The 267,583-nt window shown below is 42.1% G+C and overlaps 9 protein-coding genes and 1 long non-coding RNA gene across 28 annotated transcripts; 7 read left to right on the top strand and 3 right to left on the bottom strand.

Moving 5' to 3' along the window:
- Positions 1-20,518: 20,518 nt before the first annotated feature.
- On the bottom strand, positions 20,519-88,320 carry SLMAP (sarcolemma associated protein). 17 transcript variants are annotated; one of them, XM_080350666.1, is made up of 25 exons: positions 88,144-88,320; positions 86,628-88,013; positions 58,092-58,239; positions 52,990-53,062; positions 52,024-52,060; positions 51,508-51,570; positions 50,320-50,415; positions 49,965-50,036; positions 48,998-49,138; positions 48,000-48,137; positions 47,429-47,597; positions 47,293-47,343; positions 46,721-46,771; positions 44,727-44,789; positions 40,554-40,610; positions 37,345-37,425; positions 37,029-37,088; positions 34,169-34,291; positions 33,013-33,087; positions 30,387-30,707; positions 29,023-29,140; positions 28,383-28,554; positions 26,855-26,989; positions 23,484-23,573; positions 20,519-22,468 (listed from the first exon to the last, which is right to left on the bottom strand). In XM_080350666.1, exons 2-24 carry the CDS (start codon positions 86,823-86,825, stop codon positions 23,490-23,492), a joined length of 2,526 nt encoding a protein of 841 aa, XP_080206792.1. In that variant the 5' UTR covers positions 86,826-88,013; positions 88,144-88,320; the 3' UTR covers positions 20,519-22,468; positions 23,484-23,489. The 17 variants fall into 17 exon arrangements, with proteins under 17 accessions (XP_080206792.1, XP_080206794.1, XP_080206785.1 ...); XM_080350668.1 differs by lacking the exon at positions 44,727-44,789; XM_080350659.1 differs by lacking the exon at positions 34,169-34,291.
- Positions 88,321-88,496: 176 nt separating this feature from the next.
- Positions 88,497-93,632, top strand: LOC308043862. 2 transcript variants are annotated; one of them, XR_013922543.1, is made up of 3 exons: positions 88,497-88,575; positions 90,624-90,746; positions 92,979-93,632. It is a non-coding gene; the product is annotated as an uncharacterized lncRNA (long non-coding RNA). The 2 variants fall into 2 exon arrangements; XR_013922544.1 differs by lacking the exon at positions 88,497-88,575 and adding an exon at positions 88,835-89,260.
- A 566-nt stretch (positions 93,633-94,198) lies between these two features.
- DENND6A (DENN domain containing 6A) lies at positions 94,199-111,846 on the top strand. Of its 2 annotated transcripts, XM_080350181.1 has the most exons (21): positions 94,199-94,450; positions 96,255-96,293; positions 96,387-96,429; positions 98,085-98,123; positions 98,583-98,695; positions 99,681-99,761; positions 100,134-100,239; positions 100,571-100,650; positions 102,144-102,206; positions 102,854-102,909; positions 103,243-103,365; positions 103,537-103,632; positions 105,069-105,163; positions 105,774-105,839; positions 105,934-105,998; positions 106,631-106,720; positions 107,551-107,604; positions 107,686-107,795; positions 108,373-108,475; positions 109,926-110,000; positions 110,491-111,846. In XM_080350181.1, exons 1-21 carry the CDS (start codon positions 94,268-94,270, stop codon positions 110,620-110,622), a joined length of 1,812 nt encoding a protein of 603 aa, XP_080206307.1. In that variant the 5' UTR covers positions 94,199-94,267; the 3' UTR covers positions 110,623-111,846. The 2 variants fall into 2 exon arrangements, with proteins under 2 accessions (XP_080206307.1, XP_080206308.1); XM_080350182.1 differs by lacking the exon at positions 98,085-98,123.
- A 2,209-nt stretch (positions 111,847-114,055) lies between these two features.
- Positions 114,056-123,238, top strand: ARF4 (ARF GTPase 4). The gene is made up of 6 exons (XM_080350722.1): positions 114,056-114,395; positions 119,237-119,317; positions 119,770-119,879; positions 120,954-121,025; positions 121,400-121,525; positions 122,288-123,238. The coding sequence occupies exons 1-6, from the start codon at positions 114,329-114,331 to the stop codon at positions 122,372-122,374; spliced, it is 543 nt and encodes a 180-aa protein (XP_080206848.1). The 5' UTR covers positions 114,056-114,328; the 3' UTR covers positions 122,375-123,238.
- An 851-nt stretch (positions 123,239-124,089) lies between these two features.
- Positions 124,090-128,538, bottom strand: PDE12 (phosphodiesterase 12). Its single transcript, XM_080350734.1, has 3 exons — positions 127,266-128,538; positions 126,156-126,234; positions 124,090-125,425 (listed from the first exon to the last, which is right to left on the bottom strand). The coding sequence occupies exons 1-3, from the start codon at positions 128,517-128,519 to the stop codon at positions 124,983-124,985; spliced, it is 1,776 nt and encodes a 591-aa protein (XP_080206860.1). The 5' UTR covers positions 128,520-128,538; the 3' UTR covers positions 124,090-124,982.
- Positions 128,539-129,055: 517 nt separating this feature from the next.
- DNAH12 (dynein axonemal heavy chain 12) lies at positions 129,056-186,035 on the top strand. The gene is made up of 74 exons (XM_080350783.1): positions 129,056-129,414; positions 131,460-131,623; positions 132,610-132,700; positions 132,983-133,009; positions 133,878-134,067; positions 134,370-134,445; positions 135,330-135,488; positions 136,161-136,356; positions 137,542-137,730; positions 138,776-138,926; positions 139,041-139,132; positions 139,388-139,566; positions 140,819-140,954; positions 141,823-141,948; positions 142,394-142,528; positions 143,533-143,726; positions 144,378-144,615; positions 145,174-145,359; positions 146,305-146,505; positions 147,306-147,500; positions 147,711-147,832; positions 147,960-148,242; positions 148,856-148,975; positions 149,484-149,640; positions 149,857-150,029; positions 150,338-150,490; positions 150,904-151,143; positions 151,522-151,767; positions 152,059-152,178; positions 152,884-152,993; positions 154,580-154,763; positions 155,756-155,896; positions 156,416-156,499; positions 156,583-156,771; positions 157,072-157,191; positions 157,448-157,636; positions 158,307-158,458; positions 158,772-158,910; positions 158,998-159,164; positions 161,103-161,358; positions 162,112-162,411; positions 162,658-162,836; positions 164,334-164,526; positions 164,617-164,778; positions 165,640-165,834; positions 166,192-166,325; positions 166,651-166,813; positions 167,259-167,339; positions 167,827-168,003; positions 168,261-168,392; positions 169,723-169,812; positions 170,824-170,964; positions 171,110-171,351; positions 171,684-171,831; positions 172,154-172,299; positions 172,454-172,668; positions 173,557-173,749; positions 174,286-174,478; positions 175,425-175,597; positions 176,110-176,250; positions 177,034-177,192; positions 178,196-178,340; positions 179,076-179,226; positions 179,547-179,800; positions 180,246-180,386; positions 180,845-180,982; positions 181,740-181,973; positions 182,367-182,552; positions 183,013-183,116; positions 183,399-183,603; positions 183,797-183,934; positions 184,054-184,145; positions 184,475-184,542; positions 185,654-186,035. Exons 2-74 carry the CDS (start codon positions 131,460-131,462, stop codon positions 185,842-185,844), a joined length of 11,874 nt encoding a protein of 3,957 aa, XP_080206909.1. The 5' UTR covers positions 129,056-129,414; the 3' UTR covers positions 185,845-186,035.
- Positions 186,036-188,893: 2,858 nt separating this feature from the next.
- Positions 188,894-195,454, top strand: ASB14 (ankyrin repeat and SOCS box containing 14; the record flags this gene model as incomplete). The annotated part of the gene is made up of 9 exons (XM_080350814.1): positions 188,894-189,021; positions 189,512-189,567; positions 190,104-190,235; positions 190,332-190,490; positions 191,312-191,557; positions 191,931-192,102; positions 192,728-193,271; positions 194,066-194,219; positions 194,908-195,454. 9 exons carry the CDS (start codon positions 188,894-188,896, stop codon positions 195,099-195,101), a joined length of 1,785 nt encoding a protein of 594 aa, XP_080206940.1. The 3' UTR covers positions 195,102-195,454.
- A 3,942-nt stretch (positions 195,455-199,396) lies between these two features.
- APPL1 (adaptor protein, phosphotyrosine interacting with PH domain and leucine zipper 1) lies at positions 199,397-218,956 on the bottom strand. Its single transcript, XM_080350448.1, has 22 exons — positions 218,843-218,956; positions 215,027-215,125; positions 214,357-214,416; positions 213,404-213,475; positions 212,592-212,679; positions 211,025-211,066; positions 210,163-210,221; positions 209,568-209,714; positions 208,686-208,768; positions 208,423-208,581; positions 207,006-207,194; positions 206,502-206,544; positions 205,858-205,914; positions 205,345-205,436; positions 204,593-204,775; positions 202,327-202,376; positions 201,805-201,979; positions 201,665-201,701; positions 201,157-201,303; positions 200,861-200,911; positions 200,426-200,515; positions 199,397-199,924 (listed from the first exon to the last, which is right to left on the bottom strand). Exons 1-22 carry the CDS (start codon positions 218,894-218,896, stop codon positions 199,775-199,777), a joined length of 2,127 nt encoding a protein of 708 aa, XP_080206574.1. The 5' UTR covers positions 218,897-218,956; the 3' UTR covers positions 199,397-199,774.
- Positions 218,957-224,067: 5,111 nt separating this feature from the next.
- Positions 224,068-226,079, top strand: HESX1 (HESX homeobox 1; the record flags this gene model as incomplete). The annotated part of the gene is made up of 4 exons (XM_080350515.1): positions 224,068-224,278; positions 224,397-224,602; positions 224,913-225,014; positions 225,981-226,079. The coding sequence occupies exons 1-4, from the start codon at positions 224,086-224,088 to the stop codon at positions 226,077-226,079; spliced, it is 600 nt and encodes a 199-aa protein (XP_080206641.1). The 5' UTR covers positions 224,068-224,085.
- A 29,640-nt stretch (positions 226,080-255,719) lies between these two features.
- Positions 255,720-263,259, top strand: IL17RD (interleukin 17 receptor D). Its single transcript, XM_080350697.1, has 9 exons — positions 255,720-255,840; positions 256,480-256,524; positions 256,605-256,756; positions 257,057-257,122; positions 257,665-257,719; positions 258,045-258,155; positions 259,720-259,904; positions 260,694-261,630; positions 263,124-263,259. Exons 1-9 carry the CDS (start codon positions 255,723-255,725, stop codon positions 263,237-263,239), a joined length of 1,785 nt encoding a protein of 594 aa, XP_080206823.1. The 5' UTR covers positions 255,720-255,722; the 3' UTR covers positions 263,240-263,259.
- Positions 263,260-267,583: the final 4,324 nt, after the last annotated feature.

Here is a 267,583-nt window from a genome sequence, read left to right on the forward strand (position 1 = left end):
AAACGCCTTGAATACTTCTAGACCACTGTTTTCAGATGTTGCCTTCTCACAGAAATGACCACCCAAAAGCATTTGTCTTTTTGTTAAAAATGCACCTTTCCATTAAAAAAAGATAGAGTGGTTTTTAATTCGCATCACAGCCCTATGTTTTTCGGGGTTTTTTTTATATGGGAACAAGCATTTTTCTCAAGTTAAACCCTTCTGAGAAGGGGTGGAGATATGAGCTATTTCTAAGATGCAGTTTTCTTTGATTTCCAAAGAACTTGATTCAAGTGCTAGAAAGCTGTGGAAATTAATCCCAGCGCGAGCAGTAATGGAGAGCCAGGTTCTTCCTAAGCCTCTGAGACCCTTTCAAGTTCCTCTGAAAACCTCGTCATTAATCAAAATAATTGCATGAGAACCAATCAGGAAACCCCGAAACATTCAAAATGAAAACTTGTCATTACAAATTCACCGCTGTGCTTAAAAACCAGATTATCTCCCTCAAAAGCTGTGGGAAAGTTTGCTTTGTAGCGGTAGGGGCAGAAATAAATATTTGCCCAATCTGTTTTGTTTACCCTAAAAACACATCGACACGCGGAGCATTTCCATTAAACGCTGTTTTCTTCTCCCCCGTGTGCACATGGTTGGAGCTGCCCCTGCGAGCGGCTCTTCCAGCCCTGGCCCGACGCCAGCGGGTTACTCAGACGGTTACAGAATCACAGATTCCCAGAGTGTCAGGGGCTGGAAGGGACCTGGGAAGCTCATCCAGTGCAATCCCCCCATGGAGCAGGAACACCCAGATGAGGTTACACAGGAAGGTGTCCAGGCGGGTTGGAATGTCTGCACAAAAGGAAACTCCACAACCCCCTGGGCAGCCTGGACCAGGCTCTGACACCCTCACCGGGAACAAGTTTCTTCTCATATTTAAGTTGAACCCCTTCGGTTCCAGTTTGCACCCATTGCCCCTTGTCCTATCACTGGTTGTCACCCAGAAGAGCCTGGCTCCATCCTCCTGACACTCACCCTTTCCATATTGATCCCCATGAATGAGTCCCCCCTCAGTGTCCTCTTGTCCAGCTCCAGAGCCCCAGCTCCCTCAGCCTTTCCTCACACGGGAGATGCTCCACTCCCTTCAGCATCTTGGTGGCTGCGCTGGACTCTCTGCAGCAGTTCCCTGTCCTGCTGGAACTGAGGGGCCACAACTGGACACAAGATTCCAGGTGTGGTCTCCCCAGGGCAGAGCAGAGGGGCAGGAGAACCTCTCTGACCTACTGACCACCCCCTTCTAACCCACCCCAGCTACCATTGGCTTCCTGGCCACAAGGGCCCAGTGCTGGCTCATGGTCACCCTGCTGTCCCCAGGACCCCCAGGTCCCTTTCCCCTACGCTGCTCTCTAATAGGTCATTCCCCAACTTATACTGGAACCTGAGGTTGACACCGCAGGTTGGACAGCTTTGGATTTTGAATTTTAAGCCTCATTTCTTTGGTCTCACCTCTGAGTCCATTTAAACACAGCCAACTCCTCGCTATAATTTAAAGTGATTTGAAGCAGAGGGATCCCCTTCCCTGCTAACAGAGTCCATGGGGCTTCTCTTGAGCGGGCCATTCCCTCCCCAGGGGTTCAGCATTTTCACCCATTGCCAGTCAAATAACTGCGTGAGTGAGGACCCAGCTCACTTGGGGCCACCAGGCTGAAATGAGGGGTTCAAAACACCCCGGTCCATAACACTATGGTGGGGACAAGCCTCTCCCGTGCATACCCCAGGAACAAAGTCATGGGCACCGACCGCTGCTCCTGCAGGGACATGGTCGGAGCTCTGGATGCCAAAGGTCTCCAGTCTGGGTTCTCTTCTGGAACAGCTGTTCGCAAAGTTAATGGTGCACTTTGTTTTGAAAATAAGGTTAATACTTACAAATATGTCATTTAAAAATGTGTTTGTTTTAAAAAAAATCGGGAAAAATAAAAGGACAAACATTCCGGCCCAGTGTTGCCGTCCTCCCGGTGCACTGCCCTGTGGCAGCAACATTCAGATGGGTGAAGAGTAGAGAAAACAAGGGCTGGAAAAAGAGCGAATGGTCACCACATTGAAGAACACCTGTTGGAAGTGACCGCGGCAGAAAACAGTTCAGAACGTTCTGGAAAAGACGTGGGTGACGCCTGTAACTCACCATTGCTCCTGAGGGGGCTGGGGGCCTTCACCAGAGCAGCCGCTCATCCCGCTGGCACCACATGAAAGTCCAACAATCCTCTGGGAGGTACAGAGATCCTTTCACAACCTCTTCTTGCCTGAAATACCTCACACAGTTAAACAAAAGTACAGCTTATTTTGTCTGGATTTAGCAAGACTTGGCTCTTCATCACCTCCGAAGATTGGGGTCTTGGTGCTTCTCCCACTCGAGTCATTGGGAACGTTGCCACAGGCTCCAGACGGCAACCAGACCTGAGCCTACACGCTTATCTGTCGAGCTGACACCTGATTTCCAATTGCCCATTGCAGCAAGGGATTTGCCAGGGCTGAGCGTTGCTACAGGGCCAGCGGGACACGCAGCAGCTCCGGGGCTGCACGGGAAGGTGGTGATGCCAAGCACGGCTGCGGTGGGTCCCTTCAAACCAACCCCCTCCCCGTGCGCTGGGACCAGGCTGGAGGGGACACCTGGGACCTCCTGGCCCTACACCTGGGGTTGGGGTTTGTCTTCCCTGCCCTTGGGCAGCACCCGAGGGCATTTTCCTCCAGCTCTCCCAGGGACCAGCCAGGCCTGACGGCACACGGGTTTGCGCCCGTTTGGGATCAAGCTGGAACACAAGAGGTTCCACTTAAATTTGAGAAGAAACTTGTTTGGGGTGAGGGTGGCAGAGCCTGGCCCAGGCTGCCCAGGGGGTTGTGGAGTCTCCTTCTGTGCAGACATTCCAACCCACCTGGACACCTTCCTGTGTAACCTCATCTGGGTGTTCCTGCTCCATGGGGGGATTGCACTGGATGAGCTTCCCAGGTCCCTTCCAGCTCCACACATATTGTGTGATATTGTGATACTGTAAGCAGCATGACTTTCATGTGAGGATGACAAGTGTCTGACACAACACTGTTCTGGAGTAAGAAGCAGTGGCAGGTACAGGCTGGTTCCCTGTGGGGTTGAACTTTAATTTTCAACCTGTTTCTGCAGGATGCAGCAGCGAGTTTTTGCGAACCCACGGAAGCAGACGCATCCTGCGCGCATCCCCTCTGCAGAACCACTGCTGCTGGCTCCGCACCAGGAGCACGACACCGCCCGCCCCGTCCCGCGCTGCCGCACCGGCACCGCGAGCCACTGCTGCCGCTGCTGACCCCCAGAGCCAAGTGACAGCTCTGAGCAGCTGTTTGCACCTGCACCCACACGGATACAGAGTGGGTGGAGGAGACACACTGCGACCAGCACCAGGGACCCTCTTCCCTCCCTTGGAACAAGTGGAGAAACCCAAAGGGAGTGAAGGACACATTGAGAGAGGAACGGAAACCAAGGGGCAGCTGCACTGGGAGGGAGAGAGGCTGAGGAGCAGGATTATAAATGAATAACACGTGCAGTGTAATTAATCTAGATGAGTTTTTCATTTTGTAGCATGAGCAGCCTGCAGTCGGTGATGTGGTCCTGTGCGGGCTGGGCCGGGTCGCCGGGCGCTGGGAGAGCTCCAAGCGCAGCGTCAGCGCGGGAAGCGGCTCCGGTGACTCACCCGCTCGCTTGGAGACTCATGAACTAACACCCGGCGCTCTGGCCCCTTCCACGGCCCCCCCGTCCCGTTAATCTTCTGGTTAAAAAGCGCAGCAGTCGCTCAAGGGGGAAATTCCCACGGAGCAGGATTGGTGCCGGCCGCCCCCGCGGAGCCCAACGTCTGACTCCACCGACCCCGCACCGCGCTCGGGACCCGCTGGGGTTTGGGGCCGCTGGGATTTAGGGTGACAGGGGCTCAGGCTGCAACTCGTGTCCTGGGGATGAAATGCAGAAGCGACATCTCACAACGACATCTTTGCTGCCATAAAAGATTCATCCTGGTGGTTTTTTGGCAGATCCCACCTCCTGCGGTAGCAAGTTGCCTATGTGAAGTGCTCGTAGCCACCCTCAGCGCCCCCCCAGCCTCCCCCAATCCGAACTCTGGAGATTTGGGGTTTTGCTTTCCCTACATCACAACCCACCGCATGCTGTCCCGGTACCAACACATCCTGCATCCCTAAAGAACCCACGTGTCTGCTGTGCCCGGAGCTTTCCCAGCCTCAAAATCTGCAGCACTGATAGAAACTGTTTGTTAAACTCCACAAACAGCAGGAAAACCCAAGATCTCGGAGACAGGCTCCATGGGAGAGCAATGGAGAGAGAAGGGGATCTGTGCTTCCCTTTTCGCCCCGGACAGACTGTATTTAACATCACAACTCCCAAATCATCCCAGGGACAGCACAGACCTGACCCGTGGGCTTTGCCCCAGGGGCTTTGCAGGAATGGGACAACCAACACACCCAGGGACTGGGGTCCAGTTACCACACAGCTACTTTACTCCATCCTTCGACTTTATTTTATATTCGTATTTCTTCAATATAGTAGAATACAACTTATTTTACATAATGTATACAAACTATATCACAGTGCTTTACAGAGCAAAGCATGAATTACATGGCAAAAACCAGGAGAAGAACAATGAGGTCCCTCTGCACTGCCAAGCCCCCCATGTTCTCCCTGTTTGGGGACACCCTCAATTTACTGGGAAACTCCCACCTGGCTAATTACTGTGCTTGGCCCATGATCAATGTGCCAGCCCCTCTGCAGGGCTGGAGCCGCCCTGCTGCCCACCGCTGCCTGCCGTAGTAATTACTAATGAGTAATAAATAATTATCGCAAACTTGGGGAAAAAAACCCCACCTCATTCTTTTCTCTGGCGATGAGCTATATTTTGCAGAGCACACGAGCGGCCACAGATAACCCAATGGGTTTGTCAACGCTGTTCGCTGCATTTCTGAGAGTGGTAAATCCATCACAGCCCCCGGTACCGGAGCCGGGGCGGGATGCTGACCTGGCTCCTCTGATCGTCTCTCTCTGTAGCTGCTTTACGAGCACGGCTAGGAAAGGCACTCACAACCATTCGTGATGCTATGGGACACTGTACGTGATGTTGGATTGACGGCTGCCAAGTCTCTGAGACCCAGCGACGAGAGCACCGACAAGGGGAAAAGGGGAGGCTTCTGGAGGCTGGGAGAGAACTGGGGGTCACACACACAACGGGGCGTTCGCAAGGACAGAGAGACGGACCTTACTGCACCAGGAAAAGCTCCCAGGTGGATCCCCAAAGTGATCCCTGTAGGAATCCTGAGCAACACGCACGCACCTCTGCAAATACACGTAGCAACAAAAGGAAGATGCCGGCTCCGGCTTCCCCCGACGCCTGCGCTGCTGCAGAACGTCCCATTGTGAACAGGGCGCTGCTTTAACAAATATTTTTATTGAGTAATAAGAATAATAAGCCACCCGTTTTCCATTCTCTAAGCTAATGGAATAAACGTATAAATTCACAGCATCTGTACGACAATGTCATGTCCAGCAACTTCCCCAAATATGGAAAGATCAGGATCCCTTCCTGAAAGAGCAAAACGGAAGCCGCCCGCGGCAGGGCTGGTGACAATGGCACAGAAGGAGCAAAGGAAGGCGTGTGGGAATCAGTTTCTCCACAACACTTAAATTAGAAACGTAGGTCAAATATACATTTGATGGGTAGGGAAAAAAAACACCCACGTTAGTGGACAAGAAATCAGAGAGTTTTCCTAACTTCAGAGTTCACTTCCTCCCCTAATCCCTTTCATTCCATTTCCACATCAATGAATCAGACTTTGACCTAAAACCTTTGCAGCAGGAGAATTAGCCAAATGCTTGAATTAAGTATTGCTTATAAAAATCTATTTCCTTTTCTTAACAGCAGACTTTCCAACTGGGAAAAGAGCTTGAGGCCCACATGCTTTCTCAGTGTGTAGAAATAGAAGTTTCTCTCTCTCTTGCATCCCATCCCTCATCGTCTGGAAGACATACAGCCTTACACATTGAATTCTTTTCCAGGAGAAGCTCAGCGGGATATTTGCTTAACCAGGAGGAATTCTCTACATCTAAATGATCCTTGAATGATCTCTTAATTTTTGACCACGCTTCCTGCGGCCCCTGAAACCCCTTCAAGCACGACGGGTCTTTGCTGACCCCCAGGACTCCTCCTGCATCTCCTGGGCCCAGTGGCCAGTGATGAACCCACGTGGCTGGGCCACAAGGTGCCGTGCCAAGTCATTCCAGCAGAAAATAACTATCGCAGACCCTGCCCACATAGCTGCACCTACCAAGAAACGCCCGAAACAACCCAACCAAAAATAACCCATGTCCCTCTCGATTTTATTCCATACTTATATAGTTATTATCTCCGGAGCAGACCAGCCGTAGCTTGTTGAGTACGCACAAATTAAGACCGCACAGTGGCCTCATGAACGAGATGAACGCGTTGCCGGATGGCGTGTGGTGGGCAAGCTGTGGCTTACAACGTTTTCAAGAACAGACTAAGACCTGGGGGATAGGAGCGGGTTCTGTCCGACTCATTTTGCTTTTAGTCAATGGAGGCACATGAGGTTTTATCTCTACTTAGAGTTTGGACATGATGCACAACTGATAAAGATGGTGACTGTAATCTCAAATACCAAAATAGCAAAATGTTTCTTAAATAAGTAGTGGCTAGTCCATACAAAGCTTCTCTTCCGGAGAAGGTTGTGACTATGATTAAAAAACATTTTAGGCCTTAACAGGACTTTGGTGACTGCGTTATGGCCCCGTTTTCTTAGTCCATCAGTCTTGGCTCAACGTATGAGCAGCAACTGCTCCTCAGACCATGGGAAGGAGGTTGTGTCTTCCTACAAGCAAGCAGAAGAGCGTCGTGTTTAACTCACGATGGAAGATTTGTCTGTGGAAAATATCATAATCTAAGTTTCCATATTGGTGGCATAACTGGAATATCTAAGTAATCGCGTGTTTTCTTGGACTAGTTTTAAGATTACTGCATAAAAGGAAACGCTTCGAAGTTCTGGCAAAAACGAGAACTGGAGCTGGTGGCTTTATATCCTGCTGGGCCTTTCAGGGGCAATAGGTTTATATTTAGAGCAGCAATTAGGTCAAGCTTTTCTGTTGTTCTCCAGAAGTGTTTCTACTTTTCTTGAAAACTCTTCCTTAACAAGAGCGAGAAAGGAGGCAGCGCTCCCCGCTTCGTCCTCAACCTGCAGAGGGTGGCTCAACACCATGCTCTGCACATTCACAAGGATGGGCTCGGGGAGCAAGTCTAGACCAGGGCCCACTCCTACAGAGAGGGACATGCCAGCACAGACCCTCCTCAACCACCCCGGTGCAGATCATGGAATCATTTTGGTTGGAAGACACCCTCAAGATCTTCGAGTCCAACCACTAACCCAACCCTGGCACTCTATCAGACAGTTTTCGCTGCACACAGGAGCGGTTCCTACCTGCCACGTCCTGCTGCCTCCATAAAGAGTTAAGAGACGTATAGAAAACACATACACAAGTTTTTTTGGTGGGTAAACAACGAGTAGTGGACAATATAAAAACAAAAAAGGCAAAAAATTAAGAGTCTAGTATGGCACCAATTAGCTTTGAATAGTCTTTCTGCTCTACCCCTCCTGCTTCTATTGGGTCAGTACTTCTTAATACAACCTTTGTCACATCTTATTAATGAAAACATTACTCAACTCTCTTGAAGCAAAATAGATTGCACCACAAAGTATAATTGCCTAGGATTTCATGCTTATGGCACGCTAAGTCACTCCAATTCCTGGTCTAGAAGTGCAAATGGAGATGTGTTGGGTTTTGAAGGACACAGAAGATCCTACTAAATATCCACTAAATAGCTCTTCTTCAGAAAGCGCTATATGTAGATATAAGGATGACTGAAGTTGTCCGGAAAACATAGGCCGTATCCTAAGGCAGTGATGCTTCAAACATGTGCTGAAGCCCATAAAAATAAGTTAAAGGCTGTGTTGACAGACAGGATGAAGGGAAAATCTGTTTCTGGGATTAGTCGATACAAAAGGTCTTCCAGATTCTGGAGTAATCGCAGGATGAGATTTCCAGATGGCTCACCAGGATCTTAGCAAGACCAGGGAAGAAACACACGTCCCTGAAGTCACCAGGCACAGCACATCTAGATAAGTGGTATCTCAAGGACACTCCTGAGAATCGTCACTTGAAGGTGGCACCCGAAATCTTCTCCAAATGAGGGCCAGCCTCTCCAAAACTGGTCAAGATCTTTTCACTTTCCTGGGAGAAGGGGTGAAAACTGCCTCTTAGCCCCCACATCAGCCAGGACACCAGACCCAGGCCAGCGGAGGGGCACGCCGAGCCCTTCGGGGATGATTTGTTTGGAGCACAGACAATTCTGGACACAGCAAGGAGGTGGCATGTGCTTGTGTGGTGCCCCAAAGCACTTTCTGTCCCACACCAGCTGGGCTCATCTGCTTCTAGAAAAGCTGCTGGTTTGGGATGAGGGTGAAGACACTTGGATAAGCTCAAAATAAGGCATGAAGTGACACTGGGGAGTTACATCTTCCGCAGGGAGCTGGAAGGACAGAACATCTTTGGACAGGGTCTTCCTCAGGTTTCAGTGTGTGACTCAGGCATCAGAGCAAGCGGAACATGGCAAGAGCCATAAAAAGCAAGTTGGTGGCCTCCTGCAAACCATCTCAGCAGCACCCGAGCCCTTCCCAGGGCCAGGAACTTGGCTCGTGGGTCCATCCATGGACATGCAACATTTTGACTTCATTTACTGTGGACAAAATTGAGTGAGGACAGCAGGTAGGCAGGCTCAGGACACAGCTGGAGGGCATCAGGACCATGGTACCCCCCATTGATGCTCCAGCTTATCGAGACGTGGCTCCTGGTCCTCATCAACAGCATCGAGCAGAGTCCTGCGTGGAGGAGGGAAGAGAGACAGGTGGCAGGATAAGCTGAGCTTTGTCCTGAGCTTCAGGAAAGGAGAAAGGTGAAGGCAGGGGCTGCAGGATGAATGGGCCTCGCTCCAGGCTCTGTCCTCTGGCTGCTCACACGGCAGGAGCTCAGGTTGGAAAACAAACCCACTGAGAACAATCGCTAACGCTTCCTCAACACTCCTCCCTTTTTTTCAAACAAACCCACCAACCAGCCCTAACAACTTCCATCTTGTGTCCTTGGCACAGCTCAAGTTGCTCAGTGGCAGCACACGGAGCCCCCGTCCCTGCACACAGGCGGGTGCTGGGGAGGTTATAGAACACAGAACAGCGGGGTTGAAAGGGACCTTCACAGGTCATCTAGTCTGCTTTCCTCATGGCGATTCACTACAGGACCGATTCTTTTCAGTAAATAAGGCAGAGAAAATCCAGGTGAGGAGATGAAAACAGGGTTTTCTCTCCCCAACAGACAGATCAGTGAGCTGCTGCTCACAGCGGTGGAGCCTGCCCGTCCACAGCGTCCCCTTCGGAGACGTTCTCATCCACACTCAGGTACAGAGCGGCTGCGGGAGCCCGGCCAGCGCTCCTGGCTGCTCGCAGGACATGTCTAAACGCCGAATGGCAAGCTGTAGAGCAGATGTTGGGCCTTGGCAGCAGCTGCGCTGGATCGTTTTGCTCTTTGGGCTCTGGCCGCAAAGGACGCGCGTTTCCTCCGCGCTGCGCTATGCAGAAGAGACTGAGCCGGGACGTCGTGATGTTTTCTAACAGACACCAGCAAACTCCTCCAGTAGGAAAGCGAGCGCCTCCCTGGCAGCTCATCAGTGCCCTGAACAGCATCTCTCGGAATGACTAACACACCGAATCCCAGAAACGAGACAGCGGTTACTGTTATTTTATGGTTCAGGCATCATTTACAAAAGGCTTTTGGAGGAGTGCAAAAGCAGATTGCTGGAGGAAGCTGGAAGAGGACAAAAGAGCTGCCTGTGCGTCGCCTAACACTCCCCAGCAGGCTGCAAGCACCAGTTTTCACATAGTTTAAACGAAAAAAAAAAAAGAGAATATTTTTTACTAATTAATTACAGTTTGAAACGTAGTAAAATCAGATTTATAGAGCTCATTTGGCTCAGGATACAGCGTCTTTCTTAAATATGCACACTTGAAGATGAATCACATATGTCTAATAAGGACACTGCTCCTAAAGTTTGCTCTCCCATAACCTTTTATTGCTGGACGGGAACCTTCAGCGGTGATGTCATTATTTATATTACTAGAAGTAATGGCGCTCAGATCAAATCTAGGAAACCAGTCTCTTTCCTCTTTAAGTTTAGCAACCACGTCAACTTTCTTACCACATCGGAGAGTGTACGAACCGGCCAGGGTATAAATAGAAACACAAAAAGACGAAAAGGTGCAAAAGTGACCCAAAACACGTACTTGACACATATTCCTTTTGTTCTTAGAAAACTAGCTAAGCTTAAAGCGATGTCCTTTCCATTGCTCTCGCTCTTTCTGTATTAGGGAGATTAAACTTCTGCGCAGGAGAGCTGCAACTGAAAAATATCGCCATCATACTACGCACAAACAGCGGTTTCTGTGAACACCGAGCATGCACGTGGCCGCCCCTCTCCCCCCAGCTTACATTTCACGAGAGTTTTTTTGGACAGTCAAGAGAAAACTCTCCTTCCATGTGTTCGGGATGTTAAGATTTGAACCTCCTCGCAGCAGGAAAACAAAGTCATCTTCTGTGCAAGAACCCAGCGCCGAGCGCGGGCGCAGCACCGGGACAGAACGCGGGTCCCGCGGCCGGTCTTGCTCCTGTCACGTCTGCAGACGCTCTGTTAGGGACTCCAGGGACATGGGGCAATTACTAGGGTTTGACTCTGCTTTCCAGGAGCAGTTCTGTTTAGGAGAGAATAGAAAGGGGTTATTTTTCACCTTATAGTTTTGGACTCAGAGGGTGTGAACCGCAGCTTTCCTCCCACAGAGACACGTCGTGGTGACTACTGAGTACTGCGGTGCCTCGTTCTGCGCGGTGAACACAACCCCGAACGCTAACGAGGGTGAGAAATAGGGCCCAATTAGCAGCGCAGCAAGGGCTGCGGAGCCGAAAGGGCCGTGGCACTGAGGCCACACACCGAGGGCCCTGGAGCTGCTCTGCTTTTGTTTTGGGGGGCTTTGTTGGTTTGTGGGTTTTGCCGCTTTGAGTCTGCTACACTTGACATCTGCTTCTGGTAAAACTAACAAACTCCCCCGTTTTATTTAACATTAAACGTAGATTAAAACAGTACTGTGAGCTGCATTGTCTCAATCTGCGGGATCGCAGGAAGTATCTAGGAAGCTTTTTCCACTCGCATGTGTATAGAGAACAAAACATTTAAGTGACGATAATTTTTTCCATATATATTACGTACAGTATTATATACGAGAAATAGACAAAACAAAATTAGAACAAAGATTCTTTGAAGTTTCAAAAGAATCTTTGTCTGTCTTAGCCACAGGGACGGCCTAAGCAAAGCTCCATGGATGAAGCAATGAATGAGGTGACATCAAAAGCATCTCACCCATCATACATCACCTAGCCAAAGCGATACCGAGACCACGCAGGATGTGCTGACACCAACAGGTCTTATCTTCTCCTGACATGGGGACATTTCCAGCCCTGGTTGCGCCTCAAACAGAATCCCAGAATGTCAGGGGCTGAAGGGCCCTGGGAAGCTCATCCAGTGCAATCCCCCCATGGAGCAGGAACACCCAGATGAGGTTACACAGGAAGGTGTCCAGGCGGGTTGGAATGTCTGCACAGAAGGAGACTCCACAACCCCCTGGGCAGCCTGGGCCAGGCTCTGCCACCCTCACCCCAACAAGTTTCTTCTCATATTTAAGTGGAACCTTTTGTGTTCCAGTTTGATCCCATTACCCCTTGTCCTGTCACTGGTTGTCACCAGAAGAGCCTGGCTCCATCCTCCTGACACTGCCCCTTTCCATATTGATCCCCAGCAATGAGTCCCCCCTCAGTGTCCTCTTGTCCAGCTCCAGAGCCCCAGCTCCCTCAGCCTTTCCTCACACAGGAGATGCTCCACTCCCTGCAGCATCTTGGTGGCTGCGCTGGACTCTCTGCAGCAGTTCCCTGTCCTGCTGGAACTGAGGGGCCACAGCTGGACACAAGATTCCAGGTGTGGTCTCCCCAGGGCAGAGCAGAGGGGCAGGAGAACCTCTCTGACCTACTGACCACCCCCTTCTAACCCACCCCAGGTCCCATTGGCTTCCTGGCCACAAGGGCCCAGTGCTGGCTCATGGTCACCCTGCTGTCCCCAGGACCCCCAGGTCCCTTTCCCCAACAGGTCATTCCCCAGCTTACACCGCAGACCAGGTGCTGGCAGGTGACCAGCAGAGCTGCTGTGACGGGGGCTGTGCCCCCCGTGCCCGCAGGGCAGCGCACACATCCCTGCTCTGCAGGGGGATCCAGATCTCACCCCACAACAGCGGCTGCGGAGACAAAAGCCTTTGCTTCCTGGAGACCTCAGCGACTACAAGAGTGTCTCTAAAACCCACTGGGGGTAACCGGCAGCTACTTTATTTGTTGTTCACCCGCTTAACGCTGCAAGCAAAGCCCCACATCACCATCATCTCCATGCTGTTGTGAAGCACAGGAAAATCTGTGCGCTGGGGAGCGGGCAGCCGGGTCTGGAAGGTGCTGCCTCGCATGGCCGGAGGAGGCCCTGGGTCAGAGCGGAGCCGCAGGTCCATGCCAGCGAGGGGAAAAGGATGGAACAGGGCTCCCCAAGGCCCGGGGGTAAGGCAGATGCTGGCTCCGAGGCTCTTGCATTGACCAGCACCTTCCACCTCGCCGCAGGTCCAGCTCCCGCGGCACAGGCTGGGGAGGCAGCAGACAGGGACCGGGACACGGGGATGCTCTCTCGAAGCCTGGAGAACACTTTTCTCCGCTGCGGTACAACCCAGGAACGCTCCCATCCCGCCCAGACCTGCTCGCTTTGCCCTTCCCTCCTCACGCCGCCTCGCCTCTCCTGTGCCTTGTGTGGGAACTTTCCCCAAAACGTGCTGTTTTCTCCTCATTTCCTTCCTCTCGAGGCACTGGAGCGTCCTCCTGCCAGCTCCTGCCACCCAGCAGTGACACGGGCCAGCCCGCCCTTCCCCGGGCGGCAGCTCGTTGTCCATGGAACCAAAGCACACGTGCAGCGCAGGAGCGCGGGGCTGCTGGGCCCACACAGCTACGGGTACAAGGGTCTCTACCTACTGAATATGACACCTTATTTCAGCAAAAACCAGCCTGACGTACGTGAGGAAAAACAGAAACAGCAACTACCAGCACCGACTCCCTCCAGAAGGCGGAAGGGGAAGTATTTTCCATCATGAAATGTGTGATGAAATGTACTTGAATTTGTGCTTTGACACGTCAAGCTGTTGGTAGAAGGTCCCTTCTTAAAGGAACTTCAGTTTTGTGTGCAGTAAGCAATGCAACACAAGCAAAAGAAAAAATATCCTTTCCAGCTTCAATGCCATTTTAAAAGTTATCGGGAGGCAGCCAATGTATCTGGGGAAGGTTTCAAACTCCCTTTTGCAAGCAGAGATGCTTCAGCAGAGACACCTCACATCCAAACTCCAGCTTCACCCTTCCAAATTTTAAAAGCTTGAAATAGTTTTACCTGAATCTATCCCATTGAAACTGCATTGAGAGGCACAAAGCTTCATCCCACTAAGGCTGGAGAGATAAGTCGAGTTTTACGCATTGCTCTGCTACACCAACTTGCTCCTGCTGCAGCCGCTTGATTCAAGAATAAACGGACAGGTAAAGCACTCGCACACAAGCGCAGGAGAGCCGCAGATCTCGGAAACACGGCCTTTCCCTTTCTCGCATTCCAAGGGTTCCCTTTTTACCTCTTCTCAGTTTGACCAGGACGGGTGAACCTTGGTGTTCCTGACCAGCGGTAACAGGACGTGACTCTGCCCTGAGTCACCATCCTCCTCCTCCTCAGCTGCAGGCGGCTGCTCGCACCTGCATCACTGGACACCTGCGGTAATTAATCCTCATCAGGACAAAGACACTGCTTTCCAAGCTTGCTCTTCGGAGGCTGCAGGAAGCAACCTCCATATTAAAGTTCTAGCTTTATAATTTCACAGTGTCTTCACAACCAAAATAAACTGTAGACCTCCAATACGTGCTCAAAATCTACAGAATAACACAGCAGTTTTCTGATGAAGTATCTGAGCCAGAAGGATCTAGATAAAGCCCTACTTACAGTCCAAGAAATTAAAAAGACAATGCAGAATGTGACTAAACTCCCAATTATTGTTCTTTATTTTAGAACAGAAAACTTACCATGTTTTAAAAATCTCCAGTGACACATACTTCACGATAACTGGAAACCATCGACATTAAATGAACCAAATGAACACCGTTACATGAGTCCTTGTGGATCTGAGCAGAACCGAGGTGTCTCAGCTGAGAAAGAGCTCTGCCAGAACAGGGGTCTCGTTTTCCGTCTCGACACACGTTACATCAAAGGCTTCACGATGCATTTCTTGCCCCAGGGCAGCCAGCGACAGAGATGCCCAGCAGGACCACATTCCAAGCAGATGCAACATCCTACACATCTGCCAAAGCAATTCAGTTCTCACCAAAGAAACAGCCCAGAAGGATTTACTGCTTCTGCTGGAACTATTCCAGTGTTTGTTTCTTAATTACTGAGGAATCACAGAACTGTTTGGGTTGAAGGACCTTCCCAGCTCCCCAGTGCCCCCCCTGCCATGAGCAGGGACATCTTCACCAGCTCAGGGTGCTCAGAGCCCCGTCCAGCCTGGCCTGGGATGTCTCCAGGGATGGTTCAGCCACCACCTCTCTGGCCAACCTGGGCCAGGCTCTCACCTCTCTCTCTAGATTTGGAATGAGAAACACCATGTAAAGTCAGTAGAGACTTATTTTGCTATTTTTCTACTAAGCCTCCTCCTCCGCAGGCGCAGGGATGTGCTGGGGAACCCTTGCTTGCTGCACCAGCAGTTTTTCACGCCAAGTAATAAGAAGACTGTTAATAATTTATTATTGGTTGGAACTTAATAAACGAGATACTACCCTACAGGTGCACCATGGCAGCAACTTTAAATTTGCTGTTTAAACAGAGGGATGAGAGCCCTTTAAATTTGGAAGCACTGGGGACTAAAGAAGAATATTGAGAGAAGCCCGCAGAGGAAGGATGAACTATTGCTGTGGTGTGGAGCTCAGAGGCACCAGCACCCACCAGCCCAGCCTGGGAGCGCAGCTTAAGAATCACCATGAAGCTGCTGCAGGGCACATTTACACTTACAGGCCATTACAAAAATCACGAAGTGGAAAAAAATGAGCAAAAAATGTCTATTACAATGCCCAGCTACAGGTGGATTAGAGTCGAGTTCTGTGACTGCTCCCCAAACAATAGAAAAAAGCCACCTTTAATATCAACCCTAACGAGCCTGTAATACTCATGCTCAGTCTTTAGAAATGAGCGAAGCTCCTCAGCAGTTTTCAGGCACAGCATGACTCAGAAATGAACTGACTCAGTGTGTGTCCCGTGGTCTCAGGACCGCGCTCCGTGCTGGTATCCGGGAGACAGGAATTCCAGACGAGGTCACCGGTACCCGCCAGGTGTGCCAGCACCATCCCGTGAGGAGCAGCAGGGAGACTTATTGAACATATAGGTTTTTTAGGCTTTTTTTCCCCCCCTTTTTCTCCCAGCTCCTCAAACAGCTGATGGATCTGGTGGAACGTTTGCATGTTAACTCCGACTTAACTTTTTAAAAAGAAATGTGAGGCAGGCAGGCTACCGAGGCTCTTACGCCAGGACTTAGCTCGCCTGGAGAGGAACCACGCTTAGTTAAACTGCACCCTGGGCTGGATCCAAAGCGCACGGCAACCAGGGAGGAGCTGTTCAAACCTGCTAAAAACCACGTCAGTGACCCAGCAAACGTCCTGCTGAGTCAGCACTACCGTGGAGCTCCAGAACCGCATCCCATTGACAGCGCAGGCTGGAGACTGTAGGACTGTTGGTTTTTGTAAAGGCTGATCAGTGACTGACACCCGAGGGCGTCCGGTCCCTAGAGGATCCGCAGCTGGTGCACCAGCGCGGGTTCCGTGCACCCGCTGCACCGGCCCTTGTCCCCCCAGGTTCGCCTCACATCCTATGGGGGAGGAAACATCACATCGCCGTGAACCCCCATTCGTACAAAGTAAACAAGTAAATACATTCCAATTTTAAAATAAGTTATAATTCATTAACTAGTAACTTGTCTCCTATGCAATAAACCAGAGTGCAGCAGGTTATCCAGATATTGCGGAGTGCTGAGGTTTGGAGTGAGGCTGAAGGAAAGACTATGTACAATACAAACCGGCTTTCTGTTGTGTTGCAAATTTATTCTCGTATTTTTTACCATTTATTCATCTCAAAAGACATATTGCATATTTGGAACAGTTTTAAATAAGAGCCACTGTATTATTCAAGACAAGTAGTTTTGTCACATCCAAACTGATGACATACCCAATAAAAGTCTTTTCCAGAGCAAGAACTCCTTACAAGAAATATAAATAGAATATAAACTTCATAACTGATCTGGCACGAAAAGATTAAAATAGTAAATGCATTCCACTCTGAAGGCAGCACTTCACCGCTCCTACTGCATGGGCGGTGTTCCTTCAGAAATAAAGTGTGCTAACAGGTACGGGCTAGCTTTTGGATACATTTTATTCCAATAGAACAGAATGAATTGATCACTTCATCGGTAACCTATGATCAGGTAAAAAAAAAATGTACTTTTAGTTTAACCCAAGCTTTGGATTTGTTCACCATCAGATCCAATGAGATTACGTGTTTGGAAGCACATCTGCATTTTCAGTGTATCGCCAAACGCAATAGAAGAACTACATCTCCGTTCTAACACCTGCATCGCCATAGCTGAGAATCCCAATTACACCTCCACTCTCACGGTCGCTAATTACCAGTAACGGGCATCGATCTGAGCACATGCAAGCGCAGCCTCAGCACAGCCACGTCCACACATGCACACCCCGCGGTGCCTCACAACCGATGAACGCGTTGCCAGCCCGGGAACAACCCCCAGCACAGCGGAGGAGACCGAACAACTCTAACACAGGCACGGGAACAACTCAGGATTAGAAAAGCCTCATGGAGGGAAGCGGCAGCAACAGGGAACAATGTGATGAGGCTGAGAGAGTAAATGTGCGACCTCAGGCAAGGGGCTGGTTCTGCTTCACCTGCAGATCCAAGCAAATCTGAGTAATCCATGGGAAATCATCAGTACACGACTCCAGAATGCAGAATAATGCATTACAACAAAATGCCACTTTCGTAAGTTTTAAACAATGTGATGAAGTATAGGTGCTATTCAACCAAGACTTCTGTAGATCATCGGGCATTCCAATAAAAGTGACCACTGCACTATCACTGTAATCCATAATCCAGAGTAAAGAACGGTTGGCAGATGGCAAAAGCTCAGTGAAGGAATCATTCTATGGATGTTTTCCCTGCTGTCCTGCAGGGATCTGGTTCTGGTGACACCCCAAAAGAGTTCTGGTAAATGGCCAAGTAAGAATAGCAGAGCAGGATATAAAGCTTATCGTCTGTTTATAGGATGTTAGTAAGGTCTTAATGGTAAGGACACGTTCTGTTCTGGCATCTACTCTTCAAAAAACATTCTGAAAATTAGAAATAGTTGAAGAAGGGATGAAGAAAAAGGAATAATTCCATCCATTAATATAAAGCAAGATCAGAAGATATTTGGATCACGGTGTCAAGCCTGGATCAGGACATTTGCAGTAGCAGAACATCCTCCAAGAGAGATACATTGAATTCCAATGGTTGGGAGCCAAAGGGAGACAAACTCAAAACAGGCTTGGGTTTGGGGTTTTGTTGAGAGCACAGTCGTTGCTCAAGTAACTTACCTAGAGAGGGGACTCATTCTTTTCCTGAAGTTCTTAAAGAATTCTTTCTGTCTAGAATACATGCTTAACTTCTTGCCAGTATGCTTCTGATGTTGAAATCCATGAAGTTTCACGACGGTGATGCCCAGAACAGCAATCAGATACGAGTTCCCCTCACCAGCTCATGGAAATTTGAGCCTCCAATGGCCCTTGCCCCTGAAACTTTTGTTCCAGTTGCTAATTTACCTTCTACCTCTGGGAGCCTTTAGCCAAATCCTGGTAGTACCCGTGGTTTTTAAAGCAGAACGTGGCTCTGTGGGCAAAGCTTTGCTCACTAATTTGGGACAAACTATTATAAAACTCCAGGAAGACTTGGGAGACCCAAAGTGCAGCCCAGTTCCCCAGCAGGGGAGAAAGGGCGGAGTTGTGTGTCCCCGGGCACGCAGAGGGACCGGGATGAGGAGATCAGTGCTGGAAGCGATCGCCCTGCAGATCCAGAGCTCTCCTATCTGCCTGAGACACAGCGGCACACAATATGGCTTTTAATTCTTTCGGACGACCAACCGCTATGGTAATGGAGACTCGAAATCTTGAGACAGTTGCTCATGAAATGCTGATGGTGGATGAAAAACCAGAGGGAATAAAGGTCCCTGGTGGTGTGAAAGCCTCAGATGCTGCTGGCGGGACGAATCTCAGCAGGGGATTTGTCCCGGAGGAGATTCCAGCTAAAGGAATGATTCTTGCAAGTGGTAAAACCCTACAGATTAAGGCACGAGACATTCAAAATCTTATGTAAAGCACACAGAACATGTCAATGGGTAAGGTACTTCAGAAGACTCGAAGAGAAAAGGAAAAATGGCTTAGGAATACGTGCACAGATTATTTATTTATATTACCTTTGCTTCAGCCATCAGGCATTTGATAGGAAGTTTCACTAACACTGTTTCACCTGAAAACTTTGCAATATGTTGTGCAGACTCACAATTCCCCATTTAGCACCAAAAATCCCCAGAGATTCTGCAAGAAGGATCAGGCTAAGACTCTGGAAGAATGCATTTAATTCAGCTACAAGCAACAGGAAAACTACCCTGTATTTCTTCTGTATTGTATATTTGTATCTTTAACTAAAAGGCCCGCTGTTGTCATCCCCGATAGGTAGAATTCTTTCAAGATTTAAAAAAGGTGCCTCAGTCGTGACACCGAGACAAAACTGAAGAAGCGTTCAGATATTATATTGTATTAAATCTTCCCAACTGAAATAGGAACTGATAAAACAACTCTCATTTCTCTAGTACGAGGAACCTTTTTAAAATCTCAAACTTCAGTGCAAGCTCAGAGCACTTTACAATTAGACTTAGAGCATCTTACAGGCTTGGGAAAAGCTGCTCTTGTTACAGTAGCTCCAAGGCTCAGCCAATCAAGCCTTACAAGAACCTAAATACGAACGTAAAACCCACGTTTACTATAAAGAAACACCACAAAAATCCGAGCGGTTTGTGCATAGAGTGCCTGTAAAATAACTCCGCTTGCTGCTTTCATTTCCAAGTACTGAAGAAGAGCAACTTCCCCGTTACCTGACCCAGACCTCCTCACAACCAGAGAGAACCGCGCACTTCAGCTCATTCTTGATCATTTTGAACATGCAAATGTCAAGAACTGCCGGGAAAGGCACCGTATTAGGGAACCACAAGTACACGTGGAAGCGCAAACCCCCATGCAACGTGTACTATGCACCTGTGTATACAGTATAAATACACACACATGCACGGAAATACATCGGAAATCTTTCTCCTTTAATACAGCCTTGTTGGGTCTCTAATTCCAGCTCTCTGAGGCTCTAAAGATTTCGGAAAACACAACATTTGTCTTTAATACAAGAACAAACCCGCTGCTTGGTACACGGGACCTAAGGGCAGCGCGGACACCCTGAGGTCGGTCCCAGGGAACTCTAGTGGCACCTTCGCTGGGACCAGGAGGGACCTCGGTCCCCAGGCTCCACTCCACCTCCTCACACCCCCTCTACGTGCTGCCGGCAGGGAGGACAAACAGCAGCTCAAAGAGGAACAGACGGAGCACGAGATGCTGGAGAAGAGGCGGCAGCATTGGGATCACATCCCTGGGAAGGGCTTTGTCATCGTCCCCGGGAAGGGCATTGCCAGCATCCCCGGGAAGGGCATTGCCAGCGTCCCCTGGGAAGGGCATTGCCATCGCTCCCTGGGAAGGGCATTGCCACTGCTCCCTGGGAAGGGCATTGCCAGCGTCCCCTGGGAAGGGCATTGCCATCGCTCCCTGGGAAGGGCATTGCCACCGCTCCCTGCAGCCACCGCTCCTCCAATCTCAGCCCGTCTCTCCCGTTCCCACCTCCACGGCAATGATGCTCCCCGGCCTTTCCTCGCTCTCTCCTCCCCCCTTTCTTTCTGAAAAACCCCAGGAGAGAGATCCGCTAGACAAAAAAACCATGAAACCAGTGCAAAATGTGGAATACAAGGTAAAAAAATATATATATAATCATTCTTTTGCTATTACTGGACATGCTGCAGACGTTGTGCCTAGTAACTGTGGCGGGATCTAGTGCAAAGGGAACTTAGCGTCAATCTTTTGTTTTCAAATGACATTCAACTCAAACATGCATAGGGAGAGTAAAGTTATTTTATTAAATCATGCACATCACGTGTGTTAGTGCAAATAGTTTAATCTGTACTCCAGAAATTCTATTGTATCTTTATATCTTTACAAAATAGATTTAAAACAATTATTTACTTTAAAAAATGTAATTCTGAAGTTAAGCATTTCAGAACAATATTTGCAATAACCTATATACAAGAGGTACTAAGTACCACTGGCATACGAGTGTTCTGTGGTTGGGTGGCTTCCTGCAACTGAAAAGGATGAAATGAATGAACTAAATGACAAGATTTATTTCTACAAGTCACCTGTGGACTATTTTTTCCATAACTAATAATCCTCCCATTAGCAAAACCTGCGTAACTCAAGATAGAACCTTTAATTAAAGGACAATGACCCTTAAAACCTCACAAAGTAAATTATATGCTAAATTTCTATTTAAATATTTAAACTATCCGTTGATTGCCATAACGTTCTTTAAAGCCAATTGAGTTGCTGAGATTACCTCCCTAGTTTGAAGTTTGCTTTACGAGAGCCATTTTACTTTATCATTCTTTAGCATATTATTTAAGTCTTTAACAAACTTTTTGGACAGAACTGTTGAGTTGAACAAGACCACTACAGTCTACATTTAATTGAGCACTAACTACAGTGATTCCCACCAAAAGTTGGCAAATAGCAATAGTTATAGTACTTAGATAAGGAAAAGAAACTTTGTAATGGGGACCACTGCATCATACTTACAGCCGTGTGATGAGGATGCACAAAATTCTCCTACCAAATTAAAACCATCTTCACCTGACGATACTTCCTCAGGTAAATGATTCCAATTTTGTAGTATTTTATGTATCTTAGATGTTTTTTCAGCTAATCACAGCCGCACTGTAGCAGTTATCTTAATAAAGTTACGTCAACCAAAGCTTATCCAAAGAGCTTCTCCAGCTCAAGTCGGAAAGTATCAAATGACTGAAAAAATAAATCGATACATGTGATATGTGAGAAAGCATTCAGACTTTCAAAGAATGCACCTCTTTAAATAGATGAAATTTAATAAATTACATTCAAACTAAAGTTAACAGAAGCTGAACCACTGCACTATGTCCATCGAATGACCAAGAACTTGCTCCCAGGAACAGCTGGGTCCACTCAGCACACACACGCGTCCACTCGCACACGCGCACTCCAAACGCTCCAGGCTGCTCTTCGCCATCAGTGTCTCTTTAAGGCTGGACATGAATTGCGTTTATTCCCCAAAATCATTAACGAAGCGATCATCATCAAAGAAAATATACGCTTCCTTGCAAAGGCGTGGTAAAGAGAAGTTTGTTAAGCCTTGTTCCCAACAGCTCAGTGACTGACAGCAGTAAAATGGTATACGAGGGGTTTTCTTTACAAAAAATAATCTCGTACTGAAAGGCACTGAGCACACCGCATCTGTTTGCCGAGCATCTGCAAGGTGACTTGGCTTGGGCGTCCACATCATTCATGTCATCTTCCTTTGACATCTGGCAATCAGATTCTAAAGCAAGTGTCCACAACCCTAGCCATTATATTATAAATAATTTGGTACCAAGAAGCCTACTTTAGGCCACCATTATAGTATTCAGAATCCCAACACACTAATTTAAAACTTGCATGAATTTGTAAGCAAAAATATTGCTCACAGTATGATGAATCACAATTTTATTCCCTCTTTATAGACAGATACATTTTATACAGTTTAAAGCAAATGACCCTACTGCTGTTCTCACGCAGAGCTGTGCTGTATTAAGAGGTAAAAAGGAAGAGAATTAATCTGTTTTCCCTCAGTATATGAATGATGCCAGCTTCTAAAGGGAGGACGGTGTATGGATTCAACAACAGTTCTCATGGAGAAGCTCTGGTTAGGCCTGGGTACAGCACCACGGCTGTCACAGCAACCAGAGCTGCCATCACAGGCATCCAAGGCCATTGTCTCTGTGTGGAGAGAAAAAGAAAATCAATATCATATTTGTTCTAATTCATTCTAATCAGTTTACCCCGTGGTTCCTGAAAGGCCTGAGCCAGCGGCACCCCTGAGCCCGGCTGCAGTTAGGCCTGGCTTAGAGCATCCCAGCGAACCGCGGCTCTAGCACAGGGAACTCCGCGACTCTCCGTGACTGAGGAGCAGCAGAACGTGGGCAGTTCTGCATCTCCAGCTTCAGCGCACCTCCAAGAACTCCGCTCTGAAACACGGGAGGGCCGCGGGTGCTTAACGCGCCGGTCCCGCCAGCTCTGCCCCACACACAGCGCACAGCACCGGCAGCGGGAACCCGGCTTGGAACCTTTAAATCCAGCTCACAGCAGGTGCTAACAACATCATTTCTAACGGACTGTCACAACATCCCACGACAACAACAGCATTTTGAGAGGAGGACACACTGAGAGACGTTAGAGAAAATGCAAGCTGAGAGTTCAGGATACAAACCAACCACCTATTTCTCATCTTGTCTTTATATTTTTTTTTTTAGTTTTTCCCCCATCTTCATAGCAATAGTGCGAAAAATTAAAGTGTCTGGAGCCAGAGAGGAATTTCTTAGTTCATAAGTAGGAACCAAAGCTTGTTGATTTTGATTATTATTTAGAGGCAAACTCTTCATTTTGCACGGTTAATGAAGCAATGCGGTTTTCTCGCAGGCCCTAGCACGGCAGCAAGTGCAAAAGGCAGCCAAGCCCATTCGCTAAAGACAAACTGAGACCAAGTTATTGTAGAAGAGGCACATTCAGAACCAGTTAGAACGAAATTCGTTGTTAGAATTAAAGAAATCACACAGATGTTAATGATTAGTTGATCGCTCAGCCCGCCAGTGTCGAGAGGATGGCATATTAAATGAAGGGTTTGCTTCAGGTGAAAGAAATACCTGTGAGCATTTCACCATGCACGACTTTATACAGAAATGGCACACACAGGTGAGAGGGACAAACATACATCGACTGAACGTAGTGCTTGTACCTGTCGCTACCACAATGGGCCGTAACACCAATACAGGAAAGCCAGGATTAGGCCGATGAATACGGCTGGGACGGGTTGTAATATGGAAGGCTAAAGAAGGGAAGGGATATTAAAAATCACTTTGTGCTATAAATGAATCAGGTCAAGATGATTTAGAAGGGGGGGGGGAAATAAGTCAGTGAGTTTTGTTTTAATTGAAATGTATTAAAGACATCTAACACAATACAGCATTATCTAAGCTGGTATACACAGTTAGTACACCGTTCTACTTCAATGAACAGGGTGTTTAACAATAAAGGGGAGTAAGCAGAAAATGTTCTAAGAAACCTCTTGTCACAACTTGGAATTTAGCACTTTAAACCAATACAAATCTTCAAACCGATTTGCCTGTATCTTATTTATAGTTGATTTTAGTTTTTCTAAGTGATAGGAAATCCCATCTGGATTTCTTAAGGCAGAAAGGCTCCCATCAGATATTGAATTTTCCAGCTCATCCGTTCCTCGCTGGTCAGCCTTTCCCATTTTCCATCACCAGCCTCCAGGATAAACCACCTTTTTCACTCCATTGCTGAATCAATTACAACTATGTCATGGGTGCTCCAGCCACCTCCGGGAGACCATAACGTGACTGCACAACCCGCACCACGTTCCCAGAGAGCAGGGAAGCACATTTCCATAGAGATGCCACAGACCTCAGCACCTCTGGCAGGTTGGCAGCCTGGGGAGCAAACGTGACCCTGAGAAATGGGTGGAACGCTGCAGCTGCCCAAGCAGCTCGCTGGTGAGAGCGCAGCGTTCCTGCAGCTTACGGCCTCCTTAGAACCACCTACAGATTGTTCAGCTAACTATAAACTACTTCACACCCTCGACAGGCAGCCTCTAGCCTTATAATGATAAATTAGAGGCAAAAATGGACCTAAATTCTTTTTAAGCTGTCCTGGGAGACATCGGCTTTCTCTGCATCCTCGCTGGTAAATTCGTGCACACACAAAGACACACAGAGGTTAAGTTCAAACCATGCTAAATATTTTAAGACCTTATTTTTGTGCTGAAGCCGCCTTGATTTTGTTCAGTCAAATGAATAAATTATACATTAATGCTTGAAGACTTTCTAAAACATTGTGTTTCATAAATAACATCTCATCCTGTTATGAATTTGTAGGAGTCAATCATAGAACCTTCAATATGGCTCAGAACACAGGAATCTTACAAGGTGTTCTGGTCTCTGCCACTCAATTCAAATTTGTTTTAATCAAGGCAAATATTTAATAGAAAAAATTGTGTGTGACTACAAAGGTCATTTTCATGCAGGATGATTTTTGTCATTGGTGCCACAAATCAGAGTGCCACCTTCCCCCAGAAAGCACATTGGTAGAAATAATCCAGCAGCGTTCAAAAAAGCGCCAGAGGTTTAAGTCAACCAGAGCAGCTCATGTTCCCAAACCATTCACGTTGATAAATCTGTCACATAAAGCGCATCAGGAAATAATCAGTGACTGTAAGCATGCAAGCACAAGGAGTAAACCACACTGCCAAGCGTTTCAGAACACAACACTGCAACGTTTTTAAAGTAAAACTTCAGTAAAAAACGTGATGTTTAAATGACATCCCAGTGGAGTGCGGAAGCTTTGTCTTTTGTAGCATTTGTTAGTTCACCAAACAATCCTATGGATTTTTTTTTACACTTTTATTATTATTATCATTATTATTATTATTTAAAGTTATACACATTCATGGCTGTGGCATCTTGGCAAATGAAACAGATGATAAATACCCACCGCATTAAATGAAATTGTCTTTAAGCGATTAAATTTCCCCCCTCACAAACTTATCAATATATAACATATCTCCTTAGTGTCGAGGAGCATTTAACAAAGTGCTTCACCAAAAATGAGCATCTTGTATTAGAATATGAAGATATGCAAACCCAGATACAGATGGGCCACAAAAGGGAACAAATCCCACAGCGGGAAGTCACTTTTGGTGGGACAGTGTCCTTGGAAATGCAGTAGCAGATAATGATTCCAGCATCGGGAGACAATGGTACTTGACAAATCTGACCTTGGAACTCAGCCCAGTATCCATGATGCTTCAAATAACCCAAAGGATAGATATGTTTTGCACTACTGACTGTGAGTAGCTTGTCCTGCAAGGCCCTACACGGTTGGATGCTCCTCACCATCCCCTGAGCTCCAGGTTCCAAGTGTCACAACTCAGACCTGGCCACTGCTGGGCTTCCTAATTTCATTTGCATACCCACCTCAAATTCTTCCTAAAGTCTCCCTTACCTTGCGAGCTTTGCCACCTCCATCATGTGCTCCAATTCCCTTCACAGTATTTCGCCCCTCTATTACCACTCTTTTTCCACTGATCTTTGTAATCCCAAGGTTAATATTTTTAACAGAGCAGAAAAATCTCACATTCACAATTAGTTACTCACTGGGATCTATTCTATTAGAATGGGGTTTTTCTGGCTGTTTTTGACCTCTGCCTACTTTAGTAACTCAATATCATCTGAGCATTGCAGAAGAATTCTAAGCATGAAGAAGGTTCCAAGAGAATTGTAACATCATATTCCTGAAAATATGGCTGAAAAAAGCGAAAAGGGCTTTGAATTCTTTGTGTCTGACAACTCTACTACGTTAGAAGTTTTACATTCAGCAATCGGCTGTGGCAAGAGTATTCACACAAACGTTGGCCCCCCCAGGGTGGTAAAGGATCCAACACAAGGCTGTGACCACCCCTGCGCCCTTAACGGCCGGGGGTTTCGCAAGTCTCAGTATAAAAAGAAGTTGCCCCTTGCTTTAAAAATCAATTCTAATGATGTCACCTCTCAAATTAATTGCAAAAGAAAAGAATATTTTCAATACTAGAAAGGACAGCCCAACTGCGCTGTTTAAAGCGTGAGCCAGTCAGGGATAACCACTGCTAAGTAGTGGGAGCAGGAGGAAGGTGGGAACATTTGTTGCGATAACCACTAATAAAATAAAAGCATCTTGAAAAAGAATGCCTAACTCATTTGGATATGGGTTTCTCAGCTTTTACTCACGTATCACTCTCTGAAATGAAGACATTTTTCTAAGTTCTGGTTCACTGCTATTTAAGCCAGATGTTTCCAAGAGAGCAGATACCTACGGCCATACACAACTGTAAACTTAACTTGCATGCATAACTGCAAGTGGAATGACCTGCAAATCTGCACAGGTAGTACCAGAATGGAATTTTGCACATAATCTGATTCCGAGCTGGTTTTTATTTATTTATTTACTTTTAAAGTCCATCCTTTTCTATTTGACACTTTCGTGTTCCCTCAATCTACAGCACTGCCCGTGTCACAACCGGACTTCCCCGCATATTTTGTACAGACTTACGTTGTTTCCTTTTTCTTGTAGCAGCTTCAGGTTTTCTTTGCATTGCTTGAGCTCTTCCGAGAGCGACTGGTTCTGCTGCTCCGCCAGCTCGTACTTGGCCTTCAGCTCCGAGAGCACCGTCTGCGTCCGCTCGTACTGCAAAGAGAGAACGCTCTGCGAGCCTGGGCACCACTCCTGCCATCCGCTTCCAGTAACTTACCCTGGATCTGTACACCCCCTTCTCATGAAAGCAGGGTAGAAAAATCTCAGTTGAGATTTGCTTGTGTTCTAAATGAAGATTTTGTCGCTGATTTTGAAGGACTAACATTACGAAAACCAAGGAAATGTGAAGTCAATGCAAGGCCATGATTCATCTCTCCTACCAAACAACCACTCATTATGATATTGGAAAGGACTGTCAAAACTATGGAGACAAAACAAGAAACAAGGGAACAAGGAGTCTCCTACATTTAAACAGTGCTCTAACACCCAGGCTGTAGATTAAATCCCTACACTAATAAAACAGGTGCAAAAATCAATATTCTGCATGAAGTAAATCAAACCCTCTTCCCACACAGCAAACTCAAACTCAAAGAAAGGCATCAATTAAACATTATGCCTTATTACTATCATGCCATAATCCTCATTATGCTCAGGTACAAACGCTGCTGGGCGAACGTGTCTCAGTTCCTACAGCACCGGCAGCTGCACCTTTTTCAAGCTCCTGTTCACTTTTCTCTGTAGATGAGAAGCTTTCCAGCAGTGCTCGTGACAGGGATCAGCAGGACAGAACCAATGACTTTCAGTCCTGGCATTTACCATAATTTAAAAGATTAAGCATCTTTTACAAATACATCCGATTACAAAACCACGGACTAACAGGGCTGGGGTTTTCCAATTCTGCAAATGGTAAGGAATGTGACATGGGCGATAAATGACAAAGCAAAGGACTGCAAGAGAAACTAAAAGCGGTGACGGGGGAAAACTTCACTCAAAATGCTGCTAAGAGAAAGCAAGGACCTGCTGGAGGCCACGGCCTCTCCCACCGCCACCTCCACAGGCCACGCACATCAAATGTGCTCAAAACGCTGGTTTTCCCGATGCGCTCGCTAATCAGCAGCAGCCCAGCGACCCAGTAAGATGAAGAGAGACCTCTGTGACGAATGTGTGGACCCACTGCCACGTAAAAGAGCTTAAAGCTGACTGGGAAGACCATACTGACGAAAGAGTTAATCTTGACTCAGAACGGCTCATGAAACTGTCCCACAGTGTTCAGGGCAACTCTGAATACGGGTTTGCCTGTCTGAACAGCTTACAATTCAATTCGCTAAGGTAATGCACAGAAGTAAACTTTAGGAAGTTCCCAAAATGCACACAAGTCATTTTATCTGAAATCTTCTGAGATCTGACCTCAGTTTATATGTAACTAACTACCATAAAAGTATGAAAAGTTTTTGTTTCTAGAAATCTTACATTTTTCCTTTTAGCTCAGAAGTCACAGTCACTGGGCGTTACATTTTCTCAAAAGAGAAATGATACTTCGCGTTACCTCTATCTGAACGTCTTTTGCTTGGCTCTCGGCCTCGCTGAGCTGGCTTTTCAGGCTGGCTGCATCCCGCTGATGCTTTTCTCTCAAAGATCCCATCTGATGTTCCAGTTCCTTTCGAGACATCTCAAGAACACTTATGTCGCTGGTCAGCGCTAAACTCTGCTTCTGAGAGCTGGAAAACAAAACCCAATTGATTCCACGTGCTTTCAATTTAAAGAAATGAGATTTTTTTTAAAGCACTTGGCATCCTCCAAAATTTCACATATTATTTTTGTTTAACATGGAATCATTTTCCAACCTTGAACACTGAGTAAATTGTAAGTTAGGAAATCTATGCAGTTTATTATCTTTTAAGTAGAAGGATAACTGTTAAATCTAAATAGTTCCCCAATGCATTCTGCCAAGTCCTTGTAACAAAGCAGAAAACCAAGTCACATTACCTTGTGACAACATAACATGACTGGTAAGTAATACAGAAGCATTTACAAAATAGAGGAAAAATAGCTCAGTATAACAATTTGGCACAGAAGTGTGTTCTGCTCAGTATTATGATATAAACACCATAACACATCGAAACACCATAAGACATTTAGTACCACTTTTAGGATGAAAAAACCCAACACAATCCTCTTCAGCTGACCTGGAAAGCTCCTTCTCTTGTCGCTGCACTTCAGATGTAAGCGAAGTATTTTCCTTCCTTAGCGTCGCACACTCGGCGTCCAGAGCGCTCCACTCCGCCTTCAGCTTCTCAAGTTCACCTGCGAGGAATCAAATTTAATTGAATCGAGTAAAACTATTTCATGGCTGTTTCAAGTACCACCAGCTAATAAATGGAGGAAAAGCTGATATCGGTCACAAATCTCAAATATATTTGATTCTAATCATGTCATAGGAATTCTCTCATAAGCACCTATAAAACATGACAATGTCTTGAGGTTTGTGAGCCACTGAACAACTTAATGTTTTGGGGTTTTTTTGCAACGCAACGTTTTTCTAAGGCACAAAATAGTAGAAAAGAGTCTGTTTATGGGTCTACTCTGGTATTTTAGAAACAGGAACAGAAAACTGTGTTTGAAGAAAATTATTTCCCAGATTTGAAACCAGCAAACAGCTCAAAACACTTGACAGCACAGCTCTGCTACAAGAACAATGTTTAAAGTAGTATCTAAAGGGTGAAAATGAGACCTTTGAAATAAACAGGGCCCTGGTAAAATAGAAATCAACGTTACCCAGTAATGCAACAACAGAGACTGAACTGGAAAAAGGCTTCTCTGACAACTTTGCAAAGAGTAACCAATTCGGGATTTAAAGCACATTTGAAATACTCCAGTTTCTCTGTAGCACGTACAAAGTTTCACCGTGAGCTTCTGAAGCGCTCGAACCGTCCCCACGGGACGCGGCTGCACCGCAGGTGAAGTGAAAAGGAAATGAATGAGCCCAGACAAACTCTATGCTGGCTCAGCATAACATATTATGTATATAGTATATATCTCTACATCCTGCATCCCGAATTAAGTCTTAATTTTAAATTTCTTTTAACATTTTTGTGTTAAAAATGAGATGCATCAAGTGTTTTATTAAACCATAAAATACAGTTTTTTGTCTCAAGTGAAGCTATCCATTTATGGGCTTAAATTACACAGAAGTTACACAAATCCTTTTGGAAATGTGGGCCGGTATCAATCCTTTAAATAGTAAACTTTTTCTATCTTTTCTAAGTGGAATTATACTTAGTCTATTTTTAATATCTAAGGGTACCTCAGCTCAGAGGTAAAATTGACTATTACAATTTAATGTGAGTTTAATTACTATTGAATTTTAATTTACAATTAAAAACAGCTTTTGTAACACTATTAGCCTTGATACACACATATAAACACATGTGTGTGTATATACACACATAGTAAATGACTACGAAGAAACACACAAATAACAGTGATGGGGATAAGTGAGAGCCAAGAGATGGAGCAGGATGCTCCGCCGGGACATCCCCTCACCACGCACCTCTCAAGCGAGTGGCCTCCAGCTTGTGCTGCTCCTCGCACTGCTGACACCGGGCCTCGAAGCTGGCCTGCAGGCTCACGATCTCTTTTTCGTAATCCGAGGCATCTTTCCGCCACCGCTCGAGTTCCGCTCGCACCGTCCGCAGCTCGTCCTGCAACGCGGAGATGTCCGTGTCCCGTTCCGACGCCGCCTTCGCCGCCACTTGCTGCAGGGACAGAATCTCGTTCTGAGCACTGACAAGTTCATTCCGAGTGCTCGAAACTTCGTTCTCCTTCTCCTCACGAAGATTCTCAATATCTTCTTGTAACCTTCGCAACTGAGCTGGAAAGCATACAGTAGCGTTAGTATTTTTAAAAATCTAAACCACATAACTCCCTTTCTCAACTTGTTAATGTTTAATGGGACTAAAGAAGCCAAATACAAAAGCATTTTTCAAAGTGCAAGGTTAATTTTTAATTGACAGGTATAGCTGCATCAAATTAACTGAACTGTATATCATCCTTTAGTGTTTGTGGTTTACTGTAAATGTGCAGCAGTCACATACACGCCAGGTTATTTTACATTTCTGCATAAGGCAAACCTCATAAATTATTCTCATTCAGAACTGTTTCATTACTAAACATCTCTTCTCTGAGCACAACTATTTTTCTTCAGCGTGCATGCAGACAGAATCCAGTGCAAACGGCTGAAAAAAGGGCCGTACGGAGGAAAGGGAAGCACCAAAGAGAACAAAACTACTGCTAAACCCTGACTGATGGAAGCAAAGTCTTTAATTTTAAAGAATATATATCAGAGTTCACATGTACTTCATCGATCTTTAACAGGGGGAAAAGCAATTACTACATTAACGAACGGCTCCCAGAAGAAGTTGAAAACCTAACATGAGATACTGTAGAGGGTCAGAATCACACACCTAAACGTACATGTTTCAGAAGGGAAGGGCAAGAAAAGGCGATGGTGGAGATAAAAAAGGCTGAGTAACCTTCCTATTTGTGTTCTCTCAATCCGTTACACAAGATGAGACAGAGGAAGCAAGCGAGTCCTGGCACAAACTGCTGGAAAGGCTCCTCGAGAGCCTTGCGCTTTCATGGCCACTACGCTCGATGCTTTTCAGGAGCTGCACATACAGTAACATCGGCCGAACTCATATGCAGGTACCATCTAGAAACTTCGCTGTTTGTTCATGGACAGAGAAGAAAAATGCAACTTATTTCCCTAACCAGGCTGCAGCAAGACATTGAGCTCGTCAGACAAACTACAGAACCTGTGAGTTACCCTGTTCCGCAGGAAAAAGACAGTGTGGGGAACCCCCATAATTATATATTGTCATGCATAAGAGCTATTATAGACAACAGGAGATTTCACAGCACTTCTGTGTAAGATGAAACAGTTTCTGTGTTCCGTAACAGAGACGTTTGCAGCATGATGAATTTGTAAATAAACATGAGGCATTACCACCTCATTTGTTTGGAAATAGTCTCTCCAGGCTTGCGCTGACAGAACAGCAAAGCAAGCAGATGAGAACAATCTGACCGAAATAAAACAGCACACGTTCACAACGGCCTCTCCATGTGTCCTCGTGTTAGAAGCCTTGAACACACCAAAACAAATCGGTCCAGAAACCAAATGTTTCTAAAGCACCGAGAACTAGGCCTTGCTCTCACAGGAGGTGCCCACTAATGAGCAAATGAGTGATTTTTGCAAACTGTATCTTCCAGATATTATCATCTTTATCAGGCCAAGCTAAATCTCTGCTTTTCAGTAACGGCAGCATTTCAAAGAGGAAATCTCATTCTTCCTTCTGTTTGCATTGTTGATGAACAACTGTCCCTGCAACCGTTCAGGTGTGAAAACAAGCACGGTACGACTGAAAATCCAAACACACCGAAACGTTCCAAAAATTCGGTGGTGGTGTAGAAATAACTTACACGGAGAAATTACTCCCAAGAACATCGCAATGGTTTCTGAAGCATTCCAGTGCTGCAGAATTCAGAGCAATTAGAACTAAATGTGAGACGTAATGGAAGTTTCAGGTAAGCCATTACCTCATCTCAACCGAATGCTTCAGGTTTTTTTTGTTAAATAAGTAATGACAAGTCCCTTGATCTCCTCTCTTTACCAATCTGTTCACCTGAAGAGCTTCACACGCAGAGACAGGACCGCAGCAGTTTCTGTGGCACCTTCTCTGTGACAAACGTACGAAGCCCCGTTGTGCTGGCCAGATTCAAACACCCATTCCACTAAAACACTTTCAGGAATGTTACTGAATGAAGCTGCTGGGATTTTTTATTCCCGCTACAGTTTGCTGAGGCGGCCAAGAGAGAACCCGGACACCTCGATAACTGTTCCCAACCTGTGGGATGCGTCACCCCCTAAACATTTGGGAGCAGCGACACCACAAACAGCAGAACGATTTGAACCATCGATTCCCTCTTCTGCATTTTCCACGTTGTGATTAGAACCGTAGAACATTACACAATAAAATTCAATGATATGGTAAAAGAAATCAGATTGAAAACACTCATTCAATTAACATTTTCCTTTATTAGTGCTTATGATGCCACCAAACCAGCCAGAGCTCTATATCTTCCCTATCAGAGTGGGGTGAAGAAATATAATTTCCTACCTTGCAGAACATTTATTTGCTTGTTAGATTCTTCGACTTGCACTCGATAGGCTTTTCTCTCTTCTTCCAAGAGCGCTGTACATGGAAGTGAAAATGTGCCCACAATTGTTTGTTAGTAAGAAGTATTTCAGCTGTATCATTAATTTTAGTCACAACTTCCCCTTAACTGAAAAGATTAAGCAATCATATTATTTCAGTAAGTCATCGAAGCTAGTAACTGTGTAAGTAGTTTAATTAAAAGTTAATACTAAGACATCATTCCATTATTGTGGTAGTATTACAATTAATTGGAAATTAATCCAATCTGTTGCCTGATCCGAAAACTCCAGGTGTGCTAAATGCAAACTGCTGTGGGAGGAGAAAAAACCCTGTAAATCTACCCCATAAAGAACACTGAACAATATGCAGTTAAAATGAACGATATGACTGCCTGTCAAAACAACCCTCAGTGCTGCTGAGGATAATGATACAGCTGCACATCTGATAGGATGATCTAAACAAAGAACTGCTGAAGCCACTTAATTATTTGCATCATCTGACTGAAATACAGATTAATCTGTAGATGAATATATTGTATAAGGGTGAAATATATGGAGTTCAAGTATGTATTCAAAACTATGAAAATATATTGAACCGAAAAGTCAGAGCTCAACTGGACTGTATATAGAATTTACCAAAAAAAAAAAAGCAAAAGTTTCTGAGATTCCGTGCAGATGTGAGTGCTATGAAATGCATCTCAGAATCCCAGAATGTGAGGGGTTGGAAGGGACCTGGGAAGCTCACCCAGTGCAATCCCCCCATGGAGCAGGAACACCCAGATGAGGTTACACAGGAAGGTGTCCAGGCGGGTTGGAATGTCTGCACAGAAGGAGACTCCACAACCCCCTGGGCAGCCTGGGCCAGGCTCTGCCACCCTCACCCCAACAAGTTTCTTCTTATATTTAAGTGGAACCTCCAGTGTTGCAGTTTGCACCCATTACCCCTTGTCCTGTCACTGGTTGTCACCCAGAAGAGCCTGGCTCCATCCTCCTGACACTCACCCTTTAGATATCTGTAAACATTAATGAGGTCAGCAACACTGGGCCCCCTTTCAAGACTACCTGCTAAGCAGAGTTTAAATGAAGGCCCTAGGGAAGCAGGCTGCTATGGGTCTCACCTTGCAGCTCAGAGCACTTCAGTTTACTGGTCCTCGCCAGCTCTTGGGCGGCAACCAGCTCCTTGTGCAGCTGCTGCATCTCTTGCTTTGCCTCAGCCTCTGATTGTGCCCCCTGCAAGTCATCTGGTGAAAGAACATTTGCTTTAAAATATACGTCTGTACAACAGTTGAGTTTGCGCTGCCATGGGATGGCTCGCGACTTCTTATTCAAGTCATCTGAAGTTGGTTAAATTCAAAATTGGATTAGGTGAATATTAGCAAAAACATTAATATACTTTTAAAAGGACGAAAACATATGCAAACTTGAAAGCATTCCCTATATATAACATGCATATAACCAAAAAATAACAGACAAGAATTGGAGAGTTTTAAAAGCATGGTATAGATCTGTTCCTGGATGGACAGAACTGAAGGAAGCAGCACAAACCCTGTGCTGTGGTCACAACTCTTCTGGTTGGGAGGAGGCGACTCGAACCCCCTCCCCATGCACCCACCAGCACCGAGCACGTCCTGAACACCAGCACCTACCTGGGCATGGTACTGAAACCCTAAAGGAAAACACTCACTCTTCGCCACAGGTTGTCTATGAACTAAAATGTGTATTTAATATATCTTGGGTTTATAAGAGGACTTGCAATTGCAGACAAATTAGGTGCTTTGAGAGCTGAAGTTTGGGGGGAATTTAAAAGAGGAAAAATAAGTATTTGTAACAGCTTAGAATAAAAACCCCAAAATATAAGTTACCTTGATATCTTACTCTGGGCCTTCCAGTAATGAGAAAAAGAGAAATACGAGCTATAGTTTAGTTTGCCATTATACTTTTGACATTCATATTTAACTGTATATGTCACCAATAAACTATTTTTTTTTCTTTCTCATTAAAATAATTGTTTATCAAGCCCTGCTGAAGCATTCATGCTGTATCCCCTGAGAAAAGAGGCTCCTTGTCTCTTCCTGTGCTCCCAGTAATGAACTGGTGGGATCGCGCGGAGCTGAGGGCACACACGGGCTCTTAGAATTCTCCAGAACAAAATTATGAGAGCAGAAAGAACAAAGGCGACTACATATTTCATCCAAATACTTTCTTTTACAGATTATTGGAGTTTCAAATCCAAGTTGCACTTTACTGAAAGGGTTTTGTTCTCAGCTTCTCATGGATAAAGACTTGGGGCAATTAAGACTTTCAACCCTCCTTAATGAGGCTGGAATGGGTGGGAGAGTTGACAAACGCTGCTCAAATCACGTCCGAGAGAACAGCAGCGTCCCAAATACAACCAGAACCCCAAATGAACTCTGGTGGGCAGCGTTTTCAAAGGACACACCATAAAAGATAACACTGCTCTGAAGGGACAACATCAGCAGTTCAGCAACAGCACAATCTCTGTCAAGGGAAACACTCTTTCCCACTCAATTGCAATAGGGGAATCTCCATGCGCTTCAAATGCTTCTGAATCAAAAGCTGAGAAATACAAGCACGAGAAAATCACAGCTTTTCAGTCTCGCCCAAACTGAACATTTCTTTCATGTCTTTCAGTTCAAAGCAAACATCATTTTTGTGCTCACTGTAGTTTCGAAAAAATCCCTTAGTAAATAGGATTGCTCTAATTATAAATAATAACACTACTGAATATCATCAAGCTTGGCATTAGTTCTGTCGAGAAACAAACTTACATCACTAAAACCTGGTTTGAGAACCAATGTAAAAAGAGCAATCAAAACAAGTATTTGAGCAATTTCCAGCACTCTTGAGCATGGGACTAACTGTTCTTGCACAAGTCTAAGGAATTCTGTCATTAATTACAACAAGGTGCCAAAAAAAAAGTCAAATATAACTATTTGAAAACCCTCAGGTATTCAAATAATTCCCAAAAGACATGAAAATGTCTTCTCCTTCAGTCTGGCCCAAGCAAAGGCACCTAACCCATGGGGCAGCTTTGGGGAAAAATAACCATTTCCACAACATTAAAGAATATGATGGGGACATTTATTGCTTCTGTTTAACATTTACCTGTTTTTAACTCTGCAATGAGTCACAGGGAACGGTTATTTATGGCTAATAAAGTCATTTATCTTGTGGGGAGGAGAGAAGAAAATAAAACCAAGGCAGTTGTACTAATGTGCGACAGTTTTTCCCCCATCGCCAGACTCCAATTTGTACAAACTTGAAACAAATTCCAAATGCACTCAGAGTTTATTGATGAAAATATACTTGGAGGGAACTCCATCAATTAAATGTCTCATCGTTTTCTTGTTCCGTTAATTTGTTTCCCAAATTTCAAGAGTTAAACAAGGAATGCGGCCTTTTCCAGCAGCCGTTTCCACATTCCAAACGGCTGCCAGATCAGAGATGTTCTCACTCTTCCTTAATTACACGACTGCTTAACAAATCCACTTCAAAGTCTTTCTGTGGCAAATAAGATCCTTTTTAGGGCAAACTCAGGCATCTGAAGAGCTCTCTGACAAACCTAAGACTAAACTGCGGGTTCACAGGCTCTTCATTAAAACTACAAGGGCAAATGATTCATTGCAGAGATATTTCATGATTTCATGAGAGCAAAATAGGAATGCCCATAAATAGCCTCAGGAGTTATTTTAGTTAATTACACAAATCAATAGGAAAGTAGTCTATGTAAATAGGTATTTTTCTCCTTATTCACTTAAAAGTTCAGGAATAGTTACAGAATTATTATTGATATTTAAATGCAACTCTTCCATACTACCATGGTTAAAACATTTTAATTTCAGCACTCTACTTCAATGCACGTTTGATAAAAAAAACAGGCAGACAAAAAGATATATATAGATATATATATAGATATACAGATTATGCACCTAAAGTTACAAAAATAAATTCATTTACCTTTCAGCAGAGCTACTTTAGCAATAGGTTCATTTAGATCTTGGTCGTCCATTTGGGCATCTAGTAAAAAACAAACAAGCCCCCACGTTTCAGCGATGAGGCAGTTTTCATGTACACGTTCTTTCAGCAAAGAGCAGCTCTTGGTTCTTCTTGCTTTACAACAGTTAATTACGAAGCCACACAATAGACAATACTGCTCTAAGCTTGTATCTGGCTCTGCATAACACACACCTTCTCCACGCTTCGAAAATGCTCGTGATTAAATTATTTAATTGAAACTAATTAGATGTTACAGAAAACTCAGTTAAACGCCTACCTGTAGTGTCGTCGCTGCTTTTTTCCTTGCTTGGACTGAGAGTGTCTGACAAATCAGATTCTTTGACTCTCGCTTGATTCTCTGCAATAGGCAAGGAAAATCAACCGCCGTCAGTAAATGCTTTATTCAGTCTCTTAATCATAATTTCTTTTATATCTCTATTTATTTAACTACTGGAAAAAAACCACAGTTGAAGAAACTTAAAAAGCTGGTGGTTGCTTTCTGCTTTGCACGTCTGGGCTAAAAGGGATTCGGCATCACTGAGGTCAATAGTGTAGCCCGGATCTAACAGGGGCTGCAATGCCTGCGTGAGCGCTGCATCCCTGCCAGCCAGAGCTCTGGGCAGGAGCTCATTCACCAGCCAACAAATAAGAAAAGAAACCCAGAACAATGCACATACTGTAACAAGGCAGAAAGAAACTGCTGTTAAGAGGGAAAACTGTGTTTCTGTATTTTGGACAAATAAAATAATAGCGACGAGTTGTGTATATACCACACTGTTAAAAAAAAGTGTGGTACAAACCAGTGAAGAATTACAGCAATGTAAGTTAACACACTCATTTCTAGAAAGAATTTTCAAGTTCAAACTGTATTAAGAGAAGAACTGTATTAAGAAGCCTATGTCCTTTCCAAATAAAAACCCCATGAAATATCTGTTCCTACACAACCCCGTAGGTTATTACATCAGCTGAGTGACGCCACATGCAGCTGTGGGTCTGTTTGTTTGACCAGTTTGAGATTTTTAACGGGGAGCAGCATTTTCGGGGGGTGAGGGCACTGAACTGCACCAGCGCATCCTTTTCCCTCCCAGCAGCGGCCCTGGCTCAGCCTGAACACTTTGTGGGGCTCTGATTACTGGGGTTTTTTAATAACCATTCCAGTTGATGTCTGATGGGTCCATTAAAGCAAGGCAAAGCCCATCGTTTGGCAGCGAGGAGCCACATCCCCAATGCACAGTGAGGTCCCACATGGAGTATGTGCTGGTTGCCCATGCAGAGCCCTGGGCTGACAGCACCACGGACCCACAGAGAGAGAAAAAGGCATCGTCACAACATCCCCAGCACGCAGACTTGACTTCCACCCCATATGCAGAAACACACGGGGAACGCAAGAAATTTCTTCACATAGAGACATTGTAGACTCAACAACAAGGTACCAGGACAAGGGAAGATGCACGGCAATAAGTGTGTTATACAAACAGGGTTAGTATACAAAAACACGTAAAAACATAAGCTTGCGTGCGTTGTTTTTTCAAGTAAAAAGAGAACAAACAGAACTAAGCATCCCCAAACTGAAAGAAGTGGAAAGGGCAGAGAGGCTGTGTGCTTACACTGGCACATCAGCACGGTGACAAAACACAGACGGGTTAATAAAAGAAACAAGAAATGTTTTCTTCCTGTAACATGAAAATCTTTGTTTCTCTGTGCCAGAACAGCATCCACGGCTACGTGCACAGAGGAAGGCAAGTACCAACAGCGCAGCTGAGCAGGAGCCAGGCCGCCCCATGTAACGTGACTGCGAGCCCTGGACAGGGAGCGGGGGATCTTGGCTAAGATATTTCCCTATATTCTGGAATAAGGTTTCTACCTAATATCTAAAGATGTTACAATGCAAAACATTATACATGTAGCGTATAGATTCAAGCTCACAAGACTGCCATCAAAACTCTAATAATTACTAAACCAAGGAATACATTCTTTTTGAAGTATTAAGAAAAGCACATCCTAAAAGCCTCACCCATGTCGATTACGTGAGTGGCCAATCCAGACGCGCTAAGCTGAGCAAAACCTGCATCCAACCAACTTTACCATATGTGGTCATTCATGGAAACGCAGCTTTCTCGCTCGGTGAGAAACGGGAGGAACGGTGCAAGTTCCAACCGCTGCATTAATTAATTCTCTCTCTCCACCTCCCTCCCATTCTCCTCCCACCCACCCGCGGGTCCCCGGCCCCTTCCTGCCCCGAAACAACGAGATGAGGCGCCAGCCAGGGATGATGCCCCAGCCAGGATGATGCCCCAGCCGCTACAACTGGAACAGCACAAGTCAAAAAGAGGAATGGTTTAGAAACCTGCTTCCTATTCTGGAACTAGAGCCACAAGCACAGAACTCCTTCCTTACTATGTTATTTCACAGCAGTTGTCCCTATTTCCCATAATGAAATGGAGCTGAATAAATATAGCCGAAATGATGAAGTATATTAAAATGTGTTGACATCATACTTACTTGATGAGTTATAATATATTAACAAACACTAAAAATAGCTGGCTGCTTGGCAGGATGACTGGCATATGAGGGTTACGTCACAGTTATTGTATGCATTCTTCTGCCAAATATGGCAAGTTTTCTATAGCTTACTCACATACAGAAACAAATTAAAGGTGCAATTTCACAGATTAAGGTAAGAGAAGATAACGTGAAAAGTCTCTAAAAGACCAGCTTCTAACAAGCTAACATTTATCCAGCACAATCACACTTTGCAGAAGGAAAAGAAATGAGTTATTATGTCTAGACATTAATAAAAAGCTACAGAAGTGGAGTCAGCCTCACAGTCCAAACGATCCTACGTTATTAGACACATGGGAAATACCGATCTACACTTTGTAGCGTTCCTGCTCTGCTCTGTGAGATAAGGACGACTGCTCCTTGACAAGAGAAATCTCTTCTAATTAGCGTCTTGAACCTTACTTGTTTTATATAGAAGAGAAAAAGATGCACATTCATATATGACTTGGAAAAGGTACATTTAGGAGGTTGACAGTAAAGTTATGAGAGTTTAAGTTAGAACAAAGTCAAATTATAATACACTTCTATTTAAAACTTAAAATGAGACCAAACATTATTTCTACTTAGTTCTGTAATAAAAACAAAAACTTGCTTGAAATTCATACAGGCACTAAAGATTTAAATTGATTTACAGAATAATACTCTATTTTAACTTTTTTTTAAATGCACATTCAGGTAAGAACTCAGTGATTACTGAGAACAGCATTTCATGCGCTCATCTTCAGAAATGGTTTCATTTAAATCTCCGTACCTTACGGAAGCACTTGGAGCAGAGCTCAGTACACAGTATAGCTTCTCGTCATTAATTCTCTTTCCTTAAGTCAGTATTCAACAAAACTCAGACTGCTAGTTTACAACAGAACATGCACTGAAGTGACATAAGAAACATGCTCAAAAAACAGTTAAATAATGCAGAAATCTAACCTTTCGAAAGCTTTGTTTCTTCCGCTTTGGTTAGATGTCCTTCATCTATGATCTTGTCTGCCAAACAAAATAAGTGTTACTTTCCCAGCTCAAATGAAGCAAGCTTTGCCCTGCACACCACGGCGCCCACATTCCATGACCAAATTAAAGGCTGATAATGTTACTTCCTACTCAGGCTTGAACAAAAACTTTATTCTGGCCTGGAATAATGAAACAGAGCACAAGAGCCCAGTGGAACTTTGTGATAAAGGGCGCAATTATTTCTTGTGCAATTTATTAGCTTGCGTTATTCACGCTTCGCTTCAGTGATGAGAAGGTACAAAACGGATTTTTATGAACTTTTTAAAAAAATTAACTGGGAGCAGTAAATATTTAATACTTTTCTCAAGTATTAATACTTTTTCTCAAGTCTTAATACTTTTATCAGAAAGGGAATTTTAAGAGCTGATTGCCACCAATAGATATTCAGATGCAGCAGGAATCTAGAAATATGGCACAGAGGCATATGGGAGGCACACGGAAACACCCTTTCTTAGCTTAAAACATTGAGAGCTGCACAAACTTCCCCAAAGTTGCGCATGCACGACATTCACAAAAATTGAGTTAACATATAGTATTGACAGGCAAGTCTATTCATGTATATCAGGTGCATAGAAACCCCAAACACGGAATTGGAGCCTCCATTGCCAACTGCATCCTAACCCAGCGAGGACATGGAGCAACGCTCACCCCAAGGGAAGAACAGGCTCGTACTAATGAAAGGCACTAAAAGAACTACTGAACTGGTAATTAATTCCCCCTTGTGAGCAGATTTCAGTATTTCAAATTCCTTAACAACTGTGCAAAATGATCGAGGGTCACATATCTTGCAGATCTCATAATCAGTTTCTATGCAGCAGATGTTGCGGATCAGATGATGTCAAAAGCTGTTAACGCCCCGCTGAAACAGCCCCCGAAACAGCGCGTACAGGAGCGTTCAGATTCAGGAAGCTGGATGACAGTAAAACCTTTTTGAGTTTTTAATTAAAAAAGAACAGTAAGCGTTATTCAGCATTTCCAGCTCCAAGGAGCTCTGAACACTAGGAGGTCTCTACTCTCCTCCGCTGACACGCTGCTGTAAGCACAGTCTAAGGGCAGAGGTAGGACAATATCTGCACAGGGATTTATATTTTAACTGTAGGTAGCAGATGAGCTTTCAGACCAAAAAACCTTGAGGTCGGAAGGGTTTGCATGGCCAAACGCTCGTCCTGTCCAGTCTAAGAGAGATATTCCCTCCATCTACTTTTATCTACTAATATCGTCCTGCATTCGCGTAATGTTTTATGCTCCAGAAGGGCAGGCTGGATCTGCAGGGTTGGCTCCAGGTCTCAAGCAACTGCAGGAGATCACTCAGCAGCCCAGCTCAGACCGTCTCGAGTTCCCCGGCGCTGGAGCAGGGCCCTGGGGACGGCACCGCGTCAAGTTACGGCGGCCACAGGGGCCGAGGCACCGAGCGATATCCTGAGCTCTCCGCCATGAAATAAACACATTGCTAAAAATCTCAACAGAAGTGTTCGGATGGGATTGTTCCAGGACGCAGCTGAGCAATCCTGCCCAGGGGCCTGAAAAAATCAGCTGAATGCAAAACCCATACAGGCAAAGTCGCTATGGGCTGCTGGATCTAAAGGGGCAACACCTCACCTGTGCCCGACTGTTGGCTTAAAATAGGCTTCTATAATCAGCTTACAGAAGAAAACTCGGCATCATTAATTGATGGAGTTTTCGTAATTAGGTAGCTGTTAAAACCAGAGTAATTGCAGTACAAACCAAAGAAACCCGTCTCGACCCAGGTGTTTTCCCCCACTGAAACCTTTGCAGCAGCTCTTTGCGCTTCTAAGAATCCTCAATTCCTACGACTACAAAAACCTGCAGACTTTTTTCTTCCCCATGGTGCTTTACTGTTTTCTTATGTTCATCATGAAATTCAACTTTTCTATAGAAGTTTTCTCCTTGCTGCTCTTTCTGCAGCACAGGAGTTGAGCAGAACACGCGGGACGTGGAGCTGGCACAGCCACTGGTTGTCACTCCTGACTTACATTCTGTTTCAAGAATGCTGACATGAGTGCATTTCAAAGCCAACAAAAATCAGTTTATTTCAGCATCCCTGTGTATATTTAAACAACAAACAGACGATTGAGTGTTGATGTCATTGAACTAAATAGAATCTTGCTCTGCACTGTCACCGAAAACGGCAGAATGCAGCCAACAATCAGCACGTACAAGCAGACACACCTGGACCTTGTACTTCCCTTTGCCAGATCTCCGCATCTTTTCATATTACTATTTCTGAAAATTTATTCATCAACTTGATTTTTTTTTAATATATTTTAAAATCAATCCACATTTTCCCTGGATCAAGATGTGTGGTTTTGGCCACCGAAACAGAAATTCGGGTCAGGATTCTGGCTTTCATTTCTGGCATGAACCATTTTTATATTTCAGGCTACCTGGGTGCTATCTAACAAAAAGCAAAGTGTTACTGATACATGTAATAAATAATAGTAATTGTTAGTGAAATAACCTGCTTTGGAGTTAAGCTTTCAGTGCATCTTTATTATAGCCCGTGTTTCTTTTTGCTCGTTCCTTTACGTTTCTACGCATTTCCTATCTTTTCCATTTCAGAACTCCCTTTTAGATGTAGGTTGCCTATCACTGTGTGTAATCCAATAGTTATTATCTGTTAACACTCCAGTGATTACTTAAGGAACAAGTCCCCAGCACACCTATGGGTTGGTATCACATTAGTTGTTGAAGGAGGCCAGTTTGGAGAGGGAAAGCAGCCCTCAGCACACACATTTCAAACCATGTGAAAGAAGTGATCCTAACAGCATTAACTTTACTTGCCGCCTCCATGGAAAAGTTGGGAACAGCTATTCAATCCATCCAAAGTCTACTCAATTTTAGATAGACTTCGTAAAAAGGCAAAAAATGGACTTGCATTTAAAATAATAAATGCAACCCAAAAATCACTAAATCAGGAAAAAATAAGGACACAAATAAAGAAGACCTAGATTGGAGTGAAAGACAGGAAGCTCGCAAGGCACCGAATCTCTCTCATCTATCCATCAGCAGCATTTTTGGTACTAACCCATATCCTGTACTACTCAAAAAGCAGCACCATGACTTTGCCGTCCATGTCACTGGTTTCCACCAGTGGTTACTGAAAAAACGTTCTGAAATGAGCAATGACCGAAGTGTCGGGCATGGAATGGGCTGCCCAGGGCCGTGCAGCCACCGCCCCGGGGGCCGAACGGACCGGGCTCTGCTCAACCTCACAAACGCCATTTCTGGAAACTCTGAAGTCAGAAAATCACCCTCTATGCTGCAAAGGAGTTTCCTTTCAATTGTAATAGCACTCTGCTCTCTTCATCCCAATGGTACTTTTCTCCTGGTGGACAAAAAGTATTAACGTCTTAAGTTTTTCCTTAATAATAGATGTGCAGCCTGGGCTGTTGCATTACTCATTTTTAAAAGCCATTTGCTCTGAAAAAACATGTTTCTCATTCCAGAATAACACTAAAGACTGGTATTGCACATTTCTTTTATTTATCTTAAAACAATCTCTTTGATTTCCAGCTAAACCAAAGGGTCTTGTTTTCCTGTTTGTTCTTTGTAACAATTAATTTGAAGAATGTGTCAGACGTTTAATTATCAGATAAATTATAGGCATGTGAAATGAAGAAAAGGCATCATTACCTTCTCTCTGTCCTATGGCTGCCTGTGATGTTTCCTTCAACTAACAGTGTTCACTTCTTAACTTTTTACTTTGTAATGGGTAAAAATTACACTCAGTTGTAACCATCCTGTGGCACCATCACCACCCTTTTGCTGGCTGGAGGACAATAATGGATTAATTACTAAGAAGAATGGATTAATTACTAAGAAGAATGGATTAATTACTAAGAAGAGACAGTGTGAACATCGCTCTGCAAGAGCAAAGATATGGTCTCCCTGCTACCACAGGTATCTGCTAAATACCACAATCTTGCGCTTTGAAAATTTCTGCTACTACAGAAATATTAAATAGCAGTGACAAACTTGTTCTTATCCACTTTTTCTGGTGGGTCATGTGTTTTTGTGTTGGGTTTCTTTTTATTTTTTGAAAGCAAATGTGATGAATGCTCTTGTACTCACTCTGACACTCTATGAACTGATGAATAAAAGTGCGGTCCCCTCCACTCTTTGAAAGCAAGTGCTCTAGTAAAGAAAGAAACACCGCAGTTGGCATCTTCTTCGCATTTGCAAACGGATGCAACAAAAACGTGAAAGGTTGAATGTACATCATCACCCCTAAATTCTTCGCTTTTCCAAAATAACGCAGAAAAGAAAAAACCCAACACAGTAAGTGCCTCCCGCTGCTTTCAAGAGAACAAAATCCACAAGCTGGCAGAGAGAATTCCTGCCCATCTGGTGTTATGTGGGGGTGACATAAAGGACAGACAGATACAGAAAGGCACGGACTGAACCCAGGGCAGAGAGCCCTGAAACACCAGAGCAACGTGGAAATGCGGCAATGGGGTTGGCGCGGGTACAGCAGAGACGCAGGAGAACGTGGGACAGACACAACAGTGGCATCCACACTAAAATACCGAACAATCAAACAGCACGGTAGGTGCATGACAGAAAGAGGTGACAGACAGTATGAACACACGGAAAAAGACAACTTGAACAAGCAGCTGTACATTGTCTATACTCGTAACACAACGGGCAGACAGCCGCCCGAAACCCCCCAAGTTTAACACAACTTCTGTTACTCATAGGATGGAAGAATCTCTGTTTTCATCCATCCATCCATCCAGGTAACACTTTGACTCGTATGCAGTCCAAAATAAGTCAAAAAAGGAACTGCTTCTTCAACTTCGACAAAATAGTGAATGCCAGCGATAGTGATGCTTGTTATCATCCATACTAACTAATTCAAATTTAAAACATTTCGAACGATTTTTAGATGTGGACTGATATGAGGCAGCGGTATTTAAAAAACTAACACGACATTCCTGACAATTTTAAAACAAACAAAAAAAGCGTTTGTTTAAAAAAAATATCATATTTAGTGTGATGTTATCAATTATTTCTCAAAACCAACATGTATTTGCACGCGAAGCCTGAAAGCTTTTACTAAGTACTCCAGTTTAGCTCTAGGCTGCCCTTGCTCACAGTATTGCATGTTCTCTGCTCAACTCCAACAACCCAGCTTTCAAAGTCTCTTTAGAGTCTACATGACTAGAACGAAGAATCACAATCAGTATTTCATAGATCTTTCCTCCTGCTCCAAATAAGAAATAGATGTGAGGTTATACCATGATGAACTATTAGTCTCCCTAGTTAAGAAGCTCTAATACCAGGACCATTCCTCAGTGCTTTCGCTGCCTAACAGCACCCAGTGAACGCTGCAGAACACCACGGCAAGGAAAGAGTGAACATTAACAGAAGAGGATAAATATATCTTGGGCAGTGGATCATAACTGGAATAAGTTTTGCTCCATGTGATACTGGGCATAGTCTTACCAGCCACTTTTACTGAGGAAACTTCAGGTGGATGCTAAGACACGTTACTTAAAGGACTCAGAGCTTTAACTAGTTGGGCTTTAAAAACAAATAATGAAAACAAGTTCTATCTGTATTCATTTCTGTTTTACATAAAGACACTCCTGAGATTTAAAAAAATTGTTTTCGGTATTAATATATTCCATATACACTTTTCATACATTATACTTAGGAAAAGAAGTTTTGCTGACTTTTCTCACCATACTCAATTTACTAGAAAAATTGTATATGTTAGTGTTGCAAAGAATAATAAAACTAAGGCCAAAAAGTCAATGAATTTGTGGTTTTGTTGTGTCCCAAGCCTGAGCTCACTCAGTACACTCTACTGAACCCAGTGAGAGCCCAAAACCGAGCAAAAAAACCCAAAACAACAAGCGACTTCCAAGTTGGCTCATTACACTTTACAGAAATGACTAAAAACACCTGGACTGAAAGTCTAAGAACAAAAATGCTGGTCAGAGAAGTGGAAAAATTCCATTTCATTTTTAAGAGAATATTATTCAACGTAACACTTTAGAGAATTTTGAATTGGTCAAGTTCAACATCGCCCACAGGCAGCAGGCGGCCTCCGGATACACTACCTTTCTCTGTGCTCCCATTAATTTTAGGTATGAAGTCGTCAACTTGTACGCCTAGGATTAAGAAAGGGTATTATTTCTGGAAGCAAGCACAACGTTTTGGGGTTTGTTTCTTTATAAATACAGCACTGCGAAATGCATCTGGCTTTCCATACTACCTCCTCCTTTTAAAGTACCTTGTCTAACCAAAACAGGCAACATTTAATGTGTTTTCCTGCTTGTTTCCTCTTTGTTCAAGTGTGTAAGAGGCTACTATAATCCCAAGAATTACTGCCTATTACATATATATGTATAAAAGGCTTTTAAAAATATAAGTATATCTAAAACCCTTGAAGGTGTTGGCACTCAAGCAGTCGGGCTCCAGCTGGAGCTCGCAGCAGCACTGCCCTCTCCTGGCATTCTGGGTTGGCCACAGCTCTTCCAAAGTTAACAAGGGACAACCAAGATGAATATACTAATGGGATAACTGTAAAACATTCATTTTCCAGACCCCTAGACTATAAGAGGATTACACTAAAAGTAAATGAAAAGAAAATCCGGAAACCAGCTTGAAACAAGAAACCGATCACACCTACCTAAGCTGTTGTGTTCTTTAAGAGTTTTCTCCTGAAGGTGTTCTAACCGTACTGTAAACAGAAGGCCAAGAAAAAGATATTTCACAGATTAAAAGAAAGACAAACAATGCAGGTTTCTTCCCCCGTGGTGACCAACCTTGCAGCGCCGTCAGCCGCTCGTTGGTGAAGTCGTTGTCGGCCTGCAGAGCTTCGATTTTCGCTTGGAGCTCTTGCTCCCTCTCCTCCATTTCATCGATCTTGTGCTGCAGTTCTTTCTTCTCAGCCAGTCCTTTCTGTTGGATTTCTTCTTGTCTTCCCTCTGCTACCTGCTCAATCCCCCCAACAACCAAAATTAACACCTAGAAGAACACATTTCCTTGATTTTTCTGTAATTGTATGTACATAAGTAACTTTCTGTGCTAGTCAGATAAAGAAAATCCAACATTTTTCTGCTGCTGTTTTTCTATAAATTTCACTTCAAGCACAATAACAGAAAGTATTTCATAATATCTCAACTCACGTTTTGTCTGGGAAACTTAAGTTTTAAAGGAACAGTGTCAGGGCCCAAAAATTAATGAACACCCAAAGTCTCCTGAAGTCTTTCTTTCATTTACCTGTTGCTTAAAGTTTCTTAACCTTTATTTGATTGCTACATTCAAAATTCAATTGCATTTCTTTGTTCCATGCATTATAGTATCATGTTGAGTCAGATGAAGCTCTGTCATTACCTTTAGCTTGTCAGAAAGGTCTTTAATTTCATTTACAGCTCCGTTGTACTTATTAGCTAATTCTCTTAATTCTTCCTGAGTCCGCTCATTCATCTCTTTCAGGTGAGTACATTCATCTTCTGTATTACTTAAACTCCGCTGTAAGACACCATTATTATGCAATTAATAAAAATAAGACTAATGAACTACCAAGCACAGAAGCTGAGCTATATTTTCCAAAGAGTGCATCTAATCTAATCACATTTAACTGCTTTGTGAACGGATCAAGTCTTGGCAAAAACAGTATCTGTACAAATCTCTGTAATGTTCTACTTACACATGTGTGTAAAAGAAAAAACCAAACCACAATACGTTATACAAATAATTGTGATTTATAGGAATAACGAACTGAAGTGTGTGATCTGTCTGTCCTATTCTCTTCTGTCAAGAACTATTACAATACAAAAATTGTATTTAACTGAAACCTCACAGGTTATTTATGACAGTATTATATGCACCACATTCTCTAAAAAGCATGAAGAGGGCAGGCACTTGGGGCATTTAATTTGAAGTCATATGGTATTTCTTGACCTAATGGAATGTAGCAAATAATGATAATGGAAAGAGAAAATAAAGCAGAAGTTAGTAGAGAGATATAGAAGCAGAGAACTTATTTGAAAAAAGTATCCAACACTTTGTAACCTGAAAAGCTCTTTAAGTGTAATTTGTATGAGTGGTTTAGCATATATTTCCATAAATTTTACAGTTTATACAAGTCTAACAGCATTTTTGGCTAATGTGTGTATGTCATTTTCCCCTCACTTATTTCCCACACATAGATAGTTCTGTAAGACAGCTTCCTGGATTTTAAGAAAAAGGAGTTGCTTCAAGAATAGTTTCTCATTAACTATTTAAGTGTTGTCCAACGGGAGAAATAAACCCCACAGGACGCAGAACAGGGATCTGAGCAGGTGGAACCGCTGCAGCACTGCCAGGGGTGCGATGCAGAACCACGGTACCTCCACTTCGGATAGTTTCCTGACCACTTCGATCTTCTCCTGAAGGACCCGCCTCAGGGACTCTTTGGCTGTCGTCTCATAGTTGTGTTTGTCTTCTTGTAATGCAATAAGCTCTTTTCGTATACTGTCTTCTGTTTGATTCTGTGCAAGATAATTCAAGGTTAGAGCATAAATCAGTGTTTTGCAGATTAAATATATCAGATTCTGATAAGACCTGTTCTACTGCAAGATGTTTAGCAATTTCTGGTAGACGGGAAAATGTGATGGCTAAATCAGTGATCAAAGATTCTTGACATGACTGAACGTAAACCAGTTGTTTTTGAAGGGTGTGCATGGCAGCACAGGTTCACCTTTGATTACAGGTAATATATGGGGTTTTGGATGCTGCTAAGACAATGCCAACCCTCAAAGACCCACGATTTGACAAACCAGAAGCCTACGAGGTCCCATCTGCAAGATGGACCTGCAAAAAAAGTGCGTAAAACGAAGCAGTTCGAAGGAATTAAAAATAAAAGAACAAATTTAAGGCAGGCATAGGTGGCCTGAACAACAATCAAGGCAGAGCACACTTGTTACTCTGTCTCTCAATATCCAACGGCTCATCAACACCTTTTCTGAAGTCCCTGTTCAGAAAGAACCATCCATAGGGTACAGGGCAGAATTGTTCCTCCTCACTGATGACAAACTGCCTTCCTGCATTTCAGTACATACATGTTTCAATGTGTATACAAAAGAAATCAGTTTAAGCTCAAAAACTGTGAAAAATAGCTGGTTATCTAGATTGTAAATGATTCCATGAAATACAGAAAAGATGTACAGTTTTCACGCAATTCAGATTATCCAAACAGCACAGGCTGGTTTCAGAAAGTTTACATTCCAGCTGCTTTCCTATAAGGAGCTCATTTCAGCACAGTTCCAAAGAGCTCTGCCAGCGTTCCCAGAATTACACGTTACGTGAGCTGCTTACCTTCGAACACGCCTGCAACTGATTGCCCATAACCTCCAAGCGTGACAGCAGCCTGTCTTCGTCTATTAAAGCCTGGCAGAAAAAAGCGACACCTTAGTATTGACAAGTTCTTCACGTAGTTCCAGCAGAGTTCTGCTTTAAAGATGTGAATTTTGATGGAGTATATACTACTATTGATTATTTCAAACTGGTACGTAACCACTACTAAACATCTTTTGCACAGCATAAGAGAACTGCCATAAGCTTTTAATTCTTTCGGCTGCTTTTTTCCCCCTCATTGTTTGTAAATTAATAGCTAAAATTCATACGCTGCTGCATAATTCAGTGCAGAAGAGAAAAGGATGCCTGCAGATACCTGCCAACTAGTATCTGAAGCCTCTTGTGTGACAGCAAGCAGTCGCTGAAGGGTTGCCAGCTTCTGTTCCAACATTTGTTCCCGATGTAAGGCTTCCTACCAAGAGAGCAGAGCAGCCGGCGGTTCAGCAGAACAGAAGCAACATAAAAGACACCAAAATATAAAGGAAAAAAGGAAATCTGAGTAGGAAGCACTGCCACGTCATTCAAAACTATAACAGGCACATCCCGTTTTATCCATCCATCCACTTGTTTGGATATGTTAATTAATAAATATTATCTTATAACCTTAGGTTCCAAAAAACCTTCATTTTCCATGCATATGTTAAGTACACATAGTAACAACTTTTTCTTTCCAAGACTTAAAAATGCTTTGATTTTCGTCAATAATTTGAGTAACAAAATAGTAAACACCAAAAGGCAGCTTGGCAGCTCCTGTGCAATGAGCTGCTCATCCTCAAACCGTGTCCCAGAAGAAGAACGCCAAGCAAAAACTACTGGGTTTGTTTGATTTCTGGTTTAGGACAGTAAGATAGAAGAGCATCTTCATTAACAATTCCAGGATACAGAGGGCGAACAGATTGGTGACAAAGTATTTGGCCTCCCAAGCAAAGAGCATCTGCCTGAGCTGCTTCCTGCTATGGCAGCAAATACGTATCACGTTAATGTCCATCTCAAACGCCTCATCGTCAATGTGAATAAATAAAAACTGCCACTATCAAAGAAAAACAGGCAGAAGTCAGTAGAATTACACATAAATTAAAGCTACCTAGAAATTACCAGTAGGAATGTTTTCACATCTTGCCCAGAAAGTGGATTTTATAATCCTTTCTAAAGAGCTGATCTATACATGTTAGCTCACACTTTAATGTGTTGCCATTTGGCAGCTAAAGCCTATTCGAAGGATGGTTTGGGGTGAAGGGACCTTAAAGCTCCCCAGTGCCCCCCCTGCCATGAGCAGGGACATCTGCACCAGCTCAGGGTGCTCAGACCCCGTCCAGCCTGGCCTGGGATGTCTCCAGGGATGGTTCATCCACCACCTCTCTGGCCAATAACATTTTACATTATTTCATTACAGAAAAAGGTATGGACATGCTTATCACGTTCCAGGTTACAAAATGGAAGCCAAACAAAGATATACAAAGCATAAGATCTACGTTCTGAACAATGACGTCAAGAGAAAAGTTACCTGTAGATACTGTGAAAGCTGAAACAATTCCTGAGAATACATACTGGGAGTGTTAGCAGCAACCTGGAAATAAAGGAATTTATCAATCAGAATGGCTTTGGATTCTTCATTACGCTCAAGTAACAAAATTCATCATTTAAATCATGAAGGCAAATTTAAGATTATCTAACAACTGGCATTTTCAATCACTTATTGTTCTGTTACTTTTTTGTTCCGTTGCTTTTTTTGATTTAATTCTAGAATTGCCAGCTCCGGATCGAGTTCCCACTGTGTCCGTGTCTCTGCAAGTTCCTGAACCATCAATGCATCAGAGATTTTAAGGCTTTTGTTTCAGTTGAGATTAAACTGACAGAAAAGAAACAAGGTGCACAAAATGTGATGCTGCACCAGCCTCTCTCCCTTCAGTGTCCCCCAGAATATTAAACCAGGAACTTATCTAAATGGAACGAGACTTCACCAAGTCAGAAACGGGCACAGGGCTGAATAGGGCAGGAAATATCACATTACTGCAATTACCTTGTCAACAGGGCTTGGTAATGGAGCATGGATAACACTAGAAAACAAAACAAAATTAAGCAGTGAACACAAATAGCAGCTCTAAAATCTAGAAGACCCCTAGTGCTGTGCGTTTAACCAAGATGCTTTGTATTTAACTTTATTCTTCAGATAAAAATGAAGAGCTAATATACAAACATGCAAAACCAGTTAACGTGATGCTGAGCAACATTTTCAAAGTTACAGAACTATTTCCAAATTACGAATCCAAGGTCTATTCTAAAACCTCTCTCTACCAACTTTTATTTTAGTAGTTACACAATACCTGACTTCTAAAAACTGATTTATGAAGCTTTAAACCAGTTTACAAGCACAAACAATATATATGAAAAGGTGGTGGATATACTACTCCTGTTCACGAATTCAACAAACTGAGTAAAATAATACTTAGTGACTTAGAGAATTCTGTGCACTCCCATTAGAGTGGATATTGTACTTGCACATTCTCATCACAACTAAAAACATAACACCATACGTTCTACTATTTCTTATTAGCACATGCAATTACATAGAGAATTTCCCATAATACACCGTAAAGCCTCATGCAAATACTTCTGCATATTGATGATCAAAGAATATTTAAATAAGCAGTCAAAAGTATACACTTGCTGGGGATGGTAGATCATTAAAGTTATGTCGTGTAGTTGGCACTCAGCTACTGCAAATAAAGTCAGAAAATCCCAACTTGATAAGGACTCTCTTATTCTTGTTTAGAACTTGTTTATTCTTTCATAGTTGTCTTTATTTCTAAAAACAACAAGCAAACGAGATTTCTTTTCCATAATGCCTGCAAAAGAACCGTGCCCTCCGTTCTTTTCTTTGTGTGATCACAGGAAAAGAAATTGCTCTTATGCTGATTTAAACATAAATCCATCAAACCCTCGTTATACAGCAGTTTAGCTTTGGTAGACACATATCTATTCTTACTCTGATCGCAATCGAGCTTCCATCCCATCTGGAAGAAATAGTTTGATTGTGGAGACTATACATCCATGGGTAACTGAAAAGAAACAAACAGTAAGTCATCACGAGTTGTTACTATTTAATTAAAGTTCAATGCTTAATGTTATAGTAACCAAAGTGTTTTAAGAAACCCTGAGGCACAAACGGCTCCAAGTGCCCGGCTCTGCCCTCCCCAGCGCCGGAGATGGATCTTTATCGTTAGAAACGTGAGGAGGTTCTGCTGGGTACGGGTCCTGACGTAGCTTCAGGTCCAGCGCTTCTGCAAGATGCAAGTTTACCAAGTTTCTGTACGTTTTGATCATAAAACAAGGAAAAAGGAACGTGCCTACATGAGGTGATGCAGGAGCATACACCAAATAACAAGCCACCTGTTTGACAAGCACACCCAGGGATTTAAATGTAACACACCAATGTGTGTCGCTGGACACTCCAACATCTGGAACTGGCCAAGTGACTGTTATTGACAAACACAGGGATCACCAGGGGAACGCAGAGGAACCGCGAGCAGCATCATTCAAACCCCACGGCCCTGTTTCCACCCATAGCACAGGGCTGTGCGCAGCCCTAGGCAAGCGCCTGCCCATTTCGGGAGGAGGAAATCTGCTTCCCCAGGACTAAATCCAAGATCCTTTGACCTCAGTAAGGATCCTAAAGAATAAGAGAAGCAAATTCAGTATTTAATTGTTACATCGAGTTCAATCTCTCTTCACAATGTCTGCCAAAACATTACTGACACCATTTTCAATGACACTGCAAGCAGTCAAATTACATCTGGGTTTTTTTGCCCTTGTATGATTTGGGAAGCCAAAATTCTTTCCAGTTACATGGAAAGATAAGGCAGATGCTGTTCCCAGAAATACTGCCACAAGCCAGATACAAATCAATATATAGTCATCTACCACTGTACCTAAAGCACCCACCAACATACACATAGCTGCTCTACTTTCATGGTTATTAATATCAGCAAAACAGTTAATCTGGCTTTGGAAAAAAAGGACAATGTGTGTTTTAGGCCACCGGCAGCGCTCCAGGGAAACCAGACGGGTCTTCTAGGCGGCTGTCTCAATGGAATCTAAAAATACAGGAGAAATGATCCAGCTGAACAGAGCTGTTCTAACCTTTATTCAGTGCTAAAAGCTCATGCTTTGGAGAAGTATTATCTTGGCTACAGCACCTTGTTTTTTTGGGCTGACCTGGTAAAGTATTACATTTACATGCCAGGGAAAAACAGCCAGGACCTCATCGTCAAAACCAGGGGTATTGGGGTCTTTTTTGGCTTCAGACTTAGGTCCCCAGAATTCACAAATCTCTTATTGTAAAAACACTTAAAAATGCATTAGCAATATTAGCTGTAGCATGTAACACTCCCACAGCTTTCATAATGAAGACTCTTTCCTTTAAGGCATAAACAGGGAATTAGTGATTTCAAGAAGAAAAGTATCAGGGTAGCTGAAATTAAAGACCAACCACTTTACCTTTGGGTTACAGATCTGACATTATATAATTCTGAAGTTTTTCCATCAACACTCAGACTGCAAAAAAATAATAATCTAAAAGCTGCAGGAGCTTTATTTGTGTAAAAACTACGAGAGGATTTAGCAGAGGGACCCAAACAGTGACTGTGATGTATATTATAACCCTAGCAAAATGCTGGGTTATAATTGAAAACACAATTTACAAAAAGGAAAACCCTGCACGCTGTCCTTTAGCTAACAGTTCATTATAACTGGAAGATAAGTCTAAGGGAAAGGTAAAGCAACATACAAAATGTTATTATAGGGATGACCAGACAGGATAGTACAAAGTGTTTATATTCAAAGCTATATTATTCCTTTCGGGGAATTTAAAAAAAAAGGCGGTAAAGCAGGCTCTGTTTGCCGAATGGGAGCGAGCCAACCCTCCTCCCGGCCCCGCCGCCCCTCCGGCCCCGGCCCGCCCGTCACTCACCCGTGCCCGCGGGGTCGGAGCGGCCGGCCCGGCCCGAGCGCCGCCCGGAGCGCCGGAGCGCGGCTGCGGGGACACGGCGCGGCCGCCAGGGGGCGCCCCGGGCGGGCAGCGGGTGTGTGTTGGGGGGGCGGCCTAACGCCGGCCCCGCTCCTCACCCCGCAACACAAACGCGGCCAAAACACCCGTTTCTGCGCCGTCTGCCCGGTGAAACTGCAGCACGAACCTGCTGCGCCGCCCTGCTCCGCGGGACGGCCACACGCTTCGACACACAGCCCCAAAAACCCACCCAGAGGCACCCTGAACCCTCATGGGGGGCTCACGCTGCAAAGGAGCATAAACACGGGAATAAAGACATTATTTTGCCTAATTTTTTTACTTGCTTCACCAACAATTTGCAAGCGATGCTTTCTTTTTTACTTTCACTTGTTAACGTGATGACAGCAGCCATGGCAACACTCAAAATCACATTAAGAAACTCCCTGTCGAGATGTCCGTGTGTCTGTCCAGCAGCTCGCACTGGGTCTCCCCACCTGCACAGTGTCTTCAAACACCATGCGAGAGGAAAAACATCTTAAAGAGTCCAAACTTGACTAGAAAAAAGTGCATGAATTGTATTTGACCCAAATTATCTGGTATTATTTGACCCAAATTATCTGGTATTATTTGCCCCGCTGCTTGTTCCCCGGGGGGGCGCTCAGCACCAGTTCACTGCTGGAACGCTGCAGCCCGGACTGCGGGCGCTGAAAGGACACAAACCACACTGTGACAGTGAGAAGAGTGCGGTGAGATGATTAATAGATGAGTACTGTACTAAGAAGAGGGAAACGAGCAGGGCTCTGCGCTCGTTAGTAACATAACAAGTGGACAAATAAGGAAGCGGGAGTGTTGGAAACGTTAATCCAGGCCTGGGAATGACTTGAGCTCGGCAGCAGAACGCAGAGGGATCGGGGCTCATGTAAGATATCCTCATTAAAAAAATCACATACCAAGTGCACTGCTATTTCAATGAACTAAACCAAGAACGTATTTGCAAGAAAATTACTTACTAAAACACAGCCTGAATAATAAAATAAATGTATTCTAGCAATATGTACACAATTCAGAATTTACATAGGCAGCTAAACTCTGCCTGTTCTGTCATTACCTCCTAATTACACACAGCAAAATGGTGAAACGTCTTGTGCGGGTAAGGCATTATGTAAATATCTGAACACAAAATGGTTTTAAAGGGAATCCCTAATTTACTAACTACTTTCACGTGTTTCACTGCTACAGCAGGTTAACAGTAACATCTAAGATTACTGGAAGAGGCATTTATGTGCATTCCAGCTGCGCTCAGGGTGAACACCTGAGCTGGGTGCTGCTGTTTCATGCCCCAGGACGATGATACCGTGTCCATCTGTGTGTGCTCTGCCTCATCAGCGAGCTCGACATGTTTGTGGGTAACATGAGCACGGTTCCCATGTTCAAAGCCAAAGAGGAAAAGGCTGCAGCCTCAGCCCCCACTAACCCAATCACTAACCGAACGCCAGGCCGCCAGGATCGTGTTTTGTAAAACTAACATAAACCCGCTGGGAAGAACCGACCACCGGCAAGAATCTGCTTATGATGAACTTCCCACAAACTGTCACACGAACTAAATGCAAATAGTTGCTGATAAAAATAAGCGAACGCCAATTCTTCTTCCAACTAAATCTTCAGTTAAAAATTAGTTTAGGTCTAAATACAATGGCAAAATTTCGCTTATATTAGTGAGGACAGCACCTCATCAAACAAATAGTTTCAGCTTCATTAGATGCAATGTATTCCTTTGACTTACTTCATGTATACTGCTAGCATTCACAAATATTTGCAAACACTTCGCATGAAATAACATTTTGTGGAACTCCAGACAATTCCAACTGGACATCTGGGAGTTAAATCCTTGCAACATCATTTTTGAGAGGAGTGAAATAATGTGATGTGACCTTCACCACCATGAATCACAAATACCGGAGCTCCAGCAGCTCTCCAAGACAATACCGAACCGCCTCCATTGCTCAATGATGTTTTCCTTACAGACATACTCATTAACCTTCCTCCAATACTCCAGACTGTGAGAACTACAACCTATCAGGCTAAGGACAGAAAGAATTCAAGTAACAGATGAACAGGCTTCATATTTTTCTTTTGTTCACTTAATGCTGTTTAAAAATTCTACTGTTGTACTGTGGGTTGGTTTGTTGGGTTTTGGGAGATTCAGTTTGGGGAGGGGTTTGTGTGTTTGGTTTTTATAAGAACTTTACCACCAGTATTTCAATTTAATATTGTTCTTTCATTTCGTTCCTAATATACCCCTCTTTAAGAACAAGCTCTGTGAAGCTCTTGTTCAGAAAAGCTGTAAAGTGGAAGAGCAGCGATGGCAGTTCCGCCGTTTTATTGCCAATATATGCGTTACTGGATGCGGATCCTTCAGCACACAACCAGAACTTCGATGCTTATGGAAAACAACAGACCCACGAGTTAACTTTAAAAAGTCTTGGCAGTACTGACTACAATCTAATCATTAACTTACAGGCCAGTCTTCAGAAAGAGAAAGAAACTACTCCTGCAACACTGCCCATACACGCAAAAGAGAAGAGACAGAGGCTACATTTTATTAACACAGATATATAGCTGTTATAATACAAGGTCTCAAGCGTGCATACTAGAAAGAGGATATCGATAAAACCAAATAGAAATGCCATAAACTCATTTTCCAGCTAGCAATGTTTTTCTATCCTAGGTATCTAGGTATCTTGACAAGAATGGCATTAGCTTGTTTCGAACTTACGCCGAGTACTTTATCAAGAAATGCAGTTTCATACTTCTGCCACGTTATTTGCTGAAGCTTTAGGGTTCATCGGCTTGAAAGAAAGGTAGTTACATAAATTAAAGTGAACAAACTCCGCCCCCAGCACTATGCACACGGGCCCATGCGGCGCTGTGACAACTGCTCTAAGTCAGCCCCGCTGAGCTCCCGTTTCTGGACCTGCATTTCCCCTAAAGATTGCATTGTAATAAGCTGTTCTGAATAAATACACTTGGAAAAACAACACCAACAAACCCCAAACAAACCAGAGAATGATCCATACCCTTACCTTTCCGCGTGTTCTCCGTCACATCTACACCAAACTGGATGATGTCGCCTGACATGATTTCACATGGTGGGCTTTCCTCTGATCCTCTACTCAGTCTCTGACTATTAATAAAGGTACCATTACTACTTTTAGTGTCTTGAAGATAGAACTGTAAAAACAAACAAAAAATATATAGTAAAATATCTGGAAAGAAAGCAAAATAAATATGATGGAACTTCAGCTTTCAGTACAATTTTATCTGCTGTAAAATATAGTTTGACATCCCAACGTACAAGAGGACAAATGTACGAACTCAAAACACCCTCCTTAGGATGCAACACCTTCACATCATCGACAAATATTTGTATTTGATTTTTAGTTGAATTCTAGTACATACACTGTGCAAATAATTGCTACAAACTGTGCTTAACCCACTGCTGGCATGGAAAGGATCGGACATTGTTCCCAACACCTTCTGCCACTGATACATAAGAATTTGTGTTGGTCAACACACCAAGATTCTACCTGCTCACACGTTTACGGTACCAGTGCTCTGTGACAGAAATACACCATAGGGAACGACAGCACGGAGGGCACAAGGAAAAGCCTTGGCAGAGCATAGAATAAAGGAGTTGTAATGTAAGATCATTTTGAAACTAAAGAAAACAAAACTAGGACGTTTTTACCTCTCAGGGATACTAATTCACACCATTAAGTTAATCTCAAGATTGCTGCATCGACAAGTATCTTCGTAAATATCCATTTGTAGAGTTAATTAAAATTTAATAGCAACTTATTGAATGTGAAACTGCTTATGACACAAGACTTGTAGTCAAAACTGCCCCGAGAAGAGGTGAGAAGTGAGTCACCCGGCAAAGCGCTGACGAGCAGACGGCACCGAAAGGGGACGGACCGTCCCTGCATGGCCAGGTGGAACCGCTGCAGTGAGTCACCAACCGGCCTCCCGGGGTGAGCAGTCACTGCAGGGACCCGGCGGGACGGGGGGCCCTGCCCTCCTGCACACACCCGCGACCTCAGCGGGCCCCAACGCAATTGTGGCCTTCAGAGAAATTCACAGAATCGACTGGGCTGGAAAAGACCTCAGAGATCATCGAGTCCAACCCTTGGTCCAACTCCAGTCCGTTTATTAGATCATGGCACTAAGTGCCATGTCCAATCTGAGTTTAAAAACCTCCAGGGACGGCAAGTCCAGCACCTCCCTGGGCAGCCATTCCAATGCCTGACCACTCTCTCTGTAAAGAATTTCTTTCTAATATCCAGCCTAAATTTCCCCTGGCAGAGTTTAAGCCCATGGCCCCTTGTCCTATTGCTGATGCCTGGGAGAAGAGACCAATCCCCACCTGGCTAGAACTGCCCTTCAGGTAGTTCTAGAGAGTGCTGAGCTCACCTCTAAGCCTCCTCTTCTCTAGACTAAACAACCCCAGCTCCCTCAGCCTCTCCCCATAGGTCTTATGTTCAAGTCCCTTCACTAGTCGTATTCATGTATTCCCATGTTTCTCCTTTAAAAACAACTGGTTTGGGGTTTGTTTGTTTGGTTTTTTTCAAGATTCCATGGTTTTATTTGCCTCTGTTGTACCCCTCAAAAACGTGTCCTTTGGTACTAACAGTACCAAGGGACAGGTGAGGTTAAAATGGAGTAAGGGGCCAGCACTAGGGCTCTTCAGATCTCATACTGGAAAACGACACCCAGCACGTGGTAAGTCTCTCCTGAACCCACAGCCTACGTGTCACTGTGTCCCCAGGAGGGGACCCCACACAGCAGCCAAGGCAGTGTCGGTTCAGCAGGTCTATGGAATGAATGACTGCATGAAAAGCAGCACAGGAAAGATTTTATTTTCCCCCATACATGTGTCTTTGATCTTAAATTAAAGAAAATAATAATCAAAGAGTCATAAAGATGAAGGTAAACACAAATTACGGACGGAACAAGAAATTATGGCTGCGTTCACTGCATTAGCATCCAGACCTACCCTGCTCTAAATAACATATTATGAAATACTATATTTAAATATATAATGATATATAATATAGCTTTTATAACAGTTATAAGTTTAAAAGCCAATCAAACTAATTAGCTTGTTAATTTCCTCATCTGACAATACTGAGCCCTCTCACAGCCCCGCGCAGAGATCATTACTCTTTTACTTCCTGTTGGTTTTCAATTAGCGTCCTGCTCCATTTGAAAATCTTTCTGTTATGAAAAAGTGAGTCACAAGCAAAGAGAAACAAACATGCTGGCGCTTATTTGCTTTTCCCCACCCTCTTCTTTGCTATGCATAACAGCTGCCTTTTATCTCTCCCATTTTTGGATTAATCAGTGTCCCTTGCAAACACACGTGTGCAGAGTGTGCAGATGGGGTACAGATGAGCCAGCCCAGAGACGGGAGTGCCAGAGGAAAGGAAGCGCAGCGGAGCCGCAGCGACACGGAGCTTGCGAAACACCAGCGGACTCACAATCCACGCTGAAAAAAGATCTGCAGACAAACGCAATTCAATTTAACATTATTAAACTGATGTTCATCGGCTGCGTGCTACTGAATTTCATTATGTAAATTTTAGAAAAGTGATGCTCTTGGACTCTTTACAAACAGGATTAACATTTTCTTCTTCCTGCATCTAGTAAAGAAATTAATAATAGCAGTATCATGTGAATGAGGTGATGTTTAAGTAGAAAAGCACTGACTTCAATACTTGGCAAAAAGGATTCAGGAATCTTGTCTTTAATGCAGCAACTGGTCAACAACCCAGCGCGCTGGTCCCTTTCACGGCGCAAATCCAAATGTTATTTCCATGCAAGTTGTCACTGGTTCAAATGATCGTAAAGGTCAATCCCTCCATCACTTTTGTGTCATTACTAAAAGTTACCTTCAGAAAACAAAATCAAGTGCAAGCCCCGAAACAAACACATATACAATAACTAGTGTTTATGGTGATACGCTGGTATTTCGTATCTGTGGCGTCCTCGGTGGGTTCTCCAGTTCTCAAAGCAGCAGCTACATAACATGGAGCCTTCTGTGGAACGAGCAGCATTTGTTCTCCCCCTGTCCAGCACAAAGACTCCTATGACCTGACCGCCCGCAGCACAAAACGCTCACCAGAGAAGCCCAAGTGTGTTCTAAAGCAGAGCCGTCCCAGCACTGCACAAGGCAGGGAATCAGGAGCGGCACCAGCTCCCATCGCTTTGGCTGCCACCAGGCACAGCCGTCCTTGGCCATTCTAAGACACATCACTGCTACTCACCTAACCCAGCGTGAACCTGCAGGTCAGGACAGTTACAATGAGAATTACAATGAGGAGAATTACGGGAGAACTGAGACAGTTACAAGATTCACTCCATGAAGAGCAGCAAATTCTACATCTAAAAATGTGGACACAGACCACAGCATCTAATTAAACACATTCAGGCTTACTCCATGGCTGAATTAATAATTAAGTAAATAATAAGCACTAAAACGTAGGCCATTGCCTTTTACAGAAAGTCAATCATTAATATATTTTATTAATTCAATATATTTTCACTGCCTATACAACTAATGCTGAAAGCGAATGCCCATTTCAAGGCCTCCTCACTTACCATTCTTTTCCTCCCCTCATTTCTTACATGAGAGAAACACGCACAGCCCCCAGGTGCTTCAGAGCCCTGCCATACAGGCCTTGAGGCATTCATTAACACCAGAAACAGTAGAATAATTTGCCAAATGCTGAACTGTAGCCCCTAAGGGATGACGGCATCATTTCTGCCGTGTGCTCCACCCAGCCAGGGGGGTGGCAGCTGAGCCACCAGCCGCCGCAGTGACCGTGACAGTCTCAGGCCTCACATTGCGTGACCAAATGCTGAACGATTGATGCTGGCGTTGTAAATGCACCCGAGTACTAAAGTTCATACTAAAATTCAGCAAGTAAACAGGGATCTAGAAATGGGAGTACTCGGCCTTGAGTGATATTTTGGTTCAGAATTGGACTGAGCAGCAGCACAACTCGTTCAGTTGGTTCACACTGAGTGTTCTACCAGGTGAAGGACATTGACTTTGCACAATGTGAACTGTGCACAAAGATTCTAAAACAATACATAATGGGGTCAGACCCGTACGACCAGCATTTATCACACCGCAGCCAGAAAGCTTTTTCTCCCATACGATTAAAGGATCATTTTCTTTTCCTTGAAGTGCTAACTGGGTATTTACCATTTTGGGAGCAGCACTTGTGCCAGCGGAGTTCACTGTGCAAACCAACTGAATTCCAGGTCGGTCCTTTGGCTGTAGGACAGTGAAGTTCATCTGCTAAATTATCTCCAGAGCCAGTTGACTGCGTTCCTCATTCTGCTCTGCTTAGGCACATCCTAAATTCCTTTCCTCTCCCTTGCCTGACTCCACCCACCTATCAAGGCCGTACAAGTATTTGTCTCCATAAGCAAATATAATTCACAGGGTGGGGTACATCAAGCAAAACTGTTTTTCTATTTAGTTTTATATTCTGAAACACACATGGATCTAATAGCTCTTGGCTTACTCAACTCCAGCTACTTCAATTTGGAAACAAAACCAATGCATGAACTTTACAGTTCCCAGCAAATCTCCTATTTAAAACAGTTCTGGCTGAGGCAGGCACATACTATGGGACTAAGAGTGACCAGCTGTGAAGAAAGGGATTTTCAAGGAGTGGTAGCTGACTACTCAGGGACCGTAAGTATTGAAGGTGCTCAGAGCAAAGCACCACTTGCTAGCAGTTTTCAGTAACTTCTTTGGAAAATAATCAACTCACTCTTTCTGTTCAGTAAAGGAGAAAAAGTTAACAGTCTTTGATATAGCGCTGGACAAAAATTATTCACCCTAAATTTCCAAAAGGAAGTGTAACCCCAGTGTAAATGCAGCTATTCTGATGTCGAAGGTTCAAACGCTGAGCTGGCCCAGGAACTCAGCGCTGTCCTTCCCCAGGAACCCAGCGCCGTCCTTCCTGAGCTGCCTGCGCCCCAGGGGCAGGAATCGGCTCCTCGCTGACCACGGCTGTTTACCCCTCGGAGCTTTGTTGACTGCACTGCCAGGACAACCCGGCGGCTGCTCATACCTGTTGTCAAGCAAAATAAACTGTGGCAGTAAAAGCAGTTTTGTGCCAGCATAAGCGAGCCTGGGTATAAACAGAGTTCAGCCTTTTCTGGATGTATCTGAAGTGCTGTAAAGTATTAATCCCTCTGCTGCTTGCCCTGACCTGACAGTTCGAGTGCTTTGAAGTTCACTACAGGCTTCGTTCAGCTTCACTTTCATCTGCGCTAGATCAGCGGGACTCGCCTCACGAGGACATGGGGCTGTGGCAGGGACAGCAGGACCCACCTTGGGTGGGGGAACTGCCCAACAGCCAGAGGCACCAGCCGCTCTAACTGTGCACAAACACCCGTCTGCTACAACCGGAGCTGCTGGAGCGCGTTCCTGGGCAGCGCAATGTCACCTTCCTCCACAAAACCCAGCAAACATTTCTAGGTGTGTTGTCCCTGCAAACACTGCAGCACAGACTTTTCTTTCGCCATGCGACATTGCGATGCTTATTTTAACTGGTGAGGTCTCTGGATACACCTATCAGAATTTTAAATTATGGCCTATCAAAAGCATTCACAAAAAAAGACAAACATGACAGGATGCTTGCAGAGTTAACACCACCTCCTACCTGTTGTGCCCATTAGGCAAGAGCATTTACTTCCCAATCCACTACTGAAACCCCACAGTCACTAGTATTTGTAACTGAACTTACTGGTCTGAAGGCAAAAAGCTCAGGACTCAAGGTTACTATTAGTCAATAGCTCTATACTGTTCTTCAGAGGCTGCAGTTATCCACACAATCTACTTTACATCAGGAAAATTCAGATGTCAGACTTTTTGATTTGTACTAGGAAGTGGCCATTATTAACAGAAAAGCTACTAGAAAGATTAAGCAATACTTTTAAATTATTCGGTTTTAGAACTAGCTATGTGGAGCAGTATTGTTACATTTTCTGCAGTAGTTCATGTTAAAGAGGTTGGCAGACGATAGTTAAAAGTTTAAGTTTAGGATCTCAAACTCTATCACAATCTAAGTTCTCTAGTTTAAAACGAAAGCAAAGAACCATGCCAACAATTTAAAGCTTGTGCATACATAGAACAGAACAAGGATGAGGATTTCCAGCGCTCGCCTCCCAAAGTTCGCTGTGATCACACGGCAGTGCCCGCAGCTTTGGCTGCAGTGCCGCGTCTGTCCCAGTCACCGTCACCGGCCGAGACCGAGGTCTCCAGCTCCATGTGGTCACGGATGAACAAAACGAGTGGCTGAACCCACCACTGATCTGGTACCTGCTCCTCACCCCGCTCAGCAGCAGCACCACTCCCCGTGGACTCACAGTTCCAAGCGCTTTCAAGTTGCTTAATTTGGTGACCTGGACAAACTGGAGAGCTGGGCGGGGAATAACCTAATGAAATTTAACAAGGGAAAGTGTAGAGTCCTGCATCTGGGCAGGAACAACCCCAGGTTCCAGTGTAGGTTGGGAAATTACATATTAGAGAGCAGTGTAGGGGAAAGGGACCTGGGGGTCCTGGTGGACAACAGGATGACCATGAGCCAGCACTGGGCCCTTGTGGCCAGGAAGCCAATGGCACCTGGGGTGGGTTAGAAGGGGGTGGTCAGTAGGTCAGAGAGGTTCTCCTGCCCCTCTGCTCTGCCCTGGGGAGACCACACCTGGAATCTTGTGTCCAGTTGTGGCCCCTCAGTTCCAGCAGGACAGGGAACTGCTGGAGAGAGTCCAGCGCAGGGCAACAAAGATGATTAAGGGAGTGGAGCATCTCCTGTGTGAGGAAAGGCTGAGGGAGCTGGGGCTCTTTAGTTTGGAGAAGAGGAGATTGAGGGGGTGACCTTATTAATGTTTATAAATATATAAAGGGTGAGTGCCACAAGGACGGAGCCAGGCTCTTCTCGGTGGCAAACAATGATAGGACAAGGGGTAATGGGATCAAGCTGGAACACAAGAGGTTTCACTTAAATTTGAGAAAAAACTTCTTCTCAGTGAGGGTGGCAGACACTGGAACAGGCTGCCCAGGGGGGTTGTGGAGTCTCCTCTCTGGAGACATTCCAACCCGCCTGGACATGTTCCTGTGTGACCTCACCTGGGCGTTCCTGCTCCAGCAGGGGGATTGGACTGGATGATCTTTTGATGTCCATTCCAATCCCAAACATACTGTGATACTGTACGTAACAGTGACCTGGGCTAAAACCAGGCGCACTTCAGCAGCCGGTTCCTAAGGCCCACACTCACACCTCCCACGGCAGCCGCTGATCTCTGTTGGTTGCTGTATGACAGAATATTAAGACTTTAAAGTGCATTTCACAACCCGAATTTGGAGTTGTCTGTAATAGGAGATACCTGCCTAAGGCTGGAGCACAGTACGAAAGCCACGATGACCCGCATCAGCTTTGCTTTCATAAAATGTAAATAGAACTGCATTACAATTCCTGGAACCCCCAACAGTCAGTAAAGAACAGTACAAACATCACTAATCCACTTCTGTATTTCTTTTATTCACTTTAGCTCTAAAAGGAACTTTCCATGCTCCAAACATCTATAGCAAAAAAAAAAACTTCTGGAAAAAATACAATACTAATGTAATAGATTGTACTGAAAACAGTGCATGTACTCTGATGGTGTTCTCATCCAAAACCTTGCACAAAAGATGCCCAAGTCCTGTCTTTCCATTATTTTAAATTCTACTTTAAAATGAACCAACCAATGTGAAACCAACGGACATGAACAGAAACATGGCGGGAAGGGACGGTTCCCTCGCTCACCCTCCCTGGCAGCGTTGGGGCCCTTCAGGTCACATCACCATCTATTTTCTAGGAACAGCAATTTGTAACCTGGCTGGAGGGTTGTGAAGTTAACCCAACAATCCCACTCTGGAATTGCAAAATGCAGCAAAACGCCCAGTCCCAGCAGAACAAGTCCTGACCACGCTCTATCACACAGTAACTTCTCATTCCTCACGGTTCTGTAACACGTATATTCACGCAGAACACATATATATCCGCACTGAAGGCCATGGCCTGGAGCAATCCCATATCCACTCCTCTTGCTGAACACAGGGGGTTTGTGGTAAGCAGGTGTGCAATAAAGTGGTTCAAAAGGTAAAAGTTACTCACGGGCACTGATCCATCCACAGATTATTCAAATAAAGCAGAAACGCATTCACTGTCAAAAGGAGCAGGACGACAAGATACTCCCTAAAAACCTCAAGATAAAGTGTTTCACCACAAAACACGACAACGGTGTGCAAGAATAGATCTTGCTTCACATCAGTCTCATAGTTTTGATGCAAAAGGCTATTTTTAAAAAGGAGAGATCCAGAGAAGAGTGCTAATTTCCAGGTAATTTCATTTATAAAGAGCGGACTGACTTGCTATGGTGAGACGTGTCACCGCGGTTACCGGTGGCTCCTCTTTGGAGAAGCTCTGGTGTCGAACTGTCGTCCTCATGGTTCACAGCCATTCCTGCAAACGCTGCACCGTTCCAAGGCAATCACAAACATTCTATATTTATTTGCTTCACAAGTCTGTCCCTTCACATATGCTGTGCTTTAAAACTTCCTTTTCTAAGTAAATCATAAGTAGATTAAGGACATGAACGGCCTCAGCAAAGGAGATGTCACTCATTTCTGAATACAGGCAAAGCAGAAAAGTTGTCCACAAAATAACCCCCCAACTCAGTACTAATTATGTACCATTTTCTTAATGAAAGTTTAACAAAAAGAATTTTCAGCCTGCAAGAAAATTTTCAAGTACAATTTTAATTCTTTCTGAAATTCTCATACTGAAGACAAGAGATTTTTAAGGAATGTTGCTGCTTTAAGTGCTAAGCTAAAATATATTGACAATAAAGTGCAATCAAGGGAAGGATTCCTGAGAAATTACTACTCACACATGGTACCAAGATGTTCAAATTGACTCACTGGAATACAAAAGAAATGTGAAGAAGAGATTTTGTATTACTGCTGTCATAGATGACAATATCTTACACAACATACAGTGACTTTGAGACACTTTCCTGCTCCATGTTAAAAACGTGACCAGTATCGTGGCCTCATAAAACCATTAAAACTAGATAAACCCCAGGTCTGTGGAAGGGTATCGTACTTGTTGCAAAGCTGTTGTGCTCCATGTCATTACACAAGACATTTCCACAGCTCCTATCGCTGTGATACCAGCGATTACTTTGTATAATTTCCATCAACTTCTACCACCGCAAACATTTACCCCGGGGAAAGCACACGGACAAGGTGACTTTCTGAGGTTTCGCCTGACGTTACGGCGTTCTCTACATTAACCAATTACGGAAATACAGTGCAACTTAATACGGCTTTAAAATAAAGAAACAAAACGCCTTAATAGGCCGTTACCCAGGAATCCGGGCTTCTTCAGGATTAATCGCTTGGGATAATAACTTCTAAGTGTAAAGTATCGCTGCAACACTCACCAATCCCGGTGCCCCTACACGAATCCTTTCCTCCAAAACTGGACTGAAAGCCAAGTACTAGAGTTCACTGTAATAAATTTAATGAGTTTGGCAACAAGACATACTCAAACTTTGCCATTGCACAAGGAAACCTTATCTTGCAGCGTACAAAGTCCTAAAGGCTCTATTTGTAGGACATGTGTATCCAGATAAAACAATTGTGAGCTCTGCAAAGAGCAGGTTCCCATCTATAACTCTAATTTCTTTGCAAATGTATGCAATTTATCACTGCAATTTATTCTTTACCTTCAAGCACCTGTACCAATATTCCGCACCCGGGAAAAGCGCTGAGACTATCCAGAGAACTAACATTTTTATTCTTAAATTTACAATCAAGATGTGGCTAAAGTTGATAGTTACATCCCCTGGCCAACATTATAAAGTACAAGGAGAGAATAAACTGGGTCTCATCACCAAGTACTGCAATGCAAAGTACAACATTAGGCGGGAGATTTGCTACGTCTGAGCGGAGCTTTGCCCCAGCTGAGACCAGAGGTGAGACAGAACTTCCTCCTGCTTTCACATTTCAAGAGCCTTATTAAACCTTATTAAAATCTCGCAGAACTAAAAACTAAACCCAAAGATCTACAGCACCTACTAAAATAAACATGGAATTGTTTTAGTGGGAAATAGGCGGAATTGATGGAAAAAGCAGAAGGGAAATATTTTAAAGAATATTTACAAACATTTCAAAAATATTTTTAAATCACTTTTTTTTTCTTTTTAAAAAAGGAAATATTAAAATACTATCCAGATCTAGCATAGTAAATACTTACAACAAGAAATCTAACACAAACATTACCTATTGTTTCTGCTTCCTCAAAAATCTTGAATCAATGAGATAAGCGATTAGCAAAAAAATGAACCGAAATGGAAATTTTCCTTAAGAAATCTGCATTCTTAAACTTGTATCAGCAACCAATCCCATTCTTCCACTGCCAGCAAACTGGGGATGAACCCCCAGAGCATCCCGGGTGACCGGCTGGCGCGGCAGAGCCGACCTGCAGAGCTATGGGGTTGTTGGGCAAGCCCGACCCCAGCCGTCCCCGTTTGGCACCGCGAGAGCTGCAGAACCACCCTGCGACGTGGCTGTTTCTCCAAGGAGTGAATCATTGGAGCAAAGCTCCTCTGCTCCTCACTCCTGTTCACTTTTTGAGTGCACAAAGAAGCGGTGAAACTATTTAATCCCCTGCTCGTTCCTGCTCCTTGCACGCAAGGTGCCGTGTTTACCCGCGGTCATTAATTCCACTCTGCTGCTGGTTTATGATGGGGAAAACTCCCAGTCATTGCACATTCAGATAAAGAAAAAAAGCCCAGAGATTGCACAGACACCTTTAGATGCAATGGTGGTTTGGTGCTGTCACAAGAAAACGGTATAAATATTCTAAAAATATCCTGAGAAGCTCATGTGTTTCTCTCCCCCACTTTAGCAAGGGCCATATTCCATCTGAAATGACTTGTCTCATGCAACTACGATATTATCTTTTCTAAAACACCTGCAGCCAGCCTAGTTAATTCATTTCTCCTTTGCATAACACAAAGATTTCTTGCTTTCTGACATATCTGCTCCTGAACTATTTATCAACAGACGGCAGGTGTCCCAAGGAAAAGAACACTCACCGCATTTCTAAACTGCAGTTTAAACTTCCACACTGAGGATAAACTTCAAGTTATGGTGGTACCGACTCAACGCAGCAATAAAGAGGCAGCAGTACAAGTCCTAACTCAAAAGAACTGCCTCAGTACAAAAGACACGGTACTAATTGTAATCATGTCAAACTAGATATTTTTGTAACAGCTCCAAACCACAAATACAACCAAAATACAGCGGAGTGAGAATTCACCGCACGCTTCCTCAGCCTGAAAACAAGGGGTCACCAGAGCAACACGCTCCTCCCTGGTTTTCTGAAGACTCTGCATCTAGGACCAGAACTTAAAAAGCAAAACAAACCAACAAAAAAAAACCCTAAATTCTATTTATTTTCCTTCTGTACAGGGAGCAAACGCAACTAACTGGAAACCAAGCGCTGTCGGTGAAGGGTGCGGCTCCAGCCAAAGATGGAAAATTCATTTTGCAGCCCAGAGGAGCAATCTGACAATTGGGAGCTGAACACTTGCGGCGGAGGCACTGCCAAGCCGTACCTCCAACAACGCCGGAGCAAAAACACCCTGGGAGGAGGTTGGGTTTATTTGCCACCTATTCCTAGGTCAAGAGTTCCAAAGCAAGCAGTAATTGAATGCTGGTATTCCCGAACAAAGGCAATTAATTTTTTCAAGCTTAAGGGTAGCAATACGTACAGCATGTGGTCACATACCGAGGCGGGTCGGCCAGCAATGTGAGACACTGCATGAGCTGATTTTTTGATAGACGATCTTAGAGAATCTTAGTCAGCCGATTCTTCAGCTGCGTCCTCCTGGCTCCAGAACAAGGGGCAGGTGCTGCCGCCTCCTCCCCGGCTGGGAACAGCCGGACCGGGAACGGGCAGAGCGCAGATAAGACGTTCAAGGATCAGTAATTACCGTTTCAAACACGGTGTGACTCATGATCCATCCCGGTCTCAGTCAAGGGCAAAAATCACATACACGGTACACCTTGAATTCACAGATTAAAGGGTTTGCCTAACATGGCAAAACGTGCCCAGGTAATTATTCTGGTGCAGCTTTCTACATAGCCCAAAGTATTTTGAGGTCTGTTTTTTTCTAGCTATTTTCCATCATATCCACAAAGTCACTGGGGATGTTACATCGATAACGCTGTGCCCATGAATTTTATTCTTCAGACAAGAAAAAAAAAGCAAACAACATACTGAATGCCTTTTAAAATCTCTTTGTCAATAAAAAAGTACTTAGAACAAGCGCTAAGTGCCCACGACCAACCTGCCAAGGGCAGAGGAATCGCAAAGTGCTGCTGCCAACCTCACACCTTTGCTGCTGTCAAACCTGCCAGGCTCGTCATCCGCACTTCTCAGAAATACATTACCAAGCCCTGCCATGTTTTGGACTAAATGTGCCGTATTTCCAAGTACAAAAAGAACCAGCGGTTCCAAGTTTTCACTCCAACATCCTGCACTCAACAGCCACACGGCAGATCCATCCAGGTGTGAAGGTCAGAGCCGCCTCCACCACCTGTGTGCAGGTTTCAGGTCGCACTGTCCAGCTGACGCAATGCAGTGTAACGTTGTTCTAACCAAGATGACACCAATTTGTAATGGTTAGAAATATATAGTGAAAGTTTTCACAGTTCACCTCCTACAGCAGTGATTTGTTGCTGATACTCAATACATTGAATCACTTAAGTAATTCTTTGTACTTCAGTATCATCAAAGTTATTTCCATTTTCTCCCCCCCCATTATTTTTCAAACAAAGCCGTTAGTGTAAGCTTCATAGTTTATTGTTATTATTATTTGAAATTGATATATTAAAAAAAAAAAGGAGGGTGAGGATGAGAGGGAAAGAAAGAGGAAGATATGGTAGAAGTACAGATAGATTCAATCCTGAAAAACATATGCACGTGTACAGAACGGTGCCTGGTTCCTCTGAGCACCAAGATCTTCCATGCAGCACCAAGATAGGGAACGCGCCTCACTCGGCGTAGAAAGCTGGACGTGGTTTGCTCATGAACAAAAGGTCATCAAGGGATTTTTCCCCATTAACTCTGTTGCGATGCTTTGAAAAAAAGGTGCAGTCACAGAGCAAATATGAAGCAAAACAATTCTCCTGCCTACCAAGAACCACGAAAGAGTAAATTAACGGTGGTGGCCTGAAGGACTCCAAGACTTACTTTCTAAACCATCCACTCTCAAAAGCTGAACCCAAAGCCTTCACAGAAGGTTAAAGTGCCATTGGACTCTTCCATGTGGTAACCATGGGCTACCAAGAATAATCTCCTAAAACAGAAGGTAAATTACATAATAAATCCATCAAGATTTTCCCCATAATAATAATTATGGGTGGCATTCCCTGTTGTCAAGTTATTATTATATTTTCTTTACCCAATCCTCGTGTTATTCAGCTGCCATTGCCCAGACAGGTGAACACATCGCTACTGTAAGACACACAACACACCTAATCATCCGCGAGCAAATCAACACCCCGAGCGTGCAAATAACTTTCCTTTCTACTATTCAAACCTGACTTACAACCACTAGAGGGCAACGTAACTATACACACTCGCCCGGGTTTGGTAAAGCAAAGCAATTCAATTACAAAAGCACATCTCAGAAACTAAAGTTGAAGACTCTTCATATATGAAGATGGTTTATTTTAATACTGAAATTTCCACAAATTATAGCATATATATTGTGGGTTGTCTACACTATCAATTCCAACTGCAGAGCCTCAAACACAAGCTACTTTTAAGCTACAACATCCACATGAACAATTCTTCTACTTCGCAGATTTTAAAATTAGGTTCCTCCACGTCAGTGTTCCTGCTACTGAAATTATGCAAGTCACTGAAATTCCACCCAGAACAAGCAAGGATGTGTAAAAATCAGAACGCTGTCAAAGCCTTTGCACATTAAATATAGAAACTGAACTTCCTAATCAATGGTAAAAAAGATCTAGTTAGAAATTGGCCATATGCTGCAAAAGAACTGCAATTAACATGCAATCTTTTTCCACATCTAATCAGCAATTCAAAAATGCTGCTGTTCTGAGAACAGTCAGGCTTTCTCCTTACAAAGGCTGCGCTTTCTTAAATTGTATTCTTGACATTTAACATATTAAGTTCTGCTACAATTCATCATCTGAGCTCGTAGAAGAACAAAAGAGAAAGTCCAGAAAGTAAAGCAAACCAGGAGAATGAGTCATTTACTAAAAGAACAAAACATCAGGCAGTAGGATACGCACTGGTAACTCAAAGCAAAAACGCTTAAAGAATTATTTCCAAATCTGCAGCCCCAAAAGGACACAGAACGAGCTCTGGTGCCGCGTGTCAGATCAACCGGCCACTCTAACAACACCCAAATCTGTTCTGGACATCACCAAAGCAGATTAACCCTCAAATTAAGCTCACCTAAAACTCAGCCCGCACTCTCAGCACAAACACGGCCTTCCCACAAAAATACCTTCGCTGTGAAGTGAGCAGCTTTGACATACCCAGAGGTTTGTCATCCAAGCTTCAATTTAATATGGCTGTAGACAAGACTATACTTTGATTAAAGAAAAATCAGCCAGACTTTTACGCTACCTATAATTAGTCTAGTATTAGTATGAAGTTTTAATAAACTTTAATTAGGATGAGATGCCATCCATAGCTCATTTCAAAGGAAAATAGGTCGGGCCACTGGGAACCGGCAGCGTTAAGAGCAACATGGTTAAACACAAATTCAAGAGAAACACGAGTGTGTCCCCATTGCCGCTTCTAAACTTCTTTTGAAAAGAGTTTTGATCTGCAGTCAAGCAGTACACTGAGGTCCCATGCAATACCAGGCATATCAAACCCTAGAGATTATTGTTGTTATAATAAAACAGCATATAAAATTTATATAGAGATCTATATACAAATCAATAACTACTCTCCTGTCTGCATATGCATAGATCCACATGAATATCCACTGGAGCTACATAATGTAGCAGATACAGGTAACAAGTCAGGGGTAAGACCGTCTTCCGGCACCTTTTGACGCTGCTCCTGTCAGTCGGTAGGAATTTCAGGTATGTCCAGCATGGACTTCAAAAGGAGGAGGCCAGTCCTTCTCCTCAACCTGACATTCCCCACTCCTCTGCTGCCACCTGACAGGAGCTCCTTGGCTGAAGGATCAGCTGTATTTTAGATATTGTTACTTGAGAGACTCTGCGGCCGTTCCTGGAAAGTAACGTATACACAACCTCAGTCTTTCTATATCTCTTGGTTTCACTGGATACAGCTCTCCAGGACAGCCGCGGTATCTGCCATCTGAGTCCGCGGGGCAGCGCCGGGACTCTCTGCTTTCTCCTCTATATATTACAACTATCTTTTGTCCTGACAAGTTCCTCCTTTTGCAGCACGTCTCTGGTTTGGAGCAGTAACGTGCACAGCACCCAGCTGTTCTGCTCCCCAAACAGCCACTCTCGGGGTCACTCCACAACACATCTCCAGCTCCTGCCCTGCTTATTTGCTCTGGAAAATAACGAAACTGGACACGTGGAGGAATTTGGCGCAGGCTGGTTGCCTCCCTTCACACAACGGCAACGTGCGCAAAGCACGTCGGCAAGGAGGAAAGCACAGAACAGCTGGTACTAAAGCTTCAACCTGCAGCAGAAGGTGCCTTAAAAAACACAGGAGATAAACACAAATTCTCAATAAGTTCTCATGGGACAAACAAACTATTTTTTACTATATTTGTTTATCCCATGGCTTGCTTTTCTGTTTCTTAAAATTAGGTAAAAGATAAACATTTTCTGTTAAGCGAGGCCCCTCACTTACCTCGTTATATTGCACTTTCTACACTTAACTGAAAGCCGGACAACTTGAGCAGCTTATTTAGCTACTGACTGCACCAACAATGGGCTGGAACCTTCCAGCCTCAGCAGCCAAACGTCTCCAGGCTCCTCATCCCATCGGCTCCCCTGGGACCCCCCATCACCAACCACCACCCGGCAGGTTTGTTTCTCAACAGCTCTATAACCTCAGCGTTTCTTAATACGGCACATCAGGAACGCTGATGTTTTCTTCACTTCCTTTTGAAAGGTTTGGCTTGAAAACGTGAATACCAGACAGCAAACTAGTAAACAAAAATGTGTAAAGCACCTCAATAGTTCAGAGTAACAACGTAGAGGAGAAAAATCCCAAGACACCTCACACAGATAATATTTTGTAGGAAAAATGATAGCCATTCAAACCAACAGAACTCAACCCTCTGCCTTTAACTATTCTACCAATACCTATGTTGCTTTATATAAAATAATTTATGAACAATTTTAGAAAGCCCCTCTGGATTTTATCAATCATATGTATATACAAAAACGAATGTGCAAATTATTAACCTAGTTATAACTTATTACTTTAAAAGACTAAAATCGTTTATGCAAAGCAAGTTTCTCAACAGTAATACTCTCTAAGTTACAACAGAAGCGTCCTTGCACTGGGCCTTATGGTAGAGTGCGACACATGTACTTCTTTGCCAGCCGTAATTTCAACTGGAGGTGTAACGCACATTGGAAGAATTCAGTCCCTGAACTATTCTAAGGGAAAACAAAAACACGACGACACCACCCACAGAGAGAAACCCACCAATCTGATACCACCAAATAACGAATTTAATAATAAGCTTCCACGACTGCTCATTTTGAAAAGCAAACCAAACAGTTCTTAATCCTCCTGACAACTACACTCTGCAATACAGACCTATCAAAGCAAATAAAGACTTTTCACTTCAGCGACCATGCTTTGCTACTCACGCTTTACCTGGGGTTTTTTTCTCATTCACTTCAGAAACTGTATTACAGAGAAGTTCAGACTGTTCACTGATAAAAATCACCATTCGCTGTGATAGTCTCAGGAAAAAAAACCCAAACAACTCTGATTTTTAAAGAAAACTACTAGAACTTCGACATTCTGCAGATCTGAAGTTTCCCTGTTGTGTCAGTTCAAGGATTAAAACATCCATCTCTACTGAGTATCAACTACGATGCAAACTGAATTCCTGTATTTCTTCAGGAAGCAACATGTTCAAAATTCTATGAAGTATGAAATAAACTATTTCAGCTGTGACAGAACCATGGAAATGAAGGTAAGTAGTTCCATGTTGACATTTAAAACATAAACCAAAACCACTGAAACTAACTCTAATATCCAATAGTTCCAGTAGCAAGTCAGGAGTTAAACTATTTTCCCTTTTTTTAATGGAATCTGACCCAACTTCCAACCGCACGAGTTCAATGAAAATAATCTGTCTGATCAAGTAAGATGTATATTGTTAGAAAGGAAGCTCATTACAACCGCCATTTCTGCATTGCTTATAATGATGCTTCATTTTTACGTGTTAAGAATATTTTGATAGAATTTAAGAAAATAAGCTGAGAAAAAATAGGCATTTTTTAAAATGAAACATTCAAACAGCAGACTTGACACAGCAAATTTTCAAGGAAAAGCTTTGTTACCTTTACGATGATTTTCTCAAGAGCACAAACTCTGCTCCTGGAGCACCTATGCTTAATGGTACGAGTGAATTTGAAAAGGAGAAGTGGTGATACGTGTTTCCTGTTGGTTTACTTAAGAAAAAAAAAGAGCAACTTGCAATCTAAAGTATGTAATTGTGCCTTCAATTGTTGTGAAGTTTCGCTGTTCCCTTCTGCATCACTTTATCCACTTGCAGCCATCACCCTGTCTCTACCCCATCCCGGTGGGATTCCCAGTGCCATCAAAGCCCATGGAACCCTCACCACTCGGTGCTCTCTTCAGCCGGTGGTTTATCCCAAACCATGGGAGGTGATTTGTGCCTCGGTGCTGATACGAGTTCACCTCTGGAGCCCACAGCACCCATGGGCTCGCAGGCTCCAATCACACTGACCTCAGGAACGGGTGCTTCTATTTAGAAGGAATGAGACATAGAACCAGAAAAGTTTCTCCCAGCCTTTCATCTCACTCCTCTTGCCCCTAATTATCAGACATCATCACTTATGTGGGGCTGCCCCATCACCACAGGGCTCTTACCCTGAAGCCACTTGGACATAAGAGGAACGGAATCAAAGGTGCGGCTGAGATGGGATGAGATGCTGCCACGGACTGTTGGCAATCTGTCTGTCTCTGCAGAAGGGGACAGCAGGAAGACGAAGGTGGCAGCTGGAATTCAAGTTATTTTCAGAAAGAAAGCCTTAGAAACTCCAAGGCAGAAGTGATGCTCAAAACCAGAGAGGGTAGATAAGGCAGCTCTTTAAGAAATCTTGGAATTCTTTTCCTCTTGAAGAGCAGAGAGAAGAGAGGACCAACAGTCCAGAGCACAGAGCGGGAGCTGAAGGCTAAGCCAAGCCTAGCTGGTTTAAGAGTGGCCCGAGCACCAGAGTTAGCGCATGGAGGGGAGGATGGATGGAGGAGCAGTTACACACTGACATTTGAGAACCCGTTTGGGAAGATTCTGTGCATCCACCACCTTTTCTGCCACATTTGCTCTCATTTCTTCCGTTTCGTCACACACCTTGCTAAGAATCAGTATTTTGCAGAACATTTTACTTTTTACCTCCTCCCTAGAAAAAATAAAGGGAAACTTAATTCCACAACACGCATTACAAGTTACTATACACACATTACGAAGAAAAGGAATTTACTAAAAATCCGTAAAGAAACACAACACAGAGAGGCACTCACTGCTACACAGGCTTCAGGTCTCACGAGGATGAGACAAATGAGACAAGGAACAGTCTCTGCTGTTGTGGTTCATCAGCCTGTTCCGCTGCCTTCTCACCCTCCCTGTTCAGCTCCTCGGTTGCTGCCCTAACGCTGGCAACAGCATCTCATCTGAATCAGCGTTATCACCCACACACTCAGAAATGGGCAGGTTCAGCGACCTTGGATTTTCTAGACGGTATTTTCAGTGGACACATGGAACAAGTTGACACGATTTTGTTTCATGCTATTTGCTTTGGTTCAAGGGAACAAGAAAACAGAGGAACATAGAAATCGATAGTGAAAAAAGTACCTTTTGAGTGGGAATGAAATCCTGTAAAAGAGTAGAACTGGCAAGTAAGCAGCACGACTCCTCTCGGAATTGCAGCCAGTAACAGACTCCATATTCTACCACAGTTTCCATAATGCAATTTCTCATTGGGATTGTGGGAAGATGCAAGACAAACGAGCTTCCTGCTATGCACCATTTCTAACAGTTATACTCAAGTGTAATAGCAACACATACAAAAACGACAAGTTAGTACTTTATGAAGAACAGTCATTCCTGTCTATTTTCCAGAACTTGAAGCTGTAATACTTGAGAGAAACAAACAAGTATTTAAATTAGAATGTTTTCAAACTTGTACGTTTGGCTCAATACACTATTAGCTTGTTAAACAAATGTTAATTATTATAATTCATACATTTGGACGATAATACTCTTACCATACCTCAAGTGTAGACAGGTATCTCCGTGCTTTACACTTTAAACAAGCTGCATTTTAACTGACTTTACCACTTCTGATTATACAAAATAAATATACAAGATGTTCCTCCCACCATCATTCTTCACGCAAGGTCATGCAGCTCTTTCTAAAGGCCCGTTTATCACAGCAGATAAACTTTCTCTTCCCTCTTTTAAGATGCCAGCAACAAAGCTCGTACTTCAAAGGCCACATTAAGAAAGCAAGCGCTAGTTCAGCTAAGACTCTTTCAATTGCTCCCAACGCAACGAATGCACCAGGAAAACGAGGAGCTCATCTCCACCAACCGCAGTCCACGTAGCGTATGCATGGACTAAAAAACCAACACAAAACGCAACCTTGCTAAGTAGTTAAAAAGGCCTCAGACATGCTCATTGACACAGTACAGGAACACAGCACACATACTTTTAACCTCCCAGTCAACAGTCAGATCCACAAATTCAACAAAAAAATCAGGATGACACCGGGGTAAAGAGTGTTCAAGCAGACTTAGAATATCCATATGCTTTTCTATGTTATAGGTCACACGTTAATCTAATAGCAGCCTATCCGTTCTTCCTTTAATTGCATAGAAAGGACTCCGATCACAGACCAAATCCTTGGCTTATGGTTCCAGACAGTATTTCTGTACCTGCTTGAACAGCACAGCCAGCTCTACCCACCGCAAAACCAAATATGCCCTTCCTGTGACAATCTGCGTTCCCAGCTTTCTCGTACAACTGCTGGAACGTGCAGTCTAGGAAAAGTTCTCAAAGAGGAAGATTGGGAAAAGAAAAAAGTCATTCATTTCCCCTGTGAGCTGTGAAAAGGGAAGTAGCGGTTGAGAGCTGCCAGTGAAAGCGCTGCGTTATTGCCACCCGTATGGAATCGGGAACATTTCTGTTTCATTTAGTGCTTCTTTTCCTTCAAGTACATTTTAAGAGAATTTCTATCTGGCACATTTCAGTGGGAAGTCTATAAAATAATTCCTCCAGGTATTTCATAAGACTAAATTTCATACATATTTATATACACACACTGAAAGTTCAGAACATAAGACAACAGCAACGCAGCCGACTGAGCAAATATGCCTGACCTGAGCCTCGGAAGCTTATTTGTTGGTAGGGATTAATTTTGTACCCCAAATTCCATCCCAAGTCCACAAGAAAGCGAAACCAATGAGAGCTGCTGTGGAGCAGAGGACAGGGCTGGACTCAGAGCTCACACAACCCAACGGGCCCTCGGACAGTCCGGCCATGGCCCAGAGTTCAAACTTCCCTTAGAGCAAATACCACCCCGACTATAAACAGTGACCTACAGCTCTGGAACCCATGGAAACAAAAGAAACTTCAAACTTATATTTTGTCCTTTAATAATATGTGATTAAATGGACTCCGCGGAGCCTTCCAAGTCCTCTGGCATTCAGCAAGGGGGATCCCTGTAATGATAGCAAGAAAACAACAGGGAGCTGCAATTACCTGCCAAGATCAAAGACCTTTAAAAAACAGCTGGGCTGCAGAATGGATCCTTTCACAACCAGATACAAAATTCAAGGCTTTGGTTTTAATAACTCAATTTAAAATGTGAAGAATTACAAGTCATTTATTATGTCTCTCTAAATCTTCCCAATCCTTCAAGCACCTGGTAACACTAAGTGCAGAAAATAGCAATGCCAGAATAAAATCACAACTAATAATACCATCAAAATTGATTTGCAATGCTAAGTCCATTGAACTATTATAGCTAACAACAACAAGAAAAAAGGAGAAGAATGACAATTAATTGTGCCAGAAATTATGGGAAAGGTCACCAGAAATGTAAAAGGCAAACAGGTAAGCAGGCTAAAAGCCCAGCTTTGCAAAACCGAGAGATCTGGCTTCTACCCTACACAGTGAAGTATTCCAGTTCAAGAAAATCAATTAACAAATGGAAAGGAAAGCAGAGTCATTGAAATCTGCTGGTGGTGGGTGTTAAACAAGCAAAATCCCACTCACAACACAGTCATAATATTGCATCAAAGACATCAAACTTTTAGAAAATCTATGTTTAAACTTCATCTTGCTCAACATGCAGAAAAGGAACAACTCTGAAAAAGTGCAAGTGAAGAACAAAAACTGCCGTATCAGATAGGAACAATGCCATGGGCAAACAGCAGCCAGCACCAAATGTCTTCCAAAGAACCTGCTGTACAAATACCTATTTGGCCCATACCAGCTTTTCTTCTTTGATTTGAAACATCAGCATTTCCATTCCTGCCTTTCCAAAGGTTATTATTCAACACACAGTTACAAGCATCCACAACTCTTGTATCTTCAGCTCTTGCATTAGTTTGATTTTTATAGAACTACTACAACTGTAACAATGAGAATATACAGCATTTACAACTTGTTCCCAGTTTTATTTGCAATAGTCTCTTAATATGAGAACAAGAGGTCACTTCTCTGTTCTTACGCAGCTCCTATATCTATCTCAGGTGCTGCATTCTTCCTACACTGAAGATTTCCTGTTAATAAATATTTTCAACATATTTGAATCATCATGTGAAAACCAAAACTGAGCAAGATGTTCAAACTTCTTCACACTATTGAACATTTGTGATTGACCCTCTCTCATCATCAATTCCACAGTTTTTTCAACGGGTATTGCTATTCTGTAACCTAAAAAGGCCTGAGAATAGCACATACTTTATTTCACTATGCACCATAGTTCTACCATCAATACTAATATGCTCCTTAGCTTCGCAAAGATATGATCAATTCCTCATGCCCTTAACCAATCCCAGTATTTGTTAGATGTTTACCAATTAAAGAAAAATATCAAAGTGCTGCTAGTACATTCAGTGCTTTTCCGCTCAACTACAGTGTTACTACAGGATTTTGGACTTTCTATTAAAAAGATGAAGTTCCAGCGGACTTTTATACTTTCTCAAGACTGAAATAAACTCTAAGACACTGCTCCATCACGTACATGTGTGTCTGGTACAACATATCACAAAAATCAGATCCAATTGTCTGGCTCCAGCACAATTACTTTTCCCAGAGGAAAGTGCTGTGCGTCTCTGGTGGACAGACGGACAGCCAGCTCTTCTTGCAGGGCTTAGGATGGTCCAGTCCCATCCATCTCTCTGGCTGAGGTTCCCACTCCCACAGCAGCCTGACAAAGCACTTGTCCGTACTCAACGAAAACCCGGCAATATTGCAAACCTTCTGGCTCATTCTGCCGCGAGCAGGAATGTTTCTGGATAGAGAGACAAGTTGGGAACGTTCACTCATTGTCACAGCAATATTTAACTAAACTTGGAGCTCTTAGATAATCCAAAGTCTTAGCAAGTGAACGGCGGTAACAGGAAGCAATTATTGACGTGACTCCAGAGAAAATCCAGAGACAACAAACAATCATGTACTTTAGTAGCAATAGCCTGTAAAATTCCTTGCTTGAGGGACGGATACAGCATTCTTCCTTCCCTTTCACTTGCCAGGTTCCATGAACAATCATCATTTTCATTTTATATTGCCTATTAAAAGAAATGACAAAAACCCAAAACGCAACAAATTTGTCCACACGTTTTGCAGAGTTTTAGGGAGATCGGATTCAAAGCAACACAACCACAGTGGCAGACTGACACAGGCACCACTGACCCACATGGCCCTGCACAGCACACTGAGTTCTGCCACTTTAATTAGATAACAAAGCGACCCAATGTGTTGCGGTTCAGTAAGCTCTGCCTGGTGTCTCTGCTGAAATCCTGAGCAGCAGCAGCAACTCACCTCTCCAGGAACCCCCGGCGCTCCCACCCCGGCAGTGGGGACGTTTGCGGAACAGACCCCTCCATACCCAAATCCCCTTGTGATCACGGCGGCATAAAAATGGATAGTTCACTCAGGGTGAAAAGCACTTACATAAAAATATTAACAGGTGTATGTCAGGGCTGGCTGACATCACCCTCTTACCCAAAGCATCTAAGCACTGAAATTTCACCTTAGTACATTACAGCAGATCCCAGGTCAGTCTTCCAGGGCACTTCAAATAAACCTTCAACGTTTGGAAGATAAAGTGGCTCCTCTATAGGCTTCGCAGACTGTACATGTAAACAGCCAAAGTACCGAAAAACAAAACGTTTGTTCAGCTTGCAAGGACAACAATGATAATACAAAGCTGAAAAGATGTAATAGAGGGAAAACAAATGGCATGGTACCTATCAACAGAAATGCCACTGAAACATGAGAAATTAAATAGCCCTTAACAGATCAGCAGCAGAGTATCCTACGGGAATCTCCATAGGAAGCAGTAGAAAAAGAAAATCCCATTAAAATCCTGCAACCCCAAATACCACTTTTCATATCCCACTAAATTTTGTAAGATGGATTTGCTAAAATACTTCTGAACAAACTGGATGCCCAGAGAAGTTGTCCTGTACTTCTTGACTCTTGCCCAACTATCTCCACAGCACATTCTGCGTAGTGTTAAGTGAACGACATATTTCCTTTCTACAAGTTCTCTTTCTCTTCTTTCTTTCATGGTCAATATCCTTTTATCTCTAGTACAACACAGCAAGAAAACAGAGCATCTAATCTTTCAGCTCCTGTTTACCAATATATTTCTTGCACTGATGGCCCAAAATTAGATGCAGGACACTGGACCTGGTCTAAGGAGCTGCCGGGGCTCTTCCCCTCCACGCACACGACTTCACAGTTGTCCTTGTTCCGACTCCTGAGGTTCTGTCTGCCCTTGGGCATATCAACGTGTTCCCCAGCAGACCAATGCTCTCAGACTTGGTGTCATCTCCAACTCGAGTGTACTGCACCATGTCCTTGAGGTCATTGATAAAAACATTAAAGGGGGTAGGTCATAACATGGACTCCTGCAGTGTCCTGCTTGTCACCAGCACCCAGGTAGACGCCACTTATTAACCACTCACCCTCGACCTGAGACTCAGACTGGTTTTATTTTACTCATCTAGTTGTTTGTACAGACTGTGGTGCCCTAACTTAGACCAAAAAACACCGTGGGAAATGGTTAAAAGCCCTGCTGAAGGCGAGGTGAACGGTGGGCACCGCTCTCCCTTGCCCACAAATCCATTTTACCATCAAGCTAGTCATTTTATCATACAAGGCAATGGCACTGGCCAGACGTGATTTATTGGTGCTGAACCCCTACTGACCACTACCAGGTCACCTTCTCCTGCTGTGCCCAGCACTGTGCTCCAGAACGTGCTCCCCGCTTTCTGCAGGGGCTCCCCGAGGACGCCCCGCTGCCCGTTCCACCTGCACCTCGGCGGCTCCTGCTTTGGGGCGGCATTTCTGTAACCAACGTACTATGAATCTGTTCAACTCAATTCATACCCACTTCAAATTAAATGAAAAAGGTATTAGCTACCACTCCAACACAGAAACTTGTGCCTACAGGGGTTTTTTCCGCTGTTAAAAATGACCAGTTATCTGGAGTCCTTTTGTCTAAGAAAATACTTCATTTCTCATACACTGTATCAGTGCGTTTGGGAAACTGTGGCAATGGATTCTCTAGAAAAGGTACTTATAACAGCCACTCACAACAATCTAAGGCACTGAATAATTTCAATATATTAGTTTTTGGAAGCCTGGATATCTGTCGGAAACTTCGGGTTTCTACTAAAAGCTGCCGCCACATCTGCCAGAAGCGTTTTGGCCTGGGAGAAGTCACATACAAATTCCCAAGGGTCTTCATTTTGCTTATTTTTAAACACACACACAAAGTTTAAGGCTATTTCAATTAAGCAGTTTTTACAGAGTTTCTGCCCATATGCAGTGAGAGAAGCTGAACAAACATATTTAGATTTTCTGAACTCCGACCCACTTTTTGGTTTGCTTTGATTCACACTTTTTGGAGCACTCCATAACATCCACTTCCTACAGATCTAGTGACTCACTCTTTAAAAGATTCATTAACTTGTAATTACTCAAAAAAAAAAATCAATTATAAGCATAAGCCTCTAATGTTATTGCTGTATAAAAAAATCCACAAAGAGATATTACGCTGTCTCTACAAACACAAGCAAAAGGAGGCATCGCACTGGTTGTCTGTAAGTATGACTAAGCACAGAAAAAGTCTGAGTACAGATATTTCCCCATCACCTCTTTCCATCTTTATCTTACACATTATGTTAAAAACACTTTAACAAGCAAATCCAACTTTAAATATCTGCTTTTAATTGCTATTTACTGGTGATCTTGAAGAATCATCCTCCTTTAATCCTTAATAATGCTGATGCTACACAGACACGATCTCCTTTGGGCACAGAACTTTTTCCATGCATAATTAAAGTGTCTTTATACAAAGTAAACATTTCCATCTTTCAGCTGTAGATACCGTGTCATCTCTCACTTGGTCTACTTATGTGACATACTTCACTTTGTCTACCTATGCCTTAAAGAGAAGGTGTACTAGTTCCCTTGCTGCTCCTTACTCATGTGCCCTTCGCTTTGATTCCTCCCCTTTACAGATGCTGCTGATAGAAAGGTTTACAGACTATGCAGCAAACAGGATCACGCACATGACTCACTAAAACAAAACAAAACTCCAAACCCTCAAGAAAAAAGAAATGAGTTGCTGGAGTAGAACCGAACGGCAGCTCAGGAGGCAGCACAGAGACTGGGAACGCCAGGAACCGGGCTTGCCAAAGTCCACGCTAATGAAACTGCAGCCCCAGATCATTCATTAATTACTTTGAGTTATTTGAAGGTTTCTCTCTGTTACTAAATTAACATCACAAGGACTTTTATCTTTCAGAAACCCCAGAATGCATTAAAGTCCCATAGAAGCTTCTAAGAAACGTTTACAAACACTGCAGCAAAAAGAACTTACGTGGGTTTACATCTAGGTCACCGATAGGATAATGACCGATTCCTAAACGAGATGTACTTATTAGAAGTTCTGTAAACAATGATAAACATTCCTGCGCACAAATGTTCCGGCACAGTTTTATGTTTTTATTTGTCCTTTGAAAACAGCACTGAATGCCTTAAAATAGGTTTTGCGATTAAGATTGTATTTACTGACATCTACATGCCTTTTCACAACAACATTTTGTATTATTATCTCTAACAATGTATTCTTTCCTCTCCTCCAACTACTATTTATCATTCAGATAGATATTCAACCAGATGAAAAAAACAGACCATATTGGCAAGAAACAAGCACAGAATCAAAAATTCTCCATATCAGTATCAATGCTTTAAACCATTTACAGAACTATGAGATCTAACAGGCAAAATTTACACTCCTGTATTTCCACACCTGATCTCAAAGCCCCTCTTCAGCTGATCTGGGCAACCTGCGTCCAGCCCCCCAGCACCTGGTCACACGTCAGCAACTATCACACGCCACCCACTGATTCACCACAACCAAGCTGCTAGTTTAGATCAGCCAGAGAAAATGAACAAGCGTATGATTTTTTGACCTGTATTAGAAAAGTCAAAGCTCACTGATATTTAAAAACAAACAAAAAAGCCACAGCTGATGGTCTTTTAAGCTCATCTATTAGTTAGACTTGCTCAACACTCAATGCTTTGTCAAATTAACCATCTTTAATCTGGCTACACCGTTTGTAACCATAAAAGAGCACATGGGAGTCCTGAAATCTTTAGAATGAGAAATGCTGATAAAAAGCTATATGCATAATACTTTTTAATTTAAAACAGTAGAATAAACGGGCACGTTTTACTTTGAAACAAGAAACGTTTAAAACTCAACTGCATTAAACATTCTCAGTTGAAGCTAAGTCTTCTAGTGTCCAGGAACGCACATCACGTACACAACAGAGCCAAAACAACACACTTAATGAAACGTTAATACAGATAGCAGTTTGCACAATTACGTGCAGGCAACTTGAAAGCCAAGCCATAACCCAGCCTTAAGAAATTAAATGCTTGTCTTGTCCCATCATGCCCAGGTATTGCATAATGTGGGATAGGTAACAATGGGAGGTTTAAGAATTTCATCTGCGTTGTACTGTTCCACATGCTGTGTCATACTAATAAAAAACGCTGCACTAATTACAGATCATATTATTCTTACAATCAAGAGCTACACTGACCACATTTTATAGAAGTGCACGCTGCAGAGCTAAAAGCCAGAGTTGATTTAAAGCATATGAAGTTCTAGGGCATAACATCAGTATATTTGAAAAAAAAAATACAGCATTAAGCAACTGAAATCTACACTTTGTTAATTTCTTGCTGGGAATTTAAAATTAACTTGACTGTCATTAAGTAAAAGAACTTTACTTGTCCCAGTTCAATCCCTAGTGGACAAAACATGCACTACAGAACCCCTAAATTTCACTTAACGAGATAATCGGTCTTTCTGAGAGGAACACTTGAGACAAAACATTTTCATTATCGAAGAGAAAATACCTTGTATGCCATTTGTTACACTCCTGCTGCCAGGAACAAACCTTCTATCAGACCCAAACAACAAAATACTCCCTATAAAATTTCAGGCAAGTAGGAAGAGTGCCAAACAAACCCAGCATTTTTTTTAGATCCACTTTTTGACACTCCTCACAACGATATTTATTAACATGCTTAGATAAAATGGTAATTTCTCAGCATTTGAGATAAAATGGTAATTTCTCAGCATTTGAGAGAATACTGTAACACCATCATATTCACACAGTCCTGTGCTTTCAGATTTGTATTATTTGCCTCAAAATTACCTACTTCCAGCAATAATACACATGCAAATTTTTCAGTACTCATCACCATTTTCAACTGTTACTTGTATATACTTATTACAATATTTAAAGTTTCCACTTAGTAAGAAATTATTAATTTACCTGAAAAGTAATCATTAACTACAACACAAATCTCACTCCTTCCACATGCAACCATGTTTATTCCAGCGAAACCAAAGTGATCCACAAGCTACAGGAACTTGCTAAAACAAATGTGCAGCTCGTTATTTTTAAATAAAGCAAACACCTTACCTTGCCTGTCTTATGATCAAACCAGACAAGAGCGTGGTTCCTGGACAGCACCTTACAGTCAAAAGTCGCGTTATTCTGCGCTGGCCGGCACCGAGCCACCGAGCGGCCAATCTTGACGGGCTCGTCCAGGTAGACATGACGCTCCTGAAACGGATGAGAGTTCGGGCGGCAAGTGAAGATGGCCAAGGCTGAAGGCATCGAGGACAGATTGGGGTTGCCACACCGACCAGAGATGAAGAGAGCCTCTTCTGATGCAGCCTGTCCTCCACAATTCCTGACCCAAACCTCCACAGCAACTTTATATTAAAGTAGGACAAACATTATTGTGTAAGAGGCCTAACAACTCATTGCTTCAGTGTGTAAACTAACTCTGGCAATAATCCAGTGAAAAAGCCCCATTATGTCTTTTAATAATATCAGCAGTGGCCCAGAAAAAGTCTAAAATGTACAACTTTCAATCCATCCTCCTCTGGAAGAATAGGAATAAGCATCTGATTCCTTCAAAGAAAAGCAAAGGCTCCTTGGAAGAGGGATAGGATATCTTAAGTCCAAGTAGATGAGTCATACAAGTACTTTTGTTTGTAACCTCTCAACTGCCTTCTTTCCCCCCCCTTCCGTAAACAATACTGACCAAAATTCTGACCAATGCAACATGTAAGCAAGGAAAGGTTTAGGGAAGGGGGATGAGGGAGAAGGATCCACGTCCTCAGGCCAGGAGTTGGAAGGTGAACACGAAGCCCTCACTCCACAACACGGATCTCATCGCTTTACATGGCAATCCGCATCTCACCATCTTCGTATGTGAAAACAGAGCAGGAAAGGTGGTCCTCGCATTAGGATGGGGTACCAGAGCTACGCTGCTTTCCTCTCCTACACCAGCTAAAGCCGAACTGCTCTACAGCTGCAGGCAGCCGCTCAGATAAGGAACTTGATAAGGCATGGACAGGGCTCCGAACTCTCCTTCTCCCGGGGACAAGCGCCGCGTGGGAAGGGTCCTGCGGGGCCGCCCCTCGAGCTGCGCTGACAGGTCGCTCCCAGGCGGTGCCTCCGGCGGGCGGGCGGCGCTCGGCGGCGGCTCCGCGGGCCGGCGGAGGAGGGGGGCGAGCAGGGGGCTGCTCCAGGAAGTCTCCGCAGAAGCCCCCGGGCGCGGCGGGGCCGAGAGAGGCGGCGTCCCCTGCGCTCCGCTCCGCTCAGCCCGCCCGCAGGTGGCTGCGCATGAGGAGGGGCCGCTCTCAGCGCCCCGCGCTCTGCGCCCGCCCGGCGCGGCTCCGCTGGCCCCGGCCGGCCCTGCGGCGGCGGGAGAGGCCTGGCGGCCGGGCCCGGACGCCTCCCGCTCGGTCGCTCTGCCTCTCAGGCTGCCGCCAACCACGGAAACTTTCCTCCGACCTGCAGAGCCGAAAACAAACCGGGTCAGACACGTCCCACGCCCGGCGCGGCCCCGCGCCTCCCCCCGGCCTAGCGCTGCCCGGCCCCGAGGGAGGCACGGGGCGCACCAGGGCTCCGCTCCCTCCCTTACCTTCAGCGCAGCGGCCGCCATAGTGACTGGAAACCTACCCGGTGTAGCAGCCGCGGCGCTGCCGGGGAGGGGCGGGGGTCGGGGGGAGGGCAGGCGGTGGCGGAGGGAGGAGCCGCCTCGGCGGGGCCTGACCAAAGAGAAGGCGCGGCGGCCGCCTCCAGCCCCCGCGCGGGCGGCTGCGCATGCGGGGAGCCGAGGTCCGCGCAGGCGCACTGCGCCCGCTGAAGCTGCGGCAGCGGCTGAGGCCCCGCCCCGGGGCCGCTACCGCCCTCTTCCGGGTGCGCGGGGCAGCGCGGGGGGGCTGTGAGGGGCGGCGGGTGCGGGTCTGGCGGGGATGCGGGTCCGAGGGGCCTCCTGCGGGGCGGGGGAAGGGGTGCAGGGCCGCTGCGTGCTCGGCCGTGTTAGCAGGTGGGAGCGGGGGCAGCCTCTGAGGTGAGTGAGCCCCCGGGGCGGGTGCCGGCTCTGCCCCCCGCCGCCGTTCCCAGCGCTGCCCCGGGGGCGGCGGGAGGGAAGGAGCCCTGAGGAGAAGCCGCGGTCACGCGGTATCCGCAGAGCTCTCGTGGGGGGGTCTCCCCACATCCCCCGGGTTTCGCCCTGCTCTTGTGGGTGTTCTGGGGTCCCAGGTTGAGAGTTTTGGAAGCCGCAGTGTCCTTGTCCGTGTTGTGCCGGCTGCGGGGCAGGTTGGCAGCGGGGAGGCCCTGGAAGGGAACGCGGGCGAGGGACAGGGAGGGTCGGGGGACAGTGGGGTCACCGGCCCAGGTTTTCCCTCAGCAGGTCCTGGGGCATCACCCACGGGCACATTTCTGCCTTCCAGAGGCCATGGAGAGGCTGTTACTTGTTCAAGGTCATACGATGGGCTGGTGCTGAGCAGGTCTCTCTGGTCCGAATTCATTTTTAAGTCTGTCATTCCCTGTAAAGCAAACAAGCGGGGATTGTTTGGTATAAGGTAGAGGTTGGAGTGGTGCCAGCACTATAATTACCTTGTGACAAGGTGTTAGGATTAGGGATATGGGAGGGTTCTCTATGCCAGAAAGGCCGGGCAGCGGTGAAGGAGCGACGTGGAGCTGGGCCGGGCGGTTTAGCCAGCAATATATGGGGGAAATCAGCCACAATTGAGGTGAGGCAGTGCCCTGTATGGGAGAAAGCGTGATTGCTGTGGTGTCAGTTACAGCACTGTAACATCTCAGGGCTAGGTTCGTTCTTTTTTGCCTTTCTTTTTGACTGCACTGTGATTTGGGGGCAGTGATTCATTACAGCCTGGTTTTCTCTGTTTTCCAATGATCCGGTGAAAAAAAGACAGCAAAGCCAGGCTGTAACATCTGTGTCGGAAGCAAAGAAATGAATTCCAAGCTGAGACACAAGCCTGGTTTTTGGAGACAAAAAAAAGGAAGACTAATGGGTGGAAGCTTTAGGACTGTATGTCCATAATTTTCAATTCTCCTTACAGGAGAGAACCAAAAAAATGCCTGGCACACCACTTTGTGGCTTTCATCAGCTTGTTTATGGGATTATACTATTGTGATAAATAGCCTTAGTTTTTTAATAAATGGAAATTTAGTGTGGCTGTTGCTTATAGCACACAAGATGCCATACGCAATCAAAAGTGGGAAGAAAAGGGCTATAAAAAGAGGATGGAGAAAATGGGGCATAAATTTAAGTCCATCAGGAGAGAGTTGCGAAAGTAGAAATAATTGAGAACTCTTTGGAATTGCAAAAAGCGTAAAAAGTGTGAACAAAAGAGTACTGCAGACATTGGAATGAAAGGAATGTTTATGGGAGCATTTTTAATATTTTTGTATGCATGTTTAATGGAGAAAGTCTGAAAGTAAAATTAAAGGTGAAGAAGAGCCATCACCACCTATAGAAGAACCATTACCACCGAAGAGAGTCAAGTAAAAAAAGATAAACTAAGTGGTGGATATATTTTTTTCTGATGTTCTCTAAGTATTTTTAAGTCTTAGATAATGTGATTCAAACGAATTTCATACTGTATTGTCTGGACAGTATGTTTGTTCTACTGCGACCAATAGAACGAGATAATACTCTCTGTGTCCTGTAAACCATGAGCCGCTGCCATAGTATGGGATCCTAAACCCTTTTCCATCCCTGGAGAAATCCCATTTTGACAGTCCCACGGGGAAGCAATGGTATGTGCCAGCTGCCTTGCTAATTAATACTTCTTGGTACTGCCAAATGGCTCGTATGACAACAGATTTCTACCAAATTTTCAGGGAGGGCATTAATTTGAGCCCGCCTTCTCTGCAGGAGTGCCAGCGTGCAGAGAAGTGACGTGCGGTTAGTTATCTCCCAGGCTTTTTAACTCCTGTTTCAAATAGCCTCATGATTTCAAAAGCTATCAGGTGCAGATTCATAGAATAAGTTAATGATAGAGAAAACAGTTGCATTCTGAAATGAGGATACAATTATTGCATGGGTATTTTATGAGGTGTCTGATGCTCACCAGGAAGTGTCCTTTTTAGAACTGTGGAAAGCAACAAGTGGATGAAGAGGGAGCAGAACGGGATGCTCAGCTGGACCAAGGAGGACACGTCCGCTCATGCTTCGTTTCTGCGAACCGCTGTTTGCCACACGCCCCAGAGGCGGTGAGTTTTGGTAGCCGTGTTAGATAAGGGCAGCGAGATGCCTCTTTGGTAGCCATCCTTTTTCCAGGCAGGGAGTTGTAAAAATGTTGTTATAGCCATCATAGCTGAGGGCAGAACCAGCCACTCCATAGCCATCTTGGGTAAGGGAAATGGGAGAGAGGTGACTGTCACATTTGTCCCCTTAAGAGCTGGTGTCTGTTTCAGGATGACAAAGTGCAGCAGGAGTAGTTTCTGTGCATAACTGCCAAACATCTGGATTTTGGCTCAAGTGTGTCAAAAGTGCAGGAAAAATTCTTCAGTCTTAATGACTTGGTGAGAAATAAGATCTTTTGCTGAAGGAAGCCTGTTGTGATTTCTGAGTTAGCTGTCACTCACTAAAGAAGAAAGATACTGAGCATTGTTATAGGCAACTCAGTGCCACGTTTCTGAGTATTGTGCAGTAATATCTAAAGGGCTACCAAAACATTAATATACATCAGATTGAGATTATCAGTGGGGAGGTGTGGTGAACCAGTTGCTTACTGAGAGATCCCAGTTCAAAGAGACACTTATATTTGGAATGAATGAGGCACACTTTATAGCAGAACTTCAGTTTCTAGTATAAAAATGAAGATGCAAACTGATATTGAAACAGAATAAACAGGGAAGAAGAAAGCTGGACATAAGTATAATATATCATGCATACTATTAGTACAGTAGTATACTAATATGTAACTAATTTTACATACAGTGTTTCTGAATTTCTAATGAAATTAGGTAAATTGGTATATCTGGCACTTTCCGTGCTTTATCATTTTAGTAGAACATAGTCATAATGTAACCAGCTCCTAGTTGCTTTTCTGTTAATATGAGTTTGACTTTTTGAAATGTTTGATGTTTTCTGTGGCTGTTTGAAAAATAAGGAAAAGTGTTATAAAATAAATACGGCATTTCTGGGTTTTGTGTGTTTGTTTTAAATAACTGTATTTATTAGATCAGGTCTAATTTTCAGATACAAATAAAGTATTGCTTTAAATTGAACTCTCGAGGCAGGGAGTAAAAGGAGGAAGGTGAGATGAGCAGAAGGTATTTATCCAATTCTTTGGTGTTATTCAGTGGTTGTGAACAGTCTGCACAGTCGCTCCCTACTGAAGCTGATGGAAATTGGCCAACCAGCAGCCAACACAACATTTGCTGCTACCTGATAGAAAACATCCCGCTGAGAGAGGCGGGATGGAGCAGCAGAGATAGCGGCTGGAGGAGAGAGATAGGGGCTGAAAGAAAGCAAGATAGGCTCGAATGCTGAACGTTTGGGCTCTTTAGAATCTGGCTGTCTCGCATAGGCCTATACTTATTTTTATTCTAGCAACTGACGTCACAGGGGATGCTTTTTCTGGAAGATACTCGCATCCAAACCCTGCTGCGTATTTGTATGAACAGATTGCTGTCTTTCTGCAAAATAAGACAGAGTTCATAGAGCTTTGTAAGGGCAAATTCCATATACAAAGCCCTATTATTCCTGAGCCTGTATTGCAATTCGTAGTAAAGCATTCTCAGTTAATAGATTCCCAATTTCCAAGTCTATATTTTGTCCTGATATGCTTCTTGAAGGAGAAAGCAAACAGTCTTGGTTATTCTAAACATTACAGTACTTAAAATACATGGAAAACCTTTTTCTTAAACAACTGACATCCTTTCTCAGCCAAGGAAGATCATTACATTTTACCAAAATGTATTTGAATGCCTAGGTGAAAATCTTCCTGAATGAGTGTTCCCCAGTAATGAGGAAAATCTCCAGTGTCTCTGTTCTCTAAACTTTATCCTGCCAAAAGATTCTGTTAAGCATCAAGTGGTATTAAGTTATTGTTTGTTTAACAAAATGAGCAGAGCATATCAGTCTTACTAAGTGCTTTATTGTTCTTGTTTTACTTCTATATATTTATACTTTTTAGTCACACGAAAACTTACAAATAGAGGCCAGCAAAAACTAGAAGGGAATGCATGACAGTAATAGCTAACATTGTGATAGCAAGAATGTAAACAAGGGAAAGTATAAAAATATAAACAAGGAAAGGCTGCTAAGAAGCCATGTGATGATCCCTTTTGTTAAACCAAGTGATAAAAGCTTTTGGCCAGGCCCTGTTTCAGTTCTTAAATGGAAACAGCAAATTAAATACCACTGCAGAAACACTGCTCTGAGTTTAACCTAATGAAGCCAAGTCGTAGTCGTGTCTTATTTTGGATCTTTTACAGAACTCAGGAGTTCATGATTGGAAAAGTTTGAGTCTCACAGGGCAAAATACCCGAATCACCAGCAGGAGCCTCGCAGTGCCGCTGCTCCCGTTGTGCTGCGTTCCTCCCTACGTATCTGAGTTTATATCTAAAATGCACTTTGCCACCAGTGGGTTATGATAACCGAGGGCTGCTATATCTTATATTACTACAATGATAATTGTGTGTACTGTAATTTTGTCTGTTGGATGTTTGTTCCTCCTTTGTCTAGGAATTCACTGTAAGGATCAAAGCACACTTTAATTTCTGGCAGTTTGGTTTTGACACATAAATGTTGTTAATGGGTCTTAGGGAAGCAGTGCATCTAAAGAGTTGTAAATTTTCTATTAAATATGCATAGACGTTGCATCTTGGTTTTAATATTTGCAATTTCATTTCAGCCTGTATCTGCTGCCCTTGAAACTGGTGTGAATAAATTATAAGAATTCCAGGTTGTGGGGGGAGGAGGTGGCAATTTTTTTGTTTAATAAAGTAGCTATTTAGCCCTTTCAACTCCACCAAATGTTTCCTACTGAAATATAAATGGGACCTTGACTGTGCTAAAACAATATTTGAAGGCTCTTGCATTATTAAATAAAGAGCTTGGCTTTTGGCTGAGGCCCTAGGATGTTTTCAGAGATTTGGATGCTTTTGCTTGTATTATTCCAATTCCCTGTGCAGTGTAAAGTTGTCCAGCCAGCTGCCTGTGGGGTGTTTCCATCTGACTCCTGACTGACGCTCAGTTTTGTGTAGGATGTGATATATTAATAGATAGCCCTGTTAATTACCTAGCGATAACCTTCTCCAGATGCTGCCAAGCGGGGAAGGAACGCGGTGAATATTTACCGGCGGCCGCTCAACCAAGCTGCGCAAGCTCGTTGCTTGTTGGGAGCTCGGACGCGCTGCGCGCACACGCGGTTCTGGCGCGCACACGCGGTTCTGGCGCGCACACGCGGTTCTTGAGCGTGGGGGGCGCTCCGAGCGCGGCCCGCCCGCCCGTTCCCCTGCGGGCCGCGGGGGGGCGCTGCCTGCCCCGCAGCGGGGAGAGCTCCGCGCCAGCCTCTTCCCCCCCCCCCCGGTAATGGTTTGGACTCTCCGGCTCGGGTCGCCCCCTCCGGTGCCCGCTTGGACTGTCCCGGTGCAGGCGGATCCCGGCCCCGAGGGAGCGCGGAGGAGGCGGCGCGCCGGCGGTCACGTGACTCCCCGCGGCGGGGCCGAGGCCGGAGCCGGCGCGGCGGGGCCGGGCCGGGCGGTGCGGGGCCGGCAGCGCCATGTCGCTGCGGGAGCGGAGCCCGGGCGGAGCTGTGGAGGCCGGGGAGGACGCGGCGGCGGCGCTGGCGGAGCCGGATGATCCGGAGCGGTGCCTGTCGCTGCTGCCCTGGGACCGTTTCTCGGCCTGGCTGCACTGCGTGTGTGTGGTGGGCTTCGACCTGGAGCTGGGCCAGGCCGTGGAGGTGCGTGTGGCGGCGGCGGCGCGCACGCCTGGTGCGCTTGCGGGCGCGATTCCCTGAGGGAGCGGGCGGCTCTGCGGCAGGGCCCCGCCGGAATCGGGCACTTCCTCTGGTGCCGGTGTTGCACAGCGGGGCGGTGTGAGGGGAACGGGATTGTGCCAAACCCCGGGCGCTGTGAGGGCGGGGAGCGTGACGGGCAGCGCGGGAGGGAGCGAGCGCCTCCGTGTCTGTGGGTGCCGGTGAACCCTCCGCCAGCCCCGCTGTCACCGAGCGTGAGCTGAGCTATTCCCAATAACTACATTATGTGAGTTGTCACCTCAGTGTGTCCCTGTGAACGGTTTTCATCTCGTGCCAAGGTTTGTACGAAATACATCGCCAGCTTGCTTTATATCCAAATAGCGCTCATTTCCGTGACATCTGCACGTTAACGATCTTCAGACTATAATAGTAGTGTGAATGCAAGGAGTCTTTGTAATTAACAGTGTTCTCCAGATCGCTCAGGTAATGCAAATACATTCTCTAAACGCCTGAAACATTTTCCTTGCGCCATCAGGTGCGTGTGGGTCTGTGGGGATGCGCTGGGGACGCTGCCCGAGCGGCAGGTGTTTAACTCAGCTGTGAAACGGCACCGGGGCTGCACTGGGGACCCCACGGGGCTGAAAAATCAACTAGAAAGAACAATTATCAATTGGATCAGTTTCACATCCTGTTTCACCATATTCACCCTATGACCGTGCAGCGGGCAGTTGGTGTGCAGGGGAAAGTGGCTTTTTTTCTTAAAGTGGTGTTAGCATCAGTGTGTGGCAGATTCGCCTCTATTTCCACTAAACTAGGGATTGCAGTATTTAAAATACATAATTGATAGGCACTGTTGGCTGGAGCAGAAATGCAAATAAGAAACCAGCAAACTGTGCTAATTATCAAAGTTCTGTTTGCTCGATGTTACAAGGTGTTGTTAGCAACAAAGACAAGAATTTCTTTATAACCTGTGACTTTAGCATGTAATGTGCTCCCTGGCTGAAGGAAGCACAGAGTAGCCTCTGTTCTGTCTGCAAACAACCCTGTTAATGGTCCCATTAGTGTTATAATAGTTGAGTGGATACATGAAATGAAATTGAAAATGCCTCCATAACTAGGGCCTGAGTTAGCTATGTTACTGCAGGAAGAATAATTATCTTTTAGTTTCAATTGGAACCCTAACAACTAGATTACTTAGCAGTACAGAATATTAAAAGAGGAGGAAATGCAAAGCAAGCGTTCTGTTGCTGCACACCACACAAAAGGTGGTGGTTGATTTCCTTCTTGGAAACTCCTTAGACAGAAAGCGGCAGCTCCTTGCCCAACTCTGCGATTCCAGGAGAAGGCTCCGATACTGTATTTGAGAGGAAGAGTTCCCAAGAAGTTACCCAGGTTATATTTCCTCCAGTAACCACACTTGCCAAGTTAATTTTCATTCGCCTATAAATTATGCCTTTTTGTTTTGTTTCCCGTCCAGCAAGTTAGATTATTATTTCTGGGGGGAAATATAAAGTACATGGAGCAAACGTTTGGAAAGTAGGAAGAAGTGTTCTCTACTAATTCTACTTCTTTGTGTCTGCCTTGCAGTCTTGTCTTTTCTCTGTCAATTTTGTACTGTTAAAAGGCAGCTTCATTTTTAACACCTTGTGATAAGCAGAGACATAGCTCGCCATTGAAAATAGCCTAAGGTTGCGCAGGTATTGGAAGGTTGTTTCATAAAAGTATGTACTACAAGCTTACTGCTTATACGCAGGTTATTTTCAAATAAAGTAATTCTTTTTTCCTGTAGGTAATATATCCTCCACATTCAAAACTCACAGATAAAGAGGTAAGTCATGGTTGCTGTGTAAGTATATAATTTGGTTTTGGTTTCGTAATTTCAGGAAGTGTAATGTCTCTCTCTCTTTTCCCCATCCTTTAGAAAACCAATATTTGCTATTTGTCTTTTCCAGATTCTAATTCAGGTAAGTGCTTCCTTCACTCTGTAGTTGTCTGTTGTTGGACAGTATAAATTTAGATTAAATACATTAATTTCTTATTATTACAATACATAAGAGTTGCAAATAAGGTTAAATATAGAGCTGTAACTCTCTGTACTGCAGTAAGATCAGAGAACTCTTTATTTTATGGACGTGAAATATGAGGAATGTGAATGTGCAAGACCTTCTAGGTGACATACTTGCACACGTTTCAAAATACTTTGCAGTAAAAAATGAACATCTTAATCTTGCTTTTAAACTAGATAGTAATATTACCACTGGAGAGAGAAGTGTGGGCACAGTTGAATGGTTTAATGAAGCAAATGGAAGGGGTATGGAACCATCTTCTCATACAGGAGTAAATCTATGTTTTCTACATCTATCATAGTGAAACTGACTCCTAAATTCAAAAGCATTTAGAAAGAACAGTTGTGAAGGGAAAACCTGGGCTGTCTTACATTTGGTGCTGTGTGTGGTCCTGCTTACTAAATTCTCTTTTAAACTACATTTTACTGTTCTGATGCCAAAGAAAAATTGGAGGCCTGTGGCTGATGACTTGGATCACCTGCAGAAAGATATGGCAGAAGTACAAACACTTCCTGTCACGTTTATTTCTTAATTACACAAAAGTGAAAAACTGTACTAAGTCTTGTCCCTATAACTGCTCTTACTTGGTGCTTTTGGTTGCAGAATAACCACTCTGGTGGGGGTGATGCGGATATGTGCTTTTCATATGTGTGAGAGCTTTCTCTGGCATAATTTTATGAAGTATCTCGGCTAATTTTTTCCTTTTGTCTTAATGTCATTAAGGTATTTCCTCTGTTCTTGATATCCTGTATGTAAATAGAGGAAAAACTAATGTAATTGGAAGAGGAGTTAACCATATCTTCTTCTTATTCTCATCGTTAATGGTTATAAATCTGCCCAACCTTCGAAAGGTGTATTGGAGGTACAAAATAATGTGTTAGGAACAAAGCCTGATTTTGTTTGTTTGGTTGTTTTCAAATAAGAGTTAGTAGCAAAAAGTTATTGTGGAGAGGATAGGTTTATGTAAGGAGGGTCTGCTTTTAGCAGGAACAAATCCCACCTTTCTCCTTTTGATGATGTCCCTCTTAAGAACCAGTAGGTTCTTGATCGTTCTTGGTAGGCTGAAGTTTCAAGTGATGTCGTGGGATTACCTGAGTAAAACCTGCATTCTAGAAATCAGTATGTGATCTCTCATCATTTATTTTTCATTCAGAGGCCATAACATGAAAAGAAAAGCTGTGTGTAGTGTGGCAGTGAAGGAAGTTATTAGCTCCCTGCTGCATTTGTGGCCAGTCTTTCCTCAGATTTTGTGGCTCAAAAGATTAATTCAACTCTTTTTAATTTTACAGCTACCAATAGGTATCATTCTGGGACTTGTAGAGGCAGTGAATGTAGGGGGAGAATGGATTTAACCAGCTAACAGATCATGACACTTCATGTGCTTTTATTCATGCTTTTCTGCATGAATAATTGAAGAAAGAATAGACATTTACCAATCTTCTTGAATTCTACATACCAGAAGAGTTTGTAAAATAAGAAGACATCATATTGTGAATGATATTTCAATATATTAATGCTTAAGGGTAATTTACTTTTTGTTTTTCTGTGTATAGCTCTTACAATAGCAGCATTTTTTTTTCATTTGGCTGAAGGTAACTAGCAATGAAAACTTGAAGTGAATATTTAGTGCTGTGTCCTTGCCAGCTGCTGTGGTTTTTCTTGTTACGATTGGATCGGTATTGCTAAGCGCTTACTTCAGTTACCTGTTGGAATTGGATGGTTATCCCATCATATAACATTTTGCTACTTTTGATTTTGTCTTGGTGTGTTGTGGGTTTCCTGCTGCAATTCCAGGGGCTCCTGAGACTCAGATGTGAATGCTCTGAGCACTCCAGCCTGTGCAGCTGAGAGAGAAGATGGGATTGAGCTTTTAAGTCTGGAGGACTTAATATAAATCTATATTAATAAATGGTTGCAATGGCAGGGCATGATAGCAGTGGAAGACAAATGTACCCAAACTATTTAACCTCTTTGGCTGTAGACAAGTCCTGTTGTTGATCGAGGCACAAACTCAGCATTCTGTCTGCTGTCCGTCTCTTCCCCCTGTGTAGGTTGTCTTGGGGACACACAGTTTTGTTTTAGATTTCGACGGTCTCCTGGGAGGAAAGTCTCATTGTGTTGTTTTCTGGACCAGCTGGACAGAGATCTGCCCGTTTACTTAAAGGTTGGAAATTAAAAGAAAAATGAAGCTAATTTCTTCTTTGGAATGTTAATTTATGGGTCTTCACTCTTAAATTTAGTGCTTGAAAAACAAAATCTCTGAAGTCGATGGCCTGAAAGACAAAGCATATGTTTTTTCTGACATGTCATTATCATCATAATTAACTAATAATTAGTTTCATTAACTATTCTTTAAGTTTTATTACTATGGAGTTTGGACTGCATAACCAGACCTATTTTGTTACTGACTAGAAACCTGTAGATCAAATGGTAAAGCCCATTACCTTCCTGGAAATCTAAAGTGGTTTATAACTATAAAAAAGCCAGACCACTGTTGAGATGTCTCTGTTTGTTTCCACCCTTCATTTTTTGAAGATGGAGCAGTTTCCTGACAGAGGTGGTAGCCAAAAAGTTGGTGTCAGCGTGTCCTTATGGAACGTGGAGGCCTTGGCTGTGCCCGTGGGAGTCTGATCCTCACACCCACTCAGATCTGTTTGTGTGGCAAATACTTGAATTCCTGGTGGTAGGAGGGATGAAGCTGATGGTTCATCTTTGAAATGTGGGAACGTGCTTCCTTAATACTCCAAGAATCTCTTGTAAAACTGATACATTGAAAGACTAGGTTTTATCTTTGCAAGTCAGGACCTTAAGGTTTTTAACTGCTAAAATATTTTTAATGCGACTTTACAAAATTATGAGTGTTGATTTATTCCTCAGTGAATTAATTCTATTTGTGCTTTCATGATGTCTCAGGAGAATGTAGATATAAAAATAGCAAAGCTAGAAAGCACAGCTGTTTCCACACACTGGTGTTTTCTCTTTGAAGTATTTATTAAAAAAATAATGCAATAAACAGAGTCATCCTTCTAATTTATTGTATCTAAGCAACTTTGGAGCTTGCAGGGAAATAAGCTTTTAAAATGCATATTGAATGCTTCCGAAAGGGCACTGTCAGGTTGTTGTATTGAATTTGTTCCTTTCTTTTGCAGAAAGATCCAGCGTATTACTATGGCTATGTGTATTTCAGACAAGTTCGAGACAAATCATTGAAAAGAGGCTATTTCCAGAAGGTAACCTCCATTCTTGTAGGAAAATATTAATGAATTATTTTTCAATGGCATCAGAGGAGCAGGAAGAGTATCTTCCTGTCTTAACTAAATACATGGTTTATTTATGGTAAATTGGTCTGATTTTGTCTCAGCTATGCCAAGTTCCAGCTGCACTGTCAGAACAGATATTTTTTTTGTGTTAAAAACAACAAATTGAGAACTCTGGGGAGCTGTTAGTTGTTCGATTTGCCTGTAGTCAAATGTGTGGCTGGCTCACATGGGTGGGAAAAGGGAGGTGTGACTTTGTTTGAGGAGAACCAGCAGAACTGCGACAGAACACGGGGAAAGGATTCTCTTCCAATTGTGTTTTTGTTTTGTTGCTCTCTATTGCAGTCGCTGGTCCTCATCAGCAAGCTCCCTTACGTCCATCTCTTCCGCACCATGCTTAAGCAAATAGCACCAGAATATTTTGAAAAAAGCGAAGCTTTCCTGGAAGCAGGTAGTGGTACTTTCATGTTGTTCTGGAAGAGCTCCTATAATATCGCACGCTGCTTTTGGAGAAATAACAGTGTCACATCCAGTTTGCATTTCTGTCTTCTTGTAGGGCAGGGGGTTGAAAGTTTAGTGAACTGGCTTGATTTATAGATCATCGTACAGAGCTAATCTAATTCTGGATCCTCTGTGGGAGAGTTGAAGTTCCCTCCTGAAAACCCTCTTGGCATTTGCTGTGTGGTTCGGGACAAGCTGTTCAGAACAAGTTGCTGATGGCAATTTTTGGGTTAGAACATATATCAACTAGTTCTAAATTATACTTTTTTTTTTCTTTGAAGTTTGTAGCGATGTTGATCGTTGGCCATCACCGATTCCAGGGAAAATACTGCATTTGCCTATTATGGGTGTTATAATGAAGGTAAATACTCCGGCACTTACTTATCTCTGAGGGCGTCCCCTCCTCCCTTTAGCGTGTAGGTTCCCACCGCATTCTGCCTTGTTTTCAGTGTGTGATACTCCAGAGCAGGAATAGATGTGTGTTCTGCTCGGAGCGAAGGTCTGGGGGATCTTCATTAGGTTCTGTGGCTGGGGAGGATGTTTTATGGTGCAGAGGTTAATATGTAATTCTTGTAGATATTAGAAAGAGGTGTTTCAGTGCAACTACTAATTGCACCGTCTATGTTACCTGTCTGGAATATGCATTGTAGGAGGCTTTAATGCTATTTATATTTGTCAAATCAAATATTAAGGAAGACTTCAAAATACTGAGAATTAAGCTCCGGTCAAGCAAATTAAGTATATTGATTAAAATCATTCCTGTTCCTGAAGTTTCACAAATAAAAATCTTTTTTGGCCCCCACACCAGGAATTAATTTCCTGGTCTGTTGATAATTTTCAGCGGAAGAGAAATATATCTGAGGAATCTGTTAAACAAGTTGTGTCTAGTGCATGGGAGGGAACTGCAGATGTTGAGCGGTGGCTGAGAACTGAGCCTCTGGGAGCCACAGCATCTTCAGAGGAAACGCAGTTCAGTGGGTTTGGTGGATCCAGAGGTTGCAGCCGGAATTCCACGCTCAGCACATACTCTGGAGTTTATGACACAGACATGTGTGCGTCACCAGGGAGAGGAAGATGCTTCTGAAGCTATTCCAAAAGCACAAATTTCATCAAGCAGTGTTCTGTGTGATGGACAATAGCAATGAGTGTCAGATATGTCTCATTTGGGTATTGCCTGCATTAATCTCATCAGGAATTCACATCCAGGAGAGTTGAAATTGTGTTCCTGAGCTGAGTGAGGCCATAATTACCGTCTGCAGTGGTATTGACCTTGTTTTTTTACACTGTTTGGGCAGTCAGTTTTAGTTGTATATAAATCACATCATTTTGTGCACACCAGCTTCCAATGTGTTTAAATCTGTGGTGCTGCAAGACTTAGAGATGCAGACTGTGAGGCCAGAAAAAGATATTTACATGGTTCAGTATATCTGGATTGTGCCTCATACCCACCAGGATGTGTGATGTTTTAGGAAAGGATTTTTTCTAAAAGTAATTCTATACGACCTTAAACCCCTATAACCTTATTTCAGGTCATTCTCTCCAACATTTAAAGGTGTTTTTATTGAAATTATTGTAATAGTTGTGGCTAGTGTTATCAACAGTTCTTTTAAACTGCAATATCGTTTTCATTTTCTAATATTCAGTTCGCAGTGTGGCACTGCATAATATCGCACATTGATCCTTGCAGCAATGATCTGTAATCTTCAGCTATGAATCCATTGCTATGTGTAAGTTAAGTGTCATACCGTAGTATATCCTCATGCAATGTTACATCTTGTCTGTAGGGCAGCATTTTAAATCTCTGATGAATTCAATATAAGGAAAAAGAAATTAAAATCTTTTTTTCTTTCAAAGTTACGGATTCCAACGTATCGTGACAAGCCTGGAACAACACCAATAGTCCAGAATATGCACCAGGTAGAGATGAGATACTTGTGTTGTATATACCCCCAAGTCAAAGCTGAATATCTGCCTTCATTCTTTTACTGTCAACTTTTTAATAAAAGATTGGTAGCAAGTCCTCGTACTTGGGTAGTAATTAAATCCACACTCTTTGAGACTTTGAGTGGAGGAGTCTAAAGGTGGATCCTTCACAGCAAAGGTGTTTTAACCCAGTGACCCCAAGCACTTGAGAAGAGGGGCTGGCTGACTAAGGTACAGAACTTGGACATGCTTTTAATGGGTGAAACTGTACCGAACTAGTTTTGGGGTGGGTTTTTTTTGAGGATGAAGGCTGAATTAAAATTCTTTAGCCATAAAAGGTGGATATGAAAAAAAATTCTGTGCTTTGATGTGCTGGGTGGCTGTTGGTTAAAACAGCTTCAGTATTTCATATCTTTTCTGGACTGAAAGTCACATGCCCGTAAGTGGGGCATGTGCTGGGGAAAACTCTGCTTTTAGCATGCAAAAAGAGTCACTTGTGGAGATAATGCAGAACATACTGCAGTAGTGGTAAATACGTAGGGTATATACCATCCACTGTCTGTAAGCATTTAAGGGAAACTATTTCATTTAATACCCAGGTATTCTGATGACTAAAAACCAAGCATTGCGCTGTCTTTTAGGCAGATGCTCAGATCTCTATGGCTTTGCCGACTGTTCATGAAGTAGATCTTTTCAGGTAGGAGCTTGGACTGATTTATTCCTAGTTGTGAATTCCCACAAGTTGAAGATTTTTGACAATCCCATAACACATATTCCATAGCTTGCAAGCTAACATTTGTGGGCATTGTTTTTAAAGTTCTTTGTCTGCAAAGCTGGCTGAAAGCCATTTCAGACAACATGCAGGCTGACATTGCAATATATACACTAAATTATTAGTGCCATTAAATGTGCCATTTTACAAGAGTGTTTTCTATTTTTCAAATAAACATCCTGTTTATCCAGTTCTTAATCAAGTACATCTTTATTCTGCTTATGTTAAGTGTATTAAAATACCTCAATGTGTTTGTAGGTGTTTCTGTCCGGTGTTCTTTCACATTCAGATGCTTTGGGAGCTGGTGCTGCTGGGAGAGCCGCTCGTCGTGATGGCACCATCACCATCGGAATCTTCAGAAACCGTGTTGGCGCTTGTCAGGTACGTGTAGTGGGGCTTCCCAACCCACGGCCAAGTGGGTTGTTTTAGATTGCAGCTGAGTGCAGCTTCATTTGATCTGAATGTAACAAAGCACACATTTTAGATTAGCTTGTTTCTTCCGTGAGATTTTGCACTGTACACGTCCGAGTTTATCCCCTGTTTGCCTTGCAGTTGTATTTCACCGTTGAAGTACTGCAGTGATTTCAGGCCATACTTCACCATACATGACAGCGAATTCAAAGAATACACGACTCGCACACAAGCCCCGTAAGTAAATCAGACTTTGTTGTGAAGGCGTCGCTCAAACCCACTCGTAACCATTAATCTGTTTCAAGATCCTGCTTAAGTATTCTGAATTTCTGTCATTAAAGAATTACATTTACACTGCTTATTTATAAGATTTATCTTGCAGAGCGCAGTAATCAGCTGCTTTAAGTTTTCACTCCAGTTAGATAGGATAAAGAAGTTATGGAACAATGTCATAATTAAACTACATTTCAGCTTCATAGGATACTTGTGTGCAGAATAAGTAAAACAGCAACTATGAAAGTAACAGAAGTTTGGTTTTTCGGAGAGAGTTTGGATGTGCAACACCAGCTCCTTGGAAAATTGTTCTTTGTTTTTCTTTTTAAGCAATTACTAAAGAAAGTGACTTCTAGAATTCAACATCCATACACTTGTTTTATAAAATGAATCTTATCAGTGTCCTAGTTGAGACAATAACGTTAAGAGTAAATATTACTGCACTAAATTTGTTAGAAAAATGTTGCAAATAATTCAGAAATTAAGACTGTTTTGTGAAGAGCATGAGCCCACATAAACAGTTCTACTTGAAACTGCTCTAAGACCACACTTCTCCTTCATTATTTTTTTTATTCCTACTCTAATTTTGACAGTGTACACCTCTGATATTTCTTATTATACGTTATTTAAATGCAGCTTGAGTTGGGAATGGAGCACACATGTTAGATTCACTGACCTTTGTATTATTCTCAATGAATTTGTTGTAATGTGTGAACAGGCAGCGGTGGTTGCGTTGGGTTTGTTGTTTGTTTCATTGGGGTTCTTTCTGTATTTTCCCTCTCAACGGAAGTATCGCCAGAGATGGAGCAGTGGAAAAAACACACAAACACAGGCACTACATTTCAGATTGTATTCCATGGGAATGGTTTCGCAGCACGTAATTTAGTTTCTAAAAATAATTCCAGGAAGAATTTGATTGAACTTTAGTAACCCGTGTTTAAAAGCTACATCTGCTCCTCTGTGGCAAAATAGCAAGGTTGTTCAGAACGTGTGTTAGTATTTGAAATAGAGCTGGAACTGCGCTGGTTTTCTTATAGAAAACAAACCAAGTAGATCACTGGGTCTTGCTGCAGTATCACCAGGAGCAGTGAGGGAAGATTCCTGGTGGTAATACCCTGTTCTCATTACCACAAACAGGCAGAATTTAGCCAACAGGCTGAGCAGGTGTCACCTTCATTCTCCACTCCTGTTTGGGCTGTAAGATACATCTGGCTTGCTATTATATTTTCTAAAACTTACAGATTTTGATAAACATACTGTGCTCTTAAGTGCAACTTAAAATGTAACTCTTAAATACAAAGGGAAGGTAATTCCAAGTTAAGAATTGAAGTTGACCTTTTGTATTTATTAAGACGGAAGCTCTTACTGTCATATTTTAATTATTGTCATTATTTTTCTAGACCATCTGTCATTCTGGGGGTGACGAATCCTTTTTTTGCTAAAACACTTCAGCACTGGCCTCACATTATCCGAATTGGAGATATTAAACTGCCAGGTAAAGTACAAATCCCTTCTACAACCCTGTGTGACAAGATCGAACTCTGAGCTTATTTATTTACAAATGTCTGTAATGTAGTTCAGTTAATTTAGTTTAATACTAACGGAATCCATTTTTTTGACACTTAATCCATGGCTATTTATTGTATACAGCTTTTATTTTTGACGAGATACTAAGGATTTGTTCCTGAAAGCGTTTACCTTAAGGGGAATAAAGGAAGATGCAGTAACATTTGAAATTAATGACGTGGTCATTCAGTGCTCAGGAGTCAGTATTTTTCTTTGGCTGCTTTGACTCCTTTTGGTGATGGTGGTTTTGTTGTTTTGTGGTTTTCTGTTTGGTTGAGGGGTTTGTTTGTTTTTCTTTTTAACAAGGAACCCCTCCTATAAAGTGAAAAGCCTGTATGTTGTTATTCACACATTTACTGGATGTTTCTGGATATGTACTGGATGCTTGTTGGTGTTTCTGATGCTTCTGACAGTATTAAATGTTCTTCTGAATGCAAGTATCTGTTTCTAAAGATCAGTGCGATGTGTAGTAGCACATGAGCTGTGCTATCCAGTCGTAGAGAAGGAGATTTCAAAGGTGGCTTTAAATGTCTTGGCAGGTGAAGTTCCAAAGCAGGTGAAAGTGAAAAAACTGAAGAACCTAAAAACTTTGGACTCCAAACCTGGTAATAAGCTGCTTCAGAGTTAAACTCCCAGTATTTCAGTTTTAGAAAGCATACCCCATTTTTCTTTTGGCTATGTGCTGCTTTTTTTCATTAGGCGTTTACACATCTTACAAGCCATACTTGAACAAAGATGAAGAGATCGTCAAACAGTTACAGAAGGTAACGCTGCAAACCTCTTCTTAAAGGAAATGGTGTGTACTGCTGTACAGTCTTTTCATTTGCGGCTGAGCTCTGTCTGCATAACTGGAATTAAACTGGATTCCAGTTCCTCTGCCCCAGTTCTGAAGCGAACAGACAGGGGTGCACCCTCGCTGTAGAAGGGCTGCTGCCTTGTTCGCAGTTTTGATAGCACCAGGATTGCCAGAACTCAAGAAGGTAGCAGCATAATTTAGAGAATCAAAGTGATCAATCAGTTCATCTGTTCTGGGTTTTCCACCCTCTGCCATCCCCCTCCAGTCTCTTTGGTCTAGAAATCTCATGCACGAGCTGTGTAAGAAACAGAACTTCCAAACTTTTAACTGATTTGCACAAGTTTCTTTATAGAAATTTGTCTTTCCATGCATTTCTTTACATGAAAATTTTAAAAATCAGCAATTCAAGGGATGAGTATCTGTGCAAGAGGACTTGATACTCTTGCTTTCCTTTCGTGGTTCAGGACAGGGGGTGCTGTGTGTAAGCGTATGGCAAATGAATACAGAAACGCTGGAATAAATGTTCTTAAAAAACCCTGACAACTGCTTAAATATTTTGGGGTAGCAGACCTACGGTGATGGTTTATTTCTTTTTCTAAGGGTGTCCAACAGAAGCGTCCTACAGAAGCACAGAGCGCGATTCTTCGACGGTACTTTTTGGAATTGACAGAAAGTTTCATTATTCCATTAGTGAGTGCTTTTTCTACTGGATCTTTTACATATGTGATGTGCAATAGCTTTTTTGGCATTAGCCGGACCAAAGAAGTGCAGTAACTATCCAGTAACTAACAGTCTGACCCTGGTGTCAGCGCTGAGTGTAGTGCTGTTCAACATCTTCATTAGTGATGTGGCTGATGAGGCAGAGTGGACCCTGAGCAGATTTAGTGATGGTACAAAACTGGGGGGTCGTGCTGCTGTTTGGAGGGACCTTGACAAAAGTGCTGAGTCCTGCACCTGGGGAGGAACGAGCCTGAGCAGCAGAATACTCCTTGAATTACTTTTTGTGGATGCCATGAGCTTTTCATCATTTTAGAGCATGCGTGACCAGGTCCGGTTTCTGTCTGCAGGAACTGGGACATCCCTAGACACGTGTTTGTCCTTGGGTGTTAATGATTACAGGAGTTTTCCCTTAAAATTTTCCTTCTCTCCCATTGTTTTGTGGCAGGGTGGACATGTAGGGTGACTCTAAAACCCCTCCCTGTGGGCTGTCACCAAAGAGAGGTTATTTACTAGTGGCTGGGATTCAGGAGATATATATATTCCATGTATACATTTGCTTCCCGTCCCACTCCCCTCATGTCCTCCTTGAATCTTGCTGATGTAAAGTTCTGTAGTTGGGAAACACAAATGGTATTAAATAAGCTCCTTCTAGTGGTGTCATTTGGTGAATATGTGTGACCCCACCCTGTACCAACAGAAGAGAAAAAGCTGTGGTCACAAGTGATAAGTAAACATATACGTGGATTGTGTATCTTTAATACCAGTTATGTAATCAACTCTTTTTTTTTCCCTTTCTCTAGGAGCGGTATGTGGCAAGCCTAATGCCTTTGCAAAAATGCATATCACCATGGAAGGTTAGGAAATAGAGTTTTAATTAGGTGGAAACTGGTGATTAGAGAAGTTATGGTATGCTAATGATTATTTTCGTCTCCCAGAGCCCCCCCCAGCTGAGGCAGTTCAGCCAAGAGGACTTCATGAAGACACTGGAAAAAGCAGGACCGCAGCTCACATCGGGTTTAAAAGGAGACTGGATAGGACTTTACAGGTCATTGCTTTCACCAGCATAAAAAACTAACTTATGTCCTTGAAGACAAATCAGTAATCCAAATGCTCCTTTCCTGATCAAACTTACTATTGATTTGAGTAAGACATACGTTTAGAATATACGCTCTAATAGGCGTTGATAGTGCTTAGTATGCTTTACGCACTCAAAACTGTTCTCTGTGAGCTGTTAATGGTTTTCATAAGATACGACTACCAGCACAGATCTCTGTATACACCACTAGTATTTCTGGTTTTACTTTCGGTTCTAACTTGATTCCTCTTTCCAAACACAAAGATAAAAATGAGGATATTTCAAATTGAGCCTTGTTTTTTACCTAACAAAAATCTTAATCTTTATTGTCTTTTGGACTCTTATGCTGTTTTCTCAATCCTTGTCTTGTTAATAGAAGCACCTGTTATGCTTCACTTCAGAATATTACATTTTTTTTTAAAGTCAACAGAGGAAGGGTCCTAATATCTTCTCGAACATCAAACATAATTACTTTACATTTGATGCCGTGGAAAATGGAGTTACCAAAGTTGGAATTAAAATGGGTTTTGCTGTGGTGTTTTGCCAGGCACTTTCTGAAATCGCCCAACTTCGATGGTTGGTTTAGGAGCCGGCAGAAAGAAATGACGCAGAAGTTGGAGGCCCTTCATTTGGAAGCGCTCTGTAATGAGGTTAGAAAAACGCGTGCTTATGATTATCATCTGGTGAATAAAACCATCTTCTCCCTCAGGTCAGTTTTCCTCCTGTGGTTTTCATCGTCAGAATTTTAGGTTCAACCAATTATGTCAAGTCTGATCTAGCAAAACATGGATTTGTTAACCAAGTACAAGCTAAAACTAACATAGCAGAAGAGAACAATATGAAGTACAGTTCCCTCTTTTATAGCAACTGTCATCATTTTTAAAAATGTTTCATTAGTCCTTTTTTTATTTTGTTGTGCTTTTTGAAATTTAATTCCCCCCCCGATAAAGTGGTTTTTCCTCTTATTTGGTAATGTTATTTCATTTGGCTTCCTTCTGTGGTGTTCCAGCACATTTTTAGTTGTGATATGGTTTGTAGCTTTGAAGGTACAAACTCAGGACCGTAGGAAATGAGCAGCTCGTTAGCTGCAGATAGTAAATAAGCCTACAACTGGTCTGGAGCAATGGGAGAGGTGAAATCTGATAACAAAATGCCACAGAAATGATCTTACGTTGTAAGATCTATACTTAAGAAGCTGAAGCGGATATTGGTATAATTTGAGTTGGAACAGCTGATAAAGCAAGGTGTTGCAAGAGGGGAAGAGATTGTACAGCTGAAGAGGGAACAGGAAGAACAAAGAATAAGTCAACACCAGAGCTTTAAAAGAAACAGCTTGCAGCAGTTCCTTTTAAAAAGCCATGGATTTACCCCTGTCAGTCCCAAGCAGTACGTTGTAGGAACCCAAACAGGTTGTTCAAATAGAGCAGCGCAGGAATTTGCAGGGCAATAGAATAGCCAGGTCAGTTACATCGCGTAGAATCTATTGGACTGTATTTGACATTAAGTTATGGTAGAGAAAAGGGATTGTCTCACAGATTTATTACTGGCTCTGCTCCTTATTAGCTTTTTCTGTTGATCCAAGTGTTAACATCTTTATGTACATGAGCGAATGTCTTTAATTAGATGAACAGTAAAGGGGTAGGGGAAGAGAAGTTGCATAAGAAAATGCACATAATGAGTTGATTTGACTAGTTATCGACTCCAGGGTCTCCTTCAGTGCTCCAGAAACAAGAAGTGCTGCCTGGCACTATTTTAATATTTCATTGTGCTGGCAGATCTGACCTGCTGAACACTGGCTGCCTTTTTGCATTGTAGATGCTGCTTTTGAAACAAAGCCAGTTTGGCACGATTTCTCTTTATTTGCTTGTATTGTGTTTGCGTTCTGGTCTCCTGTTTTGCTAAATCCTGGGCAAACATGCAAATAAAGTAGATTTTGCAGTTCACAGTAGAGACAGTACGTAAGCGAATGAGTTTAGTAAATGGCATGAGAATAAGGAAAAGGAGGAGACCCGTTGTGAACAGTAGGTGTAAATCAATAATACTTCTGAAAATTATATATGTTACCATAAATATTTCAGTGCTTCATTTTTATTCTTTTAGAACTTGGTGTTCTGGAGTCAGAAGCATAGCGAAGTAGAAACGGTGGATCTCGTCTTAAAGTTGAAGAACAAACTAGTAAGTAACTGTGTTGTATGTGCCTCAGATTTGCTTAACTAGAAGAGTATTATATAGTCGTGTTTACAGGTACTTAAATGAAAATATTCTTTATGGTGTAGGTAGCTCAAGGATGCAGTCAGTCAGGTTTTGAAAACAAAACCAGTTCATTCAGCTGTGCGGGAAGGGTTAGCGAGCTGCTCCAGCCATGGTGGAAGCATTGCCCTGACCTTGCTCTTTAAAACTAGTGGAAACTTTGTGACTGATCCGAGTGGGAGCAACGCTGGATCCTCCCAGGAGCAGAACAACAAATGCTCTTGTGATTACTGAAAGCCCAAAGCAGTGTTAGGTCATGCTGTTGTGCGGTTGTTGAGGAAAACGGCTGTTGTCCAAACTCCTAGTCAGTTGACAAATAAGACATTAATTTTCCAGATTCGCTAACATGTCGCTTTGGTGTGTCATAAGGTAAACTTGTGTTTAGCAGGACTCGTGTTGTATTGTACGTTTGCAGTTGCAGGCTGACAGAGAACAGCTTCCCGTGAAAACCGACACCCTGACGAAGCTGCGGGCGCACATCAATGATATCATACTGGCACTTCCCGATGACTTACAGGACATCTTGCTCAAAACTGGCACAACGTGATTTCTGCTGGGCATTTTTGTGTAGAGAACAAAAGGTAAATACCGTTTCACGGAAGACAGTGGTTATACCAGCTTCAGAACACAGCTTGGCATTGTATATTAACACTACAGGTGGACTGTCACAATAGTATAGCCCGCTATACTATTTTCACTGTTTTTTCCACTGAAATACCAATGCAACTAAAGGAATTCCTGTGTCTAATCATGTTGGAAATAAGTGCTCTTAAAGAAAAACCTGTGGGCAGTGAAGCTGTACCACAGTGTAGGACCACGGTGCAGTGCTGGCATTGCAGAATTTCCCAATTGGTGCTGCTGTTCTCAGTCCTGATAACTCAGGGGTAGCAATATTGATCAGTACTGGCCTGGCCATGGAGTATCTGATTGCTTTATTTTGGTTTTTCTTTTAGTTTTCGTCTAGTGATAGACCCAACTGGCATTTTATGTGACTTGGTCAGAATACATTAGAGTCGAGGTATTTTACTGGTAAATCATTGCTTCCAAAAAACTGTTTCAGGGACAGCTGAAATAATCAGATCGGTTCTTAACTTTCTTCCTTCTGCCTTCTTACCATCTTCCAAACCCACGTTCATTTAGCATCTTTAAAGAAGAGAAGGCAGCTGACAAAAATTTCCTGAAGTCTCCTCCGTTCAATGTCAGTTGATTAGGGTGCTCTCACTCCACATGCCTTAAATATAAAGTACTTGTGTACTAATCGGTGGGTTTAAACTGCTGACATTCGGGATTTAAAGCGGATCAGTAGTGTAAATGTAAGTATGCAGTATTCATCACAGGAAACACGCACAGTGGTGTTCTAGTATGGCTTTTAAAATCAGTGATTCAGTAGAAGTAGCTGATAAACCATCTGTTTCAGTGGGAGCTCGTAGCGGCCAGCTCCTGTTCGCAATTCTTTTTGACTTACGCCAGTAGGGTGTTGGAGGAGCTGATGGGGCTGGAGGGAGAAGGTGCTGCCTTCCGCTGGAAAAAAGCCTCTGGAAAGGTCAAACTGTTGCAAGAAAAGATTGTAGCATGAAGTTATTCTCAGTATATGCATATTCTCAGAGGTGCAGAGAGTAATTTAAGCAAGAAGAATGTGTCGTTTATCTTCTTGAACAAGTTTCAGTGGTATATATTAATAAGAACTCAGCTGCTCCACATGCAGTGTTGTTCTGCGACCAGTTTCAAGTAGAATAAAGGGACTGCTATGGTGTACACACCGCCTACACTTCTACATGACAAGCGGATCACGGTTATAAAAAAATTCTGCTTTTAAGTGCTTGGATAGAATTTTTTAAAACTTATGACATAATCCCGCTCTAAGAATATGCTTTTGTATGATAAATATTTCATACCCTCTTTCTAAAATCGTCTTATTTAGATATAAAGTGTCAGAACGGTATTTTTAAGAAAATATGTATTTTAATACTGTGATGGTTTGTATGCAATTACTCATGACCAAACGTTTAATGTATCTATTATGTTACGCAAACTACACCACTTCAGCATTAATTTCTAACTTGCAAATTCTTTTGCACACCCTGACAGATAGCATTTCTAATCCAGACATTAATAAGTGGCCATTCTTATAGTAAATTATCTTAAATATTTAACCTGGAGCACTGTGTAGTTTCTTGGAACCATGTAAACTGGTAACAACTACAATAACTATCACATGACTGCAAATATGTATTTTTGTAAAAGAAAATAAACGGTTTGATTTTTATTTTTGTATTTGGAAGTTATTTGTATCGGATGATGGGTGTGATTTGTGTCTGTGTTTCCCCCACTCTCTTGCTTCTGAGCAAAATGTGTCCGGTGTTCCATCTGCTCCCAAAGGCCCCAAAGAAACATAGCGGTGGGAAGCAGCCTGCAAGCTGAGCTCAGCTCGGGTTTATTTAATGGAGCTGGGTTTAGTTTAAATCCCTGAAAAACAAGATGCCTAAACAGAATTAGAATCTTGTTCAAAAGAAAGGCAAAAAAGCTGTAGAGTTGTTTGCTGTCTTCAGTGACTTGTAATGCTTTTAGTAATGGTTCAAAAGGACCTTCACCTACACCTACAGATCTGGGCAGAATGGGGACAGTGACACAGAGCAGCGTGTCCTCAGGGCAGGGTTCTGCTCGTCCCGCTCCCTGCAGTGTCGTTACACTGAGTGTGCAGATTTGGACTAGGGGTGCCTCAGCTGTAGTGCTGCAGCAGAGGAGTTGCATCAGCTGCAGGAGGCAGTTGCCAGCTTGGTGAGCTGGAATTTTCCCCCATTTTTTTAGTTTTAGTTTCATTTTTTAACTCAATGCGCTTAAACTATAGATCAAGAGCTTGTACTAACCCTCATTCATCTGAGGCTTGACAGCTAAAGGGCAGTGCAAGAACACTACTGCTTTCAGTAACTTTGTCTCAGTCTTCATCTAACTTAAAAAAAAATACGAAATATATATATATATGTATGTACACACACGTTGTTTGGACCAGGGTGGGAAAAAGTCCCGAAGTGATGGAGAGAATACCTGGATGATTGAAAGGGTCCTAGAAATGAGCTGTTCAGTAAAGAAAAGCTGAAGACATGAGGCCCCATTTGGGTGATCAGAAGGTAAGACGGGCTCAAGCAGGCGGCCGATGCCTCCCTTGAAAATGTGAGGGCTTCTGGTTGAGCCAGGGGGTCCTTGGGCCGGAGAGCTCAGCCGCTTCGGTGTTCAATGCAGCTCCTCTTGCCTTGCCCCAAATTTAATTATTACCCTGCTATGGGATTTTTGCAGTAGCTGTGAAAGAAGCTGTTCCAGGTAGTTGTGAAATCAAACACGTCTCTCAAAAAATGGCATGTTTCTAATGAACCGCAGATTCTTCTGGTTTTATTCCTGGGTTACTTCCCTGTATCTGCTGATCCCGGGTTTGGTCTCCATGGTGCAGCCCTGGGACTCTGTGGAGCGTCCAGGTCATAGAAACAGCGTTAAACAGATCCAGCAGCCATCAGCGCTCAGGGACAGAGTTTCGTGTGGTTGGGTTTGGTTTTTGAATGACCTGGCTCTGTTGCTACTTGGTATTTGTTTCGTCCTGAACCCTCCATTTCTCTGTCTTGTTCTCAAGCGTCCTTCGGGCCTCGGTGAGGAGAGCGTGCTGGCTGTGGCGCCTCAGCCTGCGCACAGCGGGCAGTGAGGTGAATCCCGGGGCCGGGGTGCGGGGCCCGGCGGTGCGGGGCCCGGCCTGAGGGGCGGCTCGGCCCGGCGGACCTACACTTCCCGGCATGCCGCGCTCCGCCTCGCCCGGGGCGTCCGGAAGCCACGGCGAGGCCGGATGTCCGCCCGCAACTACACCCCCCATCATGCACTAGCGGCAACCGCCCGGCCGAGCGGGGCGCGGAGCGGGCGCGGTGCCTGCTGGGAGTTGTAGTCCCTGCCGCCGTTGGGCGCTCGGGCCGTGCGGCGGAGGGCGGTGCCGCCGCCGGGGGATGTGGCGAGCGTGACGTGATTTTGTCCGCGTTGGAGCCGGGCGGCCGGGGCGAGCGTGACGTGGCACAGAACGAGCGAGCGAGGTTTCCCGGTCACGCAGCAGCAGCTCCGCCGTCCTTGCTGCCGCCTGCGCCTTATAAGTCGGCGCCGCCGGGCGAACGCCGCAGCTCGGCCGCCTCCTCGCTCGCGGAGGGATCCGCCGCGCAGCCCGGCGCTCGCCGCACTTCTCCCGCTGCCTGCGCCGCCGCCCAGCGCCCGCCGCAGCCGCCATGGGCCTCACCATCTCCTCGCTCTTCTCGCGCCTCTTCGGCAAGAAGCAGATGCGCATCCTCATGGGTAAGGGGCGAGCGCGGCGCGCAGCCGCCGCCCCCGGAGCTTGGCGGCCGCAGCCGTTTGGCCCAGCCCGGCCGGGCCCGCCCGCTCCCTCACGGACGCGGTGGGGGAGGGGAGGCCGCGGGCTCCGGGCAGGGGAGGTTTGTCCCGTCCCGGGGTGTGGGAGCCGGGACACCCCTGTGTCCTCTCCCTCAGGGCCTGCGAGGCCGTTGGGAAGTGCAGGAGCGGCGGGGAAGGGGTGGGATGGCGGTGTGGCCGCCCTTCCTGCTCCGCCGGCCGCTCGGTCCCTTGTCCCCGGTCCGCGCTGCCGGGGCCGCGGCCGCGCTGGGCAGTGAGGGCAGAGCCGCCGGGGCGGCCCCTTCCCCCGGCACCTGCGTTTCCGCTCGCGTTGGCCCGGAGCACAACGCAGAACAAAGATGGAACTGCGGGGGGTGCCGCCGGGGCCCGCGGGGCCGAGCGGGGCGGCCCGTGCCCGGGTTCGCGCCCCGGCTGCCCCGGCACCGGGGCTGCCCGCACAGAGCGGGACAAAGCCGGGTGTGTTCAACACCGAGAGCTAAAGAAACTGCCCTATAATGGCCGATTTTCGGTAACCACGGTGCCTGTGTCTCTCGTGAAAGGGCGTTTCAATATAGCATCTGTGCACTTGAATTCTCCCGAACTTGGTGCACAAAACCATGAAACCCTTTAGGCTGTTGTTTGTTTGTTTTTTTCCCAGTGCTTACTTAGTTTTACCATCTGTTCATAATTATTCATTTATAATTAGGTTGCAGTTCTCTTGACATGGACTGTGTTAAGGTTTGAAGCCAGTGGCTCTTGAAGATTGTCACTGCAAGATTACAGTTGAGAAGGTCAAAGCCAGCACACCCTGCTTCAGTATTTCCTCCCCCGCTTCAGCTCTTCCACCCACCTGCCCACCCCCACAAGATTTGTGCACAAACAGATCTTAACCCCCCAATTTTTCTCAAATTCTGTTACTGGAGTATCTGGAACTTGATTCATGGCCATTGACTGAAGTGTTTTATCCTAAGAAATTTACATGAAGTGATTATTTTGGTGTAGCCAGCAACAGAGCTGGGCGCTGACCATGAAACTGGGCACGATGCTGATCCTTAATGCTGCCTGGGTGTGCACAGCAGACACAGTAATGCAGCTTTTTAAATTATAATGTTCCATGTTCTCCATACATTTTGTGATGACAGGATTCTTTATTGCATACACGGTAACTTTTATTGTATCTTGTCTGTTTGAAATTAGAGACGCTTTATCCATTTGAAAATAACGTGAGTAATTTTTGTCTTCGAGACAACTTAGTACATCTGTTGGTTTCAAGAAGGTGATTTGACTGTCTCACAGCCAGACTCTTCATATGACTCGAAATGAATGAAGTAAAATCTTCAGATGAGCTTGATTATAGGATGAGACAGTGTCTGTGTGAGAGAAGTGGTATAAAGGTAAAAGTGAAGAAATACAAACCTGTAGTAAGTTGGGATTTGTTAATTTTACTTTAAGCTGGCTTTTGATTGTAACATGAATGTCATGAATCGGTTACATGCAGTAGAAGCTTGCCCTCCACACCCCTTCTCTGAATATGGGAAATATTCATTTTGGAAGCAGCAACACACTATTCCATAGTAAATTTTGGAAGTCTCAGTCTGACAACCAAAATCTCTTGGTGTTGATGTGGGTTCTGTTTTAGAAGTCAGTTCTCAGTTTTTCTGCATCTGTGGTTTAAATGCAGCTCTGTGCTGTGATAACTAAGGCAGCTTAATAATCAGCCACCGAGGAAAGCTGGTGAATGAGGAAGGTGATGTGGTCACGGGGTGGGTGTTCCCAGGGCCAGGTGAGCTGCGATCTGGAGATTGAGAAGCGCCTGACAGGCTGTGAATAAAACATTCAGAGGAGTGAGGGGCTGGAAACCACGCTGCTTGTGACAGCCACGCAAAGCCTGGGAGGTGGGTTTTCTCCAGCTACAGGAAGAGGATGTTTGACTCAGTTTAAAGATAAATGGTTGCAAGTGCTTCTCATTTGTACTTTGTTACCTGAATGCTTTGTGGTACCGCTGCTGTCATACCCCACATCAGGATTCTTGCTCCTCAGCCCTGTCAGCGGGCAGTAATGCAGCAGGATCGGAGTGAAATGTGGAACTGGAAAATTACATTATTTGGGGGTTAAAGACTTAGGTTTTAATCTTGATTATTAAGTCAGCTTCAGCTTTCTGGCATGGAAGTAGCTCATAGATTGACATTTAGTGTTCCACTGCGAATGTGAACGTGTGGTTACTCTTGGACTACTAAAAGCAGTAGTTACACTTCCTAGCAGCTCAAAAGATTAAATCTGATTTGGTGCTCTAGAATTTCTTGTTCTAAAAAGAGCAGTACATGGCGAATTGGTGCAAGAAGAATGAATGGAGGCTATGCTCTTGATGACTATTGCTTGTTGAGACTTCATAAGATTTGCAGTTTGGCTAAAAGAGGCCGTTTTTGAAAACAGGGTGACGGTGATTTGCAGAAGTTGCCCCCGCTCAGTGAAAAGCCGCTGTCCCAGGTGTGCAGCCAGAAGGAGCAAACCCGTCCCCAGAGCTCACCTGCCGCGGTGCAAAGTCCAGCAGCTCGGGTAGATCTGCGAATAAGAGCGGATTTGAGCAGCCGCAGTCCCTGGGCGCTGTTTGCACAGCTAACGCCGCCGCCTGCCAACCCGCCGCGGTGGCCGCGGCTCCGGGCGCGGAGCGAGAGCCGGGCGGTCAGCGCTTCCACTGGGGAAGAGCTGAGAAGTCTTGAGTAGTTTCTAATTTCTGAACTCTGAGTCATATCTTCAAATGGTTCTCGATACCATTTGTGTATTCTTTGAAATGAAACTAGCTTTTTTTTTTTTTTTTAATGTTATCTATATCTTTAGTATAACCCCTAAATACACTACATTTGTGTAGATGACACCATCTCTTTTTGGTTGCTAATTTTAACAAATCCTGTCAGGGTTTGTTCTACTGATCACTGTTTGGGGGTTTTGGAGGGTGGGAGACGAGTTTGTATGTAGAACTTTAACTGGTGGTTTGCTAAACGATCTTAATGTTCATTTACTGGAAAACCATCACATATAATGCATATATGCGATACATGTTTTCTTGTGAAGATGTAGGCATCCTACTAGTGATAACTGTGAGCTGTGTGAGAATAGCATTCGACTTGAAGCTTTGTGCTATGAAGAACATTGGTTTTCAGTATCGGTAGTGTATTTGAGGTTTTCAGAGTTCGCGTAAAGCGTTTTCTAAGGCTTCCTGACACGTTACTGCTCTGGGGAAACGCTCACATTGACAAGTTTCATGGCTTGCAAGCTCTTGCGAAACTTCTGCTGCATCCTGTATTTTTTTGGTTGATGCTTGTGTGTCGTTCTAAAAGAGACCAACACAACAGCAAACTCAAAACTCTGACATTTTAATTTGAGCATTTGGGGAGTTTGCCACCTCTTAAGGAGCTTCAGTTTTGATGGCAACTTTCATTTTTCCCCTCTGCTTCCATGTCGTTAACACGCAGTGGCAATAGCAAGGAAGCTGCATTGGCCTGTATAATCCTGTTCACAGCATCCGAATGTAGGACAATTACAGACAGGGGGTTTTAACTAGTTTGCTGTAACAGCAGTTTGTGTCTTGAGGAGGAGTGTTTTTTTAAGAGTTGGGTTTCATTCTGAATAAGCAGGTAATTTTGAATTCCATTTCATTGCAGTGCTGAGGAAACAGTTCTGTTATTAATAGTCAAGTCATCAAACCACTTGAAGCTTAATACATTGTGGTCACCAAGTACAAAATTAACTGAGAGCACTTAAGAATGTTATCAAACAAGGATAACATTTGTTTTCTTGTGCAAGTATTACTTAATTATTGGAGTTTTTTATTTTTGTTTGGGCAAAATTTTATTTCCTATTTTAAGTTTTGCAAATAGACGTACTGTTTATTTAGGGGATTACGTGTTAGCGTTAGATTCTAACATAAAGAATTCTGTTCTTAGTTGCCCTTATGTGTCCTGAAATACTCATCAATAAGCAATTGCACAAGCAGGTGTAGGGAACTGCGGTGTGTGCCTGTGATATTAGTGATGCCTCTCAAAAAATGTCTCTGAGGCTCCAGTTTGTGGTGGGTTGTTTTGTTCGGGTCTTTTTTGTAAGGATTACATATTTACCATGTAGCTTACACTGCAAACCAGCAAGCTTAAGGTTTGTTGGAGAAACACAAGAGCAAATTTCAGTGCAGAAGGTCTGTAAAGTTGAGGCTCCTGAAGAAAGTGTCCTAGTGGATCTCCATGAATAAAGTGATATCCCAAAGAAGAGTTACAGCCCTTGGAGTATACCTGGAGGGACTACAGGAGTGTCCTAACGTCTGTGTCTTTGTCAGTGCAAAATAAATGATTTGGAAAATGGACAAGGGGCTAGAATGAGGGAGACTGGAGTGATTTCTGTGGATAAAGCCAACTCCTGTAGGTTGGGTTGTGTGTGAAACCGGCCGTAGCTGAACACTGAGTGAGCGAGACCTTCCCCAGCGCGGGTGCCAAGTAACAAGCGTGATCGCTTACAAACTGTGTGCTGCTGGTTCCTGGACATTTAAAACCATCCTGCCTTAGAAGACACTATCAAAGTGAATGAGGAAACTTAGGTAACACAAATGCTAATTGCTTATTCTCTCTTGATGCTGGGTAGAGGAGATGGGGAGAAACAAAGTAGAATATCAACAATTATTTGAGTGTTTGAAAAGTTTTCTGCTCAGAAAAGCACTCTGCATGTAAAATGGAATATTTCTGTATTCTTAAATATGATTGTCATATTGTGAACTAAATCAAGTTTTCTGTTTATTCTAGTTGGTTTGGATGCTGCTGGTAAGACAACTATTCTTTATAAACTGAAACTAGGAGAAATTGTCACCACAATTCCTACTATTGGTAAGATAACAAATTCCGATATCTTATTTCTTGTTACTCTGAATTTGTGTTGTAGAGTCGGGCTTGTGAAGAGTGTAGGGATTTGTGTCTTTGCTGTTAGTGTAGGAATCAAGGCAAACGTGGTGTTTCTGGTTCTGCCCCAACAAAACTGCGTCAGAGCAGAATCCCGTTCTGACGTGGCCGGTAGCTCGGGGTACAGGACCCAGTGAAGTACCAGCACTTCCCCAAACACCACGTGGATCAAAGTCTTGCTGAAATTTATTGGTTAATTTATTATTTCTTTCCCTTCAGTCAATTTTCTTCTCGATCTGGCAATTCAATTCTCATAAGTCATTTCATATAAATTTGGGAGAAATACAACTTAGGTAGTAACTGTCTTTAAGATGATTAGAATTACGTTTTAACACTAGCGTTAACTATTTCTAACTGCTTGACTTTTTTTTTTCTTTTAGGTTTTAACGTGGAAACAGTAGAATATAAAAACATTTGTTTCACAGTTTGGGATGTTGGTGGTCAAGATAAAATTAGACCTCTTTGGAGGCATTATTTCCAGAACACGCAGGTAGGAGCTCTGAGATGGTAACCATTGAAGGCCTGTTTTCTGGGGTTGTGTTATACACAGACAGTTGTTTTCTGCCCCTTCGTGTCAGAAAGGCTCCTCACTCCTGCAGGCTCTAAGGGCTGCCCAGGTTTTATTGTAGGTGAAGCCGATCTGTCACCCTGAAGGGGTCGGGTCTAGTCCTGAGGCGGAAGGGTTGGGGATCCCGGGGTTTCTGGAATGTGCCAGAGCCTCTGGTTGGTTCGGGGAGAACTCACCGAATTTGCTCTATCTGTGTTTTGATCTATTGGAACTGGCATTGGCTTATACGTAAGAAATGTTGTGGGCTAAGCACCCTTCTGCATATTCTTTTTTCTAATCAGCCTCAAAATCTACAGCTTTCCTGTGCTATGTCAGGGTATTCAGTACGATGAGTATCTAAAAATGTCAAGATCTTGTTACTGATTGATTAGAAAGCATCAGCTTCATATTGATGGGACCATTGTCATTTTTGGTGACAAATGCGATTCTTTTAGTTGACAAGTAGTGAGGTGTGTTGCTTATCAGTATCAGGAAACTTTGGGACTGGATTTTTGTTTTCTATGTTGAGTATAGAATTGTTTCCAAGAACCTTCTATGTAGCGTAATGGATGTGATTGGTGCAGAAAACAGGGAACTCTGGATTGACAAAAAGGAGCTGCCAAAGTACAGTTGTGAACAGAGTAATACTGAAGTTCAGTTCCTTTTTCAGCCCTATTACAAAACATTTTTAAAAGATGCTTCTGTTTTCCTGACTGATAAAATGTAAGGTTTTCAGACCAAAACTACTGGTGTCTTGTCTTTTTTTTTATTGCAAACTGAGTCATGCACTGATTTATAAACTGACATATTTATTTAATTCAGAAGGTCTAGCTTTATTTTGCAGTTTAAATGTATTATGTAGTTGTTCAGACAAACATCTTGCATTGCTTAAACAGTGATTTCTGACAAATTTGCGTATCTAAGAGAGGGGACAGTCACAATATTCAGAGTTTATTTTTTTTTAAATAATACCATATGTTTCCATTGTTTTTTTTAAAACTGCCTATCTTCTCACAGGGCCTCATTTTTGTGGTAGACAGCAATGACAGAGAGAGAATCCAGGAAGCCGCGGAAGAGCTGCAGAAAATGGTAAATGTCAATACCGTGTGAAATGTAATTGTTACACTTGGTCATGGTTTTGGTAATATCCTGGTAATTCTGCGTCACATAGCGCAGCGTTGTGACTGCAGCTCTGTAGAGCTTGAGCTCAGAACCACTGATGTGTCAGAACATTCCTTCATAAAACATGAAGACAAATGCAGCGGATGAAGAACAAACATCTTACTTGTAGGAGATGTTCTTTTGGGTACTCGTTGGATTTCAGTAAGTACTTACTAATGACTTCATGAGCAAGAATGAGTGTTTATAATCCTTAAATCAGTGTTCAGCTTTCTTTAGTGCTTGTTGAAGTAACTGAAGTACTTAAGTGGGCTGATTTAATAACGTGAGGCTTTTTTCCGTAGCTCCAGGAGGATGAGCTGCGAGATGCGGTGCTGCTGCTGTTTGCCAACAAGCAGGACCTGCCCAATGCCATGGCAATCAGTGAAATGACAGATAAGCTAGGGCTTCAGTCTCTGCGTAACAGAACTGTAAGTGCTAAACCTCCGGGGTCCTGAACTCTCGTCTGCCTTAATTATATATCATAAACATAATCTCATCGTAAAGGGAAGTTTTCATCTACTTCTGTAGAAAGATGCGTGGGCCTGCTATTAAACTCCGTAGTACGTAGTTTAAGGTCCTTGTTCAAGGTAAGTGATTTAGAAGTATAATCCAATGTGCGCAGCTTTTGCAGGTGTTTCATCTCTGACCTTTTCCTGGAAAAATACAGATATTCCAGGTTGTCACTGAACACAGCTCTCAGACGTGTTTGTCAAGCTGTGTGGTGGGCTTTCCGTGGGGATGCTTCACAGAAACCGTCCGTCATTCTCTAATACTCGCTTCATGTCTGTATCGACATGCTAAGATTACATCTCTGCAAGGTGTTTTAGAAGTATGTTAATTTAGATAGTTCCATGTCCATTTCCTGAAGAGCAGTCTTCCAAAAACAAGAAGCTATTTTTCAGCTTATAAACCAAATGCAAGTTCTGTATTTGTTTCTCGATGCATTAAGCAGTGTCCTGGCATTTGTGGGCCAACACTGAGCGTTTGGGTTGTGTCTGAATCCCACCTACTGATATATACCTTCCAAAACTTGTGAAAGCACCATCTCTTCAATATTGACTCTACTTACAGTGCAAAGCAGTGTTTGAAGAACCCTATTAGAGCGTGTCCAGGCATTGCCTACTGTGATAACATAGCTTGCACTCCTGTCAGTTTTTAAGTTTAATGTTGTGTGTGTTCTGCGTTGACAGTGGTATGTCCAGGCTACCTGTGCTACGCAAGGAACTGGTCTGTACGAGGGACTCGACTGGCTGTCAAACGAGCTCTCGAAACGTTAACTCCAACTGGATGACTCTCACCAGGGACATGTTTGATATAAGTGGTCTAGGCTTGTTACAACAAAATTAGTTTGCATCTTGGTTATTACAGTATCTGGAACTGGTATTTGGGCAGGATCTTACAGCGTTTCAACTTATTTTGTTGCCAATTATTGTTTACCGAGCTACATGTTGCAAAGGTAGCAATATGCTTGGGTAAAAAATCTCCTTAACTTGGAAAAAGTGTATCTTCTGATTTTATTCCCTCGTTAGCCTAAATGCCTGAATATAGTTATTGTTACATCTTTCCAATCTGTTTTGAATACTCTTTGAGCCCAAATAAATTAATGTTTTAAATTTTTTTCTCCCCGCTACTTTTAGTTTACTGACGCCCTGTTTCATTCCTCAGACAGTCTGCTGATTTAATAAATGTAGCATTCCGTATGTATTTATTTCTCTCCCTTGCCAAAAAGAATTCCGAGTACTGCTTGTTCCAGCCAAGGACATGCTCTAAAACACTATACGAATCTACTGCACTGAGGAACAGTTCATTAAACCTTGGGTTCTACCAGCCCAACTTGCCTTTGTGTGAATTGGATTTGATGGGTAGAATAGTTCTGTGCTGGTTGCGAAGAGCTCATGTTGAGGTTGTTTTTAATATTCAGCAGATTGTCTTCCTTTATATTGTATCTCTTTTTTATGTTGCATGTTGCTTTTTGGTATCAGCCTGACTATTTTTGCCCAGTGTATAATAGTTCTGCTGAAGTTTTACTGTTTGTTGGTGAACATATCTTCATAAAGAAATTTTGGAAAATTCATCAAACTCAATGGATTAGTTTCTTCATAACCCACTTGGAATTATTCCTAATAAAATGATAAAATGTATAGTTCTGTGTATGCTCTTCTTGATTCCTGAAGTAGTTTAACCTGCAGGTTAATCACTTGTTCTTCCTCGCTCTACTGAGCTTTCCTGCAGCTCGAATGTGAACATCAGTCTCAGATTTTCTCTTGTTCAGGACTGTGTATTCAGGACATGGGAAGTGGGCAACAAAGCTGTCTATGGTACAGTAGAGCAGCTGTCCTCACTACTTGGAGAGTTCTGTAGGTGTCTTTTGAAGTTGTAACTCTAGAATTCCTTTTTAAGATGTCCAGATATGAAAAAAACAGTTACAAAAAGTGGAATAAAACAAAGGGGAACTGCCTGGAAAGCATGCATGTCTGCCTCGTGCTTGTATCTGCACTGAGAAACCAGCCTGGGTTCTGGCAGGAGAATCACCAGTCCTGGTGGTGGCTAGAACAAGATTATAAGAATGGTGATAGTCACCCCAAAAATCAGTTCTATGCAACTGGTACTGTCTACTGCCATGTTTCTGGCCCCTTCTACCTCTGTAGTATAAAAGACTTAAATTAAATGTGGTTTTGAGACTGCTACTACTAGGTATTTTAAAGTGTTCTCCTGCTGCATGGGTGCACGTATGGCTTGATCTTCCAACTGAAATATTCTGTTAATGTCATTAGGAACCCGAAGCACAATTTCATTGCACAGTCCAGCAGGTACCACCGCAAGAGCCACGACCAGCAGCCCTCAGCAATATGCTAAAGAAAGTGACTCCCTGGTTTCAGTAGAAAACAGAGTTGGGTGAGTGCAGGTGAGTAGCTGTGGAGTGTAGGGTCCACAGCTCCTGCCAGCCTGGCTGGACTCATTTTGCCACGACACACACTAGTAACTAAAGACAGACCCTTGAAAAGGGAACTTTATTAGGTGAAAGAGGGAGATCTAGTGAAATGGTTTCCAAATGCTGTTTAACATGGACCAATGATGCAGGGAAAGAAGCTTGTTAAATGATCCAAGCCCTCCAACACATTCAATGACGGTACAGATAAAACACATTTCCCCACACCCAAATGATCTCTTAGAAAACAGGGAAGCCGAGGCTCTTTCTAGAAGGAAAAAATGTGGGTAAAAGCACTAGTAAAAATTTGGGCCTTTGTGTGCAATAGAGGAACAAAATAGAACAATTGTGGTGAAGGTCTGTAAGTCACTTGAGTTTCTTTTTAAAGATGCAGGCACAGAAACCTACTGCACTGGATCTCCCTGCAAACAGTCACTGACAGTTAATGAGCATCTTCTCAGAAGGTAGTAGGTACAAGTACATTGTTCATCCCACTTACTAAAAAGTAATGGTGAACACACCGATTTCTGGATTTAATTTTAAGAATTGTCAGGACAGTAATGACAATGAGGTTGATAACTCAACCCATTTGTTTTCAGGTTCTGTGTTTGGTTCGGAATTGAGCAGGGTTCAGTTTGTACACTCTCAGAAATCAGATTAAATTAATATATTTTAACAAAATAATTCTTAATTCTTTAAAAACACCAATAAAAAGGTATAAGATAATCCAATTTTCAAACCCCCTGTCTTAAATATCTTTTTCTTACTAGGATATAAAAAGGGAAGGGAAAAGTCATGCAAATATTCTGAGCAGTGTGATAATACTCAGTAGAACCATTAAACACATGAACTTTTCAGTAATTGTTCTGACTTCCCTTTTGGTAGCGTACAAGCCAGGGTGTAACCTCAGTTCAATTCCATTTGAAAACCTCAAAAAGCACCATGTAAGAGCCCATTTATTTCCACTTCAAGTCACACACTAGTGCTATATGATCAGAAGGATGCGAAACGCTTGGCAAAGCCTGATGTGTTGTGACTTCTTCATGAGTGGGCAGCGGAATGACCTGTTCAACCTCCAGAGCGGTTCTGTCGATGAAAATGTAGTCCAGGCACCCGTGGAACCCCCCCACGTAGTTGGTGTAGGCGGGCTCCCCGCAGGCGCTGAGCAGCTGGAAGGGGTGGCGCAGCGCCATGCTGCACCGCTCGTCCTCGCCGCTGGAGCCCCAGTCCTCGTGGTCCTCGGTGACGCGGCCGCTGCTGATGAAGCTGTACGTGCCCGACGACGGCGTGCTGTTGAAGTCTCCGCAGAATACGATGGGAATGCCGGGATACAAATCGCACGCTACGTGCCTGATGTGAGACAAGGCTACAGCGATTTGGATGAGACGGATGTTCCCACCTACGAATATAAAAACCTGTTAAATGCTTCACAGTAACACTGGAGGAATTTTCCAAGTTGCTCTTTAGGCACCTTCCCTGCACAGCTCTGAAACAGTGATCTCATTGCAAGGTTTCTGTGCACTAGACTTTAGAATCGTTTTCATAAATAAAGAAGTCTTTAAGTTTGTGACTATGAAGGTTTTAGAGTGGTAATGATTTAATTTAAACGCACATGCAAGAACTCTGAACTGTGAACATCACAGCAGCTTTCCATTGGGGGGGAACCATCATAAGTGTTCCTACAAGGCACAGAACCAAACCAAGACTGATTTAAGAGGATAATCTCATCTAAAAGCTCCTGTAGCCCGATGTGTTTGCCGTTCTGGCAATACCCCAGTGTACGTCCTCCAGGTACAGCAGACGGGGAAGCCATGAGCACGCACAAAGCCAGCTCTGTTTTACGGTCTGCTCTGTGTGCAAATTGTGTGTAACATGACTTGTTCTCAGCTGCATTTTACTGACTTCCAGGCAGACTACAACAATCAGACTCTTAAGGAAAATGAAGAAATAAACAATCAGACACAGCAGCCTGGCTTGATGCATCCAGACGAGAAGCAAGGCAGGAAACCCTGCACTCCAGAAGAAAAGGTTACAGCTGCAAAAGAGCGGGGGGAAATCTGTTCTCCCCAGGAAGGACAAAAACCTTTACAAACCCAGTTATCCTACATACAGGAACATGACAAAATTACCTTTTGGGTGCCAGTAGAGATGGGTATTGGCTACACAGATCTTCCTGGAAGGATCGGTTGTAGACTGAAGAACTGAAACCTTCAAGAGCAAAAGCAATCTTTGATAAGCCTTAAATGAAGAGGTTATATATATTTTTAAAATGCTTATGCCTTTATGGCAATCCAGCTCCAGGAACTGACACTTATAACTGATAAACAGTACAGCTCCTAATTCAAGTCTATTTATCTGGTCTGAGTATCAGCCAATAAATATATATCCAACATTATCAATACATCCAGGTATTTGACAAACATTCTTTTTGTTAATAAGCATCTGGTTTGGCCATATTCTTTCCTTCAATCCATTCCATATTTTTTCATGAGATGTTCCTAATGCTGTACCATTCTTAAGTACTTTTATTTTCTATTCTCCCACCTCTGCAACAGAATTGGAGCTGTATCTCTGGTTTCAGCAAGCAAACCAGCATTGCCTAGTGGTTAAACTGAACGCACATTCAGAGGTGATTTCAGTCATCAAGGGCCACTCGTTAGTCCTACTCAGTCCATGAGCAGGAAACTCACCAATGAGCGTCTCTGAAATTCCTGACACAGATGTTGATCTTACACATCTGCAGTTACACAAACCCACCAGCATCAATACGCTCACAAACTCATCCAACTGTATTTCTCTCCCTACTGTCACTTTGTGTAGTGGCATCATTAAGGCAAGCGAAAATAACTTAATCTCATTTACAACTGATTTACAAGATTTAGGTTTTATCAAATACATATTCTGACACATGAGAGTAAGGAAGGAATGAAAAGCTTGGCAGCCAACACCACCAACCATGAATCAAACCGTGGCCCAGAACCTCAACAGAGGTTCATCTTAAAGAGAATAATTTTGCCTTTTTTTACCAAATTTTGCTAATTCCATATACCCAGTTCAGAAAAGTCTCAATATCTTGTTCTTTCTCCTAAGCTGCTGTTCTGCTCTATTCATTACCCTGGCCAACAGAGAAGGTATCACCGTTACGTATGTTTGACGTTCAGCAAACCCAGCGTGGCTGCACCTGCCAGCGGGAAGCGCGAGGGGAAGGAAAGATGCAGAACACACGTAAGAGGCGGTACCTGCAGCACAGATGATCTCTGCAGCACCTTCTCCTGCACCAGGGGGTACTTGGCGAGCCTATCGCACAACTCCTTGTGCAGCGGGTCCGAGAGCAGCGCGTCGCTGAACGCTATGTCGTGCTGGCTGAGGAGGCTGAACTTGGCCCTGCGGTAGAAAGTGGCCAGGCCTTCGTGCTGCTTCTCCTTGATCTTGAACAGCCCTTCGAGTCCAAAAGCATCCAGGGCCGGAGCCAAGCTGTCCACGAACACAGACTTATCCACCTCTTGCAGGCAGATGAGGTCGGCGTTGTAACCCGCCAGCTCCTTCTTGAGGAGGTTCTGCCGGTAGTCGAGCTCCAGGGCGTACGGGGCGCAGTAGGGGTAGAGCACGGTGCGGGAGAACTCGGTCTGGGCGTAGGTGTCGGCCAGGATGTTGTAAGAGACGGCGCGCACGGCGCGGTCCCCGCAGACCTTGCCGGTGTAGAGGTGCCGGGGGTCGAAGGTGCAGGCGCCGGGCCCGGCCTCCACGGGCCCGCTGCTCTCCACCTCGCAGGGCGGCCCGTAGCGCTGCGCCCCGTCCCCGGGCGTGCAGCGCAGCTTCAGCCGCAGCCCCACCAGCGCGTTGGACGGCGTGAAAACGCGCTCGGCGGCCGCCGCCTCCACCCAGTCCGGCCCGGCCTCGCTCCCCGCCGCCTCCCCGCCGGGCCCGGGCCGCCGCTCGCGGTACCAGCGGAACAGGCAGTGCTCCGGGGCGGCGAACTCGGCGCTCACCTTGGGGCACACGGGGAAGCCGGCGAGCAGCGAGCGCGGCAGCTGCAGCTCGGTGAGCGCGGGCGGGTTGCGCTCCACGCGGTACCGCGCGGCCCCGATGTGCAGCACCGAGCCGTCCTGCCAGGCCGCCGCGTTCGGCACCTCCGCGCCCACCGCCGCCCCGTCCCGGGAGAACAGCCGCACGTCCGGCAGCGCCGCGGCCTCCCCCGCCGGGCCGCCCTCCGCCCGCGTCTTCTTGCTCTTCTTGGCCGCCTTGGTAGGGCCCTTGGCGGCGTTGGTGGCGATGCGGGCCAGCGCCCGGCCCAGCGGCTCCGCCTGGTCCCGCTGCATGTGCTTGGCGCTGCCGTCGGGGAGCACGAACCGCAGGCTCAGCTTGGGCTCGGAGGGCACGCAGCGCACCACGGCCCGCTCCATGGCGCGGGCGGGCGGGCGATCCCCGCCGGCCGGGGAGGCGGCGGCCGAGCCGCGGAGCCTCCGGAGGGCGGAGCGGAGTCGCTGCCACATGGGGCCGGCGCCCGGGTCCCGCTTCCGAAAGGCGCGACCGGAAGTGACGAGTCGCGCCGGCTCCTCGCGGGGGTGGGCGGAGCTACGCCCCCAACCGGCGCTGCTCGCGCGGCGCAGCCAACGGTCGCAGCTCGCGCTTGGTCCGTTGCCGCCGCGCGGGAGCGTTATCGCCTCAGCGCGGCTGAGGTGGTGCCGCCGCCGCTTTGCTCTCTCTCTTTCTCTCTCTCCTGTGTTTTTGACCCATTTCTCAGCGATTAACCCGCCCGCACGGGGCGAGACGGGCTGGAGAAACAGCGGGGTTTGTTCCCTCAGCAGCGACACCCGTCTCCTCAGGAAAGCTCCCACGTCCCCTGGCAGACGGCTGTCGGAAAGGGGGTTAGTTGCCCACATAACGCGCAGATGGGTGCAAGCTGCTTAGGGATTAATATCTCGATACTAAGGGCTTAGGATTTGTTTTTGTTTTTCCGTTTCTGAGAAAACGTTCCGTATTGGAACTTCAAGCCGAATGGTCCTGGGCCGCTAAAATGTCTTAGGGAGGTGGCCCGGACTTTGTAAACCGTGTCTAAAACTCCCCGCAGCTGCTCTTGCAGTCTCTACTCGGAGCTCTGCCCACACAGATGTAAAATTAGGATTTCAAAGTGTCTTTGTCAAATGTGGGCAAGTGGGTAGTAAATCTCTGGAATTGCTTAGAATTTCCATTTATAGTTTTACAAAGCGTAGAAGCTTAGCAACAGCTATCTGACGCATGAAGCTGTTGTGATTCCTCCAGCATTCTTGCTGTCGTCTGGAACAAGAAGGTTTTTACCCGCTCCGTGCAGGCAGAGCGCTGGAGCAAAGAGACCTAGTGACCTGCTGAGAGTTGTATTGAGCCCTCTGGCAGACTAGGAAAAGAAAGGTAAGATTTTTCCAAGTATTTTTATCACAAGAGTATATTAATGATCTGGATAGTACAAGCACTCTTTCTGTGTAGGCTGAGCATTCTAATTTGGCAGGTGCACCTTGTTAACAGTCGGGTCTCGGCCGGCACAACTCCCTTTCCAGGCCAGTGCGGTGTTTTATCTTCAGTGGAGATGTTTGTTCTGCGGGCTGGAGAGGTGATTAAAGCTTTGCCCGTGAAATTAGTGGCTTGATGGACAAGCACCTGGGAGCCGGGAAAGGCCGTGGGGGTGCCCGCGGGTGCGAAGGGCGCGAAGGGCTGGTGATTCGAGCCCCGCGGGTGCTGCGGTGGCCTCGACGCCTTGGGGTGTCCGTGGCGGTTGAGAGGGCGCCAGGGCAGGGGGACACCGAGGAGCCCCGCTTTCCCGAGCCCCGCATCGCCCCGTCCGCCCACTCGGCTCCGTGGCAACCGCGTTGTTGTGCGGAGCCGCCTCGGCGCCGCCGTCCTGTGCGGAGCCCCCGGGACCGCGGCGCCGGGAGAGGTGAGGGCGGCGCGGCTCTCGGTGGGCCTGGGGCGGCCGCAGGGGCCGGGCCTGCGGTTCCCCCGCGCCGGCAGGCTGGCACACCGTCACGGCTCTCCTTAGATAATTTTTCTTGTGATGCCTCCACCACCACCCGTTTCAATTCATTTCTAGGATATGCCGCTAATTTAGGAAGTAGCTTTGTCTTTCTGTTCCTCTCTCAGAACCTGTTGAATGGCAGTTGCGAGTTTGTGCGTCGCGTTTCCAGGGCAACCCTACCGTGAGCCCTTTGGGATAGCCATACATAGCCACAGGCAAGACTTAATCTACTGTAGAAAGATAGTGTTTTAGTGAACCTAAGTGCACTCATATCACAGGGTTTTTTCTTTATTTTCCTTCCTTTTTGTTTGTTTGGTTTAGTTTTTGGGGTTTCGTTTTCTGTCTTTCTACAAGGTAATTATCAAACTTTGGTTGCCAAGTATCTTCAACTATGGTTACCCGATTAGCTGCTCCACATCTCCATCTCCAGAAATAGGATTTCTGCGTCAAACCCACACGTGTCACCACTTTCCTATTGCACAGCCCAACTACCCACAAGCGTGGTGGCAACCAAACCTCCCATCTGTTTCGCTTGAATCCCATATCTGCCCCACCAAATTGCAAACCTTTTCACTGGGAATCTGCATCTGCAAGCCAAGGTTAGGCACATCCACTTAGCCACATTAAAAGCTTGCTTGCCTTTTTCATTTTAGTAATCTCAGTCTTTGTTCAGCTTAGCCTTGCTAAGCCGATGCAGTCCTTGGCATACGGTAAGTGAATATTATCTAGAGAACCCAGAGTTTCTGCAGCATAGAAAAGTGCTTGATATTTACAGAGACACGTGTTCCGGTAGCTCAGATAAACACAGGCAGTTGAAATGAAATTGTGCCCTGCGCTGCCTTAGGTGAATATATAAAATGCTGTCACTAGGGGCCGTTGAGGGAATATATGTTTAAATACAAGACAGAGTTGTCAAGCAGCCTGCTAGGTTTGCCACAAGGCTTTTAGCATCACAAAATTATTTCTGAATAGTCTGCGGTTTTACACTGATTTTTACAAGGTGATCATGGTGTTTGGTAGTTTTCCATGTATGGAATAGAACAGGAAATGTGCCTGGAACAGGACCTGTCTGCTGGGGGGGTTAATAGGCCGTTTGTCTGGTGTCTTCTGTGCTGTGTACAGCTGGTAGATTTGCACTTAAAGAGATTTGTAATAGAACTTTACTTTTATGCAGTGTGCTCATCTTGAGTTAATAGAACTGTACCATCATGTTTTATTATTGTAGGCTTTGTTTGTACGCGCTTTCTGTTGAACTTTGACAGTTTAGCATATACAGTGGTTTTCTGTTTCCTGAAAGCTAAACTTTCATACTTAGGTTGTGGAAATCCCCGAGGCTACCTCATTTTACAACTTAAGCAAATTCAACTTCATGCATGCATCTGCTAAACTGCTTTCTGGACAGGATGAATTGCATTCTGGAGTCTTGTTTTTGTCATGGTTTTAGATGGCGCACTCAAGTGGAGCACCTTCCAATGAAAAGACTTTGAGAACTTTGTTTCTTCCCATTGTTTTACCTTCATCAGTCACATCTGATCTGACACCATCACAGAAGAAACTATTGACACATCGAAGATGCAATAAAGAGCAAAAGATACTTAAGCAGTTACTGTGAGTTTAATGTAATTCAATAAATGTTGAATTTCAAATGAAAAAAACATTGCACATTTGTCAACTGAGAAATAATAATGGTGTTTGTTAAAAGTAGAGGGTTTTGACGTCACTATTGCAGTGCTGAACGCCTTCCATCTAAAATCATTAATACTATAAGAACATTTGATGGAATCTCTAATATTTTTTCTCTAACAGCACTCAAAATTTGCTTAAGGTATGTCTGTTGTTGAGCAATACCTGCAGCAGAGTGCCTTTTTTAGACAGCAGGGGTTCAGCATGCAGAAGATGTCAACTATGTTGTAGTGATGAGGTACTGTGTGCTAAGATGGCTGCTGACCAACCATCTGACAAACAGCGAACATTCTGCTGGAATGTTGATTCAGTTACATTTTTGTACAAAGTGAACTGTCTTTTAAACAAGGTCTCATGTAGTAATGATTGGAGTGTGTACTCGAAACCGGCCGCCTAACTTCCACTTGGGAGTTTTTGGCTGAGTTACATTGAGATAAGGCTGAAATACTCTGTGCAAGGACGGACTGAAATGGTTTAATGCATAAGGTCAGTAGGACATGCCAACATTAACTATTTAAAATTTTCCCATAGTTATGTAGCAATTTATAACCCTGGGCCGTGAAAAAGAGCTGGTCTTTCTTAAGCAGCTTTAGGACTTTTGTTCTGAACTTTTGGTAGTATAGTCAGACAAGATCTGTTGTAGTTGTTTGAGGAGAAGTAAGATGAATCCTAACAGCATCACTAGGCAATTGGGTGAGGTGGATCAAGGCATGGATTTGTTGTGATTGTGGTCAGGATGAGTGTGGCTCTTTGTATAAGTGAAGACAGAGTACACAAGGGCAGCCTTGCCTTTTAGTGATCAAAGAGCTGGTAAACATGAAAAAACAGGTTGCATCAATTAAAGTGGTAGCATTATTTTTAATATGTTATTAGTCGATTTGCTGCACTTCTGATTCCATGCTTTCCTTCAGAATTGATCGGGCTTTGAAAAACTATCACATATCCATGGAAAAAAGAGATCACAGAGATCCTGTACCCCCCATCCCAGAGCTGCCTTCCACTGTGAGAAAATATTTTGTTAATACTTCAGCTGTTGCCTATTTCGTTCTTTGTTATTGGGGCATATAGGCTTCTTACTACATAGTATTTACTTAAAGCTACTTACTCCATTCTTAATAACTCATAAATGTATTTATATGCTCAAGTAATCCAACTGAAATCAATACCTGTATATCTACGGAATAAGCTTTTTATTTAGAAAGAATATTTGTTAAATCTTATATTTCTATGGGTTTTTTTGTTTGCATGTTAATACATTGGAATTTTCTGTTCCTTTTTATACAGATGAACAGTGAGCAAAAACAACAAAGAGTGAGTCAAGTTCTTTCTTCTGACTTTTTAGAGTAGAAGAGTGAATGGCGTTTATTCAAAGGGGTTGAGTATGTTATGTGGAATTAATGGCGGTTAAACAGTCTTCTTGTGGGGAAAATGGAACAGGAAGCCAAACAATAATCTTGTGGTCCAATAGAAGGAAAGTATTTTTCTTTTACAGAAAGTATGTCTATCAGTAATTTAAGCTTTCATCTAACCTTAAAGACCATTACATAGAAAATAATCTAACAGGCTTCAGACTTTTTTCATTTGAGGTCACAGATTGTACTTTAGCCTGTACAAAATGTAGTCTTTGACATTATTTGCCTGATTTGAAGAACATGTACACATCCTGGAATTCGTATATAGTTTTAAAATAACATACTATTTCTAAGAAACACTTTATTAGCCTTAAAATATTTATACTAAGTAGCTTAAGGGAACATCCATGTTTCCAAGCCAATGTTAGATCAACTCATTCTGAACACCAATGAGATTCAGATCCCTTTTTGTTTTATAACAAACATATCACTCAGAATCATAAATACCTGTTTCTTTGGGGGAAAACAAACCAAACCACCACTAAAAAACAAAACACAAACCACTATTTGTGCGTAGGTTTTGCCAGGTAAATGTTTGTCCCAGGAGTAGTAACGTGAACTTCTGACCTGTTTTATTGTGGGCCATAAACTTCAGCAGACAACTGAGGAAGATGCCATACTAAAAAGTACAATATTTTGTATTTAAGCAGTGAGACAGGGAGACCATTTTTACTAACCATGGTGAATAAAGAGACTTAATTGTCAAGCCTAATGCAAAAATATTTACATAACCAATTATTAGACTTCTGGCAATGTTGTCCTTCCAGGAAAGGTATCTCTTTATGAAGAAGTGTGTGCAAAGTAATCAGATGGCTCCCATTCAGCAGCAGTGGCTGATGTCCATGCTCAGACTGGTGCCACAGTCACTCATGGAAGGCAAAGATCAGCAGCTGTTGACTGAAAAGCTTTTGGGGGAGGTAATAAGTGATTATGAAAAGAGCATGAAAAGATATATGGGTAAGTACGAGAAACTACACTACATTAATATTAGTGTATTAATATATTTAAATATATTATTAACAGTTCCATGTTCTCCCAGTGAAAATAATGACCTTATTTCATTAAGTCTTTAACATGTTTAGTTAATTTGATGTAAGACTATATTGGGAGAATGTATTTTGAAGACTTGGATGATGCAGTTACCTTTGCATCCTACTATGCACTTGGTTCAACCTGGAGAAAGACCGAGGAAGTACAGTGCCTATTGAATATGGCTTAATTTTCTTCTGATGTTCATATATTTATATATCTTTTTCTAGTGCGCAGTGTTCTTGTTAAACCAGACATAGAAGGACTTGAGGATGAAGAGGAGGCACCTTTGCCTGCATTGCCAGTGTGAGTGGATTAAGTTCGCAAATAACCCACTGGCAAAACGCACTCAGTTGCATGAGTGAAATTCTTGTTGAGCTTCATGAAGAGAGTTATGGCACAATACTAATTCTAGAGTCCCTTAATGAGACTTTTTTTCTGTCTGTAGTGGATCTTATATTTGAGTGTCTTACATCTGATTGCTTTACAAAGTTTTAACACTGATAGTGCTTTATTGGTGTAGTTACAGTTACACAGAGTAACACTGATGACTGCAAATGACACTGCTGGCTCTGAGTGCCCAGACACTAAAGCTGTATTGCAGGCACCCCTGGAATGAAGCGTGTGCGTCTAGGGCAGTTTGCTGGCACACAGCAGCACTGTGCAGTACGTTAATATGCTGAAACTGCAGCTAATGCCAAGCTTTCCTATGACCTGGCTGTCATGAGCTGAAACCTTGAGACCCAGGGAAAGGTTATTGTGCTCTGCCAAAATAGAAGAGGAATCTGAGTAGACAAAATATAGTTATCTGAACTGCATAAGTTGCTAAAGCATCAGAATGTGTGCCTTCTAAATACTGATGTATAAATGCTGTTAGCAGTTGGTGAAGTTAGAAGTTTATGTTGAAAGAGTTTCAGGAAAAGCAAGTGATCTGAAAATACTCTGGAGTGTAAAACATGGCTGATCAGACAGAGTATGGTTTCCACTCTGTCATATTGAGGATATGTGTATGACACTTAAATAACTAGTCGTGTTAGGGAGACAGCTTTTTAATACCACTTTTTATATGCAAGAATGTTTTATTCAAGTATTGCTTGAGCTCTTAACTTTTGGTTTGTTTGTTTTGTTGTGGTTGGTTTGTTCATTTTTTGTTGTGTGATGGGTTTTTGTTTGTATGTTTTTCTCTCCAGAGGCCTGGATTTTTCTAGTCCATGGCATAACAATTTTATCCGAGCAAAAAAGCAAATCCTTTCCAAGCTGCACATTCTCCATCCCACAATGAAAACTTTACTGGAGTTTGGCTATGCAGCATTCTCTACTACTCTTATAGTGGATTTGTCAAGTGTCAGGTAAAGTCTGTTTTGGTGCATTATTAACTTGTATAGGTTTTTGAAGCTGCTAAAGAACAGTTTGTTCAATTCTATTTTTTATCATGTTTTTCATATAATAAATTTCTTCAATGTGTCATTTATTGTTCTTTTAGTAGGTTACTTTGTGTTATGAAACATTTACCTTTTCTTTTCTCTGTTGTGTATAAATATTTTATTGCTGCTCAAATTGCTGGTAGTATTAGCCCTTTTGACATATGTTTTGCCTTTAATTCTGTAAAGATTATTTATTTAATCTTAATGCCGTGATCCCCATAGAAGTCTGATCAAAGTAGCATTTGAAAAATTGACTTCTAGTAGTCTTAGTATCTGTAGGGAGTTGTGAACTAGCCCTGAAGATCAAATTTCTTGCTGATTTTCATCAGCTGAATTCTATTTTTAATCTTCGAACTTTTCATTTTCATAACTTTAAAAAATATATATTTTCCCTCATTTTTTTTTCTGGTAACTGATCTTTATTTCTTGGGTTTGTGATATTTTTTTCCTCATTGAAGTCTACAGAAGTGACGCTTAGGTTCACACTGTGCTTTCTGCTAAAAAAGAATGGGTTTGAAATACAGTATAGATTACTGTGACTTTACTCCACGGTGTTTTTAATGTTGTTTATGAAGTTGCTTGTCATTTATTTTCTAGATTGAAAGGGCCAGTTGACTGTGACTCTCTCAAGACTGACGTCTCTCTATGCTGTTCGAAATCGGCAGAGAAGCTATTGAATACATGGTATCAGAAAGTCATCAGTCTCTTCACTCAGCAGGAGGTGTTGAAGGGTGTGAAGCCGGATCAGACAGACTCCTTTTATAGATGTGTGGATACGCTAATGTCTAATCAGGTAAAAATCTTTCCTCTTCATGATGAACTTAATGTGAAATTTAAGTGATTTTCATGGGTCAGCACACTGTATGATATGGGGCCTGTTTAGCCATCTGGTGCATAAAATCCAATCAAGTAGTAAAAGTGTGAAATATTTTTAACTTCCCTAATTTAAAATAAGTACATGGTCTTGTCTACTTCTTCTGGTGTTTCAGACACAGAAAATTTATTTGTTCTTCCACCGAGAATGTCATTAGTCTAAAGAAGGAAATAGCTCAGTGTTCTCAGGACCCTTCCTATCACCGATCTTTGCAATGCAATTACATGTCATATATTAGTAAAATGAACAAAACCAGGTTTCTCTCCCTTGACAGTATTAATAAACATACTTACACAGACTGATTAAGCCCAGTTCTGCTAACATGCATGCAGGTGGTTATAGTTCTGCCAAATTTTTGAGCATATTTATTTGCTGTGGAAAATTATATCACAATGCTTTGTGAGGTGTTTCGTTTTGTTTTTTTCTCCCTGATTATGTATATCAAGATGGAAGTTGTATGAAGTGTTTCTTGGGTTGGTTTGTTTGTTTTAGGAACTTCCAATTGTTCTATTTCCTAATAATAAAAAAAACCCGTTCAAATGAAATCACCAATTTCCAACTGAGACAGTTGGTTTTCAAAGTCATTAGCCTACTGAAAATTTAAAATCTGTTAGTTTCCAGTTAACTTAAAGCATCTGTGGTTTACGTTGTTGTATTTAAGAGTATAGTAATCAGTGGGAATATGTATGTTCATCAGTTTGAGAAGGCAGTCAGTTTTAGAGATTAAACCTTTATTTACTCTGTAGAAAAATAATGGAGCAATAGTCTAATAAAATCGTTGTCATATTAAAAGAAAAAAAGTCAGAGGAAAATGCATTCCAGACATTTCCTTTACACTGAAGTGTGTGTTACTAATAGACTTTTTTAGCAAATAAAAATGCTTGGGCTTTCCTGAAATGCCTGTTGCTTGTTCATTACTGTACATCCTCTGAGGGCTGAGACTCGTACCCACTGAAGTCGTGAGAAGCGTTCACACTGCTTCAGTAATCCATGAATTGGGCCAGAAGTACCACCAAGAATGGAAATCCTGCTTTCCTGAGGGAAGGGCAGGTGGGATGGGGCTTTCTGTTCTCTAACTAACAGGTGGTGTGTGTTATTACCCAGCTGAAAGACTTCTTGACGAGAACGGTTGAAGCTTTTGTGAAACTGTTTTATCCTGAAGACAGAAGCTGTCTACCTGTATTTAAGATGGAATTGACTCTTGAGGAAAAGAAAATGGAGTTTTATCCAAGCTTCCAAGACCTAGAAGAAGCAATTCTGTTTATAGTAAATCGTATAGGACAGACCTTCGAGGTGTGCTTTTATCTTTACATATGTAACTGCTAAGTTGCTCAGTACCTGAAAATATTAGTCATTCAGCACTCTGACTACCATGGTAATGGGAAGTGGAATGCAACTTTTGGTATTGATTTTCCTTGACCGTTCTGCAGGTCACATAATGAATCTTGATGTCCAGCAGAAGCCCAGGATCTGAAACTCATTTTGTTATTCCTTGTTCATTAAAAAATGGTACACCTGCTACTGATTTCGTCCTCTCTTTTAATCTGCAGATCTGTGTGTATGAGTACAAATTAACTGTCTGCTTGTTCGTTAAAGAGGACGCAGGACGAAAACTTACCCAAGAAAGAGAACTAGCTAGGTTATCTTAAGGTTATCCTAACCTTTTCATTTTCTTCTTTGGTATGCTTAGGAAACCTGAGAGTGCTTTAAGTAACCACATATTCTAATTTATTTATGTATTTATTTTTAACATTGAAAATCAAGTAGTTTTGCAGTGTATACTTTCTGTGAACTAACATTTTACATAGAAATCTAATTAGAACCTTAGTTATGTGTGATGGTTTTCAATAAACACTCAAGGAAAAATAGAGTTGATATTCCTTTTCTTTCTAAGAAAAACAAAAGCCTCAAATCCCTAACAACTAATATATGTGATATATAAAGATTTATGTGTTGGGGACCAACCTGTGAGTCCAGGGATGACAGTCTTGCTGGGGGCTTTACATGTATCCCTGCGAACCCAGTCTTGGTCTTCAGTCATACGTGATGGTACTTTCAGAGCGGTGGTTTGGGTTTAGTTTGGTGTGTTAGCACAAAGGATAGAATTTATGTAAGATTGGATAATTATGTTTTGTCTGTTTTACATGTTTCCTGTTAAACTTTCTGAATCAGGAAGAGTTGTCCTGGTTGTGTATGAAGCATCCAGCCTTGCTTGTGATAAGGGTCTCACACTTCCCTGGATACAGCGTCTTCTACAGATTGCAACTTACTTTTAAAATCTGTGTATCCCTGCATTGCTTTTCAAAATTGAAATAATCAGAACTTGCCCTCCTTTTAGAACATCCAGACAATACGGTCTTGGCTGATGGGAGACACTGCAAGGCTGGACGCTGAGCTGCCTCATCACATCATGGAATGGGCCACATCAACACTGAAAAAATCTATCAGAGACAACCTAGAAGGTCCAAAGGAATATTTTGAAAACTATGGTGAGTGATAGATAGTGTTTAAATAACTGTGTTACTTCTTTGCAATAAGCAACTTACTGTACAGTACAGTGTATGTTGTTGTAATAATATTAATGTAATATTACCGAATTGTAGTCGAAAGGTATGGCTGGCTTGTAGACGGGACTGCAGAGGCACGGATAGAAAGATTTGAAGCAGAAGAACACACTTTTGATGAATATACTGCTGTAAGTTTTAATTCTTCATTTTATATATAATCTTTACTCAACATACAGCAATAATGAATAGAGGATAATGGCTGCTTAGCCTTTAGCTAAAAATTATGTTTATTACTTGCAAATCTACAACATAAGTAGTTTTTTTCACTAATAGTCTGTAAAAAGAAAAAAAAAATATTTATTTTCTTCAATGTGTGATGCTTATTTGTGTAGCCAAGTAGTTAAATAACAGCTCTGAAGTGTAAAATCTAACGTTTTCTTAAGTTCATAGACGAATTCCTCACTCTCAAGAAGGAAATCTTGAGTTTACCAGAGATGGCTTATTTCCCTATGATCTCTTTGAATTGTGAGGATTTAAAGCAAGGTTTGGTTAGTAACGCAAACACCTTTGCAAAAATGCTAATGGACAGAGTAGTTGCGAATCACAGAGAAGAAAATAAGAAGTAAGTAGAATTTTCCACTCATGAATGCAATATATGTTAAATGTGTAATAGAAACGTGTAGAAGCAATGCAAACATGCCATACCCTTGTTCAGTGAAGTCTCTTGGCTACTATTGATCTCATGGAAATTCCACCAGCTGATCTATTTTTTTCCTATGCTTTAGACTCAAAAACTAGTAGAGAACCTTACTCATAAACTTAGATAACGAGGATCTAAAAGGTGACAGAATCACAGAATGTTAGGGATTGGAAGGGACCTCAAAAGCTCATCCAGTGCAATCCCCCCATGGAGCAGGAACACCCAGATGAGGTTACACAGGAAGGTGTCCAGGCGGGTTGGAATGTCTGCAGAGAAGGAGACTCCACAACCCCCTGGGCAGCCTGGGCCAGTGTGGTCTCCTCTTGTCCAGCTCCAGAGCCCCAGCTCCCTCAGCCTTTCCTCACACGGGAGATGCTCCACTCCCTTCAGCATCTTTGTTGCCCTGCACTGGACTCTCTCCAGCAGTTCCCTGTTCTGCTGGAACTGAGGGGCCACAGCTGGACACAATATTCCAGGTGTGGTATCCCCAGGGCAGAGCAGAGGGGCAGGAGAACCTCTCTGACCTACTGACCACCCCCTTCTAACCCACCCCAGCTACCATTGGCCTTCCTGGCCACAAGGGCCCAGTGCTGGCTCATGGTCACCCTGCTGTCCCCAGGACCCCCAGGTCCCTTTACCCTATGCTGCTCTCTAATAGGTCATTCCCCAACTTATACTGGAACCTGGGGTTGTTCCTACCTAGACGCAAGACTCTATACTTTCCCTTGTTATATTTCATTACATTTTTCCTTGTCCAGGTCTCTGATGGCAGCACAGCTTCCAGTAAGGTCATATTAAATTGTTTGCTTAAAATGAACAGTTATGGTCAAGTTTTATAGTGATTCCACATTACCAAAATGACATATTTACTAGGAAAGTGTTTGGGTGTATGATAATGATACTGTACTTATGTTCATGTACTTACCCAAAGTCATTGAATAATGTATTGCAAAAGAATACTCCTAAATCTAAACAAATCAATTATTGCAAGTTAACAAACAGTATTTTTCTAGGCTGACTTGGTCCTATTCCCCATTTTGTTTCATAAAGTAATGGAGTTAGTACAGGGATAATACTTAAAGAAGTAATTTGAACTTTTAATTCCGTTAAAGCTGAACTTGAAGCCAGTCAAACTAAAATCTTAAAATTTTGATATTTTATGTTAAATCTCTAGGATATGCAGGGAGTTTGAAACAATTAAGAAACGTGCATTAAAAGTTCCTGAGACAACAGAGGAAATGGTGGAAACAATAGCCTACATAAAGAAGGTCAAAACCGAAGGCATTCAGGACCTGTCGTTAAGGATCAAGGTAAATGACTATTCTTTAATTCTTAATCTTTTGCCAAACACGCTGGCCTATACAAATACAGAATTCATTCTGGAGCACCAAGACTTTTGTCTGATCATTCTGCATGTATGAGTAAACTGGACCCTCTGTGCTACTTGGTAGAGATGCGGGAAGTCCAGCTTTGCCATTTGACTTAGTTTATTTCCCATTCCCAGGTGTTCTGCATGTCAGTGAGGAAATGCAGCTTGTAATAAATCCTAGCAGATTGTAGGACACTCAGTTTATTATTTGGACCTAGAGACTCACATCAGGGCTGCTTAAAAAGCTATTTGGAAATGAAACAAGTGTGAAGAGAATTTCACGTCTAAGAAATCATGACTTCGAACACACAAGAAACGACTTACTGTTTGAGTAGAATATAGAAGATGTTTCCATAGCAGTAGTGCTTGGGGTGTAATGCCCACAGACAAAACTGAAACCTTGTGTGGGTCAGCCAAAAATCTTACTGGAGAAGCAGCTCTTTGCTATATGTTATAATGATATGTATTGGATTTTCTGTTATGGTAATATGTCTGTGAATATAACACACATTTATTCTGCAGAATTTGTATTTTTAATATTTTTAAATAATATTAAGCTTTTGCATGTGAATTTACAAGCCACAGGGGTCATATTTAGAGAAAGAATCTCACGAATAAGGCAGGGATTTGAATAACTTTTTGTATGTATTTTAAATATTAATATTCAATTGGCTGAGGAAACTCTGAATTCTGAGAAGTCTGGGAAATATAGAGTTCTATTTTATCTTTGTAGGTAATATTGTACTGCCATGTATTTTAAACAGAGCGATGATAACTAAAGTTTTGCAAAATCTCTTTATAATTTATAGGAGCGCTGTCGGCAAATGAATTACTTGTTAGATGTTTTCTTCTTTGCTCCTGAAGACATTGCACTGAATACAACAGTTATACTATGGCCAAAGAACATCCAACCTGTTTTTGATGAGCATGATGATGTAAGAGCATTTTCTTAGTTTGTGGTATATTTTGACTTGTTAAACTTTTCACTTTACTTGAGCTATTTATTTCCTCATCAGGCTAAATATATCTGCACGTATAATGTGAACTGTACTAATTTAGACATGCATAAATAATGTGTTTTCAGACGTTTTGTCTGGTTGCTGAAGGAGCCCTTTAAGGCCATCCTGCCATGATTATTGAGATAAGGGTTCCATGTTAACATACTGAGGTTTCACACACTTAAATGGGATGTATAAAAAGCAACTCCTGATGAAATTTCAGTTATTGTAAGGACAATAACTTATCTTTCTTGTTTATTTTCTGTCTGTTTGCACTAAATGTTTAATTTAGATTGTACTATGTATGTTAATAATTGAAAGAACTCAACCTCTTTTACATTGCTTTTTCACCATTAAAAAACCCCCACCCATTGCTTTGTAGCTGATCGAGCAGTCTAAACGTAAAGGAGAGCAAGAAGTGTTACAGAAATCTGAGAAACTGCTGGTGGAATTAGACAAGCTGTCGCGTGCCGTGGCGGAGTTTGAAGACTACTCAGAACTGGATTGCATGCCAGAGGTCTGATTAATATTTCGTATAAAATGGGTAGAAATGTTTTGTACATTTAAAACTCAGGGGTCGTGGAAGACACTTAGAATTAAAAGTCATCAGTTATTTTAACAAACGTGAACCAAAATGTTCATTATCCTCTTGCCACAATGAACAAACTCATAAAGTGACCTCTGCTGCTTCCCCTCCCCATTTTGTATTTCATTGGCAATAACGTTTGACTTAAAGGAAGGTTATTATGAAGTTGTGTTTCATTTAGCTGAGAGGTAATCCCAGCAAGAACTGATGTATTACAGATGTCTAAAGCAAATGTTTTTGGTTTGGGTTTGGTGGTTTGGGTTTTTTTGCTCTGGTTTATATAAAGCATTGAATTCTGGCCTCAGTAACATTATTTGCAAGTCACCTAAGTGGGATCAGCATTTCCTTTCCTCTTTTTGATATACTGAGGAACTGATGGAAATAATAGCAGGATAGAGTGATTGGTAGCAATTTGATTTTTCTGTTTCCTATGAACCTCAACATTTTATTCTTCTGCTAATTAAGACCCTTGACTCCAAAACTTTACAAATTTCTAGAGGTAGTTTATAATTGCCAGAGCATGTCTTGTGTTTTAATTGGAGGATATTACAATTGGACTTAGGTTTTTTTCCAAGCTAAACACTTCAAAGCACAAAGCAGAAATCCTAAGCTAATAAATCCCAGTTGCTCTTATATGTCAGGTCCATAAAAACATGGATGCTTACTTCTTGGAACGGTGGATTTTAAAGCTCGAACACTTTAGAAATGGTTTTCTTCTCTTAAATTCAGCAATGATAAAACCAACTTTATTTTTCTCAGTGTTAATCTGAGTTCTTCACACTGTTTCTACTTTAGGATAAGAAGTTGAATTTTTAACTCACGTTTTCTAAAATTTTAATAAATATGAGTGCTTATTATATTAGGATACCTCTTTTTGATAGCAGTTTAGAGCATAACTTGGTTATCTCTCAAGACATACAATTATTTCATTTCAGTATGTGGCTGAACTGAGGGCATTACAGAAACGCATACAGGAGGCTGATGAAACAATAGCTTTTATTAATAAAGAAGAGAGACTGTTTGAATGGAGACTGAGCGACTTCCCACTCCTCAGCAATGTAAAAGCCGAGATTGAACCATATCAGAAGCTCTTTACTCTTATGCTGAAATGGCAACGAACAGAAAAAAGGTAATTCAGCTCTTGAAGCTAACGAGGGAGAGTGGGGAAAATGCTCTTGCCTTTTTTTTCCATGACGGATGTGTGATATGGATTTGTTGATTAGTTATGGGCCATTTTGTATAGTAGAAAAGGAAGTTCAGTTAGAAAGCTCACAATCTATATGTAACGAAAACCCTTTTTAACCTAATTGTTGTCCAAAATGCCACAGAGATGTGCTCAAATGATGACGTTGCTGTCTGGTGGTTAGATCCTGTCACAAGAACTGTAGTCTGAGTCTAAATTGGTGAGATGATTTACCAATTCCTGCACTCTTTGGAAGTTAATATGTGATATGGCTAGAAAGTATGGATTGTAAAAAATATTTTTATGTCATATGTTGATCTCTATCCAGAGCTTCACTTCAATATTTCTTAGTCAATGCAGTTACTTGGCTTCAGTATGTGACTGACTTGAGAGAATTATGCAAATACACAGAAGAGTGTGGTCAGGTCTCCTTTAGTTGTGCATTAGAATTTTGCATAGAATGACAATAACTGGAAACAGGCACTTTGCTCGAATTTAAATAACTATTAATCTATGTTTCGTTTGAGTTGCAAACAGAGTGTTAGTTATTTGTGGACTGTTTGTCACTCTGTTTTCTAACCTTGTGGTTTTTCACAGGTGGATGGATGGTGACTTTTTGGAACTAAATGGGGAAACCATGGAAGCTGAGGTTGATGAGTTTTTTAGAGAGATATACAAAATGTCAAAACAGTTCCAACAAAAGGAGAAGAAAATGCAACAGGAGTCAAAAAAGATACTACAACCCAGAACTAAAGAAGAAAAGAAAGAAGAAACCAAGGAAAGTCCAACAGTTTCCATGTGTTCTTCAATCCTGGTGCAGATTAAAGACTTCAAGGTAAGAAAAAGTGTGGGATATTACCATTTGATGTAGAGGGCCAAGTGCTCAGTATAGGTAGATGATGCAGTGTCAGACTCCTATTATTACAGAAAGGGAGTGAGCTCTGAATCACCACTTCCAGATGGTGCTGTCCTAGTTATTTTAATAAAATTGGATTTTGGATATCTTTGTAGTTTAGGAATGTAAATTGTTAAAGAGTGGACACATAGAGCAGAAAACTAGTTTGTGGATGCAGAGAAACATTCAAGGATGTAGTTGGGAATTTTGAAATGGCACAACAGGTTATGTTAATGGAATCCCTATTTAACAGAAGATCACTGAAAAATTGATACTTTTTTCTGCTAAGACTGTGCTTAATAGTTTTATATTTCTTCTTCAGTAATTTATCATAATTATTTAGTAAACAAATGAATGGATCCATCTGCACTTTTCAGAAAAGATTTTCATGTCATCTACTACTGCACCAGAATTTTAAATGCACATCGAAGAGGATTAAAAAGTCCAGAAAAAATGCACATCACAATTTTTACTTTATAAATGTTTTTTTTCACTTAGGAGTATGTTCCCACTGTGACTGTGTTTTGTAACCCCGGGTTGAGACCTCGTCATTGGCAGAAGATGTCAAATATAATAGGATATGATTTAACACCAAACTCTGGAACTACCCTGAGAAAAGTTTTAAAGCAGGATCTAGCCCCTTATTTTGACCAGTTTGAAGCTATCAGTGTAGCTGCAAGCAAGGTAAGCACAGAGATCTGATAGAGACAAATACAATATCATGTTTCTTAGTGATGGCTTTTATGTCTTACTAGAATTTTTGTCTTTGCCCTTGTGCAACTGTCGTGGGTTTGGCTGGGATAGAGTTAGTTTTCTTCCTATTAGCTGGTTTATTGCTGTATTTTGGGTTTAGAATGAGGATAATGTCTAACACTCTGAAGTTTTAGTTGTTGCTAAGTAGTAGTCAAGGACCTTTCAGCCTCTTGCTCCGTGCCAGGTGCACAAGAAGCTGGGAGGGGGCAGAGCCGGGACACCTGACCCAAACTGCCCAGAGGGGTATTCAACAGCGTGTGACATCATGCTCAGTGTAGATTTTGGGGAAAGAAAAAAGGAAGGGGAGATGTTTGGAGTTACGGCATTTGTCTTCCCAAGTAATGGTCATGTGTGATGGAGCCCTGCTTTCCTGGAGATGGCTGAACACGTGCCTGCAAATGGGAAGTAGTACATGAATTTCCTAGTTTGCTTTGCTTGTGTGTGCAGCTTTTCCTTTACTTATTAAACTGTCTTTATCTCAACGCACATGTTTTCTCACTTTCACTCTTCTGATTCTCTCTCTCATCCCACCCGGGGGAGAGTGAGCAAGGGAGTGAGTGAGTGAGCTGCCGTGTTGCGCTCAGTTGCTGGATGGGGCTGAACCACGGCAGCAACACAACAGATTTGGTGAGACTTTTGCCCATCAGATGATGATAGTGAGTGTGTAAACATTTGCATCTCGTGTTGTACCATCGGTATTTCCTGAGTGTACTGCCTCTGTGCACTAGAAAATGATATACAAAGAAAAATAATAAGTTAATTTATGCTATTAGAGCAAAATAGCTTATTGAGCTAGACGATCTTATATATTCAATTAGCAAGCTAGAAAAAATAATGCAGTGACTAAAAAGAAACTGTTTTATTTTGAAACTGTAGGAATTTTCCTTAGAGAAAACAATGAATGCCATGATGGAAGCCTGGGAATCAATTTCCTTCAGTACAAACGTGCATCAAGGGACTGGTGTTCATATTCTGAGTGCAGTGGATGAGATTCAAGCTATTCTCGATGATCAGATCACAAAAACTCAGACAATGAGAGGCTCACCTTTTATTAAACCGTTTGACAAAGAAATCAGGGTACGATGAGAATTTGTTTTACCAGTGTTACTTGCGGGATAACTATAATGTAAGAGTATGCCCATTGTATTATGTCTTTATTGTTAATTGTTAATGGAATACTTGCTGCTTAATAACTGGAAATTATGTTTTTATTCTTGTTAATAAGAACATTTAGTGACCTAATCCTTGAGTTTTGGACTCCAATTTTGGACTATAATGGTTTTGTCTGGGCAAAGAAACTTCTTGAGGGCTGGGGGTAGGTTTTTTAACCAGACCTCAGAGCAATGCAGGGATTGCTCTATACATGCTTCTGTATTTTCAGGGTCTTTGTGGTGCTAACGCTACTACTGACAGAAGAGACACTGGGGAGATTGCTTTGCAGTTACCCTCCCTAGTCCTTTGTTGGTTTATGTAGGAAATCTTATGGTTCAAGCAGGCTGAGTGTGCATAGGTAGTAAAATATTTACCCTTTACAGGCAGCTTCTCCAGCTTCTTCCAGAGGAATCTGCTGTTGTTGGCTTTAGGGACAGGATACTGGGCTGGCTGGATCTCTCCCGTGATCTAGTGTGACCTTTCTGGTGTTCCTGTGTCCTTGCTGTAATTCAGCTGCAAACCAAGAGCTCCTTGCTGTGGGGAGGTGAAGGACAATGTGTCACTGGAGCCTCCTGGGTTTTTCTTAACCATTAAGTTGTCAAAAGATCACTTTTATTTTCTCCTTGGGAAGCACAGTACTGCAGTGTTTACCTTTCCTGTATTTATTCTCTCTGACGTTATGTGTTTGGAAATATTAAGGTAACATTCTTTAAATATTTATTAAGGAATGGGAAAGCCGCTTACTTCAAATTCAGGACATTATTGATGAATGGCTGAAAGTGCAAGCACAGTGGCTTTACTTGGAACCCATTTTTTCTTCGGAGGATATTATGCAACAGATGCAAGAAGAGGGGCGTCTCTTTCAGACCGTGGACAGATTCTGGAGGGAAATCATGAAGTTTTGTGCCAAAGACACAAAGGTAAGGAAAATATACAGAACTAAAGTAAACAGCAGCTTCTCTTTTTCTGTGTGTGTCAATGCTTTTGTTTTCAGAATATATACAATGAGCTACTACATCAGTTGCTTTGGCTTTCTAGGAAGAAAGCCGTGTTGTACATTATTTGAACAACTTCTGTTGGTTGAAGTATCTTATTTAGAACTTACAGGTTGCATGTGTTTGTTGTTGCAGGTTCTTGTTGCAACTGCCTTTACAGGGTTGTTGGAGAAGCTTCAGAACTGTAATGAACTTCTTGACAAAATCATGAAAGGGCTCAATGCTTATCTTGAGAAAAAACGTCTCTTCTTTACCCGGTATGAGCAGTTTTGGCTATTTAAAAACTGAAGATTCTGAGTGGGGGTTTTTTTCGGTGAATAAGGTCAGTCATTAAAGCAGCATGATCATACAGTTGGCTTTTTTATTTTTTCTAATTCTTTTTAGGTTCTTTTTCTTGTCTAATGACGAAATGTTGGAAATCCTGTCGGAGACTAAGGATCCTCTCAGAGTTCAGCCTCACTTGAAGAAGTGCTTTGAAGGCATTGCAAAGCTACGGTTCCTTCCCAATCTCGATATTGAGGCAATGTATAGTTCCGAAGGCGAGTGTGTGGAGCTGATTTCAACCATTTCTACTTCTGAAGCTCGAGGTGCAGTGGAGAAGTGGTTAATTCAAGTAGAAGATATTATGCTGAAGAGTATACGCGATGTTATTGCTAGATCAAGAATGGTATGGGATTTGTAACAACTTAATAACTGTGGCACAAATAGATCTTTATTTTAAGGCTGTTGGCTTCCTAAAATTCTTCTTGTACACAAGAGTTGATGAAGTTATAGGACAAAGACCAAGTTAACATTTGTATTTATAGGCTAGTGAGATAAGTAAGAGTTCTTAGTTTGAATAAGAATCAAGTCATTTTACTGTAACACTGGATATAAATTATTTTAAAAGCTTGGCAGCAATACTGTGTTTATAGAATATAACACTTGATGTAAATAAATTATTCAGTTTTTAAAATTTAATTACAAATTAGAAATACAGTGCTTGTAATATGGTTGATTCTTCCTGAAAGGAAATCATTATCCAGAAAATGTTTATTTGTATGAAGTTAGCAAGTTGTGAACATTTACATAAAATGGAAAGATAATTTCAATAATCTTTGCAATAATTTGATAGCAGATCACAAATCTGAGGGGAAAAGAGCATTTAGAAGTTAGTTTGGACTTTGAGAATAGTATTTTTTAGTGAAGAATATGAATAGGATCACATCATATGCTTCTGTATTATACTATGATACATATGCACTGGCACTGTGTTTAGATACTGTATTTAACTCTTTCAGGCGTATCTAGAGACTGAGAGAAAAAAATGGGTTGTGGAGTGGCCTGGACAAGTAGTTCTGTGTGTGTCTCAAATGTTCTGGACAAGTGAGGTACATGAAGTTCTTCGCAATGGACCAGAGGTACTATGTAATGCATAATCTTTTCCAAAACCTCTTGATTCAGTTTTCATTTCAGCTAATGTATTTTGCCTAATCATTTTTTTCTACAATCAAAATAAAATCTGAATAAAGATCAGCATTTGAGTTTGATATACATGAATTTATGTACGGTGATTTCTACTTTTGATTCAGGTACTTCAGTGTTCTTGTTTAGAGGAAGCATAGATTAAAATGTAGCTTTGCAACGTAAATGCATAACTGTGAATTGCGTTTAAAAAAACCCATTCATCTGGATGCTCCTGCTCTGGGAGGATTGGACTGGTTGAGCTTTTGGGGTCCCTTCCAGTCCCTGACATTCTGGGATTCTGTGATTCTGTGGTTCTGTGAATGAGACAAGTTCATGCAAAAACATGACTATGTAAGAGAATGGCTTAATAAGCAATCTCTATTAAGATATTTAGTCAACACGAAGTCTGGAACACTTTAGACTGTCATATAATTGGTTTCATAATTACGCTTTTGATCCTAGGGTTTGCAGGATTATTATGATAAACTTCAGCTCCAACTTAACGAGATCGTAGAGCTGGTGAGAGGAAAACTGTCAAAGCAAACAAGGACTACTCTGGGTGCCTTAGTTACTATTGATGTTCATGCTAGAGATGTCCTCATGGAAATGATTGAAAGTGGTAATTATCTTTTAAAACATTTTTCTTCATGTCTTAATACATAGCTAATTAAAAATAGTTAACCAATCTGATTTTGTTCCATTAAGATAGGTATGTGGGTATTTGGATGTGAACATTGACATCAATGATTTCAAAGGTGGTTTAAATTTAAACCTAATAGAAAATCCAGTTATCTAAAACATCTCTTATACTTGCTTTCAATTCTGTGTTTATCAGGTGTGCAGAGAGAAACAGACTTTCAGTGGCTTGCACAACTGCGGTATTATTGGCAATTTGATAACGTTCGTGTCTGCATCATTAATTGCAATGTGAAATATGCCTATGAATACCTCGGGAACTCGCCACGTCTTGTCATCACTCCTCTTACAGACCGATGTTACCGCACCTTGGTATGAGCTCAACCAGTGCTACTAAATACTGGATTTCCTGTAGCAGAGTATTTCTGACAGCCATACCTTTAGGGCTTGCAGCTGCTGTCAGACTCTGGTATTTCTGTTAAAGTGTGGTTTTCAAAGACTGTAATTTTATAGAATATTGAACGTGAAACTGACTTATAACAACAAATCTGGACAGCCCACCAACACAACAGAAACATTAGTGGATGGTTCTGTCGTGCAATTTAATGTAGTATTTTAATTCCGAATAATTCCATATGGATGGAATACTAATAATTTCCATAACTATTTCTGTTTTTTAGATCGGAGCCTTTTATTTAAACCTTGGTGGTGCCCCAGAGGGTCCAGCAGGAACAGGTAAAACAGAGACCACCAAAGATTTGGCTAAAGCTCTTGCTGTTCAGTGTGTTGTCTTCAACTGCTCCGATGGTCTTGATTACCTGGCAATGGGAAAGGTAAATAGAAAACTAGTGTCAGGCTTTGTATTTTAATTTTTAGGATGAAAATTGTAGGATGCCTAATTTGCAGAGACACTTATTTAAGTGTGTCACCTGTGATCTGCTACTCTTGAACACTTTATACTGGTCTCTGTATGTTGAATTTTCTGTGCTTTACAAAATGCTATTAAGTCACTATTTAAAACATGTAAAGAAATGAGTTCACAGAATCAGAATCTTCTGATTTAGCTTTCTCTAGAACCAAAGGCTTTGTTCTTCAGTATGTCACTGATCTTTGCTCTAAACAGGCTTAGATATTATCATCATCGCTGGATCTTTCATGTAATTAAACTTCCACCACGATACTCTTAATTTCTTTTGAATCTCCTAAGATTCTGCTAGTTGATATTATTGCTGTCTTTCTTTTGCAGTTTTTCAAGGGTTTGGCTTCCTCAGGTGCATGGGCGTGCTTTGACGAATTCAATCGCATTGAACTGGAAGTACTGTCTGTTGTGGCCCAGCAGATCCTCTGCATCCAGAGAGCCATACAGTTAAAGCTGGAAACCTTTGTTTTTGAAGGAACTGAACTGAAGCTTAACCCCAATTGTTTTGTAGCTATTACTATGAATCCAGGTTACGCAGGACGTTCTGAACTTCCAGATAATCTGAAGGTAAAATAATAAAACACATGCTTCTGTTTAAGAATGAATTTAAAAGAAAAGATCAAGGGACACATGTATTGGGGTGTTATTAATTCAGGCTGTACCATCCAGAATGTAAACATATACTTGTTATGTGATTTACACATACTAAGCCTCTCTTTTTTATTTTTTGAATGTTCTGTAGGCCACTGCTTTCCAGTGTAACTGTTTTAAATGATCCACAGCTTACTAATCACATTAAGCAGTACTTCATTTAAAATGCTTTTACTATTTCCAGTTAGAAATGCTGTGACGGATGAATACTAATCCATCACCTGCAAAAGTTCTGAATTACTTTCCATTCTTCAATTAATTATTTAAAGGTATTTCTTTGGGTATGTATTTCAGGTTCTTTTCCGAACAGTAGCAATGATGGTCCCCAACTATGCTCTGATAGCAGAAATTTCACTCTATTCCTATGGATTTTTGAACGCTAAGTCACTGTCAGTGAAGATAGTCATGACCTACAGGCTGTGTTCAGAACAGCTTTCCTCTCAGTATCACTATGACTACGGTATGCGAGCAGTTAAAGCTGTGCTGGTGGCTGCTGGGAATCTCAAACTGAAGTTTCCCACGGAAGATGAGGATATCCTGGTGAGTTTCTGAGGCAATAACACATAGTTCTGAGTTCTGAAGGCAGTTCTACTGCGTCCTGTCACATTGCTGATCAACACTTTGTAGTTTCCCTGTTTGTGAAATGACGATAATAAAATACATGCTGCGCTTTCCAGCGCTATGCTGATGATCGCACGGTTGTGCTTAACTGCTTATCGAAGGCACTGCTGAGTTAATTAATCCTTATTGCATGTTAGGTTAGTTCAATTGATGAACAATTTATTCTGTGTTTTTAGTAAGAACAACTAAATATATATTCGTTTCCTTTAGCTTCTTAGATCAATTAAGGATGTGAACGAGCCCAAATTCTTGGCACACGATATCCCTCTGTTCATGGGTATAACTAGTGATTTGTTTCCTGGAGTCACGCTCCCTGAGGCAGACTACAGTGTAAGTACTCTTGGAACTTTTCCTCGACCTTCTCATTGTGGCTTGTTTGTGGTGTTCTGTTTGTAACCGAGTCTAATGAATACAGTAATTTGAAAGTTATTGCAAGATAAGGAAAAATACTGAATGATTGCAATGAAAACAAGTACCAAAGAAAAATCTTTTATCTGTTCTGAGTACAACCCACATTTGAGTTTCCTTATAGCCAGAAGGGTTGTGTAAGGCATCCTAGAGGTTCGAAATTGATCTGCAGATTTACCGAATTTTAGCGCGTTTGGCTGATTACTTTCCTAATTTTTGGACATGAATGAGATTAAGCTTTGTGTTTGTATTTTCTTTTGCTCATAGCCACAATTAAAATACAGCTCCTCTGTAAGAAGAGGGCTGGGAAGGAGATGAGGGTGTTGGAAAAGACAACATGGATTAACTTCTAAAAATTTTCCAGTAAATACTAGTGTCTTGTTAAAAGTGTATTGTTCCAAAGCACACTGTTGGTTTCCTGATGGATGTCTTCTCCTCAAGATAAAGGAGTGATTTCTCCCCCCCTCACCCCAGCAAGGGATGCTGCTATATTCTGATTAATAGTATTTAAGTTATTAAATTAATTAATTTGAAACCCTAATTGATGAGCATAAACTATTCTACTGTCATCCAGGACAGTAATTTAAATCGCAGCAAGATCAGATTATGCTCTGCTTTGATTTTCAGGATTTTCTGGAGTGTGCCAATGAATGTTGCATTCGACATAATGTCCAACCTGTACCATTTTTTTTAGAGAAAATGATACAGACGTATGAAATGATGATTGTTAGACATGGGTAAGATCCTCATTACTGTTTCACAAGCAGTATTTGTTGTCATTTTGACTTATACCATAGTGGTTATATCAAGTATAAAAGGTCTTAAGGGTGGCAAAATGTCTCTATTTGTATTGGAGCAGTTAATTACCAATACTATCTTATCATGAACCAAAACTCTTGAGAACATCTGAATGAATTCTTCAGGATGTCTCGGGAATTAAACTACCCTTGATATTGGAAGTAGCCTCAACTGTGTGATGGCTTAGGTGCAGGTACCAGGGTGGTGAAGACTTAGGACTGTAAATGTTTGTCTATATTAAAATATCACAGAATCACAGGACGTCAGGGATTGGAAGGGACCTGGAAAACTCATCCAGTGCAATCCCCCAATGGAGCAGGAACACCCAGATGAGGTTACACAGGAAGGTGTCCAGGCGAGTTAGAATGTCTGCAGAGTAGGAGACTCCACAAGCTCCCTGGGCAGCCTGGGCCAGGCTCTGCCACCCTCACTGAGAAGTAGTTTCTCACATGGGAGATGCTCCACTCCCTCCAGCATCTTGGTGGCTGCGCTGGACTCTCTCCAGCAGTTGCCTGTCCTGCTGGAACTGAGGGGCCACAGCTGGACACAAGATTCCAGGTGTGGTCTCCCCAGGGCAGAGCAGAGGGGCAGGAGAACCTCTCTGACCTACTGACCACCCCCTTCTAACCCACCCCAGGTACCATTGGCTTCCTGGCCACAAGGGCCCAGTGCTGGCTCATGGTCACCCTGCTGTCCCCAGGACCCCCAGGTCCCTTTCCCCTACGCTGCTCTCTAATAGGTCATTCCCCAACTTATACTGGAGCCTGGGGTTGTTCCTGCCCACGTGTAAGACTCTACACTTGCCCTTGTTATATTCCATTTCATTTTTCCCTGCCCAGCTCTCCAGCCTGTCCAGGTCTCTGATGGCAGCACAGCTTCCAGTGTCAGCCACTCCTCCCAGCTTGGTGTCATCAGCAAACTTGCTGATAGTGCACTCTATTCTCTCAGATCTCTGCTATTTAATTCCTAGCTTTTATTACTGAATAGCAACTGTGTGGAGAAAATATATACAATGTGACGTTAGCCAGGTGATTGTTAATATCCAGCTCATTAATTAGTCTTTTCAGTGTGATGTTGTTATAGTCACATCCCTCTGCTGGGTCACCAAAAAAGTTATTTTGAAATATGGGTAAAGATAATTTGATTTTGTGTGTGTGTCTAGTCTATGTTTGTACTGTTTGTCATCTTCAGAACTTTGTTACAAACTCTGTCTAGACTGAAAGGAAACTAGAAAGTAATGCTCAGCTCAGCAAATAGATGAACTGGAGTGGTGGTAAATCTGTGGTTTAGAGGGCACCTTGCACACAGTAGCTGTGCGGTCCGGTTTGCGCGTGGAAATAAACCGATCTTGCCTAAATGATGTTTTGTATATACAAACCAGATTTACTTGCTCCTCTTTTTGAAAATTAGGTGACAATTAGCTTTAAGCATATGAATGATGCTGTTGGCCTTCATGTGGTCTGCAAAAGTCTAAATTGCAAGAAAAACTTACTAATAGCTTGGGGTTTTTTTGTCCATCTAACAGGTTTATGCTGGTAGGAGAATCTTTTTCTGGGAAGACCACCATTCTACGGGTGCTGGCAGACACTCTATCTCTTATGAAAGAACGTGGTTATGGCGAAGAAGAAAAAGTTGTTTTTAGAACCGTGAATCCGAAGTCAATCACTATGGGTCAACTTTTTGGGCAGTTTGATTTGGTATCCCATGAGGTAATGTATGTTTAAAAATAGCATAGTTGCCCATCTTTATCTGTTTCTTCCTCTCTCACCTGCTATGGCTTTCACGGGGTTTGTGCAAGTGCACCAGCGTAAGTCTGTTCTGACTTGAGCGTAGTCCAGACAGTGTTTAGAGGGCTGTGTTAGAAATTAAATTGCCGGTTTGGTTTTAAGAAAAAGGAGGCAAACACACCAGTATGGGTTCAAGACTAGAAGCTAATGATCTTGGCTGGTTTTTTTCTGCCTTGGAGTATTTCTGGTGCTTTCTTTTTGTTTTCCCCCTTTTCCTGTGTATGTTAGAGCTCCATTACTCTGGATAGTATACCATTGAATTCATTATTTTATTATTTTAAACACATATATGAACACAATTGTATTTTTTATTTTAACTAAAGCTTTTATGGCTTGTTTTAAATTAGTATATAAATATGCAGTACCAAATGTGTATACAGTTACATAGGTTTAAATATGCAAATAAAGCAATACTATTCTGGTCATTATTGTGCAAATATAGCTGCATCTATGTTAGGAAATCATACCAAACTTAACGACATTAGTTTCTCTGGCTATTCCTATCCACGGTCACAGTAATGCAAAAGCTATAGAGAAAAAACTTATGATCTCACGGGTCCCCAAATGCGAAATGTAGTTGTGGAGAAGAAACAACATGAAGTGAACGTGAAGCAGTGAAGCCTACTGTGACGCTGGTCACGGAGAAACAGATGCAAGACAGAGCAGACGTTTCTGTAAATTGAATTGCTGGTCTTACAATATTTTTTAAAGTGAAAAAACCACTATTTTAAAATGTGCTGATGTTGCATGGCCCTCAGTGAAATCGCAAAGTTATGTTCTCTCTGCAGAAGAAGAGAAGAATAACTAAAAGAAAGGAATAATGAGAAGGTGGTGAAACGTTTTCCTGTTACTTGCAGTTTGAATTGAACTGTGTTTAGTGTCTTACTTCTCATCCCTGCCTTCTCCTGCTCTAGTGGACAGACGGTGTAGTTGCCAATACTTTCCGAGAATTTGCCCTAGCTGAGACTCCGGAACGCAAGTGGGTTATCTTTGATGGTCCCATTGATACTCTGTGGATAGAAAGCATGAACACGGTTCTGGATGACAACAAAAAGGTATCAGTCAGTGGAAATAAATGCCTAAATAAAGTAGTTTGAAATCCTGAAAATATTCTTCTCCATAAAAAACAACAAATGCAAACCAGTGCATATAAAATATAAAAATTAGAGATGACATTTTAAGTTCTGGGTGATAGTGTATCAAAGTACTCAACCTGGACTTGTACTTTAATAAGCAGGATGGGTGGGTTTCCAGCTGCAACGTTCAGTATAGCAGCAGCAGCAGTTCTCCTCTCTCCTTGCTGCTTGTTATCTTTGTCCTGTTGTACACAAGGTTGATGGTTCCCGGGTATGAACCTACTGATAGGATAATGGGGAGTGCTGTGCTTTAAGTGAAGAATTCAGCTAAAGCTTGAAAAAAATAATCATTGCTTCAAGTGATTAAAGCATATTTTATGTGGTTAACCTTGCCTTTGGTTATACATGATGTGCTGATTTCCATATAGAACTGTTCTAATTTACAACTATAGATATATTTTTTCTAATCTTGCTTGTGATTTTTTTTTATTATTAAAGCTTTGTTTGATGAGTGGGGAAATCATCCAAATGTCTCCTCAGATGAGTCTTATTTTTGAAACAATGGATCTGTCCCAGGCATCAGTAAGTCTTGTATTTAATGAAAATACAAACCCAACTCCAATATATTAAATTTATAATAAAGTGAGTTTACCATTTTTCCTTAGCCTGCTACAGTCAGTCGGTGTGGCATGATTTTTTTGGAGCCTTCTCAGCTGGGCTGGAGTCCACTTGTTACCTCTTGGTTGAATAAACTGCCTGAACCTCTTAACTTAAAGGAACATCAAGATCTTCTACAGGGACTTTTTGATTGGTTGATACCACCAGCATTATCACTCCGGCAGAAACAGTGCAAGGTATGTTTGGCTGTTTTTTTCCGGCAGCAGTTAGGTGGCCACTTGGTGGCCATTTGGTGACCATTACCCTTGGTACAGAGGGACTGTTCTCTTCTGACAAGTACAGTTAGAATGAATATGCAGCTGCTTCCTGTTGTTTTGAGAAGGGCAACTGATCTTTTGAATAAAAGTCAGTGTAAACCTCACCTTCAAATACATGTTCAGAATTAGCTAATTATCTAATTATTTTAGTATTTTAACTCCAAAATATAAACTACCTGAACATGTAAAATGTAATAACCATCCTTTTGTATCTCTTAGGAACTGGTACCTACAAGCAATACCAATGTTGTAGTAGCTCTTACACGGCTTTTTGAAATGATTCTTTGTCCAACTGTGCAAGGAGATCCCACCAACAGAAACATCTCCACATGGATTATGGTTGGTGTTTTTAGCATGTGACGTAAGGCTTTAGTCAGTGGCCTTGCTGTCATATATCTGTATCCTTGAACAAGGTTTATTGTTTGCTCTGTCTTTAATCAAATTTCTAAATCCCTTTAGCCCAGGGCTATTCAAGGGTAATTTTTAACATCTATCTTCTTAACAGTATTTTTCAGAATTGTTTGTTAATCAGACTCTACAAGGTTCATAGAAGATGTTAACTCGTCAGACAGTTGTTATCTTTTTGCCCTCACAGGCTTGCTTTGCTTTTGCCACAGTCTGGTCTGTTGGTGGAACTTTTGATGGTGACAGCAGGATAATTTTTGATAATTTCTTGAGAGAAACTTTGGCTGGGAAATCTAAAACAAATCCTGTACCACCGAGTGTGGGCAAATGGGAGTGTCCCTTCGAAGAGAAAGGCTTGGTCTACGACTACGTGTATGAGGTATGACCCATCGCTTCTGCGCTCCCCAAACCGATTCTTACAGGAATGGAAGGAAAAATACAACTAGACGGATATTTTAACTTCACAAAGGTTGCTGGATGTTGGAGAGTGCTGGATTAAATCCCACAGTGCTTTTTTCATTGATTGTTCTTTTTTAAATACCAATGTGCTGACCACATTTTTTTTTTAAACTACCAAGATGTCCACATCAGTTTTATTTCTGATGTTGCCACATTATAGTTGCCCTGTAGCTAAAGCTAAGCTGACAGACCCAAATGTGGTTTCGCATAGAGGAAAAGGCGTGGACTGTCTAGAAGGAAAACAGAATATTGAGCCTGTAGGCAGTTTGCTTGTGTCACAATTTTGTTTATAATATCCATTAGAAATGTTAGATTGTAATTACACTTCTGAATTTTTGCATATATTCTCTGTTGGTTTGTTGTATGGTTTTGTTTTGGCTGAACAAAATCTTTAAGAAAAGGAGTCTAAGCTTAGGTATGTACTTTAACACTTGTGAAATAAAGCAAACTAAATATATGAACTTCTGAAACATTTAAAATTAATTAATTAAAATTCATTGTTTTCGTTTTTCAAAAGTGGAATAGTGGACAAGACCCTCCATATATATAGAAATAACACCATTCTGTTTTATGTCTGTATTTCTTCCTAGCTGAAAGGCAAAGGATGTTGGCTTCATTGGAATAAATTTATTAAAAATATTAATTACAGTGATAAAAATGTGAAGATTCAAGATATTATAGTCCCAACTATGGATACAGTCCGATACACCTATTTGCTAGACCTGTTCATTACACATGGAAAGTAAGTTACTTCAGTGCAAATTTCAGAAATATTGGTTATAGGTAGAAATATCTCTTTCCATTGTTTTTGTTGTTTTTATCAAGCCATCAAAGTTAATTTGACCTGTTAAAAATAGGCATTTACTACACGCAGTATGACTTGTTGCCTTAATATCTGCTTTTTTTTTTTTTAAAGAAGCCTTGTTGTAATGCAGTTTTAAAACACATTAAAACATTTTAGTTAGTATTTTTTTAGAGGTAGGACAAGTTAGTAATTGCAAGGAGTTTGTTAGATTTCCACAGTGTGTATATGCTTTATTTCTTACTTTGTCAAGGCCGCTGCTTCTCGTGGGACCAACAGGGACGGGGAAGTCTGTGTATGTCAAGGACAAGTTAATGAACAACTTGGAAAAGGAGCGCTACTTCCCCTTCTTCATTAATTTTTCAGCTCGAACCAGTGCCAATCAGACCCAGGTTAGCAGAACAGAGAGTTTATGTTTCGAAGAATTGACATAAATAACTCTTTAGTCTATGTTTTGAATATTCCTGTCTGCATTACAGAACATTATTATGGCCCGGCTGGACAAGAGGCGCAGAGGAGTCTTTGGCCCTCCAGTGGGAAAAAAGTGCATTATCTTTGTCGATGACATGAACATGCCCGCCCTGGAGAAGTACGGGGCCCAGCCTCCCATAGAGCTGTTACGGCAGTTCTTCGACCTTGGATTTTGGTAATTATTCAAAATACAATTAAATTTGTTGTTGTTGTTGCTTACATTTGCTGTTAAAGTATTTATTCACGTGAATCTTATTTTCAAAACTTTAAAAACCTGCTTTCTGAAAGTTAAGATAGCTTTGGTTTATACGAAAAGTTATTATTTAAAGCTGAAGCAACTTCTGTGTTGCTATTTAAATGACTTTTCAATTTAGGAAATTGGTCATCAGATTTGGGTTGTTTAGGATGTTTTATTGCTGAACTTCAGCATTATTTGTGTACATAAATCATTCTTGTACACCTGGGTTTTTTTAATGTCTATTTTTTTCATTGTTTTTATTTTTCCAGTGCAATTGTTTATTCCTTTCCTTTCTCTTCCTCCTCGGAGTGAATTGTCAGGTTTATAATTACATACATTCATGCAATTGTATGAAACTTATTTTATTCTTCGCATTGGTTTTCAGTGTCGTCCAAGATTCTATTAGCGTCATGGTCCATTTGATGATGGACTCATGATGGTTCTTTTACGTTGATCTCAGAGCGCAAAATTAAGGTGACCAAAATGCCAAGGGGTTATAATTCAGTCAAGCAGTGTTACTTTATTAATTTGCCTGTAAAGCGGCACACGATAGAGAGAGTAAGAAAAATAAAAGGGAAAAGAAACAGGGAAAAAGTAAGAGTGAAGATGAGAAATGAGGTTGTGTTTATCACCGGTCCAGTTCCAGAAGCTCCCTCTGGTCTCTGGTCCCGTGGAGTCCTGCAGGTCCTCCATCGTGGTTCGGGATCCTCTGATGGGAAAATCTTCAACGGTGTTCATTCTGGAGTCATGTTTTATGCTTCTTCACCCCGCCTTGCTCCCGTTGTTTCAGGCCAGTCTCCACCTGGATTTCGCAACCCGGGCTCGTACTGCGCAAGCTCGAAAGATTCACGCTTTCTTTTGCCAACGCATACGTGTCCACCATTCAGGGGTCTTTTTCTGGTCCACTGGGTGACCTCAGGACCCTTGGCCAGCTCCTGGGCATGCTCCTTTTTGTTGGCCATTGTTTGAGGGAGCAGGTGAGGGACACGTGTAACTGAGGCTGCAGGTGAGAACACATCTTCTGGACGGCAGCTCTTGTCCCTGGGTCAAAGAGACCCTCAGAACAACAGCTCTCAGGAGGGGGGCTGGTTTGGCTGAAGCAGCAGGCGAAGTCCACACAGCAGCCATTGTTAGTAGCAGCCCCCCCGAACCGGAGAAACAGTGCAACACAATGGTTCTCCTTGGGCCTCTCTCCAAATCACTGTCCATGCGTTCTGGCTGTCAGGGCCTCAGTTCTCTAAGTTCTTGACAGCGATGTTCAAGCAAATGCTGCTCCATCTTCAGACCCACTCTCACAATTAGTCATCACATTTTTTTCTTTTTTTAACAGTATTTCAAAAGAATTTTGTAAATAACAGTGCAATCAGCTCTGGTAACAGACCTGAAGAAAATAAGCTCGAGGTCTTCCTAGCTTTTGAGGGTTTTGGCTCTGCTTAGATTGGAAGATTGGAACAGGTGGTCTGAGGTTCCTTCCAGCCTGAATTATTATGTGATTTCAGGCATTTCTCAAATATCTCTTGTTCTTGAATAGAGATAATATATCTTGCCCCTTTATAGTTCTACTTATTTCAAAATCTTGCATCAGGTTTTTATGTAACCTAATGTAAAGAAATAATCTTTCATTAATGCCAGTACACATGTTGAGATTAACCAGTGCATAGTTATAAGACTAGTTGTCTTGGGTTTTTGATTGGGTTTTGTTTTTTAAAAATATAAAAGCAATATAAATAATATTATATATTACATACTATATTTATATTTGAAGTACATATGTTATGCATGCAGCGCATAATCTGTAATATCAATGCATGTAAGCTGTAACAAATGTGTTATATCTGTAACTGTCTAAATGTCACATTGCGATTTATTTTAAAGGTATGATTTGAAGGACACATCTAAAATTAAACTTATCGATATACAGCTGCTTGCTGCTATGGGGCCTCCAGGCGGTGGGAGGAATCCTGTTTCTTCTCGATTTTTGCGACACTTCAACATTTGCACTATTAATTCCTTTAGCGATGAGACAATGCTCCGCATCTTCTCTACCATAGTAGCTTTCTACCTAAGGACTAATCAATTTTCTTCTGAGTACATGACAATTGGAAATCAAATTGTCACTGCTACGTTAGAGGTAAGAGGCAAATACCTTAATGGGAGTTTCCTTTAATTTGTTCAGTAAAGTTCCACCGACTCTATAATAAGTTAATTGGTGAAGTAGAGATTTTAGATATTTTGTTCTTTATTATTTTTAACAGCCTCATCTGCTTTGACAAAATTGTCTTAGTTTTATTGTTGCAGCAACCTTCTTATTCTAGGAAAATTGTCTTTGAATTTGCGTTAATGTGGGATCTGTGGTACCTGTTCACATAATGTCATGGAGACTGGAATCTCTTTGGGGCCAGACAGGCTGTCACACACAAAGACAAAATGAAAATATCAATTGCAACCCTTCCAAAATTCCTTCTCGGAGACACTAAGAGTGAAGAAATCCCCCTTTCCAGTTTCTTCCTTCCTCTCCCAGTTTTTCTCCTACTTGTGGGCACATCACAACAGACCACGGGAGCCAATGAAGGGAGCAGTGCAAGGGGGGTAGGAAGTCAAGAGATTTGAGGGGCATTCCTGGCCCTACAGCAGGTTTCTTTATGCTTGTCACAATTGCTTTTCCCATTTGCTAATTTAGGTTGGTAGTACACGTATGTTCCAAAACTGCATGAAACACGTGATATATTCAGAGGACTTTGAGATCTTCAGATATTATAAAGATTTATTAAGTGTAAAATATTTTTCTTGGAGAAATTTTAGAAGACATTTAAGATTTATTATAATAATATAGGTGGTTACTGTTTTGTTGATTTTGTTCTTTTTTTGTTGTTATTCTCTTAAGGTGTATAAGGAAGCCATCAAAAATCTTTTGCCCACACCAGCCAAATCTCACTACACATTCAACCTGCGTGACTTCGCACGCGTGATCTGTGGCTGCTTACTCATTAAGAAAGAGTCCGTTGAGAGCAAACGCGTAATGATTCGGCTGTTTGTGCATGAGGTATTTCGTGTCTTCTATGACTGTCTAGTGGAAGACAATGACAGAGCCTGGTTATTCAAGCTGATGAAAGGTATTGTGAAAGAACATTTCAAAGAAGAGTTTGATTCTGTTTTTGAACACCTGACGCAAGGAAACACACCTGTGAGTAGAACATTTTGTTACAAATTAATTGCTTTCGTTATAAATTTAAGACTAGAAAGTTTCTCAACCACAGGTGAAATTTTGGACCGAATGTGCCTGAAAATTTGAGTTGAATTTGGCAAAATAACTTATTTGAGGAAGAAGAAAAAAAAAAGAGGAAAAAGTTTGGAAGGGTTTAACTGTTGTATGCAGACATCATTTTCCAAAAACATTTCATTTAAAATGTGTTTTGAATATTTACCACAGGTAACAGAAGAAAACATGAGGAGTTTGGTTTTTGGTGACTACATGGTTCCAGAACTTGAGGGAGATGAAAGACTTTATGTTGAAGTTCCGAGCATTGAGGAGTTCGGTCGTGTTGTGGAGCAGTGTCTGGAGGAATATAATCAAATGCACAAAACAAGAATGAACCTTGTAGTTTTCAGGTGCATATGATTTGTATTATTAAGAGTTTGAAGCAGTAGTTGATAATTTGGTTTATCCAGTTTTGTGGGCTGTGTTTTATGTATGTCTCCCCCACATTATGCACCTACAAAAGTACTTGTGGTATTACACCTTTTTGGATAGAAGTGAACTGATTTTTGTCTTACGCCTTTTCTTTTTCTATCCAAAAGTAAATAACGAGATTTTCTCCTAAGGGGCTTTGAATATATTTGGCACCAAAGCCGGCAGGTGCTCTGCTTCTGCTAGGCCTGTTACCATGAAGATGGGTGTCAGTTCTGCCTGCAGCCGCTAGACTTTGATTTCCCAAGGCCGGGGACAGGCGGGCGGTGAGGTGCGCAGGGAGATGCAGCGCAGGGCAGCTGTTGTGTGCAGCGCAGTGTGTCCGTGTGTCCAGCCTGCTGCTGCAGCTCCTCCTGAGACACCTGAGACTGCAGGCTGCTGGTGTCACCATCACTTGGCATCAGGCAGAGCTACATCTGAGACAGATCAGGAGGTCATGACTCCTTCCTCCTCCCTGTTGCCTCTTCCTTTTTGCCAGCGTAACTTGGCACATAGGTGCTTTGTGAAGGTGATTAGGGTTAGTTTAAACTCTTTTAGTAGCAGCTTATTTTAGTCATTTTGACAAGCTGGAGATGCAAGTACCTGTGTGCAACTGTGCTGGGACTGGGAGCAGCTGGCAGCCCCTACCCAGAGGCCAGTTCCCCAGTGTAGGAGCGATGGCCCAGTTACCTGAGCCAACAGCAGCCAGAGAGCGTGTCTGACTGTAGCCTTAGAGTCCAGCCTCATGGATAACAACTGGATTTGACTCCTTTATTTTTCTAGCCAACTAAAACAAACAATAATTTATCTGTTTTGAAATGCTTTAACCTTTTTTGGAGACACTTTTAACTGCTGCTCAGCTTGTTTTAACTACTCCGTGCCCTGTGCTTAAGCAGGTGATGTCCTGTAGACCTTGCTGCATTTTCTGAAATAAACTGTGCTTGTGTTATAATGAGATAGGACTCCTGGTAATGTGCAGATAGTGCTTTCTGAAGGTGTTCCAATCTCCGTTTCTCATAGAAGCTATAAAGCACTGTCAAAGGCAGAGGGAGAAGTTTGGTGATAAAACCCATTTCCTCTCAGTTGTTCCTTTAAAAGGTTTAAACTGATAATACTACTATGATTACAAGTAGAGAATTTCTGTTGTTTGACACCTTTAGCCATGCAGTGCTCCTGCTCTCACCACTGCCGAGTCCTTTTAGTAATTTGTAGTCATTTCCAATCCAGCTAAATACTGATGGTTTCATAATGGAAAACTTGTGAGTTTTCTTTTATTTTGTGGTGCATACCCACTCCCTTTCTTCTTCCTCCTCATCCCCCATCCTGCTTTAAAAAAATTGGTTTTGAGATGCCACTTCTATACTTGTTTCACAGATTTCTAGGTGCACAAATGTATGTGTATTTCTGCCATTCTGGTAATCAGCACATTTCAACTATAGGTATATGTTGGAACATTTGTCTCGTATAAGCCGCATCCTGAAGCAGGCAGGGGGCAACGCTTTGCTGGTTGGATTGGGAGGAAGCGGACGGCAGTCTTTGACTCGGCTCGCAGCATTCATGTCCAAAATGTCTGTTTTTCAACCAGAGATTTCTAAGACCTATGGTACAAATGAGTGGAGAGAAGATCTGAAAGTGAGTATTAATAACTGTCTGCATTTTGACTTACTTTAGGGGAAGGATGTTTTGGAACATACAAACATTTTAACTGTCTTGCATTTTCAGAGTGTTCTGAAGAACGCAGGTGTAAAAGGCTTGAAAACTGTATTTATAATCACAGATACACAAATTAAAGAAGAAAGCTTTTTAGAAGATATTGACAGTGTCCTCAACAGTGGGGAGATACCCAATATTTTTGCAGCAGATGAAAAACAAGAAGTTTTAGAGGTATGTTTAGAAATTCTCTTTACCATCCCTTTTCAGCTATTTCGTCAGTTCTGTGCGAAGTGTGGCTAGGATATTTGCACTTAATTCTGTGACTTGTTATCAGACCTTGGATAAATCAGCCAGTTATTAGTAAACACCTTATACCTACTACTAGCTTTAATTCCGACCCAGCATTCTGTTCACAAACACATTACGTTGTGCACTTAGAGAACTTTGCCAGGTATTTAATAACAATATAGAATAACAAGATTAAGATAATGTGGCTCTTCTACAATTTTACAGTTCGTACAGACATATTTCATGGGTGTATACTAGAACTTGATAGCTATCCACAGTATTCCAACTGGAGCAAAGTTGGTTTTTATTCATTTGAATCTGCTTCATCAAAAGATTTCCACTTTATTGCTGCTCAACTCATTTTTGTCATTTATTTTAATGGTGCAATTATGTAAACATGCTTTTGTGGACGAATAATTAGAGTTTTAGAGGCGTATAGTCAGTGTTTCATGCATCGTTAATTAATTAAGGATGATAAGACTTTTATGAAGTAGTTTTTGCTTTCAAAAATATAGTGGTTTCTTCTTGTTTTGAGATATTATTTGTTTTGGTAAATGAATGAATGGAATATATTTAAGTGTTTGAAACTTACATCTTCCTCTCCAAATAGGTAAATACAGTGTATTCCAGTATGATATTAAAGCTAAAGTAAGTTGATGTCTTCAAATGTTGTTTAGGGAACTTATATGGTACTTAAAGCATACATAATGAGAAAAACATTGACTGTTGTGATAGTGGCCTTTTTGTAATGAGAGTGGTAATCTGCCTGGTCTGTTTGGTTTTACCCTATGTGTTATTCTTAAGGCCATTTCTGCAGCAGCTCAGGCTGGCAATAGGAATGAAGAACTCAGTCCCTTGGCCTTGTATACGCTTTTTGTGAACAACTGCAAAGAAAATCTCCATGTTGTCGTAGCGTTCAGCCCGATTGGAGATGCTTTCCGCAATCGTCTGAGGCAGTTTCCCTCGCTCATCAACTGCTGCACTATTGATTGGTTCCAGGTATGTGAAAATACTTTTGTTTCCTCAGCAAACTACTTCAGTTTTCTAACAATCTATATTTTCACGTCCCATTAGATTTGCTCTTGTCTTCTGTGTAGGAGTGCTTCTGGTTTTTCAAAGTTTTACAACAGAATAGGCATTTCTTGTAGCATTTTGGAAGCTCTTTGGTGTGCGATTTGGTTTGAGTGGGCAGTGACCTCGCTGCCTGGTCTGACCCTTATACCAGTTCATTGTTCTCGAGACAGCTGCGACTAGTGTGTGTCATTCTGGTGTTCTGAATGGTAAAAATTGGTTTTGAAGTAAGGAGACTGCTAAGAGCTGAATGCTACAACTGCTTCTCTCCTCCCCTCTCCGCAGCCGTGGCCTGACGATGCCCTTGAACGTGTGGCTCATAAGTTCCTAGAGACACTCGAGCTCACAGACAGTGAGCGTCAGGAGGTTGTTCCCATCTGTAAATACTTTCATACTTCAGTTTTGTCACTCTCTGAGAGGTCAGTCTGGTTCTTTTGAAAACAGCTCATTAATTTATAGGAATATTAAGAGGGAAAAGATTATACTGTTGAAAGTAGTAAAATGAGCAACAGAGAACTTACAAGTGGAATTGTTAGAAGAAAAAACAAAATAGTAGGTGATTGAGCTTCGTTACTACTAATTTCTGTCTTAAAAGTTAATATATACTATCTGCCTGCATAAAAATATTACATAAAGTTGTCAAAATTGTTTATTCCTGTTATTTGTCAAAGTTACAATTCTTTGCTAACACCAGTTAAACTAAAGCAAACAAACAAAACTTAAAGGTGCTCATTTTTGTAATAGGTTCTTGCAAAGTCTGGGACGCCATAATTATGTTACTCCTACTTCTTATCTTGAGCTTATTGCTGCATTTCGGCAACTTCTTACTCAGAAAAGAGATGCTGTAATGAAAGCCAAGAAGAAATATGTGAATGGACTAGATAAACTGGCTTTTGCTGAATCACAGGTGAGTTAGGACAAAAATGGAACTGCAAATACCAAGTGTTTAACAGAAACAGGGCTTTTCCTAGAGAAGTCAGTCAAAAGCATCACCTCAGGTTTTATTGAGCTCAATCTTCAACAATAAAACTGTAAGAAATGTCTTTTGGCTTTTTTATTCCTACAGTCAGCAGTTTTGCTGGAGGCCACAGACCTCTTAGCACGTAGTACCTGAGCAGTACATGAAGAGATCTTCGCTTTCCTAAACAGCTAACAGGTCACTATAAGTGAATGTAGTTTTTAAATTAGAGATCGTGCGTACAGCATAAAAATAAGTCTCTGCAGTGTTTTGATTTGAAACTGAGCATTATTTCCTTCTATCAATAGTCACTAGGTAAGATCTAGATCATACAGAAATTGTTGGAAATTGTACTTGGCTCATCTGAACATACATATGGCTTGCATACGTATAGGTTGCTGAGATGAAACAAGAACTAGTTGAGCTGCAGCCCAAACTGGAAGAGGCCAAATTGGATAACGCAACCATAATGAAGGTAGAGTTATACAGATGCAGCTTTGTGGGGTTTAGTGTAAGCATGTGTACACTTGGGATCCATAGTTTCACCTTCACACTAACTAGCTTTGAGTGAGGAATCTCAGTCATACAGTGTACTGCAGTATCTCAGCTGCTTGTAGACAGGTTCGAAAGAGTCTGCCTGTAAAATGTTGCTGATATGTGGCTTTAAGAAAATAGGAGTTGTGTTCAGGTTTTTGAGGTCGCTTCTTGTTTACTGGGGTTTGCAGTTCTATGCAACTTGTCACTATTTAGAACTGGAAGAAAATTATATTATTTCTGTAAGATACAGACTCTGCATATATAATACTTGCCTAAACTCCATGCTGAAGGAAATACATGAAAATATTTAAATACTTCCATTTTCTCTTTGTATTTTACGGTATTCCATAAACTCTATACTTAGTTGTTTCAGTTTATTTGATCACTCATTGCTCAATAGGAAGCTCACTCTTGTGTTTCTTTAGACTATAGAAATAGAGTCTGCAGAAGTAGAAGAAAAAAGAAAAACTGTAAAAGTAGATGAAGAATTTGCTACAGAAAAAGCTGAAGCCGCTCAGGCATTGAAAAATGAATGTGAGAGTGACCTGGCAGAGGCGATCCCAGCCCTGGAGGCTGCACTTGAAGCTCTTGACACTTTGAAGGTGAGCTGATCTAAACTTTTAAATCAGAATTTCAATTAATCATTAGTTTACAGTTACTAGCATATATTTCATTTTTATTTCCCTGCAGAGGATCCATTGGTGTTGTTAATTCTTACTAACACTATCCTTTCTAAAAGTCCTCTATAATTATATTGATGTGTAATATGTATGTGTTATAATTCCCCTTTTTTCTGTTAGTTCATTTATCTTAGTGGTGAGAAAGGCATAACATTTGCCATATTTATTTTTTTTTTTAGCCTTCTGATATATCAATTGTCAAATCAATGAAGAATCCTCCATCTGGTGTCAAACTCGTCATGGCTGCTGTGTGTGTCATGAAAGACATCAAACCGGAAAAAGTTGCAGATCCTACAAAACTTGGCACCAAGGTAAAATCACAGACAATAGTTTAAAATACAAGTGTAACTCATGTTCTTCTCAACACAGAGTGCTTTTCAATAACTGAGATCAGCCAAGGTCCACTCAAGTAGGCAAGTACCTCCAGCCATTATTTTACTAAAAACTTCCAGAATTCCAAATTTTCAGAATTTTGTAATGTGCTAAGAGAACACACTTAATTTGCTTGACTTGTATGTAGATAATATGTAACTTTCCCTGAGACACCTCAGGGGTCAGTACTGGGGCCTATATTATTCAATATATTCATCAATTATTTGGGCAAGGGAATAGAGTGCACTATCAGCAAGTTTGCTGATGACACCAAGCTGGGAGGAGTGGCTGACACTGGAAGCTGTGCTGCCATCAGAGACCTGGACAGGGTGGAGAGTTGGGCAGGGAAACATTTAATGAAATATAACAAGGGCAAGTGTAGAGTCTTGAATCTGGGCAGGAACAACCCCAGGTTCCAGTATAAGTTGGGGAATGACCTATTAGAGAGCAGCGTAGGGGAAAGGGACCTGGGTTCCTGGGGACAGCAGGGTGACCATGAGCCAGCATCGGGCCCTTGTGCCCAGGAAGCCAGTGGTACCTGGGGTGGGTTAGAAGCGGGTGGTCAGTAGGTCAGAGAGGTTCTCCTGCCCCTCTGCTCTGCCCTGGGGAGACCACACCTGGAATCTTGTGTCCAGTTGTGGCCCCTCAGTTCCAGCAGGACAGGGAACTGCTGGAGAGAGTCCAGCGCAGCCACCAAGATGCTGGAGGGAGTGGAGCATCTCCCGTGGGAGGAAAGGCTGAGGGAGCTGGGGCTCTGGAGCTGGACAAGAGGAGACTGAGGGGTGACCTCATTCATGTTTACAGATATCTAAAGGCTGAGTGTCAGGAGGATGGAGCCAGGCTCTTCTGGGTGACAACCAGTGACAGGACAAGGGGCAATGGGTTCAAATTGGAACACAAGAGGTTCCACTTAAATTTGAGAAGAAACTTCTTCTCAGTAAGGGTAACACACACTGGCCCAGGCTGCCCAGGGGGCATTGTGGAGTCTCCTTCTCTGCAGACGTTCCAACCCGCCTGGACACCTTCCTGTGTAACCTCATCTGGGTGTTCCTGCTCCATGGAGGGATTGCACTGGATGAGCTTTTGAGGTCCTTTCCAATCCCTGACATTCTGTGATTCTTTGATTACTGATGTCTCTAGGAGTTCGCAGATCATCAGTCCTAAATATGTATGAGCTTTAGTTAAAAGAGATTTGTCTTTTTTTTGTTGTTTATTTGTTTGTGTGTTTGTTTTAAAGCTTGGAAAGATATTTCTTACTGTGTTTTCTAGATTTTGGATTACTGGTCTCCAAGCAAGAAACTTCTTGGTGACATTAACTTCTTAAAGGATTTGAAGGAGTATGACAAGGACAATATTCCAGTAAGCCTTCTGTCTAATTTTTCAGTGATTTTTTACCACGTAGGCCCTTTTTGCAAGGGAAAAAAAAAAAAAAAAAGAGAAAGAGAGAAAAGAATTAGTTATATCAGAGACTCCATTTATCTCAAGTTAGTCAACTTCTGTTATGACCAAGGATCTTCACAAGGTGACTGGGGATCTCCACAGGATGAGTATGGTCCTGGCGAGGGAGTCCAGCTTCCCCAGGGTGAGCCTTGGGGGTGGCGTTTCAGGAGGTTTTACAATTCCCTTTCAGAATTTCTGAGGCTTCTATTCAGCCTGTCTTCTATTTGAGTGAAATGTCCTTCTGTGCACTAATGTTTCTAACTTCACAGTTTATAAGCACTATCTCATCAAAAGTTGAAAATAAGACATAGAAAGTTGTATCAGAGTAAATTGTCCTGTCCATTATCTTGTGTCCAAAAATGACCATAAGCAGGTGCCTTGGATGGAGCAGAATCATAGAATCATTTTGGTTGGAAGAGACCTTCAAGATCGAGTCCAACCGTGTGATTCTTGGTGTTTGCCCAGTTCAGTGGAAAATGAACATGTTTTGGCCTTTATAAAACTGGTTCCCAAAAGTAGGCACAAGCAATGTTATTAATTTAGATTTTTGTCTTGCATTGGTAGAAATACGTTTCTATAACTATCCCAAGCAGTGATGTCTTCTGAAAAGATAGCAAATAATGAAATTAGCATGTTGTGCACAAGGGACAGAATAAATTAGGGCTTCTATGCTCTTAGCACTTAGGTGACTGTCGCATGGCAGACACACCACGTGCATGGTTATAAAGGATGAGGATGGGATTAGGATGAAAGCAGGAAACGCTCACAAAGTGTGACAGAAAAATCGAAAGAAACAAATGAGCAGTGGTTTCTAGCAGAATTAAGAGAGTAGCTCTTTCCGATTTCATTGTGTAGAGAAACAGCAATCAATCAGTGTCATTAAGCGTCAGCCACAAGCCTTTGATTCGCTATAATGCTTTTGTTATCCAGGCAGCTATCATGCAAAAGATTCGGACTGAATACTTGAATAATCCTGAGTTTGATCCACAAAAGGTGGCTAAAGCTTCCTCGGCAGCAGAGGGTTTGTGTAAATGGATTACGGCGATGGAGGTGTATGACAGGGTCGCAAAGGTGTGTTTGGTTTTGATCCTAGTTCCTTGATGTTGTGAGACCTTCCCTTTTCCTTTGCTTGGTATATTAACCCTGAGCATTTTATTAAATAATAAAGTTACAAAAATGTGCTTCAAGCATTTGTGTATTGGTTATAATTGAATAGGTGGTTGCACCCAAAAAAGAACGTTTGAAAGAGGCACAGCAGTCCTTAGCAGAGACACTGGAGATCTTGAATCAGAAGAGAGAAGTACTCGCAGCGCTCGAAAGCAGTTTGGCTGCTTTGGAACAAACCTTCATTGAGAAAACTGAAGAAAAGGCTCGTTTAGAATTGCAGGTTGTTCTGTGTGGTAAAAAACTAGAACGAGCAGAGAAGTTGATTGGAGGCCTTGGTGGAGAGAAATCCAGGTCAGGTTAAAGTTCGAATGGCAGATATAACAGCCCTTGTAGAGGTAGAATTTGAACTTGAATTCTCTGAGCTATTAACACTGTATCTGTCTGGGGGCCGTACCGCTGAGGACTGTAACAGTCTGGGCCCTTGAAAGGTTCCTGATTGTTTGTAATGTAAAAATATGGGCAGCAACATTGGGAGAATTGTCGAGAAAGTCTTCAAAATGATAATAAAATACATCAACAGTGTCCTTATAAACAACAGCAAAAAAAGGTTGATTTTTATCATCAATACCATTACCGTGGAGGTTTCAGCACCATTTTCTTTCTGTATTTTCTGCTTGTCATAGATGGAATGATGCTGCAAATGATCTTCAAGACACATACGACAATTTAACAGGAGATGTTCTGATATCAGCTGGTGTGATAGCGTATCTGGGAGCTTTCACTGCTGGATTTCGGCAAGAGTGCACCAAAGAGTGGAGCAAACTGTGCAAGGTCAGAAGATTGCCGTAGCTTTACATGTGTTTGCTTTTTTCAGCTATCGTGAAAGGCCTCAAAATTTACCTGTGGTTTATTGAATATTTGCCTAGTCAAGCTCATGTACAAAAAAACTAGACAAACCCTATTATACAAAATTCAGAGAGAGAATAAATATTCAGTGGGGAAATATAGTTAGCTATTGAAACTATGATTTTGTTTTTCCCAGAATTTTTACTTATACTTTACCTATTTCGAACTCTTAAAAAAAAATGCACATTGTCACTTTGGATTGAAGTGGCATAAAGATAACTGGGTTTTCCTTTTCTTTTTTCTCCAGGAGAAAAAAATCCCTTGTTCCGAGACTTTCTCTTTGAGCACGACTCTTGGCGACCCAATAAAAATAAGAGCCTGGAATATTGCTGGTTTGCCGACTGACATGTTTTCTATAGACAATGGGGTCATTGTTGACAATTCAAGACGTTGGTAGGTGACAAAAAGTTTTAATTTTCAAATGCAAACAAGTCGTGGTGGGTTTTTTGTTTTGTTGTTTAAAGCAAACTAAATATCTAGAGACAAAAAAATATAAAATTTGGAAAAACTCCTGCAAGCCCTGAGAAAACGGTTTTGTGTGTTCTAGGCCATTAATGATTGATCCTCAAAGTCAAGCAAACAAATGGATCAAGAATTTTGAGAAGGAGAACCAGCTGAGGGTTATCAAGGTCAGTGACACAGATTATATGAGAACCCTGGAGAACTGCATTCAGTTTGGAACTCCTCTTCTGCTAGAGAACGTCGGGGAGGAGCTCGACCCGTCACTTGAGCCTCTGCTACTTAAACAGACTTTCAAACAAGGTACAGCAAAATTAATTTGAACATGAATGTTCATTTTATAGTTGTTTGTCCTGTCTAAGGGGTTATTAATTGCTTTTTGGTACTGCTGCCTGTGGTGAGAGGAAGGTGACTTCACAACAGCCTGAGGCTTTTACTCCTTTAACAAGTACTATTTGTACATCGTGTGGTAGTGGTTTTATGTGAAAACCTTCACCATGTCACTATAGGAGACTAAATGAAGACACTGACTCTGCAAAGGGAGGTTTCTCAATGAAATTGTGTTTTGCTTGTTTATTTTCATATGTTTTAGTCTAATACATTTACTCAACTTTGTACCAATCAAGAAAAGCTGTCAAGTTATTTTACTTTTAAGGCACAATCTTCATGGTTTTCTCTGAAACTTAAGTAGCTGTGAATTTGGTTTTCAACTTTTCTTTCTTTTCCTCTGAGAAAAAGACAGAAAAATGCAGACAAGCACCAATGTTTTCCTTCCTTCTCACACAGCTTATCTTTTCTGCTTTTCATGTACGTATGTACATACCAAAAAAGAAGCGCTTAACCCCTTGTGTATTCAGTTTCCTGTTTCAGACAGGTAGTTCAAGCAAAGAGTCGTCTGTAAGAATATCATAGTTGAGGATAATTCCACAGCCATCTGTTACCATCTCCAGTGTTGTATATGTGGAGGTGCAGAAGTAATTGAATTGACTCAATTTCATCTGCTAAGAGTAAAATGCGACCTCACTGAAGTCTGTGAGGAGTTTTCAGAGTATGAGACTGATTTGTTTCTTTATTCTCACTTTTCAGGAAATCTGTCATTGACAAGGAATTGTTTCATCACAAAATAATTATTTTTCTGTAAGTAACTGAAGTAGATAATGATTTTCATAACATTTCTGACCTCTGCTTTAGGAGGCGTGGAGTGCATCAAGCTTGGCGAGAGCGTTATTGAGTATTCCAGAGACTTCAGGTTTTTTATTACCACGAAACTGAGAAATCCACATTATCTGCCTGAAATCGCTACAAAAGTTTCTTTACTCAATTTTATGATAACGCCAGAGGGACTTGAAGACCAGTTGCTTGGTATTGTTGTGGCAAAAGAGAGGTAAGGCGCTCTATGGGAAATAGCCAGGTAAGTTTATGAGGGTGTAATTCCAGGGAAATGAGAGATGAATTTATTGTAAAGCAAAATGAATGTTACGTGGTGTAAATGTTGCTCAGCAAGAGCTTAAAAAGAAAAAGATTGTTTTTCTCGTTGTCATATCTAAAAATTTAGTTAGAAAAAGACAAATGATCACATTTACTGCGGGGTAAGTGTCCACAAGTTCAAAAGTTAATCAAAACGGCAGATGTGAAATCATTTTTCAGGCAGCAGAGATATAATAAAGGAAAACTAGTATGCTCTGACATGCAAAAAGCCTAAGACCTTAAAGTTTAGACCATCATTTCCAAACACTGAAGCTGGGCAAAGAAATCTTGGCCCAGAATTATAAACATCTGCTGAACAGTAACAACCTATTTAAACTGAAGAGAATACTGACAAGTGTTCATTGTAGTCAGAGGGGAGTCGTCGTCGTGCACGTCCTTTCCAGTCAGTGGAAGATGAACATTGACTGGATTTGTTGTGGTTTTTTTAATTAGGCCGGAATTAGAAGAGCAAAGGAATGCTCTCATCCTCCAGTTTGCACAGAATAAAAAGCAACTAAAAGAAACTGAGAGAAAAATTTTAGAAACCTTGCAGTCCTCTGAAGTGAATATTCTGGAAGATGAGTCTGCTGTTGATATCTTGGATTCTGCTAAATTAATGGCTAACGAGGTCACAAAAAAACAGCAGGTAAGGAGTGCGTATGGATGTTTTCCTTAACAACACAGAGAGAAGAATGTTAACACTTGCAGCTAGCAGAAAGACGGCACATTAGATGCAAAGCGCAGGAGGAAATTCTGTGCTTGTGAAATGTGAAGATAAATAAAATTGGATCCGTTCTCAAATCTTCACTGATGGTTTCTTCAGTCTTTAATTAAACATCTTTTAAGGAATATGCATCTATCTGTAAGACTGAGTGAAAAGTACAAAATTCTGCAGTTAAGTTAGGAAGGAACTATTTTTTTAAATGACAAAAATATTCAGTGCAACAATAACCTAGGTGACTGTAGGTATACGAGGCCAGAGGTTTTTATTGTACCTAATGCATAAAATACCAGCTGAATTCAATGAGAGCTAAATAACATTTTTGGTTTTTTTATATTACTGTGGGCTTAACAGAAATCCAATACTAGCATTTCCTTTAAGCTGCTGCTGGCCTTCCTGCTATTTGCTGATGCTTATCAAACGTGATCCCAGACTACAGCTGACAGTCAAAACTGAAAAACCTTTTTATATTCAAAGTACTTTTTTGTATAAAGCCGACTGACGGTAAAATAGCCAGAGCTTAAATACATAACCGGTCTGAAATTACCCATAGTTTTTAATATTGCAGAGATAAAGATTGATACTTTTGATACTAGATGATGCATCAAAACTCTCCCTCCTTTGTTTCGACTCTTGCATCCTGTAGTATCAAGTAAATAAATCAGGCAGTGCTGTGTTAAGGGCAAATACTTGTTTTACCTATTGGATTTATCACCTAATGTGATTGTGCATTTTGGAACAGAAAACTTGCCTCACTCTGGCATTACAAATTGCTGTATGGAAGTATTTTAATAATGTTATTAACGAGTAATATTTTTGTACGAAAGAGAGTATCGAAAGCTTTTCTTTGTCAACTACTATTGATATCTAGATTGCAGAGAAAACGGAACTGAAAATAGCTGAATCTCGCGAAGGTTATCGCCCCATCGCAAAGCATTCCTCCGTGCTGTTCTTCAGTATCGCCGACCTGGCCAACATCGATCCCATGTACCAGTACTCCCTCAGCTGGTTTGTCAGCCTCTTCATCACCTCCATTCAGGAGAGGTAAATACAGGCTTTCTGCTGTCAAATAAGGTCTTTTCATTCTCCTCTCGTGAGCAGTTCCCTCTGGTTTGAAACCATGTATCTCTTATTCCTCGTTACATGCAGGTTTTTAAAACAAAATATGATTTATTAATAAAGTAGTTGCTCTTTCTAATTACTGTTGGAGCAAACAATGAACTGTAAGCATGTGCTCTATTTAAGTATTTTTAAGAATGTGACTTACAGAAAGGGTGAAGTTTGATCCTGAACTGGGCTCCATTATGAACACTGTGCATTATGAACACCCCCTAACTGGCAAATTCCGTTCAGCTCATTACTTTGCTTGGGACTTCTTTTAAAAGAGCTGTAAAACATCAAGTATCATTGAAATTTGGGGAAGATGGGCATTTAAATCCCTTGTGGAGCCTGTGGGCCAAATAGAATTCCTCTGCAACCCTAAATAGATTTAGATTTCTTAACTGATTTGCCTACGTTATTCAATTTGAAGTCTCAGTTTCTTCTTTTCTTTATAGTAACAAATCCAAAATGTTGGAGAAGCGACTTCGATATCTAAGAGACCACTTTACATACAATTTGTATTGCAATGTGTGCCGCTCACTGTTTGAAAAGGACAAGCTGCTCTTCTCGTTTTTGCTGTGTTGTAACCTCCTCATGTAAGCTCATTTCTCTCAAGTCTCTTAACAGAAACTAATGATTTTCTTATAGTAGAAAAAGGTATTGATAAGATAACATGTTCTTGTGCATATTGATTGTGTAGCCTTCAGAGTGACATCATGAATGGTTAGGGGTTTTCTAATACTGATAATATTTACAATTGAAAGAATATGTGATCGCATGTATTGCTGCTATGTGTGGCCTTTGGACAAGCTATGAAAAGGACATTCCCGTGTTTCTGAAAATCAGTGGCTTTGCTTTTCGTTTTCTCTCTTCTTTTTCTTCTCCTCTTTTGCATATATCATGAGATCTCAGTTGCAATCTTTTCCAGAAAGGAAAGCTAATTTCAAAATTGCATGAGCACAACTATAAAGTACATACTTATTTAATTACAATGTGTACAATGTGTATATTGGCCATTCTTCCTAGGCCAATTGGTAAGGCTACTATATTCTCAGAACTCATTATTTTCTTTAAAACCTTTAAAAATCAGGAATAATTGCACTTTTTTAAAAAAACAAATAAGCTGATATATACCATTTACCTTTTGAGACCCTTACTGTGGTGTTAATCAGTAATTTTTATCATACAGTTTTTTAACTATGTAGAATACTGAGATCCGATCTCTGCTGTTACTGCAGTAGAAGTACTACTTAATGGCAATGAAGTGTAGTTGATTTTAAATAACACTTTATATGATGTAAAATTGTGTCTTAATAGCTGAGTACTATGCATCTTTGGCTTTTATTTTGTTTGGCGTTGTTTGTTTGTTTTAAATATAGGGCTAAAAATGAAATAGACTATCAAGAGTTTATGTTCTTCCTAACTGGGGGTGTGGGTCTCAAAAATCAGTACAAGAATCCAGATCCATCTTGGCTACCAGATAAGAGCTGGGATGAATTATGTCGTGCAAGTGAAATGCCGGCTTTGAAAGAACTGAGGTATGGCCAAGTGTTAATTGTTTTTCACCAATTATGTGTAACATGCTGAGAGAAATATTTCCTGTATGTTTTCCAAACCAAGACAAAATGCCACCACTGTAAAACCAGCCCCTTTTTTCATCACTCGGTTTGCTCCACTTACTGAAGTCAAACATTCCATTGGGTAATTATAATATTATTTAGTTAAATTATTTTCCTAAATTATTCGAGTCATTCCCTAAAGCAACTTTCTTTTTAATGCCTCCGCGGTAAAGACCCAGAGTTTCCAGGGGATCGGTGCAGGCCAAAAGAAGCGTATTTGGCAAAATTCCACTGCACTGCTGAGAGATGGATTTTTCTGGTAAAATCTCCATCTTCTGAAATCAGGAAAATTTCACCCTGGATTTCAGTGGAATTGAACCCCAAGTTCTGGAGCCAGCATGGCTGCACAAGCCGTGCATGGAAGTAGCTGACGGAGCCTGGGTGTTTGGAGGCTTTGGATCTGACTGCAGAAGCACTGTTCTCTTCGAAGAAATTGTTTGGGGCTGTTCGTGTTTCTCCCCCTTTGGAGTTTTAGTAGCAAAGTGGCTGATCCAGCCTTTATCCGGTCTGAGAGATGTCCCATCTCAGAGGACGTACTCTGCGTGCTGCAGGAAGGAAAAGAATCCTTTTCCTTGGTTGAATTTCCTGGTGATTTTCTTCAGTCGGAGAGTGGAGTTTTCCTGGAACGTGAGCAGCAGAACATTCCCGCAGGGCTGTGAAGGTCCCAGCAGCGCTGGCTGCAGCAACGGGCAGAGCCTGTTGTCAACTCTGAGCCTTCCATGTGGAGGTTTGTACGTCTGCAGCAGCGCGGTGGGAAGAGATCCTCTCTTTTTCACTCGTCAGCATGGAGAAGCTCAAGTGTAGGATTATTGGCTGGTGTAGATGTGGAGTGGGGTGTACGACAATACAATGCAATTGGCTTTTGATAAATATTAAAGGACTCCAGGTATTTACAGTAATTGCAAATACTTTTTTTCTCTAGGAGAAACATTTCTGAAAATATAGGTGAATGGCAAAAACTTTATGAGAGCAAAGAGCCACAAAGCTTTCCGTTACCAGAAGAATTTAATAATACATTACATGAATTACAGAAGATGATAATTCTTCGGTGCTTAAGACCAGACAAGGTAAAATGATCTGTTATCAAGTGTTTGTAGACTGTTCCGTGTCTTGTAGCATAGTCTGCACCAATTGTTAAAATAACTAATCTGTTCTTCACGATATTTTATGAAGAATATGGACACTATTCTTATTTTTCAATTGAGCAAAACAAACACCACAAGCATCAGCGGAGATCTTTTGTCTGATGTGATTTGATGCATCTTTCAGAGTACTCTCTAGTTTTCTGCTCTAGTTTTCTGCAAGTGCTTGTTCATGTTCAGTCTGTTTGCTGGTGCACCTGATATACTCGAGAGCAGGATTTATTACATCAGCCAGAACAAATACTGAGTATCTGGCACCATGTGCTTCCAGACAACACATTTCAAGGCAAGCTTAGTGAATGTGTTGATTTGAACAGCCAGGGTGAACTCATAACACATTGTGTATTTGGAATGTGTAGCAAATGGTATTATATGTACTTTAGAAACAATCAAAGTTAGGATTTAAAGTACATATTGCAATTGCTCCTTAGAATTAATTTAAAATAATTATATTAATATTTACTAAGGGGAGGGTGTGCTGGTCCTTCACATCAGGTAAAGCCTGAACTGGAGTCTTAATGTAAACAAAAAACCAAAACAAAACCAGAGTTGTCTGTAGGTCAGGTATTTAGCTAATAGACGGTACATAAAAGACGCTGTCAAATATGCAGTTACATTTAATTTATGCTAATGGTTTGTATTTACATTTTTTTTTACCAGATTGTTCCAGCTATAACAACATTTGTAACTGATAAACTGGGGAAGAAATTTGTAGAGCCACCACCTTTTGATCTGACAAGAAGTTACCTGGATTCGCGTTCTACGGTCCCTTTGATATTTGTGCTTTCTCCGGGAGCAGATCCCATGTCTAGTAAGTGTGCACAGAAAGAGAAAACGAAAGTGTGGTACAGCTTTTCAGTTAAGGACCTGAATTTCCTCTTCAGTGCACGCTGAGGATTATTTTGCACTTTGTGCAAGCAGATTTGAGTGCATCGTGTCACACTGGCAAATTCTGTGCTCCCTAAAAATGGGAATGATATTGTAAACAGAATGAATTTTATACGCTACATCACAGCTATACCATCTTTTGTATGGACAGTTTATCAAAATAGTAATAAACATTTCATTTTTTTTCCTGACACAGCTTCTTTTTAATGAAGAAAATCTAAAATTGTATGCTTTCTGTTCAAGGTCTCTTGAAATTTGCAAATGACAAAGAGATGGTTGGAGATAAGTTTGAGTCCATCTCATTGGGTCAAGGACAAGGACCTATAGCTACAAAAATGATTGAAAAAGCAATGGAAGAAGGAACCTGGGTTTGTTTGCAAAATTGTCATTTAGCTGTCTCCTGGATGCCGATGCTGGAGAAAATATGTGAAGAGTTTAGCAACGAAAAATGTCATCCAGACTTCAGGCTTTGGCTGACTAGTTACCCCTCCCCAAAGGTACTTGCGCTGCCCAGCGTGCTGTGTTTGGGGAAGGGAAAAGGTGATGACACCTTTAGGAAATATTCATACCCCTGAATGAGCTGATAATACAGAACTGCTCTGAAATCCAGCAAAGCTGGTGAAGAGATAATTTAATCAAGAAAGAACATTTAAAAAATAATTATATATATAATAATATCAAGCTTCATTTGTAATATTTTGGTATTGTGATGTGTGACATTTTGTGTACTAGTGAATGGAACTGCACTTTGCCAGCATATATAATTAAGTCTTACCTTCTTGATGCGTTTTAGATTTTTTTTTTAAGCTGTTGATGTTTCAAATCTAAGTTCTTACAGATAATTGTTTAGATAACAAACACAGAGTAATGATACATTTTTATAACAATATGACATCTACTCCATACTTTCTGAATGCAGTTTGCCTATTTTTTTGTTTCTAGTTTCCAGTAACCATTCTGCAGAATGGGGTGAAGATGACAAATGAGCCTCCTACTGGTCTGCGGTTAAACCTCCTGCAGTCCTATCTTTCTGATCCTATTTCTGATCCTGAATTCTTCTCTGGCTGCCCTGAAAAAGAGCTGGTAATGTATCTCTTGACAGGTTGTTTGTTTGTCTGTCTGTTTGTTTTTAATCCACAGGGATACTGATTTCTGTCCAGCGATTGTTATAAGCTAAAATTTTTACTATGGTTGTGAGTTTTGCAATGATAAAGATGATTAGTTGAGAAACCACTCTGCCAGGTAACTTCACATGGCAATATGTAAAATGGTTTCTGAGGCTTTCTTAAGTTTCATAAATATTACACATGCGTATTACACAATGTACATAAACTGAGCGTTCATGGACGTCATTATTGAGTTGATGAGCACTGAGATCTTTTCTGGCTGAGTGATGAACCACCAAGTCAGATAACCACAGCACGCCTAATTGTTCCATCTGTTTGTACCCTAATCAAATGCTGTGTCCTCTATATAAATTACACACTAGCATGAGCATATAGGCTCATTAATAATACTTGTTTGTTTTGTTTTTCTCAAAGGTATGGGAGAAACTGCTCTTTGGCGTTTGTTTTTTCCATGCTCTTGTTCAGGAGAGAAGAAAATTTGGGCCCCTTGGTTGGAATATACCCTATGGATTTAATGAGTCAGACTTGCGAATCAGTATCAGGCAGCTGCAGGTAAAATCATCTCTTGCTACATTTAACCCCGACCTTGCGAAGTGTAGGAATGAGTTGATAGAAAGGAGTGTAGAGTTTCATCAACTGTTTGTAGATTTTTATTATTTCAGCTACAAAGGTAAGGAATGTCAGTCATATTACACATGTTTTCAAAATTACAAATGAAATAAAATAAAAAATCATAGTAAGAGTTATATTTTTGTGGTTAGTAGGACCATATATTGTTAAACAGAGCCTCAGACTATTGCTCTTCCCTAAAATGAAATGCTGAACGCTGCGTGACCTTGAGTCTTCCTCAGTCTGTGTAGAAATCCAGGAGAGCTAAAACTGTGAATTACAGAAGTTGAGGCTGAACAGTTGGAAAATGTATCAAGAAGTTAATGAAAGTGATCAGAGGGTTCTGAAGGTTGGAAGAAAAGTCACATGAAATGCACATCTCTTTATGACACAGAAAAGTGACCGCCGAGAAAGTTTAGACTGGAAAAACTATCCAGTTGTAAATAATCCAAGAAAGACTTGGATGACTTACTAATTTGGATATTTATAAGAGGCTTTTACTACTAACTCCTCTTAATTTTAAACAGTAATTTTACCTAAAAAAAAAAAATTCAGAACTTGAATTTCCAACAATTAGGGACAAAAGTCCATAAACTGCAGTTTTGCCTGCACTGTAGCTGCCAGCCCTTTAGTCCGTAGGTCACACTGCAGTCCTGCAGATATTTTGAGTGTCTAGAATTACTCATGTCTTCTGTTTCAGTTATTCATAAACGAATATAGCCAAGTTCCTTTTGAAGCAATATCTTACCTGACGGGTGAGTGCAACTACGGAGGTCGAGTGACAGACGACTGGGACAGACGTTTACTGCTGACAATGCTGGATGACTTCTATAATCCAGATATAATTGAAAATCCTCATTACATTTTTTCTCCCAGTGGCAACTATTTTGCTCCACCAAAAGGCACATATGAAGACTACATTGAGTTTATTAAGGTAAGAAGCAGCAACAAGGTTTTGAACTGTTAGAATGCTGATGCACTAAGGGCTTCTCTGTGTTATAAAGGTGGGTTTGCGGCCCATTAAACTGTGCTTGGCTCCTTGTTTGGTCCTGGCCATGGTCTAGAATGTTTCGGAGGGGGTGAGGGAATCAGTAAGTAGACAGGAGGACACAGCACAGACAGTTGAGAATTCCTTGGAGATGCCTTTCTGTGTGGTGCCGGCTCTAGCACCAGTAATACTGCCTGCAGTGCCTACCACTGCGGTCCGTACCCATCTTCGATTGAAATCAGTGCTGGTGTTTCACCCGAGTTCCTAAAGAAGACTCAGCTCTAACTCCCAGCACGCTGCTTTACCTCCTGCACACGTTCATTGTTTATTTTGTCTTAGGGTCTTCCCTTTACTCAGCAACCAGAGATATTTGGTTTGCACGAAAATGTGGATATCTCAAAAGATCTTCAGCAAACTAAGATCATCTTTGAATCTCTGCTTTTAACGCAAGGGGGAGGCGCTCAGGGAACTTCTGGAGGTGGTGACAGCACTCTGTATGACATTGCAGATGATATCCTCGGCAAGGTATTGTATTATACCAATTACTCCAGTTTGTCTTTTTACAAAGCAGAAATGCTTTAACCAGAATCTTCAGTGTCAAATTGATTTCATGTTGAAAGGAAAACCTCCTGGGAGGAATTTAGTGTGATATGAAAGTAATAAATAGGTAGGAGATAGGAGATAGAAACTGGAGCAAACCCAGCTTGGAAGAACAGTTGATTCATTCATGTGAACTAGTTTAAAATTAATAAAATTTAATTGTGTTTAGAACTTTTCCTGATATGAAAAAATCTAGGTTGTTTTAAAGATATAAGCACAACTTTTAAAAACCCGTTTTTTAAGTTAAATACTGTATTGATAAGATACTTTTCAGAAAGTTTTATGGTGTTTATTACTCTGCCATTTTTCACATTTGCATACTTTTAATATAATTCCAGTGCATAATGATATATGGAATGATTTCCAAATATGCTGTCATTTTCAGCTTCCAAATGATTTTGACATTGAAAGTAGCCTAAGTAAATATCCTGTGAGGTATGAAGAAAGTATGAACACTGTGTTGGTGCAAGAAATGGAAAGATTCAACAAGTAAGAGTATTATATTTTATTAAATGTATCCGAAATAATTGCATTTGCAGAAAAAGCTTTTTTTCGAATCATACATTGTAAACCCTATCTTGTATGAAATGGTATTTATTTATTTTGTTCCCTTCTAATTGTCTGCAGTGATATCTGCAGTGAAGCACCATTACTCCTCGTGGGAAGTCAGAATGTAGGACAGATATTAGGAAAAATGACCTTTTCTTCCAGTGGGCATGTCTTGTTTTACAAATCAGAACATGGAAATTTAGTTTTATTTTTTATTTCTAGTTTAATCCGAACGATTCGCATTACGCTAATTAACCTGAAGAAAGCCATTAAAGGGCTGGTGGTTATGGATGCCCAGCTGGAGGCTGTGTGTGGCAGCCTGCTGGTCGGAAAAGTTCCTGAGAAGTGGGCAAAACGTTCATACCCAAGTCTGAAGCCACTGGGGAGCTATATTCTAGATCTTCTACAAAGGCTGAGATTTTTACAGGTAATGTACAAGAGGCAGTAATACCAATTATTTAATCTGCTACTTCATGCCATTTGTCCTTTACACTAAAAGAGTATTGGGAAAAGAGTGATAGATTTCACTTAGATTTTCGAGTACAGTTTGTAGAAAATTGTCAAGCAATGTGGGATTTTTCTTTTTCTGATTATTGAATATGTCATTTTCCTCTTTCCAGGACTGGTATGAATTAGGGAAGCCCACGGTTTTCTGGCTGTCCGGATTCTATTTTACTCAAGCTTTCTTAACTGGAGCGATGCAAAATTACGCTAGAAAGCACAGGATCCCTATTGACCTTCTAGGATATGAATTTCAGGTAAAGATCAATGATATTATTCTCATTTTGGATTGATCTTCTGAAAATTGGCTATCGGCGTAGTATCTCAAAAAGCAAACAGCTGTGAAAGTTCAACAACATGGAATCCTTTCTTGTAGGTTATTCCTCAGGATACTGCTGACAGTGCACCAGAAGATGGTGTTTATATCCACGGGTTATTTTTGGATGGAGCTCGCTGGGACAGGATCAAGTCAGTAACAAAGTGTTTTACTATGGTGCTCTTAGGTGCTCAAACAAGATTTGTTTAAATATTTAAAGTGATAATTTTCATATTATTGAAATAACACACCACATGAAATACCCTTTCATGTATGGAAAATGAGGAAGAAAAGTAAAGACCCCACACACTTGCACACACACACACACACACACACACAAAACAGAACAAACAAACAGCAACAGCAAAAGCCAAACAGAATGCCCAACATCAGGCAAACAACTACCCAAATACACACACCAAAACTCTCTTTGGCTTAACACCAAGCCACCAATAATGAATTTGTTGCTTTCTCTCACTAGGGGAATTTTAGCCGAGCAGCATCCCAAAGTGCTGTTTGACGCGATGCCAATCATTTGGATAAAACCAAGTGAGTATCATTTCTATGAAGTATGTGCTATTCAACAAGAAATTGCAACACTCAATTCCTTTTTTACAGAAGATCAATGCTTCCACCCTACCAGAGTACCCAAATGTGCACGGAATTCATGTGCATCTGACCTAGGACTTCTTCAGCAAATATTGGGCTGCTGCTTTGACTCAATCTCATCTCATCTGAGCAACGGGCCTGTCCCGCTCCCCGTGGATGTTTGTACTTATGGATTAGACAAAAGGACTAGTGAAGTGAATTTTTTTGTAAATATGTTTAGGTGCTGCCAAATCCATTTTTCAACCAGAAGTTAATTTGGATAGGAAAGCACGTGGTGCTTGAACCGCTGGCTCTACTTGAGGGGAATTTTTGATTGATTTGCAGGGACTGTCTTACCTCACATGCTTTAGTAAAGTTTGCTCAGGTTATTTTTATGCTAGTTGTCTGTCATACTATAGAGAAATATTTTCTATAACTCCTGTTCTCTTTGATCAGGATCTGTAAATCCCTGGTTTTATTTATTCACTCAAGCAGCACTTTCTATTGCAACTGTGGCAACATAAATGTTATTAGGCGGTCTTACAGAGTTTCCATTTGTTCTGCCTGTGCTTTCCCTTGAGGTGGGGTGAATCTGCTCCGACATGCAGGGGTTTAGATTGTGCTTGTGAGCAGTCCAGGCTGGCACTGAGTCCCTGTGGAGCTGTGTCCTTGGGTCTCCAGTGGCTTGAGTTGCAGTTGGGTTCTGTGGCTGCTGCACCAGGATTCTGGTGGAGCTCTTAAGAGTTCAGGTATAAACTGTGCTTAAATATGTAACTATTCAGATTTTTAGTGTGTTTTTGAATGATTATGAAGCTGGTAGAAGCACAGAAAGGCATCCAGCCCTGAAAACAAATTGTAGTTGAACTAGTTGGGTTTAAAACCAAAACAAACCACACAAGAAAACACAGCACAAGCCACCTAATTCTATTGTGTTACTCACAAAGCAATTTTGCGTTTTTATTTAGCTTTAAGGATGTTACTGTAAGTACTTAATATTTGTACATAGGTTATGCTTCCATCAATAGATTTGCTGAATGTAATATATTATTTTGGGTTTTTTGTTTTTTTGAAGCTCCAAAATCGGACATAAAGAAATCTAATGCATATGTTTGCCCACTCTACAAGACAAGCGAGCGCAAAGGAGTCTTATCTACCACTGGACACTCTACTAACTTTGTCATTGCTCTGACGCTGGCCACGGATAAGCCCGTGCAGCACTGGATCAAGCGAGGCGTCGCGCTGCTCTGCCAGCTGGACGACTGAGCCGGGCCGGCTCACACCCAGACTGCACACCAGCCTGCTCTTTGTGCTGCTTTACAGAGGAAATGGAACGTACTTTGGTTTTTATATTAAAAGAGGACATGCAAATATTTTTTGACCCATAATATTTTGTCTTAAATAAGTACGTATTAGTATTAGCATTTTTACAAACTATACAAGATACAGCAAGGATTTTAGCCTTTGGTAATATTATTAATGTGTAAGCACTGATTTTATGCATTAGTTTAATATTACAAAATATGTCTTCATAGAATATTACAATAGTCTGCACTTTGAAAGAAACATTACAGTTAATGAACTTGTAGCATTAAGAGTACTGAAAAGTGAATGGAAAGGTGGTAGGTAAGTTTTGGGGGTTCCATCTGGATTTATATATATATAGTGTACGTTCTGTCATAGCAACAATGAAGAGTGAAGTATGAGAGAAATCATTCGCTATCTATTGCAGGTACTTCTGATGTCTTCCTCCTTCAGCAAATTTGTCTTTTCAGGATTTAATTCAGATATTCTGCTTTCTGTAAGGTTTGTTCTTTTTGAAAAGAGTTTCTGTGACGAATAAATCATAAAATCTCCCTTGTGACCCCCTGCCACAAAGTGTTACCTGTTTCCCCGTTGCTGCACAGTGGCAGACCTGTTTCAGTTCCCTCACTGATTCTGCACTTTCCGCCCTCCCCCCAAAAGCCAAACACACGCGACTGAAGCATTCTCCCTCCATCTCCTCTGTTAAAGCACCCTTTCCACCTTGCATTCAGACACAGCCACCATCATTGCTTTCTAAGGATCCCTCTGTAAAATCCAGTAGGACTAAACTGAGCACCTGACAGTCTCAGTCCATCCCACCTTCCCTGTTAGAACCGGCTCCGTGTCCCTCATTTCCCCCTGCTGGGTGTCACACCAGCCTGGGGCTGTCTTGCTGAAACTGCTTTTCCCTTTAAAGACTCTACATGTTTATCTTTTGATTGTTCTTCTATCAATATGCAAATTGTGATTCAGCATTCAGAAACACATAGTAACTTTTACTAGAGTTCTTGCTTGATTTGCTTATGTTTACTTTTATTTGGTTTAGTCTTATTCTTTTAAGCAAAGTCCTAACAGTATCTTCAGTTTACTCTCTCAGGAAAGCACTAAAGAATGTTCTTTCCAAAATGTAATAGTTATTACTGATAGTTCTCAATCCAAAAACTTTTAACGAGAGTACTTTAACAAAGAAACTGGGCTTTTAATTCCTTTTGCTGTCCCCATTTGTCAGGCCAGATTATAACCATAACTAACCCGTATGAAAGAAACGTGGAGAAAGTCCCAGAGGATCTTATGATCGGGTATTTATAGTCAGCTATTAATGGACGGAGGCTCTACTGAGATCGTTTTCAATCCTGAAAAGATCAGTTTCAATTTAATAATCACTTCTTCAAAGTGTGAGGTCTTCCCTCCTTCGGAAGGTGAGGAAAACAGTGTATTTTCTCAATTCATAGGAAAATTGGTATTTTTTTTTTGGAAAAAATAGTCTAGATTTAAAATGTTTCTGTACTCGTACTATAGCTACAACTGAATACTAACAGTTATTTGTGTGCATATTAGTATGTTTCTGGTTTTTGCTGCATGTACAAATACAGACGAGGCCTTGCAGTCACACGTTGGGTGGATCAGGTAACTCGTTAGCTGGTGCAGCTTTGCTGTGAATCGCTGCTGCTCAACTTTAGGTTGTTTCTAGAATTATTCCAGACCTTTCAGTGACATGCTGACAACTTCTTCCATTTTTCTGTGCTCATTCATTTTGCTAATTTATTTATTTGCTTTGAGTTTTCCTCACTCATTTTATTTTACTTTGCTCTGTATTTTTGGTTATTCTTTTCAGGGCAACTCTCTTGAAAGACAAAAGTGGAGGTTTTAATAAGGTAAAAGAGACGAGAGGTTTGAGCCTAACAGAACGCTCGTGAGTTTAATCTATAATAGCATGCAGCTGAATAGACAAGATAATAGTGTGGTTGCTTATGCATATAACAGTGTACATCTACACACATTATACTATTTAATGATTGAATTGATTGTTAATATTTTTATGATTGCTTCATAAGTTTTAACATTTAGACTTAACAAATACTGTCAATAGGGTTTATTCCTGTGCTCCATTGTTTGTATTACAATCTTAAAAGAGTAAAAATATTTTTAATTGACCCCCCCTTTTTTTTAATTAATTAACTGCATTGTGTTTAGACCAGTGTGTTTTATTTCTGCCTGTATTTGGACATATATTGTGGCAGTATTTTATATATATTCCTTACCAGGATTAGAAAATCGGGCATGCATTGATGGAGAATGTGGAATTGTAAGTTCACGTGTTCTGCGTGGCTGTAGGTTACGTGCATGGAGCGCTGAAGTTGGTTGTCTCTCAAGCATGGAGTCTGATATTGTTTCAGTTGGAAGGTTGATGCACATAATGGCACAAACCCACATACAAGATACGGCCCTGACGATATCTTTGCTGAAACAGTTTGAACAAAAGCTATTACTACAAGATGTCATGTCCTTCACTCGCCCTTCACCACCAAGGCCCTCTGAGAATACACCGACACAACATCCCAGTCTTACTGTGCATCTGATTTCCTACTAAGGAAACATCAGAGCACAACTGTGATGGCATTTGAGTGTCCAAAAGACTTAACAGGGAATGACTATTTATCTGAAAACTCAGTTTTACCTATTTTTGTTGCTTTCTTACAAGTAATGCCAGAACAAGGAGCTATTCTGTATGTTTGGTGTGTGAACAGGAGACATGGTGGAATAGAAAACCTTAACTCGCTTCTAAATAGAATAACTCTGTGCAGCACAAACTGAAATACTTGAGAGAAAACTGGAGCTTGAGATAGAGAAGTTCAGATTCATTTATTTTAAGCTCTGTTTCATCTCTCTTGATACTTAAACAGTGGTTGCTATTTTTGTTACTTCAGATTTAACCTGAAGATTTAACATCTGCTTCCAATCGAAAGCAGCATTTCCCTACAAAAAGTGACCTCGGTTGTGCTGCTTTGCCATGTATAATTCTACGTATATGCTTGATGATCGGTCCGATGATGAAATCCCCACCCAACGAGCTATTGAGGAGAGCTTGCAAGACAGGCAGAAAATGGAAACAAGTAGCAGTGCAACAGAGGATGGAAGGTAAGAAGTTATTACTTCCATTTCGAGCATTCTCTTGGCATTATTATAAGCATGTAGTAACCCTATTTTCCTTTGTGACTCCATATGTTGGATTGCTCTGACCTCGTCTCATGGATACTGGAAACCACTCGCTTGTTCTGAGTTCTCCCTTAAAAATTACACCAATTTCCTTGAAAATATGGAATGAATGAAACTTTCAGGTGATGGTTTACATCAATATCTAAATGAGTACAAGGCTTTATGAAGATGTGCTGTAAAAGTATATGGTACCATTCCATCATTTTCATGTTTAATTTCTTGGTGTGAAAAATCCAGTGTTTATAGTGGCAGAGGAAGACCAACAAAAACTGTATTTTAGTGTGTTAAACCCTGACAAAACCTTACGTATCTTACAGAAATCTAACGTGTAGTCTAGACTTGGCTATTAAAATTATATCCTGAACTTCACATTAATTTTTACTTCTCGCTTCATTTTTTTCTGTTTCTGCAGTTTCCAGTACATTGCAAGTAAAGAGCGTGGAAAGATAATGGCAGCAATTCGGACAGGTGAGTACAAATACTCTGCGCTGAGCCTACGCCCCACAGAATCTCTGGGGTGTTGCACTATTGACGGGATAAAAACCATGAGCAGAAACCAGGCCTCTGCTTAAACGGCCTTTCCAGCCAAGAGAGTTTTGCTGTTTCTTGATGAGAAATAAAATTGGAAACATAATAATCTGTGTTGGTTAAAGTTCCAGTAAGATTGTTAGTAAAACCAGGAATAACGAGATATGTCCCAACCCTGTTAAATCAGCTTCATTTTATTTTTGCCAACCTAAATATTTTTTCCTACGGTTTCACTAGGACACCTGTTTACTTTACACACTAAACTTCCATGCACTATTGCTCGTAAGAGAGGATTATATTTGAAATATTTAAGTCATTAATTTTAAGTAAGTTTTTTCAATGTATAATTCAAAATGCCTTGTGAGCTGATGTCAGTCATTGATTTTCCTTGCCCATAAACCACCCTCTGAGAAAAAATTGCTTGATGTGTATTTTATGTTGAGTAATGGGAATGTGTCTGTCTTAAAACATCCCAGGCCAAGAAGAGGCCTTGACAAAGCTGGTGGGGCACAGCTCTGCTTTTGAAGAAGCCGATGTGCAGGGCTGGCTTCCCCTGCATGAAGCCGCAGCACAGCCGAATAAGAACATCCTTGCAATAACTCTGAAAGGTACGGAGTCCTTCTGGTTTTCCACCAAAAAGCTCTACAGAGTCGAGTCTGATGAATTGTCCAGCTTCAAATGTGTTCTGCTCTTCTGTATTTCAGCCTCCTGCGCCAGCACCTGGGAACAGACCACTCTGAAAGGGGAGACGCCTCTCCTGGTGGCAGTAAGAAACTGCTTTGTAGACAATGTCCGCCTTCTCCTGCTCAATGGCTGCAACCCCAACGTTAAGAATGAAGAGGGAGACTCTCCTTTGTTTATAGGTGAATGCCTTATTTAGGGGTGGAGTGGTGAGGGAATGAAGTGAGATTATAAATTCTTGGTTCACTTCTCTTTGAATTTTTTTAATTGAAGAAGAAGGTTATGTACATCATATCACTCTCAGTGTGAATGCCATTTTAATTTAATCATGCCCAAGAAGGGTCATTCTTGATTTGTAAAGAACCAGTCCTAATATTTTGCCAAGATGTTTGTCAAAAATGTTCATTTCATTTGCTTCCCCCATTTGGGGCTGTGATGCTCCTGTTCATACGGAGTCCTGGCCTCACTGTTCTACCCCACGCAGCCTTGAAGATCAAAGAGAGGAGGAGGGAAAGGTGCTGCCTGTTCATTCCATTCACTGGAGCCAAACCAAATTACTCTTTTAATATCCTTACTGACTTAACAGACGATGCTTATTAAGCTAAGAAGGCTTATGACACAGTCATTTTAAACTTTGTTTCACGTTGTGGTAACTGCTCATGAAGATGAAGCAGAGCTCTCTGAGCTGAGTACCAAGTCCCCGCGTATCGTTTCCATGCGAGGAAAACTGCACTCTGTTGCATTACCAACCACAACAAAGGATTACAGAGCAAAAAAGAGATCACTGTAAAATTATTAATTTGTATAGTTAACATTATTTTGGCAACAAAGAACAGACTTATTGAAAAATGAAACCTTTTGATGCAGTGTGACATTTCTGAGTGTGTAAATAGTGCTGCCAGGAACAGCTCGACCTCTCCTGGGCTGCCACAGAACAGGAGCCGTAATGCCTAGAGTAGTGCTGAACAAAATGCTGGCTGATACTTCACTTACTGTCTTACAGCAGTTAGACGTGATTCGTATCAGATTGCCTCCTTGTTGATAAATTCTGGCGCCAAAGTGAACCTGCGGTGTGTCCACGAGAGGACTGCCCTGCACGAGGCCGCCAGGCTGGGCAGGAAGGACCTGGTGATGCTGCTGCTCCGTTCCGGGGCTGACCCGGACCCTCGCAGCGGGTACGGGCTCACGCCTCTGGCACTGGCTGCGCAGATCGGACACACGGAAATTATGGAGCTCTTATTGCAAAGAGGTGAGACTTTATCATGTAGGATGTTATAGGAAGAGAAGGCTGGGGTGGGGGGTTCTATTTTGCCAGTGTTACAAGTATCTGATTGATGGTGTGAAGAAGGCACAGACAGATTCTTCTCAGCGGTGCCCAGGAACAGGACAATGGGCACCAGCTGAAATCCAGCAAATTCTGTTTTACTGGGTGATTGTTTTCAAAGCAATTTGGACCTTCTTGTTCCCAGGATCAAGGATCCAACATGAAGGTTTATACCCATGGTGGTTTTGTTTGATGAAGAATAGTATCCACAGTACAGTGTCACTGGAGGGCTGGAGATACGAATCACTGCTGGCTATTTACAGTGACTCCTGTGAAAATCCTTGATGCTTTTTTCCAGGTGCGGATGTTCTTAACCAGGCGAGGGATTGCGCTTCTGTGCTGTTCGAAGCAGCGGGAGGGGGAAATCCAGATTCCCTGAGTCTCTTGCTAGAATATGGAGCTGATGCCAATGTACCAAAGCACTCGGGTCATTTGCCAATCCACAGAGCTGCATATAGAGGACACTTTCTGTGAGTTAATATATTTGAAGGTTAAGGGTTCTCCCTGGTTTAAAGACAGGAAGGTTGCTGGAAGATATTAATGCTAAGATCACAACTAGTAACTAAGAAACAAGTCTTCAATTCTAGGAATGTTTCCTTGTGGTTAAGAATCTGAGAATTCTTAATTCCTATGTTCATATTCATATATATTAATTAAATTATATTTAAATTTAAATGTATATATTATGTATTACATGTATTAATATTGTAATATAGTATAGTCCATTAATTTCCTAATTCCTGTAGGTTAAGCAATAACACTGTGTTCCTGACATTCAGGAAAAGCTTTTATTGAGAAGAAATAACTTTTCTTCTATCAAGGAGTAGGGTTGTTTGTGAAAAATACTATAATAGAACAATATTTTATGTGTAGTAGGTGTAAAGTCAGTATCCATTGCTGGCTAACAATTGAATCGTTAGCAATTAAAAGCAATGCAGAGGTGTAGCATGCCATGGTACTGATTTGGGAGACTAAAACAATTGTAGAGAGTCATGATGGACTTTGAAGCCCAGCAACACAGAGGAATTCAGAGACTGATGTAGGTGAAGCACTGTGTTTAAGATTCTGAGATTCTTCTTTTTTTAAAATCCTTAGAGCCCTAAAAAATTTAGTTCCAGTTACTGATTTTGATGCCATTAAAGAAAGCGGGATAAGTCCAGTTCACTCAGCAGCAGCAGGAGCACATCCTCAGTGCCTTGAATTTCTCCTCAAATCTGGGTTTGATGCCAATTTTATGCTGGATCAAAGAGTTCGCAAAGGCTACGATGACCACCGCAAATCGGCCTTGTACTTCGCGGTGTCCAACGGGGACATCTCCTCAGCACAGTTGCTGCTGGACGCCGGAGCCCTGCCAAACCAGGATCCCATCAACTGCCTGCAAATAGCCTTGAGAATGGGCAACTACGAGTTAATGAATCTGCTGCTCCGACACGGTGCTAACGTCAATTACTTCTGCCGGGTGAATACAACACACTTCCCATCAGCTCTGCAGTACGCGCTGAAGGACGAAGTCATGCTGAGGATGCTGATGAACTACGGGTACGATGTGCAGCGCTGCTTCGACTGCCCGCGTGGGAACAGTTCACATGCCCAGTACGTGACTGATGGCTGGACTTCTACTGTCATCAAAGATACAATGGTAACTATATCGAATGGCTTCATATGGTGTTTTACTGCCAGTATCCTTCCTAAAACTAAATGAAAATGGACTTAATGCAGCGTCAGAAAATGAAGTTTTGAAACTGTAAGGCAGTTTACACATAAAGTAGGAATAGACAAGGCTTTAAAAAGAAATAGATGTTGCCACAGGACCTGGTCTGATTCATGACAGCAAATGATCAAAACCAATATTTTTTAATTGTGAAAATGTAGCTAATAATATGCTAATGATCAGTACGGAATTGGCTCTCGGGGCAGTCTCGTCCCTGCTGCGGACGCTGGGATTTGCAGGCTGGGTTGTCCTGTACCATAACACCCATCCTGGCTGCTGGTGTGATAATGAACCTGGACCCAGATAAAAAGGTTCCTCGTGTTCTGTAGTTTGTGACGTCCACTCGAACCCAATAAACCCAACTTTGACCTGAAGACCAGGGGGTGTGGCAGGTACTGGGCTGGCGTGTCCCCCGGTCAGCAGGACACAGTCTGAATTCCACTCAGGGGGAGGTAGCACTTCTTTTTAAGCACTTAGTTACCAACTAGCCTGCTGCTTAAGTTCATTTTTGGGTCTAGTACAAAATAACTGTATCTCAGACTTTCAGATTCTACTAGTGAGGCTTAACGCAGACTGCAACAACCCCTGAACATCCCGGCTGCCCCAACGCTCTTTCTTCCTGGCGTTCTGCTGGAGTTACTTCACTGCTCTTGCCCTGCAGAGGTGGAAGGAATTTACAGGAGTATTGACTAATATCCTATTAAATGTTTTGTTTCTAACAGTTCTGTGAAGTGATAACCTTGTCATGGTTGAAGCATCTGTCGGGGAAAGTCGTGCGAGTGATGTTAGATTACGTCGATCACGTCCACATCTGCGGGAAGCTGGAAGCAGTTCTCAAAGAACAGGAACTCTGGCCAGACATCAATTCCATTTTAAGTAAGTATCTGGTGTTTACATTTGAGTTTACAAGCAAGCAGTTTGGGGATTAGGAACTTTTTTGTCTATTTTAGTTTGCATTTTCCTTACCTCAGACTGGTGCTTTTTCTTCACCCTTGTCAAGTCAAAAGTTGTTTTGACAGTAAGAGACCTCTCAAGCCAGAATCAGTCTGTGTGGGATCTCAGTCTCCCTGGGAAGCCTGACAGTAACCACACAATGTGTATAGAGCTCTTGGGAACTTGAATTACAAATAGACAACCCGATCCTCTTCACGGGGAGAAAAGCTTTTCCCCTTCTTCAAGTTGATGGAACAAATCTCGTGATTTACTGCTTTTCATTGAGGGATTTAATTCTAATCTAGATTAATTCTTTGTCCTTTTTGTTTGTACACATAGTAGTGACTCATAATTCTACTTTTAGTGTCTTCTTTGAGTTGACAGAAAACTGGCACCAATTATTTGGGGATAAAGCACATTCCTCAAGCTTTACTACTTAAACTTGCAGTAGCCTACATTCAGTCAACATGGCAAGAATGAAATCGGTTGATTTAGCTGCCAGTGATTATAGCTGAGATGTCTGGGCTGAAGTGAAAAGGCTGATCCAGACAGGTCCGATTTTCCAGGTAGGGAGAGTATTGAACAAAATTTAATTAATAACTTAGTAATATCAATGTCACCTCATTTGTAGCAAATCCTCGCTCTCTGAAGCATCTTTGTCGTCTGAAGATACGGGACTGCATGGGGCGGCTGCGTCTGCGTTGTCCTGTCTTCATGACCTTCCTCCCGCTGCCCAACTGCCTGAAGGACTACATCCTGTACAAGGAGTACGACCTGTACGGGCAGGAGAGCTTCACGGGCACCTACAGCCTCAACTGTACATAATTATTAGTTCTGTAGATGGAAGGGAACATTGACGTGGATGAGACTGTCTTATGCGGCTGCTTTTTAGTTTTGGGATTTGATCTCCTATGTATATTAAGGAATACCAGCATTGCCCCCTGAAGAAAATGGGGAGAACTCCAAAATGTAAGTACTGGCGATCCCATTCTATGTATCTACTGGAATATCAATTTTCTCAAAGTTTTATGGCGAGTATTTTAAACGCTTAGTGTGAACAGTTTAAGGAACTGAGAAACATAGGGCTGCAAACCCTGCGTTATCTCAGTGACAGCCTGTTGTAACATAACGCTGCCCCGTTGCAGAGTTTAACTCTGACTTTAGTTAAAGTGCAGAGACTCAACTAAAACCAGGAGGGGACATAGTTCTTCTTTTTCTCTTGTACTTCCCTTTCTCCTGCCACGTAGTTTTTATTTGTGAAGTTCTGCATTGATGTTCTCAAGAGCAGCCTGAGTAGATTTTTTTTCCACTGAATTGAGCAATCCCACATTCTAAGCAGGGAAATGGGATTAACAGCTCCAGCAACCTCTGCTTGCCACAGCAGCTGCTGTGAAATACCGAGGCTTCAACAGGGCAGCGCTTCCGAAAGACATGTTAGTTCCGCATCTCATTCTCAGGTATTGATATGTCTCATCCATTATCCATTCGGATTCCTCTCTCTAGCAGTAGGTTTTCCTGGTACAGTGCTGTCCAAAAGCACGCTGGCAAACCTGGGAGCTTCTTTTCATGTTGGTGGAGCTCAAGCTCTCGCAGCGCTATCTGGCAGCAGTCACGGCTGCCTTGGGAAGTCGTCCACAGCCCCCCCAGCCCTCCTCTTCTTTATAAGAATACTGCACATGTCCATATCTTACAGGAAAAATAGTTCATCAACACACGTGGCATTAGTAGTATTTATTCCTTCATTATCAAGTAAGCATAGATTTTTTTTTTTCTAGTTATACATGCATCTTTATCACAGAAGTTACATAATTCAAAAGTCTGCTTTTCCTCAGAAAATTCTACAAACCTTACAAAATACAAATTTAACCATAATGTAGTTATGACCCACTGCTTTTTACATGGTGTTTATCATATAATAAACTAACAAAGCCCATGAGGATAAGTATCGGTACCCATGTGAATGGTTGTGCTGGTAGAGCCTCTGTACATGTGAGTAAGTGTGACTGTTGCCATCCCAGCTCCGCAGAGCTGCACGCTGTCTGGGCCTGCACCACGTGCGCTGCACAGCTAACCGGGCAGGGATTTGCTTCTCTGTTCAGTCTTTGATTGTTGCAAAAATAAATTATCAGCATTCCCAAGTACAATAATTTCCTCTGAGGTTATCTGGCTCATATGACTAAAATTAAGAGAGCTGAGATACACTTTGACAACAGAGGGGTATAACTGTGTGTTACAACTGTGGTTAATGGAAGGGAACGCATCCTGTCACCAATAACGATACTTCCTGGAAGTCAGTATTATGAAAAAGGCAGGTGGATTTTGCATCAGTACAAATCCCACCCAGAAAGTTACTCGAGTTCAGCTTTTATTTAACCTACAACACGCCGACTGAAGCCCTGGCATCGTACATTGACTATCCATGTTTCAGAGACTGAGAAAGAACAATCAGCACTGACCCAAGCGTGCCAAGGGAGGGGCTCTGTCCAGCTGCGCGGGAAAGCGTGCGCGTCAGTCTCAACACCGCAAAAATCACTTACACGGCTCTGGTACGGGACCAATCCAGAACGTCAGCGTAAGAATTTGACCACTCAACTGTATTACAAAAATGACCTGAAAGATTGTACAAAACCCTTGGCTTGCAATAGAAACTTCATCAGGAATACAAGTGCATTCACAAGGACACACCGACGTATTCTTGTCATGACAACTTGATACCACTGTGGCAGAAACAAACCACCCACTACTGCTTGGTTAAAAACAAAAGCCTTGGAGACTACAGACTTGCAAGAAATTTTGTAAAATAAGGTAAAAGAAAGAATATAAAATATTAGCTCGTGCTGTTAGAATTGCTCTCGCAGCTTTCGTCACTGTCCCAGATGCTTTTAGAGATTTTTGCTTATTTTACACCAGCAAAACTCTCCTAAACAAACAGAAAACCCCCTCATTTCATCCATGCATGTCCATCCGCTTTCTTTTGACCCTTCTCTTCATTCATTTCCTATTTCTCTTAGTGCTTAAGATGAGAATCATCCAACACAAAAGAAATGCACTTCACTCCTATGCTATCTGTTTTAGAAAACTACATTTAATGGCATAGATGGAAAGCCTGATACGCAAATGGAATCATTCCAGTTGTGCCTTGTTACTTTTGAAAAATGCCACATGACAGTAAATTCACCCGCCAACTTCCTCCCACTTTCTTCGTCATCTGTGCAGATTTCTGTCTAGAACAGTAATGGTAGGTTTCAAGAAAAAAGAACAGACTAATTCAGTTTTCTGACATTTCTTCAATAAGGACACTGCAAAACAGGCTACGCATCAGAAATGCTTTTTGATGAGGTGGCTGATCTATTAACTGTCTTCCATATGGAAACAGAGCAGTTGCAGATAAACTGGGTACCACATTAATCAATCCTGCGGTGACAAGCTGGGGGACTAGACTAAAAACCAGAGCACTGATTTCCTATTCTTCCTGTACTTCACTTCATCTTCATCATGTACTTGAGAAAGATGCAGTAAGACACAGTAACCGTGAGCTACGCTGTCATGGTATTCAATACAAAATGAAATAGCGGTGAGTACAAACAAAACATGAACTGGAACGATCTGCAGAGACCAAGTGGCTGCCGTGCAACTCTGTGAGCCCAGACTGAGGCACAACGAAGAAAAAGAAAAGACTGGATTTGCTGCCCCTCTGTATATTTTTGTTGGCAAGAATGAAAACAGCCTCTTAAGGATGAGAGATGAAAATAGGAGACTACATATGAAACTAAAATGCCACTGTTTTCTAGAAAAAAGCCTCAGCTCGGTGTGGTCCGTGTGCCAGGCACAGCTGGCCAGAGCCCAGCAGCACGAGCAGCTGTTTGCGCAGAGGACGGACAGCGGCCTGGGACAGGGCTGCTCAGGACTCGGGAGAGACGCAGGAGGCTCTGCCGCTCGGCCTCCCCTGCGCTTCTCCTCGGGCAGGAGCCCCGTGTCCCCCGCCAGGCTGCGGTGCCAGCGACAGCAGCTGCGGAGCTGGCGCAGCCTCAGTCCTGCCCGGGCGCTGCTGCCCCTCTGTACGGAACCTCTGCACAAAACTCCCGGCTCCAGCACACGGGCCTGAGGCTCCGCTGGCCGGGCAGTGCGGGGCCAGCGCCAGCGGACGGGACACGGCCTGAAAGCCTTCCATTCCTGAGCACCAGAAATGCCTTGCGCTGACCTGCCAAACACTCATAACCGTCATATTATAACTTGAACTATAAGCATATTCTCCTCTTTCTATATTTCCTTTCACTTTCATGCCACTATTATAGAGATATCATCTGTTCCACTGGATTTTAGTATTTATAGTAATTAGTGCAAAAATAAATATTTCTCTTCAAACAAATTTTCTCTTCTGGATCAAAAGGTGAATGCACATTTAGTACTATACACAATAAATATTACACAGGGTATGGAACACGGAGTTCAGGTTACAGGCTGTAAACAGACACCGCTTTGAAAAAGGCTGCAGGGGCTGGACGTGGGGACGGAGGAGCAGCACGGGCTCGCTCCCGAGCTACCTCATTCTCTTGGCAAAATGCATTTCCAGAAAAAGACTTAAAAGAGCCTCAAGTCATTTTCAGTAAATGTAGGTACTGTGGCAAGGCCTTTTTATATTCCAAAGATTTTTCAAAATGAGGGAATTCAAGATGTTCTTGCAACCCTAAACATGTTTTATAAAAAGTGAACTCCAAGGCTTACGGCTTTTTACTACATGGACTGGGGAAAAAACTAGAACATGGCACTTGTGCTACAAGAATACATACGTTATTCCTATCATCTCATACGGAATGCTCTATACATTCCTCATGCAGCAAAGTGCAACGGCATCTCATCAGCTCTTAGCTACGTCTGGCAGTATTTGTCCTCCTGTTGAAAGAAATCTTCCAGCATTCACTCAAAAAAGAATATCGAGACAGTATCATACAGTGCAATATGAAAAAAGATATTTCTGTCTACAACTATTGCACATCTCACTGATGTTAATAAGGATTCTTCTTTCTAAATCTAAGAACAGTTATGTGCAACAAATGAGCTAAAGCATAGCACTGTCTCATTTGGACACCCGCCCTTATCTCCAGCAGGGTGTTCTCTGTGCTGCGGTGCAGGGAACACGTTGCAGTGTGCTGCTGAAGTCCAAGGAGAGGTGCAAGTTTTGCTTCAAGAGCAATTGCACAGAGAGGTCAGTGGGAAAAAAACCCACGGCTTTTTCCATACTGCAGAGAAGCCTTGAGAAAACATCATTTTTCCATAAACATGGTGGCATCACCACGTGTCATCTGGCATACAGAAATTAGATGGACATGAGAATGGAAATCACTTACTTGAGAAATTAAAATCAAGGCATAATAGGGTCTACATACTGTGAAGTCTTTTATATAATACAACAGACCCTCCACCTACATTTCACTTCTTGTAAAACTTGTGCCATTTACCAGGTACAGCCATCAGTCCATGTTAATAAGGAGGCAACCTCAGGCTTCAGATTCCCTCTTCTTCTTGCCGTCCTCCCCTAAGTCACTGTCCTCCGACTGGCTGCTGCTCAGGACCACGAACTGCCCGTCCCCGCTGCTCTGGTTGGCCCTGCTGGAAGCGGCGATCAGCCGGCTCTGCTCCTCCAGGTCCTGGTGCGACACAGGGAATGGGGGAAATCCAAACAAGAATATTAACTTTGAAGCCATCTACAATTGAAACTGAATAGCATTGCTGCGATTCATAAACTGTCCTTTAATGCGATCACCAGCCGGCCTTCTGTACCGAGGGAACTAAACCCTTCCCACTTCAGGAGTTGGCGTTAGTAGAGCAGCTCCCATGTGAATGCACGGAGCCCAGTGGGGCGGACAAGCGCCTGCCCCGGGTCACTGATCCCTCCGCAGAAAATGGGCCTGTGATGGGTGTTCCTTCAAGCACTGCTCTTGAGTGCTGCCATACAGACGTGGTGTGCTTTATCTCCCCAGAAGAGCTCTTTGTAAAAACCACTATACAAAAATACACTAAATCCGCACAAGAAATACTTATAATAATTAACTTAATTCCATAATGGTCTATGAAATACAGCAGCGGAGCTTGGAGTATAATAAGAAAGTAAGTAGAAAAAAGAATTAGGAAATAATGCTGAAAGGTACCTTTTCAATTTGTTTTTGTTTATTCAGTTCTTTTTGTTGTTTCTCTTTGACTCTATCTATTTCTTTTTGCTTTTCTGTTGCTTTTCGATCCTAAAGGGCAAAAAATAAAGTCAGTAACAACAGCCTGAGATGTTTGATACACCACCCGTTTACGTGAGCCTGCTCAAAACTGTTATGCCCCTGTTTTGATTATTCTTCTTTTAAAGGGCTGGTACGTTTGTTAAAGGTAGTAAACTGAATCCCGTCTTCAATATTGTTCCATAGTACAAAGTCTTTTTATCTTGGGTTTAAATTCTAGAAAACAAATCCCTTAAACCACACCACAACAGCATTACTGCAACTACCAGGATCTTGCAGAATATATTGTATGTCGTGTGGTGAATCTCGTGTGTCCCTTCCGTTCCCAAGCATCCCGTGGCCCCAGGAGGCTCTTACCAGCTCTGCGTGAAGAGCTATCTGTTTTGCCAGTCCAACAGAGTCACAAATCTAAACACAAGACACATGGAAATAATCAAAAAGACTCTCAGAAAAATGCTTTAAAATTCAGCCAGATTCCCAAATTAGACATGATGGCATCTTAAAGCACTTGCAGGTACTTAAAGTGTCAAGTTGAACTGTTTTTCAGTACATAGACAAAATATTCTCCCCTAGAAATCCCTTGGACAGCGTGAATGGGTATAATGACTTGGAATCCACATCAGGTTCAAGAGTGACACAGCCCTCCCCGATACCTTTTCCCCCTCGTTGTTTGACTCAAAGATGTAGCAGATGGAAGTCTGGCGGCTCTCAGCTCTCCCTCCCGACGTTCTCAGCACAAATCCAAAGAGGCGCTTGTTCTCCTGGTGCGCAGCACACAACACCACATTGGGCAAAGGAAACTGCCAAAACCAATCAAAGATGCAGATATTAAAGCTGGTGCCAAATATTTGCTATATCTGTTTTCAATATACTGCATGTTAATTACTTCAATATCATAAACACACAACAATATTCTGTTTTTCTAAGATTTTACCGTATCAGGGGAGGGGGACCAGCTTTCAAAAGCCTGTTGACCTACTGAAATCACTCTCCTTAAACCTCATCTGCCAGTGTTCTTCTGGCTAGTTTTATTTTTAGTCTTCTAAAGTTCGTTAGGAAATCTGATGCTGCCAGTGATTTTTGCCAACATCTACTAACGTTATTTTGAAAGTAGAAGAATTACATTGCTGAGTATTTTTCTTAAAATGTAAAGTTACTTACTCGTAGTCTTGTAACTTGTGTCTGTGGATCAATTAACCTAAAAATTTGATTTTAAAAACAAACCAGAAAGTCAATTTTAACAAAGTGAAAGAAGATAATTCTGTAAATAATGGTCAGTAGAAGTCAGGAAGCAAACTCACTTCAAACAGTCACAAGTGACTAACAAATGCGATTCTGTCATCCTGAAAATGTTATGGATGGCGCGAGCTGCCAGGATCTGGCGCATCGTTTCATAAACCACGTCTGGACTTTCGTCGGACTTCACCTCCATGGAGCCAAGAAATCTTACAATGAACAACTGATGAAGAATTGAATCTAAGGCAGAGAAAAGGATTGAAAAAAGTGAAGCCCAGTTTGGGTTCTCCATCCAAAACCAAAGCTGGAGTGCAGCAGCAAAGCTCCACACTTCGCATAACTTGGCGATTTGGGAATTAGAGGTAAATTACTGAACAGCAAGTCACCCATCTTTTCAGTTGGTTTCATGAACAAAAAAGATGCAATTCATTGTTTTTAAAACAGACTTTCACACAGTAGCTTGTCTAATACCTGCTAATGTGACTAAGCATTCTAAAACTGGTCTTAACTTAGGAGAAGCTACAGAGGAAAATAGAAAAAAAAATCTTAATTCTAGTTCAAATGTTGCATTGAAATAAAATCTTTACCTTCTGTTTCGGATTTTGAGCCTCCAGATTCACCAAAAGGATTTGTGCGTCTATTAAAAAATGAAAACATTAAACCAGGAATGAGATTACGAGAACCAATAATAAATCATGGAGTAGTCTCATGCTGCATCAAATAAAAACATGTTGTGATTTCATAGGCTGTAATCCGGAGGAATCACGTATGCTAAATTGCAAGGACAAGCAATTTAATCAAGAGTTAGACATAAACCGCTATATTTTTGAGAGCTCAATTTGTGGGAAAAATACCAGATATTATTGTCCTGTTGCTGCCACAGAGAGTTTGCATCACATGGTACTTTTTATATCTGAATTAAGGCCGAGTCAAAACCTTGTTAAATGTTTGAAAAGGTGCAGTTTGAGGGGCTGAAATGTCTCTGCCCAGCCCGAGGAGCTGCAGCCCCAGCTGCTCCTGTCCCGTCCCACCGCAGCACCCGAGGCCTCACGCGCTTGGTTTGGAACGCAGCTTTCTGAGAACACCTCTGGGCTTTTACTCCTAGAGCATCAAGAGAAATGTGGCTACTTCTGGCTCTCAAAGACAGAACTGCCATCAGTTACAGTGAAAATACTCTAGGCTTCCAAGTCTACATGTTTCAAAAGCAGGAAAGCAATGCTGGAAAGAGCATGGGGAATGGGGAAATTTTATCTCAAACTTCTCTTGGGCTAAGTGGTGGCTGAAAACTTGTTGTCAAGGGTTCAATAAACCTCAGATCAGGTTTTACAGGGGTGTGATGAAAGCGTCACCTCTCACTAGTTCAGTGTTCTAGGAGCAAGTTGCAGAACTGAGCAAAAAGAATCTGCCCATCTCTGGTTCAGCACAGCCCACTGGCTGCCAGGTTGGTTTGAACTACGACATGTCCAGTCCAGCACGACAGAATTGTTGGCCACTGAACTCTGAGCTCACGCTCGTGTTGCTACGATGGTTAAAGAACAGCGACTCAATCAAGAATCGTCCCGTTAAATGCATAATGTGTAAATACCCTAAAGTTCTTTCCATTAGCATCTTGTATTGCTCAGACTTGTCAGTTAAGATCAGACTGCAAAAGTCACTGCACAACCTCACAGCATGTTTCAAAAAGCAAAAAGAAAACCTAAATGTCATCAGTATCAGAAACTAAGGGAAGTGGGTTTTTTTAATAATTAATACTTCCAAGGTAGCATGTCGCCTGTTTGCAGTTCTGCATTGTGATGGTTAATTAGAAATACCAAGCACAACTCTGTATCATTTGTGCTATGAAAAATGTGATTTTCTAGAATGGAATTATAACTGATGACAGGAATTTAGCTGCAGTATGAACCTCTCCACTTCCGGGAATACAGGTCATATCTATTTTAAGTCAGTATGTTCCTAAAGGCCAAGTCAGGCAGCTGGTTATCCTGCTATTCCAAACAGCAACTAAAGGAAAACTGTCAGAAAAAAAAGGTTTAATATAGATAATTTGAACTCTTACTTATCGCTGAGGTGCAACTGAAAATTCAAGTATTTTTCTAGAGGGCAGGGAGCTACAACATCATTGGCACTAGGGTACGGTCAATTAGTTTTCAGCTTCTTGGTTGTTGTTAAGAGCAGCTGGATGTGCAAATATGTTTTCTTAATATCTGAATTCCGGACATATAGTTCCAGAAATGCAGTGCAGATTTGCAGGGGTTTATTATTATTATTTTTGAATGGGAAGTTTGCAAAAAAAAAAAAACAAAACAAGGAGGAGAAAATGTTTTCCTGGTCTGGGAAGAGCTCTCAGCCATTCTACGCTGCGTGTCCGGGGTTGCTCGAGAAGCCTAGACCATTCTCACTCACCTGGCGGGCTAAGAGGAGTGGCATCGAATGGCATCAGCACCTGCGGGCAGCGCTACCAAATTTCTCTTGAGTTTCCAAGAGGAAATAACCCAAGCTGCTGGGTGAGCAAGCAATAGGAAAGGAGAATACTTTGTGAAACCAAAAGATTAAAAGGAATCAATCAATAAAAGCATTAGGTGCTAATGTGAGAAAAGCTACTGCTCAATAGAAAACTACACCTCCAATCTAGCGCATTTAATTAAGCGTTTTGGTTTTTTTTACAACTCTATTTAGCAATTTAAAAAACGGTTTTGCTTCACCGGCCACTGCAGATCTTGTGCCAGGACTGAGGGCGAAGGCAACGCGTGTTTCAGAGCTGTGGCCTAACCATGGTTTTCTCACTTGTTTGTTTGTTTTTAAATCAATAACATTAATTTTAGGAATTTTTTGCCTTCTCTCTACATTTCCTACCTGCCCGACTGCCCTGAAGATTTTGCTTGACCAGGCAGATCTTCACTAACTGGAGATATTATGTCAAATTGTATGGGAGTGTCGGGGGCAACAAGAGAATCCAAGGAAAGCGCGGACAGAGCTGCCGATTCAGATCCCAGCGACCCTGTGCTGCTGGTGCGAACCGCGGCCGGACGGGGTTGGCTGAAACAAAGCAAAACGTCAGCATTAAGATCTCCAGTTACAAGCTGCTTGATAATAAATTAAACCCTATGGGAGACCAACACAATATCCCCAAACTTGGATGTAAAACAAAACTCAAAACCTGAAGATCAGGGCATAGTAAACAAACATGGATTCCACCTTCCTTGTCAAATTTAAGTAAGTTAACATTACTGCTTGCATTAATAATTGCATCAGCTTGTATTCTATTTCATATCATGATTATATATTGATGTTTGACAGCTTGTGTTCTATTTCATATCATGATTATATGTTCATGTTCAAACAACCTGACGTTGCTTCCAGGAGCTGGACACGTTAAGAAAAAATCTCAGCATGAATTCATACCACAAACCAGACGTACGACGCAACCAACAAAACTCTCTTAGCTGGAGATGTGGATTACAATGGATGCTACACAGTGCTCAAAAAGTGAGTGTGGGAAGTTTTCCTCTAGCCTATCAAATATTTTCCTCTGACTCTCGGGAGTTTTGGGGTTTGTTTGTTTCTCCTGGATGTGCGCGGCTGCTCTGCGTGGGTAAGCGACTCACGGCGCGGGCCGCAGGCTCTCGTGCCGCTGCTGGAACGAGGGCGACGGAGTCACAGCCTCCAGGGCCGACTGGTTCACTCGGGCAGCGATTTCCTGCAGTGGAGAGATGGCAGAAAAGAACCAAAAACACCTTCCTCAAAATGAACTTCAAGATTTTAGTTCTATTTATACGCAATTGACAGAACTTACAAACTCAATCCCGCATGAGAATATTTGTCATATTCATTTGTAGCAAAGTATCATATACAAAATAGAAACATGGGACTGCGAAGATGTCAAAAAGTTATACCGAATATAAAAGTCACATATTTTTAATGCTTTCTATACAAGCATTTAGAGGAAGGAGACAATGGACAGTATGTTTTCACACCATGAAAAGCTTATCATTAAGCATGTAGGAAGCACTCAGGTTAATTCTATGCTGTGCAATTAGTCCCATTGATCTCTTAAATTAAATTTTGTGCATGGCTACATCTTAACATATTCCTGACACTATACATTTTAGTAAAGTTACCTCAGGGTTTTCACTGAGATATATCTGTTTCGATATGTTGTTGATGGTGCATATCCACTGAAAAAGACAGGGAAAAAAAAGAAAAAATAATAATTGTTGATAGTTTATCAACTTGATTAAATACCTGACGTGGCTGGTTTCAGCACCTTTCCCACCTCCTTTGTAATTCCACTATTCTGCACACCCACCTCGTTGCTGAATTCGCTGCTACCTGTCCACTGCACACACAGTGCCCAGACTTCACAAAACTAAAGCAAGCTTCAGGCACAACTTTAAGGTATTAAAAGGGATTCTCTGTACTCCAGTGTAATGACTAAACTCTTCTTTGTTGGAAGCCTACACCATTAGGCTCCTAGTTGCAAAATGTCTAAAGAAACTTGTTATTTTCACCTCTAGAGAAAGCTAAAAAGAGCAGTGAAGAGATCTCCGCGCTGGCTGACTGGGCGCTGCTTGCTGGTGGGTTTTTGCATTTCCTTTCCCCGCCAATATTTGCTACCGCGTGGAACTTTGCTGACCTACCATTTGAATACTGACATTTCGGAGCTGGTGTTCACCCACTGCGCGGGCTGGGAAACCAGCATCACCAGACTGAGCAGAGGTGACAGAACATCACTGGACCCCCTGCAAACCTCCCATTCACTTACCTCTTCATAATCTTTTTTACTCTCTGCCTGTAAGATTGAAGACCTGAAAGAGGAGAATGGAAAAGACAATTTCAAATGCCTCACAAGTACCTTCACACAGTAAGCTCCATTTTCACGTTGGTACACTGCACAACAGCCTGAGACGGGCCTAAGGTTCTGTGTACGTGCTGAGTGCAATCAACATCTAACTTTAAAAAATGGTTTCACTTCAACTGAACAAAATTCTACTTGTGCCCATGTAATACTTAAGCACTCACAAAATGCGATAATTCACTACTGTAGACTGGTTATGGTAATTGTATTCTGAAATACCACTCAGCTGCATTATAGAGCTGACACACTAAAAAGCCCAGACATCACGGAGTTCAAAAGGCATCCCAGGTTTTGCTTCTAGATACCCTCCAAATCCATCCAGCTGTAACCTGGCAAAGACAGACCATCGCTCTTTTCTTAACTAGTGAGTCCACTATTACTTACAGGTAACAGCAATGTAAGAACACTTACTTTTTACCGTCAAAAGATGTGATCTGAAAACAGTACCGTCTGTCTTCACAGTCCACAGCCATGACCGAGCAGTTGTCGATGTCCATGACCAGCCCCCCGGCCACATCCCCTCTCGCCTGGCTCATCAAATTCCCACCTTGGGTGAAGTAAAACTGTCGGTCCCAGCTGGACGACACCAGCCCTGTCTTACTAAAAGGTAAAAAGAAGTTGGTAATGAGTAGCTTAGGAGTCCAGCTGGGCTGTATAAATTAGAAAAACAGGAAAATCGGTTGGAACAAAGCAGCTGGGCCCCAAGGAAAACCTTTTTGCTCGTTCAATGTTTCGGGTTAGCTTTACAGCTGAAGTTGCTTTCTAGATCATGTGAAACTTAATTTAGAATAAAGAAGCAAAGCACTTCCGTTTTGATGATAAACTTTTACAGTATTGCTTTATACAATATGCATATGCTAATTATACGCATTATCAAGATAAGTGTGAAGTTCAGAGGTCTTATCAGTTACATTATTAAGTTTGGAAGAACTCTGTGTTAAGCCTTAGCTCAGTCACGTAAGATAACTCAACTTTACAAGTCTTTTGTACCATTTAACAAGATTTCAAAACTTTTCCTTAGAACATGGTGGGGTTTTTGGGGTTTTTCTTTTTTCTCCTGGATTTGCAGAAAAGGAACAATGTGAAACTACAAATCAGTAGCGCAGTTTAGCCTCCCTTTTTGTTCAGATACTCCTGTCAGTATTAATTGCTGTAACTGCACTCTGCTACAGAAATTCACGCCTCATTCGGTGAGTATGTTACTCCAACTGTTGCTGCAAAAGTAATTACATGTTTTAAAAAAAAAATCCTTGGAGCTTATTATATAAATTACAGGGGAAAAAAAGGAGTGTTACAAGTTATCTTTAATAACTATAAAAATGAGCTGCTAGACTTTACTAACTGTAGGAAGAGCTCCCTGCAGTGGCTGAAGCCGACTGGTGAAGCGGAGAGGGCTGTTCCAAGGGTATTCCCTCAACAGAGGATGTTTTGCCTTGTATATCTCAAGCTTTTTATTTGTAACTTGGATCCCAAAGCTTTAACAGATACATAATAATTCCAATAGCTGCAATCGTGTTGTTTTCCAGTTACAGTGAAATTACACTCTCCTGAGCTTCAATTTTTCTTTTCAGTGTGAAACTTAAGGCAAGATTAGACGAAAATCAGGATAACTTTGTTTTGCACCTGAATCACACTATGTCAGTGTAACAATTAAATCACTAGTAATTGAGTGAAGGAGTCTGAAGAAACAGAGTAACTTCTGTGCGACTGACTGACTCCACTATGGAAAATTAGCGTAGCTACTTCAAAAAAAACACTGCATACTTTTGTAGCTTTCCTTTCCCAACATTAAATACGCCGGAGTTTGTAGATAGCAAGTTATTCTTACTTTCTTGCATTGAGATAGCCAGCTTTCCGAGTGAGATTCCTATGAACAGGAAATTTGGTAGTATCAGGGTCAGGCAGATAGAGCGGGTCACTGGCTACTTCCAGGTCCTCTATAGTTTGTTGCATGTTTTCTACTTCGCACTCCATTTCCCTGCGAACGCTGAGGGAAAGAAGGTGTTACGAGCAAAGATCATGTAGTAATAAGTAGAAAAAGAAAAAATACTTGTCTTTCTAATAGTTCAGAATTCAACAAAACCAACTCACTTCTGTACACTTGTGCCAATATTGGTCAAAAATTCTTCCAATTGCTCCGTAAGATTTTCTGAACCCATTTTAAAAAAACTTATCTATAAAAGAACAAGAGGAGGAAAAGGGAGAATTTAGTAATTAATAAAAGTACATTAACAACAGATAATACCATAGGAGGTTAAAGTTTCTCAGAGAGATCTGTTTTCAAGCCTCATTCCCACCAAAGCCCCTCAATAAAGCGCCTGTTTTGCCTGCAAGCCACGGCTGATGCTGACAGCCCAGCGAGGTTTCTCTGTCAGGAGGACGCGCACAGAGTCACCTGAGCAAACAGAAAGGTACAGAAACTGCCCTGGAAATGAAGCAAGGTTGGAAACACCGTCTCGCTGTGGTTTTTCAAGCCCCCCAGTCTGCTCACTGCGCTCACATTGGTCCAGAAAATCCATCACGTCTGCACTGGGCTCAGCCCCAGGGGAGCTGGAGCAGGAACCGCAGGCCCGGCCGTTCCACGCTCAGCAAACCCCGCGCTGAGCAACAGGCTGCCCTGGGGACTTGCTTACAGAAAACAGCCACGGCTCGGCCTCAAGAGCAAGAGTTCTTCTTGGCGTGGAAAGCTTTCCGGCAGCGCGTCGAGGTTCATTTCTCCTCAGGACACTGTGGCAGTGCTGGACACTGGAAAGCCTGGCTTTTGCCTTTTTAAAAACCCCACACTTATGACATACTTCTGAAAATATAAATTAAGACCCTCCAAATAACTTCTCCATAGTTGTATTTTCTATTGCATCCATCCTCAAATAAACCAATCGTGAATTCACTCGAACAAAAACACAGCTTTTAGTACATCAGCCTTCATGAAGTGCTTTTGCTTTAACCCCTGCAGCTTCCAGACCGTGGCATTACCTGAGCCTGCATGTATCCCAGCAAGGGCTCCAGCAGAGCGATTTTCTTTTTGTACTGAAGAGTATTTAATGCACAGAAATAATGCATCATAGTCTGATGCTGTTTTTTCCTTGAAGTATATACATCTTCTATAACTTCAGCCTTGATCTGAAGAGACAGACGTGGGGAGGGGGAAGAGGAAGGTTTGACACTTGGTATTCCGGACAGCTTTACAGCAGCACGCAAAACAGCAGCAACGTCCCACCCTCTGCCAGCAGCTACTGCACATCTACCCGCCAGTTCTGCTTCTCTAACTTATACACGAGAGACACGAGAAACAATTACAGCATTCTTTTCTCCCTGGAAAGTGTGGTTATTTCTTTACAAAAATAAATTAAATATGGTATCACAAGAGCATTTTCAGTGTTATAAGACAGACATGTATTGGGGAAACCTTTTCTGTTTGGAAGCAAACTGTCTAGACTGCTAAAACAAACTATCGACCTCCAGGTCCAATCTGCCATACATCGCCTTCCATCATAGATACATGTATGAGAAGAATATTATTTCTTATCGCCTCTAAAAATCTTGATACTAAGTATTTTGGTTTACAAACCTTTTCATTTTCCCTTCTTTTTGACAATCGACCGTATCTGGTAATGGCAGCATCATGGTCTAAGTGAGAGAGAATTTATTATCATTTTGATAAATTAAGGACTTAGGAAGCAGAGCAGAAAACCTCTTCTATCACTGTGTGTTGCACAGCCAGCGAATGCAAAGTTCTGTCACATTAAAACCTTTCAAGAATTGTTCTTGCCTGTTTATAATGACTTCACTGCCACAAATATTATATTTAGGTGGAAGGAAAATTCTAACCAGATGCAAATATGGCCAAATTGCCACAAATTTCCCTAAAGATCTAATATTCTTCGATGACAAAAACGTTCTGTAAGCAGAGACAACTTTCCATTACGAAAACCTGTATCTAATATTTTTTACTTCTAAAGCAATTAAGCAATTTTCATTAAGAGCGCAGAACCTTTACTTAAAGAACATGTTCTCTATGAGAATATACTAGAGCTAAAGAATGTCACTTCTCACAATAGAGAACAGAACTATCAAACTACTTTTAGGGAGGGAAAATCTGTTTATTACTTTGGTCCTGCCTTTAAAAGTGAGCTAGCACCTTACTATTTTTAGTAATTTTGGTAGCATAACAATAACTTATTTAAGAATTATTTATACATTTTAAGTATTGTAAAAAAAGATTAATACTGTGGATTTGCTTTACCACTTTGGTACACAAAGCAAGGATTTACAGGTTAGCCAAGGAAAGCTGGCTGCCTAAGTGTCACTGACACAATTACAGCGTAATTACTCACTTTAAGCCTTGCTATCTTCACTAGTTTTCAGACTAAGTGATCTACAATAACACTGTTGTCTTGCAATATCTATAACATTAAGTATTTTACACTTACCATTGCTTGCAATTTGGAAAACTTCTTTTAGTGTTAATATCTCTACAAAACAACATATCACAATTTAAATGAGTTGTTATTAACGTAACATTGGTATATTAAGGCTTCTCATGCAGCGTTTCAGTACTGAGCAGCTGTGGTTGGAGTCGGCAGCACGGGCACCGCGTGGCTTGGAACGCCTGCTCTGCCTTAGCGCCTGCGGATCCGCAGGGGCTGCCTGGCTCACCAAAACAGACATTTCACTGGAATAACTTAAAGAGGAACTTCTTTTCCAATGACTTGGAAAGACATCATTGATGCAATTGCATCACCTACAGCTCTGGTGTGAGCTGGGGAGGCAGAAGCACAGGAGATGGGGCAGTGCGGCTGGGTGAACCCCAAATACACTCTGATTCCTCCTACCCCAAATCAGTCACAGTCTAGATGGTTGTTAATCCTTACTGTGCCAGGGGACAGGAAACTCTGCAATACTCAGCACTTGTTCTGATCTCAGCTGTGGTTTGGTTTCATATTGCGGCATAAAGTGACAGAGAGCTGCGTTCCACTTTATGGTAAAACAAAGACAAAAAGGCATGGAAAAGCTTTACAGAAAGCGCCTACGAAGCCTGTAAAGAGGTTCGGTGTCATTAAATACCACAGCAGCTGGTGGTTAAAAACTGCCAGTGGGAACATTTCATTCCGATTATTGCCTCAGGGATGTTTCTTCAGTGAATATTAACAGGGGATTTTTCCAGGTTCTGAGGAGTAACATCAGCCTTGAGACGCTCACGTTCCCTTGCCAAAAAGCAGAACTCATTTAATCCAGAACCTCACAACAAACTATTGCCAAACAAGTATATTCCGAGATTCATAAAGAGCTAGAAGAATTATGCAACTTTTATTTCAACTTAGACTTTCATACATTAGGTTTACCCGCTTCAGGCTGTTCACATTAGGGATTTCAGTTATTTTGGTTTTAATTCTTATTGTTTGTATTTGAAGCCCATTTGCCACACTTTTTAGCAAGTAAAATCTCTCATAATCAGACTCACTATTCTTTTAGACCAGGCAGAAAAAGATAGAACTGTTGCCAAAATAAGAAGTTGGAAGCATCTTATTCCTGCAGAGAAGAGGCCAGCGGGCCTACAGCAGGGTTCAAAACCACCTTAGCAAATCTGAATAATATAGTAAGTACAAGTTTGGTACTTTGCCTTTTGAGTTCAGTCCAGCCATTATATTGATGTCATAATATTAAAATCTATACAACTATTTCTGGAACATGCAAATTATCTGAAAATTATTCTTTCTTAACGTTTACAGTAAATGCAAAATTTCATCTTGAATAGACGGTAAGTGCTTCCATAATACAAACAGTATCTTTGTTGAAACAGTAACAGTGGTAAGTTCTTCAACTGTAATACTCTCATGAAAAGAAATAACTTACATTTTTTTAAATTGGGAGATGCATACTTTGAGAGCTGAAAAATAAGTGGCGTGTTCTATTTAGTGAAACAAGAGCTATGGAGAGTAAATGCTACGTTTTTGTCATTGCTGTTATTGATCAAAGCAGTATTTGTTCGAGTACTACCTTTGAGATCCCTTTCTTTAAACTGGGTGATAGGGAACATCATTGCATCCGCAAGCTGAGTTGAAAGAACCGCATGGCAAGAGCTGAGCTGTGAAAGAAGGAAAAGAAGGACATTTTAGGAAACAAGTCAAGACAGGTTGGCATCAATTTCACTCAAAGATGACACGTACAACTCAGAAGTAATTTTGTACATTCGTTTTTTTTCACCTCTATTGTTTTCCAGGCTCCTGATCTCATCACTAGCTTTCTATAGATCTTTAGAGTTTAGGTTTTGTCCCTACAAATGGCCTCATGTTCTGATGACTGGTCAGTTTATTTCTCCATGTTCCTTCCAGCTACATCACAGCCCGTCTTCCACAGTTTCAGAGGCAGAACAAACCTGTTCTTCCTCCAAAACGCTGTTTAAGTAACGTTCAAAGTGAGAAAAAATCCCGATTTGGATCTTAAGGGTGCTAAGCTGTCTTCCCAAAGGGTCAGTCTCTGTCTCCGGTACAGCCAGCAAGAGGTTCCTTTCTCAGTCGAAACCAGGCAATCAAAACATTTTACCTGCCATTCTGGAATGGGTTTGGCCATATCTACACTAAGTTAAATTACATTCTGTCTTGATAACGTATACTCACTTTGTGGAATTGATTATCTTCAGGTTAAATAACTTTAGCTATATGCTGCAATATATGATTAAGTGTTACCCAACTGACACATGAAAGCCATTTATGTACCTCCTATCTTTAAAAAGGCTGGAATAATTCAGCAAGTTATAGTCTATACATGACAACGTTAGCCAAGCAAGTGAAACAAACACAAGTACTTGCCTCATCTATCACTTTTGCAAACTGCTGTAGAGTAGAAGTCATAACTTCATCATCTCCCCCTAGTGGAAAACGCTAAAAGAAAAGGAGACACGTTTGCAGTGTTCTCTGCCGCTCACAAAACTATACGAACCATTTCTATGAATGTATTAGGTATTCCATTATTTTAAAATATCATACAGTTAAGATACACTGAAGCACTTCTTTATTGTCCTGTGAAGACGGAATATTTGGGAGGGGCAGAAGTAACAAATAATTATCACCAAAATACATATATTTTTAAATATAGTAATTAATTAACGGGTTTTTAAATTAAGTTATAGATTTTTTTTTTTTAATCAGGAAAGATGCAGACTTGACAAGCAGCCTTTTCATAAATAGAACTTTCTCCAGTTCAGCTCGTTAGGTGGGGAATGAGGCCAGGGAGCACCAGCCTCTTTAAAAGAAGCAACTTTTTGTTTTTAACATATATTTCAGCAAAGAGGTTCCAGCAGCAGAGCTACAGATAGGAGACCCTCTCAGAACGGGCTCCCTGTGGGGAAAGCTGTGGATTCCACAATCTGGGCTGTCGGAGGTGGAATTATTCTCCCAATAAGAGCAAATTATGGTTGTTAAATAGAGGCTGCTACGCAATCTCTTCTCTTTGTGACTAGTAAAACTAAAGCACTTAACAGTAAACAGGTTTATAAAACAAAAACTGAAGACCACCACCACCCTCAGCAGCCCCCAAACCACAGATCCAGAAGTAAAATATTTCAGAACTTACTAATATTCATTTGGTTTTACTTGGAATAACTATATGAAGACAGTGGATTCTTTTGGCAAAGATTTGAGCCACCAGCTACAGCCGTTGATTTTATCTGGGCCAAACCTACATCCATTCTGCACTGTGCTCTGATAAAGGACAAGAACACTTAGTGCTGACCACACAAAACCAACAGTGACTTACGCAGTACCTGTTTCTCATATTCCTTCAGCAGCTTTGAAGTCAGATGAGTCGCTGCACTTAATTCATTCTGATTAAAAAACAAACAAACAAACCCCCCAAGCCTGTTACATTTTAATTTAAATTAATATTTAAAAAAATCACATTATTTGAAGAGGAAACTCTGACAGACACGGAACTTAAAATCTGAGTACAGATTTTCAGAAAGGTAAGCATCCGTTTCCCTAACATTACTGAGAGTTACAGGTAATCAGTGTTCACAAATATCAAGTTCACAGCCTGTACTCTGTGCACCGATCTCTGTATTTCTGGTGATGAGTGAAACAAATGTATTGTAAGTAAAAAATAATCTCCCACTTGGTACATGCTATTAGACACACTAAGGTGGGAAACATTTCGGAAACACTTGGGAAATACAACAGAACTACTAGAAGGCCATAAAATCTTTTTACTTGTCATAAGACATTCTGTTGCAGAAGAAATAACGAGAATTTAGTGTTTGCCACTCCCTAGCATACAGCAAAACAATTATTTAATTCTTATTTTGTTTCACTTCCACATTTAAAGAATGTAGAACCGGAAAAAAAATATTGCTTATAATACCTTCAAAAACAAGGAAGAGACATCAAAAAAGTCGTTCAAGAGCTTTATAATGGATTCAATAATTCCATTAACACTACCTGCGCATCATATATTCTGTGCATGGCTTGAAATAACTGATTGATGTAATTGGAAATTGCAGCAGCATCTTCTTCAAACACTCCCAGCAAAGACCGGGTCTGTAGAAATGAAACAGGCAAAACACTAACATGTCAACTTCAAAGAGCAGTATTGAAATGTAACAGAATTTCAAAGTTAAATACCATTGTTTGAGGTTTCATTACTGAAATGTTTATCAACTCTCCGACACAGTTTACAGGAATGACACCTGCTGCACCAGAGGATCGGACAGTGTCCCAGCTCAGGCTCAGCCCAGCTGCCTGGCGCTCCACGGGAAAACCACAACACATCACAACAGAAAGGACCGAGGAGACTGAACTGCCAGCTACTGGATCCACTCTGGTACATCCTGAGGACAAGGGTAAAGATGCCAGGTGTCAAATACCATGCCAGGTGTCCGCATTGCTGCTGCAGTGAGATCGACCCAGGCTGTGGCTCTGGACGCTGGCTGTGCTGCAGGAGCACAGCGCCGGCTGTGCTTGGGATTCACCTCAGCAATGACCCGCCATTCTGTCATCAAAAGGCTGAGAACTAAAGGCCAAACAAACCGGTACAGCCTACGTCTTGTTAAGATACATGTTTCTCCCCCTCACCACTCCATGGTGAAAGGGAGTGACAAGACCTGTGTCCTTTTGTCCTTGCCCCAGCTTGTCTGTCAGTCTGTTCCTCAGCTGGTGTCACCCACACGCCTGATGACTGCACATCCTATTAATGCTTAACAGGATCCACCTCAAAATCAACGTCTTTATCCCTGTCCACCCATTAGAATTCCAAACACTGATCGCTACCCTTTCAGCCCAACTCTCCAACCAGTTTTTCCACCCAGGTCAGAGCCCGTACCTCTCATTTTCATCGGAGGAATGTGGGCAGAGACCGGGCCAGAGTGCTGTTCCCATGCGGACTCCCCGACTCCAGCTGCGGAGGCAATTGGGTTGCTCGGCTGGAATTTGCCCTTAAGTGAGCTGCTGACTCGGTGTTCCTGCATCCTTTCTGCACTTGGAAGCAATGTTACTCCTCACCACGAGATACTGAATATCCTCCTTCCACCCAGACAAAAACCCCAAAGGGGGAAGAGCAGGGAATGTTCCTATGACTCCGCACGGGCTACATCTGCTTTTCCTAATCTAAAATATTGCTTGGGATGCCTGGATGTAGAAACTGGAATATCACCTGCAAGACCCACAAAATAAACCTTTTAAACTTCAGTCCATCTCCCATTGAAGCACAGAGGTATTTTTGAGTTACTTTTCTGATTTTCTGCTTTTAATGAGAATCAAGGAGTACATGTTAAACCTGCATGAAGTATATTATTTGACAATTCCTTTGACATGAAATTCTTTATTTAACTTGAATTAGATGTCTGGCTGTCTCACAAATATTATCATACCATACAATGCCTACAAAATACTTAAATATGAAAAGATAATCAAACAGCATCATCAATCCATTTAATCACTTTAATGGTGGTTCCAGTTTATAAAACAAGGGGAAAAGAGGGGGTGGAGCAGGAAAGAGGTAGAGGAGAACTCAAATGTTTGCCAGGTGTGGCAACATGTTGTGTCATCCAAATAGCTATGAGTCTCCCATTAAAGGAGACAGACATGAAAGAATGCTAAAGAAAAAATTATATAGTGCCATAACTACTGAATTATATACTCATGACCTTTAAACCTCAACAGTAATAAACCTGAACATGCAATTTTAAAGGAATATGATGTGAGGTTTCTGGATTATGCTTACTCTTCAAAAACAAACACTGTAGAATAAAATAATTGCTACGATTTCATGAAAGCTATCAGTTACTGATGTCCAGACTTCAAACTGACCTCGTGTGATACTGATGGAAAGAAAATAACCTGAAACTGTCAACAAGTTATTTCAGACTATTGCTTAGCAAAAAGTAGAGGAATTGTGTACTCATGTTTCTAGTAAAACTTTGCATGATTTTTGCATGTTCTTTAACATGCTTTCATGCCATATATATGAGCAGGTACACTAGAAACTACCAGCAATTAGCTGCACGAAGAAACCACCTAGGCAGAAGTCATATTGTTAAGCATTCTGTGTCTTCGCTTGTACGGGACCATAAGACATGAGATAGAGCCTGTACTATCAAGTCTCTTGGCTTTTTCATTGTGCAATGCTTCAGGAATGCAAATAAGTCTGAGCAATAACTCTGTCTAAATATACATACATCGACTCTGAGTATGTGTATAATATATGGCCTAAATTAATATTTAAAAGTCGCTGCTTTGCATAGCTAAAGAGCATGCAAACTTGGCATTTCATTTCCGTCTAGAAACACGGTGGTCAGGGGAAAGCAAGGGGTTTCGCAGGTCTAGAAAAGCCTTTCCTTCCCTCAGATGCAGAACAAGTTTCATGTGATGTTCACATACATAAAGTTTGTGCCTGAAACATGTCAAATGCCAAACTCCAGTCCATAGCTCAGCACTGAACAACGACCTGGGCTGATGACCTTTTCAGTATTACAGTATGAACACATCAATCGGAAAGTCATGGCAACTCCTAAAGAAAGCAAGGTTGCTTCTTTCTTAAAGCAAGATTTGTTGCCATTTTCATTGCACTGATTTCAAAGTAATAAATGGAAGATTCTAGAACTTTTAATTATGTTCCAATATGTAACCTTTTTGCATGTGCTTCCCAAATGCCATTCCAGTCTTAAGGACTAGGAAAAAATCAACCCTGCATCCCACTTTTTAGGGATCCTAAGTCTGTCTCACATTTGACATTTCCTATAAATACGAATAGTTCTTATTTCTGTATACTGAGCAGACACCTGCTGCACGGCCGCCTTCTGTTGCTTTTTTTAAGTTGTCCCTCGAATTGATGCGGGTTTGTTAAACTGGCTGTCATTCTAGGGGTTACAACCCCCTATTAACCAACTTAAAGTTTCTCTGCCTGTGGTTGAGGAACTAAAACTACCAAGGCATATGCTATTACCATATACAAAGTCTTGCTCATCTACACAACCAATGCAGCCAGAACAAGGGCCTTAATTCAAAAGGTTGAAATAAAAGAAAATATATTCTAAACATTTTTTTTCCATCTAGGAACAGAAGTACAAAGAAAGCACTTGCTGTTGTCGCTGCCAGCCAGAGAAATCAGCGCAACTGAATAAAGCATTTCCTGCTTAATAGCAGCATGAAAGAAATGTCACCGCAGTACACGGGTCACTGACACCGGTCAAGCAGCAGAAATGCGACTGAAGACACCGGAGCAATTAAAGGCCCTTCAGCACCACGCGTGTCCCACCCACTCACGGCATCACCAGGAGAAGCTCACCCAACCACCGCTCTCCACACGGATCTATTAAACCTTCAAGCGTTTTTGGTAAAAGACAAAGATAACAACAAAATCGTCTTGAGAAATGGAGACGGGTTTTGCCAACACGAGGTCTCCAAAACAAATCACCAACGTCAACGCGGGGGCGGGGAACACGGGAGTCACCGCTGCGAACCCTCCCGAGCCCGGGGCTGCACCCCCGGCTCCTCGGCCCGGGACACCGGGCGATGACAGCGGGACCGGGGCGCCGCTCGCCGGGGCCCGGCCCGAGCGGACAGCGGAGCCGCCACCCCCGGGGACCAGGAGCACAGGAAGGCACCGGCCACGCCCGCCGGGCCCTGCCCTGTCCTGTCCCCCGCCCTCCCGGCCGCCAACGGAGACGCTCCGTCTCCCCAAGGGAACGCGGGGGGGATCGAGCGGGGCGCAGCGCTGGGCCCGGCGCCCACGCCTGGGCCCGATCCGGCCTCCCTCACCTGCGGGCTGTCCTCCAGCGTCTCCTCGATGGGCAGCTTGTCGATGCCGGGCATGGCGGCGGCCGGGCGGACTGTGCGCCGCTGCAGCTCCGCGGCCGTCAGCGGAGCGACCCGCCCCTTCTCCCCGGCCACAACACAGCCGCCCCCGCCCCGCTCCGCGCCGGATGTCCCGCCCTCCCCGCTTGGCCTTTCCATTGGTTCTTCCACTCGGCCTGCCCCGCTTGTTATTGGTGAGCGGGTCTGTCTGTTTGTCTGCATGAGCGCGCGGCGCGTGGGCGGCTGCGTGGCGGGAGCGGTTCGCGCCGGCGTTCGCTGCCCTCCCCGCCGTGTCCCCTCAGGGACCCGCGTCCCCTCCCCACCCGTGACACGGGAGCGGGGAAGAGGCGCCTTCCTGGCGGTCACATCGGCTCCTACCTGTCGGGAGAGCGCCCCGTCACCCGCCGCGGCGGGCGGAGAGTGAGGACCCGAGACCGACAGGGACGTTTCCCCGCTCTGGTGTAGCGCACAGGTGATGGTTGTCAAGCGAAGTTTCTGGAAAAAAGGCAAACAAACTTCTTTTTTTTTTTTTTTTTTTTTGTAGTTATGTATGTGCTCCGTGTTACAAATCAGTATGTCCTCCTAGCGCTGGTTGTCTTTATTTGGAGGCTGCTGTCTTAACAATGATCTTGCGAACAAAACCACAGTGGCACTAACGCTGTTGTGTTCCCTATCATGATGGAGCATCCTCTGCACTCTTGGTATCACCTGGAGCATCCCTTTTAACAAGTGTCCTTTTATCCCTGTCATGTCTTTCTCCACCATCCACCAGGGCTTTTGTCAGGAAAGTATTTCTATCCCTAATTACCCAGTGGTTTTTGTTACCAAGTGGTGGCTTCAGCTCAGGATCTGGTTTGTGTTCCTGCTGGTGGCTTAAAAAACCAACCAAACAAAGCCCACCGCTGCTGAGCGCAGGTTTTCCCCTCAGAAACAAGAGCGTAACCAGTTCCAGTGGACTCCCTGCTTTCTCAGCCGGGATAACTTGATGCTATAGGATGGCAACCAATTTTAAATGCTTGAAACTACAGTGAGGACTCTCTGGAATTGAACGAGATCATTGCGTGCTGTTTAAAAAGGAGCATATTCTTGAATTGCCCTCTGTCATTAGTATGTCTTGACCCAAGTTATTGTATTGGTTTGGGCTTTTTGGGACCAGGTGAACTTGGTATAAAACCAGATTAGAAAGTACACAAAGACATCTAGCAGAGCAAATGATTAACTCTTGTGCGGTCTTGCTATGGAGACCTTTCTTTATGTTGTATCAGATTGTGGTTTACCTTTAAAAGCAGATAAAGGAAAAGGCTGGTATGAAATTAAGAAACATTTAAGGATTTTTGAGGTGTATGTGGGGGGTTGTCTGGTTTTAGTTTTTTCGTAGGGAGTGGTGAGGAAATTTCCAAGTTCCAGCTGGGTTCAGTCAGTTCATTTACCGGCTCAGCTGGTGACTCACCTCACTGGAGCCAGTCACACCACTTCTCCTTCTGTCATATGAGGAACATAATACAGAGACAACTTACAGGGTTTTTTGAAGACCAAGTGTTTTAAAGACAAAATGTTAGCTTTGGTTCATGACCTATATATGCATAGCTCTCTGATTTTGATATCAGTTAACTTGTGGCTATGTTTTACAGCAGTCTTCTGTAAGAAATGCTCTCTGGTTTGTACTACAAGATGCATTTCCCTCACAGATTTCAGGAAGGTAGTAAGTTTAAATGCCATTGGTTTTAGTTACCTTTGTGTATTTCCAAGTGGCAGAGGAAAAACAAAACATTTCTTTAGCTGCTCTGAGCAGAGAAAAGGTCTTTTAGAATTAAATACTTTATAGAAGAAAAAACAAAATGCGAACAAACATCTTTAATATGTAGAAATGTGCTTTGGTATCTCAGCTGGCATGTACCATAAAAATGTGTCTTGTTGCTGTTGATTGTAACAATTCAGTTTATGTGATTCCGTCTGGTTTAGCTGCGAGGGAGGCCTTTCTAATCATGTTGTAGTACCAGGGCTTCTTTGAATTAGTAGTCACCTTTTTTAATACATCCCTTATGTTGAACCATTGTGTAAGATGTTACTTGTCTTGGTCTTATGTGTTTGTTTTTTACGAATATTACAAGGTATCCAAAAGTGTTATTTGAGATGCAAATTTGACAGCAACAGATGAGACTCGATACTAATGGATTGAAGAATCCCTGTGAACCCTTTAGTGAGTGATTTTAGTGTTAAGCTTTTTTCAGCATTGTAGATGTTTTGTTAGTGTGATTTTTTTTTTTTTCCCTGTTCTTTCTGCAAAATAATAAGGGGCCTTAAAAATGTGTGGAACTAACACTTCGCACCACGTAAACAGGCAGAAGAGCAACCAGTGGCTCTCTAGAGAATTCCAGATGCATCCCCTAAGGGAGAGAATATTCTGCCTCTGCAGGAGGGTGAAAGTAGCTATTTGGATAAGGTAGGATTTATTAGCATGTCACCCACTGTTTCACACACTTTCTCAGACTTCTGCTAGTGCCAGCCTTGGATTTACCTTGAATTTATCTGTGTTCACTTAATCTCCCTGGGTCAAAATAGCTTTTACTTCAGTGAAGAAATAGCTAACTGCTTTTAGTCATATTTTGTGAAAAATAGTGGTAACAGTTTTGAGGTCTTCTTGCTTAAAACAACCTTTTGAGTTTTGAAGTTGGTGTTGAATACAGTCTTTGTTATTCCTATTCAAAACATGCTTGAAAGGGCAGTACGGAGCAGAATAGTTGAGGTGGTGAAATACTGGTGCAGGGTGGTAAAGAAGCCATGGGAAAGGTGCGATGAAAGGTGGTTATTTCGAGTGTGATAAGTAATCAAGGAAGCTTACATATACCATTTATACCTTTTCAAAAAGCTCAAAATATTGCACGGGCTTATCATGAAAGGTGACCTGGCGGTGGAGTAGCAATGGGTGAGAACAGCAAAGGTGGCAACAGAAAATGTTGGGTTTTGGACCAAAGCCATCCAGAACTCCTGGTGTGTGTATTCAGCTACTGTAAACAGAGTCCCAAGGGGCTTCACATCTCTGAAGAACAAGAGCTTCATCTACTGAACAGATGAACTCTGCTGTTCTGGGCAAAAAACAGTGGTGCAAAATCGCAAAGGGAGATTAGTTTGCTGCCTCGTCGAGTATGTGGTGCTTTAAGAGGATTGGATTTGCATATCCAAGGAGCAGTGATTTCTCCTATTATTGATTACTCAGGATTTTCAACTTAATGTTTGTTGTGTTGCTCTGATTACCCCTATGGTCATATTTAGTTAAAACTCTATAGGTAGTTCCCTACTGCTTGCAAGAGGAGTATTGATTATTTCTAATGGGTCAAAATAACCAAGTGTAGTTTTTGAGTGAAGGCTCAATGTCTCTTTACACTTTCGGTGGTTCTTTACTACCAGGTATTCTTGGATCTAAAACTTTTAAGTTTTTCGCACTGTTGGAAAATATATTTTAATCCTAATTTCTTATGGAAAAGTTTGACTGTTTATCTTGCTAACAAATAGCTTTCTTCTACAACTGAGCAAGCTTCTCTTCAAGGAAATCTAGCAACCTGGACCTGGTGTGCAGCCCCAACGCTCCAAATAACTGTGTGCAGTCGGGAGGAGTCCTTTCGCTTTGTTATGGTCACAGGTTGCCTTGTTGGGAGCAACTGTACTGAAACATAAAGTGCTGCAAGGCCCTTGCTTAACACTGTGTCTCACTGACCTCCAGTACACCAAATATTCCAGCAAGCAGTGGCTTCGTACATCTGTCCTTACAGCTTTTGTTTAAATATTTGCACTTTGTGTTTGCTGAGGCTGTTAAATGATGGTTGGAACTTAGTTTACAGGGGGTCATTGCAGTTATATTGATACGTGCTGATAAGGTCTCCTGGGTAGGATCACTTCTTCAATTGTCACTCTTTGATAGTTTGGTTTGAGAACAATCTTGTCGTGCAACGCAAAGTCAGTCCAGTAAGTCAGCATTCTTCAGCTGAACGTCTTTTTGATGTGAACCCACCATGGATGGCATTTTTCTCTGTAGAATCTCCCTCAGTGCATTATTATCAATTCTAGACTCTGCCGTTTCCTTAGCGACTTTCCTGCCTCTGTCTGTTCCTAAAGATTTATCTTGGGTTGTTTAAAAATATAAACAGAATCAAAGTGGATATACTGTTTATGTCCCTACTATTTGCTCTTAGCCATGTGAATGACTGATGACACAGACTAAATTACTCTGCGAAAATGGCAAACCAAGAGAAAATAGAAGGCCAGATTTTTCCCATTACTCATGATTTTTGGTCATTTAAAGTGTTTGGTTTATAGGGTTTAAATAAGTTTATATTGGTTATAAATCTTCGAGAAGAGAGGAACAGGTAGCAGTAAAATGATGTTTTAAACCAGTAAACTTGAGTGTACTGCTTCTGTTACTTTAAGGTTTGTTTTTATGTTGCAAAGGATGATCAGGAAATTTCACGTATGGTATGCTTCAAAAAAGCCACAACGAAGTTATTTTAATAAGAAAAATGAATGCATGAATTATTTAAAATAGTTGGTGCAACTGTTCCTGTTAACTAATCCAGGCACTTGGAAGGCAATTACACTGAGCTCTGACAACATTGCCAACCCACTGCACAGCGCCTTACGCCAGAAGCTATTGTTGTTTTATTGACCACGTTCACCATTACATATGCATATGAAAAAACAGAGGCATTTTCATCGGGATTACCCTAATAGCATTAAGAGATTATTTTTTAAATTTCCTTGGAAGGAAATTCACTTAAATGAGATTACTTATCACTTGACTGGTTTCCTATCATGCTGCTATGTTTAGGTAAGTGGAGTCCATTAGAGTATAAAGTTTTGTAAAAACCCGATTTTATACATTAATGATTTCAAATAAAAGAGAAGTACTGTATTTGTGCACGGCTTCTTTTGAGAAAGTTAAGTCGATGTTCTGGTTAGGAGAGATAACACTTTTTGTCCCTCTTGGTGGCCCCCCTGGTGTCACCATTAGTTGCTAATTACTTGCAAACAAATAAACAATTAACTCCTCGTGCCTCTTGGTGGGAGAGTTTTCATTGACATGCTAAAACTTTCTAATAAAAGATTTTAATTAATGACGTGGCAAATCCAACCCCCTTGTCAACATAGCTATAAGGAGGACCTGTGGAAAATGCAAGTACAGTATCCGCGCTGTGCTGGCTGAGGGTAACAGCATGGCAGGTACATCGCTGAGCGCGGCCACTGCAGCCGTGTCTCAGAACCTTCGGAAGGTGTCTGGTTTTGCAGAAAAGAAAACCATACAGTGCTCGTTTTCCATTGAAAGTATTTTGGGACTGGAGCAGAAGAAAGATGGCATTCCAGCTGGGAAACCCCACAGACCGTGGGTGGATGCCTGCACCAACCTGGGTAAGTCAGCAGCCTGTTCTGTAACCTCTCAAGCTTTTAGTCCTTTAAAAATCTTGATATTTTCATGTTTCTACTAAAAACAAGTACATTGAAGCTCTTGTTTGCTTGCTTCTTCTAGTTTTAGGTGATGACAGATCTTCCCATCTGCAAATCCCTGTTGTTTGCTATGAAAATCCATTATTCCGTGCTAACAGTAATCCAGCGCAAGAGGAAAAAGTTTTGAGGTGTGAAAACTATTTTTCAGTCACAGAAAGGCTGTCCTTCAAACGAGAGTTGAGCTGGTACAGGGGCAGAAGACCAAGAACTGCGTTCACTAGAAACCAGGTAGGGATTTTCTCAGTGCTTAATAAATGAATAGCAATGTAGTTTAGTCAAATGTTGGTAGAAGCCTATAACAGCTGACTAATCCAGTATGATGTACGTCTGCAGAGAGAACTAGTAATCAGAACTAGTGTAAATTAACAGTAACGTTGCTAATTTCAGCTGACCTGTGTTTATGCATGGAATCAGAATTGCACAAACGCTGCTTGGAAGTCTCCTGTTGAACAAACTAAACTGGTTTTTATATTTATTTTCTTTATTACTTCTATGAAGGTAGTGATAACTATTCAACAACTATGTTTTATCTCCTCAGATTGAAGTCTTAGAAAATGTTTTTAAAATGAACTCCTACCCCGGCATCGATATCAGAGAAGAGCTAGCTCGCAAATTAGATTTAGATGAAGACAGGATACAGGTAATTAAAGATTTCTTTGAACTTTTCTGTAATTCCATGTATATGTACTCGCTGATTATAGAAATAATTATTTTGACAGCAGTAGCAATAATTTTAATAATCTCAATTTGGTGTACATTTATACATGTGGTGTGCCAGGAAGAATTTGTGAAATAGAAGCTGTTGAATTCCTTCTGAAATCTTAAACCTCCTTCCATAGCGTTGATGGGGTGTTCAGCACTGCAGTATTTCCATGGTACTTGCTGTTATTCTCTAGTTATCATGTGCAGAACTTGATCATTTGCTTTCACATTTAAAAATCATGTTTATATTATGCTTGTCACTGTATTTGAAAAACAAATTTGGAACAAATATTGAAATAATTTCTATTTTTTCTTAAGTATTTTGTGAGACTGTCAGTAGAGCATATGTGTTAAACCAGTGTTTGAGCCTATGTCTTCATTTGACCTAAAGCAAAATCTACTCAGGGTTTTTAATTATTGCTTTCCAGGCAGTCCAATGTGATAAGAAGCATGCCAGAAATATTAGAATGTGGGCCTCACCTTGGTGTTTATTAAGCTATTGATGCAAAGTATTAGATTGGGCTTGACGGGAAGCTTTAGGCGGAGATTAACAAAGCATCCGAAGAAACAACACCTTAAGACTTGTGCGTGAATTCCAGATGCTCAGAATCTTCCAGGGTCTGATACAGTGTCAATGAAGTTAATATTAGTTTTTATAGTAATTTCAGTGAAGCTGGTCCTAATGTTCCAGTTAAGCTGGGGGTATTCTTTTCTTCGTCTGTGGCATTAGATTATTGCAGGTGGCTACCTGACGTTTTCTGCCGATTTTAAATTTGTATTGAACTTCCAAACCACTGTCATTACATGAAATACTCCAAAGTTGTGTGTATATTTTAAAGTGTCAAAGTTGACTCTGCTACCAGTGCTGTGTTTCTGAAAAGCATGCCTTTTCTTTCCATTTTAGATCTGGTTCCAGAACCGGCGTGCCAAGCTGAAAAGATCACACCGAGAATCTCAGTTTCTAATGGTGAAAAATAATCTCACCAACAGCCTGCTAGAGTAGAAGGAAGGTTTGCTGTTACGGTGCTACAGTACAACATGAGGAATTACTGGAATCTTCACAGCTTGTGTTTAGTAATGGTGATACATTAATTATGATTTTATCCCCAGATTTGAAAGTTTATCATAACTTTCCTTCAAATAAACTGTAAATACTTGAAGTATTATTATAATCTACTTTTTGTGGAAAAAGTGAACTTTTTCTCCATATTTTAATAAGTACTTTCAGAAAAGTTCAGGTATTTTTGCAGTCTAAAGAAATCCAAACCCGAGGTTGCACAAGATTTTCAGCTAGTATGAATTACCGCAGTTTAACTGAAGGTGACTTAAAAAAGCTTCATGGTGGTTGTTTTTTTTTAAAAGAGTGTTTAAATTCTGAAATACACAATATGGAAGATAGATTTCGCTACCTGAAACAGATTGTTTGTCACATTGAAGTTTAAGTAGCTTATTTATAAAGAGTATGATCCTTTTATTAAGAACATAATTTTTTAGAAAAAGTTATCTCAAATGGAAGCGCTACTATTCAACTGACTGCTCAATTTGAAGAACTGTTTGGTTAAAATAAGCTGAAAATTATAATATTTTAATAGAATATTTTAATTTAGGATATTTGTCTATTTACTACTTCAACTTGGATATCTCGTCTCTTGTCAGTGTTAAGTATTCCAGTTATGGAAGTTGCACTATTATCTTTTAATGACAGAATGCAGCATTTCACAGCATCAAATCAGTTGGGACCAGACCAGGTATCTAGATCATTGCCATTAGTTTTAGGGTGTTGAGTTCATTTTTATCAAGCAGTCCATGAAAGTTAATTATCCTCCTATTTGATACTCAGCCTGAAGGGCAGCCTTATAAAAACCAACCCAAAGCGCAGCTCTTGCTGGCCAGGGTGCAGGAAGGGTTTGTGAGGGTGGCTTTGCTGTTCCCTGTTCAGCAGAGCTCTGAGCGCCTGTTTGAAACGCTGGTGTCCTTCAATGAGCCTTCAGCCCGAGGTACCCACCAGAGACACGTTCTGCATGGGCCCAGCTGTGTACACAAAGTTATCGGTTTGTGTTAGGCTGATGGTTCAGCTGGAGCGCTGACTTGAAAGGATATTTCAATCTGTGAAGTCGGGAGAGGAAATTATGTGAGTGCTTATGACACTCAAATTGTTTTTATCTAATTCAGAGTATGGATCACCGGCAAACTATCCCATGTTGAAGCAATGTTTAGCGACTGAGCTATGATGTTGGTTGCCGTATTTCCTGTGGAAACAGTTTTGCTTTGTATGAATTACTTTGATATTCACTGGAGGAAGAATTCTGAGCCCAAGTCTTCAATCTCCACACCCGGGCCAGCGGGCTCATTCAGTCTGACACTCAGGTCTGTGAAGTCAGGACACTGAGGACATGGAAGTCACTGGATCATTGTTAATACAGGCTAAATGTAAAGAGCAGAAAAGGAGGGGGAAAAAATCCATAGATTCTTGTGGGGTCTTAGTAGTGCAAATACTGTCAGGTTGTTCTTCACTTGCACTTTCTTGTTTAATAATAATAAAATGGCAACAGATTTTTTCCTGGCATGTTACGTTCAGTGTAGCATCGTCTCCAGAAGAGGCGGGCGTTAGGATTTTCAAGAGCTGTCTCTGCTGCTTCCAGACAGTTTCTGATTCCTCTGTCTCTTCTAACTTGTGTTCTTTCTTAGGGCATGTCTAGATGGTTCAGTTGTACTTATATAATGGATGATTTAATGTATCTTTGCTGAATAGTTGCAAGGTATTGTGAAATGCAGTTAGTTTAGGATTTTATGAGATAAGATCATACCTTTTATATCGCGAACAAACCAAGTTTGCTCTTCCTTTCTTGACGTTTGTATCTGTGATATCTGCTGTCCTATAGAATGAAAGGTAAGTTTGAGAAAAGTGGTGATTGAAAGAACTTAAAATTATGTAGTTTCATATTAGGAAAAGCTAAGGGAAGGATGATCTGACTTAAGTCCTTATTTGATACTTAGATGATAGGTTGAGATATAAGAGATGGTGAGGTTTGTTTGTTTTTAATCTGTATTTTCTGAAAATACTACTGAAAAGCTGCATTACTTTAGAACAAGGCTCCAGGAATTTGCCATTTTCTGTCTTTAACTTCAGGGGCTCATTGCCTTCATTTTTATAGAATTCCTAACATCTTGAATTGCTTGACTTTGTTATTTTCATCCTAAGTTGGTTTTCCAGGAGCAAAGTTTTATCCAATATTGAAATGCTAATTATTCGTGACTAATTAACATGACTAACCGAACTTCTATTGTATCCTGCTTTCAAAAATACTTAGGAAATAGTCACAAATGAAGCACTTTAAATGTACTGAAATCCATGAGGAATAGTTTTTAGAGAAATCGGAATCTCAATTCAGATACCCACCTGATCTGGTAAAGGTAAAGACAATACTGGGAATGCTTGAGTTCAATTTTGTTTTTCTTCTCACCTCAAAACATACATTGCCCGTAGTTTAACCTTCTGGCAGGTAACTTGACACTATTGTCTGCTTTACGGTGGAAACAAGGTTTCCAGCAGCAACAGATTAGACTAATCTGTGCAGATTGATGCTAAGAACCTCAGTCTATTATCTGGCAAATACCTAAATACGCCTAATGTCTCAAGTGACAGAAGTCTGACAAAGCAATTTAAGAGAAGGAGTAGAATAGTAGCAGAATAATAAAGGCGCCAGCCCCAGTATCCTGCTCCCAATTAGTGGATGTTACCCTAAGGATGACGGTGTGAGGTACTAAGACTGTAGCAGTAGTGCTGAGGACAAAGAGTTTAACAGCGTAATTGCAGTATTTGCTTTATCTTGGCTTAGCTTGCTCTTCCAAAGTAAATGCATCAACAAGTTGCAGGAGAACCTCTAGCTTTACATTTATACCTGCTTTGACCAGCATGGGTTCCAACTGTGGCCATCACTTTCTCAAATACAGCTGATTTTTTTCAGTCTTAGAAACTAATAGTCTGGACTTCACAGGATTTTCTAATCTTGTACTTCCTGATAATGTGCAACTTTCTGGGCTACCTTGGTAATATACTACATGTAATATGTAATGTTATATGTCTGAGCACAGCCAGTCCAAATAACAGTAGGGGATGAGTCAGAAGAGGCCTCCATGCATCCTGAAATTGCAAAAATGGAGTGGGACCAGATTTCAGCATACTTTGCCTGGCAGTCTTTCTGTTTATCTGCCCTTCAGAACAGTGATCAGATAAGTCTCAATCTTCTTGGTTTGTATTCTGACTTAGCGTGTGAAATCACAATTGTTAGTTTTTTAAATTGTAATACATCAGTCATGGTAATACTCCAGAATATCTTTGAATTCAATTTTTATGAATGATGCCGTATTAAGGAAATAAGGAGATAGCGGATCAAGTATTCTGAATTAAAGATTGTTGGCTATATATTAGCTGCATCTTAAACACTTTCCTTTTTCATCAGACTTGCATTCATAAATCTTGTAGCCGTGATGATGGTCTGTGGTTGAAATACCTCTACAAATGCTGGGCTGCTTTTGCCCTCTTGTGGCCAGATTTTATACCTGCAGTCCCACGTGTTAAATTCATTTTGAGTGAAATCCGCAGCCATGAGGCTGTGGGTAGGCGGAGCGCCCGCAGGTGACTGGAACTGCTGTACAAACTTTGCAACCAAATTTATATTGTGCGTGCATACAAATGCTTGATGTTGGGCCTGATTTGCAAAAGTTCCAAGTGGTCAATATTGCTCTGAACCTAGTGAGCATTTATTAATAATTAGCTATTAGCTATTACCTATAAGAATTCAGTTTTGGGCAGCCAACCTTGTCTCTAAATTAATTTAGAGAGCTTTCTGGAGTATGTGTTTATAAGACTGCCTGACATAGTCCATTTATGGTAGCAGAATCTTTTTATATTCCAGAAAACATTTGACAAAGTGGCCAGTAATTCTAAAAAAAAACCAACCAAAACCAACAAAACAACCCCCCAAACTGATAGTGTAGAACTTACAATGACTTCTGGTACAATTTCTACTAATACAGCTCCTCTGTGGTAATAAATAGAATGTTGACAATGCGAAGGTTTGCCATGCAGAAACACTTATCGCCACCAGACTTTTCATTTGTCATTATTTTATCACGTTAGAAGGGTAAGAAATGACGTGGTGCTGTTTAAATACTGTGCATTTCTTAACAGTTTATCTTGCATTTCAGAGTGGTCAGTCAGGGTAAGATATTGATAAATTACTTAGTATCCACGTTAATTTCTTTCTTGATTCAAATAACTGTAAGTTACCAGATAGATATCTGGATAAGAGGCATTCAGTGAAATGCAGTTCTCTCACTCCAGAGCTGGAACAGCATCTTGTTCTGTGCTCCAGGATGTGGCTATCTGACAAAATAATTGCAAACTGCTCTAATTAATTTTGACAAGGGAAGTCATGGGGCAGCGTTGTCATGAGGCACCAGCACTGCCCTTGGACGGCAGCGGCTGTGGCTGGAGACTTGGGAAACTTCGCTTCTGCGGCAAACCTCCTTTCCTTGTAGACATTCTTGTTTAAATGAGAAAACTCTGCCAGTCTTTCCATTCTTTCCTCTGTCAACGTTTGGTCCTGGGCAATAAGCTGTAACACAAATTAGAGTTTAGTAGGAGTGGTGTTTTCAGTGACTGTTACTATTATAATCTAATTAGAAACAAATGATAATGATCTGTTATAACTTATATTAACATGGCTTAACTTTCTATGTAAGTGTTAACAAACCTCGTCCATTGTGTTTGATCAGTCTATTAGCTGCATATTGATTTTAGTCTTTCCAGAATAAGCAGTTACCTCAATTCCAGTACCTGACTGCTTCAGATTTTTGTTTTAAAATAATTTGCCAGACTGTAGATGAAAAGAACCTTGAGTTTGCTTGTTTGAGAGGCAGAGCTGCCGGCAACAACTGTCGTTCCGAACAGGGCCCTTCTTCTCCTTTATAGCCCAGTCTTGTAGAACTGCTGTGGATTCTTTTGTAAATCTGCTTTAAAAGTGTTTTTAAATTATTCTCTGAAATATGATGCATCTATCATAGAAATAACGATTGCAATTTCCATATGCTTCCAGCATTTGTATTTTCTTTTGTTTGTGTATTTCCCTTAGTGGGAGTAGAATTGAGTCGCTATTGCCAAAGTGCTTTCCAGTCTTCTTCCATAATGGTTACACAATACAAAGATTTATTTTTTTAAATTCTTCCAGCCATGTTCCTATTGTTCTGTAACGGTATCTGTTACTAATGGCTCCATGCATTTTAATTACAAAAATCTTCAAAACATTTTCTTTAGCCTTAATTATCCGTAGCTTTTGGCCTCAAACGACAAATGATGTCATCCTGAAGTGCTCGAGCAAATCGCTCTCCCTGCGTTAAATGGGAAGGGGTTTAAGGCTCAGTTTGTGCTCAGCGAGGGGTCCCTTAGTGTGTGCCGGGATTAGTTTTGCAGACATTGCCACAGGATGCTGTTGAATTTCAGAACAGACTTAGGTCAGGGTTGCTCCTCCGCCCCCTTCCCCATATTCCCCTGCAGAGGGAAAATGACAAGTTGTCGGGATGGAAAGCATTGTGCTGTAGAAGGGAAGGGCTGAGATGAGAAGTAAAACCGAGAAACTCTTGTAAAAACATCATTAACATTTCTAGCATTTATTTGAACCGCATTGTGGGGATCTTGATTTGCATTTTTAATAGTTGATTGAGATGAAATGCCTACATTGTAGAAAAATATAGTTTTCAAATTGAACATTAAAAATTATTGAATTGTTGCTAAAGAATAAAAGGGATGCAGTTGTTGGTTTAGAATATTTCTAGTTCAGCAGAATTTACATTGAAAAGTGACTCCTCCATGCAATTTTTAGTTTTCTTTGCGTTACAATCTGCTTTTCTCTGCAAGTGCAGTTTCATGTTACAGCTAATGCAGTGGAGAGCAGACTGCTGCTGAAAGCCGCGTTCCTGCCCCACTCCCCCTCTCCTCAGAGCCAGTTCCGCAGCTTTGCGAGTGGGTTTGGTGGCACATCAGCAAACAGAATCATCTCACAGCTGAGCTGTCTGCTCCTTTATTATATTCATATGAATAAACAGATGCAAAACTGAACAGAAATACAGAGGGAGAGTTGACATGTGAGTGCAAACCTCTGCCAGCAGAACAGGTTGGCCTGTGTACAATGCAGAGGACTGTGGGGTCTGGGGAGCTGTAAATATTATATGAAGATTTAGATCTGTGAATCGCTGATAAATTGTTATTTTGATGGTGGTCAGAGGTAATTTTTGTATAATGACTGTTTGGTTTATTTCAGGCAGTTCTTTTTCAGCCTAGCTTAGATTTGATGCTAACTTGAGCCTTTAGGAATATAGGACTGAAACTTCCTAGGTAATTAAGTGCAATTTCCTGTAGAAGACATTAAGTCATCCAGAAAGGTCACAATACCATTCACTCCCTACTCTCTGAACTCTACAAGCCTCAAAACATCCCCAAATACCTGAAGACAGACTTGAGATTTTAGGAGAAAAAGCTAAACCGTGAGAACGTGACATAAAAAGTGAGCAGGAGAGAAATATTACTGCCTGCATACTATAAGGGATTCTGCGAGGTTTCGCTTATTCAGCATTAGGGACAGAATGCTTCGTTTCAGGACTTGTTTTAAAGCATCTGGATACAGAAGTGGCTGCCAGCATCAAAGCAGAATTCATCTATGTGATTCCACTTTCAAGTCCCATCTGGACGCAGCGGCGGCTGCTCCCGAAGTGCCCGTGGCTGTGTGGACACGGTGGGAGGAGCCGGCTCAGGACAACTGGAGCTGTTCTGGGGGCTGGATGTGGCCCACGCTGCTTTGAGCACCCACTGCTAATGTCAGGATGACCTTAGGGAGCAGAGTGTGTGTCTATAGAAAACAGCAAATTAAAAACAAAACCCGCTATACCCAGGGGTCTCTTCCTGTCTTGCTAAGGGGCAGAGCCTTTCCTGACTCCAAATCTAATTACAGGTTTAGCCCTGGGCGTGTGTGCAAGACATAAAAGCAGGCCTCTTTACGACTCTGTGCTTAAGTTTCCCCATCTATAAAATGGGCATAGTCATACAGATTTTTCCTTTCAGAACTGAGAGTTTTTATTGATTTTTTGGCACCTTTCTCAAGGCCTAGTGATTTAAAAGTTGCCTTGAAGTATAACTGTTGATAGATTTGATTCAAATTTCAATGTAATGTTATGGTCTGGAGTCACTGTCTTGTCAGCTGATAATCTTTCACTTGAGCTTAGCCAGATCTTTTGAAACTATGGCATGTTATAATATGAAAGAGTCCATCTGTGTAGGATTTTTGGGACCCTTGACACTGGTGGGAGTGTTCGTGCCCTTGCTGAGAGTGTCCACATCCATTTCATACTTGCTAATTTTGTTCTTAAGCTTTGATAGCAGAAGATCTTTCTTTTTCCTTTTTGTTTCATTGTTCATTCCACAGGAAAACCATCCCCATGTAAATGGGACACTTTAGTATGAGTGGCTATTTTCAAAAGATCTGGTTTTCCACCTTCCAGTATCTGCCCGGTGAAGCTGGAGAAGACCCTCACATCGCAGCTTTTCTGTTCTGGCATCTTATTTGTGCTTCTATGGAGAACAAGGTGGTACTTTGTGATTCCAGAGTGTCAGAGGTTTCTGAGGTGCTGCGTTCTGCCTGCTCGGCTCGTGGCAGCCCATCCAACGTCTCTAAGGGTGCGTGGTGTGTAGAACAGCAGCGTGATGCTGCAAGAGTTGCGATCGTCTGACTCAGCTGAACACTTTTTTGTGCTTTCTGGCTCCAAAGTGAGCTGTTTTCATAACTCCTTCTGCAGTCAAGTTCAGTCTCTCTTGGGAGAGATTTCAGTGCTAGAAATACGAAGTATGGATGGAACATACAGCTTCCAAGTCTAAGAAGGATTTCTTGCTGAACGATATAAAAATCTGGTAGGGAATTTTTAACCATATTCTCAGAAATAGGAACTGCTGGGTTCTTACTGTTCCCTCCATCTGGGAACAGCTGCTCGGGAAGGGGAAGGAAAAAAACGTGTTCTTTAGCTTTAAGCAAGAAGAGAGAGTGGCAACCAAAACCAGCTGTACATTGCATGATACTGATACCCGTGACTTTTGGGTATTATGCATTCTATACTATTTGGAAACAAGAAACTGCTGTAAAAAGGACTAAAGAGCCTACAGAAAAGCAGAGTCCTCACAGTTGCTTTTGCCCTTGTGTTAGCTAGCAGCGGTGTGGAGATTCCAGCTAAAGATGTTAACTGATTCCCACCTCTCCCCTACCCTTTTCCACAAAAGATTTTAGTGGAAATTCTAAATGTATTCAAAGCAATGAAATATTTGTGTTCAGTCAGCTCATTTATGTTAGTAAGCTGGACATGGTGGCAGAATGGAGATATTTCTTTTCAGTTGTGTCACTTTGTTATTAGCTCAAGCTGAACTATTGGGAAGGGGGCATCAACGGTGATTTTGTCAGATGACATCTTTGCTAAGTTTAAGGTGCTGGTAAATAAGACAAAGTATTTTGCTGCTTTTTGGACGCACATCAGTCTTGTCAGTGCAGTGGCACTTCTCTCTTACCTGTGGGAAAAAGAAGCCAAAATCCATGGGTTATCGTGGGCAACATCCAGCTCCATAGTAACTGGATCAGTGATATAGATCGGGAAGGGCAATATGGTGTTTTCCAGGAAGGCAGCATGAGTCTGTCACTGTCCCTGGGGAAAGGTGTCAGCGCGGGGACGTGTCCCAACAGCTCCCAGCGCTACCTTGGCCAAGGCTGCTGGGTTTGCTTTCTGGTTCTTCATTTGATTTAATGAAATATAGCAAGGGCAAGGGTAGAGTCTTACATGTGGGCAGGAACAACCCCAGGTTCCAGTATAAGTTGGGGAATGACCTATTAGAGAGCAGCATAGGGGAAAGGGACCTGGGGGTCCTGGGGACAGCAGGGTGACCATGAGCCAGCACTGGGCCCTTGTGGCCAGGAACCCAATGGTACCTGGGGTGGGTTAGAAGGGGGTGGTCAGTAGGTCAGCGAGGTTCTCCTGCCCCTCTGCTCTGCCCTGGGGAGACCACACCTGGAATCTTGTGTCCAGTTGTGGCCCCTCAGTTCCAGCAGGACAGGGAACTGCTGGAGAGAGTCCAGCGCAGCCACCAAGATGCTGGAGGGCGTGGAGCATCTCCCGTGGGAGGAAAGGCTGAGGGAGCTGGGAGGAGACTCATTAATGGTTATCAATACACCTGTATTCAGATGGGGCGGCCGCTCCGGGGGCGGGAGAGCGGCGGCTCCGGGGGCGGGGGGACCCCCGCCCCCGGAGCCGCCGCTCTCCCGCCCCCGGAGCGGCCGCCCCCGGCCGCGCATGCCCCGCCGGCCCCTCCGCCCCCGGTTCCCTTCGCTCCGCAATTCAGACCATGGCAGCGGGGCTGCGTTTGGGCTCTTTCCTCCTCCTCCTCGCCGCTCCCCGGCTCGCTGGAGCAGCGGGCGGCCGGAGGGGCTCAGCATCCGATACTTGCGGAGCGAGGGTGAGTAATGGGCGATATTCCCCTCCTTTGCATCGATGGAGTTTTTTTGCAGATTGATTTTTGGGGGGGGCATACTGAGAGTTTTCCAACTTGGGGGCTTTACTGCTCCGGGAGGCATTTACTGGGAAGAGGGATTTGTTGGTTTGTCGCATCTTAGAGCAGAAAAGTGACTCGGTCGCTCACCGGGTCCGGTGGCACCAGCGCTCTGCCCTTCCCCGAGCAGACCTGGAGGGGAAAAACCATCACTTGGGCTTTGTTATTTTAATGATTCGAGGCCGGCTTGGGGTCTGAGCTCCAGGCCTGATCGTTACACAGAGGATGTAGGAAATTTGGGGGAGGGGGGAGGAAGGTGATAAACATTTTGTTACGAGTCTTTGCCTTTTGTTCCTGTTTCTGGCGTGTTTTGCTGTCAGACTTTTCTTGATCGCTTTTCCTTTTTTTTTTTTTTCGATAATTTCAAATAACTTTCGCGTTGTGTGTTTTGTCATTTCCTCTCTCCTGATGTCTGGTTACCAATGTAGTTGAAGCGTGGGGATCCAGGACACGGGGGGAACACAACTGACTTTCCTTGCTTTTCCTTTTTGTTAGACTGTCACTAAGGATTTGCCTGGTTTCAGATCAGCTCTTTTGAGAATGTTCCTGCAACACACAGTTCAGAAGTTTGTGTGGCAGAGTTTAGAAAGGCGAAAGCATTGGAAAACGTGTAAGAGTGTGGAAAAACAAACTTCAGTCCCTGATAATAAGACCTAAATCTTTGTGCTGGATGGAACTGCTGAAGGTTTAGACTCCCCTATCAGGTCTTTTTAACTAAGAATTAGGAATCAAATGTTTTGTCTATTGTGTTTCACCAGGAGCAGGCAGGATAGTCCACATGCTCGTAATGACCACTGGATATATTTCTGTCAAGTTTTCTGTCAGCTATTAAGCAAATTATCACTATTAAAAATCATAACACTTGATGGGTGTATTTTGACATTTATAGAGCTATGCAGAAGAGTTTGTATTGGTTTTATTTTTGCTTACATAATTGATGTTGTTGTGTTTATTAAACCAGAATGTACCGTAACATCCAATTATTAATACAATTATTTGGACTGGCTTTTGGATCAGTAAAAGTTACACTCTTTCCAATTAGCATAAACCCCTCTTCGTCTTTATGGCTCACAACATGTAACATTTTAGCTTGTTAAATATTTGTACTGCTTTGTGGTTTTATTGTATTTTCAGCTTCAAGTTCGGCCTTCCCTAGCCAATGTATGAGATATCTTGTCTGATTGTTTAGTTATAATTTCATAGTGTGATTTTCTAATACCAGTTTTGCGTGTGTTTGCCTGCAGAGACCGGGCAGGGCAGCATTTATCAGAGTCCTGACTGCAGGATGGGACCTATTGTCCCGGTTATGTGCGGTTTATCTTGGTCTGCATGTAAGTTCTGAGTAGACTTGACACACGATTAAATGAGCGATGGCCCCTCTAACACATTGTCTGCTCTGGCGCGGGGTTCCCTTTGAAGTAGGACCCTGTAGGAAGTAAAAAGACTATTTGCTCTATTAAAATTCCTTGGTATTTCCTCTGTTTAACCACAGGCCACTTCCCCTCTGCCACTCTGAGCCCTGCAGGGACACTGACTGATTGAAAAGACACAAGCCCTGCAGCAATTGTATCCTATTCAAACAGATATTCTTATTGCAGTAGTGTCTAATTAATGTGTGTTAAGGGCATGAATGGGTCTTAACGTTCTACATAAAGTAAAAATGTCTAGCAAACGTTAAATGAAGCAGTTGAATTGAGGTAATTAATTCTCAATGGCATAAATAGTCTAGAAAAATATGAATTAACTTTTAATAGTTGGTTAAGGAGAAATAAGATGTAGAGAGCTGAGTGTCTGTATGTACACTTAGATACACCCAGGTTGGGTATTTTCCTCTGCTAAATGTGTGGTGCACTTCCCACCCCCCATGAATCTTTTTATTCTTTATTTTGAACTCTGTTTTCCATCTTGGTACATTTATACAAGCAAGGAGCGTTTTCCTTTCACTCTACAAAATACAGTTTCAAGTTTCCTCATTATTTTGTAGCAATAAAAGCTTGACTTGATGAGCATATTCCTGGACTACAGCTGAAAGAATGGGATGAGGAGGTATTTGAAGCTCCTGACATGATTCTTAGTAGCTGATATTTTTAAAACGAAAGTATTTGGATTTGATAATTTATTTACTTATTTTACAGCTTCCAGCACAAAATATATGCCTGTATACATCACCTGCTTTATGAATACTTTGTCTTACAAGCTCAACATAAGACTGCAGCAGGAAAACAGTTAATATCAGGACAAATAACAACATTACTGTTGCGAAGAATTGTCAGGGATTTCAATGGATCCAGGATTTTAGGATTTGGGTTGACTTTGCTAAGTCTAGGATTTCTTTCATTGATGTTTAACAGAAATGTTAATGTATTCCTACGCTTAATTTTATTTCAGATTAAGGTAGAATATTTCCTTAAAGCAGAATAGCATTGCAAAGTAGCTTTCCATATGGATGGTCTTACTGCATGGTATGCATACCTGTATCCAGAAAGAATCCATCAGGAAAGGGCCTGTGGCCAGGAAGGCCAATGGCATCCTGGGATGTATTAGAAGGGGGGTGGTCAGTAGATCGAGAGAGGTTCTCCGTCCCCCTCTACTCTGCCCTGGTGAGACCCCATCTGGAATATTGTGTCCAGTTCTGGGCCCCTCAGTTCAAGAAGGACAGGGAACTGCTGGAGAGGGTCCAGTGTAGGGCAACCAAGATGATTAAGGGAGTGGAGCACCTCCCTTATGTGGAAAGGCTGAGGGAGCTGGGGCTCTTTAGTTTGGAGAAGAGGAGACTGAGGGGTGACCTTATTAATGTTTATAAATATATAAAGGGTGAGTGCCACGAGGATGGAGCCAGGCTCTTCTCGTTGGCAAACAATGATAGGACAAGGGGTAATGGGATCAAGCTGGAACACAAGAGGTTCCACTTAAATTTGAGAAAAAACTTCTTCTCAGTAAGGGTGACAGAGCCTGGAACAGGCTGCCCAGGGGGGTTGTGGAGTCTCCTTCTCTGGAGACATTCAAGACCCACCTGGACATGTTCCTGTGCAACCTCACCTGGGCGTTCCTGCTCCAGCAGGGGGATTGGACTAGATGATCTTTTGAGGTCCCTTCCAATCCCAAACATACTGTGATACTGTGATCTAGGATAAGTTTGTCCACATGGGGAGCTGTTCTGGAAAAGCAGCCTCTGAATTGTTTTCATCCCATAAACAAGCCGTGAGGTGCACAGGGAAGACAGAGCTGGGCTCTGATGGTGATTTGAATGTATTTCAGATTCATTTATTCGGTGTTAAACACATGAGCAACTTTACTCTGCAGTTGTTTGGTAGATTCTAATGGGACTGCACACATGAGTAATTTTTTTCATATGCTTAATTCCTCTGCAGTTCCTGGAACTGAACCGCGTTCGGTAGAAAGCTCAAATTTAATGAGACTGTATGATGAGAAAGAAGAAATAACACAGCATTGTAGCAAACATCTTTCCCAAACATCTTTGGTATGCAAAGCTCATCAGACATACCAGGGGCTCTGTTTGCGGAAGCTCTCCCAGTGTCATCTTCTATGCTCTTTATTTAAGGAGCTTTCTAAATTATTTCCTCTTCCTTTTGTCAGCAAGACTCCGAAGATGAAGATGCCCATTTCCTGCTGTTCCGCTCTCAGGGCTCTGCCTGTCTCGTTTTCCTGCTGTGTCCCCACATTTGTCTCCTCAAGCATCTTTCCCAACACATTCTCTACAGTCAGGGTTTTTCTACGCACAGAGCTAAATCATACTGAAATAATTTTCCCAGCTCAGTGTATGTTTTAAGAACTTTATTCAGGTGAAAGTGTAAGAAATAATTTACTGGAGTTTAAATTCCTCCTTTGATTTCTTACTCTTTTCATATAGGTAGAAAAAAACCCTACATTTTCTCTTGCAGAGTATTTAAAATTTGTGAGGGAGTTGGGCAGGACCAGCCGAGGTGAAGCGTGGCGGAGACGTCGGTGTTTGCCAGCGGGGCTGCATTAACCCAGGACAGCTCCGGGGCTGTCGAAGCTCTGCTGACCAGATGCCAGCGCTTCTGTAGCCTCCACTTCTTCTTAATTTTTAGAATCACTACATTTCTCTCCACCTGCACGTAGAACAATGTGATAGCATTGGAGCATCGATGAGATGTCACCTGCAGCTCAGCGCGTTTCCCCGCGGCGCCGGCAGCGCGTTGGGCGCAGGGCTGTGCGGCCAGGGCCAGCCATGCATGGAGGTGTCTGCGGTGCTTGGTGTCGCTCAGAACTTGGCTTCAACATCACGTGTAGCTCGGAATTTGGCTTCAACGTCACTCCAGGATTGCGATTTTTTTGTTTGATTTATCAAGTAATGTAGCAAAGAACGTGACCCCGTTTTTACTCTGGTGTCCGAAAGCATTGGTGACAGTCTGCCTATCCAAGTTAGTGTAAAAATGCACAAAGCAGCCCCAGAACGTGAGTGTTTAAATAAGCAGATGAGTGTTTCTTCAAGAACTGCCAGGCCACAGGGTTTAAATGCTGTGTTTTCAGAATGAGCATTCAACACACAGTGGGACTGTGATGCTAATTTACAAGCTGTTGACCTAACAAGGTTTCTGCATCTGAAGTCTCTCCGAACTGTCATGGCTTTGATTAATTTCCCCTCTAGATCGTGTCCCTACTTTAGATCGTGTCAGACTCCAGTCCCTGCCTCCCCAAAATGTGCTGTTGTGTAAGCGGAGGTGCAGGAACTACACCTCTCAAACGCTTATTTAGGAACAAGTTTTGCTTTAATCTATTAATACGTTATAGTCCACTGGTGAAAAGATGTTAGGCAGTCATGATTAGACGATACCAGCTTTTCTTTAGTTTATTATTTGGTAATGTTAATGTAACATGGATGTTACTTAATTAAAAGTGCAACATTTAAAGGGTGTTTAATAAGGACCAGCTGCCCTTCCCAACAGATCAGTCTAAAGATGATGAAACAAGGCTTTGATGTGAACTTGCCTGCTTAATTCTGCTCAAAGGCTTCATTTTATCCATAAATTTAGCATGTTTTTAAGAAGCAAACAAGATAAGGGGAGTGCGAGGTATTACTGGAGCTTTAATGGCAGTGTATAGCTTTGGTTTTATATGTACCACTGCCAGCATAATGAAGGGTATTTGAAATACTTTTTTTTCTGAAATGTTGGGTTAATGCTGATGTTTCTATACCATGTGTTGTTCTTAATTTAAAAAATACCATCATGCATAAATACGTCAGGCTTAGAAACAAAGTTTTATCAAATACGTGAATGTTTATTTGTTATACCCTTCTCCCTATATTAATTATGAAAAATTATTTTATGGAAATGCAACTTACAGTAACTTAAAATAGGGGACTATGTCTAGATGAATGCGTATTAAGTACTTAATGTTAGGGTATGGTAATGTGAGACTCTAAGGATCAAAATTTAAGTGCAAGCTGGAAAAATGATTTTATCCTTTCACACATGTAGCATTTGACAGTTGTGCCTGAGCACCCTTTATTATCCTTACGATTATTATCCTTATCCTTACAGATCTGATCCTGAGCTGTTACTCAGCAAGGCAGTAAACTTGGTTTACTTGTGCTGCTTATCCTGATGTGCCCAAATAAATGGGAGAAGTGGCTTTGCCCAGGCGTTGTCCCCCTTCCTGTGGGCCTGGAGGTGCAAACTCGGAACCGTCCGTGCTGGTTGTTAATTGTTAATTGTGTTCTGTTTTCTGTAACCTTCGTGTTACGACCTGGCGCCGCAAGCACAAGCTGCTCTGTGCTGGAACCCTAGGCTGACAGGAGCCATACGGGACAAGCGAGTGTGCGGAGTTCAAAGGGCTCCAGCTCAATGTGTGTCAGGTCACAGGTTGCTGCACACTGTGGATATTACTACATGCAACTACATTTTAAGGCTGCGATGTGGAGGAGATGGTAGACACGTAGTTCTGTGTGCAACCCCACGTTCTGCGGTTAAACGTTTCCCAATAATTGATTTCTGTCTATCTATATGATTCTCTTAGCTCACAAAATAGTTCGTAATAACTATTTCTATACCCGCCGTAATACGGAAATGCTGGATTTTCCTCGTGGTTGGTGGGCAGGCTGGGATTTTAATTTCTGACCTTCCCTATGTTCTTCCCTGTCCTATGAGTGGGAGGGACTGGGTATTTCTGATCTCGCCTCTGGCCACATTCAGCTCCAACCAAGCAATCAGTGACTTCGCTGACTTGTTTTGTATACGGCTGTGGGAAAATTCCTGGTTGGCTGGCTATGAATTAATGAAAATCCTCCGAATGCTTCGCTCATGATAGCTCCTGTGGCTTTAAAAATGCTATTCCCTTTTTTAATTTGAGGGAGGTCACAGAGGTTTCCAAAAAGTAAGAAAAGAAAGGCCAACATCTGGTTGTGCTCTGCTGATGGCTGCTTTTGTGTGAGGAAACCTCACGGCGTCTCCTCAGCTTCAAACGCCTTCAAGGTGATCCCTTCTGAGGACTCTTTGCAAGAATACCTTCCCCTAAACTGGGCTTCCTAATTAATTTTGCTTTGTATTTTCAAATGGAGGATTTTAGCCCTCCATGGGAATCCCAAACTCATAATGCGTCACTTAAAATACACCTTACCTTTATAAAATGAACTTATTTGAGTTTTGTATTTATACCATAAAAATATTGATATATGTTTCTCATATTTTCCTTCAAAGTCGTAGATCTCCAAGATTAAAACAAGCTGTTAGGTTAGATTCTGGGATTCACAAAAGGGAATTCTTTTGTTGCATGTCCATGGTGAAGCTCAGTTTCGCCTATTTGTGTATAAAGTTCCAACAAGTCATCTGATTTGTAGACGTCACCTTTTTATAATTTCAAATTTACAGGCTAAAATAGAACTATGTTTTAACTGATGCAGGTTAAATTGGGGGTGAATTTAGCTTAGCTAGCAGGAAGGTGAAAGATGAGGATGTTTAGGCCAAACCAGTAAATCTCAGCTGTTCAAACTGGAAGCTCGCGGCTGCACAGATGAACACGTGTGTTCCAGGTGTGAGTGGCCTGGAACCACGAAACATTAAAAATACAACTTTAGAGACTCCTACTAGTCACACTATCTTTGTATTTTATACAACGATTCAAACTATACGCAGGCATCGTGGAAACAGCACCCCATCTGTTTTCCTTTTAAACGTGGAATAGTAAAGGTTTCGTTGAGTGATTTTTGTTTCTGTTGATTTTGAGGTTTTTTTGGTTTGTTCCAAGAGCTAAAACCCTACCTGTTACATCTGTGGCAAAGCTCTGTTCTCTGTGTTTTCAGAGTTCTCTCTTAGTCTGGTCTTGCCCCTAATTACAGGCAGTAGTAACGAACTGAGGGTGGAAGTTGGAAGCAGTAAGTTGTGTGGTTACTGTGAGCCATCAGGCTGGATGGGGTTCAGATCCAGCCCAGGACGGGGATGTCACTGGATCCCAAACCTCAGTAGCAAAGCTGTGGGTTTTGTGCTGGGCTTCCCCTCGCAGTCTGGGGGCTGTGGGTACAAACGGGCGGTTTAAGCTTCACCCTGGAAGTGTGAGCAGATCCTGCTTGGGGTGCGATTCAGAAATAGAATGGAGTGCCCTAATTCCCATTAACTTCGAAGGGGATTTGCTCTCCTTTGTGGCCCAGCGTGTAGTTCCATTTAACATTGACTCAGCAGTGAAGCTGGTTAGTGAAAAAATGTCACTCCCATCCGCTTTTCCTCCCGCTTTGGTGTTGCTGTTGGCCCTTCCCTCCCCGCCTGTTTTAATGCACCTGTTTGTAAATCCCGTTATTCAAACAGTCTGAATGGAAAGGATCGCCCAGTAGTTATGTATTTAATTTAATTTAATTTTCCCAACGGGGTCACTTGAAGGCCACGGATAACGCGGGGTTCCCGGCAGTTGTATGTGCTGAAGTGAACTGCAGAATGAAGGGCTCGGGGCTGCCGGGGTCGGCAAATCCCTCGGCTCCTTTGGTGAGTAACTCAGTGCTCTGTGCGACTCTTCAAATAGCTTTAAAACTCCCACCCTTGACGTGTGTTCATTTAAACACCTTCAAAAAAAGTACCTCACCAAAAGAGCCTGAAGTTAGTATGCTGAGCATACATGAATATTTGTTATAAAAGAATGGTTTTGTTGTAAAAGAATGCCTAATGTTTTGCTTTTTCTGTTTTATAATACAAAATATTTAGCTAAGATACTTTCCAAAGAATCAGTAACGCAGTCTGTTCCAAGATAGTTACAGCTCTTTTTCCCCCAAATTATGTGGATGATGTTGAATAATTACCTTAGTTTACCTCCTGACAGCAGTAATAGGTTAACCACAAAAGAGGTTAAAAGAAGAATCAAAGAGACAAAACAAACACCTGACTGAGCCTGACCCACAACAGGTGAGAAGTTATTATCCTGTGCTTCCTCGGGACATCCATGGAAACAAAACCTTTATCTTTTATTCATTAGCTGGGAATAATGCAGGTTGGGCTTGCTTAGGTTGCTCCATATAGTGGCATTTCTAAGAGTAATTCACTAATCGTGCCATTCACTTGTGGGTTCTTTTTCAATAAGGACCACTAGCCGTGAAATGTCATGCAGGGGTTTGAAAATGGGACATTCAGCTCGGTAAAGAATGAGCTGCAAGGACAGAACTTCCTTTTCATCACATCCTGGCAGTAAATGTAGGAATCAAAGCCACAAAATAAGTGACAGAATAAGGCCCGGTGCCGTGGAACAGCACCTGTTCTCTGTAGCCACGTTACGTGTAGTATATAGTTTAATTATAATTTATGGTGTTCCATTCAACCGCAGGAGTTGGCAATATGTCCACTCCATCGTTTGTGTGCACAAAGTCGATCTGTAGTTGTAGGTGTGATCTGTAGCTACAGGTGTGGTTCCACCTCCCCGTGTCCCCTTGATGTGGGTCATTCTGGTGCAACAAACAGAAGAATTGTTTCCGTGTTTATGTTGTACAATCACATCCAAGTGGTATTCGTGTTGTAAGTTATCATTTGTATGAACAGTGCAACTTGCTGTAGATCTACTTCTCAGTTACTACAATAATGAAGGTTTAAACTGAGAAGGTTTTACATTCTGTACTGTATTTAACTTCCTGTGCCATGTTTTAGGATGAGCTATTTATACGTTCAGTTTAACTCAGATAATAGGAAGTCAAGTAGAAGTTTGAGAGATACAGGTTCAGTGTAACTTTTCAATGGGTGTGTAGAAATAGTTCTGAAAACGCACGTGGCAGTTCTGGCTTCTTCAATGAGATGGCGGCTGGATGGAAACTTGTTCGTGGTGTGGACTTTCTGTATAGACTTTTGTTAGAATTTATTGTTTCCTACAGAAAAAAGATCAGTTAGTGTGTGTGTCTCTTTAAAAATAACAGGTTAAAAATGATTGTAAATGCTTTTTCAAATAATCTTGAATTCAAAAGTTGGGGTTTTTTTCATAGTTGGATCAAAGTCCCATAACCTGTGGCTCTGTTTTTGTTCCACACGCTGACGGTCTGTGGATAACATTAGATTTTTTCAGCATGAAACTGAACACTTCAAATCCCTAAAGCAGTCTCAAGTTTACGGTTAATAAAAGGATTTATTGTGCTGGATGTCATCTGTTCCATCACTCTGGGAGCAGAAACTGGCGGTGAGTGGACAGGAAATATTTCCATTTCAAATCGCTTCCGTCTTACGGTGAAAGCGTCTGGTTGCAGAAAAATCCCTGAATATCGACGTAATAGAAATATTGGAGTGTAATCTTTTCCAAATACTTCTTTTTGCTTTATAAGATTTTATGTGAAGACGCTACTTATATTATTAGTGTTGATCAGTATTGATCCCGTAGCGTTTTCAAGGCAGAAGGAATAGTGGTTATATATTTTTCAGGTAAATATCTATACATGGAAAGTCAACAGTTACCATGTGGTGGCCAAACTGCTTCAAAGTCTCAACCTTTGTATGTGTAGTTGGTTGGATTGTCGAGGGTGTGAACTCCTGGGTGATGATGATGAGGTTCTTCCAGCTTCATGGAGTCCTCCAAGTTGTCTCCTTTTCAAATGTATTTTAAAGCGTGAAATCTGTAGATTGTAATTCAGTGTCTTGAACATCCCCTTGTGGAAAGCTCAGAGTATTACTCCTGTAAATGTGACCTTTGTTCATCCTTAAATGTTGTATATATTAACTTTGTAAGTGGTTTTGTTTTGTTTTCCCTAAGCCTCGGTAGATTATCATTGAGGTTTCAACTTGCTCTTGTCAAATTTGTATCAGCACTTATTACCAGTTATGCTGATTATACTATTATAATAACTTAACCTCACACTTTATTGCCAATCAATTCAAGCAAATAATCCACAAACTATAATGTGAAGAACTCTGTCTTTTTTCTTCTATAGTCAAGCCTTTGCTTCTACACGCCAGCTGCAGCAAATGGGGTGCTGAGGTGTGCGGGGTTCCAAGGGCCGCATCCAGCAGCTCAGGAACGTGCTGCTCTGCGACTGGGATTATGAAATCCGCCTGTGCACCCTGGTGCCTGGCCTGACCTTCTAGGTGTTACCGCAATAGCAGTGCCATGCAAGAAAATACGTATTCACTGAGTTTTTATTTCACCTGAATAGCTTCAATACAGTGTTTTATTGTTATTTCCGGCAGTGGTAGTGAGGTGGGTGCAGTGACAGTGTGGGACACCCTCTCTTCGGCTTCCTTGAGTTTTGAAGGACTTAGAGTGGAACGAGTCAGGGTCTTATAGGTGCTGCTTGTGCGGGACCCAGCGGAATGTCTTGGGAGCAGCACAGCGATGGGGTTTTGTCGTTGTCCTGTTCCTGGCCTGGTCAGGGCAGGTGCTGAGGGCACAGCCCCAGAGCCAGCCCTGCGGCTGGACAGCAGCCATTCGCTTTTGGGATCCTGTTATTTACCCCAAGAAGTGATTTCCTATTAGTATTTATTAGTGAGTATGGAAATTTATCATTTAAAAGAAAGCTGCTTCAACTGAAAAATATTACCAAGATTTAGATTTTCTTTACAATAGTTATTTTTTAATTGGATAATCCAGTTTTAATCATAATTACAAGAACAAAAAGTGCTCCAAGGTTCTAGAGCAATCCCTTGTGAAAAAGATTTGGAGTGAAAATGCTGCAAGAGGTTAAATAGTAGTTAAGCAAGTGGCACTGGCGCGGTAGTTTAGAGCAGCAGTAGGTTGTGGCACGGACCGTGTGGGCGTTTCAGCAGCCACCGCGTTTCCTGTCAATAGTGTTAATTAGTATGAAAACAGCAGTTCTGAAGCAGCCGTGTGCTGCATACACAGGATGTGTATGGAACCTTTGCTTTGGCTGGCTCTCAGGAGCACTTAACGTGAGATACGGAGCAAAAACGCATCTCGTAAGCTGCTGTACTTGTTCAAGTGTATAATAAAGTGTGATATATCCATAGGGTGTGACTTTTGTTAGTGGAAACCGAGTGAGGTCAGACTGGAGTGTCAACACCACTGCAAACATTAGATCTCCATTTAAAATTGTATTTAGATTCCCTTTTTTAGTAGTAAAAACCTCACAGGACTTGATAGCGCATAATGCCCAAAGGGTTTCCCAATATAGAAATACTTAAAGCACGCATATTTCCTTGTGTTGTTCTTTTTTTCCAAAAGCAACACTTAATGCTTTTGAAATCCAGGTACTGAAGAGACATGAGCACACGGGAATATTTGAATGTGTTCTGTCTTCATCCTTCTTTTCACTGTGAAAAGCCCTGATCTTACTGGCAGAAGCTGTTGTGTGTGAAGAGGTGATCAACAGCATAAATAGGGACAAAAAGACGTGGATTTGCAGGGTGTGAAAATCAACACTCTAGGAGAAGAAAGTCAGGTGGATTCTGAGACAAACTTTATCCAAGACGGGCAGTTCTCAGAAGTGGCCTCAGGCATGTCTCCTCAGAAAGCTGCTTTGGGTGGCTTTATGGGGTTTTGTGAATTGCTGGTTAACCGCACTGTGCTGGCTGAGACCAGCACTTCACGCTCATGTTTGTGCGTTTATTGCGTTGTTTGAAAATATTCAGTCTGTTGATTTTTGAGGAGGCCTTTTTATGAATTTACCGAACATTCACACGAGAAAGTTGTCAAAATATTTAGTGCGACAGGGCAAGCTATAGAAAACTTTTTAGGCAAACTCGCGAATTGCGGGAGAGAAGCAGGAGCTGAGATCGTCTTTGTGCCGTGGTTCGCTGGGCTCGGAGAGCTCAGATTTCCACGGTAGGTGCTAAACGGTGTGGATTAAACTTGCTCCTGGTGGTGGTGAATTGTGGCTTTAGCAGCTGCTGAATTCAATATCCTTTCAGGAGGAGGAACTCGAGAAAACCGTATCTGCTTGAAACGGCAGGAAAATTTGTTCAGACCAAATGTGGGAACCCGTGTGGGAAGTCAACCGTAAAACCACGGATAATGTCAAAACTTTGTGAAAAATTAGATATTTAACGATCACAAAATGTCAGGACAATTCTTACACAAATGAAGTAGCAGTCCTTTATGTTTGGTTTAGGGAAATAAGAATTATGCTTAAAAGAAAATTTAGTGTCCCGGATTTTTATGTAAAGTAGTTTGTTGTTGTACCTGGATTATAACTCTGGGCCATCTATACAGTCGTGGTTTTGAAGCTTTTATTTCTTAAAGGGTTATGACTGCTGGTTAAATTAGCACATTTTTAAAAAAAAGTCTTATACGGATGCTGCATAACGTTTGTTCAAGGCCACGGGGCTTAAATGGGGGCACTATCTGTATTCTGGGAGGTGGAATGTGCTCCGCGTGAGCACGGCAGCTGGTCTGGACAGGGGAAGGTGTTTGTGCAGCTGCTCCGGGCTGGGCGAGCGGCAGCGTTGGGTGATCCCGGGAGGACCTTCAGTCGGAGCAGGGGCCCGAGTGACCGCCAGACCACGGGCGGTCTGCAAGTTCAGCTGTGCAGGAGCCGTGTGCCGGCACCGGGACCCACCACTGCGTTTCCAGGGGGGAGAAATGGGGATGTTGGAAGAGGACAGGCTGGTTTTGACAGGGGTGTGTTGGGGAGGAACCCATTGACCAGCCTGGAGAGCAAGAGGACAGTCAGGGCTTGGATGGAGTGTCAAGTTCCTTCATGCTCAAAAACGGTGGTTTTCTTCCCCCCATACACTTGATAACTGAAGAAAAAACGTTTTGCCTTTATATCTCAGGCCAAATTCAAGATGCAAACACTGCGAGGACACATTCAGCTCCTCTGGGGCTGAGCCTGTGTGCAGTGCCTGTAGAGATGAAACAGTGAATAACGAACAGTAGAGAACCAACCAAAATCTGGCCATTCCTTGTAAATTATGTTGCTTACAAAAGAAGAAACGCAAAAAATGACAACTTATTAAACGAAGTTAAAAAAAATATCTTGAAGAATCCGGGTTTCGAATGGTTCAATTATGAAATAAAGAACCGAGAAGCCTCTTGCTCCTTGAGTTCAGTTTTATTAAAGCTTATTTCTTCAGTGTCGCTGAGATGGTTTTTAAAATGTTACTCCTGTAATTTGTTCATGCAGTGCGGTAACATACATTTATAAAGGCAAATCTGAACAAGAGTTAACATTGGAATCATCAGTTACACCGAAGAGATGATAATAACCGTATGAACCCATCCGGCACGGGTTTAGCACTAATTGTGCAGTAATGGAGTGCACACAGGTTGTGTGGGGTACGTTAGCATGGATTATGTATTGTGTTATATTCGGGTGGAAGTATTCCAGAGTGCAGGTGTAGAAATAGCACAGACCATTCATCTCTTTACTGATGACTGGAAAAGCAGAAGATGTTTTAACTCGCTCGAAAGCATCGAGAAAGCTTTCAGATGAGGAGAGCAGGTGTCAGATAGAGAGCTTGTAGTTCCCTGAGTATGAGGAACATTGGCTGTTCTTCTTTGGCGTTAGAGCTCAGGAACAATTGTCCCTTCAGTTTGCCTCGTGCCAGCGTGAAATGGGGCCCGCGTGTGCGTGATGAACACGTGGGAGGTGAATGGCGTTTGGGGCTGGTGATTTCACCCAGACCCCATTTCTGGCATTCGCATCTCGCTCCATTTCCCAGCGCTGGTGTTCAAGTGCCCGTTCACATGCGGAAATTGCATTTGTTGAATGAAAGTGTGTTTGCCCAACAGAAGTTGGGTGCTGGAGTGTGTTTCAGTATCGTTTGTAAATAATCGCCAATGCCATCTCTGGCAGGAACCGGCAAGCATGGAAAAATAGACACTGCTTTCAAATATGAAACGCTGTATGTTCTGCATTAAAAGGAAGAGGGAAAAAGCTTGAAAATTAAGCAGATATAAAAATTTGTTTCCGTTGTATTCAGTTTATGCCTCTGATGACAGACGTTAGTTAAATTTAGCTTTACTTGGAGGCACAATTAGTTCCTGTGGTTAAAATGTCATTGAAGCTTTATTTCTGGCAACATAATCCTAACTTTGCTCCTCTCTGCCATAGCAGTGGGTAGAAAGAGTTGTTGTAAGCGCATTTTGTTAATTAAATTGTTACCATAAATGAAGAATAGGTATTAGAAAAACATTAACAAACAAAATTACAGGTTAAATTAATGTGATAGTCTTTGACTCTTATGAATACTTGTACTCTTCCATGTTGAAAAATGAGTATTTAAATAAAATGAAGTGTCTACACATGCCGTGAACATCCACGCTGGTTCTTCGGGAGCTGGTGTGTGTTGGTGGTACCCAGAAATGGGCTGATTTCGGAGCTCTTGGCATCTTAACCTGGACCGGCCAAGTTGTTGCTGTGGTTGGGGAGCAGACCTGCCCTGGCTCTGTGTGACCTGAGGCAGTTTGTTGTGGCTCCCATGTCCCATACAGATGCAGGATTTAGATCTCAGTTTCTCGTGTGGAGTTCTGTGCTTTTGCTCACACAATGTGGGGTTTAACGTTAGGGTGACCCCCCCGCCTTTTCACAAATGAGATGGTTTGTGATTTAATCTGTGTGCGTTTCAAGTTCAATTATCTGCTTGAAGATCAGTTCTCTGTAGCTCTTCATGAAGGATGTTTTAGGGGTGTTTTGGCTGGTTTGTTCTCCATGTGTTCCTCCTCAGTGTGTGCACAAGTACGGGCACCAAGGGGATTTTATAGACGCAGCTCCAGGCAATGGAGATTTGCTTTCTAGTAAATTAGAAGCTGCATGTAAATTCAACAAATGTTAGTGGTTAATTAACTAAGAATGTAGAGCCCTGAGGCCACAGCAATAGTATTTATAAAGAAAGATACTTTAACCAAGTTGTCTTAGCTACAAGCCATTGAAATAGCTCGATTACTTTATGGTTTACCTACAAGGGAATGCTTCCTGGAATCACACATTATCTTTCTAAACTCACAGCAGTAACTGCTTGGAGGATTAATATCCAAGTGTAGCACCATCAAATTGTCTGCCTTGCTTATGTGGTTGTAGCTGGAAGTCATATGGCAACGATCGAGTTCAGCATTTGGGGGGCCCCGAGTTCTCTCCCCGATCCCGCAGCCGTTCTGCACAAAAGGAAAATGGGTAACAATTACTTTGGTCTCTCTGCCTTTATTTCTAAATATAAAACCTCAGTAGTTTCTTTTGTCATTTCTTTGCATATTTTTCATCAAACATAATGTCTTTGTTTTGCCGTAGCAGTAAGTGAAATGAGATTTTTATATAACTCAAGACAAACAGAAAATGAGTCAGAATAGAACAGGTATTAATAGAAAAGCTAAGATGGAAAAAATGGGCACCTTCCTGTCTCAGGAAACCCTTTCCCATAACAGCTTGTTTAATGCCAGCCTAGATAAAAGTTAAACACATGAAAAGCTCCCTAAGAGGAAAGTGAGATTACAAATTTCCCTTCTGACGGCGCTATCAAGATCTGCTTGGCTTTCATTCCTTATGGGGTATTTTACAGGCTGGGTTTTTTTACAGGTAACTTGACTCATACCTTGTTTTTCCAAACACCTGAGTCTACTGAGAGCAGAGAACGGTTACCTGTGACCACCACAACACCGAATTCCTGTCGCAGTCCTTTTATAGCATCATCTTCTGTCCTTTACATTGCAGCTCTAAACCCAGATGTAATTCCATGTAAATGGGTAGTGGTTTTTTAGAAGGGAATGGTAAATATGGTGGTAAATGATCGAGGCCTGTATAGGGGGCGTCTCACATAAACAAACACAACAGATGGGTGATCCAGTGCATCAACCATCTCAGCCTCAGTGCACGTGGAGGTAGAAATTCCACAAGAATATCAGGAACAGAACCAGAAATTACATATAAATATAGCTGTGTAAAATGATTTAATGAAGGATAGATGTGGGCACATATTTGATTTATCATTAACCCTTGATTAACAGTGTGGTTCTTGTATAGGCATGATTATCCTAGGTGGTGGAAGATTGACATCTACTGAGCACGTCATGCTACTTAGGGCACAATTTCATGTTTTCATGCACATATTCCATCCAGACTTTCAAATCTCCTTGTTTTCACTTCTCTGAGTGTTACATTTGGGAAGTGGATGGCAGGTGAGTGTAGGCAGCGTGTTCTGTCCCAGCCCGTGTGGGGACTGATGGGCGCTGTGCCAAATGGAAGAAAATAATTAATTCTGTCATCTGCCAACAAACTGCTTAGAAAATAAAAACCTCTGTGAGTTCCAAGTAAGTTGCTTTATTCAAATCACCTTCTTGATCTTTCTCTACAGGGGCTGTCATCAGTCACCAGGAGCAATGGACTACTCAATGTCACCTTTAAGTATGACAGTAAGTTGACAATTTGCACTGTGTTCACAAAAGTCAGGGACTCCAACGCAGTTGTCAATAAATAGCAACATGTCTCTTAAAAACGGCTCGAAGAATAGCATGAGCTCTTTGGTATTGACCTGGTTTTACAATCTAGGTTTGTTTCTGCTGGATCTGGTGATTGTCTCCTTCTGTATTTCATTGAGAGTAAAATTCTTTAATAACTTGTAGTAGTTTCACTTTCGGATTGGCCCACATCACCTGCCCGGCGTTGGGCTGCGAAAGAACAGAAAATGGCTTTATTCTGTGCAGGAATGTAGTCATTGAAAGGTCCTCTGCATGCAAACTCACAGGAAAGGATTATTTCCAACTTGATACATCTCTCCCCAAATTAATGTCAGTCCTCATCTTCTTTGGAGGAAAATGTGAGGAAAAATGTGTTCTTTTAAAGTCCCAACACGTGTCATTTTACTCTGAGTATGGTACAGGCTGCGCCGCTGTTACAGACAGGCGTCTCCTTTGGAGTCCTGTGATCTGGGGTCTGCAACTGGTGACACTGGTTGTGCTCAATTGTTTGTGATGCCTTCTGGTTTGCAGTGTCCTGAGACCAGGGCTCCATCTAGATTTACTATACAGTACTTATTTTTATAGCATAAACAGTACACGTGTACTTTTACTGTGCTCAGTCTTGAAGAAATACTAGGAAATGAACTGAATTCTTTATTTACATGGGGAGATGCGGGGTGCGTTGGAAACAGGTTGCTGGAACAGATCTTGAAGCTTCGGTGCTGTAAGCAGCCGGTGATTTACTTGCCCTGGTGTGGCACAGGAATGTCGGCTGGAATGGTTTTCTTGCAAACGTTTATTTCCCCGTGTTTTCAGACTGCACGCCGTACCTGAGCTCAGCGGGCAGGCACGCCATCGGAGACGTGCACAACATCACGCTCAGCCAGTACGCCTGTTACCAGCAGGTCGCGGTGACGATCCTTTGGACAGCAAACGCCATCGGTAAGTACTGGAAACCAAAGAATTTCAGCTGCAAACGTGCTTTTCCAAGTCAATGAAATAACTGTGGTTAGAGTTCAGGACAATACAGTTTTCAAAATGAAAATGTAAATCTGTTATTTTAACGTTCTTTTTCTCATACAGCAGAGTCTCAAGGTGATATTTCATGGTTCATACTCACTTAAAAAGCTTTTAAGTCAGGTTTTTGTTACAATGCAGTAAGAGCTGGAAGTTGCCATTTATGTGGCAGGCTTGCATCGTAAGAGATGAGATATGGCTAATAATACAAATGTGTATTTATTACACTTGAGATATTTTTGTAGCCCAGACCAGCATTTATTAAATCAAACTTTTTAGGTTAAAAAAAACAATGTCATTTTTTTGGTGGCCTTCCAATGTTAAGTCAAAACCAATGATTAATTTCTGGGGTTCAAAAGAGTATACGAAGGTGACAGTTAAAATTCTGCAAAACTGCAGTTGAAGGCATTTGGTGACCTTCAGCTGCTGCTGGAGAATGGGCAACAAGTGGGAAACAAGGCTGGGAGTTGGTCACTGTCCGAGCGGAGGTTGATCCCTGGGGAGGCGTGAGGACGGAGCTGTTGCGGAACCATCTCGGTACCACAGAGACCGGACCCTTTTCCTTCCTGCTCCTCCGGAGAGCACAAATAGTGCTTTGGTTCCATAGAACAGCAAGAACACGTTGGGCAACTCACGCTCTTCTACAAAATGATAAAACGTTAAAAAAACCTCTATGAAACAAAGAAAACTAGTGAAACAGAGGAGGTCCGTGGAAAATCATACATTTGGGGTATTTTTAATTTTAATTTAACAAACACAGCATAAGCTCAAATTAGTCCATTTTGATTTATGTAGTATTTAGCTTACAAAGGCTGTGGCTGTGTCTTTGATAAATACGTATTCTGCTATATGTAATGTTGAAAATACATACTCAGATGGAGTAGGGGTAGGTTGTCTTGCAGTGACTTCAATACCTGAGCCACAGAACCATCCCAGGGTGACACTCCAACATTGTCCTGGGCCATCGGTGTCACCATCCCCCACCTCAGCCGTGTAACGAGTCCTTTGCTGAGAACACGCAAAGAAATGTAAAGGCGCTGTGCTGAGAGGAAGGTGTGCTAGAGCCACTTGAAAAACAGGTGGAGTTCTGGCATCAGTTATAAATAACTGGGAGTATTCACGCACTGGGATAAATTCCATTCCATATAAGTCAAGTTTTCTCGTATCCCACACTATACTAGAGCTGAAGAAGTTGTAGCATCCACTGTCACTTTAATCTGGGAGTCTCAGGAGTGATAGGAAGGTGTGATAAAGGGGTATTTCTATACTTTGCTAGCAAAGTGTTAACATTTCATTGCTAATAGTGGAAACGTGAAGTTACTCTAAAGCGTTGTGAGGGTGCTGAAGGCGGCGATGACTTGTATTGCGGTGATAATTCGGAAGCCCCAGCCGAGCTGCGGGCCCCTCTGCTCTAAGTGTTACACAAGTATGTGGTAACTGCAGCCTTTGCCAAAGATTGAATTCTAAATAGGCAAGATAGAAAACGTGGGAAGAACTGACATACAACAACAGGTATTAAAACACAAACGTATGAAATACAAATGGTAAGTTTTATTTTTAAAGGCAAATGAAATATATTCAAATCACATAGAATACCACATTATGCATTTTGAAGTATTCATCTTCTGTTTAAACACACTGTTGTTTGCAGGGATTGAGTACCTGAAAGGATTTCGAGTAATACTCGAGGAGTTAAAATCAGAGGGCAGACAGTGCCAGCAGATGGTTTTAAAAGATCCAAAGCAGCTCAGCCCCAGTTTTAAACGAACAGTAAGTGCTTTGTTTCAAGGAAAGTTTCATTCTTGCTCGATTGTGTGAGTAGTCCTGCAAGTGATTAGATGCTGCATGTACATCTAAATATATCTGTATTTAAGTATACACACAATGTGCTGTTCACTAGGATGCTGGTTGCTTCCTGAAAGTATTATTGTGTAAAGTAATGATAGTTGCTGCTCTAGAGACGGATCTGGTCCCCTTCTAGAGAAGCTTTCCTGAAGCTGGAAACTGTCATTTGGGTGACTGTCAGAGCCCCCGGCCACATCTGTGTTAAGATTCCTCATGTCGATGTGTCATGCAGGGATAGATAAAGGATTCTTAATGTAATCGTTTCTGCTTATGTTTGCAAAACCGTGGCCTTGTCTTGAAAGATACTTTTGGTTATAATCGTTGATTTTTAAAATATGTTGCACTCTTGTCTTTTTGTAGGGAATGGAATCCCAGCCCTTTGTAAATCTGAAGTTTGAAACAGATTACTTTGTAAAGATTGTTCCTTTTCCTTCCATTAAAAATGAAAGTAATTATCACCCATTTTTCTTCCGAACCAGACGTGAGTATTGCACACTTACCCTCCACCCCTGCTGCTTAGTTTTCCCAACAAAGGAACGTGGTAGCTGTCCAAGAGTCTGGGTTGGGATGGTTACTGACACAGTCTTTGGAGGAAGATTGGGGTTTTGAGGGGAAAGACTCTGGAAGCTACAGATAAACCTGTGCTGTAGGATAAACTGCGAGTACCCTTTGAGGTGAAATCTTCGTATTTGTCCTGCTTAGGTTTCTTTGCCCTGCAAAACTTTCTTAAAATATTTTGAAGTCCGTTGATGCAGCCTGCAGTGACATTTGTCTTTTCAGTAATGTTCAGCATAGCCGCTTACCCTGAGTAAATGTATTTAAGGGTAGTTTCAACTCCCTCTCCTCCTGTGCCCGGTCTGCCCCTTCTGTCTCACTTAGGAAGGCTATTTTCACATTAATGAACCTGTGTTTCTCATAAAGATGAGAATGCATTTGAAATCGTAACGAAGAAGCTAAGTTTACAAAATATATTTACTTGAGGCATGTTAGAGACTGAGAAAGAAACTGGAATGTTGTCTTCAAAATGATGAACTCCCTTGCTTTTACCCTTGTTCTTTTTCTATTTCAACAGCTTAGCACTTTCATACCGCATCATTAATATTTTTGTATGTATTTACAGCATGTGAATTGTTGCTACAGCCGGAAAATCTTGTCTGCAAACCTTGTAAGTAAAATGTAACACATTCTACATATTCACCTGCACTTGAAGGTCTCCTGTCTCCTGATGAATTTCTCCTCTGACAGACTGGAAGCCGCGCAACCTGAACGTCACCCAGCAGGGCTTCAACATGCACGTGTCCTTCGATCACGCACCTCACAGCTTTGGCTTTAGATATTACTTTCTTCACTACAAACTTAAACACGAAGGGCCGTTTAAGCAAAAGACCTGCAAACAGGTACATCGCTGAGTTTTGCAGCTCTTAAAAGCACGAAACCTATTTATTTATTAGGCCAATTAGAGTTTATTTATTAGACTCAACTTTTAAGATTTTTTTTTTTGTATAATTAATGATGTTTTAGTTCTGCAGAGGGAGGATTGTAGTCCTTGCATATTTAAATAGAGCGGATTAGCATGGCTGGTTTAAGGTGTCTCTACAGCAGGGCACTGTGTATTTCTAAATCAATGCAAGTGCATTTTTTTATTAGGTTTGAAAAGTATGTGCGTGGCTTGCAAATAATCTCTTTGTTTGATGTAGGAGCAAAACACGGATACTACAAGTTGTGTTCTTCAGAATGTGGCTCCGGGGGATTATATAATTGAGGTAATATTTATAAACAGTCATTTGTACAACAGCTAAATGAGCATGTTAATGGGGAAATTAACTGAAATTAAAGTATTTCAAGGCACACGCTGGTGAAATTTGACTTCAGGCATCGCTACTGAAGTACCTTGGGCAAGGAAAGGATTTTAGGCAGATTGTTGTAGGCCTTCCCATAGCTTTGCTTCCCTGAGTGAGCAGTTTCATCTGCGCCTTCAAGTAAAGGTCTGCACCTTCCTAATTCTTCAACTTTTTAATTGGAATCGTGAAGTTGGGTCAATTTTTACTATTCTTAAAAGCCGTGTATTTCTCTTGATGACAGTATGTGAACTCTGGAAAGTTAATATTACAGCATTGACATATGTACCAAAAAAAAGACAAATGATTTAACTAATTACCAGTTTGTGGTGCTCTTTAATTTGAACTCTTTGAACAGTAGGTTTCTTCCCGTTTGGTCATGAAAGCTGTGGGAGTTGTCCACATATTGCAGAAAATAAAGAAAATTAAATTTCCACAAAATAAAATTCAACTTTTCCTTTTCTAAGCTGGTCGACGACACTAATACAACAAGGAAAACCATGCACTATGCGCTAAAACCAGGTATGAATTTTGGTTCTTTAAACAGTCTATTTACCTTATTAATTTAGATTCAGTTTTTATTATGTTGGAAGTAATTGATGTGATCTGTGTCTGTTTGCCACAATTAAGACCACTGAGGCAATTTTGCGGTGATTTTTTTGGACCTAATGATAAAAGAGTAGATGCACATACTTGTACATACACTTCCACATCTCTATACATTGATATATAGTACAGTTTAGATCAATATATCATTGGAAACCTTTGTGAGAAGCTCACTTTTCTTGTATATATGGATATGAAGAATCATATTTGCACGTGGCTAATTGTTCTTTATTTTCCCAAGTGCATTCCCCGTGGGCTGGACCGATCAGAGCTATTGCCATTACAGTCCCTTTAGTTGTCATTTCAGCGTTTGCAACGCTTTTCACAGTGATGTGCCGCAAGAAACAGCAAGGTGAGAGGGTTCCTTCAATACAGAGTACACTTAAATGTGCACTTTTGCAACAAAAAAAGCATTAACTGGTAGGTTTATTCCAGAAATACCTTTATCTGAAGGTGTTACTTTCCTTCTTCTCTCTCTTTCTCCTCACAGCTTGGGTATTGAGACTTGTAGCAAATTATTAATCAGTGCTTGGTGGTCAATTGTTGCCATAGAAAGTATTGGGTCACAAATCCAGACTCCACTGTACAAAGGAGAGGACAAATTTGCTGTTGAGGAATATTTTTGGTTTGGAGTTCCTTTTTATTTGTGAAACTGCTACACGACTGTGGAACAAACAGTGATCTGAAAATCGATCTATTTTAAACATTCCCTAATTTCATTCAGAAATGCCTAATTTAGATTTATTTTGAACCAGAAGGAAAGTGAAGCCCTGTGATATCAACACAATTCTCCTCACTGTCTGGATACTGCCTGGATCCGTTATTCCAGATGTGCTCCCTCTCCTGGCAGCTGCCTTTACACCTCATCCTCAGCCATCCTCCTAAATTTACTCTTTGCACGTGTTTCTCTAAATTAAATCCCATCCCTCCTCGCTGACTTCTCTCTCCTCTGTGTCCAGGAGCTGGCAAAGCACATTTGTTGCATTGAGATGTTAAAAATCTATGCAGTTCCATGAATATGGAAAAAGAGATGACTTCCCCAAACCTCACTTATCTGTGTTATCCATCTCAATTTTGGCATGGAGCTACTGAAGTGCTCTGTGCCGCCTGGGTTAAATCCATTTACCTTCTGGTTCTCTGCAGCTCTCCCTTTGCTCACAGCCAGCGCAGTTCAACCAAAAACCCAGACAGATCATGAAGGATTTGTCTGCACAGAGAGCTGCTCCAGAATAGTTATTCCTCGTGAATTGTGCTAAATTAAATCCATAGGTGGATATTTGTGTTTTGAAATACTCACGCTTTATTCCAAATTAGCTGAATCAACTGTAGAACTAGATTGAATTAGTCTGGCGTAGGACTAGACTTCTGTGTTCCAGCATAAAAGCATCTATACAAGGAAAGAAGCACTAATAGCTATTTTGGTTTGGATCAATCATACCTTAATTCAAAGCAATGTCTAAATGTGTGTGTGTATGGTATTCTGGAAGGATCTGTGTTTTGGAGTTGAGTATTCTTACCTGCCTTGTGCTGTGGTTTTTATTTTTTAAACAAATGACTTTTAGCATGCAGGAAGCTCTTGATGATGGTGCATCTTTAAGGCTTTACAGTATTTGAATAGGGAGGTGAAGACTGTTGAAGCTGAATAGAGGTGAAACAACCTAATTCTGTTTCTAAAACAAACCTTTCTTAAGTTTTCCAAGTTGTACAGTGATAGCTGCACATTTCACGTTTAAAGTGTGTTCCACACATGTAGCGACTCACACGCTGGATACATAGAGCGTGTGCAACTGGAAAGGAAAGAAATGTCTCCTGAAAAACGTCATGACTGTGTGCATTAGTGCTGAGCCTACAAAGGCTATTAAAGAAAGCCAATAAAACCAACCTTTATAGTGTGAACTCTCTCTCTTCCAATGCAGAAAATATATATTCTCATCTAGATGAAGAGAGCTCGGAATCTTCCGCGTACGCTGCAGCTCTCCATGTGGAAAGACTCCGTCCCCGGCCCAAAGTGTTCATCTGCTATTCCAGCAGGGACTGTCAGAAACACATCAACGTCGTCCAGTGCTTTGCCTATTTTCTTCAGGACTTTTGTGGCTGTGAGGTAAACTCAGCATTTCTGCTGGGAGCAGAGCTGCCTTCCTCGGAACAGCACCCCCAGAACTCATAATGAGGTGTTTCAGGCTCTCCTTTCCACAGAGAGAACTTTTCACTCTTTTTCTAAATAATATTCTAAATATGCCCGGGCTTAGAATCTCAGACTGCTCTCTAGAATATAATCAATATATGGCCAGTCTTTCACTTCTTAACTGTAAAAAGGCAAGACAATTGTTAGTCTATTTTTGCAGTATTTTAATCCTGCCACTGTCATTTAAAATATATTAATTTGGAACTGTTTTTTCAACTATACAGCAAGTCTGGCCTCTAGTGGCCACACACAGTCAGATCATCGATGCCTCACGTGTTTGGGCATGTTGAGTTTATTCCTATATTTAAAATGGCTCAGGTAAGGTGTTTTATAAGTCACTTACTGGAATCCCCTTTTCAGAGGCGTCTTTTAGCTCTGCTACACCAAACCTCTTTGGAACAGTGTTAAGTTGAGCTGTTACTGCTCTAACTATGTACCGTGGAACATATGGTATCAGGCAGCATTTAAGATTTATGTAACAAAATATTGATAGCATCCACACCCAGAAGCCATGTGTAGTTATTAAAGCTTTAGGGTTTAATATAAAAAGCGATGCTCAATGCATAACAGAACAGTCGTAGTTAAATTCATCATTCTCAATTGTTGGATAAATACAAGCTGACTGACTGACTCTAAGTCATTTAAATTTTGTTAGCAAATATATCCAATAATGAACATCAACCAGAATGTCCTTTTCTTTTCCAGGTGGCTCTAGATTTGTGGGAAGATGTAAAAATTTGTAAAGAAGGGCAGAAAGAATGGCTTATTAAAAAAATAAACGAGTCCCAGTTTGTCATCATTGTGTGTTCCAAGGGAATGAAATACTTTGTTGAAAAAAAGAACTGGAAGCACAGAGGGGTAAGCAAAGAGCCCGGGCAAGGAGAGCTCTTTGTGTTCGCCGTGCTGAGCGTTGCAGAGAAGCTTCGCCAGGCAAAGCAGAATCCAGGCGACCTCTGCAAGTTCATCGCAGTTTACTTTGATTATTCCTGCGAAGGAGACGTCCCTGGGATCCTGGAGCTGAGCACCAAATACAAGCTCATGGACAATCTCCCTCAGCTGTACTCACATCTATACTCCAGGAACCTGGCTGTGCAGGGCTCAGACGTGTTTCCTGCTAACATCAGTAAAAGGAATTATTTCAGGAGCAAATCTGGGAGGTCCCTTTATGTGGCCATTTGCAATATGCATCAGTTCATTGATCAGGAACCAGACTGGTTTGAGAAACAATTTATTCCCTTCCCTCCACCTTCTTTACGTTACTCGGAGCCTGTCACAGAAAAATTTGATTTGGGCTTGGTTTTAAATGACTTAGTGAATAAACAGGTGATGGATGGTGATTTTTACCTGAAAACAGACGTAAATATTGTTTCAGCTGGGAATTCAGACTCTCACTGTGTGATTCAGCACTTAAACCTTGGAGAAGATACGGAAACTCAGGACATTCAAGGTGGTGGCATCTCTGTTCTTCAGCCGTTGTTACATGTTAAAGCTTCAAATCTTAAAGATATGCCTCGGGATTCCGGAATCTATGACTCATCTGTTCCTTCGTCTGAATTATCTTTACCTTTAATGGAAGGACTATTGACAGACCAAATTGAAACATCTTCCATTACAGAAAGTGTTTCTTCATCATCAGGCTTAGGTGAGATACAGCAGTGTTTTAGAAATTGTTTTCAGTTATTGTGAGCATATTTCTGCCATCTCAAAATACTTAAAATACTACGTGAGGAGCCATATACGAGGCTGCAGAGGAACATAAGTGTTATGTAAAGATGGTAAAAAATGAGGTTTTAGTAACTTTAGCAAAATGAATCTTTTCCATAACTTATGGGGAGGAGAACTTTAGCTACGTAAGATTTCACTAGAATTGTATTAATAAGTCACTTCTCATTAACTGACAACATCTTTCTCGCCGGGGCTCGGCTGGGACACTCAGCCGACAGCTGGGTGATTGAGTCGGGAGGGTGAGATGCTGAAGCGTTCTTATAGAACGGACATAAATCTTACACTGACAGCCCGTTTTGCTCCGGCACGTACTAGAACCGTCAGGGATATCGTCTATACGGTGGTTAACTCAGGTTTCAGAACGACATTGCGCTTCTCCTTGGATATGGGCCTGGGAGGAATGAAGAAACAGGTTTCAGTGGAGAGATTGAAACGCTTGCAAGACACCCCCCAAAGTAGATCCCCAGCTAGAAAGTGTAACTATTGCCTTGGGCTCTATAGAAAAGCTCATCTGAGCTGCTCTGCTGCTGGAGCGAGTGCTGACGCTGAGCTCATTTGTTACACTTTTCTCTTGGCTAAATGGGTTTTAAAAAATGATTCAGATAATTCATAATTAATGTTTGATGCCAGAATTATCTTTGAGGGAGAGAATATACATGTTGATTTACAGATATAGCATCTATAGCTATAGGCTAGGTAACCCATAGGACAGAATAACTAAAACCTGGAAACTTTTCCGTTGAAAAAAAATACAGATTTCCTGATTTAATTGCATAAGCCACAAATACTCTATTATTGTTTCAAAATTATTATTATTGTTGTTATTGTGATGATGATGGTTATTATTATCCTCTTTAACATCCTGCCATCTTCTAACAGCCCTTTTTTCACATTTGTGGGAAAAATTACAGACGATACCCATAGAGGTTGTAGTGCTGGATGGCAGCGGGATGCCAGTTTGGAATGCTAGAATGCTTTCCCAGTGTTCCCTCCGAGTCAGTCCCAGGGCTGTCAGCTGCTGTCCCAGCTGCCAAGAAAGAGGCAGCGTGCCCAGTAATTAATTCTCAAGTCACATACCTCCTCTTTAACATGTTCCAGCTATAGAGGTTCAATGTTACAGCCTGGCTGGTGGAGCTGGATCTTAATACTGATGTTCCAGCATCTTAAGGAAACACAAAAGCTTCTGCCATTATTCCATTCACTGCCCCTGTCTGATAAAGTCCCACCTGGGGAGAAAGTTTGTATTAATTCTGTAGAGAAAGGGTTCCTGAGCATTCAGCCCCATGAATGTACAGCACTGGGATCCAGAGGGTTTTCTTAAGGTTTTTTTTGCACTGTTTCTAAAATATCAACAAAATACAAAATCAGCATTTCAATTAATGAACTTAATTATTTTTTTTCCTTTTCTAGGGGAAGAAGAACCTCCTGTAATCACTGCTACACAATTCTTAGTGCCTGGGATATGTAAAGCAGAACTTCACTGCCACATCCATCCTGAGGAGCTGCAGGCGATCGCTCCTTTATAACACCTTGCAAATTGTTCTGCATTGCCACTTTATCAACAGCCTCTGTTTGTGCTCCAGCTGCTGTCTCAGCACTAAACCTGCTTGAAGGAGCAAATACTCCCTGAAGAAAGTCTGGTATTCCAATGGGACATTTTATGGCCAGTAAACTTGCATCCGTTGGTCTTTGTGTACAGTCTTTCATGATTTGAAAAACATAGCATGGAAAAATATATGAGAATTCATTTCAAAATGATTCCTCTTACTGATTTAAACATTAAGATACTACACTGTTTACAGAAGCTATAATGAAAATTGACTTTGAGGTTTTTTTTGCTAGGAATAATTTTGCAACTGGACCTATTATAAAATAGCTTGGAATGTTAAGTCTTACTCAGTTTTGTAGTCCAGCCTCCAGCTGTAAGTGCGGACATACCTGATAGCAGGAGCGTTGTAGTGCATGAGAGCAGGATTTTTTCCGAAGCAAGATAAACGCCAAAGATGAGATCAAGCAGTTCTTCGTCAGAAGAAATCATGTTCTTTTAGAAAGGTTTGAGCTCCTTTCCTCACAGTTTCCTCTTCCCAAATATTCGTGTGTCTCAGTATTTAATTTCAGATGAGCGCGTGTCTCCCTCTTCTGTCTGATTCTCCTTTCTGTTCCCCACAACCTGTCTGTGATGACTCACGAATCGTTACCACACAGAGTCTGAAGTGTCGTTTTGATAACAGACAGAATCGAGGTCCTGCATATGCTGGGGGATACCATGGAAACCAAATGGCCTGTTTTCCTCACGGAAGGGCTAACAGAAAGAATACTTTATAGAGATGGGGGAAGGACAATCACATTTTGTATTTAAGCCGTTGTTCTGGATTTGTTCAGCCATGAGGTATGAGGATGCTTTATGGGTCCAGATTGTCCTCCAAGGACATGCTGCTGCAAAATCACCTGGCGTAAAACAAGTGAAAAGGAGCAGTTAACAGGCACCAATACTTTGTTTCGAGCCAACCAGGCAACAGAAGCCCACGAGTTATTTTGCAGTTATTTTTCATACAACTTATCATTACTTAGTGATTAAGGTAGTGTTATATTAACAAAAAATACAGAAACTACAACTGGCCGTGTTTGTCTGAATGTGCATGTCCTTCCCTCCGCAGTGACATGGTGGGTGGAGGATTATCCAGAATATCCCCCACTGTTCCCAAAGAGCAGCTCATCAGAAGTAAAACCCATTTGTGTAACTGCAGCTCTAGGCAGGATTATAATCAGCATGATAACAGCAAACAGCCAAGGACACCTGATCAATGTGCGTTGGCTGATTTTGCTCCTGGAGTCAGATTCTGTCTTGTTTAACTTGTCTTTACCTTCTGCTAATGGGGGTGACTTCAGGAACATATCAAGGGAGAACTCACACACCCCAGATACTCTCTCCCATTGGACAGATGAGAGTTAGGCATTGCTGTTACATTGTGTTATGCATTTGAATAGCATGAGATAGAACTATTAAACCAGCGATGATTTTGTTAACTTGAGAAGGTTTAAAACTCTTGGGCTGATTTTTATTTGTTTACGTCAGTTTGTATTTAATCATTTGAATTTCCCAACAAAAGACTCTGAAAATGATTGTCGCAGGTGGACTAAGGCAGTGCTGTAACAATTATTTGACAGTAGCTGTGGCCAGCGGACCTCCACATGCTCTGCAGTTTTAATATGGAATTGTGATCCACTAGATATGTGTTGGATTTGGGGGCGCTTGTCCATTAATGGAATGTTCCTCTTCCTGTTTTCTGAATTGGAAAGATCGCTAACTGGAAACCTGCAATACCTGAGGAAGTTTTAGGTAGTTGTCGGTATATAGTGAATCATCTGAACCTTTTATTTTTTTATGCTGTGCCTTGGGCTGTACCGAAACCAAAATTCTTCATGTTTTCCCAATCTTTGAAGTTGAAAAATACCTGGGTCAAACTCAGCAGAATAATTTCGAGGTGAACGCTCCTCCAGTAAATCCAGCTGTGGAGGATCTGGACTCGCTGCAATTCTGACCGTCTGGCTAGAGGAAGAGTTTGGATTGACGGTGCGGGCAGGGAGGTTCAAACTGCGTGTGAAGGGCTGCGGTGCAGAGGGGCGCCAGAGCTGCGGAACACCAGGAGAAGCTGATTTCCGAGCAGGCAGCTGCGCGTCTGTGCCAGGCTCAACATCGGGAACGGTTCCCGGTGCCCTTAAATTCAGCAGCGGAACTGCTGGTACTTAACAGAACTGGGTTTTTATGTTGAGCTCTAAGAAAGCTCCATTTTCAAAATGGACAAAGGTGGTTGCACAAAGAATCGCTTGTCATTAATGTTTTTATTCGTGTTTCTTCTGAAGTTGCTGTACAATCCTGCGGTTTTTATTTTTTAATTATAAAAGGTCTATGCAGATGCCGGTCAAATCTACTGGAGGGGAAGAAAAGAAGAATTACTTCATTCCTTACTATAAGGTGGAAACAGCATTTTTGTAGGTCCTCAGAAGAAAGAGAATACAATTAATTGAAAATTTAGAGTAGGACAGGCCCACACTTAAAAAATATACATAACTGAGGTAATACTTAATCTAACTTAGTGGTTTGTTTTTTTTTTTCTCAAAACCACAGTGCTTTAAAAAATGAGAAAAATGTTGTGGACATTGAGATGCTGGAAGAACATAGTGCAGAATTTGCTATTTCAATGAGAACAGCAGTAAAAATCTATTTTAAACAAATATGTCAATACAGACATTATAGATTAGCTTCCTATTGTTTTCAAGCATTAGTAAGCAGAATGTTGACAGCAAAAGGATCCCTTTAATTTCTACTGGGCTCAAGTGTGTGGACAGTATTTTGATGGTTTAAAATGTATTTTCTGGGAGGGAAGAAAAAAGTTGGGAAGTTAAAGATTCCAGATATGGCCATGTGTTCAGCATTTCCAATGTAAATCTAGTTGTGCCATAATTTGTACCTGTACATAAACACATCAGCTGTTGAAAAGAGAACACAGCTGACATCTGCAGAAATACATTGTTTATGACACTATAATTTAGGAGTTAAATATCAAAATAAAAAATGTCTGTTCAGTTTCTTTCATTGGGCTTTTCTTGGTAGTGTAAGAATGCTCGGCTGAAGAGTCCAGTTGTTTTATCCAACACACTTCTAATGCAGTTATGCGAACCACACAAATAACCAGGCTCTGTGTTACCCATGTGTGTATATTCTGCGGTGCTAAGCTCTCTGTCCTCTGCCTTGGAGCCCTGTACGTGAGGGACTTGGTGGTTGAAAGAAGATGGAAAAAGGTGTTGCTCTGGTTTTTATACCTTCGGTTTAAAACACGACAACCCTCAGGTTGTCTTCTTGATGTCTGGGAACTGTTGGCCAAAACTATTCTACCTTGAGAATGTGGAAACATGCGCTTCAATATGAGGATGTGCAAGTGGTTAATACATCTCAGGAAACTTCAGGAAGTAAGTTCTCATTTTTCTGTTTTCCTTTTTTTTTTTGTCTTGCATATAAATATTGTGGTGCCTGCCCCCACCGCCAGCAAACACTGTGAGTTACAGTGAGCAGCGTGTGCTGCACACGTGTGCATTCAAACCATAGCTGGCCAGACTCAGGGTATTTGTACGAGGTCAGAAGTTAAATGCTGTGCTATACATCAGCTGAAGGAATTTACCCCCTAATCTGCTGTGAGTTATTTTATTTTATTTATTGTCATCTATTGCTCTTTCTCAGATTCAAGAAAGCCAGAACAATGGTCAATTTATATCTTTTATAACAGGATACAATTTCATTCTTCTCTTCGAACTGATGTAATAGACTGATTTACCTGTGATCATATTTATGGGCACCATGATTTTGTATTTACAGCAGCCCATGGCAAAAGCAGAGATTGGTTGTATCGTCGTGTTCCCAGAAAGCAGAGGGGAAGGAAATGTGCTCTCCTTGGTGGCCAGAAATCCAAGTGCTTGCCCATATCTAACTTGCGGCTAAAAGCTCAGTTCTGAGTGATTTTGGTATTTTGCTCCAATGCGGATACTGCAGGAAGCTGGGAGTTTAACAACATTAATGTGAAAGTACAAAGGATGCTGGAGGGGCAGGGGGGACGTTTAGTTATATATAGCTAGATATAACAGCCTGTATAATCTGTAATAAATTATTAATAAGCGTAAATTATAGTAGTAAACATCAGTGCAAGAAGAAATGAACATCTGAATAATTTTCTTAATACATAAATTCATTTTTAGTGGATGGGGAGCTGTAACGTTCAAGGCAGGTTTACCAGGGAAATCAAAGTGCCTTTTTTGCAGACTCCGCTGGTGGGTCTGGCCTTGGTCACGGACGGAGGACGGGACGACCACCCGTG

Source organism: Nesoenas mayeri, assembly GCF_963082525.1.
Source record: "Nesoenas mayeri genome assembly, chromosome: 10".
NCBI lineage: Eukaryota > Metazoa > Chordata > Aves > Columbiformes > Columbidae > Nesoenas > Nesoenas mayeri.

Bases quoted from the DNA above. Each gene is read 5' to 3' on its own strand.
- SLMAP (XM_080350656.1), bottom strand. From the start codon at position 86,825: ATGCCTTCAGCCTTGGCCATCTTCACTTGCCGCCCGAACTCTCATCCG. The intron at 37,089-37,344 runs GTAGGCGTTTAA...GTTTTTTACTAG, and splicing joins AAGCAGCGACGACACTACAG to ATGCCCAAATGGACGACCAA. The intron at 30,708-33,012 runs GTAGGAAATTAT...TATGCTTTCCAG, and splicing joins GCAAATAAATGTTCTGCAAG to CTCAGTTGCGAAGGTTACAA.
- DENND6A (XM_080350181.1), top strand. From the start codon at position 94,268: ATGTCGCTGCGGGAGCGGAGCCCGGGCGGAGCTGTGGAGGCCGGGGAG. The intron at 100,240-100,570 runs GTAGTGGTACTT...TTTTCTTTGAAG, and splicing joins CGAAGCTTTCCTGGAAGCAG to TTTGTAGCGATGTTGATCGT. The intron at 110,001-110,490 runs GTAAGTAACTGT...GTACGTTTGCAG, and splicing joins TAAAGTTGAAGAACAAACTA to TTGCAGGCTGACAGAGAACA.
- ARF4 (XM_080350722.1), top strand. From the start codon at position 114,329: ATGGGCCTCACCATCTCCTCGCTCTTCTCGCGCCTCTTCGGCAAGAAG. The intron at 114,396-119,236 runs GTAAGGGGCGAG...TGTTTATTCTAG, and splicing joins GCAGATGCGCATCCTCATGG to TTGGTTTGGATGCTGCTGGT. The intron at 121,026-121,399 runs GTAAATGTCAAT...TTTTTTCCGTAG, and splicing joins CGGAAGAGCTGCAGAAAATG to CTCCAGGAGGATGAGCTGCG.
- PDE12 (XM_080350734.1), bottom strand. From the start codon at position 128,519: ATGTGGCAGCGACTCCGCTCCGCCCTCCGGAGGCTCCGCGGCTCGGCC. The intron at 126,235-127,265 runs GTACCGCCTCTT...TTGCTCTTGAAG, and splicing joins AGAGATCATCTGTGCTGCAG to GTTTCAGTTCTTCAGTCTAC. The intron at 125,426-126,155 runs GTAATTTTGTCA...TTATATTCGTAG, and splicing joins TCTCTACTGGCACCCAAAAG to GTGGGAACATCCGTCTCATC.
- DNAH12 (XM_080350783.1), top strand. From the start codon at position 131,460: ATGGCGCACTCAAGTGGAGCACCTTCCAATGAAAAGACTTTGAGAACT. The intron at 142,529-143,532 runs GTCTGATTAATA...ATTTCATTTCAG, and splicing joins AACTGGATTGCATGCCAGAG to TATGTGGCTGAACTGAGGGC. The intron at 169,813-170,823 runs GTAAGCCTTCTG...TTTGTTATCCAG, and splicing joins ATGACAAGGACAATATTCCA to GCAGCTATCATGCAAAAGAT.
- APPL1 (XM_080350448.1), bottom strand. From the start codon at position 218,896: ATGCCCGGCATCGACAAGCTGCCCATCGAGGAGACGCTGGAGGACAGC. The intron at 205,915-206,501 runs GTAAGTGAATGG...TGTCTTTTTCAG, and splicing joins GTAAAAAAGATTATGAAGAG to TGGATATGCACCATCAACAA. The intron at 201,702-201,804 runs GTGAGTTTGCTT...TCAAATTTTTAG, and splicing joins GTCACTTGTGACTGTTTGAA to GTTAATTGATCCACAGACAC.
- IL17RD (XM_080350697.1), top strand. From the start codon at position 255,723: ATGGAATCCCAGCCCTTTGTAAATCTGAAGTTTGAAACAGATTACTTT. The intron at 255,841-256,479 runs GTGAGTATTGCA...ATGTATTTACAG, and splicing joins ATTTTTCTTCCGAACCAGAC to CATGTGAATTGTTGCTACAG. The intron at 257,720-258,044 runs GTATGAATTTTG...TATTTTCCCAAG, and splicing joins GCACTATGCGCTAAAACCAG to TGCATTCCCCGTGGGCTGGA.